The 288,358-nt window shown below is 44.8% G+C and overlaps 4 protein-coding genes across 10 annotated transcripts; 2 read left to right on the forward strand and 2 right to left on the reverse strand.

Moving 5' to 3' along the window:
• Nucleotides 1-14,549: 14,549 nt before the first annotated feature.
• On the forward strand, nt 14,550-35,212 carry slc39a10 (solute carrier family 39 member 10). Of its 6 annotated transcripts, XM_067256021.1 has the most exons (12): nt 14,616-14,642; nt 18,581-18,726; nt 20,986-21,069; nt 25,712-26,929; nt 27,610-27,787; nt 30,568-30,743; nt 31,389-31,562; nt 32,169-32,289; nt 32,400-32,732; nt 32,916-32,996; nt 34,670-34,860; nt 35,060-35,212. In XM_067256021.1, the coding sequence occupies exons 4-12, from the start codon at nt 25,733-25,735 to the stop codon at nt 35,210-35,212; spliced, it is 2,604 nt and encodes an 867-aa protein (XP_067112122.1). In that variant the 5' UTR covers nt 14,616-14,642; nt 18,581-18,726; nt 20,986-21,069; nt 25,712-25,732. The 6 variants fall into 6 exon arrangements, with proteins under 6 accessions (XP_067112138.1, XP_067112105.1, XP_067112130.1 ...); XM_067256037.1 differs by lacking the exon at nt 20,986-21,069 and having other exon boundaries at nt 14,550-14,642; nt 18,504-18,726; XM_067256013.1 differs by lacking the exon at nt 20,986-21,069.
• A 2,942-nt stretch (nt 35,213-38,154) lies between these two features.
• dnah7 (dynein, axonemal, heavy chain 7) lies at nt 38,155-121,915 on the reverse strand. The gene is made up of 66 exons (XM_067261627.1): nt 121,904-121,915; nt 121,619-121,690; nt 121,353-121,455; nt 120,911-121,064; nt 120,665-120,755; nt 119,895-120,075; nt 119,566-119,638; nt 119,159-119,284; nt 118,895-119,014; nt 118,613-118,796; nt 118,219-118,398; nt 117,576-117,848; nt 117,046-117,173; nt 116,600-116,678; nt 114,475-114,699; nt 113,630-113,776; nt 112,223-112,543; nt 109,271-109,635; nt 108,527-108,713; nt 102,701-102,894; nt 100,012-100,210; nt 99,542-99,682; nt 99,243-99,455; nt 98,934-99,043; nt 98,613-98,781; nt 97,410-97,512; nt 97,002-97,129; nt 95,098-95,310; nt 91,771-91,869; nt 91,306-91,554; nt 89,967-90,116; nt 88,800-88,982; nt 86,917-87,093; nt 86,594-86,725; nt 85,684-85,905; nt 85,061-85,258; nt 80,960-81,115; nt 80,531-80,699; nt 80,245-80,371; nt 79,129-79,354; nt 74,125-74,745; nt 73,380-73,625; nt 72,872-73,101; nt 72,245-72,575; nt 71,701-72,047; nt 71,379-71,559; nt 67,861-68,046; nt 67,096-67,259; nt 65,871-66,025; nt 63,750-63,940; nt 59,928-60,061; nt 58,536-58,871; nt 57,635-57,761; nt 57,214-57,408; nt 54,829-54,921; nt 53,633-53,809; nt 53,119-53,280; nt 51,662-51,862; nt 51,258-51,419; nt 50,197-50,382; nt 49,075-49,212; nt 44,689-44,919; nt 43,988-44,140; nt 41,886-42,063; nt 41,153-41,256; nt 38,155-38,378 (listed from the first exon to the last, which is right to left on the reverse strand). The coding sequence occupies exons 1-66, from the start codon at nt 121,913-121,915 to the stop codon at nt 38,172-38,174; spliced, it is 12,015 nt and encodes a 4,004-aa protein (XP_067117728.1). The 3' UTR covers nt 38,155-38,171.
• A 2,147-nt stretch (nt 121,916-124,062) lies between these two features.
• Nucleotides 124,063-127,133, forward strand: LOC136963406 (anterior gradient protein 3-like). 2 transcript variants are annotated; one of them, XM_067257534.1, is made up of 8 exons: nt 124,063-124,334; nt 125,014-125,114; nt 125,397-125,460; nt 125,719-125,771; nt 126,040-126,116; nt 126,340-126,403; nt 126,539-126,622; nt 126,955-127,133. In XM_067257534.1, the coding sequence occupies exons 1-8, from the start codon at nt 124,282-124,284 to the stop codon at nt 127,002-127,004; spliced, it is 546 nt and encodes a 181-aa protein (XP_067113635.1). In that variant the 5' UTR covers nt 124,063-124,281; the 3' UTR covers nt 127,005-127,133. The 2 variants fall into 2 exon arrangements, with proteins under 2 accessions (XP_067113635.1, XP_067113642.1); XM_067257541.1 differs by having other exon boundaries at nt 124,069-124,334; nt 125,010-125,114.
• A 9,753-nt stretch (nt 127,134-136,886) lies between these two features.
• On the reverse strand, nt 136,887-202,312 carry adarb1b (adenosine deaminase RNA specific B1b). The gene is made up of 11 exons (XM_067256915.1): nt 202,203-202,312; nt 163,321-163,373; nt 148,788-148,862; nt 145,800-146,734; nt 143,227-143,341; nt 142,853-143,021; nt 142,196-142,347; nt 141,600-141,768; nt 138,331-138,512; nt 137,278-137,456; nt 136,887-137,189 (listed from the first exon to the last, which is right to left on the reverse strand). The coding sequence occupies exons 3-11, from the start codon at nt 148,813-148,815 to the stop codon at nt 137,013-137,015; spliced, it is 2,106 nt and encodes a 701-aa protein (XP_067113016.1). The 5' UTR covers nt 148,816-148,862; nt 163,321-163,373; nt 202,203-202,312; the 3' UTR covers nt 136,887-137,012.
• Between the last annotated feature and the right edge of the window lie 86,046 nt (nt 202,313-288,358).

Genomic DNA, 288,358 nt, shown 5'->3' on the forward strand with positions numbered 1-288,358 from the left:
CTCTATATAGAGTTGATACTGCAATTTATTTCCAACACTTTCAAGGACATGATCATTTGGAGGAAGACATGGTCTGAAATATGGATAGTAGAAGGAGTTTTTATGATAATAACTCCCCCTGGAATATAAAGTATTTTATCTTTGACACACTTTTTACTTATTGAGGGACTTACAGTACATCCCTTTCATTGTTAGAACCCTCAGTACAGTGTACAGTCTAGCCACTGGAGGTTGGACTGTCAATGTGCAGCCACCAGAAGTGCACATGGGCAAAAAACTATTTTCTGTTTTACTCTTAGTCCAGAGTTTCACACTCACTCACACACATCCACACACACACACACACACACACACACACGCACACACATACACACATTGCACAATCAGCATGTAGACTGCATTACTAGTTCCAGAGTCCTCATGATTCTTATACTATTTGTATTCTTTCCTCCATGTTTGTATCATTTATATACTAACCAGTTTTAATTTGGTACTCCCTGCGTATCTTGTCAACCAAGATAATAAATCAGTTCTAATAATGACAGCTACTGGAAGACCTTATGAATTATTTCATTTACATTTACATTTTAGTCATTTAGCAGACACTCTTATCCAGAGCGACTTACAGTAAGTACAGGGAAATTCTCCCCGAGGCAAGTAGGGTGAAGTGCCTTGCCCAAGGACACAACGTCATTTTGCACGGCCGGGAATCGAACCAACAACCTTCTGATTAATAGCCTGACTCCCTAACCGCTCAGCCATCTGACCCAGGCTCAGTCATGCTGTTCCCTTCACACTCACCTGGACCCTGTGATTGTCAGTCTGCTCTCCCTCCTCCTGTCCCCCTGCGGCAGGACAGCCATGTCTGAAGCAGCTGTCCCCCTGCGGCAGGACAGCCATGTCTGAAGCAGCTGTCCCCCTGCGGCAGGACAGCCATGTCTGAAGCAGCTGTCCCCCTGCGGCAGGACAGCCATGTCTGAAGCAGCTGTCCCCCTGCGGCAGGACAGCCATGTCTGAAGCAGCTGTCCCCCTGCGGCAGGACAGCCATGTCTGAAGCAGCTGTCCCCCTGCGGCAGGACAGCCATGTCTGAAGCTGGGTTATAACGTTTGTTTTCTTGACATCTCGTCATTACGGCGAGCGGGGAGCCCTCTCCGACGGCCCGGTAACCACTGGGATGCGGCACACAATGACATTACGGCCATATCGATGCCAGCTATTACCCACAAGGCCTGGCCTCTCCTGGAAAAAGAAGGAAAAAAGAGGGTAAACGGCAATAAAGGTCACTTACAAAGATGTATGTTGGTGATTTCAATAATTCTATATTCAGCCATTTTAAGTGCTGATGATAAAAGCGTCTCTTTCCCCAAAATGCTTAAAGCACATTAGCATCTGTTGTGTTTGGAAGCTTAGCCTTGCAGTGGTTTCAACTGTCAGTCCTGACTTACGTAATGTAATATCATTGTCTGAAAAAACCCCATGCTTCTCATCGTCTCTCTACCCGGGGTTCAAGGGAACAACTCTCCAACTAAATTAATATTGCTAAAATACGTTGCTAGAAAATGTATTATGAACAAATTATTTTTTCAAGTTACACCATGAGAACTGTCATGGACGGTTGCATGGGTGATGGGGGTTTCTGTGTCTGTAAACTACCTGAAAATATGTTTTTTTTTACTTACATACAACCTTGCAGCTCTTGCTGTTAACTAACCAAACAAATGTATTCTTCAGAAAGGACCAGAGGTCCAAACATGCGCACGTTAACAGAAGATAAAAACAACAAGCTGCTGTCGTTCAAAACCTCCACCTCAATGTCTCCTCATGACTGTGGGTGGGCTGCCAAGCCAACGGCAGCAGAAACAAATGATCTGTTTCAAACAGCCATGACTGGGTCAGTGTCTTTGATTTATTGCCATGGTGACAAAATTAATGGCTGTACCGGTGCCCTGGTCATCTGGGAGGAGTCTTCAAGCGTACCTGCCGGGGGAAACAGGAAGCAGAAAACAGAGCTCTCTAGACAGAGGTTTACAAGGCATTGTGGGAGCCCCGACCACAGCGGAGAGCGACTGGAGGCATTAATCAAGGAGAGCCAGGGAGCAGAGGGCCTTCCTGGGGCCCACGCACGCTCACCGCCCCCCAGTGATGGATTGGTGTTCTTATCTATTTATTCTAACATGTTCTCTGTAATGCATTGTCACTAGGTGCTGAGGAGCACCACTGGTGTACTGTCTCACAGGTAGATCATTAAGCACACACAGATACTGTGTTCCACTGTGGCATTCTTACATTCTAAAATAAGAACTCTAAATTAAGGGGATGGCAGGGGGATTTGGACTCAAAAGACTAATTGATTATGTACTCACATAAATCATTTACTTGAGAGCCTATGAGTAATTGTGTTGCACCATGAAGGAGCAATATGCTAAATTGGGTTTATAGGTCTTCCTTTAAACTTTGAAGGGAAGCCATTACAATCAGCAACAGTCAGAACCACTGAAGGGCTACGATGGATATCTTTTACTTTTTTGCCGAGGCACTTGACCTTTGTATGTCACAAGGAGAGATCTAATGAAATACCAGCCTTGTCTGCTGGCATTGGGATCCTAACAATGACTGGCTGTGGTTTGCCTCATGCTTGACTCACATGGTATCCGACCATGAGCATTTCTTTCAAGAGAATCCCCCTTTGTATTTGTGAATAGTTCTCTACTGCACCTCGGAGAGACTGCAAATCCCTTGAGAAAAAGAGTTATTATTTGACTGTTGACTCTGAGTTACTTAAGCCCACTCAGATATGGCCTCCCTTTAGCTTGGATTCTCATTTCTATTTTCTCTTCATCGCTGTGGAGCCCCTCTGACTCCCACCACAGCGACTGCATCTCCTGGCCTCCCTGAAATGCGCACAGCCAGAGACATGAATTAAACATCCCCATTCTGCTCACAGTTTTGCTCCCAGAGTTCAGATCACTAAACCATGTTTGAGTGCATGACTGCCCATCTCTACCCTGATCCAGAGTGGGGGAGGAGGGGCGGGGTTAGTCATATCATTGATCCAAAGTGGGGGAGGAGGGGCGGGGTTAGTCATATCATTGATCCAGAGTGGGGGAGGAGGGGCGGGGTTAGTCATATCATTGATCCAAAGTGAGGGAGGAGGGGCGGGGTTAGTCATATCATTGATCCAGAGTGGGGGAGGAGGGGCGGGGTTAATCATATCATTGAGGGGCGAGTCGAAGATGTATCATAACAATTTTGAAGCTCTTAGAACATAATCACGTCTCTGCCCATGAGAACATATTTAAGAAATAAGCTATCTGGTCCCTGGCAGGCACAAAAAAGATGATTTTATGAATAGATTGTCCGGTTTGTGTGCATGTGTGTTTACTTAATTAAACATTTATTTTTAGCATATATGTGTGTGTGTGGGGAGGTCAGGTGACTGAGCGGTGAGGGAATCGGGCTAGTAATCCGAAGGTTGCCAGTTCGATTCCCGGTCATGCCAACTGACGTTGTGTCCTTGGGCAAGGCACTTCACCCTACTTGCCTCGGGGGAATGTCCCTGTACTTACTGTAAGTCGCTCTGGATAAGAGCGTCTGCTAAATGACTAAATGTAAATGTGTGTGTGTAACTACTGTACAATATATGTGTGTGTGTGTGTAACTACTGTACACTATATATGTGTGTGTGTGTGTGTGTGTGTGTAGCTACTGTACACTATGTGTGTGTGTGTGTGTGTGTGTGTGTGTGTGTGTGTGTGTGTGTGTGTATAACTACTGTACACTATAAATGTATCAGGTCAGTATAGATTTTCCAGCACATTGACTAAAATGTCTGAAATCCCCTCTGCGCTACACAGTCTATGGGGGCTCTGCCTTCAAGGTGATAAATCATTAGTGTAGCCGCTGTGTGTGTTATAAATAGTGGAGCTGAATCATTGGCTGCAATAAAATCGCTCTATGTTGTTAGCTCAGGCTAATCGCTTTCCTGTAATTTAATATTTTTGTAAGCGTAAATTGCAGACTATGAAATATGGTGAGGACAGGAGAGGCGAAAACGGTTTATGCAGCTCTGGGTGGTGATTTGTCGCCTAATGAAACCATTAACCTCCATGCTGATAACCAAACTCAATGCTGACAAAATAATGGTTGAATTAGGGGACAAAGAGTGGGTGCTGTGAACAACAACTGTATATAATGATAAGGTGGCTACAGGCTGGTTGATTCATCTGTTGGGGAAAAAAGCATGTCCATGAAATGCATGAATCATACTTTTGTTTTGTTAAAATGCAAATGAACTTGAATTCACTTGAACATATAACTGCCTTGGTTGAGAAAGGAAAATGAAATGGTATTGAAGACAAAGACAGTAACAACTTGTTTTATAAATGTTGAGCATTTCAGTTCAAAACAGAGAAACCTGATTCCAGGAGTACATTTAGTCATATAGCAGAGGCTATTATCCAGAGCGACTTACAGTAAGTACAGGGACTTACCCCCCCGAGGCAAGTAGGGTGAAGTGCCTTGCCCAAGGACACTACATCATTTTGCACGGCCGGGAATCAAACTGGCAACCTTCTGATTACTAGCCCGCTTCCCTAACCGCTCAGCCACCTGACTCCAAGTAACAAAGTTGTTTCCTCCTCCATGGTGTAACAACACAGTTGATAACTTGTTTTAATTAAAAGTTGCTAATTGAAGGAAGACAAAAAGAGTTGCATCCCAGTACAGAATGAAAACGTTTGGTTCAAAGGTCACTTGGGTCCTTCCATCACTTTCCTTCTTTTCTTCTGCCTCTCTCTCCCTTGTTCTGCCAAGACTCCCTCTCCCTCGCTCTGCCAACTCTCTCTCTCCCTCGCTCTGCCAAGACTCTCTCTCTCTCACTCTGCCAAGACTCTCTCTCCCTCGCTCTGCCAAGTCTCTCTCTCCCTCGCTCTGCCAAGTCTCTCTCTCCCTCGCTCTGCCAAGTCTCTCTCTCCCTCGCTCTGCCAAGAGCTCCTCAGGGATATCCCTCCTGGTAACTTTGGTGTGTGTCCTGGCTCGTTCCACTGGGTCTGCACAGTTACACCCGGGCATTAATACAATATTCATTAGATTATGGAAAGCCATTAGTGTCAAGATTGGGAGCTTGCAAATTCATTGTGGCTCCTCACTTAGCATATAAAGCAGATCAAGGGCCCCCTTTTTGCAGCACTAAACAGTGATGACAGCACTCGTTATGTTTGATGGACGATACTCATAATTAGATGAAGGGTTTGCTTTGGACTATTAAAGAGATTTGTGAATAAGTCCTCCCCCTCCCATTTTACCAATGTTTGCCTCCTCTCATGTTTGCCAGAGCAAGGTCCCCATGCTGGCTCAGTCTCTCACGAGCAGACCAGAGGAACCATCTGAGAGGGTCTTTAAACCAACAGATAATGGTCACTTGAACTTTGTGGCACTATTGAAGTGTTGGTTTCTGTATATTTGGGGTCATGGAAGTTTCTGAACCTTTGATATCCTACCCTACCACCTTAATGATAAAGAAATATGGTCTGGCCTCTTGAAATTGAGCACAGATGTACTCTGTCTCTCTCATTGATGTGGCGTTAATGTTTGCCAATGTCAGACTAATCCTGTAAATCTTTTGTCAATTGACAAAAGTCTAAAAATCTAACTTTTCTAACCAAATCACACTTATAAACAAACATGTTCCTCTCCTGACAGTAAGGGATTGATTTCATTGGCCTTTAGATGTATAAGCTACCTCTGTTGGTGCAGCCAATAATTTAGGTTACACTGTGGGGTTTGAGGAATTAAATATTTAATCTTACCTCTGCGTGCTGTGATTATTTATTCATGTCTTCCTAAAATGGCCTCCATTCTCCACGCAGGCGAAGACCAGTAGGAACACAGAGCAGACTGGAGCTGCAGCTTTCACACTTTGGAGACTCGGAAGCTGTTCTGCTCTAAACTCACATTATACATTATGAATCACTGTGTTCTCTGTCTGATGATATGCCGTTTATCCTGTTGATACCCGAGGAGAAGCTTCCAAACATACCATAAACAACTAGAGAGGGTAGGGTGTGCTTGCTTGGCTTGCAGATGGGTCCATTTATTAACTGTAATTTTTACAACTTATATTTCTGTATATTTTATATAAAAATGCCTACTTTTTATTTATGAAGATTGCATAGATTTAAAAGCATACATTTGTTGCTGCTCATTTACAATTCAAAATACAAAAAGTGAAGTGTAGAATGAAACGGTTGTCTTCTCATTTCCCCTGCAAGAGGGAATAGTGATAAGCTATAGCAGCATCAGTTGAAAAGTTGGTTCAAATGGGGGGGGGTCTGGGTTGACCATGCTAAGTAAAGCGATGAGGTTCCTTGAAAAAAAACAAAAATACAAATTTACGACTTTAATCTTGGAAATTCTCCAAGTTTTTTTCTCACAAATTTACCCACAATGGCCCTAATATGCTGTCGTATCATCCACTCAGGGTTTGGGGCTTACTCAGGGTTTACTAATGATCCTGAAACACTGAAACCACTCGCTGATATTTTCTGTTTCAGGTTTCAGATTTCTTTATATTTTTATGTAAATAATAAAATGGTGTCTTCTTTTGACAAGTTTTAGGACTACAGGGCTGTTAGTTAGGTGTAGTATGGAACAGGGCTGGACTGGGACAAAAAAATGGCCCTGGCATTTTGCTCAGACCGGCCCACGGTCTGACCACCCACCAAAACAGTTAAGAGATGTGATTGGGCCAGCCCAGTGTCATTATGGAAAAAGAACCAATGGGCTGCTGTCGTTGGCCAATTTTACTTTTATTAAAAACAAATATAGAAAGATTTATATATATATATTAAATATCATATCATATCGGGCCCAAGTGCGTCGGCCCACCGGAAATGTGCCCGGTATGCCAGATTACCAGTCCAGGCCTGGTATGGAAGCAAATCAGTGACATAATGTTTTGAATTTTAAAAGGCATCACAAGACTCAAGAAGTGTCATACTTTATTAAAAACCATCAACCGAATCGCATGCAAGTCTGCTCCTACTCCACACTAACAAATGTGCAAGAGATAATACCAGTTGACTTTTGACCCAAAACAAAAGCATAATCTGCAACCTTTTGACCTCCAAACTCAAATTCCCTGATGATTCCACAAATGGCCACGTTCCGTGAGCTAGCTGTCTGTGTCGGACTATCTTTTAGACATATTCCCCTCATGCCACGGCAGCCCAGACAGATAAGAAATGAGGCACGGCCTCCTTATTGAATAACAGCGCTGCCGCTCCTGGCTAAGCACGCTTGTGATCTTTCAAATTAAACTGATGGATCGTGACGGCACGTGGCAAAACGGATTTGGGGTGTCAGAGGAGACGGCGTGGGTCGTCGCAAAAGTGGTTTCCATAACAAATGTGATGGGAAACTCGTAAAATTATGATAATGATTTGGGAGCGTAATAAAATCTCTATCTATCAAATCACCTCTGTATTATTCTGCTTTGTGTAGGTGCGGATGAGTGCGCAGGGATCGGTAGACGATAACATGGGGAAAATAAATGTTCATTTTAGAGAAAAGAAGAAATAGGAGATGAAGTTCAAGTTTAGGTGATATCAAAATGTCACTCATGATTCTTCTCATGTACTTTGGATGTATGTTGTAATCTTTTCTACTTTTGATTTGTATCTGTCCTTCAGTTACAAAAATGAGAATATTTGCAGTGAAAGATGAACACAATTCTCATAACCTTGTAAATCTACATAATTGCGTAATACATATTTACATTTAGTCATTTAGCAGACGCTCTTATCCAGAGCGATATATATAGCATATATTACTAACATCCTACTAGTATTCTAACTGATGTAGTATAATTGTGGATAAGGGTGGAGTGTAGGATTATGGGTGTCTGCATGCATACCTGTTTGAGAGTGGTGTACCTGTTTGTGTATTACAGTAGATACCGAGTGCAGGTAGGAAGACAACAAGAGAGACAGAGATGGAAACAGAAACGAGAAGAGAGACAGACAGAGCGGTAGGCAGAGAATGAGAAAGGATGACAGTCAGAGGGAATCCTTCCTCTGAGTGGCAGGACTTAATAATTCCACATGCTCTGGAGGGAAGCCAGGCCTCAGCAGGTGTCTTGTAGAAAGACGAGAGAGAGGGAGAGGAGGAGAGAGGGAGATGGAGAGAGGGGGAGAGAGAAGGGGAGAGGGAGAGAGATATGCTGCTCTACCAGTTAGACTACCTAGATAGGATACTCTGTAAAGTCATGAACATGGAACCCACCTTTCACTCTGTATCTTATGAAAGAAAAAAGCCATCTTCTTCAGACAGAGGGTAACTCAGGGAGTAATTGCAGGAAATGTAGTTCAGATTTTGGTCTTAGGATCATGTCTATGTCTTGGGCTACAGTCTAACACATCCTTTCAACTGTGAGATCAGATTTTGAGATTCATTTCAGTGTGTAGGTGTGTCTTGCTCTTCACTTTGGTTACAAAATAACATGCAATTATTCAACTGTATTCTACAATTTCTTATCACACCATCCAGATTAAATGACCTGCCTTTCAATTTAATGAGCTTCAGCATCACCAGATAAATGTTTTCAGAATCAGAATTCGTTTTTATTGCCATATAAGTTAACACAAACACACAATTTACTGCTGCAGGAAGGTGCATACAACGACCATATACAGATCTTAATAAATAAAAACAAAATAGAAAAAGCTGAATGTATAAATACAATTTAAAAGTCTAATACTAAAGAGATAAACATGTCCTAAAGAGCTAAACAATATACTAAAGAGCTAAACAATGTAGAAATGAAATAGATATAAATAAAAAATATAGAATATGAAATGTTACAAAGTTACAACATGAAATCAGGCAGCATAGTGCAAAATGAATTGGTGCAAAAAGGTGGTGAATTATAAATATAGTGCGAGTCCTTGGCCTTGTTGAAAAGGCCAGCAGCGGATGGGAAGAAACTGTTCTTATGGCGTTTTGGTCCTGATGGACCGCAGCCTTCTGCCGGAGGGGAGTAGCTGGAACAGAGAGTGTCCAGGGTTGGGGGAGTCGGCCACAATCTTCCTTACTCGCCTCAGGGTCCTCAAGGTGTGCAGGTCCTCGAGGATATATAGGCAGATTGCAGCCAATCATCTTCTCAGCAGTACGGATGATACGCTGCAGTCTGATCTTGTCCTTGGCAGTGGCAGCAGTGTACCAGATTGTGATGGAGGAGGTGAGGATGGAGGGTGATGGGGGTGAGTGGGGCTGTATTCTTCCTGAAGTCCACAACCATCTCCACTGTCTTGAGAGCATTGAGCTCTAAGTTGTTCTGGCTACACAGGTTACCAGGTTGTCAGCTTCCCACCTAAAGTCAGACTCATCCCCACCAGAGATGAGCCCAATGAGGGTGGTTTCGTCTGCAAACTTCAGGAGTTTGACGGATGGATGACTGGAGGTGCAGCTGTTGGTGTATAGGGAGAAGAGCAGAGGGGATCCGGTGCTGATGGACCGGGAGTCAGAGACGTGTGCTCCCAGCTTAACGCACTGCTTCCTGTCAGACTGGAAGTCTGTGATCCACCTGCAGGTGGAGTTGGGCACGTTCAGCTAGGAGAGCTTGTCCTGAAGCAGAGCGGGGTGATGGTGTTGAAGGCAGAGCTCAAGTCCACAAACAGGATCCTGGCGTAGGATGCTGGGGAGTCCAGGTGCTGGAGGGTGAAGTGGAAGGCCATGTTGACTGCGTCGTCTACAGACCTGTTAGCTCTGTAGGCAAACTGCATGGGGTCCAGAAAAGGGTCTGTGATGGCTTTGAGGTGTGCCAGCACCAGGCGCTCGAAAGACTTAATTACCACATAGGTCAGGGCAACGGGTCTGTAGTCATTAAGTCCTGTTGGCCTTGGCTTTTTGGGCACAGGGATTATGTTTGGAGGACTTGAGACAGACTGGCACATGGCATGTCGTTCAGGTCGTTGGCCAGGCGGGAGTCGTTAGTGGAGTGGGGGGCTCTGGGCTTGTAGTTGGTGATCTGCCTGAGCCCTCTCCAGACAGAAGCAGTCGTTAGCAGAGAACTGGTGTTTTAGTCTCTCTGAGTACAGTCATTTAGCCTCTCTCACCGCCTTGCTAAACCTGTTCTTCGACTCCTTGAATCTGTCTCTATCCCCACTCCTAAACGCTTCCTCCTTCTGCAACCACAACCTTCTGAGCTCTGCTGAGAACCAGGGTTTGTTGTTGTTGTAGCTCACCCTGGTGTGTGTTGGTATACAGCAGTCCTCACAGAAGCTGATGTACGACGTCGGAAGCTCTGTGAAAAAAAAGAAAAGGAATCAGGTGGACCATGGCGTGGTCAGAGTGTCCCAGTGCTGCTCGAGGGACCGCATGGTAGGCTTTACTGACCGTAGAGTAGCAGTGGTCAGAATGTCTTCTTTGGTGTGGCATTTGATGAATTGTCTGTATTTGGGGAATTTGTGGCTGAGATTACTATTATTACGTTAAAGTCATTGAGTAGGATCACCAGGGAATCTGGATTTGCTCACTCCACACCCAGAATCTGGTTGGCGAGCATGCGTTGGGCCCCTTTGACGTTGGCCTGTGGACCCGGCGGCAAGTAAACTCCAACCAGAATGAGCAACGCGAATTCGCGAGGCGAGTAGAAAGGTTTACAGTATAAAAAATGCTTCCAGAAGCCACACCAGCCACTGTTAGTGTAAAAACAAATACCAAAGCCTTTCGATTTGCCGGAGAGTGCTATGTCACAATCAGCTCTCACGGTGCGTGTCCACTACAGCGGAGCGGGCACCGCGGGGTGTCGATTTCCAATACATTTTCAATGAAATTGGACGTTGACGCTCGCATAGGGCATTGTGAGAAGGCGAGCGGAGCGTTGCAAGTTGGATTTTCTCAGCTTAATGTAAATGAGGAGCGTTAAACGCTAGCGTTGGCCAATCGGATTGTTTTTCTTGTTTCTGTGTAACGTAGTAACCGTTGGTCATGGCAAACATTCTAGGTTCCTCAGTTTCAAGATGGAGGAGAAACTTATCGTATGTGTGACCTGCAAAGCCAATGTTGTTCGATACGTCTCTGTACGATTACAGAGACGTCAACCAAAAACATAATGCTTGGCGCCGGGTTGCCGATGTTGTCGGCGTCCCTGGTGTGTTTTTTGTACTTTTAAATTCAGTTTCGTCAGATAACGTAACTTTCTTCTGTGCTAGCTGCAAAGTGTAGCTAGCTCACCCGGCACACAATTGACATTAAACTTTGAAATGCTGTCTGGCAGTCACACGCTAGCCAGACAATAAATGTGTAGTGGCTAGCCATAATCAAGCGATTGATTTCCAGTAATATGATAAAAGATTAGCATACATGTCAACGTTTATGTCTGATAAATATTTCTTTCTAGTTGAGGTTTGCAAAAAGAAAGGGAAGACCTTGAGGGACGGCTTAAAAAAGTAAAAGAATATGGAGAAAGAGCGGAGCAGGAGTGTAGCAGGTCTAGGGAGTGGTAGACCATGGAGATACGCTGCGGTCATGAGCTTCCTAGCTCCATTCCTGGAGTTCAGGGAGACCGGTAGCAATTTCCCCAGCCATCCAGAGCCCCCAGCCAGCCAGTCAGAGCCCCCAGCCAGTCAGAGCAGCCAGCCAGTCAGAGCCCCCAGCCAGCCAGTCAGACCCCCCAGCCAGTCAGTCAGAGCCCCCAGCCAGCCAGTCAGAGACCCCAGCCAGCCAGTCAGAGCCCCCAGCCAGTCAGTCAGAGCCCCCAGCCAGGCTAGAGATTCCTTTGTAGCGAGGAGCCAGCCTCTAGCATCCTCTGGCACTCCGAGTCAGGCTAGGAAGTGCGTGCGGAAGGAGAGGCTCACTACTTTTGAGGAGAGGATGCTTGATGCTCTTAAAGCACCTGCACCTCAACCACCACCACCACCACAGGAAGACGAAGATTAGCTTTTTTTTTAAAGCCTCCTCCCTTCTCTGAAATTAATTCCACCAGCCAAGCATTTAGAGCTAAAGTTTAATATACACCGCTTGTCTTATGAGGCAGAGGCTGAGATGCGGGTCACAGAAAATGTGTCACTGACAGAACCTTGTGTCCATTTTATGTCATTGGTACTATGAATGGTTGGTATAATTTTAGTTTAAACATACACAAAGGATCTGTAATGTTTGGACTGGAGGGTGTTCAATATTTAACTATTTAGGAGCATATGTTTGCTACTGCTTTTGTAACTTTCTTTGAAAGTGTTTTAAAAGTGCCACACACTGATTTTACGAAAATAACATTTAGGAACTGTTTTCTTTTTTTGCGATTGGTATGTGTGGCTCTTAAAAGAGCCTTTGGTTTTCAATGCCATAGGCTATATGACATGTTCTTGCCAGGGCACTGCACCCTCAGCATTGAAGTATGCAGTGAATGCATCCCTCACGCGAATGGCTGCACGCGCAGCATTGTTGCTGCCCACTTGTGTAACCTCCTGAAGAGCAGCAGACCCCTCCTGACCAGGACTGGCTTCTGGACATCCCCTGGCACTTCTCCTGGACCTCCGGATGTAATTGTGGAGGATGCAGGTGGCCTTCACACACGCCTTTGCCGGGTTGATACCAATGACGCGACGATACATTTTCCACTGGCTGGAGAGTATGCCAAATGCACACTCGACTGTCAACCTGGCACGGCTGAGGTGGTAGTTTAACATCCTCTTCTCCCTGGAGAGGCTCGTCCCAGGGAAGGGGCGCATGAGGTTGCTCCGCAGAGGAAAGGCCTCATCACCCACAAAGACGTGTGGCAGTGGTCCACGTGGCTCTGCTCCAGGGATGATGCAGTTCTCTGGGAGGTCCAGGGTTCCATCATTCAGGGCCAAACCACATGCAGAGTTCCCCAGGGTCCCACCGTCACTGTTGCGTCCGTAGCCACCGTGATCGATGACCTGGAACATGTAGTCAGGCTCCACAACAGCAAAGAGAACGATGGAGAATGTTCCCTTGTAGTTGTGGTACAGTGACCCTGAGTTGGAAGGGGCCTGGATGACAATGTGCCTGCCATCGATGGAACCCGAGGGGGCTCTGCTAAGCGTGAGCCCAATTTTTGGGCCTTTATTTGAGCGCAAAATAGTTGAGCTTTATGTAAAATAAACATAGCCGTTTTACAATTGGTAAAACCTTGTCTAGTGAAGGTGATGTCTTTTTGTCTCTTAATTTTTCAGCCCCACCCTTACGTTTCTTAGCCTGGTTTTCCATCGTTATTCTTCTCCCGGTGCTCCTGATGGCCAGTCTGCTACTGCGGGGCTGTGCCGTGGTGGTGGATTTTCAAGTCATATCATTTTTAATTCTCGTGCTGTCAGGGGGTGCTGCAGCACCCTCAGCACCCCTAGTTCCCGTGGCCATGCACCTATATTTATACCTATGTATTCCCTCGAAAATATATCAGGAGCAGGAGGCAATTTAGCCTAATTTGGTAAGGGTTGATGATACGTATGTGGTCATCTATCAAAATCTAGCGAATGTTACTGTAAAAATGTATGAAGTGCTGTATAGATCATGCTACATCTAGTCAGCTTATCTGATTTCATGTGTGTAAAAGCTGTATTTGATCGATATTGTGAGTAGGATTACATAAACCCAAGTCTGCACACTTGGCCATGACAACGTTATACGCGAACTACAACAGTGACCTTAGAGAACTACAACTGATGATCAACAGTAACGTAATCAACCACATCACCAAAGAGTGCTTGGGTTGAATTCGTTTTCAACAGACATCATACTACGTTGCTCTGATTGGTTGTAGGTCTATCCAGTTGAGTGAAGAGGCATTTTTTTCCGGGTTCGGTTGAAACACGCCCCATACTCACAGCCCAACGGGGCGGTATCAGACTCATATTCTGACTAGAATTATGAGTATGAAGTATGAAGTATGAGTACGTCAGGCTAACAGTAATCTGCAGCAAGAGGCATTTTAGCAGGAAATGAGTCCCCGCACAATGCAGTAAATATGGCATGACTTCAGTCAGGCTCGTAACTTAATAAAGTCGTTGGTACTAGGGGAAGATACTGGCTACCAGGGCGATGTCAGGTGGCTGAGCGGTTAGGGAGTCGGGCTAGTAATCTGAAGGTTACCGGTTCGATTCCCGGCTGTGCAAAATGACGTTGTGTCCTTGGGCAAGGCACTTCACCATACTTGCCTTGGGGGGAATGTCCCTGTACTTACTGTAAGTCGCTCTGGATAAGAGCGTCTGCTAAATGACTAAATGTAAATGTACCAGGGGAAGATACTGGCTAACTTCTACTGTTAGCAAAGTTTAATAAACACTCGACAACCAAAATGAGAAGACGTTGTTGAGACAATGGTTGTAGAAAATGTCAAAATCCACTCCGGCAATAGGTCATGTGACACACCTGATAATAAGCGAAAAGAAACGCCATAACTGTCCTCGTATTTTAATAAATGTTGGTTACAAAATAATTATATGATGGTTACGTAGGCTGCGTAGACAAGGCTTGGCGCGTTATTTTCAGTTCGCAGTGCCTTTGGTGAATCCGTTTCCGCAGACACCCTGGCGGCCTGGCCTCATGTTGATCTGCTGCTGAGCTGCTCGGCTGAGGTTTTTTTTGGTACCGAGCGGAGAGGAGATGCACACGGCACTCGTGTGAGGTAACTATAAAAAACCCCATTTGTTTTCATTCACTCCCACAACATGGAACCGGGCAGCATTTGCAACAACATGCATATGTAGTTAGCTTCATTTGTGGGTGTTTTTGACGGAATATAGTTGTAATATTAAATCGCTTGTCTTTGTTGTTTGCTAATAAGCTAATTTCCTTTGAATCTTCTGCTAGCACGCTAGCTAGCTATGTGGAATCATGCCGACTACTGTGTAGTCAAACCAACGTTTTGACACCAACCAGCTAGCTAACTGTTGTGATAAATACATGCGTTTAAGTCGATTTTGTGGCTAATGGCTTTGTGTACATTTGAGAAATGTTACTAATCCGAAGTGGTGGAGCAGGAGCTTTTGAATGGAGGCACGGCTTGTAGAGCTAGCGGGGTTTACACGTTTTAGCGAGCTGGCTACTTTCAACCAGGTTCCGCTTGAATGGGTAGACTAGCAAGCTGTGTAAGTCAGCAGTATATGCTAGCCAACGATACATTTGGATAGATACTATTAGTTGGTATTAAGTGTTGAAATCTTAAACGTTCGTGGTTAGCATTTGACAACCTGTATTTTGACGTTTTTAGCCACCTAGGTTTGTGTCGTGTGAGTTTAGGTTAGCTAGCTAGCAAAGTTAGCAAGTCATCCACGTGCTTGCGATTGAATGTCATTGTTATTAAGTTGGGTCCACAGAGAGAAGTCAGTTCAACAGTATATCACCCAATAAATGTTATTACGAATGGTAAATGCGTTAGTGAACTCAATGCATGTTTAGTTTACAGTACTACTCTGAGTAGGCTACTCCCTTGTTGGGATCTGTTGAAAGTGAGTGGGCGTAGCGGTAAGGAAACCGTGAGCAGCGGCTGACGCACAGTGTGTCCGGTCTGGATGGGGTTAGGAGACTTGTAGCCAAGTCATTGGGTCGTAAGGACTGTTTCAACGAGGTTATGTCTAGTGTAGAGGGGTCCTTTCATGATACTTCAATGTGCCAACGTTGCATTTGAGAAAGCAATGTCAAACTGTATATGAACATTACAATGAAGTTGTGTACGTTAGCTATCTGGCTTTCCTTCTTACAAGCTTACATGTGTACAGTCTAAGGTGACAGAAAAATCCCATCCTTTAACTGCATCAATGGCCCCTTACCCAATGCTGCACATGGCCCCTAACCCTATGCTGTATTAAACCCTACAGTAGATGTCTACACAGGATTATAATAATGAGTTTTCTCACTGTTAAGGCTTTCAGGTAGTTTCATTTATTTAGGACTAACACATTGCAAACCCCTACACCCAGAGTTACATACCCACGTCTGGGAATGGACCGCTCCTGAACACAGCTATGGCTAGCAGACTCTGGCCATCCCATCAAAGCACATTAAAACCCAGTAGCATGTCTCCTGAACAGCTAAGTCGCAGTTGGTAGAACTCAGATCCACAGCCAAGGGAGAGATCAGCCTATAATCTTCCCCACCTTGAGAAGGAAGGGGCCATCCATCCGTCTGCCGGGTAATGCCTTATTGATTTGGGACTGAGTGATGCTCCAGTAAGGAACAAGGCCTGTCTTCCATGGGCTGGAGAGGGAACCTGAGGGGTATGGTGATGCTACCCAGGGGCTGTCTGTAGTACATGCCTTGTTTCTGTACAGTACAGTAGGCTCTTGCAGTGCAACATTAAACAATGTACGTGGTACATTTGGTACAGCTCATAAGTAGATTGTGCTGCTTAGTAAAATACATGGTCTACCAATAGTATGATCCTGTACGTGTAAGGAATACATTCATACATAGTGTGCCGCAGCCACGTCCTCAAGGCCAAGTAGCTAGCAGGTTGGAGCACATCACCTTGCTGTACCTTCATGGAGCACATCACCTTGCTGTACCTTCAGGGGTAAATGTAGTAAACAACCCCAGAAACTTGTATACGGCCCTTTCTGCTCATAAGCTCTCTTCTTTCATGGATGAAGTTCCAGAGGTTTACCAGTGTCCCCTGTGCTGCACGTGACAGAGCTGTATAGTTGCATAATAAAGCATTTCTTAATATCCCTCACATGATGCTTCAGTGTTGTTCCTAAAGCATTCGGTGTAGCAGAGCGGCTGAAGGCTGCGGTGTAGCAGAGCGGCTGAAGGCTGCGGTGTAGCAGAGCGGCTGAAGGCTGCGGTGTAGCAGAGCGGCTGAAGGCTGCTGTAGACAACAAAACTACACTATTCAAAAACTAGGGCAACAATGAAGTGCAAAGTGGTCAACATTTTTGTAGACACCATTTATGAGAGTGTTATAACAGGACCTCAAATCCTTTAACCAGGATGTGGTGTAGGGTTAGGGTGCAGTATGTCGGTCCATGGATAGCTGATCCTGCACACCCCTGGTGGTAAACTCCCCTGACAGCCCACTTCCTTGTTCTCTGCTGCTCCTGGTTTCTCTTGCTGAGCGCTCGTATCTCGTGATGTGTGTGGTGACGTATCCCATGATTCTGTCTAGATCCTTAACAGTTTTGTCCTTGTTCATTTCACTTCCACTTTTTGTTATTGCTTTCTCCCTCTCCCCCCCCGTCTCTCTGCTGCTTTCCTCTTTCCCCCCCCATCTCTCTGCTGCTTTCCTCTTTCCCCCCCATCTCTCTGCTGCTTTCCTCTGTCCCCCCCATCTCTCTGCTGCTTTCCTCTCCCCCCCCATCTCTCTGCTGCTTTCCTCCCCCCCCCATCTCTCTGCTGCTTTCCTCTCCCCCCCATCTCTCTGCTGCTTTCCTCTCCCCCCCCATCTCTCTGCTGCTTTCCTCTCCCCCCCATCTCTCTGCTGCTCCCCCCCATCTCTCTGCTGCTCCCCCCCCATCTCTCTGCTGCTTTCCTCTTTCCCCCCCATCTCTCTGCTGCTCCCCCCATCTCTCTGCTGCTTTCCCCCCCCATCTCTCTGCTGCTTTCCTCCCCCCCCATCTCTCTGCTGCTTTCCTCTCCCCCCATCTCTCTGCTGCTTCCCCCCCCCCCCCCATCTCTCTGCTGCTTCCCCCCCCCCCCCATCTCTCTGCTGCTTTCCTCTCCCCCCCCATCTCTCTGCTGCTTTCCTCCCCCCCCATCTCTCTGCTGCTTTCCTCCCCCCCCCATCTCTCTGCTGCTTTCCTCTCCCCCCCATCTCTCTGCTGCTTTCCTCTCCCCCCCCGTCTCTCTGCTGCTTTCCTCTTTCCCCCCCATCTCTCTGCTGCTCCCCCCCATCTCTCTGCTGCTTTCCTCTTTCCCCCCCATCTCTCTGCTGCTCCCCCCCCATCTCTCTGCTGCTTTCCTCTTTCCCCCCATCTCTCTGCTGCTTTCCTCTCCCCCCCTCATCTCTCTGCTGCTTTCCTCTCCCCCCCCCATCTCTCTGCTGCTTTCCTCTCCCCCCCATCTCTCTGCTGCTTTCCTCCCCCCCCATCTCTCTGCTGCTTTCCTTCTTCCTCCCTTCATCCCTCCTTCTCCCCATTCTATCCCTCCCTCTCCTCCCACCCTACCTTCCTCTCGCCATCTCTCCCTCCATGCCCTCTCTCTCTCATCCTCCCTCCCTCTCTCCTTCCTTCCATCCCTCCCTGTCTTCCTCTTGCCAACCCACCCTCCATCCCTCCCTCTCTTCCTCTCCCCATCATCCCTCCCTCCTCCCCTGGGTATCCTGCTCTGTGGCTGTGCCTCCTCCCCTGGGTATCCTGCTCTGTGGCTGTGCTCGGGAGCTTGTTGCATATCGTGCCAGGGGGTCCTGACACGTGGCCTGTCCAGACACATGTATAGACCCTAACCCTGCACCAATCAGCTGATCACACCCTAACCCTGCACCAATCAGCTGATCACACACACACACCTCCTGTAAGTGACTGGTTCAGTGGCTGATTAACTCTGATCCCAGACCCAACACCCCCACCCCTTACAGGATTCCTCACTCACCGGTCTGTCCCCTCCCTCTGCCCTCCACCCTGCACAAAGAAGTTCAGTCACCTGACCTACAGACTTCAAAACATCCAACCTGTTCATATGTTAGCTCAGACCAGAGGGAACGAGGCGAGGATAGAGGAAGAGCCATCCACTCTTGCTGCTCTGTCCTCTCTCTCATCAAACCAGGGTTCCACCAGGTAAGTTGCTCCTGCAGTCTGAAGGAATAGCATTCTGTGCCTGATCTCCATTTTTGTGTTGTTTGATGAAGTGTGTTTGAGTAACTGCTGGCTGAGGTCTGGGCTCCTCCCTACTGCCTCCCGTTCCAACTCTGACTGCATCAGCACCTGCCCCTCTATCTATCGGTCTGTCTGTCTCTCTCTCTGTCTATCTCTGTCTATCTCTGTCTCTCTATGTGTCTCTCCCTCTCTGTCTCTCCCTCTCTGTCTCTCCCTCTCTGTCTCTCCCTCTCTGTCTCTCCCTATCTGTCTCTCCCTCTCTGTCTCATTGGTGGTTGTGGTTGTTCCCGCTCCCAGCGGAGGGAACACAACCCTCTCTCGTGCTCCAGGTGAAGCGTGGGCAGTCTTCTGTGTGGGTGTCATCATGGTGTCAGTCTGGTCAGATAGGGCCTGTGTGTCATCATGGTGTCAGTCTGGTCAGATAGGGCCTGTGTGTCATCATGGTGTCAGTCTGGTCAGATAGGGCCTGTGTGTCATCATGGTGTCAGTCTGGTCAGATAGGGCCTGTGTGTCATCATGGTGTCAGTCTGGTCAGATAGGGCCTGTGTGTCATCATGGTGTCAGTCTGGTCAGATAGGGCCTGTGTGTCATCATGGTGTCAGTCTGGTCAGATAGGGCCTGTGTGTCATCATGGTGTCAGTCTGGTCAGATAGGGCCTGTGGCTGGAGCCTCTCTCCCTGGGCCTGTCTGGCCCAGACACACAGGAGACCCTCACCCTGCTGAAGGGGGAGCAGAACACAGGTGTAAATCTCCAGCTGGTCTTCGAGTTGGTGACTTGTCACTGGTGTGCTGTGAAAGTGAACTTGCTGAGCAGCCAGGCGGTCAGTAGATTAAAGGGCTGTGATGACTCGCTACCAGGAAGGGAACTGTTCACCCTGATGTTCCCACACTGCTACAAGCTGTCCTCTTCACCTCATCTCCTTCTGTCTGTGTAGGAATGCAACAGCAGACTGCACACACACACACACACACACACACACACACACACACACACACACACACACACACACACACACACACATGATAGGGATGAGGATGATGCTGTGTGGGGATCATATGATCAGGCTTAAGGGCCATCCTGCCCTCTCCTCCCCTGTCCTCCCCTCTCCTGTCCTCCCCTATCCTCCCCTCTCCTGTCCCCTCTCCTCTCCTCCCCTGTCCTCCCCCCTCCTGTCCTCCCCTTTCCTCCCCTCCCCTGTCCTCCCCTCTCCTGTCCTCTCCTCCCCTGTCCTCTCCTTTCCTGTCCTCCCCTCTCCTGTCCTCCCCTCTCCTGTCCTCCCCTCTCCTGTCCTCCCCTCTCCTGTCCTCCCCTGTCCTCTCCTCCCCTGTCCTCTCCTCCCCTCTCCTGTCCTCTCCTGTCCTCTCCTCCCCTCTCCTGTCCTCCCCTCTCCTCCCCTCTCCTCCACTCTCCTGTCCTCCCCTGTCCTCCCCTCTCCTGTCCTCCCCTCTACTGTCCTCTCCTCCCCTCTCCTCCCCTGTCCTCCCCTGTCATCTCCTGTCCTCTCCTGTCCTTCTCGCTCCTCTACTCCCATGTCCAGAGAGCAGCAGACAGCAGGAGTGATTTAGGGGGCGGTGTGCCTGCCTCCCCCTCACCAGGAATGTGCTGCCTGTGTCTCAGATCACGCTCTTACGGGTCCCTGCAGATTAGCAGCTTATATCAGACCTCAGAAACCTGCAGCTTATATCAGACATCAGAAACAGCCCAGGAGCCAGCAGACTGTAAACTAATTGTAGGGGATGAGCAGTGCTAATTAGGTAAAATGACATCTCCCACTACAAGGTCCTCCACACCAACTTAACCCTTGTGTTATCTTCGGGTCATTCTGACCCATCAGTCGTTGTGACCCAACTTCGTATTGCGACAACTTTACCGCATACAAAAACAAAGTAAAGCAATTTCTTTTAACTGTTGGGCTGTCTCAGACCCCCCACATTGCGAAGGTTAAAAGAAAATTATTTTTATTTGTTTTTGTATTGGGTAAAATTGGGTAAACACAACGATGGTTCATTATGAACCTTTGGGTCATGTGACCCGAAGGCAGCACAAGGGTTAAACTTGAATAGTTGTTGATCACCGCTCTTTTGTTTTACATTCATGATGACTGAAGGATGATTGAGCTTTTTTTTGAGTATCAGAATGATACTCTAAACCTTCTGAGCTGCAGGTGTGGGGACATGGAGGACGGCAGCTTCACTAACACCTGCATGTTTCTCTTACAGCGCTAGGGGGTGTTTCTCAAGAAAGACAAGCCCCTAACCCATAATAATCAGGACTGGGGGTCAAGAAGGTTCAGTAGAATTACGGTAGGCTATACTAAGGTTTCTGAAGTCATCTTAAGTTTCAAAAAAATTGCCTTGTCATGGCTCAATTAAATATAATAGACATGTCTAACTTTCAGAGGATGAACTCTGTCAACTTGTGGTTGCAGTAGGTCCTCTTATATAAGCCCTGAGCAGTGCCTAAACACACTCACCCCTGAGCAGTGCCTAAACACACTCACCCCTGAGCAGTGCCTAAACACACTCACCCCTGAGCAGTGCCTAAACACACTCACCCCTGAGCAGTGCCTAAACACACTCACCCCTGAGCAGTGCCTAAACACACTCACCCCTGAGCAGTGCCTAAACACACTCACCCCTGAGCAGTGCCTAAACACACTCACCCCTGAGCAGTGCCTAAACACACTCACCCCTGAGCAGTGCCTAAACACACTCACCCCTGAGCAGTGCCTAAACACACTCACCCCTGAGCAGTGCCTAAACACACTCACCCCTGAGCAGTGCCTAAACACACTCACCCCTGAGCAGTGCCTAAACACACTCACCCCTGAGCAGTGCCTAAACACACTCACCCCTGAGCAGTGCCTAAACACACTCACCCCTGAGCAGTGCCTAAACACACTCACCCCTGAGCAGTGCCTAAACACACTCACCCCTGAGCAGTGCCTAAACACACTCACCCCTGAGCAGTGCCTAAACACACTCACCCCTGAGCAGTGCCTAAACACACTCACCCCTGAGCAGTGCCTAAACACACTCACCCCTGAGCAGTGCCTAAACACACTCACCCCTGAGCAGTGCCTAAACACACTCACCCCTGAGCAGTGCCTAAACACACTCACCCCTGAGCAGTGCCTAAACACACTCACCCCTGAGCAGTGCCTAAACACACTCACCCCTGAGCAGTGCCTAAACACACTCACCCCTGAGCAGTGCCTAAACACACTCACCCCTGAGCAGTGCCTAAACACACTCACCCCTGAGCAGTGCCTAAACACACTCACCCCTGAGCAGTGCCTAAACACACTCACCCCTGAGCAGTGCCTAAACACACTCACCCCTGAGCAGTGCCTAAACACACTCACCCCTGAGCAGTGCCTAAACACACTCACCCCTGAGCAGTGCCTAAACACACTCACCCCTGAGCAGTGCCTAAACACACTCACCCCTGAGCAGTGCCTAAACACACTCACCCCTGAGCAGTGCCTAAACACACTCACCCCTGAGCAGTGCCTAAACACACTCACCCCTGAGCAGTGCCTAAACACACTCACCCCTGAGCAGTGCCTAAACACACTCACCCCTGAGGCTCCCCTGGGGAAAGCTCTCCATGCTTGTTCTCTGTTTGGGTGTTTGTTTGTGGGAATGTGTCTGTGTGGTAGGGATGTTTTGTTGTGTGTGTGTGTGTGTGTGTGTGTGTGTGTACCCCAAAAGTGTATGAGAGCCAACTATAAACAGTGAATCGATCTTTTCATTCACAGTTGAGTTGAAGAAGGGAACCCTTTTGATATGGTGAGTCACACCTGATTCCCTCCTAGCTACATCCTCCTCCTGCCACACACTGTGACAGGATGACACACAGTCACACACACGAGCATGGGTTGTAGCAACATTGTCCCGCTTAAATCCGTAAAAACCTTAAGTAGGTGACACACTCTACCACCCTGAACACAGATCATATAACCCTAACCTTATGTAGGGGACACACCCTACCACCCTGAACACAGATCATATAACCCTAACCTTATGTAGGGGACACACCCTACCACCCTGAACACAGATCATATTGCAACAGTCCGCTTGCTTACAAAAGTGAATTCCTATATGATGTGCAATGGAAAACCACCAACATTCAACCCAAAACCAGGAAAAAGGTTAGTCACCGTACAACTTGAAGACCATGTTGGTGACAATGCAACAGTAATGTTTGTTAACGTTTACAGTAACATTACCGTTATTGTGAATGCATAGGACAAGCCAATATTTGTTATGAATGAACTGCAGTACAAGATTGTGGTCTGTACGATCTCAGTATTCTGGGTGAACTAAGATCTTCATTGTTGATACCTGACCTCACAAGACTTGTACTTCTGTAAGTAAGTTAAGGTGAACCAGCTGACGTTACGCACAAGACAACATGCTCCTGGATGCCTCCCACATATCTTAAGGAATCCACTCAAGAGAGATGACCACTCGCATATCTTTCTGAATAAAGACCAGAGTTATTTTCCAAATGTTATTTCCTCAACAAAGAGTGTATTGTGTCGGGGGCGTGCTCTTCTGTAGCTTCCGGTGTTTCCCTGTCCTATCTGGACTGCGTATCATAGGTCACCCACGCCTCATGTTTATAAACAGTGTGTTGTCGGCAGCCCGTGAAGCAGGCTTGTAATCACGTTAATGTTTGCAACAGAGAGTCTTAACTGTTGTGACACACTTCTTCATCTAATTCAATTTCACCCTCTACTCGGAGCAGGAAGACACGGTGGTGAGTACCTTCACTCCTCTACTCCACTACCTGGGCTCATTGAACAAGACCTACAGCACGCTCCAGTGGACACCAGTGTCCCTTTGATTAGTCCAGATGGGATCTGTGGTAGTTTATTGTAGCAGCTCAAGGTGTTTCAGCCCAGTAAAGGAGAGCAGGGCTGTCACAGGGGCAGTATGGAAGAGCAGTGGCAAGGTCTGGGAGACCAGATCAATTTGTCTTTGGTAGCGAGGGCTCCAGCTTTGCCATACTGGCTGAGAGCTAAAACACCTGCAGCGTTAACTCACGTGTTCTCACCTTGGTTAGTGCTCCAGCCTCCCTGCTGATTGGCTGGAGATAAGGAAGTCCTGTGTGATGGTTAGTTACTGGCGGGCTGGGCTGTCTACAACATGCTGCAGTACTGGGGGGTCTCCGAGGTGCTCCAGGTTTTCATAGCAGGTTTAACACTGTGCAGAGGGTAGTTTGTTTGTCTTTAAGGAGTATTCTGTTGTGTGTTTAGCTTGTTTGTTCTACTGCTGTACACTGCAATGCAGATAATTCAACAATGTGTCCAAAAGATATTTGGTGTAGGTCAGCTGTATAATTGGAAACAACCAACATGGCCATGATCTAGTACAGGGGTCCCAAACCTTTTTATGGCTAGGGAGAAGTCCAATGTCAGGTCCCATTCCTGTCACAGCCAGTCTTAAAGACTGATGCAAATGTTCATCAGTGAGTCTTGATCGTGCTGCCAAAGTGTGGCCATCTTCATTGCATGATTTTTTTATGTTCGGTTATGTCTCGTTAGGGAGGGCAGCATAGAATTCAATGAGACTGTTTGGCTTAAATGCATCTTTCAGAACTTCACAGTTCTGTAACTCAGCCAACTCAAACTGATAAGAAGGCATGGCTTTGTCAATGTTGGCAGCAAAGGGGGTCTGAAAAAGGCATATTTCTTTAGCTTGGACATGTAACTCATGGACTCGCACATCAAATCGCACAGACAAACAGCAATTTCTTTGCATTGAACAAAATATAATCACCTGTCAACCCTTGATGTAATACCCTGCATTCTGAAGCAACTTCTCTATCCCAACAGTTTGGCCATTTTGTTGTCTCTTTGAATTTCCTTGCTGGCTCGCGTGCACCTGCTCGATCACGATGGAATGTTATGTTGAATTCTGTTGGTGGGTGAATCTAACAAATAATTTGTTTATGTTAATAATTATAGTTAATAACTAAGGGACATGTTAATGGGTAATAACTAAGATAATTTTTTGTTTGAAAGCCAACCTTCATTATCAAATACAGATATGATTAAAACATATAGGCCTATTTAGGAAATAAAATTGTCAATTTTATGTCAGGCATTGTTCAGAAGGCCGGTCCAAATGTGTGGGCGGGGCATGTTCGGCCCGCGGGGCGTAGTTTGGGGACCCATGATCTAGTATATAATGGACTGTAACTGGACTCTGAAATGACTTGTCCATGAAGCCGCCTGGCCAGTAAGGTGCCAGAGGTGATTTGACAGTTTGTGGATTGTTTGGTGTATTTGGTTTGTTTTAGTTGAAGTAATGTGAAGTAACCACATTTGAAGTGAATGTGGAGCCCATAGCTTTTCCAGTGTGACAGCAGTAATGGGTCTGGGCTAGGCTCTCTGCTGAGCTACACCAGCGCTGGCACCAAATACTTGAGATGCCATGTGTCTGTGCCACTCTGCAGTTGTGGCTCTTGAATGACTTCTAGACACTCTGGCCATCAGGAGTTTCTGAGTCTGAGCTCCGTGTGAATGCTGGAAACCACCTCCCACCACTGACAAGAGCAGAGCTCATTAGGGTGTGTGTGGTAGGAGTGTGTTGTTAATGATGGTCCTCTCATGTTGTCCTGCTAACCCTTACATCCTTACAGTGACTGCAGCTAGTCATAACCCCCCCCTCAGGCAACTCAAGAGACCATATGAGGGTCATTTGACAGTAATGATTTTGCAGCTTCTGGCTTGTTGGCAAGAACAAAACAAGCAATTTCTCTCACAGACACTCCCCCTCTGCTCTGTGGGGATCTTAGTGTTCTCAGGCTGCACAAGATAAAAGGCTGTTTTCCTGACTTTGTTTTAATCAGCTTGAAGTGAGTTATTAGGAGACAGGTGGGTAGTTGTTACAGTGAGCGGGAACTGAACAGGGTTTCTTTGTGTGTGCTCCTCAGGGTTCCCAGAGTGAGGAGACCATGCGTGTCCACACACACACCAAGCTGTGTTTCCTGTGCGTGCTCACCTTCCTGTTCCACCATGGCAGCCACTGCCACGGTGACGGCCATCACCACCACGACCATCGCCACGGCGACCACAGCGAGCATAGCGACCACGAGGGCCACGGTCATGCCCACAGCGACCTGCAGCTGAACCCGGCCCCCAGGACCCCCCCGGCCCCCAGGACCCCCCCGGCCGGCAGCACGCTGGAGGAGGAGCAGCGCTTCTACATCGCTCAGTTGTTTCGACGCTACGGCCAGCGGGACCGGCTGGACTTTGGGGGCTTCCAGAGCCTGCTGCTCAGCCTGGGTCTGGGGGAGGTGAAGCTGGTGGGGCTGGAGCACGAGGAGCTGGGCCACGACCACGTGGCTCACCTGGACCTGCTGGAGGTGCAGGAGGGGCTGCACCACCACACTCCCACCCGGGAGAGCCACCATGGCCACGGCAGGGCCAGCAAGCACCCCCACCCCGAGCACCGCCCCACACACTCCTCCACCTCCTCCCCCTGCCACCCCCCTCCAGGCCAGCCACACCCCACTGCTCACAGAGGCCCCTCCCACGACCTCCACACTGGGGAGGACACTGACCATAAACATGACCACGACCAAAACCCCGGTCAGGTACAGGAGAGGGACCACACACATGACCATGATCACGACCATGACCACGATCATGATCACGAGCACCGGCATGACCAGGCTAAAGAGCACAAAACTGACATGGACAAACTGTCTCTGAACCAGGAAGAGCTCAGCTCCAAAACCCTGCCTCAGGAACACCACGCCCCTCGACCACCTCCTCCCCCTCACACACAGGGGGGAGCAGCCCCCCCCCCCAGTCACCCGGAGCAGCCAGCAGCCTCCTCAGAGCCCCCCCAGCCGGGAACTGCCCCCCCGACCAACAGGCCCAGGAGATCCAGGAAACCCAGCAGAGGAAACAGGAATCAGCAGAGAACATCAACACCATCACCTCTCACAACCACCCCCGAACAGAATAACCACAGTGGTCAAGACCATGACCATCACCATGGACACCGGCACGACAGCGGTTACGGACATGGACCCAGTCATCCCAATAAGAAGAAGCGTGAGGCGCCGAACGAGGCGCCCAGCCCCACGAGGGCATCGCCCGCTCTGCCAGAGCACCCAGCCGGGGGTGCTCACCAGCATGAGGAGGTAGGCTAACAGTCAAAATCCTGACAAAATACCCTTGATAGCTCTTGTGTAACTGTAAAGCTCCTGAATTTAGGTCAGGAGGGGTCCAAGCTACATTTGAACCTCAGTCTACAGTTATTCTACAGCCAATGTTATTGTCCACTGTTGATTCCTTCTGAAGTGACCCCTTGTTCTCCCCCTCCTCTCTTCCCCCCTCCTCTCCTCCCCCCTCCTCTCCTCTCCCCCTCCTCTCTTCCCCCCTCCTTTCCTCTCCCCCTCCTCTCTTCCCCCCTCCTTTCCTCTCCCCCTCCTCTCCTCTCCCCCTCCTCTCCTCTCCCCCTCCTCTCTTCCCCCCTCCTCTCTTCTCCCCCTCTTTCCGCCCTCCTCTCTTCCCCCTCCTCTCTTCTCCCCTCCTCTCTTCTCCCCTCCTCTCTTCTCCCCTCCTCTCTTCTCCCCTCCACTCCCCCTCCTCTATTCTCCCCCTCTTCTCCCCCTCCTCTCTTCCCCTCTCCCCTCCCCTCTTCTCCCCTCCACTCCCTCTCTTCTCCCCTCCTCTCTTCTCCCCCTCCTCTCTTCTCCCCTCCTCTATTCTACCCCTCCTCTCTTCTCCCCTCCTCTATTCTCCCCTCCTCTCTTCTCCCCTCCTATTCTCCACCTCTTCTCCCTCTCCTCTCTTCTCCCCCTCCTCTCTCCCTCCCAAGTGTCTTAACCTGACCCAGCTCCTCAGCTACTATGGCCTGAGCTCTGAGTCGCTCATCTCGCCTGCTCAGTTCACCTACCTGTGCCCAGCCCTGCTCTACCAGATCGACAGCCGGGTGTGCATCCGCCACTACCACCAGGTGGAGGTGGAGCAGGCCGCGCTGGAGCCCGCCAGCTCCGGTAAGCCCCGCCCACCTTTCGCCGCTAGCAACACTCAGGTCTGTCTGTACAGTGGACCCACCCCATGTTGACTAAACCCAACTGCATCCTAAGCTGAAGTCCAAACATACCTGGAGGCAAGACACAGTGACAGCAGAAACTGTATTTACTACTTGAACAGTAGAAAGACTGACTGTGAACCTCTTGGACGAAACATCCTGTAGTCGTCAGGCACCAGAAGGGAACTTAAATAAAACTGTTCTGTCAACATTGTGTAAGTGACTAGTCTAGTTCTGATGGGAATCCTTTAGTTGCACAGTAGGATGTTTTGGTGATATGTGAATGTCTTTTTTGGAACTGACATCATGTTTACATTATAGTTTACACTCATGCTAACAGAGCTGTCAAAGTACATGTCCCTAGAAAAATCCAAACCTAAACTGGAACCAAGAACTCTGCGTTTGTCTTGCATGTCCAGGTGGCTATAAACACACTTAATGCTAGAGGGGACTCTAATGAGTAAACCAGACCACGTCTGGTATATGTGGGACCCTCTTTGTCAGAGTTATGGGTGAACAAAGGTAGACGGGCAAAAAAACTGGAAACAAATGATGCCAGCATCAAATTATTCTTACTGCACGTTGAGGGGACTGGTATGAGTAACCAGACCAAGGTTGGTGCATGTGGGGCCTTCCTAGTCAGAGTTATGGGGTGGATAAAGGTGGAAGGTTATGACTAGCTGCAGTCACTGTCAGGATTATGGTTAACAGGACAAGACAACATGAGAGGACCATCATCAACCCCACACTCCTACCACACACATACACACACCTTCCAATCAACGCTGCTCTGGGGGGGGACAGCTGCTCTGGGGGGGGGGGGGGGGGCAGCTGCTCTGGGGGGGGGGGGGGCAGCTGCTCTGGGGGGGGCAGCTCTGGGGGGGGGCAGCTCTGGGGGGGGGGGGCAGCTGCTCTGGGGGGGGGGGCAGCTCTGGGGGGGGGCAGCTGCTCTGGGGGGGGGCAGGGGATTGGAGAAAGGAGAAACCCTAGTTCCATTCTTCTACAGAAGCAATGAAGGGTTATAGGTTTTGGCTCATTGATAGGCTCATTTGGGTAAGTTCTGTGGACCTTTATAAGACTGTCCTCTGAAAGAACCACTTGTTACGAGACAGGTTAGAGGTTCTTTTTAACGACGTGTGGTATGTCAACAGTCCAGATCTCCTTCAATAATAGGTTTAACAGAGTTGCTCATTAACATGTTTCCCTTGTCGGGGGTGAAACAGGCTGCTGCAAAGCCTGGCTTAACAGACTTGCTCCCAAAGCTAACAGCTAAATGTGTGTGTAATTAGCGCTTCAGCACCCAGCTTGGCCTCCTTCATTCAGATTTCTTCCAGGACAGACTCCAGCCTCCTGTGTTTTGAAAGGGCTGTGTTTGTGTAAAGAGGGTTCCGTGTTGGGGGAGAGTTTTCCATCCAGCTGCTCCCCCTGGAAGCAGTGTTAACCTGCTGGATACTTGCTCTTGATGAGGGGAAACCACCCGAGACAAGTTAGTTGATTACAAGTGTCTTAGTTACTGCAATGGGATTCATCTGCAAGTTGGATAGAATCAATTACAAGTCCCAAACCCTTCTCATTCAATGCCAGTTTTCTAACCTGTACACTGGTACAATGTTTTCTTCACTGTTGGTATTGACCTTACTGTGAAGATTGAAGTTTCAACCCCCACTGACCCTTTTGAATAGGAGCGCCGCAATCACACACACGAGAGCTCCCAGCTGGAAACTGCCTGAGAGGGGAGGATGTGTCTGTGGTGATGGTGGTCTAACCCTAACCCTTCACTGTAGGACAGGTCGTCTCATGGCTTAGATGTGTCCGTGGTCTGGCTTCACTGTAGGACAGGTCGTCTCATGGCTTATAGGAATTTAGAACCAAGACGAGCTACGTACAGTGCTACTATTTGTCATGCCATTCCAGCCTAGGCAAAGCAATCTCCTTCAGGACTGTAATCTAACGATAGTTTCTGCAGCAGAATATATCATGCCCCAGAGCCCTGGTGAGTCAGTGGTCTGTAAGATGAAGAGGAGAGAAGTTCAGCGCTGGCAGACCGGCGTCACTAGAGGACACACTTGGACACACATGTTGTGTGACATTGAATTTCACACAACATTAAACAGCTGTCCTCTCTCGGGCACTAGTGTAGAAAAGATTTCTTCTCTAGTTTACCACCTCCAGACACCATTGAGCTGATGCTTGTGTGATGAGGCTTGGAGGTTGATGTGTCGAGCAGTTGCTGTGAGGAGGAGGACTTGAGGATGAACGTGGCTAATGGTGAACTAAACGGCCTTGCAGTGAGCCTTCTGCTTGAGTCAACATAATACAATCTTGTCTGTCAGTTTCAGATCACAATCTCAATTATTTTGGTTGAGGATGCAGTGCTCCAAAGCTGATGTAATAAACCAATCTAAGCCTCATCTGGTGTTTTGAGGCCTTTCAGGATACCGTGTATTTCAGTCTGCTGATGTGGGAGTGAAAGAAATCTGTACTCGCTACAGCCCGACTTCTACAAAGGGAAGGGCCCGCTCCAAATCCTCAATCTAGTCAGACCAAAGTTACCTTTGATCTGTTTAGCAGTGATATTCAGCTGCCACAGGAGATAGGTTCATAAACCGCAGTTACAAATTCACTGCGGAATAGTGTGGTGAATAAGCATGTGAGATGGGCTGTACTGTACTAAGCATGTCCTGTACTGAGCATGTGTGTACTGAGCATGTGTGTACTGAGCAGGGTCTCGTCTCTCCTCAGTGTGGATCTGGGTGTGGGGCTTCGTGTCCATCTCCATCATCAGCCTGCTGTCCCTGCTGGGGGTAGTGCTGGTGCCCATCCTCAACCAGGCCTGCTTCAAGTTCCTGCTCACCTTCCTGGTGGCCCTGGCTGTGGGGACGCTGAGTGGAGACGCCCTGCTGCATCTGCTGCCCCACGTAAGGACAGCACACTCTCACACAACACTGCATCTGCTGCCCCACGTAATGACAGCACACTCTCACACAACACTGCATCTGCTGCCCCACGTAAGGACAGCACACTCTCACACAACACTGCATCTGCTGCCCCACGTAAGGACAGCACACTCTCATACAACACTGCATCTGCTGCCCCACGTAAGGACAGCACACTCTCACACAACACTGCATCTGCTGCCCCACGTAAGGACAGCACACTCTCACACAACACTGCATCTGCTGCCCCACGTAATGACAGCACACTCTCACACAACACTGCATCTGCTGCCCCACGTAAGGACAGCACACTCTCACACAACACTGCATCTGCTGCCCCACGTAAGGACAGCACACTCTCATACAACACTGCATCTGCTGCCCCACGTAATGACAGCACACTCTCACACAACACTGCATCTGCTGCCCCACGTAAGGACAGCACACTCTCACACAACACTACATCTGCTGCCCCACGTAAGGACAGCACACTCTCACACAACAGCTGGCAGCATCTGTTGTTGTTCAGACTGAATGCCTGCATGTGTGTGCATGACTGCTGGTCAGCTATAGAGCAGAGAAGCGTGCAGGCGGTGATCAGTCTGATGGTCCACCCCCCTCCTCCAGTCGCAGGGCCAGCACGACCACTCCCACCCCGGGGAGCAGAGCCAGGCAGGGGAGCAGGACCTGCTGACGGCCTTCGACGGCGTGTGGAAGGGTCTGACTGCTCTGGGTGGAATCTACCTGCTCTTCATCATCGAACACTGCCTGGGCATGTTCCAGCACTACCGCGACCAGGGGGTAAGACCTCGTCTCAATACAGCTAACCCTAACCCTGGTCCAGGGGCAACACCTAGCCTAGATACAGCTAACCCTGTATAGTCAGCCTCCAGGACAGTTAGACGCTGTGCTGTATAGTCAGCCTCCAGGACAGTTAGACGCTGTGCTGTATAGTCAGCCTCCAGGACAGTTAGACGCTGTGCTGTATAGTCAGCCTCCAGGACAGTTAGACGCTGTGCTGTATAGTCAGCCTCCAGGACAGTTAGACGCTGTGCTGTATAGTCAGCCTCCAGGACAGTTAGACGCTGTGCTGTATAGTCAGCCTCCAGGACAGTTAGACGCTGTGCTGTATAGTCAGCCTCCAGGACAGTTAGACGCTGTGCTGTATAGTCAGCCTCCAGGACAGTTAGACGCTGTGCTGTATAGTCAGCCTCCAGGACAGTTAGACGCTGTGCTGTATAGTCAGCCTCCAGGACAGTTAGACGCTGTGCTGTATAGTCAGCCTCCAGGACAGTTAGACGCTGTGCTGTATAGTCAGCCTCCAGGACAGTTAGACGCTGTGCTGTATAGTCAGCCTCCAGGACAGTTAGACGCTGTGCTGTATAGTCAGCCTCCATGTCTTTCCAGGGCAGCTTGTGTGGTGGGAAGAAGAAAGGCGAGGAAGCCAAGATCGGCAGGAAACTGTCAGATCACAAACTGAACCGACGCTCCGACGCAGAGTGGCTCCACCTCAAGCCCCTGACCGAGGGTAAGAGGGGGTAAACCTCAACACAACCTGCCTGACATTTTTCCTGGCAGCGAGGGAGCTAGGCTTTGTAGATTCACCTCTCAGTACTCACATGAATCCTCTCCCTCCAGTCCCCGACCCTGTGGTCCTGTCCTGTGACAACGGCCACAGCGACAGCCAGCTCTCCGAGCTGCAGCCACTTGACTCGTCCAGTAACAAGCTGCCGCCAGCCGACGCCCCACACCAGCAGGCCGACGCCCCACACCAGCAGGCCGACTCCCCCGCCCCAGAGAACGGCCGGCACGCCAAGAAACACGGTCACTCTCACAGCCACTCTCATGGCCACTCACATGGGGGGAACTGCCACTCGGACCAGGAGATGAAGGATGCAGGAATTGCCAGCATCGCCTGGATGGTCATCATGGGGGACGGCATGCACAACTTCAGTGACGGCCTGGCCATAGGTGACTAGCTAGCACAGGGCTCCATAGTTGACTAGCTTTGTCTGAACTTGCCACAAGCTTTGTTACAGGGCATTCCTTCATTTCCTGTAGAACAGAACAACAGTTTAGAGTCCATAGTTTTAGCTGGGGGCATCTCATCAAAAACAAAGATCTGTCTTGGTGAGCTGTTGCTGTGTTTTGTAGGAGCGGCGTTCAGCGCTAACATCACGGGCGGCATCAGCACGTCGGTCGCTGTGTTCTGTCACGAGCTGCCTCATGAGCTGGGTAAGTCTACCTCACTGGACAGTTAGAGGCAGGGTGGATCTACCTCACTGGACAGTTAGAGGCAGGGTGGATCTACCTCACTGGACAGTTAGAGGCACGGTAAGTCAGAATCAAAACAAGTTTATTCGCCAAGTTTACACAAATGGAATTTGCTTTGGTGGGCAGGTGCATACAATAAACATATGAGTATTAAAAGTAGCTGCAGTCTTTAATATCAAATGTAGAAAATGCTAATAATTCTAAACAATACTGTACAAAAAAAGGGTGCGTTTACCTCACTGGACAGTTAGAGGCAGGGTGCGTCTACCTCACTGGACAGTTAGAGGCAGAGTGCATCTACCTCACTGGACAGTTAGAGGCAGAGTGTATCTACCTCACTGGACAGTTAAAGGCAGGGTACGTCTACCTCACTGGACAGTTAAAGGCAGGGTACGTCTACCTCACTGGACAGTTAAAGGCAGGGTACGTCTACCTCACTGGACAGTTAAAGGCAGGGTACGTCTACCTCACTGGACAGTTAGAGGCAGGGTACGTCTACCTCACTGGACAGTTAGAGGCAGGGTACGTCTACCTCACTGGACAGTTAACACCAAATCCACAACACTGCACACAGAACTGCCTTTTTTACGGACAGTAGTAAATGGCAAATTAAATGTACATCATAGTAATAGCATGATAGTAGTAAATGTACATCATAGTAATAGCATGATAGTAGTAAATGTACATCATAGTAATAGCATGATAGTAGTAAATGTACAAATTCATCTGACCAGATCCACACTTCAATGCTGTGAGAACACCCAGTGTTGTTGAATGTGTCACTATAGGCCACCTTGTTTCCATTAAATGTACGTTCTGTATGCTGAATCATATATCCATTATTTTCACAATGCCTCCACCCACTCTCCCCCGCCCCCTCCCCTCCTCCCCCATGGAGCAAGTGACAAATGAAGGCAGTGATGTGACCAGCACCACTGCGCCTCTCATCCCTCATGTCAGACAGCGTCCCCCCTCCCCACCTGCAGCTGTGAGCCTGAGGAAGATGATGGTGATGGCTCTTTAACATCCCGTCGTGCGGCTAATTGGCAGTGATGGGTGTGTTAATTGCACCGGTGACTTGGTGGCGAGGAGCGTAACAGAGTTGAAGTGAGAGAAGTGCAGCGTGTCTGAGTGCACCAGGCCGTGCTCTCCCTCCTCACATTCCCCTCTTCCTCTCCTGGATTTGATTGATGGATGCTAGTACAGAGTGTGGCAATTATAGAGGAAAAGAGGACATTCATTCTGGTGGGGAGGAAATGGTAGCCACCTCTATTCTTCTGTTAATTTCTCTCTGAATCAATGGTGTTTTTGGTGAGATTTGAGCCTTTTCCCTACAGCTGTGCTGGCAGTGAGGAGGCAGAACTGTGTGTGTCTGTGTGAGAGAGAAAGTGTTAAAGTTTAAATTGGAGAAGTGAATGAGAACTTTATGTACAGTACTTTGCAAAAGTCTTGACTATTAACTTCAAGCACTTTATTAAATTTTTTTTTAATAATGAAATGAAAAGACAAAAACTTAATTTTCGTTAACTGGCACTTTTATACTGCCGCACAAATACAGAAGATAAAAAATGTGTGTTGTATGCCTTTAACAACATGTCAACATATTAATGTGTCTGAGCACGTGTGCCCCCTAGGTGACTTTGCTGTGCTGCTGAAGGCAGGCATGTCCGTCAAGCAGGCCATCGTGTACAACCTGCTCTCCGCTCTCATGGCCTACGTGGGCATGATCATCGGCACGGCGGTGGGCCAGTACACTCACAACGTCACCAGCTGGATCTTCGCTGTGACCGCCGGCATGTTCCTCTACGTGGCTCTCGTGGACATGGTGAGTTGACCACTTTTGCTGTTGTCGCTAGCAGTGGCTCACCTCTAGCAGGAAGCTGGGCCAGCCTAAGCTTCTTCATTTCAGCTACACACAATACAGATTCACATTCCTCCACTCTGTGTTTTCAGTAACTACTGTGGTGTAATCTCTGAATGAATGTTTTCATGCTTGATTCTAAAATGGCCCTCACTCTCTGCAGCTGCCAGAGATGCTCCACGGCGACAGCGAGGATCACAAGCGCTGCCAGCTGGGACACTTTGTGCTGCAGAACTGTGGCATGCTCACTGGGTTTGGCATCATGCTGCTCATCGCCATCTTCGAAGACCAAATAGTGCTTGATTTCGGCTTCTAGTTTGGGGGTGGAGGGTGAGATGAGATGTGGGGTGGGGGTGTAAAGGTGGGGGGTTGAGGTAATGGAGGGGGGTTGAGGTAATGGAGGAGGAACGGTGTGTACACATGGGGGTACTTGTGCTTCTCAGCCTTAAAGCTCTTCTGTTTGTCTACGTGTTTGTCCTGCATGTGTGGTGGTGAATCTTGTTGCGCTTCTCAGCAGCAGTGGCTGATTCATATCTCATGGATCATAGCGGCAGATGTTTACACTTCACTCCTCCTTCCTCACTGTCTGGTCTGCTCTGTTTTCTACGCCAGCAATCTGTACTGAAGGATTACATTGAGGCTACACTCCTTGCAAAAATACTTCTCCTGCTACGCCCTTGTTGTGGAAGCATACTACCTCTGTATCAGTCTTGTTTGCCAGTAACGGGCCCTGTAAGACTGTGGTGGTCCCCTGCAGAATCTGATATTAACAGCCATTTTGACACATTCAAATATGTCGCCATGCTGATTTGGCTCGAAGAAAACAAAACATTCCACTGCCGCCAGCTTACCTGGCTGTCAGCAGGACACTGTCTGATGGAGCACCTGCCTAACCTGGAGAACCCAGCCAGACCGCAGGCTTTGAGAATCCTGGTATCCTGTGGCCCACCCTGTAACCCAGCCTAATGTCCCTGTATACCCTGTAACCCAGCCTTGTGTCCCTGTATACCCTGTAACCCAGCCTTGTGTCCCTGTATACTCTGTAACCCAGCCTTGTGTCCCTGTATACCCTGTAACCCAGCCTTGTGTCCCTGTATACCCTGTAACCCAGCCTTGTGTCCCTGTATACCCTGTAACCCAGCCTTGTGTCCCTGTATACCCTGTAACCCAGCCTTGTGTCCCTGTATACCCTGTAACCCAGCCTTGTGTCCCTGTATACCTCACAACCCACAGTGGCCATGTGGTGCTTTTGTGACGCAGTCTTTACATACTGACATGCTGTGCTTCGTCTGGGCTGAAGCTAGCAAGCAGAGGGGCCCCAGGTAGAAGAGCCTGATGAGCCTAACCCTGAGTGTACACCATCAACAGGGCTGAATAGTTCACCTTCTGAGGGGCCTGAGGGGAACCCCGTGAGAACTGCAGCTTGTGTGTTTTCTGTCAAACGTGCAGTGTCTAGCCCAATGGCCCAATTTAAAGGTGGGTTCATTTGCAACAATCTTTCCCTATTTATATTGTTTTGGCCATTTTCTTGTATGATTAGATCACTTTTGGGTATTGAAGGTACACACCACTTGTTATTGAAGGATAAGTGGCCAGGTTCAGGCCTTAGTCACTGTGTTCGTACAAGATGCTGTTCAGCCAGTGCTTGATTTCAAGCTTAGTTGTTTGATGACCTCATCAAGAGTTATCTGATGTTTTGTTGGATTGACAGAACTGTATACCAAAACATCCATAAAAGCCCTTATGCTAGCATAGCCTTGAAATATGTTCACTGCCTAAATGTGAATCAAAATATTGTAGTTTCGATCAAGAGTTTTAAATCAGAGTAGTAAGCGGCCTACAAAAGACAGGTTTTTGTTTAAACCGCGTTGCTTTGGATTGTAAGTAAATGTTATCATTCTAATTCTGCTTCAAATTTGGGTATAAAGGATTATGTAGAAAATGTAGTATTCCGTTTTTCAGAATTCATGAAAATTATTCAGACAACTCTCAAGCCAGGTTAGGCTTGTCTGGTATTGTGCTCTGATTCTTAAATATATTCTCCCAATTAGCATACTTTGCACTTTTAATTGATTGTCAAATATCAAAGCACAGAACAAGCTAATCTTATGTTCCTAATGTCTTTGAATTTGTATTTGATCATTAGTAAAAAAAAACAAAATGTAACAGTTTTTATTTTTTATCCCGCACCTCCGTTGACTTTTCTGCCCCCTGAGTGCTAAATTAGTGCTAGCTGCATTAGACTTCTGCTGACTGCTAAATTAGCGCTAGCTGCATTAGCCTTCTGCTGCTGCGCGCTAACTGGCCCCACTTGCTGGAGCACATTATAATGTGCAACTATCCTGTCACCGTGTGACATCCATCGTCTTGTCTTATTGGGTGTGAATCATCGTCAATCACATTACACTAATGTATTTGATTGGATTGAATCATGCATGAGGCATGAGTGGTACAGAACAGACCAATGTCTTATAGGTGGAGTAGTTTTCATTTTTGTATAGTCAAATTCTAATAGGTTGTCGGTGAAAAACCCGTTGTTACATTTTTCTTTTAAACAGATTAAATGAGGATGAGGGATTGTGTTGGGTTTATAGTAACTGTCCAGTAGTCCTGTTGGCTTGCAACCCTGCTGAAGCTTGTAGCATGGTAATAGGTGGATTTTCTAAGATCAGTCGCTTATGGATGTCCTGGAGTAATTTGCTTTGGAAGGTTCATATAAATACTTTTAAACGGTAAAATAAGGACCATGTTTTAGCTTTACTTTGCCAGGTTCAGTGACGCCTTAATTGCCATAATGTGGTTTGTCATGCCGTTCTTAAACCATGAGGGTTTTAGTTTTACATTTGAAGGTATTGTAGCCCAGAAGAATCTCTCATCTCTCAAACATTCTTCTGTCATTGTCTTCTAAAATTATGAAGGTACATTGTTTAATTTTGGTTCATTTTATTATTGTTTATTAACTTGGATATTTAAATGTGTTCATTGCATTTATCATCCACGCTGATTGTGTGTTATTTCCATTAAGAGAAAATAAAGTTGATTTAGAGCCTGTTGTTTGTGGTCATTTTGTTGTGCTTATTTTGTTCTCGTGTTTGTGACGACATCACATGGGTGGTTTAGCTAGGAATCTAGGATTGTAGATCACCCATATTTTTTTCCATTAACATTTTCCTCCTTATCAAGTCTGTCCTGAGACATTGTACAACCCCTGCCCCCCCGACACTTCAGAATTCATGTGAGCTAAAGCAGGGTGTTTATTGTGTGTAAGGAAAACATCAACAATTGAGCTGGCACAGCAGAGCCGCCCCTCGTCTGATCCAGTGATCAGCCGGCACGTCGGTGTTGAGAGTCATGGCGATTACGTAGTTGGTGGAGTGTCCTGTGGTGGAGAGCGTGCCACGGCGCTCGCTGGTCTTGTAGACGGGACACAGGAAGTTGCTCCTCTGGGGGACGTCCTGGCGCCTGAGGGGCTGCAGCCACATCTGGGGGGGAGACATGGGTGACAAGGCAGCCTGGTGTACTGGGACATGAGAAGCAATAGAACACGTACAGAAGGGACACATGGGTGACGAGGCAGCCTGGTGTACTGGGACATGAGAAGCAATAGAACACGTACAGAAGGGACACATGGGTGACGAGGCAGCCTGGTGTACTGGGAAGTGAGGAGCAATAGAACACGTACAGAAGGGACACGTGGGTGACAAGGCAGCCTGGTGTACTGGGAAGTGAGGAGCAATAGAACACATGTACAGAAGAGTGACAGAGGGGTGAAGTAGGGAGAAGAAAGCTGAATATTTAACCACTGGGTAATCAGTTGCCCAAATGTTCCAGTCACTAGTTCAATATTTGGGGGACATAAACTTTGATACAACAAAAAACCAGAGCGACTCAATCCCTAAAGGCCATTAGCACCCTAACCCATTAACAGCATTGGTAAAACAAAAGGGATAAACTGGGCCACTTCTCACAAAGCTAGTTTGTTGAGTTTCAGCCAAAGAAATGCTCCAATTCAATAAGACGCTCCAACGAGATTAGTGTTTCAAAGCCAGCCCTGCTGACTATGTTGTGATTTCCCCCCACAAATAATAAACACATTTTTAATTAGGTTCTGCTCCTGTCAAAAACTGATTTAGCTAATAAGTTCTCCTGAAATGTCTGAATATTAAAAAGCCGGTCTAGTGCATTATTCATAACCCAAGCATGCATTGTGAGGACAATCACAAAAAATATAAATACACCAAGAGGAAACTTACAAAGCAATCCGTTCTGTTTTCTTTCAGAGCTTCTGCACTTCTGCCACTAGCAATCTATTTTAATCTTTTACTTAATACAGTATTCAAACACCATATCGAGTCATAATTAAGAAATCCCTAAAAAACAAATGAGAAGCGGGAGAAAGAAAGACAGGAGAAGGGGGAACTTAGTTTCAGGGCGTGATGAGTTTGTTGAAATTGCTCAGAGAGCCTTTGAACACAGCACTGTGAACATTGTTCTGGGCTGAACAAGGCCCACTTTATTATTCTACAGTTTAAGGCAGCTCCTCTCCCCGGAGCCCTGGGTAGGGTTAGGGAGCCCTGGGTAGGGTTAGGGAGCCCTGGGTAGGGTTAGGGAGTCCTGGGTAGGGTTAGGGAGCCCTGGGTAGGGTTAGGGAGCCCTGGTAGGGTTAGGGAGCCCTGGGTAGGGTTAGGGAGTCCTGGTAGGGTTAGGGAGCCCTGGGTAGGGTTAGGGAGCCCTGGTATTGTGCTCTGATAAAAGGAGGCGTCTTGTAGTTAACACGCAGCAGAATATACATAAGATCATCTGTTTCCATACACCCGAGTCTGCAGATACATATGTCCCTGGTCTCCTGGTGGAAATACAGAATCTTTCTGGTATCAGTACTTCACTATTTTTCTAACAAAGTTTTACTTTCACTCATTATATTGTTATTATACTATTGTGACACTGTTATTATGTTGTTATTAATTAATTAATTAAAATGATTACACTTATTAAACTGTTTAGTTGTTATTACACATTTATACAACTTTTTCCGTTTTTTTAAAGCTGTTGTTACACTGTTGCAGAGATGGGAAATAACAGTACAAATACTTCGTTACTGTACTGAAGTAGATTTTTCGGCCATTCGTATGTTTACCATAAACTATAAACACTTGTTACACTGTTATTACACTTGACTATATTATTACATCGTTAATACACTGTTATTACACTTTTTTTTACACTTATTACATTGTTAATATGTTATTACATTGTTATTACGGCGTTATTATGTTGTTATTACATTGTAATTACACTATTATATGTACTTTCTACTTCTTACATTTTCAAACCAGGCTTGTTACTTTAGTTTTAATCTGTATTTGGTGGCATGATCATAACTATTTCTTGTCATTGCGAGCCTTTTTATATTTCCTGGCTATCACGCACAACATGGCTGAGAATAGACATTCCTGATCACCCATGCCCACATATGAGGGAGATGTTTAAAATTGTCGGCGTCATAAAGGATTCCTGGCTAATGTGCTGCGTGTCTATAGTGTATTTTTGTATTAATGTAATAATATGATGTGTCCAGTTACCAGCGTGACTAGGGTTGCCAACTGTCCCGTATTAGCTGGGACGTCCCCTAATTGATTTGTCTCATACGTGACCTCACATGTCCCGTTTATTGACTGCTACGCTAATCTTACCACTGACTGATACAACAGCAACAGCAGCAGTGATGAACACAACACTTGAGAACGATCACCGACACCTGTCATCATCCAATCACATCCAAGTAAATGTGCAAATTCACTAATTTGTTAACATTATGACAAATGGCTTGAAGCTGTATATTCACAAAACTAGGGATAAAGTAGGTGGGTAATAGGAGGTGGGTTACCGTAGGTGGGTAATAGAAGGTGGGTTATGTTATGTAACCAGGGCAGATTAAGACGTTTTCTTCACGTGTTTGGGATCCCTCTGGTCATTCATATTATCACGGGACTTCATTTTAGAATCCATAGCTGGATATTATTTAGCTCAGACAGTGTGTTCATTCTCCCAGAAAGCCTGTGTGTGACGTGTGTGATGTGTGTGTGTGATGTGTGTGTGTGTGTGATGTGTGGGTGTGTGCGTGCGTGTGATGTGTGAGTGAGTGATGTGTGTATGCTTGATGTGTGTGTGTGTGTGATGTGTGGGTGTGTGCGTGCGTGCGATGTGTGAGTGAGTGATGTGTGTATGCTTGATGTGTGTGTGCGTGATATGGTACCACAGGCATGGCATCATGCAGCACTTTGGGGTGAGACTCAGCGAGAAGCTTGCTGCTCCTGTCCCAGCGGGCTCCGTCCAGGTACAGACCTCGGATGTACACCCCTGAGACAACAAGAGGAACACAAACACAGACCACACACAACACATTTACTCTTCATAGCTGAAATAGTTGGTATGAAGAAACGTGTCAAACCATCTTTGTTTCTGACATGTTGTCATGGGAGGCACACACACACGTCACAGGTATGTAACAGACGTAGCCACGCTCTGTCACAACAAGGTATAATTCGCCACTCGCGGGATTCGAACGCTCGACCTCCGACTTGCCAAGCGCGACCACTACCAACTACGCCAAAGAAAAGCTAGCGCTGCGTTGACGCGGGTGGCCTGCTACATACCTGAGGAGTGAGTTTCACGGTTTTCACACCGTTCCACACACACACACACACACACACAGAGTTGTCAGTGGCAGTCAATAGTGGAGGACGTAGGAGTGTGTCCCTCCCGGAGTAAGCAGCATCACGGCAGGCTGATGGCAGCATCACGGCAGGCTGATGGCAGCAGTGGGGGACTGATGGGAATGTGACTCTAATGTGGATATTAGATTGAGTTTGCTAGAGCTTTGCTATGAGCACGGAGAGGGGCTGATACTAGGAGGAGGGGGGTGGGGGGTGGGTGGTGGTAGACTATATCTACTATCCCAGCCAAACTATATCTACTATCTCTCTCACCATCATCAGGGGGGTGGTGGTACTCTTTGTCGTCCAGCACCTGGAAGTCGAAGCCGAGCAGGTCGATGGGTATGGTGTGTTTGCGAGCATAGTTCTGTTGGCCGCCCGTCAGGAAGGCCTGGGTGAAGAAGAAACCAGACATCCAGAAGACGGCTGGCGTTCCCTCATCATACCAGTCCTGGAAAAAAAGTAGAAAAGTTTTTTTTTTTACCAGAATCTGGTATTGGTTTAACCATTTAAGGATTTCATGGACAACCCAGAAGCTCCAGTGCAAAGCGAAAGTGGACTTGTTAGTAACCGGACTAAGGCTACACTATTTACCCCCAAATCCCACAATGCTGCCAAAATGGTTGGATTTTAAAGACATCTGCCTCTCATGCCAACAACCTTGGATTTATCTGCAGTGGTTATGTCAGTGAGGAGTGGCTGTAAGGATGAGATCTCTCAGCAGGCAGGCCGGAAAGAGTCACGACAATTATAAAAAGGGTTGACTCGGTTTTATTAGCTCGACGTCGGATCATGCCACCAATCCACAACAGAGTGGCTAGCATGAGTGAGAAAACATGTCTCTCAGAAGTCCTTTATATATGGCTGGACTGTACAAATATAGTTACCACCACAACATCTCCTTAAACGGTACTCATTCAACAACTTGATGCACAGAAGAAACAACACACAGGTGATGCGGTCATCAATCATTGCTTGTACTATTCTCTCCATCTTGCGCTTAACCTAAGTTGACCAGAGCACATTCCTTGATCTATATGTGTATTGTCCAAGGCCTGCTCCGTGACCTCTTGACCACAGCAAGAGACAACCTCACACATGTATAGAAAACCTGCGTATCAGTGGCTGAGCATTTTTGCGTAAAATAAAAAAATCACTGTTGGGGGACTTTAAATGATCTAACACAGAGAGCTGTGTCAGGCCCATCATTCCCCTGCCTGTGAACCAGAGGTGCAGGCTGCAGCAGAGCACTAGATAGAGTTAGTATGAGACAGCAATGTTAGACAAGTGTGAGAAGCAGCAATAGGAAGGCATTGTTTAGCGCCCGTGGTGTGTGAGGGTGTAAATAGGTCGCCCCATCAGCCGTGTGTGTTTGGGACACCCTATGAAGATGCCACCCGACCTCAGCTCTCACCAGAGCACTGACAGACAACTGCTTTAACCTTCTTCAACAATTTCACTAAGTGTGTGTATGAGTGAGAGAGAAAGAGAGAGAGAGAGAGAGAGAGAGAGAGAGAGAGAGAGAGAGAGAGAGAGAGAGAGAGAGAGAGAGAGAGAGAGAGAGAAAGCCTGGTACAGCGTGTGCCTGCTAGTCCGACTGTATCAGCCTAACTCCAGAGTGTGTCTGCGTGCCAGACACAGCGGTCAGATGACCAGCTCATGATGACACAGCGGTCAGATGACCAGCTCATGATGACACAGCGGTCAGATGACCAGCTCATGATGTATCTCATGATGGTTCTCCCCTAGCCAGCCAGGGTCTACATGCAGGGTTTCATGTACAGTTGATCCTGTGGTGTAATAAGAACCCGACCAATCAGTCCCCATCTCCACTTGAGTGAACAGTAAAGTCCTGGTGAGCACCAGGTGTGTGTGTGTGTGTCCTGGTGAGCACCCCCCCACACACACACACACACACACACACACCATCCAAGGAGCAGAGCAGAGAGAAGGAGCTAGTCATTAGCGAAACTAGCAGACTGCGAACTCATACGAGGGGTCATTTGAGAAGATGGTGAAAGTACCCTATTTGCTCAATGCGTCTCTTTCAGAGTCCGCTAATGGTGGATATCGAAGAGAGCTTGTTCACATTTCTTTGGCTGTCTACGCGAGGGGATTCGTTTTAATGAAAAACTGTTGAAATACTCCTGTGCAGACCTGTCTGAAACTGTAGCTTGGTTCCACTAGTGTAACTCAGCCCTAGTAACACTTGCATTTTTGTGCAATGTTAAGAAGTGTAATGTGAAACAATATGGAAATAAACCATGTGGCGTAGAATCAATTCATGCTACAAGTTGGCCTACCACATACATACCATATCTTTAGTATATACCTTTGAAGGTGTGTGTGTATGCTATGGGCTTGGACAGACATACCTGGAGGAATTTAAGCCTGTCTAAGAAATCGTTAACGTAGCTGCCCAATGGTTTCAGGCTGGGATATGACCTTTTCATCCACATCCCAGGTATACGGCCCTTCAGAATGCTGTTTACCACCTCCTCCAGCTCTGCAGACATCACCACTAGGCCCTACACACACACACACACACACACACACACACACGGAAAGACAAAGTCAGGAATACAATACTCTACATTTATTGGGCTGAAGGGGGCTCTGCTGGGGGAGCTGAAGGGGGCTCTGCTGGGGGAGCTGAAGGGGGCTCTGCTGGGGGAGCTGAAGGGGGCTCTGCTGGGGGAGCTGAAGGGGGCTCTGCTGGGGGAGCTGAAGGGGGCTCTGCTGGGGGAGCTGAAGGGGGCTCTGCTGGGGGAGCTGAAGGGGCCACTCAACTGTCTAGCTACCACCAGAACACCAAAGTGTCAGGGAGGCTGAGCGGTGAGGGAATCGGGCTAGTAATCCGAAGGTTGCCAGTTCGATTCCCGGTCATGCTAACTGACGCTGTGTCCTTGGGCAAGACACTTCACCCTACTTGCCTCGGGGGAATGTCCCTGTACTTACTGTAAGTCGCTCTGGATAAGAGCGTCTGCTAAATGACTAAATGTAAATGTAAGTGTAAAAAGACTCAAAAGTAATGACAAACTAAAGAGTATCTCCAGAGGCCATGTGGCCTGTGTACCTTGATGGCCTTCTGAATGTTGATGCAGGAGTCCCGGATGACTCTCAGAAGATTGTTGAAGCGTCCCATCTCCTGCACCAGCACCGTGTTCATGCTCTGGCTGTAGCTGGTGGGGAACCTCCGCAGGGACGCCTCAATGTCGAAGTCTGGTGGCAGCTTGCTCAGGACATCTGCTGCCACGTCATACACCATGTCGTCTGACGACTTGGCGTCGCCCCCAGAGGAGCGCGACTGGTGGTGTTAGAGGGTAGAGAGAGGGTAGATAGAGGGTAGAGAGAGGGTACAGAGAGAGGATAGAGGGTAGAGAGAGGGTAGAGAGAGGGTACAGAGAGAGGATAGAGGGTAGAGAGAGGGCACAGAGAGAGGATAGAGGGTAGAGAGAGGGCACAGAGAGAGGATAGAGGGTAGAGAGAGGTTAGAGAGAGGGTACAGAGAGAGGATAGAGGGTAGAGAGAGGGCACAGAGAGAGGATAGAGGGTAGAGAGAGGTTAGAGAGAGGGTACAGAGAGAGGATAGAGGGTAGAGAGAGGGCACAGAGAGAGGATAGAGGGTAGAGAGGTTAGAGAGAGGGTACAGAGAGAGGATAGAGGGTAGAGAGAGGGTACAGAGAGAGGATAGAGGGTACAGAGAGAGGATAGAAGATAGAGAGAGGGTACAGAGAGAGGGTAGAGAGAGGGTACAGAGAGAGGGTAGAGAGAGGGTACAGAGAGAGGATAGAGGGTAGAGAGAGGGTAGTGGGGAGACAGTACATGAGCACATTTACATTTATTCATTTAGCAGATGCTTTTATCCAAAGCGACTTCCAAGAGAGAGCTTTACAAAAGTGCATAGGTCAATGATCATAAACAACGAGATAGCACCAAAAACATTGCGGGTAGCCAAAACATGAAGCATACATTGTGATAAGTAAATAAGTGCCAATGGGAAGAAACACAAGAGCATGTAGTTAAACAAATTACAAATTAAACAAAATGAACCTCAAAAGTGCAAGAGTGTACCTGTAGGAAAGCAAGCAACAATAATATAATTTACAGCGAGTGCAAGTAGTTAAATCAGTTACAACTAACCAACAAGTGCAACAAGTCCCTCAATAAGTGTCATTGTGTTCCTGGAGGAAATAAACTAACATCGGATCCAACAAATCTTTCTTGAGTACAGTTGTACTCTCGGAACAAGTGGGTGATACACGCAGTGTATGGAGGCTGGTCATTTCTAGAGACACCCAGAGAACTCGATTGTTGCACAGAGTGGTTGCTGACATTGCAAAAACAGGGCGCCAAATCAATATAAGTACAATTTAGTTATCAAAGAAAGATCTAATGATCCACAGTCCTGTCTATACTGTTAATATACCCATTATACCGTCTATACTGTCAACCCATTATACTGTATACACTATACTGTCTATATACACAATACTGTCCACTGGTGCAGCCTCACATTTCTTGACTTTAACAACAGAAAGCTCAAGGTGTCTTCAATTCCTAATGTTAATATTCTGCAACAGTGACAGGAACTAACTTTCAATCACTTTCATCATCTCTTGACAATTTTTCAACACAATTCATCCTGAATATCCCTTTCTTTATTTACTTAATCTCATTAATTTCACAATGAAGTGTCCGACTATAGATTCTGTCTCTACAACTTTACTACTTAAGATCAACTCTGTGTAATCTTTTTGACAAACTAAGATTTAAGACTTAAGCCACGTTTGAAGCTACAACTCACCTGTCCTCTTCCGTAATCTCTACCTACTGGTGCCTGGCTCCAGACTGAGGCTGTCTTACCTGCTTCTACTGACCTGCTGTCTTACCTGCTGCTACTGACCTGCTGTCTTACCTGCTGTCTTACCTGCTGCTACTGACCTGCTGCTACTGACCTGCTGCTACTGTCCTGCTGTCTTACCTGCTTCTACTGACCTGCTGCTACTGTCCTGCTGTCTTACCTGCTGTCTTACCTGCTGCTACTGACCTGCTGTCTTACCTGCTGCTACTGACCTGCTGTCTTACCTGCTGCTACTGACCTGATGCTACTGACCTGATGTCTTACCTGCTGCTACTGACCTGCTGCTACTGACCTGCTGTCTTACCTGCTGTTACTGACCTGCTGCTACTGACCTGCTGCTACTGACCTGCTGTCTTACCTGCTGCTACTGACCTGCTGCTACTGACCTGCTGTCTTACCTGCTGCTACTGACCTGCTGTCTTACCTGCTGTTACTGACCTGCTGCTACTGACCTGCTGTCTTACCTGCTGCTACTGACCTGCTGTTACTGACCTGCTGCTACTGTCCTGCTGTCTTACCTGCTGTTACTGACCTGCTGTCTTACCTGCTGTTACTGACCTGCTGCTACTGACCTGCTGCTACTGACCTGCTGTCTTACCTGCTGCTACTGACCTGCTGCTACTGACCTGCTGTCTTACCTGCTGCTACTGACCTGCTGTCTTACCTGCTGCTACTGACCTGCTGCTACTGACCTGCTGCTACTGACCTGCTGTCTTACCTGCTGCTACTGACCTGCTGCTACTGACCTGATGTCTTACCTGCTGCTACTGACCTGCTGCTACTGACCTTCTTCTACTGACCTGCTGCTACTGAAACGCTCTCTGTGATGTACTTACTGTTAACTCTCCCTGCAAACACACACGCACAAATAATCAGTAAAATAAGCTGCAAAAACAAGGACACTATCAAAATTCCACTTGTAAGGCTTGAAGCAAATAAACAAATATCCCTCGACTCACATGATTCATTCTAATGTACGATTCCTTCATTTGCAATATTTACCTACTCACTGCTCTGTCACAAGCCAGTGGTAATGAATAATCATTGGATAATGGCACAGGGTTACAGTAGGAATGACAAATAGCAGTTTCATTCCGTGTGAAGCTTCTCTCTGTTTATTGGTCATTTAGACTAATGGTCCCGTATTAGCTGCTAATAAAGTTCACAGTTGACTGGAGACATTATTAATCTTCGTGAGAGTAGCGCTAGGAATCAGCACCAGGCTTTGCTGATTCCTAATTGTACGAAGCGATGCCTCAGAGGAATAGTTCACTCTTCCCTCTACATGAAACTGTCTGTCTTTCTTCATGCCTGAGGGTATTGCTATGTTCCATCCATGAATACATGTTTTATCGTTTTGGTATGAGTGTTTCATGTTGGTGTGTGTGGTTGTGTGTATGCAGGCGTGTGCACACTCTTAGCTTTTCAAAAATAAATCCCCCATAAAACCATGCACTTGTGTCTGGAAAACGTTCAGTAAAGCCAAAAGTGCTTTAGTCAAATCTTAATCTCTCCCTGCCTTCCCCCTGGACTCCCCTGGCAGAAGTAGCATGCTTCAGTCAGAGGGAGGGTTAGAACCGGAGCGCCCTCATGCAGAGCTACTCCTCAGAAACGAGGGTTTGGAGAGAAGCTAACCTGAGCCCCCTAGAGAACATGGCACTATGGAGGAGGATCAATGACTTTCACCAAAGCCAGCGATAGTTTCACTTCATATCAAAGCTTAGTCTAGTAAGACAACTAGCACATCTATTTCTAAAGGCTGCAGAAGTGAGTTCAGTTTATGTTCTTTCTTTCTTTGAAATAATGCTGTACAAACAGAATCAATATTTATGAGTTTTTTCCCCTTCTCTAATCAATGTTGCATGGAATGGGAAGTAATCAAATATGGAAAGTTTGGCTATATATACATTTACATTTAGTCATTTAGCAGACGCTCTTATCCAGAGCGACTTACAGTAAGTACAGGGACATTCCCCCAGAAGCAAGTAGGGTGAAGTGCCTTGCCCAAGGACACAACGTCATTTGGCACGGCCGGGAATCGAACTGGCAACCTTCAGATTAGTAGCCCGACTCCCTCACCGCTCAGCCATCTGACTCCCTATATATATACTATACAGATAAAACAGGTTGGAAACCTAAGAGATAGGGATTATTACGTTTCTGTGTTGTGAGTGTGTAGAAGTATCCCTGGAAATTTGCGCTTGAGAGCTGGACTCATTTGAGCATTTGGGACAGTGGCCTCAGGTTTATTGTGTACGTCAGGACCGTATGCGGCGGGGACCTTTGGCAAGGCTGTTATTCTCACTCTCTTAGGAATACACATCTGTTTAACGTGTTGTTCTAAACTACTTGTTGGTTCGTGGTATGACTGAGGGTCCATGTACAGCTGGCAAAACGTTACGTAAATATTTCTGCTTCACTAAAATGCATTTCCATATCCTGACACACTCAAAGAGATCAAAATGCCATAACTGGTGACACTAAACAACTAATGAAACCTTAGAACATCCTCGCCGAAATTAAACACTGGGATACAAGTTGTTGATATAATATCAGTGCACACCACAGTGGAGGTGGTCCCAGTAGCAGGCAGGGTACCTGTGTGAGCAGGATACTGTCGAAGAGGAGCTGCGTCTCTGTTTGGTCTTTGGTGATGTCAGCATTGGCGTTCATACCAAATATCTCCGGAGACGGGTTGAGAGGAAGGGCCTTGGTGTACTCGATGTAGCTGTTATACTGCAACCAAGACACAAAACACCATGATGTGTTATACTGCAACCAAGACACAAAACACCATGATGTGTGATGACTGTGTTATATAAACACCATGGGGGGCACATTTTAACGCAGCACAAAGACGTTTAGTAATGAAGCCCTTTTCTGTGACTGCTGACATTTATAATAATGACTATGTAAATCAAAGCTCATGAATAAAACATAGCAAGGTAGGGAAAATGCCAAATAAAATTGTGCATAGATTATACAAGTGCTGGCAAATAAATGAAATGGCAACACTGACAGAGGCCCGCTGTGCCTTGTTATAGAAGTTTCATCCCCTAATGACTTTTTAAAGATATCTCAGAAAGTGCATCGAACTTAAGAAAGTCAAACCTATTGACCTCTTTCTACTTTGAAAGGGCAACTGCTGGATTTTGGTTCAGTCAAATCAATTGACATTCGTGACTTTTTGTGATGTTTAAATCAATGTAGTTTGAACCTTCCAGGAAGTATGTGTAGTACTTGGGTACTATAAGGTTGAGTCTACTCTATACAGTTCTAATTCACATTCCATTAAGCTTGGATCCTCTTTATCTGATGTGTCTCACCTTTAACCTTGAGACAAGGCATCATGAAGAAAGTTATGATGAATCTATCATGGATATAAGTGAGGTACATTTGTGCTAATGTAATAATGGGAATCAATGTTACATGTGAACATGTGTTCAGCTCTTCATGGCCATCAAGGCAGGTAGGGCAGCTTTAATCCTTACAGAAACATGTAAGGAATATAACATTTACGAAAACATTTATGAAAATCTGAGTTTAAAACAAAGACACTGACCCATGCAACATTTAAAGGCATTCAACAAAAACAACAATCTAATCAAATGTTCTAAACTGAAGAAATTATTTATCTGACAGGTCTAAAACACGATGGAAATGTTTAGACTTGGGCCATTATCTAAGACAGATTGTCAAGTTTTAGATCTGGTCTCTTACATCCCCCTCTGCGGGTGCGTAGTAGAGGCCGCTGGGGTCGAACTTGTAGTCGTGGTCCTGGATGATCTTGGGGGTGTAGAAGATGGACAGGATGGTGCGCAGGGTGCGTCGGTCCCAGTCGTCCGTCACTCGACCTCCATAGTTACACTCTCCTGTCATGTAGTGGATGGCGTCAAAGGGCACTTCCTGTGTGGAGGGGAGCCATCAGGAAGTAGTGCATTAAGAACAGACTGACATTTACATCAGAGAAACCACCATTTTAATTTGTTTACGATTGTTATTAAACACAGCACTCCTGAAATGATATAGACTACTGCAGCAACATTGAATGCAGTCTGTCTGCCATTAAGTGAATGAACGTTGAGCCTTGGACAAAACACCTTTTTGTCATTCAATAATAGACTCACAATAAATACAATAATATACATTTGAATGTTAATCTGGACTCGAGGACAAAAGAAAGGTTGAAGGAGAGAGAAAACCTCTGCCTGTGGCATTTTGTAGAAGAGATTTGTCTTGCAAATGTTGGAGCTGAATCTTGGTTACAAAAGGGAAATGTCAACGCATTCAAAGATGCTCTTGATCAGTTGTTTTGCCCCTTGTTTTGGAGGGAGGAAGACAGGCACAGTGGCTGTCTCCATGGTTGGAAAATGTCAAGGGGTTTTGAATCTGGCTGATGAAAGGGACTCTCGAGTGGAGAGACAGCCCTTGTGAATGTCAAAAAGTGTGTGTGTGTGTGTGTGTGTGTGTAGAAGCTGCCATACAGGGGTTTGTAAGGGTGTGTGATTGAAAGAGAGAGAGAGGGAGAAAGACAGAGAGAGAAAGAGAGACAGAGAGATAGAAACAGGTGTCAATGGGTGTTGAAACACCAAAATCCAGTGTTCAACTTGGGTCAGCGTTGGTAAATAAAAGAATAATAATAAGTAAGAGATATAGAGAAAGAATGACAGGAATAAGTGACATACATAGAGAGGAAGAGAGAGAGAAAAAGAGAAAGATCGAGTGAGAATGAGAGGGATGGAGAGAGTGAGATGGACACATCTTTACTATACAGTGTGTACCTCATACTGCTCTAAGAACATGTGCAGCTGCTGAACAGAGATGCGGAGGTCAGTCTCGTTGAACTCGTAGGGGATATTCCACCCAATAGGACCAAACTTCCTCCTCTCTTGGGTCAGGGCGTGGAAGAAGCACAGGCCATACAGCAGCTTCTTAAACACAGCCTGACAGACAACACAGCTTCTTAAACAGTGTGTGACAGCTTTATACCAGCCAATTAACTTACTACACCACGTGTCACCCTAAGCACCACGTTCACATATTCAGCATAGCAGGATGCAGTTTGACAGGCACTTGAGGTCAAACACTAAGCTTCTAAGTATTAAGTTGTGTTCACAACAAAGGTTTTGGTTCCGGTTCCAATGCCTGCATACTATAACATGCACACGCGTGTTCACACACTGACCGGCTTGCTGCTGCTTGAGAAGAACTCTGGGTCTGAGATGGGGTCCATGAGGAAGGAGCGGGCGATGTTGGCGCGAAGGCCCTTGGGCGCCTCATTGGTCATCTTCACCCCGTTCTGCAGCACGGCCACGGGGAAGGAGGCGGCCGGGTAGCTGGTCAGCCACAGGCGGAAGTCCGGGTGTGTGGAGTCTGGGTTGAGCTCCTGGGAACACAGAGGAGGCTGTGCTGGAGAAACATTTACTGCTGGGGGTGTTAGGGCTGCCCAGGTTGATCACAGGTTACTGCTGGGGGTGTTAGGGCTGCCCAGGTTGATCACAGGTTACTGCTGGGGGTGTTGGGGCTGCCCAGGTTGATCACAGGAGTGTCCCTAAGGACAGGAACTGATCACGCTATGCATCAGGTTCCATTTTGGTTAGTTGGTTTTGTGTTGTAAGAATTCTGAGGGTCTTCTCACACCATTAACATGATGACACTTACATTTAAAAGGAGTAATTTTTAAGATGATACTGATTGCAACATCTGCACTATAAGGGCTTGTGTTGAGGAAGTTGACCTGACCAGGGCTTGAAATTGGCACCCGCCAATCGCCAATGGTGTGTACATTTTTGGGCTGGCGACTAAATTGTGTCCGATGCGCCGCCATTTGGCGAGTGAAATTGCGGAGTACAGCTCCCGACTACCGCGCCCGTCATGTAAAAAAAAAAAGCTTGCAACGCCAACACGAACAGTTGTGCGCGCATCTAGGTGGCAGAAAACCAGGAAGATAACCTTTATAAAACCTAGAGAATGACACGGATAATACAAATAGTTAGATTTAAAAAGACAAAAAAGGTTGAGGATGGTAGCATTTAAGAGACAAAGCAATACCCCATTGATCTGTCACATCAGAATTTTGATTTGGGTCACGAAAGTCTTGAAATTTGAATGAGTGCGTCGCCAGATAGACGGCATTGTCTTTACTAGGCGGTAGCCATGTCTCTTTCTTGGTCGCGTCATGTCACATGTCAAGTTCATAATTTTACAGTTCGGTCAATTAAGTTTTACACCAAAAAAGTCAAGCAGGGCATTTCAACAGATATGGGAATTCTTCTTTTAGCCAGCTAGTCCGATGCAAAGAACAAACCTCATGGACAAGGACAACCGATCTCACATTGAGCAAGAGGAGTAGTAAGCCCCTGGAACCCCCTGAATTAATACATTATTTCAAAAAGTAAAATTGGTTGATTTTGTTTAATCGATTCTGAGAGTGATTTACAATGATATTAAAATCATAGGTAAAGGTTGTTTATGTCCAAAAATTTCAGAGTACGTCTGAAATGCCAGGTTTAATTTTGGCCGGTAAAAAATATTATTGGCTGGTAATTTTTTTCATCTACCAGCCATTTTGGCTGGTAAGCCAAAAAGTTAATTTCGAGCCCTGGACCTGACAGTATCTACTGATGAAAGCATGCAGTGTACCTCGCAGACCCTCTCCAGAGTGGACATCCAGGAGGTGGCCAGGTGGCAGTTCTGCAGCACCACCCAGCTGCCCTCCTTCACCCCGGTCTGGATCATGCTCATGGCGATGGGGCCCTGGCCCTGGCCCAGAGACAGAGACGTCAGCCTGCTGCCACTGAAGCCCTGGGGAAGGCAAACACACACCAAAACCCACACACGCACACACACAAGCACATACACACACCAAAACCCCCACACGCACACACATGCCCGCACACACAAACCACACACACACCAAACCAACACACACAGACACAAGCACACACACACACACACCAACTCACCCATACACACCAACCCACCCACACACACCAAACCGCACACACAGGTTCAAATATTAACCAAACAGTTTTGGGCAAGTACGTTTCACTTTTCAATTATATGCAGCGAAAAAAATAATCAAGGTAATGATGAACTACTTTTAAGATGGATGTGCTTAAGTATATTTAGGTGTGAATTTGAGATGCAGTAGCACCTGCTCGTCACCAAACTTGAGCAGGGCGGCCATGGGGTCTGAGCCGGGGGAGAGGATGAAGATGAGAGGGGCGCAGCAGTGGCTGTCCCCAAACGCCTGGCCCAGGTTGAAGGGCGGAGCCTCGATGAAGGGACGGCCAAGGCTGCCCGCCACAAACTCCTGGACCATGGGGACAACCTTGGGACAGAGGGGAGGGTAATGGTGGGTGACCAGCAGGACAACCCTAACAACTAACCCTAACAACGAACCCTAACTGTAACCCTAAAGGCCGATATATGCTTCTGCGTTTTTCGAAAAACGGACACATGGGAACACTTGTCTCCGTGGAACACCCTCTACGAGCTCTCCGTCAGCCCTCGGACAGCCTCGGCCACCTTGACGTGCACCTCCTGAATTTTCTAACTGTCCGTCGTAATTTCAGAGAGCTACGGAGAGCTACGGAGACCCCCTTGGCTGTGATTGGTCAGTATTAAGAACCGCTTGCGTCAGGGGCGGGGGTTGCCGTAATAAACAGGACGAACAGAATCCTTTGACCGCCATTGCTGTAAGTTTTTAGAATTCATAATTCAGCTAAACAGTACATGTAAATCAGCATCTGAATTAAAATGTGACGAGAAATGGGCAGTGTAGTTGCTGAAAATGTGCTTATTTTATTGATAAAACGGCTAATTAGTAAATTTGCTCCGACTTCTCGATAACCTAGGTAAATAAACACTCGACGACGACTTACAAAAAAACGCTGCGCCACCTAATCTTCTTCTGAATTGTTTTCAGCACCCACAGCCTACGGAGAACCATAAACGAAGTCTATCCGTCCGTATCCGTGCGCCCGCCCATCCGTAAACGGAGACGCAGAAGCATATTTTGGCCTTTACACTGAACCTAGCACTTTAGGATAATGATTTCATTACCCACCATTGGAGCACTTTCCATCATAATTTATTTTCATAATTTATTTAATGAATTTTTATTTTTATTTTGTCCTTTTACTTTTTCATATAAATATACATATGGATATTTGTTCAATTGTGATCATCCTGCACTTACGGTTGTCTCCCCCCATGCCTTTTATGTATTGGGAACATCCCACCCTGTTAATTTAATTGTTGGGAACATCCCACCTTATCAATTAGATTTTTTCCCTGCCCTCCCCAACGACCTGCCCACTGTCACCACCACCTGACTTTTTCCACTACCTTGTCTGGTCTGAGACAGCGGATCACCAACATCTTCTGGAACTGTCCAAGGTTGGTCTGCCACTCATCTGGGAAAGGGGTGTGGTGTGGGGTCTGCAGGATACACAATGTTGAAGTATAGTAGCTCAGGTTAGGAGTTACAGTATTTTTTCTAGGTTAGATTATTTATTAGAGGTTTAGATAAAACACTAGGGATTGTCAAGAGGAGCAGGGCCAAAGAATCCCAGTGTACCTGTATTTGTTACAAAATACCCTAGAAACTTGAAACACAGACATCTTTCACACAGACATATTTCTCACTTTCCCTTCTTTTTGTGAATGATTAACAATCATTCACATCAACCTAAACTGTAAACAGATTTCATTGTTGTTCTAAATCAATTTCTTCCAGCATCTTCCACATATGCGGAGAGTCAGATGGCTGAGCGGTGAGGAAGTCGGGCTAGTAATCTTAAGGTTACCAGTTCGATTCCCGGCCGTGTCAAATGACGTTGTGTCCTTGGGCAAGGCACTTAACCCTACTTGCTTCAGGGGGAATGTCCCTGTAATGTTACTGTAAGTCGCTCTGGATAAGGGCGTCTGCTAAATAAATGACTAAATGTAAATGCTAACAGCAACAATCTCATGCACCCTTCCTTCTCTGGCTTATGTGCTACACATCGACCCTAGTAAGACTCCTCAACCATCTGTACCCCCTGGGAAGCACAAGCGGAGCCCCAGTAACATCCCTGTTGACGCATCCGCCTCGAGCCCTTTCACGTTCAAACAACGGGAGACTCCATCTACCAACGGCTGTACGGATGACTAAATTCCTGCCTTTAATACCCTCCTTAACGAGGGAAACTTGGCGAGCGTTTCCATTCATCAGCACGCAAGCGGTCTGCGGGGGACTGGCTGGCGGCTGGGTGTAATCAGGTTATCCTGGGAGATAATGGAGGCGCCATGGCATCACATCCGTTTTTAGGAGGGGGGAGGGGGGGGGGTTCTTTATTGACCTGTAGTGAGATAAAGCAATGTAATTAAGCGATAAGAGAGCCAATCTGTGATGCGCCGAGGGAGGGAGAGGAAGGGGGAGAGAGAGGAGAGGGAAGAGAGGATGGGTTAGGGAGAGAAGTGTGATGGTATGCTTGTTTCTTGGGGAACTGTGGAGGGGGAAAATTCCTCTGTCTATCCCCGTAGATTGATGTTTTACTATGAATGAGACCTGAACTGAAAACGTTTTAGAGACTGTGAGTGTATTCGGCTAGAGTCGTGTGTTATATCTGACTCCAACTAGAGGAGGTTTTTGCGGGTGGGTTTGTGAGCTCATGCACATGGCAGTGTGAGTTCCAGCACGTTTGTGAGAACTGCACCCAACCACACACTCACTCATCCACCCACACACACACACACACCTACGCCCACACACACACACCCACACATACTCAACTAGGGCTGAACGATTTCGGAAAATAAGATAATTGCGATTATTTAGACTAATATTGCAATTGCGATTTAATATGCGATTATGATTTATTATTAATAAATATAGATATATACTACTGATCTCCAGTCAGCAACATAACACACAAAGTTCAGAAAAATTAAGGAAAACATACCGTCTGTACCTCTTTGAAAATATTTTGGTAAATCAAAGCTAAACGTAGGCTGATAACATGTGCGTTGCACTTTCTTAACTAAAGCTAGCCAGCTACCATTATGGAAAAAAAACTTGCGCTGTGGGGACCGTCGGAAATATTTAGAACTCACGCATCTAAAGGTTAAATCTTAAAAGAAAAAAAAACACTGTCTGGACATTTCTGATCCAGTCAGTAGCCTAACAGAAACAGTATGGCACTGACAGCCATAGTGATCCTACTGTATGTGTCACTGAGGGGCATCATATCTTTCGTGATGAACACTGTTACTGCTTGAGTAATTTCGTATATGAATATGGAATTAGGCTTTCAAACATTTCAATCAGTGATCCTATCGGGGGTTATTTGGCTTATTTGACACACTGGTGTTAAGCATTTTAGCTATGCATTTTACATGGCTTTGTGGTGTTTTTTTAGGGCCGAATTAGGTTGGTGGTGTTGCCCCGTGAGGTAGCAACGTTAGCCAGGCAGGATTGGCACCATACTTGACACTGCGCAGTATCTTTTTTTAAAGGCAAAATTGGCAAAGTGTCTGGAGTGTCAGGTTCTGTCGAGCCTGAGGCCATCGTACAGGTCAAGGTAAAGTGTAACGTGCAAAGTTGATCCTTCCTCTTCAAACTGCGTTACTCTCGCGTGTCACGTGACCAAAGTAAAATCGCAGCCTTTGCGATTACAAAATCTCGTTTTGTCACATTGCGATATTATCGCAAATGCAATTAATCGTTCAGCCCTACACTCAACCACCCACCGGACTATCGTACACCTCCTTCCACTTGTCTTTGAGGCGAGCCATGTCCGTGCGCAGGTTCTTGAAGGCCTCCATCTGGCTGAGACGACACATCTCATCCCAGGCCTTCTTGGGCAGCCAGGTGCAGGGGTTTGAGTGGGGGTTGTCCAGGCCCACCCCCCCGGTCAGCAGGAAACGCCACTGGCTCTCGTCTACCTGAGGGAGTGGGGACATGCTTCATCTGGTCATCAACAGCCACTTTGTCTGTACTGTTTGAGGATTTACAGGTGAGGAAAACATCCATATGAATGTAGCCTGTTTCTGAACTACTAACTATGGGGGGGAAGGGGTACAGTAGTGTGTGCTGTAGTAGTAGTACTGTAAAGCCAGTAATGTGTGTAGAAATAGAACTGTGTGTAGGCCAGGGCGACGGACAGCTTACTAGCTTGTCGTGCATCAGCAGGTTGACGGTGAGGCAGAAGGAGAAGAGAAGCTTGTCTTTCTCAAACAGTGAGCGACACACGTTGACATACAGTGAGTAGGTGAAGTGGTCTCTCAGAATCTGCAGCCTGGAAGTAAACACACAAGATTCAGAAAGTTTATCCCTTCTTTAATTTCTGTAAAGCATGATAGTTGATAGATACATAATAACATTTGAATGCAGTAGCCAGTCCATACATTGAACTAACAGACAGTGTGGTTAAATGTTCAATGTATGGACTGGCTGCTGCATTCAAACGTATGCATTGACTCGGCCAGCACTTGTCTCCCACGCCATACGCTGCTACAGCCGGGTATTTCTTTTGCGGAATATGTGCTCAGATTCACCATAAACACGTATTAACACTTTATCTGAAGTGTGGTGAAGTAGGACAACGTTTTTTGTCGCCGGGTGCCATGGTGGATCCTAGTATCGGAGTTCCATTCATGTTGGCTTTTAATAGTTCTCATGCCCGCGCTTAACTCAGAGTGGACGTACTCTGAGTTGATTTAACTAATTCAAATCAGATTTTCTGGAACCCGTCTGGGTTTCCCATGTTAGAGTAAATCAATTCAGAGTTCAGGGTTAGGTTTGCAGTTTGTTGAACCCGCTTTCTGGAATACCCCCCAGGTAGACAGCAACACATCAACAAGCGGATGGAGTAAGCTGGAAACAGCTCCATTACAGCTGAGCTGATAGGTGCATGTTTAGGTGGTTTGCTCATTAAGTTACTGCTCCTTATTTACCCTTAATCTTGTGGATTGTTATCTTTATTAGATTTTAGATTCTCAATGAATTAGCAATATAAATAACTGACTACAATGCGTTCATTTTTGTCTTAAGTTCACTGTAAGAAGCTGACCTCTTCTCCAGCACGTCACTCTTGTCTGAGTTGTCGATGGAGCAGATGAAGAGGTTGATGAACCAGGTGAGGGAATACTGGTACATGGGCTCAATGTTGGCCAGGTTGGCGATGGAGAAGAAGAGGATGGCTGAGTGCTCAGCAATGGGCGTGTAGCCCATACGCGTCTCGTCAATCTTCACTTCCGTCGCCTCGGCAATGGCCTGCTTCTCTGAGATCTCGTTGGCCAGGACCTTTGAGGAGGACAGGATCTTGACGGCTGTCTCGTCCTCCAGGATGTTGCCCTCGGACGAGGAGAGCACCTCCAGGATCTTGTCCTCGATCTCCTTCAGCTGCCTGGGGAGGGCAGAGGTCACCAGAACAGGAAGAATGTGGAAACACTACCATGACCTGCAGCCTCTGTCCCCTGATGTGTGAATCTACATTACATTTACATGTAGTCATTTAGCAGACGCTCTTATCCAGAGCGACTTACAGTAAGTACAGGGACCTTATCAGAGACCTTAGAGTTAACCAGTGAGCAGTGTTAACCAGTGTATAAACCAGTGTGTTAACCAGTGAGCAGTGTTAACCAGTGTATTAACCAGTGTGTTAACCAGTGAGCAGTGTTAACCAGTGTATTAACCAATGTCTTAACCAGTGAGCAGTGTGTTAACCAGTGAGCAGTGTTAACCAGTGTATTAACCAGTATGTTAACCAGTGTGTTAACCAGTGAGCAGTGTTAACCAGTGTATTAACCAGTATTTTAACCAGTGTGTTAACCAGTGAGCAGTGTTAACCAGTGTATTAACCAGTGTGTTAACCAGTGAGCAGTGTTAACCAGTGTATTAACCAATGTCTTAACCAGTGAGCAGTGTGTTAACCAGTGAGCAGTGTTAAGTAGGGAGTCAGGTGTCTGAGCGGTTAGGGAAGCGGGATAGTAATCTGAAGGTTGCCAGTTCTTCCCGTCCGTGCCACATGACGTTGTGTCCTTGGGCAAGGCACTTCACCCTACTTGCCTCGGGGGAATGTCCCTGTACTTACTGTAAGTCGCTCTGGATAAGAGCGTCTGCTAAATGACTAAATGTAAATGTTAACCAGTGTATTAACCAGTGTGTTAACTAGTGAGCAGTGTTAACCAGTGTATTAAACAGTGTGTTAACTAGTGAGCAGTGTTAACCAGTGTATTAACCAGTGTTAACTAGTGAGCAGTGTTAACCAGTGTATTAAACAGTGTGTTAACTAGTGAGCAGTGTTAACCAGTGTATTAACCAGTGTTAACTAGTGAGCAGTGTTAACCAGTGTGTTAACCAGTGTGTTAACCAGTGAGCAGTGTTAACCAGTGTATTAACCAGTGTGTTAACCAGTGAGCAGTGTTAACCAGTGTGTTACCCGGCGGGGGATAACCCTAACCTCTTGTTGTGGGCCCCTTGCAGAATGAGGGCCTGCTTCTCCTCCTCCAGGTCGGGTCTCTCCCGGGCCACCACGATGCCCAGCAGCTGGTCCTGCATGCCCTTGGGCGTAATCATGAAGTTCAGCAGTGTCACCTGCAGCCCAGAGGAAACAGGACACACGACCGTTACGCTCTGAGGTGTGTGTGTTCTGCGTGCATATGTAAGAGTTTGTGTGTGTGTAGGGGGGGGGTTTCAAGAGAGAGAGAGAGAGAGAGAGAGAGAGAGAGAGAGAGAGAGAGAGAGAGAGACAGAGAGACAGAGAGAGCGCAATCTTCGGTAATGCCTTTTTCCTCCGTAATGCAATTACGGTTAATGTGTCTTTTCTGGAAAATGCTTTTTTCCTTCTTCCAACTGCACCAGTATTCGATCTGGTGTTTTATGATGGGATGCTGTTTAAATGGAGCGTTTATTGAGCAATGTGTGTTGGGGGGTAAAAGCACCTTGGTTCTAGTGCTGTGACTCTTTTAAAGTGAAAACTCACTCACTCTTGCAGAACTCTGGCCCAATCACACTGCCTCTTTCAGGAGAAAGCTCTGGCCCAATCACACTGCCTCTTTCAGGAGGAAGGTCTGGCCCAATCACACTGCCTCTTTCAGGAGGAAGGTCTGGCCCAATCACATTGCCTCTTTCAGGAGGAAGGTCTGGCCCAATCACACTGCCTCTTTCAGGAGGAAGGTCTGGTCCAATCACACTGCCTCTTTTAGGTGAAAGCTCTGGCCCAATCACACTGCCTCTTTCTGCTCTTCTCCCTGTACACCAACAGTTGCACCTCCAGTCATCCGTCTGTCAAACTCCTGAAGTTTGCAGACGACACCACCATCATTGGGCTCATCTCTGGTGGGGATGAGTCTGACTATAGGTGGGAAGCGGCCTACCTGGTAAGTAAGTAAGTAAGTAAGACTTTATTTATATAGCACATTTCATACAAGAATTATAGCTCAAGGTGCTTTACATAAAATCAATAAAAACAATAATACTAGTGATAAACAATTCAAACAAAAATAAAATCCCAATAAGATCTCTGTTCAAGAGAGAAAACAACTTCAAAAGTAGGAAAACCCTTTTGAGATAAAATTACTTAAATGCTTCGGTAAAAAGGTAGGTTTTAAGCTGTCTTTTAAAAATGTCTAGAGTGTTTGCTTCCCTAATATTTATGGGTAATTTGTTCCATAGTTTTGGGGTGTAATTGACAAAGGCCGAATCACCAATCTTCTTATGACTGCTTCTGGTGACCTCTAATAGGCCTGCATTTGATGATCGCAGTGTTCTAGCTGGTGTGTAGTTTATAAAGGAGTTAGCAATGTAGCTAGGTCCTTGTCCGTGTAGAGCTTTGTATGTGAGGAAAAGGACCTTAAAGTCAATTCTGAAGGTAACAGGGAGCCAGTGTAAAGTAGCTAGGACAGGACTAATGTGTTCTCTCCTTTTAGTTTTGGTTAATAATCTAGCTGCAGAATTTTGAATGAGCTGTAGTCTTTCAGTGGTTTTCTTGGGAAGACCAGCGAAAAGTGCGTTACAGTAGTCCAGCCGGCTGGATATAAAAGCATGAATTAACTTCTCTGCATCATTTTGGTTTATGAATGGTCGTACCTTTGCTATATTCCTCAGGTGAAAGAAAGCTGTTTTGGTCACTTTATTAATGTGAGAGTTGAAATTCAAATCTGAGTCCAGGATTACACCGAGACTCGTCACCTCTGGTTTAAGACCTCTGGTGACCTGGTGTAGCCAGAACAACTTAGAGCTCAATGCTCTTAAGACAGTGGAGATGGTTGTGGACTTTAGAAAGAACACAGCCCCACTTACCCCCATCACCCTGTGCGACTCCCCAGTCAATACTGTGGAGTCCTTCCGCTTCCTGGGTACTATCCTCTCCCAGGACCTCAAGTGGGAACTGAATATCAGCTCCCTCATCAAGAAAGCACAACATTGCATTTAGTCATTTAGCAGACGCTCTTATCCAGAGCGACTTACGGTAAGTACAGGGACATTCCGCTGAGGCAAGTAGGGGGAAGTGCCTTGCCCAATGACACAACGTCATTTTTCACGGCCTGGAATCGAACCGGCAACCTACTGATTAATAGCCCGATTCCCTAACCACTCAGCCATCTGACTCGGCTGCAATCTGCCTTCCCTCGAGGACCTGCACACCTTGAGGACCCTGAAGCGTGCGAGGAAGATTGTGGCCGACTCCTCCCACCCTGGACACACTCTGTTTCAGCCACTCCCCTCTGGCAGAAGGCTGCGGTCCATCAGGACCAATACCACACGCCACAAAAACAGTTTCTTCCCATCCGCTGTTGGCCTCTTCAACAAGGCCAAGAGCTCGCACTGACTTTATTCAAAATCTGCACAATGACACCTTGCCACATTGCAATTGCACTATATTACACTATTTGTATCTTTTGTACTATTTGTATCTCTTGTACTATTTGTATTTTTATATTTTTATATTGTAAATTATTTGTCTACTTTATATTTTATGTTATATTTGTTATTAGTATTAGGTAGACTTGTACCTTTAGTATAGTTAGACCACATATTTAAGTTTTAGGATTCCTATATGTTTAATGTATGCACTTTCCTGCCAAAGTAAATTCCTTGTCTGTGCAAACTTTCATGGCGAATAAAACCCATTCGGTTCTGATTCAGGAGAAAGCTCTGGCCCAATCGCACTGTCTCTTTCAGGAAGAAGGTATGACAGTCTAACAGGTTTGTCATTCTGCAGCAAGACCTCTGCCCTGTAGCAGTTTTGAGAACTGCTTTAAACAGCAACAAATGTTTCTAAATGTCTCAATCCCCCCCCCACCTCCCCCAGCGGAGTTTTCAGGGCTGTTAGCGCGTCTATGTTGCCTCGTATGTTACTGTTTACAACGTTAGCAGGGCTACATGGTTGGCGTTGCCTTTTCAGCGTGAGATATACAAGGTGTGGCGTGAGAGCGTGTGAAATGGTTGAAATGCGTGTGTCTCACGGCCAATGCGTGACAGTTGGCAGCCCTGAGACCACCACTAAACAGACCTAGGTTCAAAATCTTCTTTTGTGAATATTCAGCAAGCGTGGTTTCCACACGACAGTTTGACAGTAAAGGCATTTATAGAGCTTTACGTCTCAGTTCTTATTTGGACCTAGTGAGGCCTATTAGGAAGAATGACCTAGCTTGCTAAGCTAGGCTAACAGGCCTGGGTGCGTGACCTAACCTGCTAAGCTAGGCTAACAGGCCTGGGTGTGTGACCTAGCCTGCTAAACTAGGCTAACAGGCCTGGGTGTGTGACCTAGCCTGCTAAACTAGGCTAACAGGCCTGGGTGTGTGACCTAGCTTGCTAAACTAGGCTAAAAAGGCCTGGGTATGTGACCTAGCCTGCTAAGCTAGGCTAACAGGCCTGGGTGTGTGACCTGTAGCCCTTGCAGGAGTGATATGAGGGACCCGGCTCCTTTACAGTGTGCATGTTAGTTTGAGTTAGCACAGCCAGTAATACGTCTCCCACGCTGTCAGAGCCCCACATGTGTAGGATGCAAGCTGGGGAGGGGGAGCTCATTAGGACGGCTCACACCTGCTGTAGACAGATGTGTAGCTACGGACGACTACTCCAGCGCTGCGGTCACACTTAGTGACGCAGAGAGACGGGCAGCCATGTGTTCACTATGAAAATGAGTGACAAGTCGAAATAATGCAGGAGTACATGGGGGAGGGAGGCAGGGGGAGGGGGGCTGGTGAAGGGAGGCAGGGGAAGGGATGCTGGGGGAGGGAGGCTGGGGAGGGGGGAGGGATGCTGGGGCAGTCCTCACCTTGACGGAGGTCTCTGGCAGGTAGTGGGGGTTCCTCAGCTTGGTGGTGATGTAGAAGCGGAAGTCGGGGGAGTACTCAATGGTGGAGTCTCCCAGCCGGATGCAGATGCTGCCGCCCTGCTTGAAGGTCTGTTTCAGCAGCAGCGGCTCCAAGATGGGGTCTAGATCCTCCCCGATGTTCTCCAGCAGCACTGGGCAAGACAGCATCACATCATCACATCAGAACATCACACACAGCACCAGGAAAGACAGCCTCACATCATCACATCAGAACACATAGCACTGGGCGGCAAGACAACAACATCATCACATGATCACAACATCACAGCACTGGGTCACAGCACAACCAGGGCATTCATAACCACGAGCCTCAGATATATAGTGTGTCCTCGGCTGAGATTAAGGACACCCCTAATCTCATTAAAAAATTATAGCAAATGACTGCTTCTTCAGTTGACTCCTAGGGGAGTGGTGGTGGACTGATGGGGATCCTTGGGGTTCAAAGCAGGATGCATTCCTGAGCTGAGCTGAGCTGTGCTGAGCTGTGCTGGGGGCAGTTCTATTATACAATAAGGAAAAGGCTTCAATTCTATTCTAGACAAGGTTCATGCAGCAGGAATGAACGTTCACTACATCTGTTTCACACGGTGAGGGTTATCATTAATAACCCACATCAGAGTATCAGACCATGATCGCAATGCATTAAGATTTCACAGTGTGCAGTATCCAATCATAGGGCGATTACAGGATTTAAAAATGTTAGAATGCCAAAATGTTTCTCAAGGTGCATTGTGCAGGATTGAAATATTTGACACAATGTAAACCCAGCTTAGATGCTGGGCCGCGTGACACAGCTCTCACTGTCAGAGACCTTCAAGTGACTGATTCATGTGCTCCGACCAACTTCTTATGCATGCTGGCCCGTAAGAATATCACCTCTAAAGTCTGGAGGATCACTGGCCTGTATGACTGTCTTGTATTTTATTGACAATTTGCTTAGGATTCAATGGAGTTTGCTTCGACAGCGATGAAGTAAGGCTTTGATAGAGAGCTAAAGGATAATAACTTTAGAAAACCTGGCAAAGACTACAACACAGAGGTATGTGGCACAGCACAGCTCTCTGTCTCCTCTCTCTATCTCTCCCTCTATATCATCTGCCTCTCAATCTCTCTCTCCCTCTCTCTCTCTTCTCTTTATCTCCCCCTCTCTATCACCCCCTCTCCCTCTCTCTCTCTCTCTGCCTCTCTCAAGAGAGGTTTGTTCCCTGCAAGGACACACTGCTTGCTGAAACACTGTCGTTGGTGGATGTAAACATCAGTGATATTACACAATTCTGTTTAGCCTGTAGTTGTCATGTCTTTATACTCTCACTATAGTTCTCTTCCTTTCATCACATCTCTCTTTCTCCTGCAGTCCACTGCCAAAACGAGAGGCATTGTGTTTTGTGAGGAAAAAGGAAGGCGGTGGCTTTGGATGTCTAGAGGATTTAGTTGAATAAAAGGAGAGTTTGTGTGAAGCTGCTACACAGTGGATGGATACAGAGGACAAATGGTCAAGTCTGTACGACAGCAAGGAGGGACTGTGATTCTAGAATCAGAATGGGGATTTTTTTACATCACTGCACTCCAACTTTGTGTTCAGGGGGAGGGAACTGAACAAAGACAGAAACACAAACAACCCACCATGCTATCTGAGAGAATTCTGTCACAGATAAGAGTTTCCACTGAACATACATGACTTATTATGAGTTTGATCTGATGTGGAGTGTAGTTTCATCCCTAGTCATTGGGGTACACATGTGGGCATGAGAGGAAAGGCCTTACTGCTTCTATGTGTTTCTCAAGCACTTTACCTCATAACAAAATGCACACAGAAAATACAGTAGAGCAGAAAGCCATGTTCACCCGCTAGATCACAAGACTGTCCTGGTGGTGAAGGGCGCCCTCTTCAGTAGACCGGGGGTGATGCTACCACGGCGGGTCAGCTCTCCCCAGATGCTATTCAACAGGGCTGAGGAGGGTCAGCTGTTCCATGGGGACACCACACTCACACACACACACGCGCACACATACCCACACCCACACGCGCACACAGGCACGCACACACACACACACTCTTACCAGGATTGCCAAACTGAATGCAGTTCTCAAGAGTACGAACAAAGTCAGCGTCGCTCAGTTTGATGATGTGCAGGCTGTTGGCCTTCTCCATGTTCTTCACCCACCTGTTGGCCTGGCCCTGGGGGTCAATCATGAGGGGCCACCTTCTGGCGTTGCTGCACACACACAGTTACAGCACACACAGTTACAGCACACAGACACACACACACACACACAGTTACAGCACACACACACACAGACAGTTATAGCACACACACACAGACACACACACACACAGTTACAGCACACACAGTTACAGCACTCACACACACACATACACACACACAGTTACAGCACAGACACACACACACACACAGTTATAGCACACTCACACACAGTTACAGCACACACACAGACACACACAGTTACAGCACATACACATGCACACAGTTACAGTACACACAGACAGACAGACACACACACACACACACAGTTCCAGCACATACGTATACACACACAGTTACAGCACACACATAGACATACACACACACAGTTACAGCACATATACAAACAGTTCCAGGAGCAAGATGAGGTATGGTCTGCTCTCAGGCTTAAGGACACAGTCACTTCTTATGTAAAAGTATTGGAGTCAGATGGCTGAGTGGTTAGGGAAGCGGGCTAGTAATCAGAAGGTTGCTAGTTCGATTCCCGGCTATGCCAACCAAATGACGTTGTGTCCTTGGGCAAGGCACTTCACCCTACTTGCCTCGGGGGAGAATGTCCCTGTACTTACTGTAAGTCGCTCTGGATAAGAGTGTCTGCTAAATGACTAAAATGTAAATGTAAGTATATATAATATATAACATGATATACAGTGAAGACAGATATGAAGTGCAACATAAGGTAAATGCATTTGCATGTATACATATCTGAAAATGTCCATATGCACCAAAAGCTTATTCATGTCATGTTAGAATAGAAGGGTCTCGGTCCTGCTTTGTCAGATGGTGTTGATAGTATTTAAGAAGTTTATTCATCCACTTAGGGAAAAACTCCATATCTAGAACTGTTCCTACTGCTGCAGTATGTGATACTAGTTTACTCACATATGAAAAATCCTCTTTTAACATTAAATCCCAAAGGGTGGGATGTGCTTGATTGCTGGATCAACACCCAGCCTGTCTCACGGTGCTCCTAGCGGTTTAAGTGTGAATGACATCTGTGGCTGTAAGGTTAGGGTGCTTACGAGATGATGATGCCGTTGTCTATGGAGAAGGTGTCTGAAGGCAGCCCAGCAATGGTCCAGGAGCGGATCTTCACAGGGTCTCCCAGGGAGCTCATCAGGGACATGTTGCTGGAGCAGGGGATATCTCTGCTCGTACACAGAGCCATCCACTCCTGGGTCTGTCTCTGGACATACACACACAGGTTACACAGTCACAAGTACACACACAGGTGGTATGTACACCCTCAGCACTGTGGGGTATCATTGCAGATAGTGATTGGGAACGTTAAAATAATTCTTTTTTTGTTTATTTTCCACAACTGTAACTGGGTTTTGATCAGTGTCATCTATATTTCATCAACAGGCCTTATTTGTTGTTAAAAAGAGCAGTGAGGGGAGCTGAGTGCATCACTAAGGTCCTCAGAGAGGCAGGCTTTAATGTGGGCTTCCTTTGAGCAACAGAAAATCAAACTAGTTTAAATATTTAGAATATTAAGCATCCTCACTTATTTGTCACATCAAAGGACTCAATCTCAGTGATGGTGACTGCTTCTGACAGACCCATATAAGCATGTGCATAGACACACATACACTCAAGTGAAATACATTCATATGTGTGTTTAATACATACAAATGTGCTCATGCATTGATGTTCCTACATATCCTGTATTTCCCCTATAGTCCGATGCTTAGTTAATGTTGCTGGAACATGCAACAAAAATACAATTAAGGCAAAAGCTACACCTCTCTTGACCAGACTCTTCAGATCCATTCCCCAGTGTGTACCTGTCTGTAGCTGGAGGTGAAGGCCCCCAGGTAGGCCACGATGGCAGCTGAGATAAGGATGTTCCCGGTCAGGTTCTTGTAGAGCTCTCCCAGGTTGAAGGCCGTCTCGCTCCAGCGAGTCTTCTCCCCGCCCAGGCCGCCAATCAGCTGCTCTGCTCTCTCCAGCTTCCTGCTGCACATCTCCACCTGCAGGAACAAACACATGACTAACAAACCAGAGCTGCACCTTCCATGAGAGTAGGTGGAAGTAGGAGGGAAAAATAAACAAAACCTTTCTACCCTTTTTCCTATGAAAGAAAGGGTTTCTTTCACACGTCAACTTTTTCATGGGCATACAACAAGTCTTTGAACACCCACATAAAAGCATCATCAAGCTTCTATGGGTTATCCCAGGTGATGGAGGTAGATGGAAATCCTCATCACCACACACTTTAGTCAACTGAACTGTCCAGGATGAAAAACAACCAAATGGGACGCTTGTGAAGTTGTCTGAGGAATTCAGCATGGTATAGAGAGGCAGGAGGGGAGAGAACCCTGATGTTCTCCTCCTCCAACAGCAGCACATCAGACAAGCTGGGATGGAGGCATGAGGGAGACATGGAGGAGACATAAAGGGAAGAGATCTGGGACAGAGGTAGAAAATAAGCATTTTCTACAAAGTTACAAGAACTGAAAAAAAAACGTCAGCAGCAAACTTCAAAGCCTACTTTGGACTGTAAACAAATAGCACAGAGCGAGGGGGGGGAGCAGACTAATATTCCAGATAGGTTTGGCCAGAGGCAGAATTTGTAATCGTTCTATTTTAAAACAATATACTGAAATTGCCAGTGAAGACTTGTGGTGTTTAGTCAGTGCTGCTTGCTGAGTTAAACGTATCAGAGAGATCTGCCGTCTGAAACGGGTACAAAAAACACGATTTGTGACTTTAAGAATGAAACTCTTCAAAGTGAGCCTGTTTACACCAAATAAACAGCAATGAATCTTTAAAATCCAGACTTGGAACGGAGAAAGTTCTGTGGAAGAAATTGGGATTTCCTGTGCGCTTACATTATTCACCAATCAATAGAACTAGTCATTGGATATTAGTTAGTACGTTCTCATGTAAGCTTGCTATTAATAATGTATATTGTGTCTGTGTCAGGGTTAATAGATGTTCGTGGTCAGGAGAAAGTACTGGCTAAACGTTCCCTGTCATGACTACAAGGAGAGCTCCAACTATGAACTCTCTAGTCTGAGAGTTGTCATGTGTTGGGAGCAGTGAATCTCTTTCTCTGAGACTGTTGAAACGTCATTACTGCCTGACTGTCACAATCCATGTTTACATTCTTGTGCCCTATAAAAGATGGTCCTCCGGCTTTCAGAGCTGAGAGAGACATGATTGAGACCTGACCTAAGCCTGGTGTCGTGTTGTCATTTTATTGTCAGGGGTCTAGTTTTCTCTCCCAATCTGCAGATTGATAAATACTTATTAAAACCCAGAACTCAACTGAAGTTAGTCACTCCGTTTATGAAGAGACGGACAAAACACTTTCTTCATCAATTGGCGTTGTCGAGCAGCAGGATTACAGAACCAGATCCAGGAGAGACCCACGGCGGCACCAGTATAAAGCAGAACCCGTGGTGCACAAAACTAAATGGTAAGGGGATCCTTTTCCAAAACCCCATTCACGGACTGCTTTATGCTTGGTGCGCCTGGTGCGCCTGCTGTCCCTCTGCGACGCACTTGTTCCGGGAGTACAACGGTACTTAGGAATGGTTCGCTTGACCCAATGTTAGTTTCCTCAAGGATCACAATGACTCTTGCTTGCTTGAGACAATGAGACTTGTTGCTCTTGTGGTTAGTGGGAACTGCTTTAAATTTTTGTTCTCGCTGTGATATATTGTTTTTATTACTGTTGCTTGTTTTTTTCCACAGGTACACTTGCACTTATAGCGGTTCATGTTGTTTAATTGTAACTTGTTTAACTACATGCTCTTATGGTTCTTCCCTTTGGCACTTACTTTGGTTGTTCACAATGTGTGCTTCATGTTTTGGCTACTCGCGATGTTTTTTGGCTATCTTGTTGTTATGATCAGTGACCTATGCACTTTGTAAAGCTCTCTCTTGGAAGTCGCTTTGGATAAAAGTGTCTGCTAAATGAATAAATGTAAATGTAATGTAAGATAATATTAGAGTTTTGGTTTAGTAAATTTGGGTCATTAATTGACTTGCTATTTTAACTTTGTCTAGGTCAGAGTTGGCACACTCTGATAGCGTACAAGAACTCTGGTCGTGTGAAGTATTGAAAAAGTATGTAAAACAATCTGTGTTCTTGATCTGAGGCAAAGGATCTGTTAAGAGAATACGTCCCATACTCTTGATCTGGGGAAAAGGATCTGTTAACAGAGTCTCTGTCTCAAGACGCTCTGGGTCATTTCTTGCTTCTCTATCAGAATCAGTTTTAGCTTGATCTGACTGTATGTTCTCAAGATAGACAATGCCACGTCGTCTCGTAGCTTCAGTTAACCATATCATAAACATTGGCCAGCTGACAAATTGTTTACACGTCCGACTTGTTTCCTTGTCTTTCAAAACCGCTTTTAAACTCTCCTATATTTATTTACATCAAACGTTCCCTCCAGTGGAAAACAATGTCTCGGGTCATGATTAATCCACGCATGCCATCTCTCAATGCTTGACACTGCTTGAATTCCATGTAAATCAAACATATATCGGGCTGGACTAACAACGTCTCTATCGCTCCCGTACTGGAAGCTAGATTACCCATACTGAATTACAATGTATCTGAATACAAAGTATCTGTAACAAATCTCATAACGGTAGGCTATGTATCCAACTCTTATGATTTACTGCAGCAAGAATCACACAGCACTTTACCACTATAAAACGGTCACAATATTGAAGAATAAAAGAACTACAATATCATGTGGGACAAAACACTTTCTTCATCAGTTCACACCCCTAAAAGGAAGTGCAAAGAGCTCAGCTGCAGCTGTCGGAACGATGCAAAGTAATTCAACAGCAACCCAAATTTTCCATTAATGCTGTAAAAGTGTGCAAGATAAGTAGTAGAATAACCTAGTTAAATGTTCAGAACCACAGGGCCCCTCCCCCCCAGGTCCGCCCCTCCCCAGGTCCGCCCCGGGTCCGCCCCTCCCCAGGTCGGCCCCTCCCCAGGTCGGCCCCTCCCCAGGTCGGCCCCTCCCCAGGTCCGCCCCTCCCCAGGTCCGCCCCGGGTCCGCCCCTCCCCAGGTCGGCCCCTCCCCAGGTCGGCCCCTCCCCGGGTCCGCCCCTCCCCAGGTCGGCCCCTCCCCGGGTCCGCCCCTCCCCGGGTCCGCCCCACCCCGGGTCCGCCCCTCCCCGGGTCCGCCCCTCCCCAGGTCGGCCCCTCCCCGGGTCCGCCCCTCCCCAGGTCCGCCCCTCCCCGGGTCCGCCCCTCCCCGGGACCGCCCCTCCCCGGGTCCGCCCCTCCCCAGGTCCGCCCCTCCCCGGGTCCGCCCCTCCCCAGGTCCCTGACCTGGTTCTCCAGGCTGGCCTTCTTGCTCTTGTTGGTCTCCAAGGTGGACTGCAGCTTGGCCAGTTTGTCCTGGACCTCCTTGAGGGCCGCCTGTTTCTTGCCCAGGCTGTCCATAGCCACCTTCAGCTCTCCCTCAGCCTGGGCCAGCTTCTCCTTCTTCGGGGCCACCACCTTGGCCACCCTGCAGAGGACAGCAGGAGGCAAGTCACTGTACATCTGATTCATGCAAACTCTTCCTAAGTATTGCTTGAATCCCAATCTTAGACCCCCAAATGTTGCCGGAATGTTTATTATTTCTATGCGCAGGACTGTGTGAACGTACTTGTCGTAAGACTCCATGGCGCGGACCCACTTACACAGCCCCTCGGCGGCGGTGGACGCCGTGCGGATCTTCTCTGGGACAAAGTCTGGGTTGGTGATGTACTTCTGCCGGATGATGGCGATGAGGTTGGCTGGGATGTTGTCCTTGTCATACTCGTGAAGGCTCTGGAGGAACTTCATGTCTCCCAGCAGCTTCTTGGCAGGACCCCAGTAGTCTTCCACCTTCTTGCCGGAGCCAGAGGGGTCTGGAATTCTGTCAGGCTTCAGCCCCTTCAGGATGCAGATGGTCTCCATCACCAGCTTCACAGCCGGGGGAGGGCTCTTCATGGACTTCACCACTGTGATGTCCTGGACGGAGGGGGGGGAGGGGGGGGAAATGAAATGCAATCATATACATCAGTACATCTTTTAAAGGTCTTTTTGTCTTTATGATGAAATAACTGTCAGTGACAGGCATTTCTATCTGAATACCAACAGTGTGATGAGGCAGATGCTAGGCCAGGCTGCCTCAGGCTGTGGACTGAGATGCTGGTGTGGCTCCCTACCTGGTTGGTCAGGGTGTCCAGGGCTGACAAGGCTGACTCCAGGATGGGCATGGCAATGGCCAGGTCAGCGTCACACTCGTCCTTGATGGCCTTGGCTGCCATGGCCTGCTGGTTAGCCACCGCCTCATCCACCTTCACCACCTTCTCTGTCTCGGCCACGTCCACAGACTCGTGCTGGATCACCAACATCATCTCGTCCACCTGCTTGCTGGCCACACGCAGTTCTGGCTGCAGGGCCTCCAGCTCCACCTGCATGCTGGCCACCTGGGATGCAGCCGACTCCAGCTTCTCCAGACCCACCTCGTAGCGCTGCTTCAGCTTGATCACCTCTCTGGGGGGGGGGGGGGGGGGGGGGGGGAGGTAGGGGTGTGAAGCCATGTGGATGGAACGAGACTAGTAGGGAGGATGAATGTTTAAAAGGATTGTGTGTAGTTTGTGGATCATCTTATCAAAGATTTCCTGGTGAAAGTTGAAATCAAATAAAGCCAACCATCCTTTTATCAATCATAATAATGAAGCACACAGGCATGATTCAAACTCTTGTAAACTGGTATTGCAGAGAAAGTGAAAGAGGTGTAGAGAGGAGAGAAGGTGGAAGAGGAGGAGAGAAGGTGGAAGCTGCCATACGCTCTCTTGTTCTCCAGCAGGGTCCTGAAGGTGGAGATGAGCTCCAGGTAAGACGTTGGCGTGACGTAGTTGTGGCGCTGCAGCTCTGACAGGAAGCGTTCCGACAGCGTGATGGTGGAGGTGTGGAAGCTCTTGCACATGTTGATGCACCCCTCCCGAGACTCGTCTGTCATCTCCACGTCCTCCAGGAAGCGGGAGGCCACAGCCTGCAGCGCGTCCTCCGGCCAGCTCTGCAGGAGGCAGGACATCTTCACCTACACCTTCTACAACTCTGCACACACTAAACAGCAGCCCTGTTTAAATTTTCCAAATGTCAGTAAAGTTAAAACCCTTTAGAAGTGTTTAAATATGCATAATCTGTGTAAAAGTAATGTGAGGATGTACTGGATAGAGGAAAGAATCACTTGTGATTCGCCTATAAATTACAACACATTTTTCTATGGGCCATGACTACGGGCCATTTTGGAGAGGAGAGCAGCTCTGGATGTTAAGAGGAGCAGGCTGAGACCTGAAACCAGTCGATGGTGCAGCAGTTGATGAGAGCAGGGAAGCGCCTCAGGCGGCTTCTGAAGGTGTCTCCGATGGGGCTCATGGCCAGCACCACGTGCAGCTGAGAGCGGCAGCGCTCCAGGAACATGTTGAAGAGGGCCAGCGGGCTGCCGTCTGTCTGCTTGTCCCGCTCCCGCTGGCGGTCCAGCACACGCATTCGTTCACAGATCTCCTGCTTCTCATCCACCGCAAACAGGTTGGGCACCTGAGGAGGAGGAGGGTTACAACATGACCAGGAACAGACCAGCCCATCTAGAAACAGGCTATGTCCTTCCCAGGCCGAAGAGACCCGTGTGCTGGCATGAGCTGTGGGAGGTTAAAGTGACTAAATTGGAGGTTAGTTCCATAATCGATGATTATTCAGGACAGATACTGAGTAGCTGTGACGTCACACTGCAGCAGAACTAGTGATGGTGCAAGTGCTCCAACAGAATTAGTGATGGTGCAAGTACTCCAGCAGAACTAGTGATGGTGCAAGTGCTCACGCAGACAATATTAGGCTGTTTAATGTGCTATTAATTCATGTATTTATTGGGCATATTTCTCCCTGCACCCACCTCTCCAGTGTCCAGTAGTGTGAGTGTGTGTGTGTATCCCTCCACCCACCTCTCCAGTGTCCAGCAGTGTGAGTGTGTGTGTGTATCCCTCCACCCACCTCTCCAGTGTCCAGCAGTGTGAGTGTGTGTGTGTATCCCTCCACCCACCTCTCCAGTGTTCAGCAGGTTACTGACGTCCTCCAGGAAGGACTCCTTTGTGATCTGTGTGTCGGTGAACAGGAAGACTCCGTGAGTCTCTCCCTGCGTCGACTTCCTCATGATCATCTTCAGGTCATCACGCCACTCAGCCGTGCCGTAGCTCTTGGAGATCTCCACCTGGAAGAGCTCCGCCTCGGCCATGTGGGCGGCCAGGCGGGTGAGGGACTGGCGGCCACTCCCTCCCACCCCCACCAGCAGGGCGTGGCCGCGGGGCTGCTTCAGCACGCGCGACACCCGGCACACGTGCTCGATGGCAAAGCGGAACAGCACTAGCTTCATGACGGCCTTGCTGATGTTGTTGTACTCATCCAGGTGGGACTCCACCACCTGGCGCAGCTGCTGCAGATGCTGCACCTCACGGTAGCTGCGGTCTTCTCCTTTGGGGTCGTGAAAGTCGCAGAACATGAGGCTGCGCAGGTCGTCCTCGGTGACACGGCCGTCCTGGTCCTGGTCAAGGTGCTGGAACAGCTGGTGGAAGTCCTCCTTCAGGCAGCTGCCACACACCTGCTGCAGGTGGCTCACCATCCAGGCTCGGTCTGTGTCCTGCACCAGCCGGTCGTAGTACACCCTCTGAACCTAGGAGGGCAAAGGGGCAGACCAGGGTTAGGGTTAACCTAACCAACCTGACAGAACACCAGGGTTAGGTTTAATCTGGTACTCAGTACACAGTTGGTGCTGCTCACACAAAGTAAAGCTCCATTTTTGAATAATGAAGTTGAGAAACAATGAAAGTAGTTTTAAGAATTGATATAAAACTGATACATGAAGTCTACACTTTAAAGAAAGAATGGAGTCACAAAGAATAAGAATGAATGAAGAACAGAATGGTTTAAAGGTCAGCGTTCTATTTCTCTTCCATTAATATGGAAGTAAGTAAGACTTTATTTATATAGCACATTTCATACAAGAATTGTAGCTCAAGGTGCTTTACATAAAATCAACAAAAATAATAATCAAAGTGATAAACAATTCAAACAAAAATAAAAATCCCAATAAGATCTCTGTTCAAGAGAGAAAACAACTTTAAAAAGTAGGAAAAACCTTTTGAGATAAAATTACTTAAATGCTTCGGTAAAAAGGTAGGTTTTAAGCTGTCTTTTAAAAATGTCTAGAGTGTTTGCTTCCCTAATATTTATGGGTAATTTGTTCCATAGTTTTGGGGCGTAATTGACAAAGGCCGAATCACCAATCTTCTTATGACTGCTTCTGGTGACCTCTAATAGGCCTGCATTTGATGATCGCAGTGTTCTAGCTGGTGTGTAGTTTATAAAGGAGTTAGCAATGTAGCTAGGTCCTTGTCCGTGTAGAGCTTTGTATGTGAGGAAAAGGACCTTAAAGTCAATTCTGAAGGTAACAGGGAGCCAGTGTAAAGTAGCTAGGACAGGACTAATGTGTTCTCTCCTTTTAGTTTTGGTTAATAATCTAGCTGCAGAATTTTGAATGAGCTGTAGTCTTTCAGTGGTTTTCTTGGGAAGACCAGCGAAAAGTGCGTTACAGTAGTCCAGCCGGCTGGATATAAAAGCATGAATTAACTTCTCTGCATCATTTTGGTTTATGAATGGTCGTACCTTTGCTATATTCCTCAGGTGAAAGAAAGCTGTTTTGGTCACTTTATTAATGTGAGAGTTGAAATTCAAATCTGAGTCCAGGATTACACCGAGATTCGTCACCTCTGGTTTAAGACAGGGGGTTAAGCCTCCAAGATTCTTAATAAGCATCTCTCTTTTGGATTTGGGGCCACATAGTAGGACTTCGGTTTTGTCTTCATTTAATTTAAGAAAGTTATCATTCATCCATTTGTTTATTGCCAACAGGAAGTTGGTAATGGAATTGATGGCCGTTGCATCGTTGGGTTCAGTGGATATATATAGTTGTATGTCATCCGCATAGCTATGGAAATCTATGTTATGTTCTCTGATTATGTTGCCGAGTGGTAACATATAAAGAGAAAAAAGTAATGGACCTAAGCAGCTTCCTTGAGCAACCCCGTAGCAGTTCTCATGTTTCTTGGACCTATGGTCACCTAAACTAACATAAAACTTCCTTCCTGTGATATATGATTTCAGCCAGTTCAATACACTATCCGTGAACCCAATAAGCTTTTCCAGTCTATTGATTAGGATGTCGTGATCAATTGTATCAAATGCTGCACTGAGATCTGACAGGATAAGGATAGAGACTTTATTTGCATCAGAGTTTAGTCTGAGGTCGCTAATTATTTTGGTGAGAGCAGTTTCAGTACTGTGATATTTCCTGAAACCTGACTGCGAGACTTCCAGGATGTTATTTTCTTCAAGAAAATAATTTAATTGGACTAAAACTATCTTTTCCAGTACTTTACTAATAAATGGAAGGTTTGATATTGGTCTGTAATTTGCAAGTAGACTGTTATACAATTTGGGTTTCTTTAATAGGGGCTTTACAACAGCTGTTTTGAAGGCATCTGGGAAGACGCCAGTTCTAAGGGATGTGTTTATAATCTCTAGCACCGGACCTGAGACACTATCAAACACTCGCTTAAAGAATGTTGTGGGTATAGGATCAATATCTGAGATTGTGGAGTTAGATTCGCTGACAATTTTGGAAAGTTCACTAAGTGTGATACAGGTAAATGTGCTCATGGTTATGTTGCAGAATCTACTGATGTCAGTTTCGACCCCACTATTAATAATACTCGCTCTGATCAAAGTTATTTTGTTCTTGAAGAACAAAGCAAGCTCTTCACATTTAACTGCTGAGGATGGAGGTGGGGCAGGGACAGTGTTTAGCAGCTGGTCAATGGTGGAGAAAAGAACTCTGGAATTTCTGGCATTTTCTGTAATAATGTTGGAGAAATATTCTCTCCTTGCTAGACGGATGGTTTTGTTATAGGTGGTTAGTGTATCTTTGTAGATATTGTAGTGGATAGTGATCTTTGTTTTCCTCCATTTTCTCTCTGCTGCACGGCATTTTCTTTTCGTTTCACTAACATTTTTATTTCTCAGCCATGGGGAGGTTCTGCTTGTGCACTTCTTTTTGGTTTTCAGTGGTGCAACAGAGTCTAACACAGATAATAGTGCATCATTGAGGTTCTCTACCATTTCATTCAGAGAGCAATCATGGTTAGTCGGCTCATATAGAGCAAATTGTTCAGAAAATGTCATCATTGCTGTATCGTCTAAATATCTTCTATGGACTAAGAATTCTTTTTTGGTTTTTGTTAGGATAATTTCCACATTAAAAAGTATATAATGATGGTCTGAGAGGGGTAGATCAGTTATTGAAATATTATTGATATTTAGTCCAGTTGTTATCACTAGATCTAGTGTGTTTCCGTGCCGGTGTGTTGGGTCTGTTATGTGTTGAGTTAGATTGAAACTGTCATGGAGATTTAAGAGCTCAATAGTTCTTGGGTCTGCTTTTTTATTGACTTGGATATGTAAGTCTCCGTTTAAAACTACTTTGTCATATCTAGTGACACATAGTGATAATAGTTCAGAGAATTCTTGTATGAAATTGGCGAGTGCTTGGGTGGCCGATATATAATAACAAAAAGTATTGATTCGGTTTTGAGCTCTATAGCAAGATATTCATATGATGTGAATTCACCTAGCTCAGTGATTTTGAACAACAGTTTAGAGGAGAAAATAGCTGCGACTCCTCCACCTTTTTTTGATGTCCTTGAAACTTGGTGAAAGCTGTAATCAGGCGGACACGCTTCTATCAAAGTTGCTGTTGCCGTGTCATTGTTTAGCCAGGTTTCTGTTAGACAGATGCAGTCTAAGTTGTTTTCTTTGACCAGATCATTAACTAGAAATGTTTTGTTATTTAGTGATCTAACATTTAGAAGGGCCAGTTTCATCTGTGGGGTATTAACAGATAAAACAGGGGTAGATAAATCTGTTGGAAGAATATGGATAGTTCTGTGACTTCTAACACTAGTTTCAGGTTTGTAACCATGCATTTTACCATGCCATTTTCTGTTTGTGATGATGACCGGTATGTCCAATGAAATAGCATGGTGGCTGTCCTAGCGTAGCTTTTGTTTGGGAAAGTCTCTGTCACTGAGCTGTTCCATCACAAGGGAATTCATCCGGGGGGTGCAGATCTGTGCAGGGCCCATGTCCTTGCAGGAGGCTGTTTGAATGTTCTGTTCTGTTCCATGGGAGGTTGTTTGGGATGCGTCAGTCAGCTTAGACACAACAGGGATAGGGAAAGCTTGATTTGTGGTCAGGAGCACGTGATTGATGTTTGCTGTTAGTAGTCGAGATCCTCTACGGTTTGGGTGGAGTCCGTCAGCTTGAAAACGGTCTGCACAGTTCCAGAACACATTGAAGTTATTGATAAATCTCAGTTTGTGTGTCAGACAGACAGATGCCAACCATGTGTTGAAAGATAGTAGTCGACTGAAGGCTTCTCTTTTCCTCTGCGAAAGCATGCAATCGGTCCACTGATGAATACATCTTGATATCTGTTAAGTGTGTTCAGTAGCTGGGTGAAATGTTTTTTAAGTATCTCAGTGCCAGTTTTCTTGTGTAGGATATCAAACGAGCCAGTGTGGATGATAATCTTAGGGTTGTTTGGTTTATTGTTGAGGATTGTTTGTACCTCTGAGGACAGTTCCTCGACAGATGTGTTGCTAAGACAAATATTTTCTGTCTTTGCCAGTTTAACATGTGCTGTCATATCATGTAATATCTTCAAAAACTATCCAAATGATTGAAACTTCAGAGCATTTCTCCGTGAATAACTAGACAATACGATAGAAGCCAAGCAGGGAAGCAAGCAGGGAAGGTCAGGGGGAGGAGAGGGAAAGAAAATGCAACTGCCTTCGTTGAGAGCGTACGGAATGGAAGAGCTGAACTAACTATCACAGTCTGTGGCAGTGTTAGCCAGCTCAAATAAAGCTTGCCAATGCCAAAATAGAAAAATGCAGGGACACACAAACACACACACACAAGCGCACAAACACACACACACCTCGTGCACCCAGAGGCGTTTGATGTGGCTAGGCTGCTCTGCTGTCTCTGGCCGGGACAGACAGATGCCCTGGATGACGCGGGAGAAGTCTCGCAGGTTGAACAGGTAATGAGACTTGGCGGGGGTGGGCAGCAGGTTCCTGGTGGCCTCCTGGTACACAGACATGGTGGCGTGGATGATCTGGGATGTCAAGCTGGAGAATGGCTTGGGGAAGGAGAACCTGGACAAATACAACACAGAGCAGAGGTCTCTGTCCTGCTCTGGCCAGACCTGGACCTGTACTACACACAGACCTGGACCTGCACTACACACAGACCTGACCCTGTACTACACACCTGGACCTGTACTACACACCTGAACCTGTACTACACATAGACCTGGACCTGCACTACACACCTGGACCTGTACTACACACCTGGACCTGCACTACACACCTGGACCTGCGCTACACACCTGGACCTGCGCTACACACCTGGACCTGCGCTACACACCTGGACCTGCACTACACACCTGGACCTGCGCTACACACCTGGACCTGCGCTACACACCTGGACCTGTACTACACACCTGGACCTGCGCTACACACCTGGACCGGCATTACACACAGCAGACAAATCAACTCTGTTTAAAATGCTTCACTGTCTGCTTCACTTCCTTTCCTTAGTATAGATACTGATGTGTTTTTGATGTGTGCTAAAAACACGTCTCCATACAACATCTTATTCCTGTCCTAAAAGCTTGAGCATAAAACAGCAATAGCTTCCTCATTTGCGGTCCTTAATAATGTGTAATTGTTGTGGAGGTATAACTGATATCAAAGTTCAAAATGTTTAAAATCTTTTTGGGGACAAAAGCCACTGCCTGGTACACTAGATCTGTAAACACACATCCACCCCTCTAGTACACTAGACATCTGTAAACAAACATCCACAAGTACTGCCTCCACCCAGCAGAGACAGGGCCCAGCCTCCACCCAGCAGACAGGGCCCAGCCTCCACCCAGCAGACAGGGCCCAGCCTCCACCCAGCAGAGACAGGGCCCAGCCTCCACCCAGCAGAGACAGGGCCCAGCCTCCACCCAGCAGAGACAGGGCCCAGCATGGAGGCTCACCGTATGTTGAGGTGCCAGTCCAGAATTCGGGAGAAGATGGTGTACATGGTCTTCTCATCAAAGTCGTTGATGGTCACCGTGTTGAAGTGTCGGAGGAAGCGAGGTGTGATGGGGTTTCTGCCTCCACCTAGAGACAGACAGGAAGAGAAGAGCTCTCTATCTCTGGCTCTCCATTCCTGTCACTGGGTCATCTTATCATCCACATCAATGGAAATAACATTGTATTATACTGTATATTTAAGTGTGTGTGAGTGTGTGTGCGTGAGTGTGAGGAGGGAGGACGTACCAGGTGGGCCCATGGCACACATGATTTGGATGTCCACCAGTTGTATGGTGGAGCAGTCCCTGGTGTCATACCAGTTCCAGTGGTCCAGCCACTGGCGCAGTAGCTCCACAGGGGGCTGGGCCCCGTAGGTCTCCTTGGTCGGCATGTTCACATCATCCACAAACACCACCTGGGGGAACCCCACCTCTTAATGCCTACTCACCACCTGGGGGAACCCCACCTCTTAATGCCTACTCACCACCTGGGGGAACCCCACCTCTTAATGCCTACTCACCACCTGGGGGAACCCCACCTCTTAATGCCTACTCACCACCTCTTAACAGTTCCTTACCACCTCTTAATGCTTCCTCACAAAGCATGGACATGTGGAGACAGGGACCCCCCCGTCTGCCTTATCAGAGGGCCCTGCCATCCACCACCCCTTCTTACCGTTCTCTTGCCCAGTGGGGGGCCATACAAGCCCTTGCGCCTCTTGTCCAGCTTGGACATGATGATGCTCTGGGTCTGGGCTGCGGAGCTCTGAGCAGAGAAGTTGATGAGCAGGGGGCTGTACACATCCTTTCTCAGGCGGTTCAACAGGAAGTCCTGAGGGAAGGAGGAGTGGTTAGAGACGCCCTGGAAGTGATGCTTATAGGACTCAGAACCTTCTAAGATTGCATGTGTGCCACACTCCACAAGCATTCATGAGTTTCGTTTTGTGTCTAAACTGGTCGGTAAAGAGCTCTTCCTGGGTCCAGAGTATGAGATGTGTGAATCTGTTGTTCTTTGTAGTTCAACACAGTTCTGATGACGTGCAGACTTGAGACCCACCCTCACAGGTACAGACACACAAGCATGAACATGTGGAGGGTAAAGTGAACATCTCAATTAAACTTGCTCTATGGAGGTAACATGTTAACAGGAAAGTGTTCATACAGAGTAAATTAGAACACATGAACACGTTCTGTTCTTTGTCTGGTTGGTTACCAACAGGTCTGGGCTGCGTTTCCCGAAAGCGTTGTAAGCCTAAGTTGATCGTATCCCATCGTACGAATCTTAGTTTTACCGGCAGTTCCCAAAGAAACTGTAGCTAAAGTGTCTCTTGAAAATTCGTAGCTCTTGAAAGCGCATAGATTAGCCTACTCCTTATGAGCGTGTTTGGGAAACGCATGTAAGAAATATCGATGGTTTCGTTATTTTGCTTGAACGTTGCTACGATCCATCGTTATCGGGAAACGCAGCCCTGGTCAATGCAGGGAGCCTAAAGAGTTCATCAGCAGTCAACAATAAGAAGCAACCGAGAAAAAATAGCAAACATTGAGAAGAGGTTGCAAATTCCCTTGGTCCACCCTCAACCTGTGAGAGGTGTGAGAGGTGCCACCCTCACCCAAGCTGTGAGAGGTGCCACCCTCACCCAAGCTGTGAGCGGTGTGAGAGGTGCCACCCTCACCCAAGCTGTGAGAGGTGCCACCCTCACCCAAGCTGTGAGCGGTGTGAGAGGTGCCACCCTCACCCAAGCTGTGAGAGGTGTGAGAGGTGCCACCCTCACCCAAGCTGTGAGAGGTGTGAGAGGTGCCACCCTCACCCAAGCTGTGAGAGGTGTGAGTGGTGCCACCCTCACCCAAGCTGTGAGAGGTGCCACCCTCACCCAAGCTGTGAGCGCTGTGAGAGGTGCCACCCTCACCCAAGCTGTGAGAGGTGTGAGAGGTGCCACCCTCACCCAAGCTGTGAGAGGTGTGAGAGGTGCCACCCTCACCCAAGCTGTGAGAGGTGTGAGTGGTGCCACCCTCACCCAAGCTGTGAGAGGTGTGAGAGGTGCCACCCTCACCCAAGCTGTGAGCGGTGTGAGAGGTGCCACCCTCACCCAAGCTGTGAGAGGTGCGACCCTCACCCAAGCTGTGAGAGGTGCCACCCTCACCCAAGCTGTGAGAGGTGTGAGAGGTGCCACCCTCACCCAAGCTGTGAGAGGTGCCACCCTCACCCAAGCTGTGAGATGTGTGAGTGGTGCCACCCTCACCCAAGCTGTGAGAGGTGTGAGTGGTGCCACCCTCACCCAAGCTGTGAGAGGTGCCACCCTCACCCAAGCTGTGAGTGGTGCCACCCTCACCCAAGCTGTGAGATGTGTGAGTGGTGCCACCCTCACCCAAGCTGTGAGAGGTGCCACCCTCACCCAAGCTGTGAGAGCTGTGAGAGGTGCCACCCTCACCCAAGCTGTGAGATGTGTGAGTGGTGCCACCCTCACCCAAGCTGTGAGCGGTGTGAGAGGTGCCACCCTCACCCAAGCTGTGAGAGGTGTGAGTGGTGCCACCCTCACCCAAGCTGTGAGAGGTGTGAGAGGTGCCACCCTCACCCAAGCTGTGAGAGGTGCCACCCTCACCCAAGCTGTGAGAGGTGTGAGAGGTGCCACCCTCACCCAAGCTGTGAGAGGTGTGAGTGGTGCCACCCTCACCCAAGCTGTGAGAGGTGTGAGCTCTTCATGACCTCCTTTCACATTAATCTTCCAACTTGGCATGTGGAAGTGGTTTACACACGGGAGCTTCGAATACTTTTAAAGTAAAGAACAGATAAAAATGATTCATTTCACTCGTTGTCCTGACTGACACTGTTGATGTGCTTTCCAAATCAAACACATTTCTGGTGGTAATATTGTTGAGAGAGATGACCCAAGGGGGTCTCTGAAAGCTGTTCCATCAAACAAAATGACTTCAGTGTCAAGGTGACAAGAATGTAAGTGATAAGATGTAAATTCTGGAGAAGGCAGGCCGGAAGGAGTCACAACAATTATAAAAAGGGTTGACTCGGTTTTATTAGCTCGATGTCGGATCATGCCACCAATCCACAACAGAGTGGCTAGCATGAGTGAAAACTCTCTCTTACAAGAGTGCTTAAATACAGTATCTGGACATGTTCAAACATAGAATGCACAGAATCGCTTCCTTAACGGGTCTTCAGTGGTCAGTACACTGATACACTAGAACGTTCAGCAGGTGAAGTGGTCGTTAATCACATAAGCCTTATTTGTACATGATTTTCCTCACTGTCTCCCCACTGTCTGGACTGCATGCTATATTCTGCTCAGAGGGAGCCTTGCTGTATGACCTCTTGACCTTACAGAGACACATGCTGTACATGTACCCAGAAACTCTGCCTTACAGTAAGGCAAGGAGTCAGGGAATAAGATGAGGTTCAGTGAACACATCCCAAATGATGGAGTTGAAGACAGCAGAACCGCTTGGCAATTTTTAACTTGGGGTGGAGCAAGAAAATAGCTTTTGTGTGCCATTTTGAGGTGGGAGTATGGTTCTGGAATAGGGTCATGAAGACTAGTTTGCTCAACAGATTATCCCTTGGGGAGTTATTTCTGGGAATATATGTTAAAATAGACAAAGAGATGGGTTAGTGTGCTTCGGTCTGTCCAGACATCTTTAAGCCCGCAGCCTCCCCTGTGAGTGTACTACTGGACCAAACACACAGTCATGTGAGAGGTAATGTGTTTTGAAAGCAATGACATCAAATGAGGGGGAGACAGAGGGCAGTGTGTGTGTGTGTGTGTGTGTGTGTGTGTGTGTGTGTGTGTGTGTGTGTGTGTGTGTGTGAGAGAGAGTGTGTGTGAGGGTCTGTGTGAGGGTGTGTGTGTGTGTGTGTGTGTGTGTGAGAAAGGGTGTTGGCATAATGAATGAATGCAAGAGTGTGCGCATGTGTGTGTGTGTGATTGTGTGTGTGTGTGTGTGTGTGTGTGTGTGTGTGTGTGTGTGTGTGTGTGTGTGTGTGTGTGTGAAAGGGTGTTGGCATAATGAATGAATGCAAGAGTGTGCGCATGTATATTTTTGTTACCTCTGCATACGTGAGTCTGTTGAGGCCTTCCTATGTGGTTCTCTCTGTGTGTAGCAATGTGTGAGTGTGTGCAGCAGCATGGCTGTGCGTTTAGGAGAATGTGTATGTGTGTGTGTGTGTGCTTGTAGCAGCATGTCTGTGTGTGTGTCTGTGTGTGTGTAGCAGCATATGGTTCTGTGTTGAATCATGATTGTGTGTGTAACAGGCTAGATAATGGATGGGGCTGTTAACATGATGGATGGGAGGCTCTCCCTCCTCCTGCTAGGGTATGGAGCGTGGCGAGGCGGGGTTGGGTGTGTCTGAGGTTTTGATCATGGGGGGGTTAGGGTTGGTTGGATGACATGGACAAAGACCCTACTGATCCACCCTGGGCTACTGATCCACCCTGGGCTACTGATCCACCCTGGGCTACTGATCCACCCTGGGCTACTGATCCACCCTGGGCTACTGATCCACAGCATGCAGAGCTGGGCTGCAGCGAGGCTACAGCAGGGAAGATCTCTTCCACCTGCTCCCTGCACGTTTAAACACACAGATACAGCTCCGCGTTGCATACCAAGCTCACACACTTCCAACCACTGTCACTCACTCACCCTGACTGGCAAATATATCCAAGTGATTCATTGTAGCGAAAAGCAAGGTTTCTCAACAGGGATGCAGTGTCCTAGGTGTCCACACCCTACAGTGTCTAGTTAGGTTTGAAACTGCAGCCCTCACTATGATGTAGACGCTCTTGCCGGTGCCAGTTGGTCCGATGAAGATGGTGGGCTTCTGGTGGGTGATGAGCAGCTCCATCAGGGCTGTGGAACACACGGTGTTCTCTGTGGGCACGATGATCTCGCTGAACTGCAGGTCCTTGGCAATAGGGGGCGCCGCCTTCAGCTGGTCTGTCCACAGCTCCCACCTCCCAGGGCCCTGCAAAATAACAAGGACCTTGTTTCAGAATCTCTTTTTATGTGCATGGAAGTTTGTTTTTATATTGAAAAGTCTCAAACATAATAGGACGGCAGAGCCTGTATACACAGCTGTTATCTCAAACATGATAGGACGACATCTATATCCTAGGTCAGATTCACGAGGAAGGATATGGTCTCCTGTGAGTATTCAGTACCAGATCACAGTATGACCATCATGGATGCAGCCCTCACGCTGACTAGGTGTGGAACGGAGCCCAGTCCCAAATATCATCATAACCCTAACCCTAACTTTCCAAACAGTATGTTAGACAAAAATTCTAATCCTATTCCTTGGGGAGGGACCATTTCTTGTGTACAGTAGCTCAATGTAGAGCAGTTAGCAATGCTCTCAGACGACTGTGGTACTGGGACAGCCCGTCTCACCTCCTTGATGAAGAGGTACTGGTAGAGCGAGCCCTCAGAAGGCAGAGCCACGGTCAGCTGCTTGGTGGGGGGCTCCACGGTGCTCAGGATACCATGACGTGTTCGTGTGTCTTCGCTCAGGGCTCCCTCCAGCATCTCTCGCACCACAGAGTCAAACTTCACACGGCCAGACTCAGTACAGCTGGCTCCTACCGACCACACCAGGCAGAACACAAAGATGCCCTGTGCCAGAAAGATTAGCATTAGCTTGTTACGTCTCTGGGACTGGGGGAGAAAGGCAGTAAGAAACTTGTTTTGCAGACCAACAAGATAGCAATAGTTTAGTATGGCAATAGTATAGTATGGTCTAGCATAAAATGAACTATGAAATATCAGAGATAAAATCATCGCAGTACTTTGCTTTTAAACAAATAAACAAAGACTTGGAAATCAAGCCTGATCAGCCCACAATAATGTAGTTTATTAAAGATCAACACGCTGATGGTGACCAGATGAGACACTGGCAGGTGCCCCAGCAACGCTGCCAATGTGTCAGGAGAGAGCAGAGCTGCAGTCGGGAGAGAGAACTTTGGTTCTTTCACTAAGTTGAGCAACTTTTGGTCATTAGAGAATAACAGCTTTTAATAACTATTAAGCTCAGAGCCAAGTGGTTTGTGGATGGATGGTTCAAGTGAGCGTACTGAAAGCTACAGGGTGATGTGGTGACAACAGAAAGTTAATGACTTCCAAAACAAGTACAGACAGCTGTATAGCACTTAGCGTACTAGAGGCCTTTTATGGGCCTTTCAGGGTACTGTTGGCTGCCTGTCATACCTTAAACCAGGCTTCCCTCTGTCTTAGTGCCCCAGGATGTTTTCCATCTCCTCTCCCTCCGCCGCCTCCACCTCCACCTCCTCTCTCTACCTCTCACCTCCAGCCAGGAGCAGACGTCTCTCTCATCCAAGCTCTTAATCTTGGCCTCGTCTCTGAACTCGTCCAGCATGCAGTCCATCAGGTTCATCAGGGACTTTACCAGGTTGGTGTCGGACGTCGGGGAATGTTCCTGCAGAGAAAACACAGATCAGGAGGCTTCCTATTGTCTAGGTCTAAGTACCAACTCCGGACATCAGAAGATCAGAAAACACAGGCTTTTCTCAGTAAATGAGAGCAGGGGTAAGTAAGGTAGTAACAGTAGCAGTGCCTACTAAGGTGTATAGTGTGTTTGTATTGCCATTATTCATTCCTAGTTCCTGCCTTGGTGGCTTTGCGTATGAGCTGCAGGCAGGCGGGCAGCATCCTGTCAAAAAGGCCTGTGATGATGTGTCTGTGCATGGGCTTGACCGTGGAGGGCAGGGTGTTGAGCCAGGACAGCATCACAGGCCTCCAGCCCAGCATGTGAGGCTCCATGTAGATCATCCCACAGCGAGACACCTGCAGATACGACACACCTTCAGTAAGATGAACGCTAAAACCACTACCTCAATGTTTATCAAGGAATGTGAACACTGGTTAATAAACAGAGCCAGTTTACTAGAACAAAACACTTGATGGTAATCTGCCTGTGTAAATATTGCAGTTTCAGCTACAGTATTCGACACCATTAAAACATATTAATCAAATCCTCAGTACAGAAAGGAAAGCATACAAATAGTAATAATAATCTGTGATAATCATTTATTCGCATACGCAAATCCTAGCTCTTTCACGGTTTCACATTGGAACGGTGAAATATTTTTGAGAAATATTTTTGAAGAATATATGGATATGTGGGCCATCAGAATGACCCCCTAGGTCTTGATGTAGATTAGAAAGCCTCACCACTGGAAAAAAATTTCCTACCTTTTTACCCCCTGATAACTCTGACTAGGAAGGTGCCACATGCATGAAACTCTGGTTATTCATACTGGTCCCCTCAATGTACAGTAAGAATCATCTGATGCTGGGATTTACAGAACAGAAATAACGTGGGGCAGGGCTGTAGTGTCTTGCACCCCCTGCTAACGCTAACTCTGACATGCATGAAACTTACTCTGGTTACTCATACTAGTCACCTCAATATACAGTATGAATCATTCGATGCTGGAATCATTTTTTGAAAAAGTGTTTGGAAAATAAGTTTACAAATATTTTTTTGAAAGGTTTGGAAAAAAAGGTTTGTATCTGTAATTACTATCTGAAAGGATTGTCGTTCCCTGGGTGACCGTTTGGAGGACTCAGAATGCCACACAACACCATCTGTCTCATTTATGCTACACAACACCATCTGTCTCATTGATGCTACATAACGCCATCTGTCTCATTGATGCTACATAACGCCATCTGTCTCATTGATGCTACACAACGCCATCTGTCTCATTGATGCTACACAACACCATCTGTCTCATTTATGCTACACAACACCATCTGTCTCATTGATGCTACACAACACCATCTGTCTCATTGATGCTACATAACGCCATCTGTCTCATTGATGCTACACAACGCCATCTGTCTCATTGATGCTACACAACACCATCTGTCTCATTTATGCTACACAACACCATCTGTCTCATTGATGCTACACAACACCATCTGTCTCATTGATGCAACACAACACCATCTGTGTCATTGATGCTACACAACACCATCTGTCTCATTGATGCTACACAACACCATCTGTCTCCTTGATGCTACACAACACCATCTGTCTCATTGATGGCAGTACCACAGAGCGTGTTGGAGGTTGTGGGTTTATGATGTTGGAAGGCTCCACCAGACAACAAGGGAGTACTTCAAAGTGATCTACATGAAATCTTGAGGCTAAAGTTGGCGTAAAATATATTTCCAGATACAAACAAAACATAAACAATGTCAGCAAGGAGTCAGGTGGCTGAGCGGTTAGAGAATCGGGCTACTAATCAGAAGGTCGCTGGTTCGATTCCAGGCCGTGTCAAATGACGTTGTGTCCTTGGGAAAGGCACTTCACCCTACTTGCCTCGGGGGAATGTCCCTGTACTTACTGTAAGTCGCTCTGGATAAGAGTGTCTGCTAAATGTAACAAGCATATATTTAATTGGATGAGAATTAAAAATTGTGAAAAACTACAACCGCATGCAGATCTGCATTTCTGTTGGAGAACGACAAACGTCCCGGCTCACCGTGGCGGGCGAAGCCACTTCCAGGTCCATAGGCTCGAAGATGAGGCTCATCTGTGGGGACATCTGGATGATCTCTCCACTCATCAGACACAGCTTCTTGTTATCGTCTAGCACTGTGTTCATGTTCTCAATCCAGACAGCATCCACCGGCCCGTCGAAGATCAGCCACTTCCTGTCTGGGGTCTGCAGAGAGACACACACAGGGAGACTTAATTAATAACATGAATCCTCTTGATATTTGAACTCCTCTCCCCTTGGAGGGCAGACCTGGGCAGAGTTAGTGACCTTGTCTGTGCAGACCTGGGCAGAGCATGTGGGCAGGGCTCCTGCACTCATAATGGAGGCTGACATGGAAAGTTAATTCTCTGGTGAGATATATGACAGTGGTTGTGCTATAAATTGATTTGTTGTAACATAAACACATTGGCCAGAGCCATCTGGCACTGAGAGAGATGAAAGAAAGAGAGGTAGTTGAGAGAGAGAAAGAGAGAGAGAGAGAAAGAGTTGAGAGAGAGAGAGAGAGTTGAGAGCCTAATGTGATGATCTGACTAAAAGCAGATCAAGAAGGGATCTTGTCTAAACAGGGGCAAATAATCACATCAAGTATGCAGCAGTTGTGTGTGTGCCAGGGCTGGTGAGTTTGAAATCAGAGCAAAACCAGCTAAACCTGATTTGACTGGATTTGTTTGCAATTTATTTAAAGCCAATAAAAAACCCTCCTAGCTGAGCCCAGGTTTGTGTTGTTTTTCTTAAGTTGTTTATCGCCTCATTTTCTAATCTGTCCCCTTGTCTTGGCAGTGGTTGAATGATACTTTAAAGGTCAGATAAATAAACTATTTTGGAAAGCAAGAAATATAGTTCTGCTCACAGAGCATAATGTGACTTACAATAGGGCTGAGTCCTTTGGGAGTTATTGATCTTGGTGAATAACATTCAAAAAGATAAGACTTTATTAAGATAAGACTTTATTAATCCCCAGGCGAGTACAATTGGGAATGGAGTCTCATTTCTCAATTAGTTGTCACGGAAGTCTGTTTCCATAGAAACAGATATAGTAAAGACTGCGAGCTGTTCCAGCCTCATTATGATCTGTTTTCTTTCCTGAGAATTTGCTGCTTTCATTGCACATTGTTTTGGGTGAAAGGGCTTTAGAAAGATGGAGCTTACCTGGGAGGTAGCGAAGGATCTGTAGCTGACGGCCAGGATGCCGTCGGACCACTCATGGGAGACGGGGTCAAACTGGCCATACAGCTGGCCCATCGTGATGGACTTGGGGTTGATGACTGTGATCTGGACCCGGTTCTCATCCATCAGACCCTATATGGACCCCCCAACACACACACACACGTACGCACACACACACACCTGTCACAGGCGGCCTAAAAACAAAATTTCTCAAGACTACAGACCTTATTAGACAGACACATCAGTGAAGCAGCAAAAACAGATCATGGAAGAAAGCTCAAAGCGATGTGGATCAGCCTCAAACCTAATTTGACCACATTTCCTGTGCCAAGGCTCATAAATTGCCAGGCAGCACAATGTCTTTGTGATAAAGAGCCTTCCCAAACTAGGGGAGAAGCCAACCCCAGTTAGCATTGTTTCAGACGGGCCGTCAGGATTCAGAGAGGGGAAGGGGCGGACGTGCATCGCCGTGACAATGATGAATGTGGTGTTGCTGAGGCTGTCCATCATGCCGTCCCACAAGCCCTTTTAGACATGTAAACAGCCAGCTGTGTGAGGGAGTGTGTGTGTGTGTAACACTGTCACTAGCGGATAAGCAAAATAATTAGGTAATTTCATCACCCTAAAGATACACTTCGAAATTCACTCAAACACACTGTTTCCGACACATTCAACACATAGTCAAACCCATATTGCATAGTCACTAGCCTGCACCCACACCAGTCAAATCTAATCTGTAGCTATCTTCTTGAAAGGACAGAAAGACAGGGAGGACTGGAGGGAGGACTGGAGGGGGGACTGGAGGGAGGACTGGAGGGGGGACTGGAGGGAGAACTGGAGGGAGGACAGGAGGGAGGACTGGAGGGAGGACTGGAGGGAGGACTGGAGGGGGGACTGGAGGGAGGACAGGAGGGGGGACTGGAGGGAGAATTGGAGGGAGGACAGGAGGGAGGACTGGAGGGGGGACTGGAGGGGGGACTGGAGGGAGGACTGGAGGTAGGACTGGAGGGGGACTGGAGGGAGGAATGGAGGGGGGACTGAAGGGGGACTGGAGGGAGGAATGGAGGGGGGACTGAAGGGGGACTGGAGGGAGGAATGGAGGGGGGACTGGAGGTAGGACAGGAGGGAGGACTGGAGGGAGGACTGGAGGGGGGACTGGAGGGGGGACTGGAGGGGGGACTGGAGGGAGGAATGGAGGGGGGACTGAAGGGGGACTGGAGGGAGGAATGGAGGGGGGACTGAAGGGGGACTGGAGGGAGGAATGGAGGGAGGAATGGAGGGGGGACTGGAGGTAGGACAGGAGGGGGGACTGGAGGGTTACCTTGTCACAGATGTCCTGCAGTGCGGCCGCCAGCACACGGTAGGCGCAGGTCTTGCCTCCAAACGGCTCCCCCACCAGCATGAAGCCATGTCTCACGATCATCATCTCAAAGATCTGCAGGATCTTCTCTGCAAAGAACTCTGTGACCTGCAGGTTCATCTTCTCGCTGTTCTCCTTGATGGCCTCCAGCAGCAGGCCGTAGTCCGGCTTAGGCAGTCTGACCCCGGGGAAGAGGTCCGAGGTGATTCCCTGGGGCAGTGTGGAAGTGTGTGTGTGGGGGGTACACAAACACACAGGTAGTGAATATAACTGTACACACACACAACCCGGACTGTATGATTAGAATAATCTCAAACTGACTTGTACCTCCCACATTAGGAACATAGTCAGGATCAATGTGCTGATCTGAAAGGCCTTAACCAGTTCTAACCAGAGGAGGTAGTGACTTCATTCAAATGATCTCACCTCAAAGAGCGGCAGATCGTGGGCCAGGAACTTGGGCAGATTAACGTCTATGATCGACCGCAGCAACAGAATGTCTTCGTTCTCCTCAGGAAACTTCAGCTGAGGGAACATGGAGGCAGAAAGACAAGGGAAAGAAAAGGAGGATAGGAGGGGGGAGGGAGGGGGATGGAGAGAGGGATAGAGTGAAGCGATAGATAATGAAAGGCTTGCCTGACAGATGAGTTTGGGTCTTGTGAGGGGAGGCATCATTCAGGCTCCTTTTGTGTGTGTCTCCTACTGACACACACTCCTTTCAGACTTGGAGGAACCATCAGCGGAATTTGAGACTTTAGCTCAGGGGCTAAATGCATGCCTATATTTTCCAAAAGTCATTTTGAAAGAGCTGACAATGGTAGGGTCCCAGAGGAGCCTGCATGGAAATTGATGTAAAAATGACATGAATGCTCCGGAAAACAACACAAAGCCAGGGAAACAGCAGAGAGAGAGAGGGAGAGAGGGAGAGAAAGAGAGAGAGAGAGAGGGGGGGGGGGGGAAAGGGAGAGAATAGTGTGTATGAGAGAGAAAAGGAAAGGGAGAGCGAGAGAGAGAGAGAGAGAGAGAGAGAGAGAGAGAGAGAGAGAGAGAGAGAGAGAGAGAGAGAGAGAGAGAGAGAGAGAGAGAACATCTGTTATTTATAAGACAGGCCACTGAGTTTAGAATGAAATCCTTATCTTTTAAAGTTTTTTGTTACCGCTTGTTTAGCAGATTTGGAACCAACCTCCCAATTTCTCACTGAAATAAGTCTCATTTTCTGATGGGGTATCAGTCTTGCTGGTACCGAGAGGACACTACATTTACATTTATGCATTTAGCAGACGCTTTTATCCAAAGCGACTTCCAAGAGAGAGCTTTACAAAAGTGCATAGGTCACTAAACATAACAACGACACTAGCAAAGTCAGTCTGCTGGTACCCAGAGGACATTAGCAGAGTCAGGGCCCTATTTTAACGATCTGAAACGCAAGTATCAAAACGCAAAGCGCAAGTAACTTTGTGGGCAGGACTCCGGCGCAGTTGCTATTTTGCCGGCGGGATAAATGACTTTGCGCATGGCGCAAATCTAAAATGGGTTGGTCCGAAGTAGCTACATTACTAATGGGTGTTGTTTGGGCGTAACGTGCAATAAACCAATCAGAGCGTCATCTCACATTCCCTTTAAGAGCAGCGCTTGTTCCATGGTGGATTGCTATTACAGTTTTTTCCAATTGCTTAAGCACAATTTTGAAAACAGGGCCCACTTTGTCAAAACACAACACACGATTCACACAACTAGACACGATTCACACAACTAGACACACAAGTAGCAGAACACCTCCAATCTTTTGCTAAATGAAACACTTCCGTTCAAAACTATACAATCATGTATAAAAACCCATTTCTGTCACCGTATGCCACACACATGGTTAATAAAATTGGATTCTGTTTGAATCAGTTACACACTGTAGTGAAAAATGTAAAACACTTTTACACTAACTATTCTTTTCTAATGATAGAACCTGCTTGATTTTGTCAGAGATATTGTTCCAGTAGAGTACGTACAAGTACATGAATATGTTGACCAAACACAACCAACAAGACCAGTACTGCACACTGCTGAAAATATTTACTGTATTTTTCCACATTGTCTCGTAAAGGTTGCATTTTGTGCAGAAAATCTGAACATATTTCAAATCAAATACTGTAGTAGGCTACATAGTAGTCTGTAAACACACCAAATACATTTGTGAAGACAAAAGAAAGAATACAGCAAATGAAATACAGTACATTATTTCAATCATGGACTGCAGTGAATATGTACAAAAAAAGTACTGATGTAGTGCATATAGCTGTAGCTACATGTAGCTACATTTTACTGTACTGTACTGTAGACAGTACAGAATAGTAGTTTTCACCTGTGCTCTTGTCGAAATGTCCAAATTACTGTTGCAACAGTATACCTGCTGAGGTTGGGCTGAACTCTCTGTCCAGCCTCTCTCAATGTTGCCCCATGGTTCACAACATGGTCAACCAATGTTCAATGTTGTTTGAATTTCATTAGATACTGTAAATTTGTCCCTATTCTTCCACGGCCTCCAGGTCTACCTCTCCCTCTCCCTACCTTCCTCCACGGGCCCCCCCTCTCATCCTACCTCTCCCTCTTCCTCTACCTGCAACATTGCCTTCCATTTTTGATGAACCTGTTGCCTTTTTATAGTACTTACACCTGATTGGTATGTTTACAGTTTAGCACCTTAGTGCTTGAACACCTGACGCCCGTGTTTGATCCATTCGTTCACGTGTGGCATTTTACAAGGCAGTGTCTAAAAAAGGCAATTAAGTGACATAATCTTACATTTCTGTGTCTAATGTAGAAAAGTGTGTTTAGTGATTTGCAAAACACTGTGTGTACTGTGTGTGTGAGGATGAGAATGTGCTTATAGTTGTGCAGGTCTGGCCTTCTGTTGTGCTCCTTGAGTGTCAGATTTCACTAACTGTGTGTTATTTGACGTTTTTGTGTCTAAGCAATCGGAAAAAAAAAACAGTATGACGGCGGATTTGCCAGGCGCACGCCAGGAGCGGTTCACAGCCGAGGAGACCGAAGTTCTAGTCAGGGCTGTGACAGATAGAGAAGTGACATTGTATGGGAAAGGCAGAGCAGTTTTCTCATTGCACTAAATTGCCCGCTCATGCTGCTCATTCAAATTCTTATTCTTATTTTTATATATATTTTATTTTTTAAATTGTTATATTTTAAATTGTTTAGTTCTTAGAATTAGTTTAACTATTGTACTTTTTTACTTAATTTAAGACCTGTATATGTTTATTGTTTGCACCTTCCTGCCACAGTAAATTCCGTGTTTGTGTAACATAGGCTACATGGCGAATAAACCAAATTCTGATTCTGATGGAGATGGGAGAAGAAACCCACCCAAATTAGCTTCGGTTAAATAGGCGTGGGAGGAAATTGCCACAATTGTTACAAATCAAGTTCACATACATTGAGATTTTGCTGTCCTCTGATACCCAGAGGACAGCAGAGTCAGACTGCTGGTACCCAGAGGACACTAGCAGAGTCAGTCTGCTGGTACCGAGAGGCAGATCTGTGGGACCTCCTTAGATGCAGCTCAGGGGATTAACCAAATTAGTCCATAAAGTCCATAAAGTCACAACCTAATGCCTTTATGGCAAACTCACCCTGCAACCTACCTTGTGAATAGTACCAACAACGCCTGAGTTTAAAACAAACATATGAAGGTGAGTCTAGCTGTGTGCTCCTGGAGGGAGCGTACCTCAAGGGTGGCTATCCTACCTTGAGGTTTCCGGCGGCGGTCAGCACGGACTTGACAGCCCTCATGCCATAGTCGTAGTGGTGCTGGGAGGACAGCTGCTCCGAGCACAGCCGGTAGGTGGCCACGATCTTCACCGACAGGGGACGGGCAGTGACGAAGCCACACGAGTACAGCACAATCTCAGCTATCATGGCGTAGTCCGGGACCATCATGGCCACTGTCCTGAACAGAGCCTGCACGGTGGAAGGAGGGGAGCTCAGGAGACAGTATGGCCAGTATGTTGTTTTACAGTCCAGTGGAGTCAATGGAAAAACATATTCGTCTTTCAAGACAGATGAATGTTTGCATGTTGTGATCAGTTGTATACATGCTCTACATGTCAAGAAGTCGTGTGTGTGAGTGTAGCATACAGTGACTCTAATCTGACCACTTTTTTCAGTAACGAGTAATCTAACGCGTTACTATTTCCAAACCAGTAATCAGATTAAAGTTACTTGTCCAAGTCACTGTGCATTACTATTTTGTCATTAATAGTAAAATATATATTTGATTTCTTCTTGCGTCTCTGGGAGTTAAGCCTATGCGACAATTAAGTCATGTTTTCAGCACGAGGGTCACGTCACGTGTATATACAGACCTACCCCTCAGCAACACAAACAACAATGTAGCTAGCAGGAGAGAGAGAGATGCGCATTTTCAAGTTGGAAATACAATCACTATTTTGAGTATTTGTCAGCTAAAGATGGAAATATCAAGGTTCGTTGTACACTGTGCTGGTGGCGACAAAGTGCTATCAAGCTACAAAAACACGACGTCAAATTTGAAGAACTATTTGGAGTCGCAGAACTGCACAGTCAAACTTATAGAGCCGGTTGTCAATAGGTGTGTTCGACTTCATGCAGCACCGGCGGCGCCGACAGCCGGCTGCAGGCGCTGCATGAAGTCGAACGTACATATTTTTATGTTGAGGCGGCGGGGGTGTTGTCGGCAGCTGCTGAATGTAACTAATAAAGTAACTTGTAATCTAACTTAGTTACTTTTAAAATCAAGTAATCTGTAATGTAACTAATTACTTTTTCAAAGTAACTGTGGCAACACTGGTAGCATATGTGTGTGTGTGTGTGTGTGTGTAGCAGATGTGTGTGTTGCAGCTGTGTGTATGTGTGTGTGTAGCAGCTGTGTGTATGTGTGTTGAGTTGTAACTGATTTAACTACTTGTACTCGCTGTAAATTATATTATTGTTGCTTGCTTTCCTACAGGTACACTCTTGCACTTCTTGAGGTTCACGTTGTTTACAGTAATTTGTTTAACTACATGCTCTTATGTTCTTTCCCATTGGCACTTATTTGCTTTTCACAATGTATGCTTCATGTTTTGGCTCTCGTTGTTTATGATCAGTGACCTATGCACTTTTGTAAAGCTCTCTCTTGGAAGTCGATTTGGATAAAAGCGTCTGCTAAATGAATAAATGTAAATGTGCTCATGTACTGTCTCCCCACTACCCTCTATTAAATGCATACATGTAAATGTAAATGTGTGTGTGTATGTAACCCGGAGTCAGGTGGCTGAGCGGTGAGGGTATCGTGGGGGTATAGTAATCTGAAGGTCGCCAGTTCGATTCCCGGCCGGGCCACATGACGTTGTGTCCTTGGGCAAGGCACTTCACCCTACTTGCCTCGGGTGGAATGTCCCTGTACTTACTGTAAGTCGCTCTGGATAAGAGCGTCTGCTAAATGACTAAATGTAAATGTAATGTAAATGTATGTGTGTGTGTAGCAGCTGTGTGTGTAGCAGCTGTGTGTGTAGCAGATGTCTGTGTGTATGTGTGTGTACGTGTGTGTGTGTGTGTGTGTGTGTGTGTAGCAGCTGTGTGTGTAGCAGATGTCTGTGTGTGTGCGTGTAGCAGCTGTGTGTGTGCAGCACCTTCAGGTTGTCGGGCAGGTCGGAGCGGCCAGCGTAGCCTGGGTTCATGGTGATGAAGACAGAGCAGGATGGGTCCAGCCTCAGCTCAGTGCCCTCAAACATCAGCAGCTCCACATGGGAGGTGATCCCTGACGAACACACCCAGGCCACACACGCATGTTAATCATCAATGTGGTATCACCAAAATAAAAAACCACGACTACACCAATGATGTATCACTTGAGAAGCAAACATCCTGTCGTCTTGGGTAGTGGTTCTTATTTGGTCTCTGTTCTGTATCATTTGTGGTTCTCGGAAAATCAAAATCTGACACACACAACACACACTGACACCTACACACACACACACACACCATATCCCCACAATCACAAATTGACACACACAAACCATACCTCCTCCCATACACACCTCTCTGGATGGTGAGAATCTGCTGGGCCACCACTGAGAGCACCTCCAGATCGATGCGGTTGAACTCGTCGAAGCAAGCCCAGGCTCCACAGGACAGCAGGCCCTGCACAGAGAGAGCACCAGCTCACACACAGATAGAGCACCAGCTCTCACAGAGAGCACCAGCTTACACACAGATAGAGCACCAGCTCTCACAGAGAGCACCAGCTTACACACAGAGAGAGCACCAGCTCTCACAGAGCACCAGCTCTAACAGAGAGCACCAGCTCTCACAGAGCACCAGCTCACAGAGAGCACCAGCTCACAGAGAGCACCAGCTCTCACAGAGCACCAGCTCTCACAGAGCACCAGCTCTCACAGAGCACCAGCTCTCACAGAGCACCAGCTCACAGAGAGCACCAGCTCACAGAGCACCAGCTCTCACAGAGCACCAGCTCTCACAGAGCACCAGCTCACAGAGAGAGCATTACTGGAGGTGGAGAGGACTGTCCTCTCCACCTCGACGACTGGAAAGTACAGAAAATATGAAGTGTCTGTGGAAAGGCTTAGGTTTCCTGAATGAGACTTCGGCTTTTTAGTCGGTAATTTGTCATTATAATCTCTAATTAGTCTTTATCTAAATCCAAGAAATATATTTTTTTTGCCAGTATTATCCATCCCTATAAAATAACCAATTAAATTGGTTAATCAAAACTGAAACAAAGCTCGATGGTGAAATCTGGCAAAGCAAAGCAACGTGTACAAAGGCTGTTAACTGCCTTGTACCACACACACACACCGAGCGCTCACTGTTGCCAAGGCAACCACATCTTTCTGATTTCCAGTACAGTGGCATACCAATAATGTATAATAATATTTTTTTTTTTTAGGGGGGGGGGGGGGGGTCGGTGATGGTGATGGTGGTGGTCTGGTCCACCCTTCTGAAATCCTCTCATACACCATCCTGAAAGCCTCTCATACAACATTTGTAATTGTGTAACTGTGAATGCTTTTCAATGGCTTATATACAAGTTTTTTTATTATATGAGAAACAGTTTCACACATACTAATATGTGTGAAACCATAATTTCTCAGTTTGTATGTAAAAGTATTTTACTTGTCATATGAGTGAGTTTGGTTTCTTATGTGTATGTGAGAGGAGAAGTCCATGAATAATCATGGTGATTATGAACGGCTTCCCTCACAGCTCCTCAGAAAACACACCTTGAAGAACTTCCCCAGGGCGATGTAGTCCAGGCCGTCGGAGCAGTTGAACACCACACACTGCTTGGCCACGGCCTTGGCCAAGTCCTTGGTGGTCTCGGTCTTGCCCGTCCCTGCCGGGCCCTCGGGGGCCCCACCCAGGTGCAGGTGCAGCGCCCCAAACAGGGTTCTGGAGTACGAGCCGTCAACAAGTTCTTCATACACACTTATCACAGCATGGCATTCAATCATGCTTAAATATACTATGTTCACTACAATTACCACATTACTACTGCAGTAAAGGGTCAGAGGGGACAGTGTGGGGGCAGTGAGTGGTCATACCTGTAGCAGCGGTCAGTGAGGGGGGTGATGACCAGACGGGGGGTATTCCCTAGGTACTCGTAGCCGTAAGCCAGACCAGCATTGATCATCTTGGTTTGGAGCGTGTCTTCCTGGATGATAGTCACAAGGACAGGGTCACATATGGATTTGACCGGCACTGAAATTAAATTATTTTATTGTGGTAGGAGTGAGCTGAATTGAATATGGGTTAAAAGTAAAACAACCACGGTTTAAAGAACAAATTAATTACTTTTACCATTGGATCTGTGACGTACACACACACTCACACACACAGACCCCCTGGCTCACCATCCAATAGTAGCGTAGCTGGCTGAGCCACTCAAAGTCGTTCTCGTCGCTGATGCCTTTCTGGCAGAGCAGTGAGAGCACATCCCTGGCATGGACGTCCAGCACTACTAGCGCCCCCAGAGTCACGCGGGCCTGCTTAGACAGCTTGCCTCGCACCAGCGTCACTATGTCGTCTATCTGGCTGTTGTTCTGCTGCAGGTACGCGTTCAGTGCCTAAGGGAGAGAGGTATGGTTGGTCACTGTGAGCTAGCCACAGGACCCCAGCAGAAGAGGCCCAGTTTGAGGTCGGTCCTGGTCACCTTCTGTCCTGAAGCAATGGCCTCGTGGATGTCCTTGGTCCAGTAGACCTGGGAGACACAAAGCACGGTCTGGCCTGGCCACGCCCGCACCCAGCTGGTTCTCTGGTCCTGGGGGTACGCCTCAATGGCTTCCCCGATCACCTGACACACACACAGGGTGGAAGAGTTAACAGCACACCTGCCCCAGAATCAATCCTTAGGAAACACACGCATTACACATTACATAATACATTACACATTGCATTATACATTATGCATTACATCATACATTCCATTATACATTACATTTGATTCATTCAACACTTTCATCCAAAGCAAAGTACACAGGGTGCACATTAGTCAGATTTCCTGCATGCCTCCATATGTATATGATCTGTCTTAATCTATTGGATCCAGTCAACAATCGTAGGACTCTTTAAAGGGAGAAGTCTTGGTCAGGTGGGATCATCTGGGAGGTCCTGGGCAGCTACCTTCTGCAGCGAGCTGCGCATGCCATTCTCCAGCTCCAGCAACCACTTCTCCACCTGGCCTCGGGCCTTGGAGGTGGAGATGGTGTCCAGCAGCGCCACCACCTCCGCCTCACTGCTCATCATGTGGGTGATGTCCAGCACGTCAGTGAACACCACGCTGGCCACACCCTCGAAGCACTTCTTCAGATGGGGCTGGACCCTGGGGGAGAGGAGAGAGCGTATTTTACGGAAAATAAGCCGCGGCTTGTACGCATCTTATATTCCAGTGCGGTTTATACTCAGATTTACAAACTCAAAGTCCTCATTCTGGGGGGGTGCGGCTTATACACGATGCGGCTTATTTTCTGTAAAATACGGTAGTCTGTTGCACCAGCTACACCCCCCTGTAGCAGCCTCTGTATTCATGTTGATCCACCAGAGGGTCAACACCCCGCTACAGTGTCATTTCCCCAGAGAGAAAATATTCCTTCCAAAATTGTTATTCTCTCATTTCTCGATCTTGTAATGTCTGTGTTTGTTACATAAAACCAGATGTTTGCAACTGGTTAATCCTAATCATCTGCGGATAATCTACTATTGATTGCAGTCTAGTTTTCCTGTGAACACAATAGAGATGGATTTAATTCCTCTCAGGCAACCCACTACCGAAAAGCATTTTGTAAACAATTGCTTTGAGATACCCTATAATGATGCCTGTGGGGAATAGTGTTGTATTGAATAAATGCTTCTGGGAACCACTTAGAGGATCAATACAATTTTGTCAACATCAAAGAAGAAATGTAACAAACCAGACAACAACAGTAAATAGAGCAAGAAAGCAAAGGGGGAAAATCCTCTGAAAAACTAGGTTTGCATGGTTGGACAAGGTTTAATAAACCCCCAAAAACTTGATTGAACGGCAGAGATGAGATGGCGCGCCCTGTGAAAGGAAAGCATGCATGAGTCACCCCAACTCAGCCCAGCTACGGCTTCATCACACGCCTCCATATGCTTTTGAAAATCCCCGCTTGTCAGAAAAGCAAGGCTCTGTAGTGGGGCTGATGAAATTCCCAGCCGCGAAAGTTGGGGATGAATAGAGGATGAAAAGATATAAAATCCAAAAGAGGAAGAGAAAAGGACTAAGTCCTCTTTGTCTGAAATCACATTCATTATTAACCAAATACTTTGGGTGAATAAGACAAGGGCTGCTTATCAGCCTGGGCCTGCTTCAGGGAGCCACTGGGAAGTTAAGTAGGCCAGGGTGTCACAGGGAGAAGAACAGTCTCTATAATTAAATTCCCACAGTAAGTACAGGATTTCCAAGGCTTGAAATTAGTTTTCCAAGGCTTCTACTCAGTTAAATTGCTTTCCCCCCCATTTCCTCCTTTTTCTTTTCTCTTCTGAGCATGTCTTCATGAAGAGGCAAAGCATGTTCTGTACACCATTGTGTCCATGTAGGCCAAGGTGCGGCGACATGTAGTGGGCGACATGTAGTGGCGACATGTAGTGGGCGACATGTAGTGGCGACATGTAGTGGCCGACTGTAGTGGGCGACATGTAGTGGCCGACTGTAGTGGGCGACATGTAGAGGGCGACATGTAGTGGCGACATGTAGTGGGCGACATGTAGTGGCGACATGTAGTGGGCGACTGTAGTGGGCGACATGTAGTGGCGACTATAGTGGGCGACTGTAGTGGGTGACATGTAGTGGCGACATGTAGTGGCGACTGTAGTAGCGACATGTAGTGGGCGACATGTAGTGGCGACATGTAGTAGCGACATGTAGTGGGCGACATGTAGTGGCGACATGTAGTAGCGACATGTAGTGGGCGACATGTAGTGGCGACATGTAGTAGCGACATGTAGTGGGCGACATGTAGTAGCGACATGTAGTGGGCGACATGTAGTGGCGACATGTAGTAGCGACATGTAGTGGGCGACATGTAGTAGCAACATGTAGTGGGCGACATGTAGTGGCGACATGTAGTGGGCGACATGTAGTGGCGACATGTAGTGGCGACATGTAGTGGCCTCACACACAAACCTCACCATGGAGGACAAAAAAGTGTTGATTGAGCCATGTTCACAAATAAATGCCGACATTGCATAATCAAACTCTATCAAACAGCCCTACCACCCCATGGGAGCCCATCACACTCATCACAGCCCACAGGCATCAGTCTAACCTATAATGCAATAAAATAGCTAGATCATATCCTTGCAAAATATATTTAAAAGTCTATCCCTTAAGAAGTACTGATTGTAACCGGAGCAATTCACAGGAAAGCCCCACCACAGAGCCCTGAGCGGGCACAGTTATGAATGATGGTCTTCTGTTGTGTTATCATGCCTTTCCTTCCAGTCCTGGCTTAGGTTAACTCTGAGCACAGGGCCCTGAGCGGGTTAGTCGGACTGTTGTCTCATTGCTACTATGCACGTTGGACAAGGGCAAATCCTCACATTCTTATGGATCTTTCCTATGGATCTTTCTACAAGTGACGTCTGAAAGGTCTTTACTGTACCTGGTAGGGTTTGTTCGATAAATCAAAGCTCTTGATCTGGTGAGTCATTGTAGTGTAAACTAAAGAGATCTTTATCTGTGTGGGGTCTTATCCTTGGGGAATCTTGTACCATGCAAGTCATCCAACTCTGTTGACTGTTGTTTTACCTATCAAGGCTTAAAAAATGAGTAAGAGGAACATCGACTCACCTGGTGGGATCTTTGGTCTCGGAGAGGATCTCCAGCAGCTCGTCGTTGGACAGGAAGAAGAATCGTGGGAAGAAAAGGCGCTTCCTTTCCAGGTACGTGTTGAGGCCCTTCAAGATCATATCCAGGAACTCGTTGGATTTCCTCAGCTTCTCCACCATCTTCTCGATGGCCACCACGGCCAGCACATGCTTGTCCTGTCAGAATAAGAAAAGTTAAATTAGTAGCAGAAAAATATAAATTGCATATTATTTTTGTTCAAAAAATACAATGGACATGCCGATCAAACCATCTTTTAACATGGGTGATCATGCACAAAAGCATTCCTGTGATAAAATATATAATTAGAGCAACCAGGATTTTTTTCAAGCTTTTAGGAAACGCCTAATTTGAAGGATAGTTTGTTTTGTGCTGATATCAATGGCCTTGAGTCTCAATAATAGTTACTTTAAGTCATCCCCTTTCACAGCTACATATTTTAGTATAATTCCAAACATTAGGATCGGTGTTCCAGGGGAGGCTGAAATCCTGCTATAAACTGGAGCTTCTCCTGGGGCCTGTGGTGCAGAACAAGCCTGATCTCATCTGAGCTAATTCAACAAGTTGCCTCTGGACATCCTAGAAAGGCCCAGCGTCGATCTAATCTTGAAGGCTGGACAGCAGAATGCAGAAGCACGCTCTCATGGAGCGGCACTGGAAGGGAAGGCATGAATGATAACACAACAGAAGACCATCATTCATAACTACACACACAATTAGACACTAACAAGGCTTTCCATCTTATCACTGAACTCTTCTCTCCACACTGGGAGGTTTGACATGTATCTGATGGGCCCATAACAGAGAAGAAAAATGTGTCATCTATTCTGGTCTATACTTTTATGTAATCAAGATTGAAAAAGTATTGCAAGTCTGAATCCAAATGATGTGTTATCTATCTGTGGTAACTAATCTACAGTATTGAAAAGTTTGTAGACTGCTTGCTGTGCAGAAACAGACTGCCTTTAGGTAATCTCATCTACCCAGGAGTTGTTAGTAACTGCAGCTAACTCACTTTCAAGTCCTTACATGGCTTTGACTTGTTTTTGTCAAATTCAGGGTGTGTGTCAAAGTGTTTAGGTCAGTCACTATGGAAGACAAACTCTCAGATCTTGAACTGGGACCAGAATGATAATAACCATTAACACCAGGTGTTCCTACCTTCTGCCTAGCTACATAGTGGGCTGTGTGGACCCCTCACAGTATCACAGACAGAGATAATAATGGCTTTTTCCCCTTTCCTGATTGCTATTGATTTCTTATTACCTGTGCAGACTGAAGCCGAGGCACAGGCTGGAAATTGAACTTTAACAACGGCTTTCATGCTAAAATAGAGGCCTTTCTTTCTAGGAGACTCTAAAAGCAAGTAAGAGGAGCGAGGTAATCAGAAACCTTTTCTCGTTAAGCCCTCTTTAAATCTTCTATTGTAACCATGAAAATTTGTCATTTGACCATGCTAAGGGGTGACAGAAGAGACTGAATTTTGAGGGAATAAATCCCTTTTTATAGGATTTTATGGCTGATAGCAGCCATGCTCCAGACTTGTAACTATGGGAAACTGTAACCATGTCACTGGTATAAAAAAGGAATCAGATCATCTACATCATTTGGTGAGGAAATACAACGATGGGCTGAACTAATGAGTTTGAATGGAGCAATTGTGCAAATGACCTGAGCTCTTTCAGGTCGGGTGGATGAGCATAAAGCTACGCATGCAAAAGTGATGAAGGGACATTGAGCTTTTCAGAATCACATGAAATGTGATTTCAGCTCATCTCTTGGTACAATATGATGAGGTTTTAGTTGAATGGATCACAGTGGTGTATAAATAAGGCCATAATAGTATGTAACTTCATCAGGTGGAATACTTGACCCAGATTTAGTGAAAGAGTGGACCTTAAACACCCATGTGCACACACACAGACTAAATGTACTTCAGTATTGTTCTGCTCCGACAAAAGGCCTGCAACAGTGTGAGAGGGTTGTCACAGTCAGACACACTCTCCTCCTGGGTCAGACACACTGACAGCTCAGTAAGGATTTCTCCTGGTTCAACACTCCACTCCTACGAGTTCATATTGTGTGTATGTGTTGTGGAGCTGTGTTACTTGTGTTTGCTATTGTATGTTGTGTATATGTGTTATGTGTGTTGTGTACGTGTATGTCTAGCATACTTGTACATACACATCTCAGTGCATTCTTTCACACACCAGTGTGATGGCAGAAACCCACTGACTCCCAGTGAGGGTGTTCTGGCTGTGCCAGGGCTGCCATGAGGATGAGTCTCTTCCATTCATTTGAGTTTTTATCTACCATTTTGTCCACAAGAGAGGGTAACTGATACACTTGAGTGGAGAGTAAATACTGGCGAAGAAAGCAGGTGTGCTGATTGATCTGAGAAGCTGTAGAGTCTACAGTGTAGACCTTCAGCAGCCCCTAGTGGCTGCTGCCGCTCAGAAGCATGTTCAGCATATTGGGGTATGTACTGTATAAGGAGAAGCATCTACTGGTGATAATGGGGTATGTACTGTATAAGAAGAAGCATCTACTGGTGATAATGGGGTATGTACTGTATAAGAAGAAGCATCTACTGGTGATAATGGGGTATGTACTGTATAAGGAGAAGCATCTACTGGTGATAATGGAGCCTACTTGATTTTGACTACTAAAAATGTATTATTTGATTAATTGGTTGGCTTATTAGTTTGCTGCTATACTGAAACAGCAACAAAAGGAAACAACAAAATAAACAACCATCACTAAGAAGCCAATTTGCTGTTGCATAACAATTGTACTGTGCTTTATCAAGCAAAATAGCCCTTTCTCATAGCTGCACTGTAAAAAAAAACTGGAACAATCTGGCAGCTAGGACGCCAGATTAAACCCATTAAATTCAGTCAGGTGTCTGAGCGGTTGGCTGAGCGGTTAGAGAATCGGGCTAGTAACCAGAAGTCGCTGGTTCGATTCCTGGCCATGCGACATGACGTTGTGTCCTTGGGCAAGGCACTTCACCCTACTTGCCTCGGGGGAATGTCCCTGTACTTACTGTAAGTCGCTCTGGATAAGAGCGTCTGCTAAATGACTAAATGTAAATTGCAGTAAAAATATATATTAACATTAATTAACCGTAAAATAATTGTAATTTTCCTGAAACAAATTTACAAGATATATCTGTAATATTACATTACAGGCTGTTCTTTCCCTGTAAATATGACTTTTATTAATTGAACTTCTCTGTAAAAAACAGCATTTCTAATTTTAAATGTGTATTATTATCCTGAATGAACCAGATTTGCGGGGGGGAAAACGATTTGTAATTGTACAAACATATATACGTTGTGCATGTTCCCATTATAAACCCACGTTATGACACGTTCCAGTACCAAATTTACAAGATATATCTGTAATATTACATTACATGCTGTTCTTTACCGGTAAATCATACTTTAATCAATTAAACTTCAATGTAAAAATACAGCATTTTCAATTAATACAAATATTAAATAAATCCAAAACAATATATCACGATTGAACGTGTTCATCCAAAACATGTTGTGTGCACAACATACAGCAGTATCCAGATATTTACAACTGTAGCGCTGGCTAGTTGTATGAATTGGCGAAGAGTATTGCTTGCCGCATGTCTGTCTAATTGGACAGGTTAGATTGCCATCTAACTGGACAACATTCACACTCAGGGTGAACACTTAATTTATCCAAACTACAGACCATCACATTACACATATCAAAACAGAACGAACACAACAACAAAACTCCAAACAATGCTTATCTAACTAAGCTTATACCATTAACTCTGTAGCTTTTCAGCTTGCCGCGGGGCATTCTGGGTAACAGGAGCGTTGCCAATACACAACTATCTAATCAACTTTCCTTCGTCCTACTCTTGAGTCTTTACATGTATTCATTTAGCAGACGCTTTTATCCAAAGCGACTTCCAAGAGAGAGCTTTACTAAAAGTGCATTGGTCAATGATCATAAACAACGAGATAGCCCCAAAAAGGCTTTTGCAGGCTTTTGTAGTCTTTGATATTGACTGGTGCATGCTGGGATTGCATGACGTCAACTACCCGAGCTCAGTTCACAATTCAAGGTTACTATGTCTAAACCAAAAATTATGTTATTAAGAAGTTATTTGTCCGTGGGATGAAAGTAAATATCTGCAAAATAACTGTTAAACTAGCTAGTTTTGAAATTATGTGTTTTAACAAAACATTTTGGTGAAAATGTTATTAATATTTGTAAAAAAAAATACATTTAGTGTATTTTTAAGTAATAACATTTGGCTGTAATTTTTATGTAAAAATATAAATGTACAGTTTGCCATTGTCTTTCTATCTGTATTTCCTGTAATTCAGAAATACAGAAAAAAACACGTATAATTTACAGAAAAAGTCCGGTAATTTCTTATTTATTTTTTACAGTGTGATGTGATTATTGCTGATTTGACAAATAGCAACGTCACATGTGGTCTCCTGGTGAGGAAACAGATTCGTCTGACCTTGTGACTTTCCCTCCTTGTTGTAGAAAACATTTGTGCACTATACGAAACACATGAGGAGACACACCCTTTACCTATAACCAGGCCCAAACGTAATACGCAGGCACAGAATTCCAACGAAAACCCGCACATTTTAAATCGAACTCATTGGTCTGAGGCAAAATGTAAATAAACTTCTAAACTCATATTACGTCTATTATTAAAACGTTAGCCAAAAATGCTAAGAATTGAAAGGAAACACTTTTCAGGCGATCTTTATGAGGATGGATTAATACTTTTTAGCAAAATCTGTCAACATTCAATCGACCATATTCGGCGTCAAACTGTTGTGGAACATCTTCAGTCGCTCTGACATAAGAACAGGAAGGCTAGCGGAATTCCGCAGATTTTCTGTGTATTACATATGGGCCTGCGCATAACCCCACACCGTACACAAACACACTCATATCACCCACACACCATACCACACAAATTCACCCCCAGACACACATTCACCAACACTCCAACGTCACCCATACCCCCACACACACAAACTCACACACACAGCTTCACAGCACACAGGAGCAACACTAACACACAGACAGTGAGACTGTAGCTGTTTTCCTTGTGACCCCACACAGCATCTTCCTTCCAGACAAAATCCATAATTTATATTTGATGGTGCATTCAGCCAGAGTTTGTGAAGGATGCTGCCTGATATTGATGTGTCTCATTGCAGGTCTAATGAGGACGCCAATTACCCTTTAGAGATTCTCTAGGGGTGCTGGTGTGGCCGTGTTAGTGTGTGTGTTTGTCTGTGTGTGTGTGTGTGTGTGTGTGTGTGTGTGTGTGTGTGTGTTAAGGCACCTGCAGGGACTGGTTGTTATTAAAACATAAGGTTTGCCATAATAACTAGTCTGGCAACTCATCCATCAAAGAATTCCAGTCTGGGTTGGACAGCTCCGACCCAAACAAGGACGACCTAGAACACACATGTACACACACACACACTAATGCACATATACACAAACACACACACTAATGCACATGTACACAAACACACACACTAATGCACATGTAAACACACAGAGACACTAATGCACATGTACACACACACACACACTAACATGGTCACACCACCAGAAGACAAATAGACTTCACACGCCTCCTTGCATTTAAACGCCTCTTTTTGACAGTGTATGCTGGACAAATGGTCATACAACCTTCTAATGACATGCAAGCAATCAAAAAAAATCATCACACAGTTTTGCATGTGTGTGCGTGTGTGTTACCAGGGAGACATGCTTCATGGTGTCTCGCCAAGTCTTGTCGACGGCGGTGAAGCGCCGGCCCTCCTCGGGCATCTGGGCCATGATGTCTGGGGAGCTGAAGATGGGCTCCAGGTACAGCCAGGTGGACTGCACCTTCAGCCACTCGTCCAGGATCTCCTGCAGCAGCAGCAGGGTGCCCTCCCACTCCCTGCCAGCACCAAGCACACACAGGGCTTCAAATTGCGACCATTTTGGTCACATATGCTCCCAAAATCTTATCTGTGTAACCTCTAAATATATTTGGCAGCATTTGTGCAAATAATCCTTATGGTGCGACTTGTTTTAATTTATTTACAAAACGCTTGCTATTAGCCTACTGCACAGTATGTGCCTGCTGTGAGCATATACAGTGACCGGCCTACCGTTCTATCCAACGTTATATAACCAGTTAAACTTCATCCTTAAGTTAATTTCGAGCCTTGACACAGGAGAGGGCCTCAAATATCACACACACTGGGGGATTTAGCTTCCCTTGTTCACTAGTGGAACCTTCTTTTGGGACTAACGATGTATCAAATGCTTCTTCCTTTTCTATTCTTGAGGTGGGGACACCTGGATGACTATCTACTGGAATACAACATCACATCCATGTGTGTGTGTTCCTCTTTTGTTCTGCTCTGACACTGCAAGTCTATCTAATGAGTCACGGGTGTATAGAATGGCAGGCGTTCTGTACAGTAGATTTGAGAGTTCATATCCCCTTACCGTATCTCCAGCTCGAAGGGCTTGATGAACGGTGATCCTCTCATTGTTTGGGTCTTCACGATGTGGTCGTCAAGCAATGTCTGGACCTCCTCCACGGAGGACAGGATGCAGGTGCCAGTCTCCCTGTAGGGCAGAAGACTGAACTCCATGTCTCCCCACTCCTGGATCATCTTCTCCAGGGCCTTCTCTAGGGAGTGCTCCTTGCTGGCTGCCTCGCTGATGCCCTCCAGCTTGCCCAGGTGGGCTTCCAGGTTCATGGGCAGGAAGCGAGCCACGCAGGCCTCCTCAGTCGAGCGCAGAGGGAAGCCCACCGCCACCGACATGGCGTCCCAGTGGCGGTCGCGGAGTCCAGGGTTACACAGCACCTGGGGGGGGCAGGGGATGTAGGGTTACACAGCACCTGGGGGGGAGGGTTACATAGCACCTGTGGGAGGGGGGGGGGGGGGGGTTACACAGCACCTGGGGGGGGAGGAGGGGGAAGGTTACACAGTACCTGGCGGGGAGGATTACACAGCACCTGGGGGGGAGGATTACACAGCACCTGGGGGGGGGGGGGTTACACAGCACCTGGGGGGGGGGGGTTACACAGCACCTGGGGGGGAGGATTACACAGCACCTGGGGGGGGGGGGGTTACACAGCACCTGGGGGGGGGGGGGGGAGTTACACAGCACTTGGGGGGGAGGATTACACAGCACCTGGGGGGGAGGATTACACAGCACCTGGGGGGGGGGGTTACACAGCACCTGGGGGGGGGGGGGGGAGTTACACAGCACCTGGGGGGGAGGATTACACAGCACCTGGGGGGGGGGGTTCCACAGCACCTGGGGGGGGGGGGGGAGTTACACAGCACCTGGGGGGGGGGTTCCACAGCACCTGGGGGGGGGGGGGTTACACAGCACCTGGGGGGGCGGGGTAGCAGTAATAGCAATATGGATTTTCAGTATGGATTTTTATGATGAGTACTGCAGGGCTTGAAATTGCTAGCATTTTGGTTGCATATGCTACCGAAATTGTGTCTGTGCGAGCTCAAAATATATTTGGGAGCAGGGCTCGAAATTGGGACCTGCCAAGCGCCAATGGCGTGTAGATTTTTGGGCTGCCGACGAAATTGTATCCGATGCTCCGCCATTTGGCAAGTGAAATTGCGGAGTACAGCTCCCGACTTCCGCGCCCGTTGTGGTTAAAACAGTTGTGCGTGCATCTAGGTGGCAGAAAACCGGGAAGATAGCCTTTATAACAGCTAGAGAATGACACGGATAATACAAATAGTTAGATTTCAAAAGACAAATGCTGTCGTCCTCGACCTTTTTTAAGAGAGAAAGAATTCCCCATTGATCTGTCACATCAGAATTTTGTTTTGGGTCACGAAAGTCTTGACATTTGAGTGAGAATGTCGCCCGGTAGATCGCATTAGGCGGCAGCCATGTCTTCACGTTATGTCACAAAGTTCATAATTTTACAGTTTTACAGTCAATTCTACACCTAAAAAGTCGAACAGGGCAGCTTTCAAGAGATATGGGAATTCTGCTTTTATCCAGCTGGTCCGAGTATTTTTGTGATTTGTGTAAAACTGGCAATCTGAGTGAGACTGCGTCCCCGTTACACTGTTTAGACGTCGTTAGCCTCAGTCAGACTCGGGTTGCTCACTGGCAGTGTGCACAATGTTGTATTTCACTCCATTCTACACTATAAACGTCAGGGAGGCTGCCTTTTGTAGATACAAGCCTGCTGAAGATAGCCAGCATCTCTGATTTCTTTAACCGAGCATGTTTCATTCGTCATTTGCCTGAGAAAGCGACCTCCGTTAGCCAGGCTAGTTTTGCCCGATCACTTGGTCAGGCTATTTAAAGGTATCGGGGTCAAGTGACTTTTGTGCATGGAGAAATGAAACGTAAATGTACGTGTTCAAAAAGTTAATGTCAAGCCCTGAAATCCAGTGGCCAGAGATATATGATGACCTGATCGACACGAGTAGTAGGCCCCTGGAACCCCCTGAATTAATACATTATTTCAAAAAGTAAAATTCTTTGATTTTGTTTAATCCATTCTGATAGGGATTTACAATTATATTAAAATCATAGGTAAAGGTTGTTTATGTCAAACTATTTCAGAGTACGTCTGAAATGGCAGGTTTAATTTTGGCCGGTAAAATATTATATGGCTGGAATATTATATGGAATATTATTGGCTGGTAACTTTTTTCATCTACCAGCCATTTTGGCTGGTAAGCCAAAAAGTTAATTTCGAGCCCTGTTTGGGAGCATTTGTGCAAGTGCAAATAATCAGCGGGACAAGTTTTCCCTTTCTTTTCAGCATCAGCAATACAAGGTGTTGCAGTGACAGCGTGTGAAATGGTTGAGTGTCACGACGAATGTGTGAGACTTGAGAGCCCTGAATTCATCGTAATCTTTACGTTCTAAACTTTAATGCAGATTTTTGATTGGTTAATATTATCCATCATTTACATTTTACATTTACATTTAGTCATTTAGCAGACGCTCTTATCCAGAGCGACTTACAGTAAGTCCAGGGACATTCCCCCTGAGGCAAGTAGGGTGAAGTGCCTTGCCCAAGGACACAACGTCATTTTGCACAGCCGGGAATCGAACCGGTAACCTTCAGTTTACTAGCCCGTCTCCCTTACCGCTCAGCCACCTGACTCCCTAGTCATGTGACAGGGAGCATGCAAAATTAATTTATGACAAAGATTTTAGTGGTGGTGCTCCTTAATATTCAGTGGGTGCTCAATTTTTTTTGGAAACTTTTTAAAGTTGGGAGCACCAGTGCCACCTAGTAAAAAGTTTATTTCAATCCCTGTACTGTACCAGTGTGCCTGAGAGGTTATATAGGTACGAATTGATGATCTCCATACAGCGTCTGTCAATGTGCAGAAATACAGGATCTACCACAAGCCCAGGGAATTAACCTGCTTGTCTTTGGTTAATACCAACCTGCACTATAGGAATGTTCTCCTTGAAGGCCTCCACCTCTGCCTTCACCCTGGTGGTGATGTGCAGAGCCTTGGGTGTTTCCTGGAAGCTCTTCTCCAGCTTATAGAGGGCTCTCCAGTAGCTCCCCACATCTCCCTCCACCTTGTCTGGGTTGACGGCGGACAGAGGGCCATGGACCCACTGGTGGTGGTGATTCTGGAAGTCAGCGGCCGTTTCGTAAAGCCGAAGGAAGGGTGTGAGGCGTTCCTGGACCTTCTTCCGGTTGGGGTACTGGGTCATTGGCCAGCCAAACGCCTCCTCTTCCTGGTTAAAGCCCTCGATCTGCGGGTGGAGGAGGGAGGCGTAGAAAAACATTCCAAATATTAATATATATATATAATAGTTCAACTTTTAACCTATTAACTCATTTACTAAACTATTATTTTAGCTTTGAAACTGAGAAACATACAGTAGATACATGAAATGCCACTTTTCAGATTTTGATAAAAAGAGCAAAGTACATCAAACAAGAAGAGATCATGCAACATCACTTTGGCTCTACTGCCCTCTGTCGGCATGCGACCTCATGGTGAGACAGGGGGATTCTCTGAATGTGAATACTGTCATAGAATAGAGACACTCTACTCATATACTACGGGCCCTATTTTAACGATCTGAAACGCAAGTATCAAACGCGAAACGCAAGTAACTTTGTGGGCGGGACTCTGGCTCTGTTGCTATTATACCGGTGGGATAAACGACTCTTGCACCCAACGCAAATCTAAAATAGGTTGGTCTGAAGTAGCTACATTACTCATAGGTGTGGTTTGGGCGTAACATGCAATAAACCAGATCAGATCGTCATCTCACATTCCCTTTAAGAGCAGGCGTGCTTGTTCCATGGTGGATTGCTATTATAATGGCGGATTTGCCTGGCGCACGCCAGGAGCGGTTCACAGCTGAGGAGACCGACGCTCTCGTCAGGGCCGTAAAAGATAGAGAAGTGACATTGTATGGGGATGGGAGAAGAAACCCACGCAAAAACAGGCGTTTAACCGAAGCTAGCCCCGGGAGGACAAGTTAATTTCCTATTTTACCGACGTGCGTCTATGAAGGGAAAAGTCCGCTGTGAGTCGAGTGCAAAATAGGACTGATACATGCGTCGGTGTACAAAGTCAATTGCGCTAAATGCAAGATAGGGCCCTACATATCTCATCTTTCCAGACAATTTGCAGAGAGAAGGTAATAGTCTGTCAAGATTGATTTTCAATTAGCCAGCTCTTCATTTTCTGGATTTTGCCATGCATCCCATATTCAAAAAACTGAATGAAACTAAATTAAACTGAATGACTCCGGTTTAGGAGGACATTCTTCCTGTGGTGTGGTATGGTGAATGGGCCTGTAGATCCTCCCTGCTCTTTTCCTCACCTTCTCCATGGCAACATCCAGCTTGGAGTTGAGGGCCTGGGCCTTTTTCAGGTATTTGCTGAGTTCTGACAGGTCTCCGAAGGTCACAAACTCCTCCACCTGCTTGGCGTAGCTCTCCAGTTCCTCCACAAACCTCTCACAACGCAGCTGCAGGACAAATCATGGAGTTATTTGGTTTCTGTTCTGCCAGACGGCCACAACAGCTCACATCAACAGTTTCTTCCCTTCCGCTGTTGGCCTCTTCAACAAGGCCAAGGGACCACACTGACTCAAATGACTTATTGCTTAAAACACACTGCTTTTGCACTGCACCACAACATGGTATCTTGTACATTTGTATTTTTTGTAATATTTGTATTTTTTTTTTTTTTTTTTGTTTTTTTTTTTTATATTGTAATTTACGGCAACTTATATTTATCCCACTTAGTACTGCTAGTTTATGTACCCTTAGTATAGTTAGTCCACATATTTAAATTTTAGGTATATGTTTATTGTATGCACCTTCCTGCCAAAGCAAATTCCTTGTCTGTGCAAACTTTCATGGCGAATAAATCCCTTTCTGATTCTGATTCTGATTCTGAATTACGTCTGAAATCAACTAAGAAGCCCTGTTCAGACTGAAAGATTTGATGGAAAACCTGGTTTAAAGTGGGCTAACAAGGTCAGCTAAAACCTTTCTTTTTACAGCTGTCCTGGTCATCCTGAGTTCCAGGACATACAGGGTTCCTGGTCATCCTCCCACCCCTCCCAGGACATACAGGGTTCCTGGTCATCCTCCCACCCCTCCCAGGACATACAGGTGTCCTGGTCATCCCCCCACCCCTCCCAGGACATCTCTCTCGGACCTTGAGGCCTCCCTGGTACTGCTCCTCCTTCTGCTTGGTGATCTGTCGGTGCTCCTCCAGGATGGAGGGCATGCGGGTGTGCCACTGGAAGGTCTGCCTGTTCAGACGCATGTCCACAGCCGAGAAGGTCACATAGTCCACTAGGAAGCACAGGCGTGTCTTGGAGTCTGACAGCTTCTTCTCCAGCAAGGACATCTCTTGGGCCTGCACCACATCCACGTACGTCTGAATGGAAGAAGGGAAGAAAGGAGCATGGATTCATGAGACCTCTGATGCCATGCTAATATGGTTCATCTCTACCATTTAATGTAATAAGAATAATAATTTAGCACACGCTTCTATCCTAACCCTACCCCGACATACAGTACAAGGGGTGTTTTGAACCTGCAACCTCTTCATCTGCAGTCAAGTGCATTAACCACTGAGCTATACTTTGCCCAAACTGTTTACCTGATATCTACTCCAAACACAGAACCAGAACAGGTTGTTCTGGTCAAAATAGCTCTTCCTTTCAACTCCTATGAAGTATTATACAGTAAGTGGAATCATTTTGTGTCTAATCATCATAGAATACAACAATGTACCTCAGTCTGAGGACAAGGGATGAAAAGTCCAAGTTTCCAAACTAATATCAAGTAAATAACTACACCATAAAGAAACACAGTGCTTGACGCCACTAAAAAGCTTTGCCCCAGAGACAGAAGGAACAAGAACCAAACAGCACCTACATAAACTCATGAGGCCCTCGGACACTCTCCCACAGCTCACAGGCCCTAGGACTAGGGCTGCAACGATTAGTCGACATTATCGACAACGTCGACAATTAAAAAAAATCTACAAATATTTCTGTTGTCGACAAATCGTTTGATCTCATAGGACCAATCTTAAGTGCCTGCAATAACGTGATTTGACCAGTGTGGCGCTGTAGCGCTAGACTAATGCAGCCCTCCCGTATGTTATCCACTAGAAGAAAACAGCGCTAAAATGTCAGCGTGGGGCAGAACAAGTCGCGTCACAAAAAATACTGTCATCTGTAATGCGTGCAGGGCGGAACTTGCTTTCCATGGGAGCACAACGCGCATGCTGGAACATTTAAAAAAGAAACATCCCCGGCAGGAGAGGAGATGAAACGGTGAGAAGTGAGTGTGCTCCAGCTGGAACTAAGCAAGATGGCCAGTTAAGCTTAATTTATACTTAGGTCGCAGACACTTTTGAAATGGTCGCCGACGGTTAAAAGTGTCGACCGAGACGTCATTTCTGTCGGCGACCTTTTCAAAAGTGTCTGCGACCTAAGTATAAATTGGGCTTTAGAAGTGTCGCCTACCAGGAGAAATTTCTACTGGCGCGGATGTCGTCACATAGTGAAAAATTAAAATGGTCAGTTTCTCCGATTGATCACCTAGGCTACAAAGCGTTAACAATGTAACCATAGCTATGAATGTAACGGTAAAATGATTCTGTTTACGTCACGCGAACCTTGAGCACAGGCGACTGTTTGCCGAAGTATAAATGCAGCTGCCTGAGCAACACTTTTTTTTTTTCGGCGGCGACCATTTCAAAAGGGCTATATAAATTGGGCTTTAGCGACACAAGTTGATAAAAACGCATTAAGCAGTATTTCACGCATACTAACACCTTAGCAACATGTCCACAGACAGCAGTTTTACATGCATTAAAGACATAAAGCTAAGAATATAAACACATCTCTTAAATTAGGCACCAGCTTTATGTTCAATGAAAAACAGTAAGTAATTGCACAAAAAGAGATTGGCCTGTTCAGTTGGCTCAAAATGCAATACAAATATTTTTTTTCAAAAGCTGAAGTGATTTCTTGGTTTTATTTGTTAGAATAAGTATAACTCAATGTTTTAACAAATTGCAAAAGCTGAATAATCATTCAAAGCCTATTGATTAATCAGTGAAAACATAAATGATTAGTCGACTAATCGTTCTAATAATCGTTAGATTAGTTGATTATCAAAATAATCGTTTGTTACAGCCCTACCTAGGACACTCCCCCACAGCTCACAGGGGACTCATAAAGAACATCAAATTAATGACGAGCCTGTCAGTTCTCCAGATCTTTCATCAAGGAACATAAAGCCCTGGCAGCCATGACAGTTACCTTCAGCTCCATCAGCTGCTGGGTGTTGCTGGGCGTGCTCAGTAATTTCTCTGCAATCTTCTCAAATTCATCACAGAGCCTGAGAGTCAAAGCACATTCCAGTTAATGTTACAAGCTGCAGTGTACGAGTTTGGCTTGAGTAAATGATACTGCACTACAGGGACCACAGCATGAGGATTGAGAAGGTGAATGGAGAAGCAATGGAGCCGATAGCATTTTAAATAAGAGGGGTGAGTGGTCCATTTTCTTCATGGAACATTTGTTTTGAGTTTCAAGATTCCTATTGGGAGACAGTGGATAGTTTCCCTGTAGTGAACAAGTTGTTGAAGAAACAGGGTGTGTTCTGCACCAAAACATATTTTCTTGCTTGTGGGGAACAAATAGTTTGGTTTTGCAAATCTGAGAAGAAGTGGGAGTATGTAAATGTTCTTCAGGATGGTACCTACTTCTGGTTGAACACCTGATGGTCTTGTAACATGCGGGCGATGAGTTTCTGGCACAGTCCCTCTGCACGCTTCACAAGGGCTCTCACCAGCTCGTGGGAGTGGACCTCAAACATGCCCAGACGTACCACCTGCAGGAACCATGCAGCTAAGGAGGCAGGCACTGGGCTGGCTTCAGCCAGACCTGCACCATCAGCTACGGTGACTTGAACCTTTCTTTTTTAGGAAGGCTTTTGAAACACACAAGCTGGCACAATCGACATTTTCTGCTTAAACAAGCTGATTTAGCCCTTAAAAATGTAGCCCTTAAATTGTCTTGGAGGATGGAGGCTGCCAAACTAACATCATGAACACCGTACATGAGCTATACTCTGGGAGAGGTAACAAGTAATAAAGATAAAGTCAAGCTTGTTTCTCAAATATAGTACAGTTCATACTATACTCACATACAGTAATAGTATATGTGTGGCCGAAGGCACACAAGGTGCTGCTTATCCTCTGGTATTATAATGTAAGCTGTGTCCCTCTGGTACCTTGCTAGAGTCGTACTGGATCTCGTCTGCTAGCTGCTGGTAGCGCGTCACCTCCACCATTATCTCCTGGAAGGAGTGCTGCTCACGGAGGAACTGCTCCACGTCCTCCAGGGCCTGCTGGGACACTAGCGAGGCATACCTGTCGTACAGACGCACATGCTCCCTGGGACCGGCGCTCTCCGAGTGGACCACCCTTCTCACCTCCTCCTGCTGGGCCTCCAGGATCTCCGCCAGGACCACAGGCCTCAGGCTGCCCCCGCACTGGCCGCCCGGCTGACAGGGAAACAGGAAACACCAGCCATAACCATCACCAGCCATAACCATCACCAGTCATAACCATAAACAATCATAACCATCACCAGTCATAACCATCACCAGCCATAACCATCACCAGCCATAACCATCACCAGTCATAACCATAAACAATCATAACCATCACCAGACATAACCATCACCAGCCATAACCATCACCAGTCATAACCATAAACAATCATAACCATCACCAGCCATAACCATCACCAGTCATAACCATCACCAGTCATAACCATAAACAATCATAACCATCACCAGTCATAACCATAAACAATCATAACCATCACCAGTCATAACCATCATCAGTCATAACCATGACTCTTGTAGTTACCCATTCAGAGTAGAGCTTGGTCTCCACACGAGGCACCAGGCTGACAGACTTCAGCATCATGTCGTACACGTTCAGGAGGATGACCTCAAAGTCTTTGAAGTTGGGCTCAAATTGGATGTGGTTCTGGTCCAGGATGAGTCTCAGGACAAAGCCAGGGTGCTCGTGGGCTCGTACTGACAGCTGAAGAAAGGCCATATGGAGCAGTTTAGATATTTTAAATATGCATTTAAAGATTACCTGCAATCTCCACAATAATCTGCCATCTCTGCCTTTACAGTATATGTTATGGTATAGATGCACATGAACCCCACTGTTCAATTCTGTGAGAAAAGCATAAGCAAAAAGGCAAAAAGCATTTTGGTGCTAAAATAGTAATAGTAAAGAGTAATTCTACCGGATTTTGACTAATGAGATGTGTGTAGTCCTGCATAGACTCCAGTGCAAGGCTCTGGAGCTGGGAAGTCATCAGGCCTGCCACACAGTTAAAGAAAGACTGCAGTTTGGCTGCATTGGTGTTGCTGGGCACCATCTTGCGCTTGTTCCCTTGGTAGTAGATATGCTGGACTTCAGGAAACCATCTGTGGAAGACATTTGTTTTCCAGTACAATACAAACAGTGATGGTGTCAAGGTTGAATTTGACCATGTTCAGTACTGGTCAGGAAGGAGTTAACATACTTCTTGAGGAGGATGTCCTTGGCACTCTCGATGTGACGGATAACCAGGTGCTGGAAGACAGAGAGCTCCATAGACTCCTGTGTGTTATGGAACTCCTCCACATCAATGAGGCGCACCTTCCTACAGAAGACAGAATCGTGAAAGTGAACAAATGAGTTCAGTTCTACTGACATGTGAACATAGAGTACAGGTACAATTCCTACTGGACACACAAACCACCACCTAACAGTGTGTAGTAGTTATTTTAGGTGAGAGCATACTCACTTGAAAGACACATGCCACAAATCCAGCACCTGCAGCATAGTGGGGTTGATGGAGTGCAGTCCTTCCTTAATGCTCTTCTGAGCATGATGAAAGGACTTATTCCAAGGCTTGGGCACCAACTCCATCCTTAAAGAGGGAGAACGAGGAACGATAAGATGAGGAATCTGGTGAAGTGAAATTTGGAACTTTTGTTTTTCTCTTTTGTTTTGTCTATTGTCTTTGTCTTGTGTATATAGTGAAAGGGCTGCCTGACAGAATATGCTAAAGGATATAATTAGCTGAAGCTTCAGTCTTCACCTTTTAGTTTTCCTTTTACCTTACGGCTTTATTGATATTGATTTATTTGTTTGGGAATTTTTTTTATAAGGAACAAAATAAACCAATACTCCTACTGTTGTTGAACTTACTCTGCTCTGTGAGGAATAGGATCTTTCATGTTCTCCTCATCATTCATCCTTGGGTCTCTGAGCACAAAGTCCACTGCAAGCAAAGAAATGTTTTTAATTTATTCAGTCTCCATCCTTGAAAACCCTACAAACAACCAACTTTTTTGTCTCTCCCAACAAAACATTCTGTCCATCAAGTGATAGACAGTGCATAATGGGAAAAGTCATACTGAGCCACAAAAATTTTGTATGCCTAGAAGCCAACTGCAAAAGGCATGTAGTATTGTATATGGAGATGACTGTGTTAAGTGTAAAGGCTGATGGTCCTGAAACGTATTGGGGTCAGATACCGATGGCTTTCTTCACACTCAGCAGGTAGTCCTCCCTCATCTCGTCAGAAAGATGCTCAATGGTTTTCGTCAGCATCTTTAGGTGGGTTGGGACCAGGTCCAGAACATTCTCCAACCAAGAGTCCTCCATAGCCGCCACATGTTCAGTGTCAATCCCATTACGGATGTAATAGTAATATCTCTGATAGGAAAGACAAAAACATTAATGAAATTGTAGATGCTGTATTAGAATAAACCATATTATCAATTTGCTTTAAAATAACAATAATACTGCTGTTCCATTTTTGGTTGCTGTGCCACAACCATGCCCGGTATTATATTACATGAAGTATTTAATGTTCTGTACTGCAGTGGTGTCGGTGCTCTCTAAAATAAGCTTTCAGTATGCCATGCGTGAGAGTGCTATGCAACTTCTAACCGTACATAGCAACAAGAGCTTCTAACAACAAGCACACCAAAACAATAGCCCAAGTGTCTGCCTGCTGTACACCTTGTCTCTAATGATGGCAGCACGGTGGTCTCAGAGCACTGAAGGTCCTTCCTGCCGGCCGCTATCAGACTCAGTACACCCCTGGCTGGCTGCATCCTAGCGACTGAAGCCAGCGGGGGCTGCAAGGGCTAGACGGATCGTTCCACCACAACATATCTGACTCACACCAGTGTTTTACAGCCCCTGAGTACAGTGTTCATTCTAAGACACAAGCCTTTTTCAGAAATGGGCTGGCCTAATACTGTGGGTTATAAAGAGTTTGTTGTGGCGGTTCTCTCACCAGCACATCCTTCTCTGTGGCTGTGGGGGAGCCACAGGTCGGGGGCTGACTGTCCTCTGCAAGGGGTTTACCTTCGGTGGGTTCCTGCTGCCTGCAAGTAGGAAGAAGGGTTAGGCTTGGATGGATGACTGGATGGATGAATAACTGGATGGATGGATGTGTGGTTGATCAAATGGTTGGTTGATATGGCTGGCTGGATGGGTTCATCGGGTGAGTGTGTGTAAAACAGGACTCTAACATGCATACAGGATTATGCTGACGAGGGCACTGCGGAAGTGCTCGCGGTCTTTCTTGGGCAGTGCAGTGCTGCGAGGCTTCTCTGGTAACAGGCCAGCATCTTCCAATCCTCTGCTCTGCCTCTGGCCAAGCTTCTTCCCAGACACACCACCAAGTGTGTCCCCTAGTGAGACCAGGAAGAAACTAATGATTAAAAATGCATATTATTAGTTTATCATGAGAAGCCATTACATTAAGGTTACAACAGTAACCAAAGAAGCTGGTTATGAAATAGCTATCAAATACACTGATGAAAGAAACAATGTGCCTTTTTATGCATTTCTTCACAGCCATACTGTCAAAATTATTTATTCCATGGACGCAGACTATCATGTCTGTCAAAAGGCTTGATAGTTGTAAACAGTCTTCAAGTAACAAATAGCATGCTGATATGGAACTGTGGGATACTCACGAGAGTGTGTTACTTCTGCTCCGAACCCAGCAGCCTTCTCTCTGAGAGGTGACTTCAAAACAAAGGTTGGGACTATCTCCTGCCACTGGGGTTTGGAGCGGGCCTTGATGTGGATTAAGGAAAAATACTTTTTTTTGACACTTACATTGCAAATATACCACCACATGTTCATTAAGTATTTTTTCCCAAAACAACTGAACTCATTTTGAAATTGGCATGTTACTGCCAAATAAGGTGCTGATGTGTCAGACCAAACACTAGTTTACCTGAGGAAGTTGTGGAAGAAGGCGTTTAGGATGTTCAGGGATTTTAGGCATCTTTTTACTGTGGATGGTATTCTAGAGAATACAAAAAGAAGATTGTTGACAACTTAAATTGGTTACTGTAGCCTAGGCCAGCCGTACATATGGACTACTGTAGGTTACAATGTAAATGTAACTTTTATATCATAGGAATTTGTGTTACGTTAATGTCTAGCTTCTGCATGACTGTCTTTAAAGCGTAATGATAGCGAGGGTACAATCCTGTAATGAAAGACATAGCTACATTACCTGAGCCTCCATGTTCAGGAATGTCTGTCCGTATTAGCTATTGCATGTTGTAATTTAAAACGTGAAGAAAAAAAAATTGCTAGCTAGCTAGTCCCTTTCCATTTAATTTTTCCTTGATTTGGCTACTGTACCGGCTAGCTATTCGCACTACTGTAGATTGGTACAGTAGCCTACAGTACCAGTACTGTACCCGTGCTGGTAGCTAGTCTAACGTTCGGAAAATTACAAGTCTAACTCAATTACAATTATCTTCCTCTGCAGATAAGTAGTTTATGCAAATGTTCACGCTTTCAAACTAAGCAGTGAGTTGCCAGTAAAAAAACTACAATATACATCGATTGAATTTGTTTTGATAAGTGTTTCAGCTTTCGAAAGAGACCTGCCGTTGTTAGTGTGGTTGCTAGGCAATAGCAAGCCACCGCTAGGGCGTGCTAGGAGGCACGTGTCTGTGCTATGGAGATAGCTACTCTCTCCATCCTCTCCTCTCATGAAGATAAAGGAGAAGATTACAGGACAAACGAAGTCAGGGGATAACTCACCACATCTTATATTATCACATTAGCAACCTAATGTAATGTCAAATCGATCTGGACAGCCCCTAGAGGTCTGTGACCAATGGGGATTGAGAATGACCTCCCTCCTTAGAAACCTTACAGTAAAAAAATTAAGCAGTCCATCTATCACTTATTGCACATTACCAAAGTCATCTACCAGTCATTTTGTCAATCGTATCTTATCTTAGATCTTATTTTATATTTTCCAATGTATAGTATTATTTAGAATCATTTAGATTGTTGTACTTTTTCAACTTTTATATTTAAGATTCATGTTTATCGTATGCAGCTTCCTGCTACAGAAAAGTCCTTGTTTGTGTGAATTTATATGGTGAATAACGCCAATTCAGATTCAGATTCTAATAATTCCTGGGGATATTGAGGAATTACATAACACTACAGATTAACAGTATTTGCCAAGGTATGCGTTTTTAAAGGTTTTGTTTTTTTTTACCCAAGGGCTAGCTTATTTACTTCCGTTATTTCAACAACGCATGGATAACTTGGATAACTAGGCTACTTTTTGGGTTAGGGTTTTGTGGTCATACCATAGGCGAAGCTCTAGTGTGTTTTTGACAACTACCGCTAGATGACGCAAAAGTAGGGCTGCCCATAGATATATATATAAAGGACAGACCTGTTACGGTCTCTGGCGTTTCTAACAAATACACTTATATTGACTTTAAATTACGTGAAAACTTTGCCGTCAGTCCTGTACGTGACTTTGTTTTTATGAATGAGCTTTAATCGCCATGCAAGTTCACACAAAAAAATGATTTACTATGGCAGGAAGGTGCATACAATAAACATACGGTTCTTAAATATAACAATTTGAGAATGTACAGTAGTCTAAATAAAAAATTCTATACACTATACTATGTAACATATAAAATAACATAAGACAACCAAAAACATCAGCAAACTGCCAGCATGAGAAACATCAGTAATGTGATCCTGACTGACTGACTGACTGACTGACTGACTGGCTGAGTGAGTGAGTGAGTGAGTGAGCGGCTGAAGGTTGTTAAACTGGAAACATGGGTTCTCCAGTTCCTGGAGATATAATGAAGAAGGAAATGTCATCCTCCCTAAGAGTCGTGACTTCAAGATTTATTGAGAAGTGACTTATTTGTGAAGGAATAAGAGTGACTAGATAAGAATATAATGTATTGAAGAAAGCAAGAAGCCAAACGTAAAGAAGTGTCAAACATCACGCGTCTGGTCCTTGTGTTAAGAGGGAACTTGGAGGAAGAAAGTGAAAAGGACAGTATTCCGCATCAGTGGGTGGGTTGAATTCCCTTTACAAGGAGCGGATCTGCTGTACAATAAAAATCGACAAATGAAACTAAGACTGACCTGTAGTAAAACTGAACAAAAAGAGTTAGAATAAGTGTTTCCACAGTGAAGATACAGTTGATAAAATAGAACATTTGAGCAAAATACAAAAAAAAAGTATATAAAATCTAAAAAGGAAAAAAAGAAAAAACCGGAATATCTTGTCCTACTTGTCCGTAGGACAAGACGCCCACATCAGAAACACTGATCGTGTTTCATAAACAGCACTGACATGACCGTAAAGGCTGGTGCAACTTTCTCTAGGAAAACCATGGACTACATATTTAAGAAGCAACAATGTTGTGCTCTTCAACCACAAAAAACTACAAAAGACGTCCTGGTCCTTTAACTGGTGAAAGTGCTATAATTGGCAACATAGTAATATCAAACATTGTGTGTGTGTGTGTTTAGGGGTGGGGGTGCGGTGATTGTACTGGTATACAATACCTGTTTGGGGGGTTCTTAGTCTACAAAAAGATCTTCAAAATCATGTTGGTGCGTCATTTGGACATACAGCCACTCCTCATAGCTTGTCACACTTGGTAAGACAGATTATGTATTTGTATCCGTTTGCTTATGATTTTGTAACATTATAAATTCCTAATCAGCTCTTTCTGGATTGCACATTTGTAGATTTGGCTTGCAATCCTATATTCTGCAATATTAAGGTACATTCTTTGCCAAATTTGTCTGGAGAAATTTCAGTTATGTTGATTGTGTTTCTGTTTTATTAGAGACTAAATGATGCCATTCTTTTTTTTTAACACAGACTTAAAGTATTGAGTTTTAGAAACAGACATCATTCACAAAATCTGGCCAAAATAGCCTGTTTTACCCACTGATCTGAACACCAATAATTGATTGGTTTCAAAAACAATATTTGCGATTCTTTTTCTAAAATAGGTTTGTATCATTGATGAGTACTTAATGAGGACTATACTATACTCTACTGTACTCTGCTCTGCTACTCTACACTGTTTTAGGCTTCTCTGTTTTCCTCTCCCTTCTCCCCCTCTCTCCTCTCTTTTCACTGTATGTGAAAAAAAATATTTGAAAGGTTGAAGAAACATTCTTTTCTTACTTTCGAAAGGTTGAAAAAATGTTTTCGATTTTTTTCAATTAAATAACTTTATATTATATATTTGCAACGTTTGTGTGAAGCATTTACAAACCTGTATGAACCCTCTGTGATGTTAATACATTTAACTTGATCTGAGAAAGGAGAATGTCTCCCTGGTCTCTGTCCACCCTGGTGTTGGCATCTTGCGTCATTCTCAGCTCCTCACAACAGAAGAACAAGCAGCCCCAGACCATCTCTAGAGGTACCAGCTAGCTCATATGTGCTTACATACAGATTGATTGGTTTCATTCATATTGGTCCAAGGGTTTTTGTGTAAACAGAAGCTATCCTAGGACCACTCCTGGGGATAAGGTATCTGTCCACCAATCTGTTTTATTAATTCTAGAATGGCAGGAAAACAATGAACCCAATATTCTCATTCTGGTAAAAGACCCTTCCACAGTGTTAAAGACAGCAGAAAGACACTGTCACACCTAATTCCTGTTCATACGTCATCCTAACCCTAACCCTAACGCATCCCCAGGCTGGGGAAAAGGCATCACCTGGGTGGCAACCTATGAGGAAGGCCTCAGGAAAATGAAAGAGAAGTACTATTCTTAATCCATACATTTACTTTGAGACCTCTACTTTGGACTACTTTATCAGTCTAACTGGTTTTAACAAAAAAGATTTTGTGTGATGTGATGATATCCAAATCTTTTGTGACACCGGTATTTAATTCAACACATTATTCAGTTGACAGACAACATAGCCTTAGCCGAAATGTTTGTGCTGTCCTGTTTACACACCCACCATTGTCATGCTCTGCTCTGGAATGCATTCAGAATTTGTCTGTTTTCCCACAGCAATAAGCCACTGATGGTCATTCATCATAAGGAGGACTGCCCACACAGTAAATGTAATCCTTTCTTTTCATACTGCATAGTAACACTCTCCAAACAAGGTCTTATTCACCCCAACTGTTCAATTCAGTGGCAGTAGAGTCAGTTGTTCTTGGGGAATTATCTTGGTGATACCAATGTACAACTGTCATGTTTTAAAATATAGTAAGCTTTTCTTTAAAAAATATTTTCTTTATAGACGTAATCCTACATCAAAATAAATAAATGTGTATGCTAAATTGTACATTTGATTTAAAGCACTTTCTTTGCAACTTGTTTCCACAGCTCTGAAGAAGCTGTTTGCAGTTGACAAGGCCATACAGAAAATTGCAAAACAGGATTTCATCATGCTCAATCTTGTGGTAATACAAAAACTTTGTATCGTTTTTCAAAACTGTCAGATAAGTTCAATTTGTATATTTTATAGAATATAACATAAAAAGATTATTTACATTTGTAAAAAAACATCCTAACCACAGTACTTCTGAGGTTATCAATTTGAGATGTTTTTGCTTAGTAAAACATGGCCTTTAAGCCACTCAAACAACTGAGAACATTTCAGTTTAAAGTTAAAAAACATTTCAGGAAGAGACCACGGACTCTAACCTGGCACCTGATGGTTACTACGTCCCTAGAATCCTGTTTGTAGGTATGGTCATGGCTCTTCTCTATGAGATCCACCCATTCCAGTATTTGCAATATTTACACTACAATCACAAAAATTGTTGCAGTCCTTCTCTCTCTAACACACAAATAAAGACACAAACCCTACTGTCTTGTCCAGATCCCTCCATGAAAGTGCGGGCAGACATCACCAGCAAGTACAGCAACCATCTCTACACCTACCAGGCTAGCGATCTCTCAGTCTGTAAGTAGCTCTCTACCCTCCTATCCTGGGGGATTCTTGGCCTCAGCTCTCCTTGCTGAAAACACTCCCGTGCACACAGCTCTGCCAAAGCTCAGATTCTCATTCTGAACTGTTCCTACTCATGCATGTGAAGCCCACGGTACCGAGAGGGTTCAGGTCAAGAGGGGAAACTTACTACAGTTTGTTGTGTGCTGACATACAAAGGAAAGTACTAGTTATCAACAGGAACTGTGGACCCAAACCCATAACTCAAGCCGTTGTTTCAATCATATTTTAACTAAAGAATACAGTGTAAGTTGATTTATGTTTTGATTGAACCCCTCTTTCCTCAGTGGTCGACAACATGAAGAAAGCCAAGCTGCTCCTTCACACTGAACTCTGATTCAGATGCTTTGCGGTCGGCCATTTACCAACCAATATGCCAATGTTTACAAATGTGTTTACAAAGAGTCTATAGATGATCAGTAAATTGTTGGTCTCTACAACAGTTAATAAAAATGATAAGACCTCAGTGGAGTTTGATTATTTAATATTTCTGTTAGTTTTGTTTTAAAATGTGAGGAAGACACTGATAGGCCATGATCTTAAAACGTCTATGTGGACACAGAATGCAGTGTGAGGGCTACATTATTCTCTAAAGTGTTTTAGGATTCATTATAGAGAGAAGTAATCATCACTGTCCAGCAAATGCAAGCATTGGTCCATTATGTTGCTTGTCAATTCAGAAATATAAGGAATGCTACTGAGTGCAGAAGCATGTTTCATGTGAGGATGCAAGACTTTATTGAAGAATAATTCCATCCATTAAAATCAGGGGGGTCAGATGGCTGAGCGGTTAGGGAATCGGGCTATTAATCAGAAGGTTGGCAGTTTGATTCCTGGCCGTGCAAAATTACGTTGTGTCCTTGGGCAAGGCACTTCACCCTACTTGCCTCAGGGGGAATGTCCCTGTACTTACTGTAAGTCGCTCTTGATAAGAGTGTCTGCTAAATAACTAAAATGACTAAATGTAAAATGTGAGGTATCAAACAGTCAGTTGGATTTTTCTCGTTCAAAATCCTATAAACATGCATGTAGAAAGGGTTTTGCTCTGTAGAAGAACATTTGACTGCAGATCAAAAAGTCCCAGGTTCAAATCCCCATGTCACTTAAGCCTCTGCTAAATTAATACATATAATCTCCAGCTCGGTGGTGAGGGGATTTATCCACTAGGTGGCAGTATATGATACCTATACTCAATATAAAAAAGATACATCAGCCTGCACTTTTAACAAATTACATCTACATGTACTTGTAAAAGCATATATGCTTAGTAGTGAAAAGAAGAACATACTATTTATTGTATTGAAGACTTAATAGAACCTTATCTTTGGAATTTTTTAAAAATCTTTGGACCGTTTGCACTCAAACATATGTTATGTAAAGCAGCTTATACACATTCACATTTATGCTTTATCCAAAGCGACTTCCAAGAGAGAGTCACACACACGGCATATTCCTAAACACAACATTACAGCATTACTCCCTGACTGTACCATCACAATGTCAAAGTAATATCTTGGATTGGAATTAGAAGGCCCCTTAATTAGAAAATTAGAAAGTGTGGAATAATGTTAATTTGGCTTTCCATTTAGTTTTAAAGAGTAGGAAAGAAACTCATGTTGGCTAACAGGAAAACAGCAGAATTAATCTCATGTTGGCTAACATAAAAACAGCAGCAGGAATGACTTTTTCAGAGATACTCTCCCTAATGTTGTTGCCAACTACTGATGGAGTAGATCAATATGTGATTACTTACAGTTTCTTGAATCTCTCTACCCCCCCCCCCCCCCCACACACACACACACACAGACATTTGTTTCTTCTCCTTTGCGGTGGGTAGAGTTACTTGTACATCACTTGTAATATTCTGAGTTTTCTGCCTAAAATCATCTTTGGGTTGTATGTTTCCTAATTCCTCTTGCTAGGAGAGCTGGAAATTGTAGTACATTCCCAACAACTCTGAATGATCCCCATGATAAATGATCCAGTATAATTTTCTAGATAAACTGTGATCTGAGTCTGAATTCACAATAATACGAAAAAAGAAGCATACTTTATATCCCTACACATCCCTTTACATTCATACTAAACGTTCTAACCCTAACCCTACACATCCTTTTACATTCATACTAAACGTTCTAACCCTATCCCTAACCCTACACATCTCTTTACATTCATACTAAAACGTTCTCTTCTATCAGACCACATGAAGGTCAAGCCGTTCCTCACCCACTGAAAGCTCAAAACCTTATTTTATATGGGATTCTTTACACCGTCAATCTTCCAACTTTTTTTATGTTCCAACCTTGAACACGTCCATGTGGTGAGTGGACATGTTTGGCGGCAGGAAACACAGCATCCTTCACCCTCTCATCACAGACAAGACAGTGTGCTGAGGGGCTCTCTGAAGGACGAGCTGAGAGGGAGAGTATGCAGCACAGTTGGTGAGTCATCTTGTCTCACAAGACTGACTTTATGCAAAGTAGAGGTTGTTAATCACTCAACATCAAGACGATGAGAGACAGGGAAAGAGTGATAGGGTGAGAGAGACAGGGTGAGAGAAAGAGAGACAGGGTGAGAGAACAAGAGAAAGGGCGAGATAGAGACAGGGTGAGAGACAATGAGAGACTGGATGAGAGAGAGACAGGGTGAGAGAGAGAGAGAGACAGGCTGAGAGAGAACGAGATGGTGAGAGAGACGGTGAGAGAGACAGTGAGAGAAAGAGACAGGTGAGAGAGTGACAGTGAGAGAGAGACAGGGTGAGAGAGAGACAGTGAGAGAGAGCAAGACAGGCTTAGAGAGAACGAGACAGTGAGAGAGAGACAGGGTGGGCGACGGGCACACCCGTCGCTATGGGCGGGCCATAGGGGGCCGGGCCCGCCCCCAAAAATGCTTGTGCCCCCCCACTTGAGGCACATATCTGTTCAAAAATACAGTAATTTTATATTATCATAGTTGCTAATTTTGTGTTGCATTAATGTTGCATTCTTTATCATTAAAACATTAAAATATAAAGAAACAATGGTGATTTAGTTTGATTGATGGGAATCTACACTGCAACAGCCTATCACGGCTTTACTAAAAAGAACGTTGGGCTACGTACGTGACGTTGCCTACGTCAGTGTAGCCGCTCAACAGTTACCGCACATTTTTAAAAACTGGATGAGTTTTCGCTTTCTCGCTTCAGATCAAAGACAGTATATAAGAAGATGGATATCCGTAAGTGGTTGAAAAGCCCAACAACAGTCTCCTCTGACACAATTGAAACGACACCAACGCCTGATGTTGGAGAAGGAGACCCTGGACGACAGTCTGAGCCTGATGCTAGCTCCGTGGAGCCCGACCCTGGGCCTGGCAGGTCAAGTGCAACCGCGACGGGAGCAGCATTTGGGCCACAACAACTGCCTGTTGAATCAGTGGGTGTGAGTGACCTCGGCACAGACAAACCCAAACAGGTTGTGTTGAGGAAATATCCAGTTAAAATGTTTGGTTCAAAAAAGCGATCATTTTCCTATAGCTGGTATTTGAACGGGGACTGGCTTGAGTACTCGGTGGAAAACAGCAATATGACCAGATAGCCTATAGCCTACAGTATAGGCTATCTGGTCATATTGCTGTTGGTTATGTTTAACGTGATGATTATGTGCTGCGCGAATAGAGTATACGATTATTATAAGTATACGTACTGTAGGTTAATAATAAGTGTGCCCTCCCATGCATTTCATATGCCCCCCTTAAGACTGAGGTCTGGCGACGGGTCTGGCGACGGGGTGAGACACAGTGAGAGAAAGAAAACGGGTGAGAGAGACAGGGTGAGAGGGTGAGAAAGAAAGCGTGAGAGACAGTGAGAGAGATAGAGTGAGAGAAAGAAAGACAGGGTAAGAGAGGGTGAGAGAGACAGGGTGAGAGAAAGAACGAGAGAGACAGGGTGAGATAGTGACAGAGAAACCGGGTGAAAGAGAGGGGAAGGGTGAGAGAGAACGGGTGAGAGAGACAGGTGGAGAGACGGTAAGACAGAGAGACAGGTTCAGAGAGAGAGGGTGAGGACAGAGAGAGACAGGGTGAGAGACAGGGTGAGAAAGAGAGAGACAGGGTGTGAGAGAGAAACAGGGTGAGACAGAGAGAGACGGTGTGAGAGAGACCTCTTGATCCTCACCAGTCTACTGTTAATGGGTAAGAAACAACAAACCCTACAAACAGAATGTATTTATCCATATATTCATATATTCTCCCTATTTCCTCATCATGGTCTAAGTGTATTCTAACTGTATTCAGACTAAATGAACACATTTGAACACTTTTCCAAGCACACTGTAGGGCTCATTCCCAATGACATGCAAATGACCTTGAATTACTGTAGAAGATTCCTCATGTTAAAGTTCCTGAGCTGTGGTTCACAGCAACAGCAGCCGGAGGGCCTTAGATCGACCGTTTGACTTTGTTACTCTTCAACAAGGACAGAGGGCCATTAAACCTAGTTTTTCCAGCGCTCAGACAATTTAGCTATTCAAATAGCCCTTTGCTCACCAAGAACGGTTCATAACAAAGAAATGAATGGGTAATATGCAATGAATCTCCTAAACACACAAACAAGAACAGGTTCACACACACGTTTGTGCCAGAAAGGATACTTTGATGCAGCCTTAAGAAAAGGGGGATGGTTTTCTACCCATAGTAACAAGGTCACACATCTCTTTCCAGTAACAAGAGCAGGGACTGATGATTTGATGAATCTGTCAGCTAGAACGCCTCCTTATCAGAAGAGTCTTGCGGTAGAACAGTCCTAGTCGGCTCAGTAGGCCTGAGTTTTAACATGTTTCAACATGTTTAACTGTCCTTTTATCTCTTAGCATCATACCAATGATCTGGAGAACATGTTTGTAGCCTACTCTAGACAGACCTCTAGCCTGACATATGGGGTCAAAACTATGGAATGTTGACAACTTTCATCTTAGAAGGACAAAAAAAGACCCCAAATGTATTGCTAGTCTGCTTCGTACCTTACGATTGTTTTTCTTCAACTAAGAATAATTTAAGAATTCTTTCCAAGACCCCTTATCTTGCCAGAAGTGACAGCAGGTGTGAGATTTGCCATGGGCACACACACCTTCACTTGATGTTGTAGCCAATGAACACCAGAGAGATGGAGCTGGCCAGGCTGGGGAGTGGGCTTGCTTCGCCACATGCATCAACTCTGCTGGGCAGAAAATTGAAATGGAAATGTGGGCCTTGAATGAGTCCCACTGTCTCCTGGACCAAATCTGATGATTTATCATTCTTCTCAGGGGCGCCAGCTAGTGACCTCTCACACTCAGTATTACCTCTCTCTCTCTTTCACACACACAGTATTACCTCTCTCTCTCTCTTTCTCTCTCTCACACACACACACACACACACAGTATTACCTCTCTCTCTCTTTCACACACACAGTATTACCTCTCTCTCTCTCTCTCTCTCACACACACACACACACACACAGTATTAACTCTTACACACAGTATTACCTCTCACCTCTCAGTATGACAAAATTGATGTAACACTGCAACATGCATACTTAAAATGTAATTATATTGTGGATCAGTCTAATTTCAGTCATATACAGTATCCACACACTACACTACAGTCCATTTATATTATATACATATACGTAGGAGAGAGCCTTCCTACAACTGTGTAAAAGAGCAGAATGTTGCTCGGCAACAAATATATACTTGCTGTGTGTAATGACAGTTCCACATATTAATTAGGTTATTTAGAACATGTTGTTACATTGCCTACAACACAGCACTTGCAATTAGGGAGTCAGGTGGCTGAGCGGTTAGTGAATCGGGCTAGTAATCTGAAGGTTGCCAGTTTGATTCCTGGCCGTGCCAAAAAATTCTCGGGGAGAATGTCCCTGTACTTACTGTAAGTCGCTCTGGATAAGAGCGTCTGCTAAACTACTAAATGTAAATGTGAATGTAAATTAGACTTTAACAAGGACCTCAATGTAAGGTGTTACCTGTGGTTGCAAGAACACTGTTTGCTTACGTATTATAACAATAGTCTTCTGTACAAGTGAAGTCAGGGTGAAATGGATCCTCTTTTACTGGTGTTCAGGATGACAAAACACCATCCCCAGCCTGAGCCAAAGATGGCAGGAGATCCAAGAATACAGAAACGTTGCACTGAAGTGCTTTGAACACATCAAAGCATGAATGATGCCTTCATGATATGCCTTGTAAATATGATTCAAAACCTCAACAGACTTAGGCAGTTCCTCAACTGGGCAGTACCAAAAATCAACTGAAGAACCTTTATGGCGGTTCTTGATTACACCTTCTTCCCTCCACATGTCTGTATGTAATGTATGTATACCTAAAAAGTTTCAGTGTAAATTAACAAAGCTCACACACACAAAACTGCTTCCAAAAAGAACACAAGCCCATCTGCAAAAGTACACTAAGGTCTTCTTTATTATTGTTTGTTGATCTATTTTATCGGATTTATTTTCTACATACAAGTCCTTTTAAAGTATGTTGTCATGCTGGGTGCAGCTTCAGAGTAGGAGCACATGCAGGGTGGTGGTTGAGGTGGAGGTCGGTGGAGGCTGGTGACGGGAGTGGAGGCTGCCAACCCCTGTGTGGGCCGCATCTCAACCACTTAACCAGTGCGTCAGAAGAGTACGACTGAAGAGACTGTTGGGACCACTGCAAGAGCAGCTTCACTTCTTGCTATATAGTTCCATCCAGTAAAAGTCCATCCAAGAAAGTGGATGGTTGTTTCATGACATCATTAGTTGACATCTTTAGTGCAGTCAAAAACAAGGCGCAAACTAGAGTAGGCAGGCAGTCTTTAGGAAAAACAAACTAAACCAAAAAGCAGTCGAGGGAGCCAGTAAAGACAGTACATGAGGACGGTGGAGCCTGCTGAGGAAAGTGCTTCATGCTGCTCTCCCCAGCTCTATACTGGGTCCTGCTCCTGTCTGGGGTCGTTAAAGGGGGTGTTGGTGGTATTGCTCATGATGTGGGTGAAGTTCTCTTGGCTGACGGAGGCCCAGACGTGCGCTTGTCTTCCTCTTCGACCAGGACACATTAGAGGCCCACAGCTGGACAGAGGCTGCAAGCTGAGAAACGCTGCTCTGAAACAGCCTCTGGCCTTTCTGAGGTCAAGATGTTGTTTTACACATGCATCTGGTCTGGTCAACAGCACACTTCTGATCACTGGACGTTTTCTGAACAAAGACTACGGACTACATCCCTGCAAACATCTTGGTTTGGTGAAAGACGAGCATACTTCCCATTAGAGGAGATTAACAAATCCCAAAACAAAGTACATTGTATCCCAGCAGTTTGATGGGAAAGGACAAGGGACAATAAGTTAGTCTGCGTTCCTGAAATAGGAATCTTTGTACACTAGATCATTTTGCCATTGGCATTGCCATATTTGCAGTATCCTTAGGAATATCATTAGAATTTCCACAATATTTACACCTGCTGAAGTAGCCGGACAGCTTCATCACGGATGCCGGTAACATAACACAAACCATCTTATGTACAAATCATACACCCAGAGATCTGCAAAATAAATTGTATTATATACGCATCAATTTGTGTGCGAGCAACACAGGTTTGAAAAAATATGTCCCAATATCTCTCTTATTTTGTTTTGCTTAATACAGAAAAGTGTTAATAACCATATACAAAGACATCTTTGGTGAAGATACCATAGCGATCTCCATAGCGATCTCCAATGTCCTTTTTCAACGTTTTACTTGTACTGTAGGTGTTCGCAAAACACACACACACGTGCATACAACATGTGCATGCACACACCTACAGAACACAATTTCATTCACTCTACATTCCATAGACAACACACTACTGGGATGCAAACTACCTTTCCTGTTGTCATGACAGCAACTAACGGAACCCTAGTGTTGGAGTGAGCTGGCTGAGCTTGGCTCCTCATTTCCCGTTTGCAGCTGATTCTACATGCTGTCAGCTGACCTGCCTGGAGAACACGGATACAGTAGCAGGTTGTTATACATGCACCTGCCCACCAAGGTCAGTTCCTTGTTGTGTAAAAATTACTTGGCAATTCAACTTGTTTCTGATTCGGATTCTTCTACTGGGGTCCTCTATTTATCAGACAGTAGAAAAAGTTCAGAGTAGAAAATCAGCACACATGAGAAGAAAGGGTTGAGAGCCCAAAGAAGAACTTCAGGACTTGAAGCAAAAGTGTTTGGTCCCTTAGGTGCCAAAATACAGAAACACTGTGCGTCTGTTGGGTTTCCCATGGAAGTTGTCAGACTACAGTGCACCATTATAAAGAGCATCAATACACATTAAGGATGAGTATTTCATCTTTACGCACTGAATGCTATTACTGTACCACAATGTCAAACTCGTTTAGAAATATGCGTTTTATCTTCAGCCAAGGACATATTATTAATGTTTTATTGTGTCTAAGCGGCATGCTAATGAAGGACAACAATATGTCAAAGAGGGCCTTGTCCCTAACTCTGAGATGCTGTTACCCCCTAACCTGTAGGGTCATCTACCCGGACATATCAAAAATAGGAAAATATGGGAAAAAGGGACGTATGACTTAAATCTATCTCTGCTCTGAGAACCCTGAACCTGCCTTTTAGAACCCTGACACTACCTCTAGGAACCCTGCCTCTGGGAATCCTGCCTCTGGGAATCCTGCCTCTGAGAACCCTGCTCCTGCCTCTATGAACCCTGCCCCTGCCTCTAGGAACCCTGCCTCTGGGAACCCTGCCTCTGGGAACTCTGCCTCTGGGAACCCTGCCTCTGGGAACCCTGCCTCTGGGAACCCAGCCTCTGGGAACCCAGCCTCTGGGAACCCTGCCTCTGGGAACCCTGCCTCTGGGAACCCTGCCTCTGGGAACCCTGCCTCTGGGAACCCTGCCTCTGGGAAACCTGACCCTAACTGGACTGGACATTGGCTCTGCAGACTTGGGAAAACATTTCCCATGCAAGCCATTGCTTACAGTGGGTCAGTAAGGAATAAAACGTGCAGCACTACTTAATGTTTCCCTTCAAACTGGATTCCTTCACTATAGCCAATAGTTCAAGTATAGAATGGGAAAGTCTGCAAACGAACAAACACATCATAACTACAAATAACAGCAGAAATATTCAACTTCAGGGAACTGTAGTCTGCTGGACAACAGCAGCCACCATCCATGCAGGGGTTCGGTGTCATCATCTTGATCCTTTTCTTTTGCTAAAACATTCAATTCCCATCTCCAAAAGTAAAATTAACTATAATATTGTCATATATTATAATATATAACGTTAAAACATTTTCAATCTTACAAACTGTTGTTTGTATATACAATTCTCTGTGTATATGGGTCAATAATTAAATTATTTAACTAAATGAAACACACTATGGTATGCACCATAAGGACACAGTTTCTCTCTCACATCTGTTTCATTCTATTACTCAGGCATGAATGATGAATAAACAGAAGCACATAATTCCAGTTTCAAACAGTAAAGCTTCATGAGAGATCAAGCAGGAGTTCTACTCATCAAAAGAGATAATTAAAATGGAGATAAATGTATAAAAAGAAGAACAGCACAAGGAGGAATGACATCAGAGTGATGAGGACGGAGGGAAGGGCCTGACCACGCACCTTCACACACATAAGTTCACATTCACATACACTCATGCAACAGAGTAGATGCATGGACATGAAGTCTCAGTGGCTGGTGTTATTCCCCCTCTCTCCTCTGGGGAGAAAGGCTCTCTGTGTGTGGGGTGTGGAGAGTGTGGTATGTGGAGGGTGGGGTGTGTGGAGAGTGTGGTGTGTGGAGAGTGTAGTGTGTGGATGGTGTGTGGTGTGTGGATGGTGTGTGGTGTGTGGAGGGTGTAGTGTGTGGAGAGTGTGGTGTGTGGATGGTGTGTGGAGGGTGTGGAGAGTGTAGTGTGTGGAGAGTGTAGTGTGGTGTGTGGAGGGTGGGGTGTGTGGAGAGTGTGTGTGGTGTGTGGAGAGTGTGTGTGGTGTGTGGAGAGTGTAGTGTGTGGAGGGTGTAGTGTGTGGATTACATTTACATTTAGCAGACGCTCTTATCCAGAGCGACTTACAGTAAGTACAGGGACATTCCCCCGAGGCAAGTAGGGTGAAGTGCCTTGCCCAAGGACACAACGTCAGTTGGCATGACCGGGAATCGAACTGGCAACCTTCGGATTACTAGCCCGACTCCCTCACCGCTCAGCTATCTGACTCCCTGGATGGTGTGGTGTGTGGAGGATGTGGTGTGTGGATGATGTGGTGTGTGGATGATGTGGTGTGTGGAGGGTGTGGTGTGTGGAGGGTGTGGAAGTTGTCCTCTCCTCAAGAGGTCAGGCTGAACTGGTCCTGCTCAATGGGCTTCTTCACCCAGGCTCCCAGGCCGGCCTTGTGGAAGGCCTTGATGAGCGTCTGCTTGGCAGAGTGATACTCCAGTGCTGCCTGTTTGGCCTCATGGTACAAGCTGGGCTTGGGCACCTTGATCCTCAGCGTGGACGAGAGCTGGGGAGAGAACACCAGTTACAGACAACCTACTGACGGACGGTCGGGGGCACCCGGTAAGACACAGGTGAGTGTGTGCTTCTCCCACCTTGGAGTGCAAGCGCACCCAGCGACTGTACAGGGCGTGCTTGCAGAGGCGCGAGGCGCGGCCCAGGTCGTCTTTGCCTGTGGTGGCATTGATGACCTCCAGCATCTGGTCACCCACGGCCCAGTTTACACTGAAGTTGGGCGCCTTGCCCGGCTGCCTGGCCTCTGCGTTGCTGATACCTGCAGTCAGAACAAAACCAGTAACACGTTTGGAAGTTTCACAGAACGGGCATTTATGCATGGTCGTCTTCTCAACTGAAACTTAAAACAAGAGCCCATTCAGGATGAGAAATAGGTGGTAGTGTTAAAATCTCGGTCTGTTCAGCACAGCAAGCTGCTGGGTGGGATTATGATTTAGAAGTTAAATGCTGAACAGCCGTGTGGAAAAGCCTTTCACAGCAGAACCCCACAAAGTGGAAAAGGTTAATAAAGCTGCCATTATCTCCTCAGCTGTAGAGGAGGAAGAGATGGAGGCAGAAGAGAACAGATGAGGAAGACATAGAGTACTGATGAAAAACTGAACACAACCATGAAAGGAGAAGAAAGAGAAGGATGAGAGAAAGGGTTGAGGAAGAAGAGATGTAAAAACAATACAAACAACAGATGTGACCTTCTGAAAAGGGAGTGACCTGAGAGGTTGGCAAAAAGTGATTTTTCAAATTCCACAGCAGGTAAGCAAACGTCACCTCAGATCAAACATGGCCATCTCTCTGATAGGGTCAGACATATTCCTGTAAATACCCCTGATTCTCTGTCAAGTTTAACCTTGTTTACTGGAGCAGTGGTGCAAGGGAAGAGAAACATGCCTGTATGTTCGTCTCTCCACACAGGGATGTCAGACTGTCACTGCCTGGTCAATAACAGTGTTTATGTTCAGGAAACATCTATGTCTGGGTGCATGTGTGTGTGTCCCTCTAATCCATCATACAGAAATTCACATTTGGATAAAACTGGCTCGGTTTGCAATGTCAGTTTGTCTTTACATTCTGAATGTCAGTTATGGCTTTACATTCTGAATGTCAAGTTGTCCAGCAGACGGCGTGTGTACACTGACCGCTGAGCAGGGGTCTGTTGAGGTTGAACTGCTGGGGCAGGTCCTCAATGTCTGCGATGCGCTGGTACATGGCGCGGGACAGGTGGTCCGCATGGTACAGGCTGCCCAGGATGATGCTGGAGAAGTAGATGGGCTCTGAGAAGTAACTCATCAGTGAGCCCTGGATACCCACCACATTCCACCTGACAGAGAAATACAAACACATCGTTCTTTAACATTGTTAGCATTCAGGCAGACTCACAAGTATGGAAATATTGCTAAGTAATTCTCTGAGCCCTCACGTACAAACACACAGCACACAAACTCAGTTGTGGGACACGTGCACACAGAAGATAAAAGTAATGGACACTGAAAGTATCCAATTTCCTTTTTTTCTAACAATATTCCAATGTTGTTACATTAGGCATCTTCTCCATTCATTTCCCTGACATGCTCTATGAAGCGCTCGATTCGCCTGCCACAGTGAGAGGAGTTCACAAATGAGACAGCGAAAGAGGCGCAGGGTTAAGAGACCATCACCAGGCGACAGAAACGAGACTCTGAAAAACAGCTCTGAAAGAACACGCTTCTTCCTGTCTCTCTCGGCCCGCAGGTGATGTGTGTGAGAGTGTGTGAAATTAAGACACAGTTTCCGCAGTCACATGGAGAACAGGAGACCTCTGGCTGCCTCCGGTGATGATGGCGTCCATTCGCAACAGAAACAGGGATAGGGAGGTGCAGGGGCTGGTCGCTGAGGTGAGTTATTACAGTCCTTTGGTTAGCCCTCCTCTCCCCCATGATTTAGTCTAACAGGAATCTCCAACACCACCAGCAGTGCTATAGTAGCAATCAAAGGAACCAATCAATCCACGCAGAACAATTTCCCTAATCGTGGCACGATTCATGCAGATACAACTTATTCCCTCTCCCTCTACACATGCACTCTTCATTTCATTCCCTGCCCACTTAGACAAGCACCTGCGCCCTACATGGACACAGTGCCAGGGGGGGTGAGGTAAAGGCCTGACAATCAGCTGCTCTTTAAAAAACAGCTTGTCAAGTTGGGAACACTTCTAATGAGGGTGTTGAAATAGCAGGAGAAAACAAGGGAGATTTCTATATGGCGCCACGGGGAAGGGAGGGAAGTCACAGGAGGGGGAGGGGGGGTATAAAGCAGAGGAAAGAAACGCGTAGGCCTTGGTCTTGAAAATTCTGCAAATTCTGCTGTATGGCATCCTGATGCTGATAATCAGTTATCCAGGGAAAGCATGCTAGACTCACTGTCACCTGGTAGACGTGAGGAGCGGTAGTATTTAACGGTAGACTCAAAAGGATGTTGTTGATCTCCTGTTGTTGAACTCCTGAAGTTTGCGGACGACACCACCCTTATTGGGCTCATCTCTGGTGGAGACGAGTCTGATTATAGGTGGGAAGCGGCCAACCTGGTGACCTGGTGCAGCCAGAACAACTTAGAGCTCAATGCTCTTAAGACAGTGGAGATGGTTGTGGACTTCAGGAGGAACACAGCCCCACTCACCCCCATCACCCTGTGTGACTCCCCAGTCAACACTGTGGAGTCCTTCCGCTTCCTGGGCACTATCCTCTCCCAGGACCTCAAGTGGGAACTGAACATCAGCTCCCTCATCAAGAAAGCACAACAGAGGATGTACTTCCTTCGGCAGCTGAAGAAGTTCAACCTGCCAAAGACAATGATGGTGCACTTCTACTCAGCCATCATTGAGTCCATCCTCACCTCCTCCATCACCGTCTGGTACGCTGCTGCCACTGCCAAGGACAAGAGCAGACTGCAGCGTATCATCCGCACTGCTGAGAAGGTGATTGGCTGCAATCTGCCTACCCTCGAGGACCTGCACACCTCGAGGACCCTGAGGCGAGCGAGGAAGATTGTGGCCGACTTCTCCCACCCTGGACACTCCCTGTTTCAGTCACTCCCCTCCGGCAGAAGGCTGCTGTACATCAGGACCAATACCTCACGCCACAAAAACAGTTTCTTCCCTTCCGCTGTTGGCCTCTTCAACAAGGCCAAGGGACCACACTGACTCTAATGACTTCCTGCTTAAAACACACTGCTTTTTGCACTGCATTACAAAATTGTATCTTGTACATTTGTATTTTTTGTAATATTTGTAATATTTGTATTTTTATATTGTAATTTACGGCAACTTAGATTTTATTTTATTGTATATTTAATTCTATTCTAATCCCACTTAGTACTGCTAGTTTATGTACCCTTAGTATAGATAGTCCACATATTTAAATTTTAGGTCCCTATATGTTTATTGTATGCACCTTCCTGCCAAAGCAAATTCCTTGTCTGTGCAAACGTTCATGGCGAATAAATCCCATTCTGATTCTGATCTAGATTGTACACGTCCAGCCAGAACCCTACAAGTAACGTCTACTTGGAACTGATAATATGAGTTTGGTGCTCGTCCTTTATTATAATGCACGATAATGCATTTTATGAAAAGGTATTAAAAAGTTTGACATGATTGATGTACTGTTATGTCAATGATGATGAACCCATTCTGTGATGTCCTGCTGTGCTTAACTGACATGCCTGGTTACACAAAGGTTAAACAAAATGTTTTTACAAATTGTATGACATTGCACAATGACAGTGAAACAGTGAGAGAGGTGCGTATATCAGGAAGGAGGGGACGGCTTAGCCTTGAGTGTGCTGCCTGCCAACATGCCTGAGTGTGAGAAGCCATCATTCAGCTGTCCCTGGCACTGCCTGAAAAAAATCATGTGAATACATTTGACCTGTAGGAACAAAATCTAGTGGAGGACCAGTAAATAAAACAAAACAGTTTCATAGGTGATGAGGCCGAATTGTTGGAGTCTTTTCTAAGTAATATTAGTCAATAATATTTGCCAATTGTTAACAATTGTGAGCATAGAGCAGGACAAAGCAGTATAAGCAGTATAGAGTAGTATAGAGGACAGAGCAGTATAAACAGTATAGAGTAGTATAGATAAGGACAGAGCAGTATAAGCAGTATAGAGCAGTAGAGAGGAGGACAGAGCAGTATAGAGCCGGGCAGAGCAGCATGGAGCAGTTTAGAGCAGCACAGAGCAGTATAGAGGGGGACAGATCAGCATGGAGCAGTATAGAGGAGGACAGAGCAGCATAGAGCAGCATAGAGCAGCATTGAGCAGTATAGAGCTGGGGAGAGCAGCATGAAGCAGTATAGAGCAGCGTTGAGCAGTATAGAACAGTATTGAGCAGTATAGAGCCTGCAGAGCAGTATAGAGCAACAAGTTACCGTGCAATCTTGTCACTGCAGGACATGGTGAGCAGCCTCTCCCCCTGTAGCACCCCATCCCATGTCTGGAGGGTGTTGCTGGAGCGCACAGGGATGGTGCCCTCCCCAGACTCAATCTTGGTGCGCAGCTGTCCCCTGGCTTTACGGTTGGGATGCCGGTCCCCTTGATCTGGGAGTGAAGGAAATCATGAGCAGACAGGATTAGAAGGATATAGGAGATTGTATTCTTTAAGGAAATTATGCAGTATAATCGGAACTAAAAACTCCTAGATCAAGGAGTAAGGGACATCTCCAGACAACAAGACATTTGTGTGATTTTCATTCAGGGTTATTCAACCCTACAACAACACTGCTGTACACAGATCCCACATTGGGATGTCTCGTTGGAATAACCCTGTCTCCACAATGTTGAATTTCAACACTTTAGGGAAGAAGTGCTCAATTATCTTTCTGTTCTTGTTGGATGTTTAATCACAGCAGTACTAATATGTGGAGTAAGATATACACAACTACATAGGAGGAATCTGTTTCCCATTGTGAAAAGATAGGGATATGTGTTTGAGGAAGTGTGTGTGTGTGTGTGTGTGTGCATGAACCTTCCATGCCAGCCTCATGCGGTGAGAAGATTCTGGCGTCTCCACAAGGTGAAGTGCTGATGTAGAGGTGGAACTGAACATTGTCTTTTAACCGGTACCCTCTCTTCTCACACCGTATAAAGATAGACTTGTGATGATCTTCCTTGTTGTTGCTAGGGGAAGGAGGGAAATCAAATCTTTCAGCAATAGAAGCTCATAAAAATAGTCCATTAACATTTTGTATTATGTATTTATACATCACGTTCCGTACTTTGTACTCTCACAATCACAGTATTGTTGTACAACATTCTGATGTTTAACACATAAAAGAATTGTTCTATTACATTAATAATAGTACTTTACACTTGTATACCACTATAAATAGGAGACAAGCATATTTAGAGCTGATCCACCCCCCGCTGATGTGGATGAGTCTCATCCCTACAGTACTGTGTGGGTCTCATCCCTACAGTACTGTGTGGGTCTCATCCCTACAGTACTGTGTGGGTCTCATCCCTACAGTACTGTGTGGGTCTCATCCCTACAGTACTGTGTGGGTCTCACCCCTACAGTACTGTGTGGGTCTCATCCCTACAGTACTGTGTGGGTCTCATCCCTACAGTACTGTGTGGGTCTCATTCCTACAGTACTGTACTTGTGTCTAACCCTAATCCTGACCTGAGGAAGAACTCCAACTGTGCGTAGAGGTACCGGATGAGCGACCGGCGGGCGATGATCTCCGCATGGCAGTCGTTGAGCGCCAGGCCGCGGTCGCTCATGTACTCGCCGTTGATGCACTTTGTCCCCGTGGAGACGCATATGACCTGAGCCTCTTTGACATCTGTGCCTGGGGGGGGGGGGGGGGGGATGTGTTTAAGACACCACATGTCTGCACACTCAAAGAGATGTTGTGTATAGTTCCAAAGGTTAAAGAATATGTTAAGAATATTAAGGTACTGAGTGTAGTTCAGCTGGTAGTGAGATACTGATTACAGTGCCAGGTTAAGTTTAGAGGAAAGCTCATTTCCATCATGCACGGTGGCTAGGCATACCTGTTGTCATGACTACCCCCGCCAGGACTTTTCGACGTGCGTGGGGGGAGGTGAAGTTGTCGGTCAGCTCACTGAACTTATCCACCACCAGACGAGAGACGGCATCTGCCAAAACCTGGCCCGCACACGCATGCAGCAAACACACTCAGGGCTCAGTCCAGATCATAAGACACATTGAAACATTCAAACCCCAAAACACTGCTTGTCATGTTGCTGAGCGCTACGGATGGAACATGCTCCGAGCAGTATTGTACCTGTCGCAAGGCTCACATTACAAGTTGGAAGAAAAGAAACAAATTTCAAAAACACAAAACAAATCTGGGTTTAGACTCTGAGGTATTTGTAGACATATCTTTTTTGGCATGCCCTCAAATCTTTTAGTATCATCCTCTGTGATAAAAACTCTCAAGTGATGAAATTCTAGATGCCTTATTTAATATGGAAATACTACTATGAAGGAACCTCAAAAGAACTTTACAAGTTTTTTCCCTTGAAAGCTGCCTTTTCTGTCACTGGCCCTTATCCAGTGGTAATATAGTGGAAAATGATTACAGCGAAGAAGGGTAAAGGATGAATGGTTGCAAATGAAAGAGATTAGTCCACTATCACTTCCCTGGTACTAGCTGGCTGCTGGGCTGTACCAGGATAATGTGACTGCTGAATGTTCAAGTCAATTGCAGCAGGGAAGTAAAAAAAGCTCTAATGCCCTGTGTTAGGTAAACATATAAAGGTATTTGTTGCTTTATGTTTGTGTTCAATTGAAACGTTCATCACTCGTGTCTCCTATTTTCTCATTAGCCTCGTCCAGATGGAGGAGCTTTCGAGAGCACAGCTGAAAGTACATTTATTTAATATTAACAGACAGAGGATTCATAGAGCTATTAGTGGGTGCACTATCATTGACATGAGTTGCCCGGTAATGATTCAGACTGATAACCAAGCAAATAATTATTAAACAGAAAAAGAAAAGAAAACTGAGAGGTTCTAAGGAGATGCTTGGTGCTGTCGACAGTTTCACTGCTTACCTTTCCAGGCTGCGCTATCTCTCCTCACACACTGCCATCTTTGACAGTGACATCTTCTGCAGTGTCTAAGGCAGGACACCCTCCCATAACCCCCTACCTCCACTCAAATGAACCCAAGCTTTATTGACAGCATATGAAAAGTGCAAGTCATAGCCAGTGAAACAGTTTGAACCTTTTTTGGGACAGGGGCAAGCTTGTGTGCACCCTAACCCTAACACCCTGATCAACCTTGACCACTTCAGATACCAAACCGATGAGACACAAAATAATCCCCTTCCAAAAACCAGAGCATAGTCTTTCTAAAACTGTGTGCTGCTCAAATGTAACAAAAGTAGAATGCACTATTTACATGTGAAAAGTAGAAGATCATCTGCACATCTTCCCTGTTTTGACTGGCCTGGGGGACAAGGTCCTAGGTGGGTCAAAATTGCTTTCACAAAATTAAAAAGAATTATGTTAATTAAGATACGGTTTTTACCACCAATAAGGACTATGGAAGTGAGATTAGGTGATATGTAAGAAGAAGTCTCTGCCACAGATCACAATCTACATATTTTGCTGTCTGTCTTAAAATGTGATTTAATCTGACATTCTTCAAGATTAATCTCATCTTCATTTTCAGTTCATGTTTTAAATTTAATGATGATAAAATGGAAAAGCATTCCATTGGGGACTTTCACATGTCATGTAAATGTGACAGGTCCTCAAGTAGTGTAAGTTTATCGTTTACAGATTATGAAAGTTAATGAAAACATTTAAATGATGCGTCATACATTGAAATCTGAAAATAGCTGACGAAGATATGCTTATTTGAATGTTGGTACACCTTAAATCAACTAGCAGAGAAAAATCTAGAAAAGAAAACTGACTAAAAGACCAGCTTTAACAAGCTACTTTGCTGACAGAGTACGAGATATTATATTGACTGACTTCTTCAAAATATTAAGTTTAGGTTTTCTGCAAAAAAGGAAAGTAAAATAAAAGAAAACTTTTGCACATTTGGAAGATTTCCAACATGCAGACCAATTTACCAACTCCTGCCACAAATATAAAGTAGTAGTTGTTTTGCATTGTACTTCAAAAGCATTTACATTTCTCTATCGTTATTTTTTTCAAGAAAATTGCATTAAAAATGTAAATGGGTCCCTCACTACGTGTACTATACCACAGCTGAAAATGAATTTTTTTGACCAAAGCAAATTCAGATTTTCATAAATGTTCAAGAAAGACGTGCATTAGTGTTTTGGGTATCCATAATAAATCATTGAAAAGCCCTAGCTTTTTGGAAATGCTCTACTTGTTTGGTACTGAACCATTATGAACAAAATGCTGAAAGACGTTTTCTCATTTAATCCTCTTACTCACTAAAACTAAGTAAACCGCCATTTGTGAAAAGACAGTGAGTATGAGACCATTTACAGTCCACGGTAGGACCTCTGCCGTAAAATTTTTTTTACATCAAATTATACATCAAATACTATTTGATGTATTCCCCCTGATATTCAACCCTTGCAACCAACTGCAGCCCTGTGAATGAGGGGGGATTACCTGAGGCAGGTGTAGCTGCAGCCCCTCTCTGGGTATGGGCTGGCGGGAGGGGGTCTGGTCTAGCTGCATGTTGAAGAGTGCTGACAGGGCTGCCTGGGCAGCTCGGGCCTTGGCCAGCTTCTTGTTGCGACCTGAGCCCTCAAATGTTTGTGTGTCCACCGTCACAGACATGACAAAGTTCTTGGCATGGCTTTCGCCACTTTCGGACACAAAGTCGTACTTGAGGCCGGGCCGGAGCTCGTTGAGGATCATGACGGGGTTCTTGCCGCTGGAGGGGGAGCTGAAGGAGGAGGGGGGGGGCAAGGGGGCTTGGACGAGGTTGCTGCCTGGTGGCACAGGGAGGGGGAACTCCCCAAGGGAAGGGAAGGAGTTGCTGCCGTTAGAGCCCAGGTAGAAGGAGTCCTCTGGCACAGCTGGCGTCTCAAACCCGTTGAAAAGCATGTCTGGGAAGTCAGCCTGGTCAGACGTGAAGTCTGTGTTGACTGTCAGAGTCCGCCCCATGGCCAGGTGTGCCTCTGAGGCGTTAGGGAACTGTACAAAGGAACGCAGCGCCTTCTCGGCTGCATTGAGCTTTGCCTTCTTCTTAGTCGGGCCTGTGCCTTCAAACAGCTGTCCATTTACCTCAACGGTCATGACAAACACAGGGGCATGGACTGGGCCGGTCTGGGACAGGAGCTTATACTGTAGTCCCGGTTTGATCTCATTCAGCTGCATGAGCGCGTTCTTGGGCAAGACCGGCCCAGGGGTTTTCTTCCGCTTCTTGGGTCGGAACTTGGAGTGTGCGTGGCCGTTGTTGCCCTCCTCCAGGGGGCGCTTCCTGCCCCCCCCGCTGCCCCCCCCGCTGCCGTTGGGGAGCTGCTCAGCTCCCGCGGCCCCCTCTTTGGAGGACACGTTGTCCAGATTGCGATTTTCCTTGACATCAGTGCTGCTCGAACCTGCGGTGCCCAGAAAGAGTAACTTACAATGCCTTCGTTGCAGGACCTTGTAAATGTAAAATTGATAAATTCCTTTATCACTCTTTGAAACTGAGCCAGTGATGTGTGTTCCTTTTATTAATGCTGCTCATTTGTTAATAATGATAAAGACTGGACAAGATTCATCAATCCTCCATAAATGTAAATATCAAAGCAATTGTATACATTTCATATTTACATTTAGTAATTTAGAAGACGCTCTTATCCAGAGCGACTTACAGTAAGTACAGGGACAATTCCCAGAGGTAAGTAGGGTGAAGTGTCTTGCCCAAGGACACAACGTCATTTTGCACGGCCAGGAATCGAACCGGCAACTTTCTGATTAATAGCCCGGTTCCCTAACCGCTCAGGCATGTTGTTTGTTGTTGTGTATATAATATAAATTTGTATCATTTTCTGTATGAATTAGAATATTTAGCAATGGGAAACTATGTAAAGGCCAGTGTAAATAAAGTGTTTGTTTGTGCATTTAACATAACTTAAAATGTGGGTCAGCAAAGGGAAGAGTCGGGGATAAAGATGAAGAGCAAGGGTTCCAGTATCTACAGAACACACAAACACGCGCATACAAACATGCACCCAAATACAAGTCTAGCAATCTTCCCTTTGCTGTTAGTTTTAATGGTGGTTTCTGGTTCCTCACGTTTGACCACATTTACTATTTAGAATGTTGAGCCATCATTCATAATTGATGCTCTGAAATATGTCTACAAATGAACACACATCACCAAGTCCTGTTGGCAAAGTGGATGGAATTTTGGCAACATTTTCATTTATAACATCCTTCAGCAAAGGCTTGATAGGTTACTCCTTGCGGTACTCAGGGGGAAAGAGAATCCGCAGTGCAAATGAGAATATTTCTGAGGAGGATGGAGGGAGGCTAGAGGGCAGGGAGGAGTGCAGGGTGCATCTCAGAGGCAGGCAAGTGGGAAGGAAGAGAGGAAGAGGCACATTCCCACAGACAGGTTCTACAATTTGGTACGATTAGTGATCTGGTGATGAGGGACTGTTGTAGACCCTCTACTTTGGAAAAGACAACCCAGAAACTTAAAACTTCATACACTCAAAAACCTAACTTCAAAACACTGTTCTACACACACAAAAATCTAATGAAAACAACTCTCTTCAAGGGACGTTAATGATCTTCCAAAGAAGTTCTAGCTCCCTGACAGCAGAAGCTTGAAAGACTTCACAACCAAGTCTGACGGAAACTACAGACATGCATTTGACATCTTTTTACGAGGCCACATTTCACAAGCATCAACAAATAAAACGTCTTTTGATCTCAATCTTGTTTCCCAATTCTGCATAGACAGAACTCATCCTAAGTCTCTTCATTACACGTGGTGCCAGAGGGAAGGGGGATGAGGTGAGGAAGTGTTTTGAGTGCACAAACCCAAGCAGGGGGAAAGGGGTTCCTCTACGATCAAAGGAGAGAACAAGGCATTCAGATCATGGAGTATCACTGAAGTGGCTTTAGCCCTGAGTAGAACAAATAACAACTTAAATATAATGACATAGTACTGTATATGTCACAGAGTGAGCGTTATGAGAGTGACTGAAGGAAACACAGTAAAGGGTTAGAGACTTGCTCATTAGTGGGAAAAGTTTAAACCGGACAAAGGATGCATATTTTGCCATGAACTCATAAGAGTTTCATAGCCAGTTGAAAGTAGAGAAGGGCCATGGTGGCAGGTAGGTAAGTTGGGGGGATGATGCACTTATTTAGTAGACAGAGTAGCTGTCTACCCATTATGCAATGGGTTATGGTTCAGCATAAGCTTGATGTGATTTTAATGTTTTTCAGCAGAGTAGAAAACCGAAGCTGAAAATGGTTTAGAGCCTTATATGCTATGTGAGGGTTTCACACACAGGCAACTCACTAAACCCACAAACAAATAAATGACAGACATGGTCTGGTTGGTGACATCACAGCTCCAGGACATGGACAGAAAGAGGGAGACAACCTCAAACACAGGTGAAGTTACACATAGTTAGACAGCTGTTCACTCACTCATGTTCTCCTCTTCATCCACATCCATGGTGAAGAGTTTCGGCTGGCACCGGGGATGGCCAGCACCCACACCACCTGGGGAGCACATAATCATGCATCAGTCAAACACTGCATTTAGGACACACCAGATGGGTTGGTTTGCATGTGCACAAATAAGAAACGTGTGGGAATAAACAGGATCCATTTAGTACACACGCAGAATATATGGGAGTTAAACATATAAGTATCCCAGGCATGGGTGCACACAGGCACACACTTGAGGCAATCACAGCGCCAGAGTAAATGTATAAATATTCAGAGGTGGAAACTAATCTTTGCCAGAGAGGGGTCTTTGCTGACAGGCAGTTATAGCGAGAGCAGTCTATTGTGACTTTAATATTCCCCCTGATTAGACCTCATTTCCAGCTGGCTGCTGGGAGATATACAGCTATTGACATGGACAGGCCTTTTAGTCCTTGACACCACACACACACAATATGGTGGAGAATGCACTACTACAGTAGGCAAATGTCCACTCATAAAACCTGCCACACACACAGCTCCATACAGGTCCATAAACTAGACATATTTTAAAGTGGGAAACAAAAAGAAAGTTCTTTGTGAACTGAATGCGGTTCTGTTTTCTATATAACTGCACTGTCAATCTGACTCTACCATCAAATGAGAAGAAAGACTCAATCTCACACACTGCCTGAGTAATACAGGACATATCATTTTCTCTTTTTCTGATGAAGAGCTTTTAGTAAAGAAGAAGAGGAATGCTGAGTTGATGAAGCAGAGGGAAATATGAGAAGAGAGAGTGTGTGTGTGAGAAAGAGAGGTGAGAGAGGAGAGTGTGTGAGAGATAGAGAGAAAGATGTCATACTTGTGATCCTAAGCAGATTGTGCTGATTTCAGCTCTCTGCATGTGTCCCTACACACCATTCCTCATGGCAGACACTTTCTTAAGCTAAACTAAATGGCCTAATTAATCTAGGCTAATGGTGGGCGACAGCAAATATGATAGCACAATTATCACCCTATTAAAGATTCATATTCTACCCTATAATTGAAAATGAAAAGGTGGGGGCGGGGTTTGAAGTTAGAGCTACAGAACATCCAGGCAGGGGGTAGTTAGAATCAGGATGCCATCAGCCTGCTTGACACATACCAATGAAACCTTGCGCTAAACGGCTAGCCTACAATCCTTACTTACAACTAGGGTTGGGTATCGTTTGGGTTTATACGATACCGCCATACGGTCCCAAATCAATACTTTAAAAACGGTTCCGGTGCCTAAACAGTGCTTGAACCGATACTTGAAAGAGCCACAAAACGACAGTGGATGACATTAAAGAACAGCTTTTATTTTTTTAAATGAACACTGTTGTCTGCCATGTTCTTCGACTTTCCATGTTGTTGTTCCGACTTGCCTTCACGTACATTTTCTCAGTCGGGAAATTATTTTCCAATCATGTGTGCTGATGATGCTTCTTTTGTCCATTTCGGAGCACCAGAGGGCAAATATTTCAATTGACAGCTCAAGCATTTAAGTGGCACCGAAATGAGGCACCGAAATGTGTGTTCTGATTCAGTCCAGTACATACCGGTTATATGGCACCGGGTTTCGGTACCCAACCCTTCTTACATTTAGTCATTTAGCAGATGCTCTTATCCAGAGCGACTTACAGTAAGTACAGATTCCCCAGAGGCAAGTAGGGTGAAGTGCCTTTCCCAAGGACAAAACGTCATTTGGCACGGCAACCTTCTGATTACTAGCCCGATTCCCTAACCGCTCAGCCACCTGGTATATTCAGCCAGCCTCCCCTACTTACAACTTGATGCTTCACCATGTGTATATCGTGTTAACAACCCTGGCTGGCAAACCAAGTAACTCTGGCAAGAAGAGTAACTGCAGAGTAACAGCTGATCAAAGAGAACATTGGGTGCCATGCCAACATGTGCCCAGAAGCAAATGGCATACGATTCCAAGCATGGCCAGCAGGCCAGATCAATCCGCATAGACCAGTGTTTGCACATCTGTCTCTGCGTGTGGTCACACCGCTTGTCCAAAGTCAATCCACCAAGCCTGAGTTAGACAAGCTGGAAGGTCACGGTAGGTTGATGAGAGGAGCAGCATTCTGACTAGGTCTGAGTTATCAAAACAAGATGAGATAATAACCTCTTCAGTCCTTCAGAGAATGTCTTTCTAGTCAACCTGCTCACTACAACTGAGCAGACACACTTGATTTTGGTTGTTGAAACCAAAACAAAATGTTAAAGCTAATTATAAAAAATACAAGTTAGCATCTCATTTCTAGAGTACCCTCTATACATGTATTTACATAATCATTTTCAAGCATTAATTTACAAACTCGACATGACTATAAAGAATTGCACTAAGTTTCAGATGTCCTGGACTGCATGTATTCACATCTTTAAAGATGCAGACTCCGATTTCATTACCCCTCAAAGTAGTTTCGAAAACATTTTTTTTTTGGTTGATAAATTGCAGCTTGCAGGAATTTGAGGAAATAATTACTTTAAAACCCATTTCAAGTCTATCCCATTGAACACAGCTTGACTGAGTTCTACCCCTCTAATGTCTTCAACATACTCAAACATTACTGAATCACAATGTTTTGTAAAGGGGTGGTTGATAAGTAATTCTCATTGGATGGAAGGTGGCAAGGTGGAGGGAGGTTGAGGGGCATTAGGAAGGGGGTGTGGAAGCGGAGGGAGGGAGGTGGAGATGGGTGGGGGAAGGGCAGGGGATGGAGGGAGGTGGAGGTGGGTGGGAAAGATGAGAAGGAAGATGAAAACACTCAAATTCAATCTCGGACGTCTTACGGAACTGAGGGAAATAAAGTGTTTTGATTTGTATTCCAGCCTCTATGGTGCAGCAATAGTGTGGCTCCGTGCATGCTCAACCTAGGGAGGACGGACCGAGGGAGGTGGAAGAAAAATATATAAAAATACAATCCTATTCCAGGTAACGGAGAATCATTATCTCACCCTAAAATGGCTTGCCCTTGAATGACAGTGGGAGGCCAAATATGCAGCTGCATGCAGACTTGCAGATGCTGTGATGAAAGTTGTTTTAATACAGATAAACAAAATTGTTAAAACTGCTAAACTGTATCAAACAAAGCTAAATATTCAGCTTGTTCAACAGTCTAAGGATCTTTACTGAAAATGGCTTAGAGGGGTAGTCAATATGGTGTGTGTAAAACTGGGCCAACGACAAGATGATAGCTAGCAATTGGTTGACTGACATAATAATCGAAATTTGGGCCACTGAAACCATGATGGTTTTTGATTGGTCAACTGACAGAATGATGGTTTCTGATTGGTCCACGGACAGTTGAGCTCAGGCGAGGGCTCCTTCAGTGGCCGGCCAGCTGAACGTTACTCACCCTAAATGTTTTGCCCTCTGATTGGCAGGTTGAGAAGAGAGGGCAATGTCTGGAGCACTTACCACCCAACATGTTTTAACAGAAGTCTGCCGCCTCACACTTCAACTGAGCTACACAACTGTAATTCAAAACCATTTCAACTGAAAGATCAGAAAGTTGCATTCCAATAAATGTCTGGAAAATACACCACTCAGGCATGTCATCCAGCGCCTCTCTGCCACAGCGTGTTGTGAGAGGACTGTTGTCTCCCATAAGCTGCTGAGGTGTCAGCTGAACATGTTCTGCTCCTTCAGTCGTCTCTACAGAGACTTGACGACAACACAGTCTAAGTTTGGCCTCGCACAACCTCCTCTCAGACACAGACTGTCTTAACACAACATTGCAGAGCAGATCCCTCAGCCTTCTCTACTCAAATCCTGGCAGAGTTAAACATGCTGTGACAGTGACAGTGTGTGTGTTACACCAGCTGGAGTGACAGTGTGTGTGTGTGTGTGTGTTAGACAAGCTGAATGCAGGCATGCTTTGCTGCTCATGCAGACAGACTAGCAAAGCAAAAACACGGAGCAGCAACTGTACTGTATCAACTCAGACCCAGGATCCGACCCAGACCCAGGACCAGACCAGAACCCATTACCCAGACCCAGGAACAGACCCAAACCCAGACCCAGGACCAAACCCAGGACCAGATCCAGGACCAGATCCAGGACCAGACCCAGACATCTACCCTCAACGTCTTTGAAAAGTTGATCTTAATGCTCCTTGACAATGTTGGTATGAAAGGAAGTTCTGTATCTGTGATTCAGTAAAGAATTTATTTTGCATTCTCATAAATTTACATCAACACACGCTCAAGCACAGACAAAGAGAAGCACCCAGAGAAGCACCTAGAGCTGCAGAACGTGTTGAAAGGATTAATATCATGGGAGATGCATGCTCCACATGAGCCGCATGCTCAGAGGAACAAGTTGATTTTGAATCTAATCTTGAATCTGGGGCCTAATTTTGAAATGACTAAACCTGCTTCAAATGAAAAAGATGCAGGAACTGAAGACCTTTCAAAAGCAAAGACAGTACCTATGCCCCAGTGCAATCTACAGAAAAGACTATTTGCTAAACAATAAGGGTTCTTTTTGTTATCAGGATCTATACTGAGAGGCTTTGAAATATTAAATACTTAATATATTTGAACATTTCCAGCCAATGGTTTACATTCGTTTCCAGCAAGAATTTTGCAAATTCTCTAATGCTGGTATTACCTACCACAGTGGTTCACAGTAGGTCACTGACCTACCAGTTAGAAGCACTAATGCTGGCATTATCTGAAGATGAGAGCACAGTAGAGTTATGGTTGAGAAAAGGCAGTGAAGAGAAGAAAAGCTGACACATTCTTTTATTGTGTTCTGATCTTTTTAATATTTGACAGTTTACAGTTTGTCACCAGGACTGCTGATGTGAAAGAGGTAGGGGAGAGGGGGAGAAAAATAGAATATCAATATGATGTGATGGTTTTATGTGAGATTGGCTTTCAGAGGGCAGGTGAAGTACAGGGTCAGGCGTGAGAGAGAGAGGCCAGCAATAATGGGAGCGAGCCAAGAGGGGGAAAGTACAGAACAGGAGCCCAAGCCAACTCATGCATACACACACCCTCCTCTAAAACACAGCATGAGCTTTAGTCAAAGTATTGGAAACATTCACACAGAAAAGGTTCAGTTGTACAGCCAAGCTCTATAGGTGTGCACTATTTCTGTCTTAACTTTTTGACTATCCCCATCTGACTTCCCACTCCGTTCTTTAATCCCCCTCCCCCTCTCTCTGTAGTATCTTTAATATCTATAATGTAGTATCTTTATAAGGCCATCACTGTTTGTAGTCTGTGAGTATCTTTATGAGGCCATCACTGTTTGTAGTCTGTGAGATGATAGAGCTACTATATAGTCTAACCCTAACCCTGTGTGGTGTGTGACTGAGTTTATTGTTGGTCTGAGACATGGCTATGTAACAGTAAATTTATTTAATTTAGTATTCATATAGTCTATGCTTAACATATGACAGAATGAGGACATTGACCTGCTGTCAACTGGAAGATGGGATCAAAGACACAACTGGTCAGCAAGATGGAGGGAACACAAAACAGTGAAAGACAAATGAGTGAGAAGAGATTGGGAGAAAAGAAATGGAGTGAAGATTTAAAGAAAGTCCAACAGAGAAAGCGGGCAGGGGATGGGAGATGGAAAGTAACCCAGAAATGAGAGGAGAAGAGAAAGAAGTGAGAGAGAAGAGGCAGACAGATGGATGTTTCAGGAAGCAAGGAGGCTGAAGAGGCAGCCTGTCCGCTCGTCTCAGAGGGCTTACACAGACAGATGGCTGCAGAGACCTACCAGGCCATTCCATTCTTCTTCCTCTCCACACACTTGTTTTGAGTTTATATTTCCAGCCAGATAAGGGTATAGGTGGTATTGGTAATGAAGTACAACATTTTCAAATTAATGCTGTAAATATATGTGTGTAGATGCATTTGTGTATATTATGTCTTGCACCATGTCCTTGTATGGAAAAAATATTTTCTGTGGTAATCTAATATGACATAATAAAAGGATTGTGGTTACAGTATGTTGTGATGGCATTTATGTTTTAGGAAAGGTGTCCTTTTGTCACAAAGTAGGCCTAAATGTATTAGGAACTAGGAATTAGTACCTTTTCCTCAGATTGATATCAGTGTTCTTATAACTAGTTAGTGAAAATGAATTTGACTTGAGTAGTGCAGATTACAAAATTAGTTTCAACTGTGAAATGGAGTGCAAAGCTGAGGTCAATATAGAGTGGAGTTCTGCCTCTGTAAGGGAGGCTCTGCCTCTGTCCCATTACTACAGCCAATCAAGCTTTGGCAGATCGGTGATTACTCCAAAAAAGGGGAGGAAAGCGAGAAGAGAAGGATTCATTAATAGAACTGAAATTGGTCTTTTTGTTAAGTTTTGGCCCAGCTTCCTCCTCCTTCAGTGCTGTTGTGGTTTCCCTGGGGCCAGTAGGCAGGTAATGTTCTGTAATAAGGTACATGTGTGGAGCCCTAACCCTAATGGAGAAGAGTCCTCACAGTCAGGGTTGCCTGTCGTTTCGCTTGATTAAAACTGATGGGCCGAGGTAGGGGATTGTGGCCGCTTAACACGGCCATTTACTACCCCACATACTCGCTGTCTTGCTCTCTCTCGCTCACACACACACATTAAATATCCATCTAAGATTCCATTATTCAATATCCTTCCTCTTCTGACCAATAAGCCATGTGAATTAGCCTGCCAGCAACCATTTGGCTTCAAAGACAATCACAGCCATTGTGACACATTCAGGACTCCCTGCTCAACAGCTTCAGGTGGACAACCAGGGCTGCGTTTCCCGAAAGCATCGTAAGCCTAAGTTGATCGTAGAGTCCATCGTACAATGGATCTTAGTTGTACGGGCCGTTTCCCGAAACCAAGTGCCATAGTGCCAAGTTTCAAGTGCCATAAAGAGGCACTTGAAAATCCTCGTAGATTAACGGAGCTCCAGACCAGTCGTAGATCGCTAAGTGCATCGTAGCACAGAGACTCAGTGGAGACACACGTAGGCCGACCTTGAAAACTACATTAGACTAATGCTGAAAGTTACTTCCGATGGAAAATAAGATTATTTTGGTTCTCTTTTTACTGCAGTTACGCTGGAACTGGGATATTTCTTAGTGAACCACACAAGTTTAAGTGCCGAAAAAAAATCAGAATCCGGTTTATTCTCAAGTAAATTTAGGTTACACAAAATAATTTGATTTGGTGGGTTTGGCGCATGCAATGAAGGTATTTAAAAAACAAATGTCAGTCTTATTCAAAATACTATAAAATTTAAATATGGCTGTTTTAATGTGCAATAGTAACTAGAAATGCATTAACGTAACGCTTTTACAAGTACAATAACACAATTGACAACAACAATTGAACATTGAAGATGTTTATTAGAATTATAGGGCTGGTAGCACGCCAAGCCCGGTGGATGAAGAGGCTGGTGGCAGAGCCGAGCCTGATGTTAGGAGATGGTGGTGCCCAGAAAATGGAAAGACTCCACAGGGTTGACTGGGAAGTCACACAGGGTGAAGGGGCTGGGAGGGAGTGAAAACTCGTACAAAAATCATAAAAGCCATTGAAGATAGCCTAGACAAAGAGGAGGGCAGAGACAGTCCTGCACCGCAGACTTGTCCCCTATGGTTGTGGGGAATTGGATGTGGTCTGGGATGTGGCAAAGTAATGCAGTTGTGACAGCCTGCACAGATCTTGACACTGAGGCCTTGAAGAGCCCATGTCCATCTCCAATAACCTCCAGAAAACTGCCAGTTGCATAGAACCTTAACACTGCCAGTAGTTGGGTTGCAGGGGTCAGTGCAAAGGACCTCCTTGTTAGCCTCTGCATGTCTGCTTCTATGTGGTTCAGGATCAGCATGATATCATGATGTCATCTGACATATCTTACACTCATAATGAGTATAATTGATCAACCATCAATTAAAGTAGAGTTGATTATTCATGTCAGAAACAATGATTCCATGTTGAAGATGGGGTATTAATTACTTATGTGTTTGTCATTTGTCACAATGTCATTTGTGGCCAATATGTGAGAATTACGAGATTGCAAACATGGTCTTGGACAGCTGTTGGCCTATGCAAGATTGTAGATATAGTCAGCACTAGAATATGAGACAGTAAATATGTTGGATTGAGATGCTTGTATTTGTACATTGAATTATTTAGGTTGCTAGCTGGGACATGCCATGTGTGATACCATTTATATGCATAGTTTTTAACCTTGTAGTTCAATCAAGTAGTAAATATAGGACTCGAGTCCTATATTTACTACTTGATTGAACTACAAGGTTATATATATATATATATATATATATATATATATATATATATATATATATATATATATTTGCCTACGGAAAGTGGAGTAGCCTACCAAGAAGAGTTAAAAACCAAGGCACAAGTAATTGGAGAAATAGTGTTTGTTTGTTTGTTCTCCCTGCTCCTGCTCCTCACATGGATCTATAAGGTGAAACAACATGTAAGGATTGGACAGGCAACACTGAATATATGATACAATACACAATTCAGCCTTTACTTAATTTAAATAAACATTGTATGCTTAGGCTATAAGGTAACCTAAATTTGACACTACCTTGTTGATTGGGAAGAAGAATAGGCACAGAAATGGAGGGCCTTGTGAACTTCATCTCTTCAAACAAGAGCTTCCTCACCTCAATTTGGAGACAAGCCCACTTAATTTCCAAGACCTCCTATTGGTATTTAGCATCCTGTGTCGCTGATTGCAGGTTCCTAACACCGGTGTAAAACACAGATGCAGCATAGATTGCACGTTCACCTTATTGTCTTTGACTTCATGTAGCATCATACAATGTACATTGAAAAGTACTCAAATAAGTAGCCTATAATAAATATAAAGTTTTCTGTAGCGACAGAAAATATTTTTTGTGTACCGTAATTCGTCAAATATTTTGGTTAACGTTTAAATCTTAAAGTCTTAAAGTTGCGTCAGAAGAATCACATTTCAGTGCAATGGACAGCGTCTTGTTAAGTGCAACTTAAGAGACACGTACGATGGTTCTCCTTAAGAGCATGTTCGGGAAACGCACGTAAGAAATAACGATGGATCTTATTTTGATCGTAGAGAACCCTTGTAACAGCTACTATCCATCGTTATCGGGAAACGCAGCCCTGGCCAGTTAGATGATGAAAAGATGTTTGACATATTATACAACACGCCAAAACCACTTTAATATCCAATGTCCATAATGATCAAATATTTGGAAATGTAATGGGGTGTTACTTACATTTTCACATTACTAAAGCCAGGACAAACACACAACTGACATCTACTGTGTCTTTAAAAAGGTGTATATTTACTATTAAGGAATGCACAGATTAAGAACTATACAACATACATTTGTGGCTTCTTATTTAAAAGGTAAGGATAATGTAATTCTGCTACCTACATAGCTAGCTAAATGTGAGGTGTTGATGTTGCAGGCAAAGTAGCTAGCTACATATGCAATATTTTCACCCTGGGCCTGTGGTGTTAATTCAGACTGCAGCTGCTAATCTTTTTCAGTTATTGCTAGCTAGCTAGCTAGCTATCTTCCGGAAGCTAACTAGATTGATAACAAAAACTTTGAAACAGCTGCATAACAAACATCGCGTAACATTGCAGATGTAGCTAGCTATGTTTCCTGCGATATCACGAACTTGGTCTGTATTTTTTGTCTGTTGTAGCTAGCAGTGTAGGTAGCAAAATGACTTAAGGCTTACCTTCATCACATTCTCTCCCCACCCCTCTTCCCCCTGTCTCCCCCCTCTCTCCTTCCTCTTTCCCATCTCTCTCCAAGGGCATAGTGTGGTTGCCTCAGTTACAGCCTTCCCTTCTCCCCTCTTCATAGGGACCAGTAAAATCTATGTGACAACTATGATTTATGATACACGCAGAGCCTGTGGGGTAGTTGTGTGTGTGCAAGTGTGTGAGCAGTGTAAAGATTCACTAAACTTCTGCACAGTTTTCAGTCTTGGGCATCGGTGAGCACTGTTCATTCACCCTGAACACACACAGGTAAAAGAGGCAGTGGCTAAAAATACATCCACAAGCACAACACGGAAACCACATGCATACATGTGTGGTTATGTATGTCCATGTATGTGGTTACATGCATAAACCATTTTGTAAAACTGGTCAGGAAATACCAATGTGTAAAGAGAGGACTTTTAACTTGTAAAATGTGTGATTGTGTGGTTAAAACAGTGTTGCTGTGTGAGCAGGCTTGTACTGTACACTGTTCAGTCTGCATGTGGCCCCATTCTCTCAAATCAGATTTTGAAGTGCTGTGGGCTGACCAGACAAAAACTGCTCATATCAGCAGTCTCGTCCTCTCTTCTCCAGCCTCTATCTTTCACCCTTTCTTTCTGTCTCTTCCTCCATCTCTTATATCTCCATTCTCCTCGCCTCAATAGTCCTTCTGCTCACTGTTCGTCACATTCAAGGCCAGGTCAGATAGGTTCCTCAAACAGGACTGTGTGTGTGTGTGTTGTACAGAATTACATTTCACAGCACTTGGTCGGTTTTTAGATCATGTTGATATCAGTTCAGAGATATAAGGAGGTCAGAGATATAGGGATCATCTTGACAGTAGAAAGAAAAGAGATGTTAAACGATGAGGTTGAGTACCAGACAAGAATGACAAAGAGGAGGGCAGAGACAGAGCACAAAATTAGAATGAGCGCAAAGACTTGCAAGAGAAAGATAGGCAGCAGGGTCTTGAGAGGGCTGGTGCATTGAGCAGAGGAAAGAGAAGCACGGCATGTCATTAAGTGTGAATGTGACCGCAAAAGCGAAGCTTAAGTTGGGTAAAACGGACTAGAAATTGGAGAGAAGTAATGGAAAGGCCAAAAACATACACAACTGTCTCAGGTGGGATGATATTGGGAAGAATTGACAAACTAGCGATGACACAGTAGCTTGCACCACTTATGAGTTTTACATACAAGTGTGTGAATGTAATATTCTACCCCTGTGGTAAATGAAACCCTGGCAGGTAGTAGTTCTCTGGAAAACCTTCCAGAGGGAGCAGGCACTTCCTCCTGGCTAAACGCGCTTTAGCCTCCCCCTTCCTTCTGAGAACACCAGTCTTCTGGTAGAGAGAACACCAGAGGCAGCTAGGCTCAGCCAGGCACTGCTGTGACGCTGTAATGTGTGACTTCAATAAGTAGCCTAACTTATATTATCTTCAAAATCAAGCAGTACATAAGAAATGTAAATCAAGGAGACCACATGTTATGTGTGACAATTATGCCCATTTCCTTTTATTCTGTACCCAACTTAGCAACCTACTTTGAGAATTAAGAAGAACTCAAATATTTTGTAAACGTTGAAAGAAATCTTCAGTCAAATGGTAAAAAAAATAAAACTGTCCTCTCCAGCTGCTCAGGAGGAGTGAAGTCTGAGAATAGCTAGCGCTAGCATCCAGAGTCAATCATTGAGGAACTGTTTTCTAGAGGATAACAGAACAGGTTTTTCCTCCTACTCACTGTCCAAAAGCTCATTTTAGAGATTCAGCTGTATCTGCAGGAAAAAACACAGGAAACCATATTTTCCATATTTCATTTACGGCCCATTGGCCATGCCTCGTGTGTGAGTTTTCTGGCTCTTCCAGCCTGGTGGGGGATGCAGTGAAATACCGCTCTATTGGAAGATGCACTGAAGATGATCTGAGACAAACACAAAACAGGCATTTGGCTTTTGTCTTGTATCAGCTCAGTGACTGCGGTCTGGACTGGGCTATTCACAAGCTGAGACGTTTTCCTCTTCAGCAGGTGTCAGTCAAATTTTACAAAAATTTGTTGGGGAACCTTCAGTACTGAGGTCCCAAAGCTGCGGCTTTGAGATCCTCGTCTTCAAGTTTCACCTCGACTAACATCTTCAGATTGGGCACCAAAACTAACATTTAGCAGCATATCTTGTGACACCTGCAATTGCGTCCCTTCTCTGCATGTTGTGTTTGAAATCCTGTTGTACCACTGCTCTGTGTTGTTTAGATATTATTATTGTTTACTGTGCCGGGTAGCTGAGGTGTGGTTACTTTGAACTAGGCCTGGTAAATACAGACCGTTTCCTGACTCTTACCACCAACATACCCATAAAACCATGAATTTCTGTTTCTATATTTTCTATATTCACTATTTGTATGTCACTTACAATAAATGCATCTGCTAAATGAAAAAAAGTGATATAACACTGTATTTGAAATATATCAGTGGTCTCACTGAACTTAAACTGAATACTTCCAAAATAGCAGTTAGTCTCGATAAATTACAAAGAGAGGGGTTGTCTCCTTCACTGACAGAGATAGGGGTCTTTCTGGGGATGACTAACAGTAGCTGTCTGTCACTTCACATTAGCAAGTGTGAGGTCTGCCTTCATCCCTCACAGGTAGAAAGGTCCAAAACATGCATCAGTCTGAAACAAAAAGTTTGATTCTATATTACTATATACTTAGTTATAGTAACTAAATATACTCTGAACAAAATCTGTCATGTTCTCTCTCACACAGACAGTTCTAACTCAGTTAAAAAGGAGACTAGTCTATCTCCCAGAAAGGTTTTCAAGAGTGAAGCCCTCTGTGACTTGTAAAAAAGGCTGTACAAATTAAATTGTATTAGATTTTATCTGACAAGTTCAACCCCTCACATGAAACAAAGTATTATCTTCACAATGAAGGACTGGAAAAAAATCCACATTCTGTAAAACAAATGAAAATCAACTTTCAAATCAAATTTTATCTGATTGTCACACTAAACAAGAAGGGTATCTGGCTTACATCATTATATATGGCACTAAAGCACGTACAAAAATAGATCTTGCTGTGAATAGTAATAAGGTCATCTAGCTAAGGTCTTTAACTCTGGCCAGAAAGCTGCAGTGAGCGCATACTTAGGTCCCATACCACCAGTAGCACACCTGAACTAGTCATCCCTCACACTAAACAACATATTACACACACAGTTGATCCCAAAGCAAGCTCTGCTTCATTCTCTAAACAACCACTAAATCAAATTAAAGCTAAAAAGTTTTTGTCCTAAGTGATGCATTAATTTATGGCAACTTTACACAGCAAAAAGCTAATTAAGCTAATTTTAAGACGCATGCAAACATACCGCAACTCAACACTGCACTTAACGCTGCACAGCTCTGATCAAGGAGTTACCTTTGCGCTCGCTGCGTTTCTTGCGTCTTCTCTTGAACCTGCGGCGGATGAGGCAGTAATAGGAGGCTGGGCCCTGGTGGCCACTAGCGAGGGCCATGGTCTTTTTCCCTGCTCTCACTGACGCTGGCTGGCTGTTCTGCACTGGTCCCTGGCCGGTGCTAGCTCCAGTACTGATCAAGTCTGGTTGCTAAACTAGCACTTCAAACACTCAATCACTGATAGTATAAGTTTATGTAACTGCAACGTCTGGCGAATCTGCACCCAAACCCCCAAAATTACTTTTAGTGTATAAAATGTATGAACTAGCTGCTGAAGTCCAACAAATGCCATCCCTCTGTCCGCCTTCCTTGTTAGCACTGGAGAGGGGCGGCGATAGACAGAGAGGGGAGGTGGAAACTCACAAAGGGAGGGGGGTATCTTCAAATGGAGCAGAGCCTATCCCTTCCTCTCTCCTTCCCCAGTCACCATGCCTAACAACCCTCCCTCGCTCCTTCCCTTGACCCTAACCCTCCCCCTCTCTCTCTCCTTCCCTAGACCTTAACCCTCCCTCTCTCCTTCCCTAGACCCTAACCCTCCACACCCCATCCAACACAGTCTATAACCCTCCACACCCCATCCAACAAACATACAAATATAATACTAACAACTACCTTTCAACTGCCAAAACAAAAATAAATATGAAAGCTGTAACTGATTACTGAGCAGTAACCTTACAGACAAGGAAACCCAGCCACACACACAGCGCTGTGCTTCCCTCTTGTGGACATGTGTTGTTGTTGCTGCCTGGATAAGAGCCATCAGTGAACAACACAGCTCACTAGAGGTGAAGGTTAGAACATCACAGGGCAGTGGAGGCCAAACAAACCATCCATTAACATGGACTACCAAATATGCAACAAGTAGTGTCCAAACTAACATTAAATATGACAATATTATGCTTTTCTTAGTATCAGAGAAAGGTCCCACGTGTCCCATGCATGGTCAGTCGATATGAAGCAACTCTCCCCCCCCTTGTGGTGAATGCTGTAATTGCAAGCCTAACATTCATTAAAACATTGGAGGTGAAGTAGCAGCGGGGCACCCAGCATTACCGTTTGAGCACAACATCACCCAACACCTTAGATGCAGGAGAAAACAGACTACTGCCTTTTTAAATCTGAGACAGTGAAGTTTGTTTTAAGAAGGTGTGAGGGGTTGTTGTTGTTGGAGTTTAAGGAAACAGGGATGAGAAGATTAAGAGAGAACACAGGGATATGAAGAAAGCAAGAGAGCAGACATGAATAGGGTCAAGAGAAAAAGGTTCTAGCATGTCATACACAAAACAGACATGTATATACGCACACACACATACCTGTTGTGTTTGTTGCGGTCCGTTCTGTGGATCTGAATCTGTCTGTTGAGAACCTGGAGGGTAGGAGAGAAAGAGCAGATTAGCTGGTCTGCCAGTGGAACGACCAGCCTCCAAACCTTTATAGAAAAAAAGAAACATTCACTCAAACTGTTCACAGTTATTATGGTAACCTTGTTCCATCCACCTAGCAGCCTATCAGTCCACTGGAACCCGTTCCCCACCCTCCCAGCAGTCCCCCTCTCAGGCAGTGAGGCAGATGCTTCCCAGCAGTCCCCCTCTCAGGCAGTGAGGCAGGTGCCTCCCAGCAGTCCCCCTCTCAGGCAGTGAGGCAGGTGCCTCCCAGCAGTCCCCCTCTCAGGCAGTGAGGCAGGTGCCTCCCAGCAGTCCCCCTCTCAGGCAGTGAGGCAGGTGCTTCCCAGCAGTCCCCCTCTCAGGCAGTGAGGCAGGTGCTTCCAAGCAGAGCGGAGCCCCTAACCTGACAGACGAGTGGAGCGCCTAGTGCTAGCCACGCGGCCGTAGAAGCATGCGAAAGATCACTTTAGCCGACTGAAAATAACAGCCCTAAAAGGCCCAGTAAAAACTATATGGGCAGAAAAACAGCTCAGTCTCGGCCAAGGCCATGAAGCTCTAAGCTCTTCTACAAAAGAACAAGGAGAGAGGGGGAGAATAGATAGAGGGGTGGTAGTAAGGGGGAGAATAGATAGAGGGGTGGTAGTAAGGGGGAGAATAGATAGAGGGATGGTAGTAAGGGGGAGACTAGAAAGAGGGGTGGTGGTAAGGGGGAGAATAGATAGAGGATGTGTAGTAGGGGGGAGAATAGATAGAGGATGGGTAGTAGGGGGGAGAATAGATAGAGGGGTGGTAGTAGGGGGGAGACTAGAAAGAGGTGTGGTAGTAAGGGGGAGAATAGATAGAGGATGGGTAGTAGGGGGGAGAATAGAAGAGAGAGGCAGAGAGAGTGAGGCAGAGAGAGAGTGAGGCAGAGAGAGAGAATAATAGAGAGGAGGGAATGTTGTTAATTCAAGCACTTAAACCTGACAGGTACTTTGAGGGGTACTTTGAGGACACTCAGACTGTCTTCAAGCTTTGCTCACTTCTAATTCCTCTGTTTGTGTCTGTATTGATGTGCACACTCGTGCTGAAGCTCAGGCTAAAAGGCTGTAAGGAGTTTAGACAGCCAAGACAAGGCCATGGTCATGGCCAAGCAAAAGCGAGTTCCAGTAGATGTCTGGTGCAGATATATGATTGGGGAGAAAGAAGAAATTGGAATAGAGAGGAAAAGAGAGATAATGAAAGAAAGTTAGTTGAAAACTAAAAACTTTATTTGAGGAATAAAGAGAGTAAAAAAAGATGAGGAGAAACTGTTACTAAAGCAACCCCTGGCCAACTGCATTCCTTTAAAGCAACTGTGCGTAACGCAGCAAGGCCAGGGCTTGCTGGGTCCGGCCCCGCCATGTTGGACTGCTGTCCTCACAGGTGACCAGGAGGAAGCAGAGGAAGGGGTGGTGGTGGAGAAACTGAAACATTCCAGAGGCAAAATAAAACTTGACCTCGTGTTGGTTTACAGTGAGTCCTAGAAGTGCCAGATGTTCCACATGAACAAATACAGTCTAAAACTGTCAATTCGCTATGAATCCACCCAGGATCGACATCTAAACTCATATCTGCAAGCACATATTTGCTTTAAGTGTGAACTAGATCAATGGCCATAAACACTCAACCAGTTTCACTAAATGTCTACATTGTGGATAGTCACTTTGCCATGCACTTCAAGATTCAGCAGTTTTTATGTTTCCAAGTCTGCATGTTGTTGAATTGAGATTTTAGGTTTTAAAACTGTAGAGATAAAACAGTGCACTTCTCCTCCCCACCAATGAGGGGAGGCATTGCTCCTTAAACTCTTTAAGGTTGCATTCTCTGTATTGCAAAATTATGCTCATTATGAATACATTTAAAGACTTTCCCCCAAAGATCTCCTGGATTAAATATCTAACAATTGCTCAATGTAACTTTCACTAACAGGATAATAACATAATATCATTGCAGTTTAGTAGTATACATTCCAGTAGTAATATCCATTAGAATTGGATACATTATAATAGTAAAGAGTATAATATTTTGTAATGTCTCGTCATAGTCTGCAAAGATGTCAAAGGTACAATTCAAGATGGTGGTCGTCTCAAACAGTAAGTAACAACAGTAACAACAGCCACGGTCTTTGTAATATAAAATGTGCAATACAGCATATTTCCGACTCGTCTGAATGACTTTAGCTTCCGTGGTTTGTAGACAGCGTGAGGCCAGCTGTGTCCGTCTGCGTGTTTTTAGCATGATTAGCTTTATGATGTGGGACAAGGATGCCCTGGAGATTAGACCTACTATGAGGGTCCACTTCACGGAGGGTTAAGAGCAGGAGACATACTGGCATGGGCATTAGAACTGGGAATATTTCAAACTGCAAAAATTAGAGCTGCCAGTAGAATAGGACAGGGAAGAAAGGAGATAGAGATAGAGAGAGGGGGAGAGATAGGGAGAAGCTGGTAGAAAGAGACGGTGGAGGCTGGTAGGGGGAGAGGTGGAAGACTTGAGGCTTGAAGTGGGAGAGGGCCGGGGAGCTGCTCCCGAGGTGCACCCTGCAGGCAGGACAGTAGAGCTGTATCTTCACACAGGAGAAAGCTTGGTGATCATGGATGAAGAAGTCAGAAACATAACAGGAACCGCAATGTAGTCTCAGACCCCTGTACATGCGTTGACATTCCTTACAGACTGAACTATTGTCTTGCATATCAGATTACTTTCTACAATTTCTTTCTCAACTGCCAGAAAAGGTACCAGCAAAGGATGCTCATCAGGGAGCTGTGTAGAGCACGGAAGTTGTACTGTGAGTCTCAGTCAACATGCAGTACTGGTCAAGAGTGTGCAGAACCAATTCATCACTGTTTAGTCCTTACATTTTTCAAGACTGGGCTATTTGTCTTGTCAGCATATTTGGTGTGTCTGGTCAAAATGGGGGCAAAGGGGAAAAGAGCAGGAGTAAGCAAGATATGGAAGACGATCACAGAGAAAATAAGCCACAAATCCCTCACTGAGCCCAAAGCAGTTCAATTGCATTTATAGCCTGTGTGATGCCAAGCAACATGTCCTGGAACAACACACAAGTGGTTTAAATGGTTCTAGAAGTTTCTTCTGATGTGCAGATTTACTTCATTGGTTTTCGATGAATCAGTACATGTTCTTAATGTGTGTATCTGTGTTTCCTTTTTTCATTTCTTTAGCGGAGGCAGGGGGGAAGCATCAAACAAAATGATTTACCCTGGGACTACCCTGGAATAAAGAAATCCATCTTAAAAGCTTCACAGTGGGTCCCTGAAATATCCTCAGTGTCTCCTGCCACACCTGCTGTGGACGGGAGGTTTGGTGTGTGTCTGTGTGTGTGTTCGTTCATGGGGTTGTGTTTCTCTCTCTGTCCCCCGGCGCTGTTTCTATCTGGGTCAGGCATCTGGGGATATGCCAGAGCCAACGTGATGCACGCAGCTGGGCAACTCAGCTGGAATACCCACACACACACCCTGGTGCCACCAGGTAACATCTGCAATGCCACCTCCAAAACTGGGCACTGCCACCTGAACAGAGACAGACAGACAGAGAGAGACAGAGACAGATGGAGAAGGTGTATAGTGCAGAGCTGTGATCGTTACTCAATTTAACACAGTTGATTCCGTAGGACTCCATCTACGGCAGTATTCAATTGCTTTAGTTGATGGTTCGTTTGTGTGACATCAATGTGTCAACAATCGCAATTGCGCCCTCTTCTGTCCTTAAAGGGGTCATTGAATGCAAAACCGAGTTTACCTTGTCATAGTTGAATAACGACAGTTCGGTGGGTAAAATTTAACAGTGAACCTCAAAGTCTATTGACACCTCTTTCCTATGCAAATCTCTCAATTTGAAACTGCCTGTGTAAAACGGGCGGTTTCCAAAAAACCACTGAGTTGACGTCAACCTGGTGGCTCCACCTTATTTGGCTCTATACACCCCACAATGTATACACATCCGACCGTATACTCATCACAACCGCAAGCTGTAAGTGTGATTTTGTCGCTAACAGTTATTAGCAATGCTAATATGTCCTGTATCTAGCATTGGTAGAATGTGTGATGATTTAGTTTATTGGCAATGGCGCTAACGTTATTTCATTTTCTTGACTGTGTTTCATTCGAATAAATAACCTGTGTTGTCATGTAAATCTACAATTCACGATGCGTGTTTGGCTATGTTGCGTCTTTGCTCCGCAGTTTCACTTGTTGTAAACCAACCAATCAGCGCACAGCTCATCTAAATATTCATGAGCATACCATAAAAGGAAGAAAACCTAGTTTCATTCTAGGGCTATTTCACAGGGTTGCATTAAGGTGCATACAACAGCACCCAGGCCATTTTCAGCCCAACCAATGTTACATACCCTATTCGGAGACCTTAAGGAACAGTGTGAAATACCCTATAAAATCAGTATATGACCCCTTTAATATAAATAACAAATTTAGACCCACTCCAGACAAATACTGATGCACACAAACTGTTATTTTCATTCAACCTGGAGTTCCTCCATTAAGCAGTGCCAGTCCTCTGATAGCTCAATGCTTGCTTGTGTTGAGGGATTTGCATGAAAATAAACTTCTGCCCTCTGATTGGATCTCTCCTCGTTCAAGATCTCCTTGCAGGCTGGGTCATAGGGTTGGCTCGGTCTCCTTCATGACCTCCTTGGAAATTCTCTGTTCTTGAGGCACGTTGTCTTAGCCAAAGGTACTAAAGCTCAGTTGGATTCCACTCAGCAAGCTGGGCTGATGACCAAACCAAGGCCAAAGTGTCTGCCCACTCTAAACCAGCCATCCTTTAAGAACACAATACCATTGCATGCTTTCCCACACAAGCTCTGCTCACAGGCTAAAGCTAGTGTTACAACACAGCTGTTTTAAAACTAGGCCAGTATGTGATGTGTGTGTAAATGGGGGCATGCAGTAAGATAACTTTACACCTGAGCAGGTGAAAGCCATCTGTGACTGCACAGATAAATCAAGCTTGATGTTAGAGCACCAGCAAAATCCAGGTAGTGAAAAATACACACAGGAACACACCCAGTCTCCCAAAACAACCGTCAGCAAGGAAGGTTTGGAGACAAAACCCAACATCAGATAACCTTCTTTACAAGGACCTACAATTTACATATTTCATCCCAAGGGACTTAAATTACTGACGGTGCAGGTCTAGAGTAGGTGAAGGGTTTACATTACTGTAGGTGCATGTCTAGAGCAGGTGAAGGGTTTAGATTACTGTAGGTGCATGTCTAGAGCATGTGAACCTGATAAACAACTATTTATCAGGTTATACATCATATGTACAGCCTCCTCCTCTAATCAGCAGTCAAGTTCCTAGACATACAGATCTGAAATCTGAAAGCAGTTCCGAGAAGAACAAGTCTACAACTCAACCCTTCCAAATATCACTGACCCAAAACGAACACTTCCAAATATAACTTAATATAACTGAAACCAAATCCTTCCAAATATCACCAGCCTTAACCCAACCCTATCCCTCCAAATATCAATAAACTGTTTAGGTCTCTAACTATCTGAAGTACATGCAAACTTTAGGCCAGTATCCTCTTACCAAAATGAGTTGCATATCTGGAAGGGCCCCCTTCTAAATAACCAACATGGTTGCCAGAATCTCTTCAGATATGTTAGTGTTGTACGCTCCTCTACACCTGATGCCAGTTTAATCTGAGTATATTCTCTTGGTTCGCCAGTGTTCATTATGGCCCATCTATCAGTGAGGAGATAAGGTCATAGATGTAGAAATGCCTTGTGAAGCTCCCTGCCTTTCTGCTTGACTCCCATCCCAGTCCATCAGTCAGCCACACCACAAGCCAACCCAAACAGGGTATTTCCGCTGCTTTATGTTTGGGCAAAATAAAGACATGGTCAATGTGTGTGTGTCCGCACATGAGACAGTGTGTAAGGGAATATGTCTCTGTGCGTTTGGGTTAGGGTTTGGGTTGATGTACCAATTTTTTTTCAAACCAACAACCAGGGTTTCACCCTTTCAGACTTAAAGTAACTAAATCACTAAAAGTGTGAATGGAGCGTGAAATGCTTGAGCTTTTATCTTTATTTTTGTTTGTGCAGTGGAACAACTATCTTGCTGGTATACTGAAGTAATGTGAACAGGGGTTAGTGAACAGGGGTCAGGGGTTAGTGGACAGGGGATGAGCCATCCAGACAAAGGTCAGTGTGAAGTTGAACAGAATGGGCTTTAGTCACCGTGTAAGTTCACACAAACAAGGAATTTTAGGTGGCAAGAAGGTGCATACAATAAACATAAATGAATCTTAAGTATGAAAAGTACAAATACACTGTAAACTAGAGAGGGTACAATTTCTGGGGAAATTGCAGGGTGTGCTTGCTTGTGTCGGTTGCACGTGGGTCCGTCCCCTAAAGTTTTTCCCTTCTAGTGATATTTTCAAGCATTTAGCCTACTCATCTTGCATTAATTCATTAAGAACCCCCTTTGAAACAAGCTGAACCCTCTTTGAAACAAGCTATTGTAACAACGTTGTCATCGGAAGTATTTCAGATAGAATCGCAATTCAAAAAGTACAATCTGCCAACTCAAAATATGCCCCCTCAAAAAAACATTTTTAGGGGGAAATGGCTAATTCAAAAGAAGTTTGCTGGAAGCAATCATTGTCAGTAACAATGCCAAATGCGACCATGAGAACCCTGCGTGGAAAAGCTTACCCCGGCAAAATTGTGCTACGAGCAAGCTAGCTGCTGTTGCTAGCCAAACTTCACCGAGGTACGGTGGTGACATGTGCAACCGCACTGCAAATTAAGAAAACACATGCAATAGACAAAACACAAGCAAATTAAGAAAACATCTTCATGAATTTGACAACACATGCGCAGCAAACGCGCTGCAAATACACACAACACAACCAAATACATAAACGCGTTGCGAAAACTAAAGAACGCAAACCAAAAACGCTGCATTCAGTTTTCACAACAGAAGTTTACATTTACATTTAGTCATTTAGCAGACGCTCTTATCCAGAGCGACTTACAGTAAGTACAGGGACATTCCCCCGAGGCAAGTAGGGTAGTTGGCATGACCAGGAATCGAACAGGCAACCTTCGGATTACTAGTCCGACTCCCTCACCGCTCAGCCACCTGACTCCCAAATTGAGAAGTTTGTTTTGGAAATGGGACCAAAATCAAAGTTGCTCTTTTGAAAAACTGTAAAAGAAGAAGGCCACATGTAAAAATGACCTTTTTCTAACCTTTTTATGTTGCCTCTTTAGCGTCAGTGTGTCCAATCCCGACCGTTTTTTAGCTGACAACACAGATACACTTGTCAGAGTAAAGATTGTCGCCCAAGCGTCGCCCGAGTGTCGCCGAGTGGTCTTTCGGCCAAAGTAACTTTCCTATATTATTTAGACATGTAAACGTCCATATATGTTCATGAAATTTTACACATAGATAGTTTGTCATGCCTAAAATAATACTACTAACACTTTACTGGCGATAGCAAAAGAAAATGCTGGCAAAAAGACAGGAAACTGAGTGTCCAAACCCCGTTCGGGTTTGGACAATAGTAGTTTACAGCGGTCGGGATTGGACACAGTGACGTTACTTCAATGTTGGTCCAAACTTCTCATATGCTCTCTCTCTTTCGCTCCGTGGGGCCGAAAATCAAGCTGTTCCACTTAGCGCTCCCCCTAGAGGCCTGGACAAGCTCCGTTGTGAAAACTGGATGCAGCGTTTTTGGTTTGGGTGCTTTCGTTTTTGCAACGCGTTTATGTATTTGCAGCGTTTTTGGTTTGCGTGCTTTCGTTTTTGCAACGCGTTTATGTATTTGCAGCGCGTTCATGTATTTGGTGTGTGTATTTGCAGCGCATTTGCTGAATGCTGCGCATGTGTTGTCAAATTCATGAAGATGTTTTCTTAATTTGCATGTGTTTTCTTAATTTGCAGCGCGTTAGCACGTCGGCCACCGTACTGAGCGGATTGTTTGAATGCGCCGGAAATTAGAAACATTTATTTTTACATAATGTTAGGCTGTGGCATTGAAGACAGATACGCACCACACAATCTTGAGTTTAAATATATTATTTAATGTGACATTACTTACTGTACATGCAAGTCTTGATTTGCTTAAATGTATGATGCTTGCTAGTACACCACGGCACGATACGATACTCGCTGTGCAACAGCACATCTATGCACTAGTGATGTGTCGTTCGTGAACAATTCGTTCATTTTGAACGAATCCTTACAAGGACTCGGCAGTAACGAGTCCTCTCAAAGAGTGATTCGTTCATTTTCTCGTGGCCGCGCATCGGGACTGTTGCATAGGCTCGTCCAAGTAAACAGAAATGATTCATTCATTTCCCGACTCGGTCTTCGGGTACGAGTCTTTGGATCATTTTTCACGTGACCTGCATAGGCTCTGTAGTGGTAGCTAGAGTAAACGCTAGAGGGAACGATTCGTTAATTTCCCGACTCGGTCTTTCTACAAGTCTTTGGATCATTTTTCACGTGACCTGCATAGGCTCTGTAGTGGTAGCTAGAGGAAACGATTCGTTCATTTCCCGATTCGGTCTTTCTACGAGTCTTTGGATCATTTTTCACGTGACCTGCATAGGCTCTGCACTGGAGGAAACAAACGATTCGTTCATTTCCCGACTCGGTCTTTCTAAGAGTCTTTGGATCTTTTTTTCACGTGACCCGCATTATATTTTTTAGTAGAGGAAACAGTTTCCTCATTCCCTTTCGCCTGGCCGCTGTTTTAGTAAGACGTGAATGATATTCGCTCAAGTCATCATACTGACTGGTTTTGTTATTTTCACTTTACAATTACACTTACAGTTTAGTGCAGTGTAATTGTTGTACATGTACAAGCTTGTAAGCCAGTTTATCTGCCTGCTTGCTGTGAGTCAGAAGCAAGGCACGTCCTCCCTCACGTGTGAGCATGTTTGTGTGAGTAACTACTTCCTGTTTTGCATCAACAGACAGCGCTCAAGGCCGTATGTAAACAGTGAGCCCCTCGCCTCCACACTACTACCCTGTTCTCTTTCAAATATTTATGAGTAAACTGTGCCCAGGTTATTTAGTCTTTAAGCATACCTGGGCAGGCTGAATCTGTTCTCAGCTGTAGAACAGCGATCAGCAGTGGAGAACAAACACACGACCATCCGTGTAGTAAGCCAGAACTGTTACGTAACACTGATATTTCTAGTATGGTTACCACTGTGCTGCTTTTCCTAGACAAAGGTTCTGCAGGTGCCAGTTTATTGTTGACCAACGTTGAAAGCATCACACTGTGAAGCAGCAGGGCGCTCTCTCTGTTTAGATAGAGTAGAGAGGCTGGGGTTGTTAACTCAGATTGACACACAATGCCTGTTGAATATCAAAAGATTCAGAAATGGGTAAAGGCAAACCGTCCGTTAAAAGCAAAAGTGAAATAAGAAAACAAAAATAAGAATGTAATAGGTGATATTGAATTTAGATTACTGCCTAAACTGTGTATTGACCCCTGATAGCACAGTTCAATAGCACAGCAGCATCTATAATAACTAAAACAGCAGTTACATAGCCTTCCTACAGTGCATTATTCTACTGTGGAAAACCAGATTATTTGCATTGACTATATCCGAGTTACACTTCCCTAGATAGGTTGGCTAGATTTGCATGCAAGGCACTACCACTGGAATGACAGCATGATCAATTATTGCAAACATTTCTGTCATCTCTCTTAAGGAAGATCAGTGGTTTGTTAAAAAGGGTCTAATCAATTCAAGCAGGCCCACTCTTGGCTATATGTGTACATTTCCTTGTGTCTGTGAACAAGTATAGTGAATGTGTACTTGTCCACCTGTGGAGTGTGTGTCATGCACAACAGGAGCAGATGTGAGAAAGTAATTTGGAGCCCCGAGAGATCCCATCTGATGTGGCAGAAAGCATTGTGGGTAGAATAAGCTTGCACTTCAGTGGACTTCAGTAACAGATCTGTACTCGTTTCACACACTCACTCTACTATGGTGTACAACAAAGCTGCACAGCCGTTGTTTGCTCAGACACACACCAACACACCACTTCTTAACTTTACTAGAGCCCTCACCTCCCCTCTGTAACTCAGAGCCCTGCTTTATTCATTTTCATTCAGAATAATAAATAAGTGGTTGTTCTAACAGATCCAAACTATGATAGTTGCCAAGCAGGGCCGGAGTGGGGTTAGGGTTACGACCCCGTACGTATGGGTTTGATGTGATGCAAGACACTTAATGCAAGTGTTAGGGTTCAATTGTTTTTCAATTGGTAAAACCTTGTCTAGTGATGCCATCACTCCGGCCCTGCTCCCATCCATCTTCCCTGACGCGTAGCGTTACGGTAGGGCCGCCCGTCCCAGCTATCGGTAGCCAATCTGAGAAAACTTTCTGGAAAAGACGGGCTATGGACCCAACCATTTGGGAGAGGAGAACTCCCTGACATGGTACAACCCATGCAGAGGCTGAGGTGTTAGAATGCGGAACGTGTGTAGCCTACTTTAAGAGATGATAGACTAACGTGACAAATGTCAACAACAAAAAATCCAAAGGCACCTTTATATGCCTTTATCAAATCTGGATTACTATCATTGTCAAATGGTAGCTTTGAAGCTGCCACCCACATACACACACACACCCAAAGATCAGCGCACCCACTCATATCTAAACACAACCATCTGCCACAATTTGTGTGATCCATTTTTAAATCAGACCCTTGCCTAAGCCAGGCCATGCTAAGGACAGACTGATGTGAGAACTGCCGGGGGAACTACCCTCTGCCTCTGACACCCTGCCTCGGACCAGAACGCAGAATCTGTTTTGCTGCTGGAGGGGGGACATCAATCCTGCTTCTGGTCAGACTCCATGGTTTCCCGTTCATTAGACAAAAACTTCAGAAGGCTGTGCAGTACCAGCAGAGTCATGCTGTCCACACATACAGGAATGCTTAGACACATTAGCACAAGTGCTGCTGTGTTGTTGTCCTAGCTCTTTAACTATTTAGTAAAGGTTGCCAACATGGAGATGTAAATGTGATTATAGAACAGATTTTGTGTCATCGATTTTTCCACTCATAACTGATTCATAATGATTGAGCCTAGCAATACAAGGAGCTTGTGCTTCTCTCACACACACACAGATAAATAAGTTCAAGCATGAGGGTAGCTCTGATATATAGATGATATTATATTGCAGGAGAGAACATTTACATTTAGTCATTCATTCAGAAACATGCCACTATTTCATCAAATGGAATAGTGGCAAGCTCATTCATCTAACTAAAACGGCAGGAACCTGTGTGTGTCTGTGTGGATTGACATTCATTACAACTCGGGATTTGTGACGAAGTTGAGTGTGAAGTTGTTTGGATGAGCTGTTTACGAAAAATGAATATAAATGCATTTGCCACCATTTTGAGCTGCACTAAGAGATGGAGCCAGGGCCCACTCCAGTATGGTACAAAGCGATGGAGCCAAGGCCCATTCCAGTATGGTACTAAGCGATAGAGCCAGGGCTCACTCCAGTATGGTGCCCTCCATGTGGAGCTGCACTAAGCGATGGAGCCAGGGCTCACTCCCGTATGGTGCCCTCCATGCAGCAGGACACACTCCGACACCCACTCTGTTTGGGAGATCAATAAAGTTCTTCAGGGCACTGTGTTTATGAATACTAGGGCACTGCACTAGTATTCATAAACACAGTAAATGATACATGTTGAATTATTTCCCCCAAAACTAAGAAGCCTGGGTGAAACTATGGTTTCAGGGGCAGGTTGGAAATGTTTCATGAAATGTATTGCGCAAGCCTTCATTTGTATTTTGTACATGAGCAACCCCATAAAATACTGTGCTACCTTAACCGTAACCCTACTAACCCTAACCCTAAACCTCCCACTGGCATTACATCTTAAGCCGTGAGACTTAAAGGAGAAAAAGAATGAAATGAGACAAACACAATAGGCATCTGCGTCGGCTCGTTAAAGTGAACAGACAATGAGGTCATGTTTACTAGACATATTTTTTTCGAATTGTTAGCCTGCTGTGCTTTTTAGCCTACCAGCTACAGTGGAGGTCCATCTGTCGGGTCTGGGCTATACCTTAGAACATATCTGTTGGGGGCTGGGCTATACCTTAGCAGACTGTTATGTGCTCATCCACAGATGGGGGTTCGTCTGGCACATGCTCGCTTGCTCTCTCCATCTCCCAGAGAGAGACTGAGTTAAAGGAATTAATCCAATAGGGTTGGGGGAGAAGTAAGAAGCATTTACAAACAGAATAAGACTCAGGAGAGACAGAGACAAATGGGCTTTGAAAATTTGCAAACAATGTTAAATTATCAACCCCCCAAATGTGTATTTTACTATCTACAATCTCTATTGTTTCCTATCAGCATACACACATTTGTATTCATAAATCAAGTGATATATTTCTTTGTTTCAACATATTCATACTTGTATATAATAATTGATTATTAAGTTGACAATGAGCATATAAAATCTTCTGAAGAGCTTGCTTCAAAAGCCAATACCAGTTTATTCTCCAGAGTGGTCAATTCCTGTGTGATTTAAAACAAAATCTTCAACAATTCAACCAGCATACTGTTTTGCCCAAGGGTCTTTCTCTGGATATCACTTATTCAAAAAATTGCATTTGGGAAGATACATTTTTATCATATTGGTCCCAAATGCACAATGCACCCTCCCTTAAAAAACAGGCATGTTCTATGGCCCTGGTTAGTGTGTTTAGTTACTCAATTATCTAATGCAGTGTTAGGGTTAGACTGGACTATTGCACTCAGTCCTCTGGGAGAATATGGATTCTTCCACGGGACATTCTGCCATGACACAAACTATTTAAACACTCACCACTGGCTAGACATAATCAAACAAGACCACACACAGGTTTCCTTTCCATCCCCAACATTAATGGTATGGCACACCCACGCTGACTTAGATACACCACACCGTGACCGGATGTGCTGCAAGAGAATTGTTGGGGAGCTTCCATAAGCCAGGACAGCCTGTGTGTCTGACCGTCACCTGTGTAGAACAATCTGTGATATTTTGGCTTTCTCTCATGATCTGATCATGGAAGGCTCATGGAAGAAAGCAAGTGACAAATGGAACAAAGGAATACTGTTCTCTATTTGAAGTGTTGCATTCATAGGAACACACTTCTATACACTATAACAAGACTGATGATTACCAAGCATGTACTGTACAGAAGACTGGAGCAGTCCCAGCCCTCAGCACACCATGGACAAGAACCCCAGTAGAAAGGGGCAGCTGGGAGTTGGATTATAGTTAAGCTACAGGAGAATCATACTAAAGGGTTTGCCAACATGCCAGGTTGGAAACTTTGATACCAGGTTTTTGAAGAGCTGGCTTTGATAATTATTAACTTCACAGTGTTTGGGGTCTTGCACAGACAGATTGGATGCACTGCCCCGGCTGAGCTCCAGCTGAGCATGGACTTCAGCTTGGGCCCTGTACTACGAAGCAAGTTCAACACGCCCGGGATACAAGAGTTTAAGAGCATAATTCAAGCGAGCAGCAACACTGTTGCTACACTGTTGCTGCTTCCAAAAACCAAAAAAAGAAAGAAATGTTAGGAGAAAATTGCAGACTGTGAACGCGTAAGTTCCTTCTCAATATCTCAACATAGTCTGTGGGACTGTAAGCGCACTTCTGTGTGTCACATTAGCAACATTCGGCTCTAGAAGCGCACAGAGAAACTGAAAATCGATATATTTTTGTACAAAAAGTCGTCATTGAAAGCCAAAGGGATTTGACGGTCTCTAAAAACTGCTGATGATTTTTGTTGGTCAGTAGGCACTGCTTTTATATGTGTTGATCTGTTATCTCAAACATAACCTGCTACGGAGCAGGTTAGATGTGCAGCATGAGTTACCATGGTGATCTACCCTGGTAAGAAGTGAACCACCATTGTGATACTGAAAATCCAGAGTTAAGTTACCTCGCTAACCCTAAATTCGGCTTTGTAGTATAGGGCTCTGGTCTGGCAATGCAAAACATTTGCCTGAGGGTATTTATGCTAGAATTGAGGTGGCAAGTCTAGACCTAAATACTGCTTCAGGAAGCTGGTGAAGAGGCCTGTGTGGAGTTGTGGATCAGATACCTCGAGAGCACACATGTGCTTGTTTATCTACCACACAGAACACAACATGCTGTTGCTGATGGAACACTCCATCTGCTCCTGATCTTCTGGTACAGACCACCCTTTAACTCGTCCTCTTCATCTTCCCCTCTAAATCTGCTTGCTTCTCTCTGCTTAGTCAGCCGTCTGTCTGAGGCCTCTCCCGCCCTCCCCAAGCCCCTCCACAGGACACCTGGAACTGTAGTGTACGAACTCACATGGACACACACACACATGCCTGCACACTGTTGATATCAGTAATGGTTTGTTGGCTCACTGGCTGTGGAAATGATCACACACAACAAAGGAGGTCAAAACCCAAACCCTCCCGGGGTCAACTTCCAATCCGTAACTCAAAAGAGGGTGGAGGAGAGACCAGGAGGCCACGAGGCCAGCGTCCAATCAGGAATGTGGTACAGGGAGAAGAGGAACCCCAACAGTAGAATGCACAGACACGGTTTATCACCTAATCATTTAGGGACAGTCAGTAACGCCTTGGACACACTGGCTGCGAAGCGCCGCGATTAGCTGCGAAGCACCTGGAAGCACAGCCTTTTCCTTTCAGCGCCCATGTTATCAAATTGGACCGGCCACACAGGCTGTGAAGCGCTGCGAAGTGCCACGATCGGCTCGTGCTCTGCAGCGATCGTTTCGACAGCTGGTCAAATTTTCCATGATTCGCTTGCAAATTCAGCTGCAGGATGATAAAATACACCATATTATATGATATATTTGGCTATTTGGATAAACAAACATGTTATTAAGATGTTATTACGTTAGTTGTAGGCTATAGCCTATCAATGAACACCCAACTTCACTACGCTGGTAACAAACGGCCAACCATGTGTTTACCCTGATAAAAACTAGATCCAATCAATTCTCAAAATGTAAACATAAAAATACACCCTGATTGATGATTGCGTTAACTGTCCAGCCAACATATTAGTCAATGGTTTCTTAACAGTGTGTTTAAGAGTGTGATAGACGAGCTGGCATACACAAGCAGAAGAGACACTAAAACCTTACATCACAAACCAATGGGGACATTTAGGAAGATTGACGATGCAAAGTTAATCATTGAAGTTGAGTAACATAGGCCTACATGGAGTTATATGACCCACAGCACGTAGCCTATTTTACAAAGACTAGTCTACGGCAAAAAAGACAGGATGCTGTTGAGATGGCTGTTGGAGCAGCAAGTTGCCTTAACCCTTGTGTTATCTTCGGGTCATTCTGACCCATCAGTCATTGTGACCCACCGTCGTATTGCGACAACTTTACCGCATACAAAAATAAAGTGAGGAATTTTCTTTTAACCGTTGGGCTGTCTCAGACCCCCCACATTGCAAAGGTTAAAAGAAAATTATTTGTTTTTGTATTGGGTAAAAACAACGATGGTTTGTTATGAACCTTTGGGTCATGTGACCCGAAAGCAACACAAGGGTTAATGAAACCTATGCAATGTTAATGCCAGCTTTCAATGTGAAAAAGGAAAGCTCAGAGAAGGTGAAAGGCTTGGTGACCAGCACTTAGAAATGCGAGTCTAGTGTGAACAGCTTTGCGCCATTCATAGCCGATTGTGGCACTTCCGGCCGCTTCGCAGCCAGTGTGTCCCAGGCGTAAGGACTATTACATTATCTAGGCCTTGCAATGTGCATTTCAAACCACACTGTTCCGAACTGTTCTGCTTCACAGCCTCTATTCTTGTAAAAAGTAATACACCAAGCGTGACACTGTCAGTATAATAAAACCTAGAGCCAGAGCCAGGCTTGTCAGAAGCTATATTTGGAAAACAGCTGAATGACAATATTGTTATTTCAGTTACTCGTGTTTCAGACCCGTCCCCACAGTTACACCATAACCCCAATGTTACACCCCACCCCAGAGTACTACACCCCAGCCCCTAACCCTAACCCTGCTACTTTAGTCTCCATCTCTCTCTCTCGTTCTTAACTCAGCATTCAAATGAAGTCACACTCTAATCTTAACCACAATAACAAGCAAGTCTTTCCTTCCCGCCTCTCTCACACAGAACCCCCCCTTCTAAAACACACACAGAACCCCCAACTTCTGAACACAGTCACACTTTCTCCTTTCTTGTTCAGCCTTCCCCTCGCTCCATATCCCCAACCCTAATTATAGCTTGCCCATTAATCAGCTAAAGTTGTAATTATACCACCTCCAACGTGTAATCAGATTGGGAGGAGATGATAAAATCACAGCTACATTCTCCTGGTTAGAAGAGGGGAGCTTGTGAGCAAAAAGGAGCTTATTACAAACAAACAAACAAAGAAGTGTGCGGAGCAGCAATATGATCTGATTTCGTGTGTGTGTGTGTGTGTACAGGTAGGTTTTGTAAATGTACACACACAATAAACCCCTCTCTTGATATGAGCCTATTTCTATACATTCATATAGAGTGAAAACATATACAGTTTCATCTGATTTCAGCTCATAACCACACGCTCCTCCCCATCTGGCAGAGACAGAGCGGAAAGGGAGAGAGGAGGGAGAGGTGTGGAAGGGAGGGAGACCTATACTAACCATAAGACAAGTGGGGAGCAATTAGTGCAATAATGCTGATAGTGCAACCAGTAGCTGAAAGTGACAGTGTGTAAAGTGGCTAGTGAGAAAGTGGCGAGAGTGTATCAGTGTCCATTCAGAAGCCTGATGGCCCTTGGGAAGAAACTATTCTCCAGTCTACGTGTGCGAGACCGAACGCTTCAGTATCACCTGCCAGAAGGCAACAGGGTAACGGGGTAAAAAGACTGAAGGATGGGTGGTAACAGTCTCTTAGAATCCTGGCATCTTTCCTGAGGCATTGTGTGTGGTAGGTGTCCCGTAGGGCTGGGAGCTTCCTGCCGATGATGAACTCAGCAGGCCTGACCACACTGCGTAGGACCTTGCGGTCCCCGTCTGTGCAGCTCCCATACCACACTGTAATGCAACCAGTCAGTATGTTCTCTGTTGTGCATCTGTAGAAATTAGTGAGGATGATTGAGTCCATGCCAAACTTCTTCAGTCTCCTCAGGAAGAAGAGGCGCTTCCGGGCCGCTTTGACCACCGTGTCCGTGTGAGCAGAACCAGGTGAGATCATTGCTGATGTTCACCCCGAGGAACCTAAAGTAGCTGACCTTTTCCACTTCGGATCCGTTGATGTGTAGGGGTGCATGTTCCTCCTCCTGCCGCCTCCTATAGTCCACAATCATCTCCTTAGTCTTGCTCACATTGAGAGAGAGAGGTTATTGTCCTGGCACCATGATGTCAGGGTATCAACCTCCTCTCTGTAGGCTGACTCGTCACTGTCAGAGATGAGGCCCACAATGGTTGTCATCAGCAAACTGGGAGGTTGGAACTGTGCGTTGCCGCACATTCATGTATGAACAAGGAGAACAGGACAGGGCTAGTGATATTTTCAAATGCTTGAAAATATCACTAGAAGGGAAAAACGTAAGGTGACGTTTAAGTCATAGGAGGTTAGGACCATTTTTACACCGGATTGCCCCAATATTTTGGTTTGATCCAACTTTTTAACTGACGCTGCTGTAGCTCATCACTATTCCCTCTTGCAGGGAAAATGATAAGACAACCGTTTCATTCTACACTTCACTTTGTATTGAAAATGAGCAGCAACAAATGTATGCTTTTAAATCTATGCAATCTTCATAAATAATAAGTACGTATTTTTATATAAAATATCAGTTACACCCTACAATTTTCTCGGAAATTGTACACTCTCTAGTTTTACATGCTCTTTGAATCAAAGAGCACATTTCAGCAATGGCAAACACAAGAGGTCCCAGTAGATCCTGTTTGTTAGGCTTAGCTTTGTTGCCCTAAAGACTATCCATCAATCATATGTTTTTTATAGCTTATTTAAAAACTGTGTCAACCACAGTGCTGTACAGTAGAAACAAAGCAGAATACACAACATAGCATTCGACCCTACAGGAAAACTATGACAATGCCTTGAAGGGAAAATGGAGCAGACAACTTCCTGGTCTTCAGGCAGGATCTAAAGAGGCTGGTGGAGGACCGAAGGTTAGACTGTCAGCAGCACACTGCTTACAAACGAAGAATCACTTGCTCTGTCAAGTATGGCTACTTTGCATCCTAGAAGACATCTTAATGTGAAGATTAATTCATCTGAGATATTATCTGGAGCTGGGGAAAATATGAAAACTAATTATAATAAGGAGAAGCATTGTGCTGAGGAATAGCATTGTTACTTTCACCTTCCATTTGTCATGACCAAAATAGGGGCTCATGACTGGGCCATAAGAACATGCGAGCGTGCACACACACGTACACACACACAGGTGTCTTTCTGTCCCTCTCTGCATTGTATAGTTGTCTGTCTGAATGTACAGTATCAGTGTGCCTGAAGGAACAGCCTGTCTGTCAGCAGGTATCCTGCAGCCTGGCTCCCTGTGGCACAGCAGCTCTCACTGAAGAAGGCTGTGTTGTTAGCTGAGTGTAAGGAGTTCTGCCTCGTCTGCAGTAAAGGTTCATTACTGTAATGGAGGTGAAGGGGAGGCAGCATAGGCTCTGTCCCTGCCAACAGAGGCATTAGCAACGTGACACACACACACACACACACCCTAGGCAATTTCCCTAAAAACAACACATTGCAGCGAATTGAATTTTGCGTGACCAGTAGGGGTCCCTCTCTGTGCGAGTCTGCAAGCAAGCGTGTGTGAGAAAGTGATTTGGTGCGAGTGTGAAATCCCGAGAGAGACAGGCATTGAGACAGACAGAAAAAGAGAATGAGAGAGGGGAGTCAGGTGGCTGAGCGGTTAGGGAATCGGACTAGTAATCTGAAGGTTGAAAAAAAAAAATGACGTTGTGTCCTTGGGCAAGGCACTTCACCCTACTTGCCTAGGGGGGAATGTCCCTGTACTTACTGTAAGTCGCTCTGGATAAGAGCGTCTGCTAAATGACTAAATGTAAATGTAAATGAGAGAGAGCATAAGACAGAGATGGAGAGAGAAAGAGACAGAGAGGAATAGACACATACAGAGTGAAAAAGAGAGAGACGGAGACACAGATGGACAAAGAGAGATAAAGACAGAGAAAAAGAGACAGAGAGAAAAAATATAGAGACAGAAAGAGATATTCAGCCAGCTAACCACCTAAGGGAAGTCCACCATCATGGGAAATCATTTCAGCCCCTTCACTCTGATTGGCCCTCTGGTCATCCATCACACCATACGCTTCACTAGGAGGCTGTTAACGGAGGCTGTATGATAACTTCAGTGATTTTTTATTCTGTTAATGAACTAATGCGATTAATAAAGTCATTCACAATTAAATGAAACCAAGCGTTTATCACATTGGAGTTCGTAGTAAAGAAAATAGGGAAATTATGTTTCATTATTTAAAAGTGAATTCGCTTTTACAATAGATAATCAGCTGCTTTCAAAGGGGTAGCTGACAGAGGTGGTGGATAGCTAACAGAATGACAATATAAAGTGGATATACTTTCAGAATAGATCAGAGAATTTTGTTACACAAATTAATGTGTTTACTGATGTCAAAACTGCCTGCACATTGCAAATGTACATGCAAGTGCTGTATGGTGAATTAGGCCTACAATTATGACAACTGGCTCAAAGTTATAATATAAAATTTTACGTTTTTAAAGGTTGAAACCAAAAATTCTAAACGTTTGGCAAAAGAAAGTTTCCAAAAATATTGTTTTGAAAGGTTGAAAAAATATGTAGGAAACATATGTAGAAAAAAAAGGTTTTCAAAGTCACACCAGAGAAAGATGCAGTCAACCCAGCTACAAGGTATGGTGAAGCGATAACTACCACTCAGTGTAATGGGTAATGTCTACAGAGGCCCCAGGTGGGTCTGTTGATTAAGTCCACTCCACTTGACTGCCTGGTGCAAACAGGATCAAATACTGTACCCACAGGCTGATTATATTCTGTTGCTGGTTTCTCACTCATCTTATAAAGGAAAACATTTTTTTTTTTTGGTACAAATCCATTGGCAGTAGCTATCAAGCAAATCTGAGCTAGGAAAATGCCACAAACAACATGTACCTGTAAATGTTTTTACTTAAACCCTTAAAACCAAATTTAAATGTAATGGTAATATTCTCCCCCAGTAAACCATCAGTGATGTTTTGTACTGTTTCCATCTACTTGAAACAATTGTGGAGTTATGGGAGTACATGCATGATTCCAGCAGTTATGGGGGTTTGTATGTATGATTTAAGCAGTTGAGAGAAAAGTATCATGTCCATCGGATCGTTGAGACTTTTTCACATTTCTACACCATGTCACAGCAATCAGGATAACTAGGACACACCGGAGGGCTGATTTATGTACCAACCTGACATCACCCCTTCATCTCAGGATTCATCCACCTCTCTTTAACCATCGGTTGAGGCAATTCATCCAAGGTCAAATGGATGACATAACGTCAGTTCACTGGAGTTGAAATAATGTCAAGACAGACTTGTAAACATAATTTAGACATGCCTTCTTCAGCCAGCCAGTAAACCCCAAAATAATGATGAGACTCATCACTTTGATGATCCTGGGACTGGGATTCACAAACAACAGGGGATGGTTGGCGGAGGGGGATAATGCACCAAATGTCAGAGGGGCCTCAGTGGAGCATAAAGGATGGCCAGCCTGGACGGCACTGCCAGGCATTGGGTGGCTAAGAGAGGTTAGGGGACGAGTGACGAGACTTTTTTCCAGCTTCTTTTATGGCTTAGAACTAGTATCTATGATGGGAGTCAGTTGGCTGAGTGGTGAGGGAGTCGGGCTAGTAATCCGAAGGTTGCCAGTTCGATTCCCGGTCATGCCAACTCACGTTGTGTCCTTGGGCAAGGCACTTCACCCTACTTGCCTCGGGGGGAATGTCCCTGTACTTACTGTAAGTCGCTCTGGATAAGAGCGTCTTACTCCTATTGTGTGAAGAGAATAGCTAGGAACTATTCTATGGGTGGTAGAGAAGAAAGCAGTCAGGCCCTTCTTCCGCTATGATAAGCGTCATGGCAGCAAGTCTCCTTTGGTACTTCATCAATATTATATTGACAACATGAAACTGTGACAGGCGCTCAAAGTTTATTTCTTGATTCATCTCAAGGGGATATTTTTCAAAGCTCTAACGAGCACAAGATGTTTTGGAAAATTTCAGACCACATCTTGTTTACAAATTTGGAATGCTTGAAACTGAAGAAACCCTAAAACCATATTGTAAACCAAAAATAAACAACTTGACTTTGATTCCCACACCAAGCAAACAGATTAGTGGATTCAAAAACATCTTAAATTTCAAATTCCAGAGTTTGCGTAACAACCATCTTTCTACAAGTCCTATCTTGTGGCCAGAGAGCATAAATCCTGAAACAACTACTAGAGTGTGAATGATGGCACCCTCTTCTGTTAGTGTCCTCTGGTGTTGCTAATCCTGACCCTCCAGATCCTGAGAGACTTGTCAAATACCAGCAGACACATCAGATTCCTTTGACGTGTTGTTGAGCTTTTTCCCTCCTCTACAAAGAGATGTAAGTTGGTCTGGCAATTGTCAGAAAGAAGCTGAAGAGGTCACATGGGTGAGACAAACACATAGTCCCACACGGAGTACCTTAGGGGAATAAGCATGCATAAAGGCATGCATCTCTCCAGCTGAGAATGGATTAAGCCTAGCTTCAGGCTACAAACACATCAGAAATGATCCCCATCATCTAAATTCACCCTTATTTATTTTCTATCATCCGCAATTTCGGTCACTTTGTAACTGCTGAAGAAAGAACCAAGTTATAGTGTCCTGACAGTCATAACATGTTTCCAGTTATAACAATTTGTTTTTATATAAAAAAATAATAATAATAAAGAAATATAGCTGTGAATGAACATAGTTGGTGGAGAGTTGCTGCAAAACCTAAACAGAGTGTTGTCATGTCAGTGTGCCCCTGCAAGTCTTACTTCCAAAATTGTAAATGCACATCCATTGTAGCCTAATTTACTAGTAATAGGGGCTACATAAAAACACAGAAAGTTATGAACAAAGCTGACAAGTCGGCTAAAACCTGCTATAAAAGAGAGAGCTTAAGCTCCCAGCAGACCACAGCCGTGAAATGTGGTAATAGTATAATACGCTTGTGCTGTAGGGTAGAGGCTGTACTCTGCAGTCTTGTCCATAATGCAGCCTCAGGTCTGTATTCAGTGAAGAAGGCCTCAGCCGACCTGACACGGTCTCACGCCAACCGTACGGACACTGTCATTTCCCATGATCCTCAGCAATCGCTTTGCCAACAGGTCAGACGCCCCAACAGACCTTTCATGGGCTGGAGACCTCATCTATGAGAAACACGCACACACACGGCTACACAAACACTCCCATTTGTAGTATAAACTGGACCTCTTTACAAGGAGATCTGTAGATTTTGATGAATTTTATTTTGTGAAATATAGCAGGGGTGGAAGTAACAAATTACAACTACTCACATGACTGTAATTAGTAGTTTTTTCGGGTCCTCATTACTGAGTAGCCTGGCTTACGATTTGAATGAATATTAAAACATTTGACCGGCATTTCAGTAGCCAATACAGATATCTGATAGTAAATGAACCAATTACAACCCTGATATTTGGCCTGAAAAAAGGTCCCTGCTGCAGCAGGTTTCAGACAGTTTATCTTAATAATCGCACAGTTAATTTATGGACAGAACTGACAGCCACCATGAATGAATTAAAAATGACAAAGAAATACCGTCTGACGAGTGCCATGTCCGCACCTGGAGGAGTTGTTCACGTAGGCTACAGAGGGAGGAAAGGCGTGCTAATGCAATGCAAACTTGGTTTGCCATCTGAGGTGATTTCGGCTTATAAGAATTTTATACAATCGGATGCCCGATTGTATTAAAAGGCTAATTAAAAGTATTAAAAGGCTAATTAAAAGTATTAAAAGGCTAATTAAAAGGCTAATTAAAAGAATTCTTTAAATATCAGCAGCTAAAAATGTCTATAAACCGCACCCCATCAGAATGGGAGCTTTGTGTTTGTAAATCTGAGTATAAACTGCACTGGAATATATGCCGCACTTAATACAGGACCAAGCAATGCACGAGTATAGGCGATCTTACAGCATGCCGTTGTGTAACACACTTCGAAAACGAAAGTAAGTGCGTAATGTATGTTTTCTATTGCCCGGGAATGAACTAATATGTACCTTTAGACGCGTGAGTTCTAAATATTTAGAACTCTGTGCTTCATGTTTTGGCTACTCGCGATGTTTTTTGGCTATCTTGTTGTTATGATCAGTGACCTATGCACTTTGTAAAGCTCTCTCTTGGAAGTCGCTTTGGATAAAAGCGTCTGCTAAATGAATAAATGTAAATGTAAAATATTTCCGACGGCCCCCAAAGTGTAAGTTATTTTTCCGAAACGGTAGCTAGCTAGCTTTAGTTAGCTTCCGGGATAAGTTAGCTAGCATAATACTCGTAGAAATGCTACTACCTGCTAGTGTTACTTGTTAGCCTTCTCATTAGTACATTTTGAAGCCATACTAAATGCAAAGAAAAATGTAAAATCGGGGTATAAACCGCGGTTTTATTTCCGAAAAATGCGGTACTACTCTGAGTAGTTTTTGAGAAAAGTAAAAAAGTTAGTACTTTTTTAACCACCTGTACTTTTTCTTGTAATTGAGTATTATCTGAGCAATGTAACAGTAATTGTACTTAAGTACCCATTTTCAGTACTCTTTCCACCACTGAACAATAGATCTCTTTGAAATTGACATGAATCTCTGGTCAAATATGGTACATTAATAAAGTTATTCTCAGCACATAATTCATCCTTTCAGTGGATTTGGTTATGCTTGTCCTTTGCAGCAGAGAAGGACTCATTAATTAATAGCATATTTGGTCTACAATGGGCTAACGGTTTGTACACTTGCTGGTTCTTAGTATCAAACTAACAACCAGAGAAAGAGACCATCCTTGCTGTTTACCACCCAGAGTCCCCAGCATAGCCATTAACTGCCATTGATCTGTGTAGGCCCCGCATCTGAGCAGGGTGGGGAGCATAGCCGAGTATGGCCTAGTGTAGCCTTCAGTAGCCCAGCATATTCTATCATAGCTTAGTGTAGCCTAGCGGTCAGGCTGTGTCGCTGTCTAGACTTGCCTGATGGCGTCCTACAGGGGGGGAGGTGCCCAGGTGGAGAGCCTTGGAAAATCACAGGGGGCTTCTAACCCATATCACTGCTGAGGCAGCCTCTCCTATACTAGACCACAAGGAGCAGTTCAGTGGTCAGCACTTGTAGCATGATTGATCGCTCCACTTCTTGAGTCTCTATGGAAAATGTGTTATGCAGCAAGGATTGCACACAGAGAGCATTCTTACTCTGCTAAAGAAGTATTGATCATTCAGGAATTTGGAACAGGGTGTTTGTAAATAGTGCCTAGACTATTTTTAGGGATTTTTGTACATAACCATGCAAATGTATCTTCAGAATGACTTGTTCATGAGAACAGCATGCTGTCATAGTTAAATGCAAAGTCCTTCCAGGCATCAGGTTGAAATAGGCTACTGTCAAAAACAGACCTCAACAAGCCAGATGAGCAGGGAAAGATGAACACTAGCAAACATATAACCTTGATGGTTATATAAGCCGTCTGCACCTGCAGAACCCACTTTTACAGTCTAATAACAGTCTGTCAAACCAAATCTGAAATTTGTTTGCCAATCCTGGGTTGGCGCAAACACTGCCATGAGGAAGCTGCTGTACTGACCCTTCGATGGCTTGGCTTCCTCAGCAAGGTCCCTCCAGAAGACACTTTTTCTTGCCTTCGACAAAGCTGATTTGTAATCTCCATCAGCCCATTAAGTATGCATGGTTCTACATAATTGACAGACTCCAAACTGTAGGGCTCGGGAATGCAGTATTCCTTCAGTCCACGTCACACAGTGAATGCCAGTACTTCGGGCTACCTACAAGCTACATGAAGCTTTACAAAAGAGAAGGCTCCCTTGCCCTTTAATTGCTGGGTAGTTAAACTGAATGTGGTGTTAAACTGAATGTGGTGTGCAAAAGTGAAGCCTATGAACAGAATAATTCCAATTGAAAGCAATTAGGTTCATCTATACATGTTACTATACAGGGCGCAAGTGGCTTGATCTATTCCCTGTGGTGCCCTGTTCATCTTGTCAAACTCACACGGCCAAACTATGTGAAGAAGGGATAGCGCTACGTGAAGGTATAGAGCTACTTGAAGGGATTGTAACTAAGATGAAGATCTAGTCTTTGTTTTAGGCAGATTCATCCCCACTCAGGAGAAGGCACTTATATCCTTAGCTTCCTTCAGGAATGCATGGACAAAGACACTAGAATGACACAATCATCCAGTCTCCCTCTCTCTCCCTCCCCATCTCACGCACACACACAGGGCTTGAGTTTACCAGCCCTAACACTCTTGGGCACTGTGCGTCAGAAGACTTTGAAAAGAGGAAGACACTGAATAAGCAAGGTCAGAGATGAGAGCAGACAGTTGACAGGAGGTCGGAAGAGAGCAGTGCTAAAAAAAGGAAAAACTGACCACAAAGTTCCAAACATGAAGGCCATAGAGAGGGGAGAGATGAGCAGTCAGCAGCTACAGGGCACCTCTAAGCCAACCGTCCACCAGCCTAATGGAACAGGCCTTCCAACACTCTGCCCCCCTCCCAATTTCTCATCAACACAGCAGTACTGAGCACCTTTTCCCACTCCCCATCCGCAATGTCTTGTTTACGTTTCAATTACAGATGCTACCCTCCAGGACTCTTCCCTCCTTTACTCCCCTGCATCCAGATGTTGTACACATAATTACAGCCGGCCCCTTTGTCTACAGAGGTCATTGGGATAGCATCTGTTTTCAGAAAGTGGAGACAGCAAAAAAAAAATAGGCCCTTGACAGGAGTACCTTGGAGATCATGTGGACACGCAACACACACACACACACACACAGCAAGGTTAAAAAGTACACTCCAGTGATAGAACGAACGCCCTCGTGGAAACAGTACAGTGCTGACACTGCACAAGACAGCAGTATTGTTTCACCAGTGGAGCACTTACTGTAACTTCACCATCTTTATACTTTTGCTACCGTATTCCAGTGAAGAATGCCTCAGTCTACCCTCCCGTCCACCACCACAAGCAGCCCAACACTGTATAACGTCCAGTCTGGTTTCATGCCAGTGTCTTCAACCGGATCAAAATAACTCCTTCACAAGTCTCAATTAATAAAATATACAGACTAAACTGAATTTGAAAAAACTAACACAGGGCTGAAAGATTGTTACGATCCACAAGTAACCTCAACTTGAGGGATTGGCATTCACCTTGACTCACTTTCTCCCTGGGTGGAGACCCCAGTCCCTTTACAGCATGTCCTCCCCTCTCTCTCTCTCCCCACTTTCTGTCCTCTCCAAACACTATTTCTAACAGACACAGTGTTTCCTCTACATATATTTTGCAGCGGCGGCCTGAGTACAAAACCAATTTTGTGTTAGACATAGAATGAAACTCTCACTCAAGTCACCAAGAATCAGACTTGCAACTTGATTCACCATCAACTGACATGTCTAGGAGTCTAGATGAGTACATTAAGCAGTGTTGAAGTCACACAAGCACTAAAATAATGATTTTCTCTATCTCGTTTGCTCCCCTCTATATTTAGCTATATCACCAAGGGCTTGATTCAGAGCTCTGGAGCGTGCGGATAGAAGGAGGGGGAGGAGCAGGAGAAGGTGGGAGTGGGGAGAAGAATTGCAGCCTCTCTTCAAGTATGGCAGTGAGTCATGACACCCACCTGGTATGGAGCATCGTGCTAGAGGGATAAAACCATCCCACACTTGGCACTAGCGCTGGCGAGAGGTTTGGAGCAGGCTGTCCTGGTGGGTATCAGAAGTTCTCTCACCACAATCACTCTATCACCATCCTGCTCTTTTGCCATCTCCTCGCAACCATTTACCTTCTCTACCTCTTTCTCCTATCACCTCAATATTTGTATAATCCTCCCTTATTGCAGTCAGGGAAGGGAGGCATCGGAAGTAAGAGTTGAACTACATGATAAACGTACTAAATGTACTTTTTGAGAAAAATTCAAATTTTTGTCAATACGGTTCTCCAAAAGCTAGTGTATGGTTTGAGTTTGTATACGACAGAAAACATACAAATGCAGCCTAAATAAGCCTTGTATTCCTGACAGTTAACAGTATTACCCAAATTAATCAAAACGCCAGCGCTTTCTAAAGACACATAAAAGGATCAGGGTGGATCTAACAAGAAATATCAGAGGCCGCATCTGATATTGTCTCATTTATCTAAGACTTGAGAGTATTTTCACAGAGGGGATAGGGTGATTTTGCTCCAGATAGGTAGCTAGAAGCAACTAGGTTACAAACTGTCTAGGCTGTCTCAGTGAGGAAAGGATTAAATAGCATTGCTGTGGTGTCTACAGCGCTCATCTGCAAAATAGACATTTGCCTCTGTATTTGTCTAAAGAAAGGTTAAATAGCATGTCTCACATGGTAGGGCTTGGCCTGAATGGCTGCATGCATTGTTCAGTGCACCACTTACTGTTGTAGGTGTATTCATTGTGTACAGGCAGAGAATCCATGATCACACACTTGTGCAGTGGAGTCAGGATGCATAGTGGTGCTCATGAAACATGAAGAGTATGTTTTCACAGCTACGCAATGAGACCTGCAATATTGATAGCCTTAGCCTTTTTTCCATTGCAGATAGGCCTACATATGCTGCTGTACCACAAAACCCCCAATAAAGGGATGATACGCACACAAGACAACAGCTCTCTGTGTGTGTGTGTTCATCCCTTGGCTAACATCCTCTATCAGCCCTGGAAACTGTGCCAGAGACACAGCGTAGCGCCAACTATAGCCTTACCCTGGGGTGATGTGGCTTTTACTGAAGCCAGAGAGGGATCCACAGAAAGCCCTGTTACAGGATATGACAGGTACTCTATGCTCACCAGGAGAACTGCATTTCAGGGAAGGGGGTGTAAACACTGTGTAGGGCACGCATGCATTTGGGAGGCATTTACTCAACTCACTGAATACATAAATGTGGAAGAATATGTTTAATGCTAGACTGCCTGAGGGGAAGGGTTAGGGTAACCCAACAGGTGAATGCTAGATAGTATGACTCATGCAGTAGCACAAAGACTGGGCCTGTGCTGAATTGGTTGTAGAGGCCAAGAGTGGATACAGGCATGCCTTACAGTGAATGTAATACAAATTATTTAAGGAGGACCAGACACCGAAATTAGGAGGGGGAGAGGAGAGTTACATTTGCTTTCTACCCATCAAGACGTCCATTTGGGTGGCTGCCTTGTACCCTGCCGGAGCTGGGTGGCAGGCGTCCCAGAGCAGAACTGTGATAACACTCCAAGGGGCCCCAGATCACTCTATCGTAGGAGACCAGACCAAAGTGGGCACAAGATCTTCAATGTTCCTACAGGTGAAACAAGTTAAGAGATTCATAGAAATACATTTATTTCCGAACATGTTTAGGTTAGCAATACTTTGATAACGTTCGCACAGCATGAAGACCAAAGGAAATGTAAGATAGTTAGATTAAGCTATGCACTCGTTTCAGTGGTAAGGATTTAGCAGATATCCTTTAATTACACAATGGTAAAACAATATGTTGCGGCCTGCCAAAACATATGTAATACGCAGATTAACAGTGATTTTAAATATGCAAAAACACAAGACTCAATGCACAGTTTGTAAATACCAGTCAAAACATTGTCAGGGTTAGGGTTGGCACTCTGCTTGTGACTTCACTGCTCCCTGAAAGGTGTTTTACTGAGGAATATCTTCTGCCAAAAGAAAAAAGGTTTCAAAATAAGCTTATCCCAGCAGTGTTCTTCTGTCCGAGAAAACCCTAAGCACTTCCAGACCCCAGAGAGGACAGACACATATGCCCCACCACATTCCCCACTGGATAACAGTGTTAGATCCACCATATAACAGTCTTAAGGCCGAAATATACTTCACGCTAAGTACGTGTACACATACACTGTAAGGCTGCCGCATGTATCCTGTTTGTTTGATGCGTACTTTGTGCACGTCTCCCCGGCCCTTATTCGTACGCATACGCAAGGTGCAATAACAACAAAAAAGTGGGTCAGTATACCAAAGATCCTCTGACGTGCTGTGAGATAAAATCAGGAAACAACAAAGAAGTAGTAGTACACAACCGCGGTACATTTTCAAGAGCAAATATGTGAGCTGGCTTGCAATTATATATAAAGACGTATATCATATATTGGAGGGAGTCAGGTAGCTGAGCGGTTAGGGAATCGAGCAAGTAATCTGAAGGTTGCCAGTTCAATTCCCGGCCGTGCCAAATTACGTTGTGTCCTTGGGCAAGGCACTTGGGTTAGGGTTAGGCACTTGAACAATGCCGCATGCATAGCTTTCGCATACGTACATATTCAAAACTGGAGTATACCAAGGCCTTTAGAACCACTGGAGAACAGTCTTAGGACCACTGTGCAACACAGTCTTAGAACCACTGGACCACAATCCATCTGTACAGGCTCAGAAAATAAATATAAATTAACAAATAAATAACAAACACAGAAATATGACCAGGTTGTAGATCTGATAAACCTGATGGTTTAAACGGTGTGGTGACAATCATAAAAACAAATTAAACGGTCCTTAAATTAACACAGGCTAAAGGCTATTTAACATGAACACACACCATCACTGAGCCTTTTACTAACCTTTACTGAAGGACAGGTTGTATTTGCATCCATCTCATGAGCAATACCAGCCAGCACTCCAGTCCCTCTGGTCTAGAGCTGGCTTGCCCTGTGCATTGGAACTATGATGTCACCACCAGCCCAGACGCTAACCGGCTCTGACATGTGCGTGAGCCCTTTTCTCTTGTTGCCGACAGTCCATGTTACAAAACCTTGTTTAAAGAAACGTATTGTGCCCTCACAACCAAATTCTACCAGCACTATTACAGATTCAATGAAAGGCAAATTTGAACTGTGGTATTGTTATAGGCTTATAATATAAATAACACATATTGAAACCTGCAGATTCTGGATTTACTAGACGGGAGAGACGGGGCAGCACTGATGGTGGGGGAGACAGGAGAGACAGGGCAGCACTGATGGTGGGGGAGACGGGAGAGATGGGGCAGCACTGATGGTGGGGGAGATGTGGGAGATGGGGTAGCACTGATGGGCCCTCCAGGGAGTGCACAATGTCTCAAGTCACGCTAGCCTGGGGGCCCTTCGTCCTAGGCTGGCCTCCCCCAACTAACACCCTCCTGACCTCCGACTGACAACCCTTCATACCACCACATGTTCATTCCTCCCAAGCACAATCATACCAACCCACACACCTAAAACATTTCCCCTTGACTCGACCCAAAGATAAGACCAATTAGATTAGCCCAATAAATCCACCCTTCAGATTTACCCACAATTCCCTCTGACCCCTTTTTAACTGAACTTCACACCAAAATACCACGACAGCCAAATACAATTAACATTATCCTGCCTCATTTTACACTACAGCAATGTTTCCAACAACACAGTCTTGAATAGACATACATAGACAACCACAGTCAGGGCTGAAAATTCCAACCCTTTTGGTTGAATACGGTCCAGAAAATGTATCTGTGAGACCTCAAAATATATTTGGAAGCATTTGTGCGAGTGCAAATCGTTATGGTGCGTTTTAATTTCTTCACAAAACACTTGCTAATTAGTCTTCTGCACATGTGCCTGCTTTGAGCTGATAGAGTGACCGGTCCACCATTTTATCCAACATTACATAACCAATTACATTTCATCTTTATGTTCTTATTTAATGCAGATTTAAGATTGGTTAATATTATACCCCTCCTGGAGATGCTCCCCCTGCGACCCGACTCCGGATAAGCGGTTGACGATGGATGGATTGATAATACTATCCATCAATCACTCTTTGTCGCTGCGCTACGTTGTCATGTGACAAGGAGATAACTAGCACAAAATGAATTTATATAAGTAGGGAGCACCAGTGATACCAAAAACAGTTTTGTGATAGAAGCCAGTGTGGGGTAGAAAAAACTATTTTCTCCCAGAGTCACTTTACAGGACATGAACTTAACCAATTAGTAGTCATGCAAGTGCTTATTTGCTCCCTGTGATTCTCATTTTCCAACCCACACCTGCACCTGCACTGGATAAACAACCAACACCTGCAGCATTCATATGCCACAACTACCCTATGAGATGGAAACTATCTTTCAGCCACGTGCTCATAGCACAGTGCCTCTCCCCTCACTGGCTCTAACACACTGCCCTGCCTCAATCATGACTCAGTAACTCTGATACACTGCCCTGCCTCCGTCATGGCCCAGTGCCTCTGATACACTGCCCTGCCTCCGTCATGGCCCAGTGCCTCTGATACACTGCCGTGACTCCATCATGGCTCAGTGCCTCTGACGCACTGCACTGCCTCCGTCATGGCTCAGTGCCTCTGATACACTGGCCTGCCTCCATCGTGGCTCACTGCCTCTGAGGAACTGTCCTGCCTCCTTCATTGCTTGGCTCACGGCTCTGCATGGGAACAACTTCAAATGTTTTACATGTTCTTATCGAACAGAGAAGACAATACACATCAGAATGTTGATTGTCATCAATTTCTCAGGACTGCTTTATCAAACAAAGGTCATTTTACTATATTTCTTCCAGCCATCTCAAAATTAATCAAAACTTTCTGTTCATCACCAGTTTTACTTTTATAACTTGGAATAGTGGTTTGTTATCAAATGAGTGGGATGTTGCGATCCCAAATCTAAAGTTTAGACAAGATGAAGGACTTGCATAGACTGTGAAAGAGCTTGAGAATACTATTGTAATCCTCTGCATTGTTTAAAAGCCTGCTTTGTTTCACAAGCACTGCTGGCATGCAGTATGCCAAACATATTATGTATATATACACAAACATTAAGAAAGACATTTTACACTACAACGGTACTTAAGAAAGATTTGTTGGATCAGATGTTAGTTTATTTCCTCCAGGAACACAATGACATTTATTGAGGGATTTGTTGCACTTGTTGGTTAGTTGTAACTGATTTAACTACTTGCACTCTCGTCGTTTATGATCATTGACCTATGCACTTTTTGTAAAGCTCTTTCTTGTAAGTCGCTTTGGATAAAAACTAAATGAATAAATGTAAATACACACTACAAATTCACATTAGCGCTGGTACTGAAAAAATAAGTAATAATAATAATACATTTTATTTCTAACTCACCTTTCATCCGAAAACAGATCTCAAGGTGCTCCAGTTAAGATTATAAAACGAGGTAATATATCAATATAAAATAAAATTAGATAATTCAAACTCATGATCTGCTAAAAATAAATGTTTTTAGTCCTTTTTTAAAAGTCTCTGCCCTAACCCCAAAGTACCACAATGTCCAGGTACTGGCTTCACCTGTTAACAATTTGGTTTTGGCACATTACATTAGGGCTGTTGTTATCGAATATTTTAGTAATCGAGTATTCTAAATGGCAAATTGCGCTTTTCCGTGTCATGCATATGCATTTACGGGAGGGTCAAGGGGAAAGTGGGAGTTTCCCATAAAGAGATGGGAGGGGGTGCGTAAAGTGCGCCTAATTATGTATTCCGCGGTGTAGGGGGTTAAATATTGGCCAAACAACCAAAACGAATTCCCCTATGGTTTAAAGGAAGATGGGAAACTGAACAGTGTATTAGCATGAACCAAATAATGCCAATACAAATACAATTACAGTTATTTGACTCTATGGGTTAAATCAGAGCAAGAATGGTCAAAGTAAGGTTAAAATGAAATACGCATTTAATAACATTGCAAATGAATGAAATCAATTACAAGGCAAACATGTTACAAAATGAAGGCTTTAAATCTTACCTACTCTACCATGATCATTGTAAATCAGAGAGAGAAAGAGGTGAGCAAGGAGTAGGACAAGGGAGAACTGAGGAGAAGGTCTCAGGAGATGAAGAATCCACAGAACAATGCATTACAATTCCCTTTATACACAAGACCAATCAATCAGACCAAATCTTGAATGGGGTGTGAGGGCCATCAAGTTGAGACCGTCCAGAAACTCCACACTTAAACATATGAGAGGTGGGGGTAGGTTGACACCCACCCTTACAGTAGCATGTGCAAAAACCGCCCGTGAAAGCGCGCCTCTATTTTGCGGTGAAAATTCTCCACCGCTTAAAAGCAGTTGTAAACCAGGATGCGGGTTTCCGGGTTTTTCAGTTGAGTGAACACAAAATCATTACGAGTTACAGATTAAGCAGCCATGCAATAATTACAGTTTTTGTGTGTGTGGAATTCCGGCCTTGTATAATATTTAAATTCGCTGTTACCTCATGAACAAGCACATCAACTTCGTTATCACTAAATCTTTGTTTTCGCTGTTTTGACTGGTGGCTGATCCATAATGGAAAGAGAGAAGGAGGCCCAATTGCGCGTTTAAATGCTCGCAATTTACAGTATAGTGGGCGGAGAAATCGCTGATTACCCGATGAACTGCAGGTTTGATAAATACGACGTAAGCTTAAGTATCACAGCGTGTGCCTTCTGCGGGATGGCCATGGCGCTGATAACGCTACGTTTGCAAATGTCCGTACGAGGGCCTCAATCCTGTGCGTAAAGGCCGATTTATACTTCTCCGTTTTTACGGAGACGGACACAGGGAACGCCCTCTCCGACGAGGAATTCCCTCGGAGAGCCCCTCGGAGAGCTCTACGTGCACCTCCTGATTTTCCTGACTATCCGTCTGTCCGTCCGTCATTTTACGGATACCCCTTGGCTGTGATTGGTCCGTATTAAGAACCGCTTGCGTCAGGGGCGGGGTTGCCGTGATAAACAGGACGAACAGAATCCTTTGAACGCCATTGCTGTAAGTTTTGATGAAACAGCTAATTTTTACATTTGCTCCGACTTCTCGATAACCTAAGTAAATAAACACTCGACGACGACTTACAAAAAACCGTTGCGCCACCTACTCTTCTGGCGGTGAATTGTTTTCAGCACCCACAGCCTTCGGAGTACTATAAATTCAACCAATCCGTCCGACTCCGTCCGTCCGTAACGGAGTCGGAGAAGTATAATTCGGCCTTAACAGCCCGCAGGGGGGCTGTGGACGAACATCAACAGCGTTCCTGGCATTACGGTCAAACCATCACAGGACATGGAAAGACTAACAACCATCTGATCAAAGCTCTGATAGTTGTGGGGTCAAATCCAACTCCACTAATTTACAAGCAACCCAGTTCCGTTGAAAACGTTCATCCTGAAATCCAAATGAATTGCAACAATGCAGCATTTATACGGGCACAAATATGTGTCACATGAAACTAAATTGGAATCATTTATATTTGCTCAACTTGAATAATTGCATTTTGTGCATAATTAATGGAATTAGTTTGAACATGCTGAAACCGGAATGTTCAGATCTGAGTATCGTGTTCACAGAACAAAGATTTTTGGCACAATTTCACAAGGACATGTTTACACAATTTCTTAAAGGAGTTACGTGAATCTGCACTTGACTTCTCTTCTTCAATGACCAGATGTGTCAATTGAAATGTAATTGCAAGAACTGAATTTGAATTGTGATAGCTGAATGTGGAAGTATATTGAGTTATATATACTATCATGGTTTTTCCTGTGTCAAAATGGGTCTTCGGTGCTAAAAAAATAATAATATATGTATTCTTTTTTTTCTTCTTTTTTCTAATCAATGTATTTATTCACAGGTGTTTTGCATCTCCCCCCCTCCCCCTGTAATAATCTAATAGCTAATGTAATATTGCACATATTTTCGTCCTATTTCCCCTAAAGCAATAAAGTTAGGCTACTTAGACACCTTACACTCATAAAGTATGCTCTAAATGGCATAAATGCTGCCAATTAATAATTGACGTAACAACTTATTGTAAATGGTCAGTAGCCTAGCCTATCGATTAAGGTAGGCCACTCTGAAGCATGTACACTGCTTGCTTCATTTGATCTTGATAGGCTAAGCATTCTGTAGCAAATAACAATAAACCCACTTTTTATTAATTAAAACTACTTCAGCATAATAATGCACCTAAAATACAAACCTGAGCAAGGGCAGCAATCGCTATCGAATCAACAGACAATTGAGCTAGCAGGGGAAAAATACAAACAACGAAAATCACCAGTTAACTTGATTTAAATTTGCAAGAACTATACACTTATACAATAACAGGCTTCAATGAACTGACAACATAAGTTATACGACTTACAGTTCTCAAGGACGCACACACGCAATCTCAACTGCGGTGTGAAGCGCGTGTCCGTGCAATTCTCCGACATGCACTCTAACAATCACTGCTGATAGACGGCCTAAAATGTTGTACAGCCTGATTTCTGATAACGTGGCGGCAGAAATGTAGCCATAGAGGAAACACTGCACTATATATTATCACTCAAGGTTAAGAATACCAATGGAGGCTGCGTTGGAAATCATAGGCTAAAACAAACTTTTGTCAGCATTTTGAGTGAAAATTTCATTTGCATTTGTACAGGTGTATTCGTGCCCGTCGGGCTGGCCCTCGCAGCGGAACGACAGTTTACTGGCCGCTCTGTCCATTCGCGCAACTCAAAGTTGCATATTGATCAGACAAGAAGACATGCTTATCAACTCGATTACTATTGATCAAAACAGAACGAGGGTTCGGCTGTAGCCTACTTGAAACATACTATTGAGAACATATTCGCTGACATGCATTGCACGCGTGATGAACACAACTTTTTTTTTAAAATGTAGGCTATCGCAGACTTTTTTCTGCCTTTGGCGCTCGGGATTTGTCATAGGCACTCGGGAAAACGGCTTTGGCGCACGCCAAAATGTTCTCTATGCAGGAAAAACCCTGTATACAGGATCAAATAGCTTCAGATCAAATACATTCAATTTCAGAATTTTACATTCAGTTTCAAGCTTATTGGAATTCAGTTCCAAACTAACAAATTATAATTATGCTATTCAGATTCAGTTTGTTGATGCAATTATTCAAGTTGTTGAGCAATTAAAATTAAAATAATTAAATGTATGTTTCTCGTGACACATTTCTGCCCATACATTTACTGTTTAGATAGGACAAATCCTGAAGGCAGTACACCCCAACATACTGTATATTCCATAGCTAAGCCCCTGAATGATCATGGATAAGATCCAATTCAATTATTAGATGGCGTAGTTATGCTAGTCAAGGGCGGGAGAATGGAAGGACCTAAAGGCATTTTTTAGCTTTTATTTTATCATGGGCTAAGGGCTTAAGCCCTTCGATAGCCCATACCGTTAGAGAAAGCTTCAGAGTGAGATATTTGTTGAAAGTCAACAATGATCAGGCGTGATGCACTTCCCTGTAATTGATGGAGTGGTAATATGCCTGGACATGGACACCTTTCCCTAACCCTGACCACTGAACAGCAAAAACTGTTATATTACGGTGAAAATAAGTGTAAGGCTACTAATGTTTGAAGGATGTATGTTGAATCTCAAATGGCACCTTCCTCAGGGGACATATATGGAAAGTGAAAATAAAACTCTGACCAGGATTCAGATCATGATCAGGGTGAGGGTTGGGGTAACAGGCTGAGGTTGGGGTTAGTGTTATCAATACCAGTGGATTTTCACGGTATTTGATACCATTTAAAATACCAAAGCAAAATAAAGATACAAAAATAGGTTACTAGACAACTCTCCTTTGTTGACAGTAACAGTCACCTATAATATCTAAGGCAGTAGCCTACTTATGACAACAACAGAACAATACAATCACAATGCGTAGACATTAAGCAAACTCAGTAGATGACTTAGAGATCATTTTTAAAGCTCAAAAATAACAATCTTGATGAGAAAATAATTTATAAGAAGTAAAAAGAGTGGATTCAACACACTTCAGGGGGTTCTTTAAATTCTGGTCACACTACAAGCACAAAACGTCAATTTACATCCCAAACTCCAAAACACAAATTTCTTCAAACTATGTCATCTAAAAGCCTCTGTAAAAATGTGTTCATCCTGTTGTGCCCATAAAGGACATGAACGGTGATGTTTGCAAATAGGTTTCTGGTGATCGACGATGTTTTCATTGTCATTTGCCTCACACCTAAAGTATTTCCATACGTGACTCTTCTACTTTTCTTGTAGACAACTTTTAGTGGAACCCCTGCAGCATTAGCTGCTTGTCCAGTGTTGCCAATTTAAAGACTTTCACTCGAATTTTCTACTTTTAGTCTTCCCTAGTGACAAAAATCTAATCTTGCAACAAATCTTTTTAGCGACTTTTCGAAGAGCCACTATAGCGACTTCTGGTGAGATTTTTTTGGCAACACTGTCAGCGTCCAACTCTGCAAAACGGTACAAACCCTAACCCAACCACGGTATTATGCCGTTGTTTTTGTTTGAGTACCGACTTGGAACCAGATTTTAGGACAATACTAGTTGGGGTAACAGGCTGGGGTGGCAGCATTCACACTCCTGGGTTTCAGCAGCTCCTCTCTACTGATTGTTAGCAGCTATTCATTAGCCTTAGCACTATCTCTGCAGCTGGGCTACAGTAATAACACAGGAGCCCCAGCTCTGGCAAAGCTAACCCTAAATGGTCCAGAGAGAGTGCTTTAGGCTGCAGATACACATCATTCGTTTGGCAAGATGTCCATGCCTCAGTAAGAAGTTGTCAGCAGAGTAATTAGAACTGAACTGCAGCTATCATTTAAAATCAAGTACTTCAGGTCAAGGAGGATGGGCTCAGTCACAATAGACTGGAAAAGACAGGCTATTTTCTGGTTGACTTTAATATGATGACCTTGGTTGAGCCAAGTGATATTGTTATGTGACATTTGTGCTTTGTACAAATTCTACTGCATATCAGTGTCCAAATATCATTGGCATCAAATACTTCATTCACAAATAGATTTTTAAAAGCTTGACGTTCCGATTACTTGACACTGCTGAAAACGGTTTTGAACACGGTCTAGGCAAGTTCAGTAGTTTTGTAGACTTTACTCGCTTTAAAATATTTTTTTTTACAAATATAATCAAAACTGTCATTGTACTGCTAGAATACAACACTAGCTCTAAGTATTACGTAGAGTTAGCATTCAAACAAGTCTGCTAACACATGACTTCATTTCATAAAACTGAACACGTAATTGTTCAGATGTGAGAAGTATTTTCTCCAGTGTCACTATTAGCCTACCATAATTTATTTTGTTTACATTTTGTAGTTCATTCAAGTCCAACTGAACTCAAAAATCTAAGTGTTTCAGTCCAGAGCATTACAATGTATCCCTTTCAAGAAACAGCGGTATGCACATGAGGTTACCCGGCTCATACTGTTAAGACAAGCAAAACAACGTCCATGAACACGACATCGCCTTTGATTGTCTTAGAAAGCATAGCAACATTTTACATACAAATCTGAATACATAGATCCCAGAACCAGATTCGACATATGTATCAAATGATATATTACATAAACACAGCCGGAACACAGGCACATTATCCCATGTTTTCATCCGTCACACTGAGAAAACGGCAATACTCACAGAATTTGTCGCAATTCAGAGTGAAGCTATGCGTTGTTACAGTGATCTTGTCCCCATTATATTTCAATAAGATAGGTTGTTAAATTCAACGAAACGCTTATGGTGGTAGAGCCTCAGTAAACGTATGTTGCTGTTATGTACAGCGGACCGCAGCGGACGGAGCACTGAGCGGCCTAGAACGTTGTCGCTGTGTCTACTGTCGGGAGCGAGCAACGTGGAAAAGTAAGATTCTTATTGGCTGAGAAAGACGACAGCAAAGATCTTCCTCTTTGACTCAACCTACGGGAGTGCGCAGTTTTTGTTGGTGTTTTCATATCACGGATTTGATTGGACAGCACAGGAAATTATTCATGTAGAATCTGACAACCGATTGGTTGACATAGCAGTTTGTGGCTTTGCCTGTACACTCACAAATATGTTTTAGTAAGGAAGGCATATTTTGACGAAACTAACAGTCTATAGTATTTTCTACACAAACCAGTGACATTTTAACTGCTGTTACACGTTACTGGCTGCCTCAGTCTCGAGTCATTTTGCGCCATTTATTTTCCTGCTGATAAGTTATAGAGGGTTTTCACCGACGTCACGTTCTTGGCGGTAACCCGGATGCGCGGCCATTGTGGAGGCACTCGGTGTAAAAAACTGACAGAGTACAATGGAGTATATTGTGCGCTTTGGATACTTTAAGTGAATGTAGCCATGTCTAAACAACCTAAAAGCTCATCAAAACGCGTCCAAGATGCAAAGGCATAAAGGGAAGGACTTGGACCACAAGAAAAGGCGCGATATTTCGAGAAATTACGAGTTATTGGCGGTGCAGATCCCTACGAGTTAGCTCCGTCTTCTTGGATCCGTGACGACCCGGTCATTCTTCCTTCAGTTGTATATCCCGATATAGTCAACTACCTGGTTTTCTCGCCGAGCCCATACACAGCGGAAGACCTTAAATCCTACAAAGGTTTGGAGGCCTACCAGATGGTGTGTGGATGGGTGAGGGAGACGCAGTACCAAGTTATCAACAACCGTTGTGTTGTGAAGGCCAAAGTAAGTAATGCAATAACGTCTTTAATCAACCTAACCTTAACTGTATGATATCATTGCGATACTCAAGGTGTAGCCAAGCGCCTCCTTTCCTCTGATAATCTCTGGCATTCCTCTCACTGGTTTTTAATAACTTTTGGAAGTCGATAATATTCCAAATGTTTTTCTAGATCTGTCCTATTGGTACAACCTGAAACACGGCAATAATTAACAATTCTCCTTGACGACGTTCGGGATATACTTCAGTGCCTGTGCTTTGTTGTGATGCGGAGTGCCTCCAATATGGCGACTTCCGGTCTGATGACGTGTAGTGAAAACCCTCTATAGACACATAACTAGACTAGCTGGGGGGGAAATACCTGATATATGCCGTTATAAGGAGTCCTTACTACATTCATGGTATTGCATGTGTTTTGCAGGTACCGATTTAGCCATTTTGACCTTTTCCAATGCAATACTTCCAAATGCACATACAAACTAGAGAGGATAGAATTTCTGGGGAAATTGTAGGGTGTGCTTGCTTGTGTCGGTTGCAGATGGGTCCATTAAATAAACAAGCTGAACCCCCTTTGAAACAAGCTATTCTAACCACGTTGTCACCGGCAGTATTTTTCAGATGGAATCGCGATTCAAACTGTACTAGTACCATCTGCTGACTGAAAATATGCCCCCAAATACGTAAATAAGCTTGATATTTATTTAGGGGGAATGGCAAATTCAAAAAAAACTTTGCTGGAAGCGATCATTGTCAGTAACAAAGCCAAAAGCGACTTTTTGGTCTCAGTCTAGAGCCCTGCCTGGAGAAGGTGAATTGTGCTACGAGCAAGCTACTGCCTAGCTGCTGTTGCTAGCCAAACTACACTGAGGGGATTGTTTGAATGCGACGGAAATATTTTTTTTTCTTTTGACATAAAGTTTAGGCTGTGGCATTGAAGACAGCGACGCACCACACAAGCTTGAGTTTAAATACATTCTTTAATGTGACATTACTTACTGTACATGCAAGTCTTGAATTGCTTAAATGTATAATGCTGCTAGTACATCATGGCACGATACAATACTTGCTGTGCAACAGTCTCTATGCACGTTGTATCTAATGCGTCGTTGCTAACGTGTGCCAACATTGTGACGTAGGCAAGCACTGAGTACCCTTCGTTGACATAAGGCACTTTTTGGTCACAAAAACGTAATTTAAACTTAAACTATGCAACGGAACTTAAATAAAAATACAAGCAACTCAATTGCTACCAATACGAAACTTTTGACACCTACGTTGTCATTGTAGTCCAAATATTGAGGCTGAGGCTTAGGGGTGGGAAAAGAAAGAATAATAATATAACTGTGAGAGAACAACGGTTGTGCCCTTGCCGAAGGCAAAGCACACCCAATAAGTTGATGGAAAAACAGTTATTGTCATATCCACAGACCGTAAACATATTATAGTAAGAAAGCAAAATGTTTAGTTGATATCTTAATGAAGGGTTCTCTCTCCTCTTCTTGTTCCAGCTGCCTGACTGCTGCATGTTTTATGAGACCACATGGGCAGTCCCTAACCAGCACCGGTGTCAACAAATAACCTAAATGACTAAACTAAGCCTACAATCTTCTACAAATGACACATGATAATAGGCCAGGATAAGAGGATACAATCTCAATTTGCTCCCTTCACAAAAATTCTTCCCTCCTTACATAATAAACTACTTCTAAACTGGAAACAGCTAAAACCAAGTGTCACTCACTCACATAGGTGTGTACTGACATGTTTCTTATTCAGTTGCGTTTAGAGAAAGAGAAAGCGAGAGAGAGATATATTGTGTGTGGAAAAGTGGGAATTGGATTAATCTTTATTCCCTCCATGCAGAATGCAGTAAATGGTCACATTATAGCTGCCCTTGAGAGCATGCATTCTAGGCCTACTCCTGATGTCAAATACATATGATGATCTTTTAAATTCAACATGTGGTAAAACCAACCACAGATGATTAAGCCTGGTCTCATTTCTTAGAAAAGGAGACTTTTTGAGAAAGTTTACACAATAGTAAAAAAACAGCCTCTTCAGACAGCTAAACAAACCCAGAATTGCAACATTGTAAGCTCTTGAATAATTTAAACATGGCCATTGAAGTGAGGATGCTCCTCAAAAGCAAAAAAAACAGATCTAACCCTAACCTTTTATGATAATTTATCTGTTATAACTGTTGCACCATGCCTGGTAGCTGATATTTTTACTCTGTGTGGTAAAATACAGACAGTTCCTTGACTAACTCACAAGTGCGACCTGCAAATTTGTCTTTTTCTTTTAAATTTTTGGCCAACGTGTGTGAGGGGGAAGGGTCCATGAGTGATTATTCAACTGCATGGGTAACGTCAACAGAAAATCAACAGAAGCATTTCAAACCGGATTGACCCAATTCACAATTCACACTTTTCAAATCTTGTTTGATCCTCAGCAGCAGTCATGAAACTGGTAGAATGACAAACCATTTCAAAGCTAACCCTAATCAAATATGGATGTCACGAAAACCGATACTACCGATACCTTCCGGTTCTAAAATGTCAAAACACCGACGATGCCCATTTTTTTTGAAGCACCGTAGGCACCGTTAGCGACGATGCCAGTGTTAGCAGCATCGGTTCCGGAACTGATGGGGGCAGCATACAGCTTCAGTGTTCCAGTATTTGTTGCACTATAAGAATTAATTGCACTTTATTGTGTTGTTTACATTTACATTTAGTCATTTAGCAGACGCTCTTATCCAGAGCGACTTACAGTAAGTACAGGGACATTCCCCGAGGCAAGTAGGGTGAAGTGCCTTGCCCAAGGACACAACGTCAGTTGGCATGACCAGGAAGCGAACTGGCAACCTTCGGATTACTAGCCCGATTCCCTCACGGCTCAGCCCCTGATTCTGTTGTTCTATGCAATATTGCACATGTTTTTATGTATTGTTATGACATTTTGATATTTTTCAAGTATTTTAGACGTGTGAGTTCTAAATATTTCTGAAGGTCCACACAGCGCAAGTTATTTATCCGAAACGGTACAGTAGCTAGCTAGCTTTCGCTAGCTTCCTGGCTAAATTAGCTAGCATAATACTCGTAGCAATTTTACTACCATGCTAGTGTTACTTGTTAATGCCGAATTATACTTCTCGGACGGATTGGTTGAATTTGCCTTCTCATTAGTACATTTTGAAGCCATACTAAAGCGTTTGTCGCGTAGTTTTTGTCAATCGGAAAATATTCAGTTGGAATGTTTGAAATCGCATATGTGAGACCCGCATTTGAACGATCACATATGTGTGACACTACTCCTTTACGGGTTAATAAAGAAGTTCAAGTACATGGAATCTTATTTTAAAAAAATGAATTTTTGGTATTGTGACACCCCTATAATCAAATAAAACAAACATCGGATAAAAACGTTCCGAGATGGTTTATTTGATTATTAATTGTCTGAATTTGAGTAGTATGAATCTAAACTGTCCCACTCAAAAAGTATGTTTGAGTATTTGTGTTTTAGTGCATTTATAAACGTTCCCACAGAATTTACTTTTAATAATAGGCATAAGAATTGGTAAGTATGTATTGATTTGTCCTATGAAACAAATGTGTGTGCCTACATTAATCTGCATACAGTATGTTTAGATAGCATACTCACACAAAACCCTCCTCCACTAAAGGGTTAGTTCAGCTCATGCTGTTGCAGAGCCAAACAACAAGAAGAAGCAACACATGCAGAGACTAGCTTATTCTGGCTCCGAACACACAGTGCACATATCTGATGGATGCCTATGAACAGACAGTACACACAAACAGTTCTATGGTTGGTCTTAAGGTGAATTTTATAGTTTATTTTCATAACTCATTAGCGTATCCTACAGTTGGTCTATTGTAATGCTTTTTCTCTGCGCTATGAGTCGAATCTTTATGGAACCGTCAAATAATCTGGTTTTCCTACAGTAGGTACATGCATTGCTCCAGGGCATGGCCCTAAACTGAAGACTTTATAGAGCACATTGTGAGAACAATAAAACACTTCTTTATGGGAAACACTCATTGGATAGGTGTGTCTGTTTGTGCCAGGTGCATAGCGAGACTGGCCAAAACACTATGAAACCATGTTAGCAGGAATGTCAGGGACACAGTTCAAATCAGTTCTGTGTATCTGTGCTCACACACCTGCCAGAAGGCTTGGGTGGCACCAGTTACCCTAACCCTAAGCAGCCCGAGAGGTAGAACATGGATCATACCGATCCACCACCGCAAAAAGCAATGCACACGGCCACCTGACTTCTTCTAGAAAGAACTTTCCTTTTAAGCCATGTATTATGACAGCTCCCTCATCCACCACTTCATCAAAATAATATGACACGCCATGATTGACGAGAAAAAATAGGCTACGTAGGTCTACGTATAGACCTTTACTTCATTGATTTAATAAAAGACACCCTCTAAACACATCGAAATTGACTTTCTTGACATTGTTTTCAATAAATAGCCTACTATTAATCAATACATTATCCAGTAGCCTGTCAGGAAAATGGAGGATAGATGTCGGCCTATGGATTTAGGTTTGTTTTGCAATTGTAGGCTACTGTTAACAATTATGTAGTTATGATAATTATACTTTGATCATTTAGATTGAGATATAGGCCTATGCCTGATGCCTAAACATTTGAAATCACTAACTACCATATAGCCACACGTTTAACGTAGGCTATGGTGTCTATCAAATCATTGTTCATCATTGTTAAATGCATTAGGCTAAATCTTGTATGTATTTAAGTTGATTTTCTATAAATGTATAATAAAATGTGAATGGAATGTATAAGCATGTACAGTCTCTCGGTCTTGGCATAGAGGGACTCAGACACGAAATACAAAGTGAAATACAGTTCATCTTAAACATGAAATTATACTCTGTATTTCATATTTCACAGCATCAGACAAGGATGTGGCAGCACACGCAACTTGCCCCCCCCCCCCCCCCTTTTTTTTTGCTATTCAAAACTACCCTCAGGAATGAGGACAATCTCTGAATGAATCCCCTACGTTGGTGTGGGTAACCCAGGAATCTGCTGTGGTTGACTTAATACCAACCCCTTGATTGCAGATTCTACAGCACTAAAACATCTGCAGAAGCTTGCACAGACTAAAGGTAAATAGGGCAATGGGTTAGGGCATATTTGCCCTCTGTGACTTTTGCAAAAAGTGAAGGCCATACAAATCCGATTTGATTTTGATTTGTTAGTAGTAGTATCGTAAATTACTTTAGGAGACATCCAATTTTGTATTAGAAGGGGTTACAACTTTTGTAGAGGACAAAAACCTGTACGACCCGTTTAGATTGAACTTGGTGTCATAAAGTCACCCGTTCTGTATTTGAATCTCCATATCAGTGGCTGGCTGTCAGTCCAAATAACACCTAATGTGGACCGGGCTTGAAAGCAGGGCCAAAATGAACACATTATTTGATCTCCATCAGGAATTATGCATAAGGCGTTTTAGTGTGAGCTCAAAAGCAACACAATGAATGCTGGATATTTGACAACGCTGACCTACCACCAAACATGTTTTACTCAAATGTCCATCTTAATTAACTGACCGGAAGTAAATGTCTTATCTTTAATAAATGTTGTGGCAACAAAGATGAAGAGACTCAGTAAGTGCATTCTTAAGGAGGAGACAATCAATAGGAAAAAAATACCTTTACACACGCTTCTAATAAATAGCTCATAGTTCTACAGAATGAACACAGAATCGGATGCAGATGTATTATTTTATGGCAATCGGGAGAAAAAAATAAATCTGATGTAAGACTAGTGTTAATTAAATTCAGTCAAAATAGTACAACGCAATCAGATACTTCCAATGGATAATTAAGGACATGAGAGACAGCGATTACGTGTGGGTGGAGACATGCACCCTGCAACTGACATGAAAACAGTTTCACAACCATTACCATATATGGCATCATATATGCTCTCTGCCTTTGTAATTCTAACATTTGACAGACCAATACATGCATAAACACTCACTCTTCCTATAACATGAGACATGTACATCACAATACGCCCACATTAATCCCCAATTCTTAGATTCCTTTATGTGGACTTCTCTAACAGAAATGGTTGTAATGTTTCCTATGGAGTGATGTCATGTGCTAATGCTAACTAGTACCCTCTGAGTCAGAGCACATTGGGAGGGCTGAACTGACATGCGGTGTGTTAGGGGGTGAGCCAGTCAAGCATGTCCCTTCTGCCTGCCTGTCTCCTTGCCTCTGCCCCAGATAATGACAACAACAATGCACCCAGAGCGTCCTGCCACAACACTACGCTGCTCATCTGGAGAGCAGAGATGAAGGTTTAGCCAGTGCACAGAGGGGGATGGGCGGAGGGGGAAGCTTCTGCATATGGTTTGATAGCGCTCTAGAGGGCAACAGTGTCACCGCACACACTCAGCAGCAGCAATCCTTTATGGGCTTTCACATAGACATCACATGCATCATGTCCTAGTTTGGGCTTTGACGGGGCCAACTTCTTAACATAACCAGTTGTGGGTAGTGTCATAAAACAGAAGAAATGCCAATTTTTCAATGATCGTCTGGCTTAGACAAAATGTGCCACAACAGTCCTTATTTGCTGACACAAAGAACCACGTTTTCAAAGCCCAGTATAGGTTAGGCTTTGCAGTATTTGAAATATATTAGTGAACCACAAATACTAGTTGTTCTGAGAATCCAGTATATTCCTGATTAAAGCCCATTACAAGAAGGTGAAGAAGTATTAGATAGTACCCAATTGCAGTGAAAGTACCAAGTCAATGAAGTGAATTGCTAAGTACAAGTTCAAGACAAAATCAACATTTTATTATAGATCTTTAAGTTGCAGTTATGTGATACACTCATGTTGAGCATCTCAGAGGACTGGACAAAGAATACAGGAATCAGGGCAGTTAAATAGTATCACAATATGGGGGATTTTACTCTCACAAGAAACGTAAGGGGGATGACAATCAACATAGACTTTGCAAGCACAGAAAGAGGACGTTGCACGCTAGATAGCTTTTGTTTAGGCTTTAGATAGGGATCCTAGAAATGGCCCTGACATTCCATGTTCTCATGAGCTAATATAGCAGGGTATAGTTCAAACATTGTTTATTATATTCAGAGCATTCCAAAGAGCTACAATAAAGTAATCATTAGTTGTAATCTGTAATTATTGTTAACTGATCAGTGGTTAAGAACAGACCTCTTCAAAGGTAATTAAAGATCCTGTAAAGCAAATTTCATGATTTGCTTCTCAGTACATTATATACGTGTGAAATGAGTTCCTGAAAGCATGTGAAAAGCGCGAAAACTTTGTCGCACTGAAATGTGGAGTTAGGCCGTAGAACAGTTTCTCTTCCGTTTTCAGATCAGGTTTTAATTGGCAAAGCCAAAAAAAGCAAGATATAAGTCTTTTTGACTACAATCTACGTCAGATCACTGAATGTCTCCTCCTGCTGTACTGATATTGTAGCCTACATCAGCTAGCTAGCTTCAGGATGTTTCCCTAGATCCGCAACTGCATCTTCCCTGGATGCAAGAACTTCAGCTGCGCTGCAACACTATTTAATTTCGCTATTGATGAGGAAAGGAAAAATAGGTGGATTGATTTTGTGAAGAGCCATGCTGATGGAGAGCTTCGGATAAACTCCAACAGCCGCCTGTAGTGACCATTTCACCGCGGATAGTTTTAACATGGACCAGAGACAGACGGGGTCCACGGACTCACGGCTTCTCTTGCAGGGCGGAGCCGTACCGAGCATCGCCCTCCCGGCCGTTCCTCCTCCGGTCGCACCTGGACCATCCACCGCCGCCAGCAGTTCATCACTCAGTTCTGTGTGCTTGTTATAATTATACTAGATAACTTTTACAGAGGTATCTCTGCTATGAGTTAGTGCAAACCACTAACTTGATATTAGCCTACTCGGTTTATAATGATGGTATTTTGGTAAAATGGTAGCTAATGTGCTTGAAGTAGTTGGAGAGCTCACTGTTTGCTGTCTCTGGTGTCCATACGTACTTACGCTCATACGTTCATATGTGTGAGTGTTTCAGCTAAATGAGCATGTGGTGGAAGTCCAACATGTCATCTTCCAGACAGACTTCAGTAAGCCAGGTTTATTGAGTCTATTCATGGAGTTTATCTGTGGCGGCACCTGGCCAGACTTCTAATTTCCTAAATATTTAATGAGAGAAAGATGGTGGCCAGGCCAGGCCAGGCCAGGCCCCACAATGTTCATGTCCAATTATCTCTTTGGTTTGGCAAGAAAACTTAAAAAGTAGGGGTGATGGGAAAGAAAATGGAAAATGAAAGCCTTCATTAGGGAATATAACACAGAATCATAACCTGAATCCTAGTTGTGTAAGAAACAGTACAGTATACATACTTTGTTTCTATTCTGAAATCTCATCTAAAGATCCTAACATACAAGATCACATTTGGACAAGTTTGAAAGAGAGCTGGGGTATGAGAGCTGTAAGAGAGAACCCTCTACAGCACAAATCATGATAGGTCCCATAATGACATGCAGCAGAGTGTATTGTACTGTCTCCCCTTTGAACAGTGAGCTCAGTTCAGATGAAGTCCTTAAAATGAAACACTGTTGAATGGGAGACACTGATGACTACCAGATGTCTCTATATACGCATGCTAAAAATAGATTTCCTATTATGGAAACTGAAGTGGAGTGACTACATAGTTCTGCTGCCGATGCTCAGCAACAATATACCAAGTGTTAGGGTTAGCCTAACCCTAAAGCTCTCCCAAGACCTCCGTAATACCCTTAAATTAATCAGTCAACTTGGTTAAGTCAAACAAGCTCATAAGGAGAACATGATGGATTTCTAGGACAGTTCTTCAAACACTTGCTGTCTTGAAGTGCTGACTTGTTAATTCTTCAGCACAATAAAAAACTAAAATGTCTGTTATAGTCAGAAGCTTCTGAGGGATAGTAAGTGTTAAGCTAACCATAACTAACTGGGTGCAGGGTTGGGGCAATTTCCTTTTGGCCATTCAATCAATTTCTGTCAGTTTGGGATTCATGACTCACCAATGGGTTAAACTATGCGTTGACAGACGCATTGACAGAAACAAACACAATACCGTTGTACAAAACATCAGGACAATTGTTATATTCTGCATTTGTAAACTAAACTAGTCAAACTAAGAAGGCTGCAATGTATTTCAGAATTATGCTTCAATACTTGTAACTGCAACCAAGGAACCAGCCTGTCATGGCTTTTCCACTACCGCACAATGTACAGTAGGGTACTAAAATCAAACATGAATACATTTAACTATCATATGGATAGCATTTCACTGAGAAAACTGAAACCAAAAAGTCCAAATGTTTTGAATGAAGATTGCATTATTTCAGCATGACATCAAAAGGACAGTGCAGACAATAATAATAACAACACCAATACTACTGATGATAATAAAAATTATATTTATAGCAGATACGTCTTGTAAGACAGGTGAGGCATTACCTTAAAGAGTACTCTGAATTATGTGGCAAATTGCTATACAGACCACCATAGATCACATTACAAATAGATTAAATTACTTCACAAGTGTAATTTCTTCACACATACTGTAACAAGTTATTTCAATAACCTTGCTAGGAGCCCCACATAGAAGCATATGTTGTAACCTTTGGATGCTGCCTCCTGTCAACACCTCTGTTTACCCTTGCAGGCAAGTACTTCTGCATGCCATCTGCTCATACTTTCACCCTACGCAGCACAGCCCAAGGCTACATCCTTCGTCACTCTAAGGCTTTTCCATGTTTCTCCATTCATTTAAATTAGAAACACACTTTTAATGCTTTTAATTGTGTTGTCAAAACATACTAGATCTGCGTAGACAAAACATAGGCAAAATATACTAGATCTAACACTAAACCTAACCCAAACCAGGAGAAAGTGCATAGCACAGTGGGGACTGGGATGTTGTCACACAGTAGTGTAGTCCTGTGGATTACCAAGATGATAGTCTGGGAGTTTTGCATGCTACCATGCAAGGTGCCGGCCTGCCCATCGGGAGCAACTTGGGGTTCAGAGTCTTGCTCAAGGATACTTCGGCACATGGCCTGGGAGGAATCGGGGATAGAACCGCCGACCTTGTGATTAACAGACAACCCTCTCTACCCCCAGAGCCACAGCCGCCCCCCAAGTTATGGGAAACAACCCAGTCTGAGGGTGGTCAATCCACTGGCCATTAATGTTTGAGGCAACCTTGCTTGTGGCCCTTTTGAGCACCGAGCAAAACGACCACAAGTGATCACGATGGGAGTCTGCTTACCTCTGAGTTGCAGTCCACGGAGGCTTACGCGCATTGCAGAGCCAAAAAAGAAATAACATGACTCACTTTAAATCTGCGGGAGGAATGTGAGAGCTAAACCTTGTATTTTCATCCCAATATATAGTGGTAGTATATAACACCAATACAACACATTTGTTCTTCAGTGTTTTGTCATATAGAGAACTGTAGAATTGGGTAGTGTTATCGGTACATTATGTTTTTGCGCTTTGACTGTGAAACCCACACACAAAACCAGTTCACTCATCGCACTCATGCCACACCTCTTATTTCTCATGCTGAGAATCCTCCAAAAGTTAAACCCCTTCTTTCTTTCTACGTATACATTTCATCACTTGTCCTCAAGTACCGATAGATCTTTGCCACATGTACATTATGTGAACGCTCCAACGCTTGTTTTTGCTTTTCTACACAATCCTGCTGTTCCCCCCTCTTCATGAGTTGCCATGGGGCAGTCCATTCACTACTGTGAGCAGTTAAAACACAATTACACAATCAAAGTCATAAACATTATGTGAATGAAGAGACTCAGTCTAGACAGATGCTTTCACAGTGGCAGAGACGGTCAGGGGATAAAGCTTGGGGATCTTTTTGGGGCAAAATAATTGACATCAAAGAAAACAGTTAACAGGTATACCTCAACTCAAAACCATTCTGTCTATCTTGCAATAAGCTGTACCTATACCATTAAATACCCCCGCCTAACCTTAACACACACGTAATACCACCTTCAAGGACAACAGCATTGCTAATTATGAAAGCAACCCCATTGGCGCTCCAGGAATAGACTGTCTGAGTGTTGACATTCCATTTTCCCAAAGTCACAGACACTGGGCATATTGATCTGAGCCTTTACAACCCCTCCTACCTTTTGTATGCTGTTTCCTGCCCTCAAGTAAAAAACACTAAGGCATACACATACACACCTTTTAAATACTCCATCATCTGGAATCCACAGGCTACTTATAATATACATATATTTATTGTAATTTCAGATGACAAGCATCTCTAAATATGGTCCTTAAGCTTGCTTGCAGCACTTTGTCCCCACACACTCACTATTCATCAGTGAAAGGATTACATTATCCTGGTTATACTTCAACTGGCTATAACAAACAACGAAGATTGATGTCAGTTCGACACTTTATTTTATTAGTCCTTCTGTTTTATGTAATAATTTTTCCACAGACCTCAGTTTGCTCACCCGTCACACTAGACCTAAAATATATATTCCTGTACCTTTTAGGTTTTTGTTATGAGTGAGTCATTCCATGGATAGCTTTGACTTCCAAGAGTGTAATTTAAACAAAGAACCACATTTAAATCTAGGCCCCATTTTAGGTAGTTTAGGATTGCATTGGTATGAGAGAAAACATTAATTTAGGTTCACTCGGATGTGAGTAACCTTTCTTCACCCAACCATAGTCAGTGTTGAGGATTAGTTTTCAGTTTAGTTATAAAACAAAATCCTCCTGCGATGCATCCCTTTTAATTAGCTTTGTTTGAGGCCTACTGTAGATTAAACTGGTACGGAAGGTGTACTTGCCAGTGTGGCATAGCGGCTAAAGTATAGTGGTATAGTGACCAAATTAAAACAATTTGACATCAAAATAAAAGCGTCTGCTAAATGCGTAAATGTAAAACAAAATCCATGGACTAGATTAAATATCGCCTGACAGAGCGCTACAAAGTGCTGAAAAAACTCCTGCTGACTGTGAATGCTCTGTAACGAATAGTGTAATAATAATAATGCCTCAAGGTTTAGTGTAACCCCTAAACTGTCAGTGAGTTCACAAATGAAGGAGCTGCTTCTGAAATGCACCACCGTATATGGGTAAACATATGTACAGTATATATCTATAAATACTGTCATATTTATACATTCCACTTTTCATGTCATTGATGAATCGGCCTAAACAAGCTTAAATAATTCAGTGTAATATCCTGGCTTACTTATTAACTGTAAACAGTGTCCTTTGATCTGTCACCCTAATACAGGACATGCTCCTCAGCGTCCTCTCGTATGATGGAACACCGCTGATAATCCTTGGGGACTTCAACATCCACCTCAAAGGAACGCAAGCCATTGACTTCAAGTCTCTTCTGACTTCCTTCGACCTGAACACACCGGCGACCCACAAGGCAGGAAAACAGCTCGACCTCATCCTGACACGTAACTGTATCACTGACTTAACCTCTGTAACCCCACTACATATTTCTGATCACTCCTTTATCCAATTCTGTCTCTCTCCCTCCAACTCCTCCTACCTCCCCTCGTAACTTTACGCCGCAACCTCCGCTCCCTATCCCCCTCCCATTTCTCCTACATTGTAACATCCTCCCTCCCTCCCATTGATGAGTTCATGTCCCACAGATGTTATTCGTGAAGAATGGGCCATCCTTCGGGCAGCTGAGAGGAGATGGCGCAAGTCCATAGACGTCTGGACCTTGATAAGTATCACTCCCTCCTCAAATCCTTCTCTGCCCGCATAACTGATGCTAAAACCCACTACTTCCTGAACAAAATTAACTCTGCCTCAAACCCTCACAAACTTTTCTCTACCTTGTCCACCCTTCTTAACCCACCAAAGCCCCCCCCCCTCCTCCACCCTGACAGCAGACAACTTCTCCTCCTATAAAAAAAAGTTGCTGACTTTAGCAGTCAGTTCCCTAAACCCACCTTTCCTACCCACTCACCCTCTATGACTTACCCAACTAAAGGTCTAAACTCTTTCTCTCCCCTGTCCGAGGCAGAGATCTCTGACCTCATTCTCTCTCATCGCCCCACCTCCTGTCCCCTTGATCCAGTCCCCTCACCTCTCTTTCAAACCATCTCTCCCTCCATCATAACTTTTCTTCTCCATGTCCTTAACTCTTCTCTTACTTCCGGCACTTTCCCCTCTGCCTTCAAACAGGCCAGAGTTAGCCCTCTACTCAAAAAACCCTCCCTTAACCCAGCCGTCCTCTTACCGTACCCTTCTTTTCAAAAACAATTGAACGCGCTGTATCTAACCAACTGTCAAACATTCTCTCTCAGAACAACCTGCTCGACCCCAACCAATTGGGCTTCAAGACTGGCCACTCCACAAAAACCGCCCTCCTGTCAGTCAACACTGCCCTCCAGTCTGCCAGAGCGGCATTGAGGTCATCCGTCATCATTCTGCTGGACCTTTCTGCAGCATTTGATACGGTTAACCATCAAATCCTGCTCTCCAGACTTTCTGAGATGGGCATAACTGGCACTGGACTTCAGTGGATCTCATCCTACCTGTCGGGAAGATCCTACCAGGTCTCCTGGGGAGGCAATGTGTCAGGCCCCCGCCAGCTCACCACTGGTGTCCCACAGGGCTCCGTCCATGGACCCCTCCTCTTCTCCCTGTACACCACCTCGCTTGGACCAATCATCACCTCCCATGGCTTCTCCTACGACTGCTACGCTGACGACACAAAGCTGTACCTGTCGTTCCTCCCGACTGATCTGGGGATCTCAGCTAGGATCGAGGCCGGCCTCACAGACATCTCCGCCTGGATGACCAAGCACCACCTCCAGCTGAACCTCGCCAAAACATAACTCCTCATCATCCCGACCAAACCCTCCATCTCCCACAATCTCTCAATTACCCTGGGATCTGCGACGGTGACCCCTTCATCCTCTGCCAGAAACTTGGGGTGACCATAGATGACGAGCTCTCCCTCACAGCCCACATTGCTGCGGTCTTCCGGTCATGTAGATTCACCCTCTACAACATCCGGAAGATCAGGAGATACCTGTCTGAGCATTCCACCCAGCTGCTAGTCCAAGCACTTCTCAAAGTTAGACTACTGCAACTCGCTGCTCGCCGGTCTCGAAGCATGCACAACCCGCCTGGTCTTCAATCTACCCAGACGCTCCTATGTTACCCCACTCCTCATCTTCCTCCACTGGCTTCCCATCACGGCCCGTATCAGATTCAAGACCCTGGTACTGACCTTCCGAGCGGTGAACGGGACTGCACCCGACTACATCAAGTCTCTCCTCCAGCCTTACACCCCCACCCGCCACCTACGGTGTTCTTCTGACAACCGTCTGGTGGTCCCACCGCTCAAGAGCTCCCGGTCCCAACACAACAGGACATAATGACTACAGACCCGTCGCCCTGACCTCTGTGGTAATGAAGTCTTTCGAGCGCCTGGTGCTGGCACACCTTAAATCCATCACTGACCCTCTACTGGACCCCCTGCAGTTTGCCTACAGAGCCAACAGGTCTGTGGACGATGCAGTTAACATGGCCCTCCACTTCACCCTACAGCACCTGGACTCCCCAGCATCCTATGCCAGGATCCTGTTTGTGGACTTCAGCTCTGCCTTCAACACCATCATCCCCGCCCTGCTTCAGGACAAGCTCTCCCAGCTGAACGTGCCTGATTCCACCTGCAGGTGGATCACAGACTTCCTGTCTGACAGGAAGCAGTGCGTTAAGCTGGGAACACAAGTCTCTGACTCCCGGTCCATCAGCACCGGATCACCTCAGGGCTGCGTCCTTTCTCCTCTGCTCTTCTCCCTGTACACCGACAGTTGCACCTCCAGTCATCCGTCCGTCAAACTCCTGAAGTTTGCGGACGACACCACCCTTATTGGGCTCATCTCTGGTGGAGACGAGTCTGATTATAGGTGGGAAGCGGCCAACCTGGTGACCTGGTGCAGCCAGAACAACTTAGAGCTCAATGCTCTTAAGACAGTGGAGATGGTTGTGGACTTCAGGAGGAACACAGCCCCACTCACCCCCATCACCCTGTGTGACTCCCCAGTCAACACTGTGGAGTCCTTCCGCTTCCTGGGCACTATCCTCTCCCAGGACCTCAAGTGGGAACTGAACATCAGCTCCCTCATCAAGAAAGCACAACAGAGGATGTACTTCCTTCGGCAGCTGAAGAAGTTCAACCTGCCAAAGACAATGATGGTGCACTTCTACTCAGCCATCATTGAGTCCATCCTCACCTCCTCCATCACCGTCTGGTACGCTGCTGCCACTGCCAAGGACAAGAGCAGACTGCAGCGTATAATCCGTACTGCTGAGAAGGTGATTGGCTGCAATCTGCCTACCCTCGAGGACCTGCACACCTCGAGGACCCTGAGGCGAGCGAGGAAGATTGTGGCCGACTCCTCCCACCCTGGACACTCCCTGTTTCAGTCACTCCCCTCCGGCAGAAGGCTGCGGTCTATCAGGACCAATACCTCACGCCACAAAAACAGTTTCTTCCCTTCCGCTGTTGGCCTCTTCAACAAGGCCAAGGGACCACACTGACTCAAATGACTTATTACTTAAAACACACTGCTTTTGCACTGCACCACAACATGGTATCTTGTACATTTGTATTTTTTGTAATATTTGTATTTTTGTATTTTTATATTGTAATTTACGGCAACTTATATTTATCCCACTTAGTACTGCTAGTTTATGTACCCTTAGTATAGTTAGTCCACATATTTAAATTTTTAGGTATATGTTTATTGTATGCACCTTCCTGCCAAAGCAAATTCCTTGTCTGTGCAAACTTTCATGGCGAATAAATCCCTTTCTGATTCTGATTCTGATTCTGATTCAACTCCCCACCTCCATCAGAGACACTGACTGTCTCCCCACCTTCAAGAAAAGGCTCAAGACGCACTTGTTCCGGGATTACATTTACATTTAGTCATTTAGCAGACCCTCTTATCCAGAACGACTTACAGTAAGTACAGGGACATTCTCCCCCAAGGCAAGTAGGGTGAAGTGCCTTGCCCAAGGACACAACTTAATTTCGCACGGCCGGGAATTGAACTGGCAACCTTCAGATTACTGGCCCGATTCCCTAACCGCTCAGCCACCTGACTCCCCAACGGTACTTAGGAATGTTTGGCTGGACCTGATGTTAGTTCCCTCCAGGATCACAATGACTCTTATTGAGAGACTTGTTGCTCTTGTCGGTTAGCTGTAACTGATTACTGTAATTATTGTACTCGCTGTGAAATATATTATTGTTGTTTGCTTTTTTCCACAGGTACACTCTTGCACTTTTGAGGTTCATGCTGTTTAATTGTAACGCTTTGGATAAAAGCGACTTCCAAGAGAGAGCTTTACAAAGTGCATAGGTCACTGATAATAACAACAAAATAGCCCCAAAAACATTGTGGGTAGCCAAAACCTGAAGTATATATTCTGAACAACCAAAATAAGTGCCAAAGGGAAGAACCATAACAGCATGTAGTTAAACAAGTTACAATTAAACAACATGTAATAAATGTAATACATATTAAGTGATTGATCAACACAAACGTTATTACTGATGTGGTACAAGTAAAAGGGCCTTTTCCAAGTATTAAATCTTGACTCATCAAAACAATGCATCTGTCTGTTTGTCCATTTGTGATTTGGCAGAGGCTCACTGTACTATAAGAACGAAATCAGAAATAACAGCTTGACAGAAATCATAGTTTAAGATTAATTGTTTCGTAAAACCACCTTTTTTAATGCTTTATTTATTTCTTCACTTAGAAAATAAACCAACATCTTGGGCACCAACACAGGAGTAATATTCTTTTCCACACTCACGTTCCAACAACCTCCAACAATACCATTGAGAGGGGCTATATGCTGATGGAGAGGGACAAGAGGAATTTCGGGAAAGTTGGAGTGTATGTCTTATGTAGCCAGCAGTGTGCACCAGGTACTGCGTAGACGTGGGTTAGGTGAGATACAGAGTATTTGGGTTTAGCCAAATGTAGATGTATGTATGTGTCTGTGTTGTTGGTTTTGCCTAGTTGAGTTTGCCGACTGCCAGCATCTAAAGGATGAAGCTGAAACTGCTGCTGCTATTTTTATCTGACTCAATCGCCACAGGGGAATAGCTACCATCTGCGCAGAGCACACCAAGGAGCTGGCAAGCCCTTTCCGGTCCTCACCCAAATATACCAGCACCAGCCTCCATTAAGAGGCAGGTATTTACAACCAAAAACATGGTTAAGGCTCTGAGACATGATTTCATGACTCCTCACATGCCTGACAGGCACTGGATGCTGACTTGCACAAACTACAAGTACAACTGCCATGTTCCCAGTAGCTTCACTTCTAACCACATAGTCAACCAGTATACACACAAGCCACATGCACACAATCACATTAATTCCCTTCTGGGTACCTTTAACAACACTTCTTTGAGGCAATGCTAGTGGAGCATAACCACACCATCACCATTCAATGCCACATTTAATAATTAATACAAATGTTTTGTTTGACATATTCCTATGCCACTAGCATCCCAGAATTTGCTGCCTTTTGGTCCAACGAGCTTCATACAGGAATCTATTTTTACTGTCTAATTGCCATATATAGCTCTAAACCCCATTGGTGCATGGCCCCTTACATTTCCTCTGCGGCATATAGATGCAGTGTACGGGTATATGCTTACTGCAGTAAAACATATGTCTTTAAGTTTCTCCGGTTGTTTGTTGTGGCATAATTACAAAGAATTGGGAAGAAAAAGCATGCCTGGTTTCAGCTTTATACTCAGTATTATTAATGTTTCACAAAAATATTTTATGAAATGAATATGACACCATAGTTATGAGTTTACCCTGCAGTTGAAGTTGAAAATGGAATGCCCAAAAGGCATTAAACTATTCAATGATGGCAATAGGGTGCACGAGAATAGTACAACTTCAGAGCTTTCAAACACAAGGAACGTAGTTCAAAGCAATGTGACTGGTGCAATTTATCTCAAGTCTAGGTATGTAATTTTAATTGGGGAAGTAGAGACAGAAAAGCTTGTATTACAGTGTGCAATTGAGCAGGTCATCTTCTGATGTGCCATTTCATTAAGTCTTTCAGCTTAATGAAACAGTAGTGACATCAAGTGGTGTGATAGAGAATAATTCTTCTCTCATTCAACATTGTTATCCAGCTCTCATATGACAAGGGTTACGGTTTCGAAACCTGGCTTCAGAACTCAATTTTTTTCTTATGGTTTCAAAAACTTTTTTTGGGGGGGGGTTCAAAAACAGTTTTTTGGAATGAGACATGTCTACAGATGTAGACATGCAGACTGTGTTTTATGTTCTAATTCTGTTCAAAACAGTCGATATGGGAGCAGCAAAGATAGAAACAAAGCTGTATTGAAATTTATGTTTGCAAATGTCTTAAGCAATATAAAGCACAAAATATTTCCCTAGCAATCAAAGGGTAGGATAAAAAAGTTTTATTTAAAACAATTATCCCAGCATCTAATAAATCTTACTGCACGTTGAGGGCACTAGTATGAGTAACCAGACCAAGTTTTGTGCATGTGGAACCTAATACTAGGGAGATGTCTGCTCTTTTCTAGCAAAAGTCAAAGAGGGGATACAGAGTATATCAGGCAGTTTTTTCACCTGATATAATGTGTACCCTAACATGCAAAGGGTCTGTCCTGCCATCATGTGTGTTATTGGGTGTGCTTTGCCTTCGGCAAGGGCACAACCTTTGTTCTCTCACATATATATTTATTATTTATTAGTTTATTTTCGCCCCCCTAAGGATCAGTCAATATTTGGACTACATACACAACGGCGGTGTCAAAAGGTTCGTCTTGTTAGCGATTGCGTTGGTTGTATTTTTATTTACGTTCCGTTGCATGGTTTAAGTAGAAATTGGGTTTTTGTGGTGAAAAGTGAAGCTAACGGTGGCTAATTTGCTAGCCACAGTCACTGACGTTACTAACGTCACTACCGTCACGATAACACACGTGACTACCTGTAGCAGAACATTCATTTCGCATCTGTTAACTTGGGGGCTAACTATAGCTTTACTGCAAGGCAGCTGCAGAAACGCCACAAGCAAAGAGGCCAGGGTGATAACTATTTACTCATTTTACTTTGTGATGTGAAACACAATTATGAAATGTAATGTACAATATTAGCTGATATTATTAAGGAAGTAGGCCCACATCTACTTTCGGAAACGGTTGTCTACTATTTCACTGAAGCCTTAGCATCATGACATTAGCCTCTGTTGCCCGGGCAACACATACTACAGTGGTCTATGATGCATCTGTTTTCAATCGTTAAAATAAACATTCCTCACAAATACATTTTCTTTGTAGGATTTATTATGACATTACATTACAAGTAAACGATTTGTTGGTGAAATTATCATTACCTGTGGTTTCAAACCAGTGTTGCTCATTGCAACGCTGTAGCCTACGCGAGACACACAACAAAAACATCTACACAGCTTTTTAGGAAGTCAAACGGCGACAGAACATGTTCGGCACTCCCCTTACTTAAATCAAAAGTCTTTCAATAGGTGAAACTATCTGACTACTAACCTGAACTTCATTGCCACAGCCTAAACTTTGTCAATCTGTTCATGAAAATAATTAATTTCAGCCTAAACCGTACAACGGAACGTTAAATCGAATTCAACCAACGCAATCGCTACCAAGACGAACACAGCAGTAGTGTAGTAGGCTACTGTACCGTAGTAGTACAATTTACCAGGGCAGCTTCTCCACACAGGGCTATATCGCATTTTAAGTTGTTACTGACAATGATCGCTACCAGTGAGATTCATAAGAATCTCACTGATTTTCCACTAAATAAATGTCAAGCTTATTTACGTTTTGGGGGGCATATTTTCAGTTAGCAGATATACTGTTTGAATCGCGATTCCATCTTCTACTGCCGGTAACTTCGTAGAATAATCTTCAAAGGGGGTTCTTTATTAATGAATGAATGTAATGAGTAGGCTAAATGGCTGAAAATATCACGAGAAGGGAAAAACTTAAAAGGACGTTTAAGTCATAGAGATTAGGTCAATTTTTATTTTCATAAAAATTATTTTAATTTTAATTTTTTTTGTCTGTCAAATTTATTCGTTTTGATTCAACGATGAGGCTGCCTCTTGCAGGGGAAATGAGAAGACATCTATTTCATTCTACACTTCACTCGTATTTTCAGTTGTAAATGAGCAGCACAATTTTTATTTATTTTTATCTATGTAATCTTTATAAATAATAAGTATGCATTTTAATATAAAATATACAGATATCAGTTGTAAAAATGGCATTCAAAAACGGACCCCTGTGCAACCGATGCAAGCAAGCACACCCTACAATTTCCCCAGAAATTGTACCCTCTCTAATTTTCTGTGTTATTTTGATCACAATGAACAACCTGAGATAACATAGAGATGTCTGCTCTTTTCCCAGCATCAAATGATTCTTACTGCACGTTGAGGGGACTGGTATGAGGAACCAGACCAAGTTTGGTGCATGTGGGACCCTCCTAGTCAGAGTTATGGAGTAGACAAAGGTGGAAGAAGAAAACAAATCTTATTTGGAGTCATCAAAGAGCCAGTACCACAGAGGTCACCATATCTGACAAGTAATTGGGATTCTAATAGCAAACCAGACCAAGTTTGGGGCACGTGGGACCTTCCTAGGCCGAGTTATGGGCCGGACAAAAAGGGAAGACAAATATGGTCATTTTTTTTTTTATATACAATCCAAAACACGCCAGTAGAGGGGACTCTGGTGAGCAGACCAGACCAAGTTTGGGGCACGTGGGGCCTTCCTAGGCAGAGTTATGGGCTGGACAAAAAGGGAAGACAAATATGGTCAATTAAAAAAATAATCCAATCCAAAACACGCCCGTAGAGGGGACTCTGATGAGCAGACCAGATGTAGTTTGGGGCATGTAGGGCCTTTCTAGGCAGAGTTATGGGCCGGACAAAAAGGGAAGACAAATATGGTCAAAAATCTTAAAATCCAATCCAAAACACGCCCGTAGAGGGGACTCTGATGAGCAGACCAGACCAAGTTTGGGGCAAGTGGGGCCTTCCTAGGTTGAGTTATGGGCCGGACGAAAAGGGAAGAAAAATTCGGTAAAAAATCTCGAAAGCCAATCCAAAACACGCCCGTAGAGGGGACTCTGATGAGCAGACCAGACCATGTTTGGGGCATGTGGGGCCTTCCTAGGTTGAGTTATGGGCCGGACAAAAAGGGAAGACAAATATGGTAAAAAAATCTTAAAATCCAATCCAAAACATGCCCGTAGAGGGGACTCTGATGAGCAGACCAGACCAAGTTTGGGGCATGTGGGGCCTTCCTAGGTTGAGTTATGGGCCGGACGAAAAGGGAAGAAAAATTCGGTAAAAAATCTCTAAAGCCAATCCAAAACACGCCCGTAGAGGGGACTCTGATGAGCAGACCAGACCAAGTTTGGGGCACGTGGGGCCTTCCTAGGCAGAGTTATGGGCTGGACAAAAAGGGAAGACAAATATGGTCAATTAAAAAAAAATCCAATCCAAAACACGCCCGTAGAGAGGACTCTGATGAGCAGACCAGACCAAGTTTGGGGCAAGTGGGGCCTTCCTAGGTTGAGTTATGGGCCGGACGAAAAGGGAAGAAAAATTCGGTAAAAAATCTCGAAAGCCAATCCAAAACACGCCCGTAGAGGGGACTCTGATGAGCAGACCAGACCATGTTTGGGGCATGTGGGGCCTTCCTAGGTTGAGTTATGGGCCGGACAAAAAGGGAAGACAAATATGGTAAAAAAATCTTAAAATCCAATCCAAAACATGCCCGTAGAGGGGACTCTGATGAGCAGACCAGACCAAGTTTGGGGCATGTGGGGCCTTCCTAGGTTGAGTTATGGGCCGGACGAAAAGGGAAGAAAAATTCGGTAAAAAATCTCTAAAGCCAATCCAAAACACGCCCGTAGAGGGGACTCTGATGAGCAGACCAGACCAAGTTTGGGGCACGTGGGGCCTTCCTAAGCAGAGTTATGGGCTGGACAAAAAGGGAAGACAAATATGGTCAATTAAAAAAAAATCCAATCCAAAACACGCCCGTAGAGAGGACTCTGATGAGCAGACCAGACCAAGTTTGGGGCAAGTGGGGCCTTCCTAGGTTGAGTTATGGGCCGGACGAAAAGGGAAGAAAAATTCGGTAAAAAATCTCGAAAGCCAATCCAAAACACGCCCGTAGAGGGGACTCTGATGAGCAGACCAGACCATGTTTGGGGCATGTGGGGCCTTCCTAGGTTGAGTTATGGGCCGGACAAAAAGGGAAGACAAATATGGTAAAAAAATCTTAAAATCCAATCCAAAACATGCCCGTAGAGGGGACTCTGATGAGCAGACCAGACCAAGTTTGGGGCATGTGGGGCCTTCCTAGGTTGAGTTATGGGCCGGACGAAAAGGGAAGAAAAATTCGGTAAAAAATCTCTAAAGCCAATCCAAAACACGCCCGTAGAGGGGACTCTGATGAGCAGACCAGACCAAGTTTGGGGCACGTGGGGCCTTCCTAGGCAGAGTTATGGGCTGGACAAAAAGGGAAGACAAATATGGTCAATTAAAAAAAAATCCAATCCAAAACACGCCCGTAGAGAGGACTCTGATGAGCAGACCAGACCAAGTTTGGGGCATGTAGGACCTTTCTAGGCAGAGTTATGGGCCGGACAAAAAGGGAAGTCAAATATGGTCAATTTTTTTAGAAATCCAATCCAAAACACGCCCGTAGAGGGGACTCTGATGAGCAGACCAGACCAAGTTTGGGGCATGTAGGGCCTTTCTAGGCAGAGTTATGGGCCGGCCAAAAAGGGAAGTCAAATATGGTCAATTAAAAAAAAAATACAATCCTAAACATGCCCGTAGAGGGGACTCTGATGAGCAGACCTGACCAAGTTTGGGGCATGTAAGGCCTTTCTAGGCAGAGTTATGGGCCAGACAAAAAGGGAAGACAAATATGGTCAATAAAAAAAAAATACAATCCGAAACACGCCCGTAGAGGGGACTCTGATGAGCAGACCAGACCAAGTTTGGGGCATGTGAGGCCTTTCTAGCCTGTTTACACTACTGTTTCGCCCGCGTTACAAAAATGCTGCCCCCCCCTTCCTCAGTTACTACGCACTAAATTCTAACAAATATATTTTTTAGACGCTACACATGTTATACATCATTGGAAAGCTACGATTCTTGTGCTTCCATTGAAATAAACCAATTCAAGATCAAGTCGCAATAGCAAGCAAAGTCAACGTCTTTTTCCGGTGAACATTCCTTCAACAATGCCAAAGAAAAAAGTTTTACTCACCCTAAGTGGTTCAAATAGGTCCAGGTGTGCAAATCATGCCATCAAAACTTGATCTGCTTACAGTCCCAAGGGTTCAAAGTATCTAACCATGTAAAGTAATTCGTCCAAATACAATGTTTTACTTCATGAATAGCCATTATCCTTTGTTTAATTATGCAAGTTAGCCGACAGAAGAAACAACTTGTTCACCTAAAAGTGTTCTTTTCTCCGGTTAGCAACGGAGTATTTACAATATGAAGGAATCAAAATGTCCGTTGAACCCTCCCCTTTTGATTGACACCTTGTTTGACCCAATAGGAGCTTCCATGCCCCGTTGACAGCCCTCTAAAGCCAACTAGGTCTGTGCGTCCTGCCCCCCCCCCCCGCCCCCCCCCCCCCCCCCCCCCCCCCACTTGTTCTAAACAAATTTCTCGAACTGGCTTCGACTGGCTCTGAAATGAGCTCGTTAGCCTTGTAGCTGACAGCTAGCTGAAAATGCCAATACCTCATTTGTATGTCTCTGTGGAGCCTTCAAAATAAAAGTCGATTGCGCAATATGGTTGACAGAATCAGTGTTCTTTGTGCGCCAATCCTTGGAATCAGATAAAGCACTCCAATGTGTTCATGCTTCAGTTTTTGTGTTTCAGTAATACTAATTAGGGATTTAGCTATTATATATGATAGTTCTAAGTACCACCTTTCATTAGAGATAACAATTATGAAAAATAATACCTTTTTATCATGAGTATTTGACCTTGGTTACAAAGGGTCATTTTGGAGTCTCCAAAAGGCCCTTTTAGAAAATGCCTGGATGTACTCTTATAAAAACATGTGTCAAATATGAATATATTGTGGTATTATGTTTGACTTTTGATTTGAATTGGGTAAGGCTTCAACCTGTGGTCCAATTTAGTCTTCCAGCTAATACCTACCACCTCTAGGCCTCTTCAGGCCTCTGTTTTCAAAACAAAATCTAGGCAGAAATAGAAATTTTCACTTTCCTTGTGTTCAACCTTCTATTACTCAACACTAGTAGGACTGACAGGGGTCCTGACAACAGGGGACATAACTTCAGAGTGTCAGCTTTCAAAAGAGATAATTTACATGCATGTACTCCAAATGGTTCAAGAACAGCTTCCAATTTACTTTGGGTATGCTGTTTAGGCGTTTTTAGGCACATTTAACAGGAATATTAAGAGGCTAGGCAGAGTTATGGGCCGGACAAAAAGGGAAGACAAATATGGTCAAAAATCTTAAAATCCAATCCAAAACACTCCCGTAGAGGGGACTCTGATGAGCAGACCAGACCAAGTTTGGGGCATGTAGGGCCTTTCTAGGCAGAGTTATGGGCCGGACAAAAAAGGAAGTCAAATATGGTATTTTTTTTTTTAAATACAATCCAAAACATGCCCTTAGAGGGGACTCTGATGAGCAGACCAGACCAAGTTTGATGCATTTCACGACAGGCTTGTTGTATTCCTTCTTGCCATGAAATGCACCCCCTGCTAACCCTGACTAGGAAAGTGCCACATGCCTGAAAATTACTCTGCTTACTCATACTTGTGCCCTCAGTGTACGGTAAGAATCATTTGATGCTGGGATATACAGAACAGACAATAGAGGGGGGTGAATTTCACGACAGGCTTGTTGTATTCCTTCTTGCCATGAAATGCACCCCCTGCTAACTCTGACTAGGAAAGTGTCACATGCCTGAAACTTACTGTGGTTACTCATACTAGTGCCCTCAGTGTACAGTCAGAATCATTTGATGCTGGGATATACAGAACAGACAATAGAGGGGGGTGCATTTCACGACAGGCTTGTTGTATTCCTTCTTGCCATGAAATGCACCCCCTGCTAACTCTGACTAGTAAAGTGTCACATGCCTGAAACTTACTGTGGTCACTCATACTAGTGCCCTCAGTGTAAAGTAAGAATCATTTGATGCTGGGATATACAGAACAGACAATAAAGGGGGGTGCATTTAAAAAATATGTTAAAAAATATCAAAATCCAATCCAAAACACGCCCGTAGAGGGGGCTCTGATGAGTAGACCAGACTAAGTTTGGGACATGTAGTGCGTTTCTAGGCAGAGTTATGGGCCGGCCAAAAAGGGAAGTCAAATATGGTCAATTAAAAAAAAAATACAATCCTAAACATGCCCGTAGAGGGGACTCTGATGAGCAGACCTGACCAAGTTTGGGGCATGTAAGGCCTTTCTAGGCAGAGTTATGGGCCGGACAAAAAGGGAAGAAAAATATGGTAAAAAATATCAAAATCCTATCCAAAACACTCCCGTAGAGGGGACTCTGATGAGCAGACCAGACCAAGTTTGGGGCATGTAGGGCCTTTCTAGGCAGAGTTATGGGCCGGACAAAAAGGGAAGTCAAATATGGTCTTTTTTTTTTATCCAATCCAAAACACGCCCGTAGAGGGGACTCTGATGAGCAGACCAGACCAAGTTTGGGGCATGTAGGGCCTTTCTAGGCAGAGTTATGGGCTGGACAAAAAGGGAAGTGAAATATGGTCTTTTTTTTTATCCAATCCAAAACACGCCCGTAGAGGGGACTCTGATGAGCAGACCAGACCAAGTTTGGGGCATGTAGGGGCTTTCTAGGCAGAGTTATGGGCCGGACAAAAAGGGAAGACAAATATGGTCAAAAATCTTGAAATCCAATCCAAAACATGCCCGTAGAGGGGACTCTGATGAGCAGACCAGACCAAGTTTGGGGCATGTAGGGGCTTTCTAGGCAGAGTTATGGGCCGGACAAAAAGGGAAGACAAATATGGTCAAAAATCTTGAAATCCAATCCAAAACATGCCCGTAGAGGGGACTCTGATGAGCAGACCAGACCAAGTTTGGGGCATGTAGGGCCTTTCTAGGCAGAGTTATGGGCCGGACAAAAAAGGAAGTCAAATATGGTAATTTTTTTTTAAAATACAATCCAAAACACGCCCTTAGAGGGGACTCTGATGAGCAGACCAGACCAAGTTTGATGCATTTCACGACAGGCTTGTTGTATTCCTTCTTGCCATGAAATGCACCCCCTGCTAACCCTGACTAGGAAAGTGCCACATGCCTGAAAATTACTCTGCTTACTCATACTTGTGCCCTCAGTGTACGGTAAGAATCATTTGATGCTGGGATATACAGAACAGACAATAGAGGGGGGTGAATTTCACGACAGGCTTGTTGTATTCCTTCTTGCCATGAAATGCACCCCCTGCTAACTCTGACTAGGAAAGTGTCACATGCCTGAAACTTACTGTGGTTACTCATACTAGTGCCCTCAGTGTACAGTCAGAATCATTTGATGCTGGGATATACAGAACAGACAATAGAGGGGGGTGCATTTCACGACAGGCTTGTTGTATTCCTTCTTGCCATGAAATGCACCCCCTGCTAACTCTGACTAGTAAAGTGTCACATGCCTGAAACTTACTGTGGTCACTCATACTAGTGCCCTCAGTGTAAAGTAAGAATCATTTGATGCTGGGATATACAGAACAGACAATAAAGGGGGGTGCATTTAAAAAATATGTTAAAAAATATCAAAATCCAATCCAAAACACGCCCGTAGAGGGGGCTCTGATGAGTAGACCAGACTAAGTTTGGGACATGTAGTGCGTTTCTAGGCAGAGTTATGGGCCGGCCAAAAAGGGAAGTCAAATATGGTCAATTAAAAAAAAAATACAATCCTAAACATGCCCGTAGAGGGGAGTCTGATGAGCAGACCTGACCAAGTTTGGGGCATGTAAGGCCTTTCTAGGCAGAGTTATGGGCCGGACAAAAAGGGAAGAAAAATATGGTAAAAAATATCAAAATCCTATCCAAAACACTCCCGTAGAGGGGACTCTGATGAGCAGACCAGACCAAGTTTGGGGCATGTAGGGCCTTTCTAGGCAGAGTTATGGGCCGGACAAAAAGGGAAGTCAAATATGGTCTTTTTTTTTTTTTATCCAATCCAAAACACGCCCGTAGAGGGGACTCTGATGAGCAGACCAGACCAAGTTTGGGGCATGTAGGGCCTTTCTAGGCAGAGTTATGGGCTGGACAAAAAGGGAAGTGAAATATGGTCTTTTTTTTTTTATCCAATCCAAAACACGCCCGTAGAGGGGACTCTGATGAGCAGACCAGACCAAGTTTGGGGCATGTAGGGGCTTTCTAGGCAGAGTTATGGGCCGGACAAAAAGGGAAGACAAATATGGTCAAAAATCTTGAAATCCAATCCAAAACATGCCCGTAGAGGGGACTCTGATGAGCAGACCAGACCAAGTTTGGGGCATGTAGGGGCTTTCTAGGCAGAGTTATGGGCCGGACAAAAAGGGAAGACAAATATGGTCAAAAATCTTGAAATCCAATCCAAAACATGCCCGTAGAGGGGACTCTGATGAGCAGACCAGACCAAGTTTGGGGCATGTAGGGCCTTTCTAGGCAGAGTTATGGGCCGGACAAAAAGGGAAGTGAAATATGGTCAATTAAAAAAAAAATACAATCCGAAACACGCCGGTAGAGGGGACTCTTATGAGCAGACCAGACCAAGTTTGGTGCATTTCACGACAGGCTTGTTGTATTCCTTCTTGCCATGAAATGCACCCCCTGCTAACTCTGACTAGGAAAGTGTCACATACCTGAAACTTACTGGGGTCACTCATACTAGTGCCCTCAGTGTACAGTAAGAATCATTTGATGCTGGGATATACAGAACAGACAATAAAGGGGGGTGCATTTAAAAAATATGGTAAAAAATATCAAAATCCAATCCAAAACACTCCCGTACAGGGGACTCTGATGAGGAGACCAGACCAAGTTTGGGGCATGTAGGGCCTTTCTAGGCAGAGTTATGGGCCGGACAAAAAGGGAAGACAAATATGGTCAAAAATCTTGAAATCCAATCCAAAACATGCCCGTAGAGGGGACTCTGATGAGCAGACCAGACCAAGTTTGGGGCATGTAGGGCCTTTCTAGGCAGAGTTATGGGCCGGACAAAAAGGGAAGACAAATATGGTCAAAAATCTTGAAATCCAATCCAAAACACACCCGTAGAGGGGACTCTGATGAGCAGACCAGACCAACTTTCGGCATGTAGGGGCTTTCTAGGCAGAGTTATGGACCGGACAAAAAGGGAAGACAAATATGGTCAAAAATCTTAAAATCCAATCCAAAACACGCCCGTAGAGGGGACTCTGATGAGCAGACCAGACCAAGTTTGGGGCATGTAGGGCCTTTCTAGGCAGAGTTATGGGCCGGACAAAAAGGGAAGACAAATATGGTCAAAAATCTTGAAATCCAATCCAAAACACACCCGTAGAGGGGACTCTGATGAGCAGACCAGACCAACTTTCGGCATGTAGGGGCTTTCTAGGCAGAGTTATGGACCGGACAAAAAGGGAAGACAAATATGGTCAAAAATCTTAAAATCCAATCCAAAGCACGCCCGTAGAGGGGACTCTGATGAGCAGACCAGACCAAGTTTGGGGCATGTAGGGCCTTTCTAGGCAGAGTTATGGGCCGGACAAAAAGGGAAGTGAAATATGGTCAATTAAAAAAAAAATACAATCCGAAACACGCCGGTAGAGGGGACTCTTATGAGCAGACCAGACCAAGTTTGGTGCATTTCACGACAGGCTTGTTGTATTCCTTCTTGCCATGAAATGCACCCCCTGCTAACTCTGACTAGGAAAGTGTCACATACCTGAAACTTACTGTGGTCACTCATACTAGTGCCCTCAGTGTACAGTAAGAATCATTTGATGCTGGGATATAGAACAGACAATAAAGTGGGGTGCATTTAAAAAATATGGTAAAAAATATCAAAATCCTGTCCAAAACACGCCTGTAGAGGGGACTCTGATGAGCAGACCAGACCAACTTTGGGGCATGTAGGGACTTTCTAGGCAGAGTTATGGGCCGGACAAAAAGGGAAGACAAATATGGTCAAAAATCTTGAAATCCAATCCAAAACACGTCCGTAGAGGGGACTCTGATGAGCAGACCAGACCAACTTTGGGGTATGTAGGGGATTTCTAGGCAGAGTTATGGGCCGGACAAAAAGGGAAGACAAATATGGTCAAAAATCTTAAAATATAATCCAAAACACGCCCGTAGAGAGGACTCTGATGAGCAGACAGACCAAGTTTGGGGCATGTAGGGCCTTTCTAGGCAGAGTTATGGGCCGGACAAAAAGGGAAGTCAAATATGGTCAAAAATCTTAAAATCCAATCCAAAACACTCCCGTAGAGGGGACTCTGATGAGCAGACCAGACCAAGTTTGGGGCATGTAGGGCCTTTCTAGGCAGAGATATGGGCCGGACAAAAAGGGAAGTCAAGTATGGTCAATAAAAAAAAAAAATACAATCCGAAACACGCCGGTAGAGGGGACTCTGATGAGCAGACCAGACCAAGTTTGGTGCATTTCACGACAGGATTGTTGTATTCCTTCTTGCCATGAAATGCACCCCCTGCTAACTCTGACTAGGAAAGTGTCACATACCTGAAACTTACTGTGGTCACTCATACTAGTGCCCTCAGTGTACAGTAAGAATCATTTGATGCTGAGATATACAGAACAGAACAATAAAGGGGGGTGCATTAAAAAAACATGGTAAAAAATATCAAAATCCTGTCCAAAACACTCCCGTAGAGGGGACTCTGATGAGCAGACCAGACCAAGTTTGGGGCATGTAGGGCCTTTCTAGGCAGAGTTATGGGCCGGACAAAAAGGGAAGTGAAATATGGTCAATAAAAAAAAAAAATACAATCCGAAACATGCCGGTAGAGGGGACTCTGATGAGCAGACCAGACCAAGTTTGGTGCATTTCACGACAGGCTTGTTGTATTCCTTCTTGCCGTGAAATGCACCCCCTGCTAACTCTGACTAGGAAAGTGTCACATACCTGAGACTTACTGTGGTCACTCATACTAGTGCCCTCAGTGTACAGTAAGAATCATTTGATGCTGGGATATACAGAACAGACAATAAAGGGGGGTGCATTTAAAAAATATGGTAAAAAATATCAAAATCCAATCCAAAACACTCCCGTACAGGGGACTCTGATGAGGAGACCAGACCAAGTTTGGGGCATGTAGGGCCTTTCTAGGCAGAGTTATGGGCCGGACAAAAAGGGAAGACAAATATGGTCAAAAATCTTGAAATCCAATCCAAAACACGTCCGTAGAGGGGACTCTGATGAGCAGACCAGACCAACTTTGGGGTATGTAGGGGATTTCTAGGCAGAGTTATGGGCCGGACAAAAAGGGAAGACAAATATGGTCAAAAATCTTAAAATATAATCCAAAACACGCCCGTAGAGAGGACTCTGATGAGCAGACAGACCAAGTTTGGGGCATGTAGGGCCTTTCTAGGCAGAGTTATGGGCCGGACAAAAAGGGAAGTGAAATATGGTCAAAAATCTTAAAATCCAATCCAAAACACTCCCGTAGAGGGGACTCTGATGAGCAGACCAGACCAAGTTTGGGGCATGTAGGGCCTTTCTAGGCAGAGATATGGGCCGGACAAAAAGGGAAGTCAAGTATGGTCAATAAAAAAAAAAAATACAATCCGAAACACGCCGGTAGAGGGGACTCTGATGAGCAGACCAGACCAAGTTTGGTGCATTTCACGACAGGATTGTTGTATTCCTTCTTGCCATGAAATGCACCCCCTGCTAACTCTGACTAGGAAAGTGTCACATACCTGAAACTTACTGTGGTCACTCATACTAGTGCCCTCAGTGTACAGTAAGAATCATTTGATGCTGAGATATACAGAACAGAACAATAAAGGGGGGTGCATTAAAAAAACATGGTAAAAAATATCAAAATCCTGTCCAAAACACTCCCGTAGAGGGGACTCTGATGAGCAGACCAGACCAAGTTTGGGGCATGTAGGGCCTTTCTAGGCAGAGTTATGGGCCGGACAAAAAGGGAAGTGAAATATGGTCAATAAAAAAAAAAAATACAATCCGAAACATGCCGGTAGAGGGGACTCTGATGAGCAGACCAGACCAAGTTTGGTGCATTTCACGACAGGCTTGTTGTATTCCTTCTTGCCGTGAAATGCACCCCCTGCTAACTCTGACTAGGAAAGTGTCACATACCTGAGACTTACTGTGGTCACTCATACTAGTGCCCTCAGTGTACAGTAAGAATCATTTGATGCTGGGATATACAGAACAGACAATAAAGGGGGGTGCATTTAAAAAATATGGTAAAAAATATCAAAATCCAATCCAAAACACTCCCGTACAGGGGACTCTGATGAGGAGACCAGACCAAGTTTGGGGCATGTAGGGCCTTTCTAGGCAGAGTTATGGGCCGGACAAAAAGGGAAGACAAATATGGTCAAAAATCTTGAAATCCAATCCAAAACATGCCCGTAGAGGGGACTCTGATGAGCAGACCAGACCAAGTTTGGGGCATGTAGGGCCTTTCTAGGCAGAGTTATGGGCCGGACAAAAAGGGAAGACAAATATGGTCAAAAATCTTGAAATCCAATCCAAAACACACCCGTAGAGGGGACTCTGATGAGCAGACCAGACCAACTTTCGGCATGTAGGGGCTTTCTAGGCAGAGTTATGGACCGGACAAAAAGGGAAGACAAATATGGTCAAAAATCTTAAAATCCAATCCAAAACACGCCCGTAGAGGGGACTCTGATGAGCAGACCAGACCAAGTTTGGGGCATGTAGGGCCTTTCTAGGCAGAGTTATGGGCCGGACAAAAAGGGAAGTGAAATATGGTCAATTAAAAAAAAAATACAATCCGAAACAGGCCGGTAGAGGGGACTCTTATGAGCAGACCAGACCAAGTTTGGTGCATTTCACGACAGGCTTGTTGTATTCCTTCTTGCCATGAAATGCACCCCCTGCTAACTCTGACTAGGAAAGTGTCACATACCTGAAACTTACTGTGGTCACTCATACTAGTGCCCTCAGTGTACAGTAAGAATCATTTGATGCTGGGATATACAGAACAGACAATAAAGTGGGGTGCATTTAAAAAATATGGTAAAAAATATCAAAATCCTGTCCAAAACACGCCTGTAGAGGGGACTCTGATGAGCAGACCAGACCAACTTTGGGGCATGTAGGGACTTTCTAGGCAGAGTTATGGGCCGGACAAAAAGGGAAGACAAATATGGTCAAAAATCTTGAAATCCAATCCAAAACACGTCCGTAGAGGGGACTCTGATGAGCAGACCAGACCAACTTTGGGGTATGTAGGGGATTTCTAGGCAGAGTTATGGGCCGGACAAAAAGGGAAGACAAATATGGTCAAAAATCTTAAAATATAATCCAAAACACGCCCGTAGAGAGGACTCTGATGAGCAGACAGACCAAGTTTGGGGCATGTAGGGCCTTTCTAGGCAGAGTTATGGGCCGGACAAAAAGGGAAGTCAAATATGGTCAAAAATCTTAAAATCCAATCCAAAACACTCCCGTAGAGGGGACTCTGATGAGCAGACCAGACCAAGTTTGGGGCATGTAGGGCCTTTCTAGGCAGAGATATGGGCCGGACAAAAAGGGAAGTCAAGTATGGTCAATAAAAAAAAAAAATACAATCCGAAACACGCCGGTAGAGGGGACTCTGATGAGCAGACCAGACCAAGTTTGGTGCATTTCACGACAGGCTTGTTGTATTCCTTCTTGCCATGAAATGCACCCCCTGCTAACTCTGACTAGGAAAGTGTCACATACCTGAAACTTACTGTGGTCACTCATACTAGTGCCCTCAGTGTACAGTAAGAATCATTTGATGCTGGGATATACAGAACAGAACAATAAAGGGGGGTGCATTAAAAAAACATGGTAAAAAATATCAAAATCCTGTCCAAAACACTCCCGTAGAGGGGACTCTGATGAGCAGACCAGACCAAGTTTGGGGCATGTAGGGGCTTTCTAGGCAGAGTTATGGCCCGGACAAAAAGGGAAGACAAATATGGTCAAAAATCTTAAAATCCAATCCAAAACACGCCCGTAGAGGGGACTCTGATGAGCAGACCAGACCAAGTTTGGGGCATGTAGGGCCTTTCTAGGCAGAGATATGGGCCGTACAAAAAGGGAAGTCAAGTATGGTCAAAAAAAAAAAAAAATACAATCCGAAACACGCCGGTAGAGGGGACTCTGATGAGCAGACCAGACCAAGTTTGGTGCATTTCACGACAGGCTTGTTGTATTCCTTCTTGCCATGAAATGCACCCCCTGCTAACTCTGACTAGGAAAGTGTCACATACCTGAAACTTACTATGGTCACTCATACTAGTGCCCTCAGTGTACAGTAAGAATCATTTGATGCTGGGATATACAGAACAGACAATAAAGGGGGGTGCATTAAAAAAATATGGTAAAAAATATCAAAATCCTGTCCAAAACACTCCCGTAGAGGGGACTCTGATGAGCAGACCAGACCAAGTTTGGGGCATGTAGGGGCTTTCTAGGCAGAGTTATGGGCCGGACAAAAAGGGAAGACAAATATGGTCAAAAAGCTTAAAATCCAAAACACGCCGGTAGAGGGGACTCTGATGAGCAGACCAGACCAAGTTTGGGGCATGTTGGTGCTTTCTAGGCAGAGTTATGGGCCGGACAAAAAGGGAAGACAAATATGGTCAAAAATCTTGAAATCCAATCCAAAACACGCCCGTAGAGGGGACTCTGATGAGCAGACCAGACCAACTTTGGGGCATGGTAGGGCCTTTGTAGGCAGAGTTATGGGCTGGACAAAAAGGGAAGTCAAATATGGTCAATTTTTTTTTAAATCCAATCCAAAACACGCCCGTAGAGGGGACTCTGATGAGCAGACCAGACCAAGTTTGGGGCATGTAGGGCCTTTCTAGGCAGAGTTATGGGCCGGACAAAAAGGGAAGACAAATATGGTCTTTTTTTTTTTTTTTATAAAATCCAAAACACGCCCGTAGAGGGGACTCTGATGAGCAGACCAGACCAAGTTTGGGGCATGTAGGGCCTTTCTAGGCAGAGTTATGGGCCGGACAAAAAGGGAAGACAAATATGGTCAAAAATCTTGAAATCCAATCCAAAACACGCCCGTAGGGGGGACTCTGATGAGCAGACCAGACCAACTTTGGGGCATGTAGGGGATTTCTAGGCAGAGTTATGGGCCGGACAAAAAGGGAAGACAAATATGGTCAAAAATCTTAAAATATAATCCAAAACACGCCCGTAGAGAGGACTCTGATGAGCAGACCAGACCAAGTTTGGGGCATGTAGGGCCTTTCTAGGCAGAGTTATGGGCCGGACAAAAAGGGAAGTCAAATATGGTCAAAAATCTTAAAATCCAATCCAAAACACTCCCGTAGAGGGGACTCTGATGAGCAGACCAGACCAAGTTTGGGGCATGTAGGGCCTTTCTAGGCAGAGATATGGGCCGGACAAAAAGGGAAGTCAAGTATGGTCAATAAAAAAAAAAAATACAATCCGAAACACGCCGGTAGAGGGGACTCTGATGAGCAGACCAGACCAAGTTTGGTGCATTTCACGACAGGCTTGTTGTATTCCTTCTTGCCATGAAATGCACCCCCTGCTAACTCTGACTAGGAAAGTGTCACATACCTGAAACTTACTGTGGTCACTCATACTAGTGCCCTCAGTGTACAGTAAGAATCATTTGATGCTGGGATATACAGAACAGAACAATAAAGGGGGGTGCATTAAAAAAACATGGTAAAAAATATCAAAATCCTGTCCAAAACACTCCCGTAGAGGGGACTCTGATGAGCAGACCAGACCAAGTTTGGGGCATGTAGGGGCTTTCTAGGCAGAGTTATGGCCCGGACAAAAAGGGAAGACAAATATGGTCAAAAATCTTAAAATCCAATCCAAAACACGCCCGTAGAGGGGACTCTGATGAGCAGACCAGACCAAGTTTGGGGCATGTATGGCCTTTCTAGGCAGAGATATGGGCCGTACAAAAAGGGAAGTCAAGTATGGTCAAAAAAAAAAAAAAATACAATCCGAAACACGCCGGTAGAGGGGACTCTGATGAGCAGACCAGACCAAGTTTGGTGCATTTCACGACAGGCTTGTTGTATTCCTTCTTGCCATGAAATGCACCCCCTGCTAACTCTGACTAGGAAAGTGTCACATACCTGAAACTTACTGTGGTCACTCATACTAGTGCCCTCAGTGTACAGTAAGAATCATTTGATGCTGGGATATACAGAACAGACAATAAAGGGGGGTGCATTAAAAAAATATGGTAAAAAATATCAAAATCCTGTCCAAAACACTCCCGTAGAGGGGACTCTGATGAGCAGACCAGACCAAGTTTGGGGCATGTAGGGGCTTTCTAGGCAGAGTTATGGGCCGGACAAAAAGGGAAGACAAATATGGTCAAAAAGCTTAAAATCCAAAACACGCCGGTAGAGGGGACTCTGATGAGCAGACCAGACCAAGTTTGGGGCATGTAGGTGCTTTCTAGGCAGAGTTATGGGCCGGACAAAAAGGGAAGACAAATATGGTCAAAAATCTTGAAATCCAATCCAAAACACGCCCGTAGAGGGGACTCTGATGAGCAGACCAGACCAACTTTGGGGCATGGTAGGGCCTTTCTAGGCAGAGTTATGGGCTGGACAAAAAGGGAAGTCAAATATGGTCAAATTTTTTTTAAATCCAATCCAAAACACGCCCGTAGAGGGGACTCTGATGAGCAGACCAGACCAAGTTTGGGGCATGTAGGGCCTTTCTAGGCAGTGTTATGGGCCGGACAAAAAGGGAAGACAAATATGGTCTTTTTTTTTTTTTATAAAATCCAAAACACGCCCGTAGAGGGGACTCTGATGAGCAGACCAGACCAAGTTTGGGGCATGTAGGGCCTTTCTAGGCAGAGTTATGGGCCGGACAAAAAGGGAAGACAAATATGGTCAAAAATCTTGAAATCCAATCCAAAACACGCCCGTAGGGGGGACTCTGATGAGCAGACCAGACCAACTTTGGGGCATGTAGGGGATTTCTAGGCAGAGTTATGGGCCGGACAAAAAGGGAAGACAAATATGGTCAAAAATCTTAAAATATAATCCAAAACACGCCCGTAGAGAGGACTCTGATGAGCAGACAGACCAAGTTTGGGGCATGTAGGGCCTTTCTAGGCAGAGTTATGGGCCGGACAAAAAGGGAAGTCAAATATGGTCAAAAATCTTAAAATCCAATCCAAAACACTCCCGTAGAGGGGACTCTGATGAGCAGACCAGACCAAGTTTGGGGCATGTAGGGCCTTTCTAGGCAGAGATATGGGCCGGACAAAAAGGGAAGTCAAGTATGGTCAATAAAAAAAAAAAATACAATCCGAAACACGCCGGTAGAGGGGACTCTGATGAGCAGACCAGACCAAGTTTGGTGCATTTCACGACAGGCTTGTTGTATTCCTTCTTGCCATGAAATGCACCCCCTGCTAACTCTGACTAGGAAAGTGTCACATACCTGAAACTTACTGTGGTCACTCATACTAGTGCCCTCAGTGTACAGTAAGAATCATTTGATGCTGGGATATACAGAACAGAACAATAAAGGGGGGTGCATTAAAAAAACATGGTAAAAAATATCAAAATCCTGTCCAAAACACTCCCGTAGAGGGGACTCTGATGAGCAGACCAGACCAAGTTTGGGGCATGTAGGGCCTTTCTAGGCAGAGTTATGGGCCGGACAAAAAGGGAAGTGAAATATGGTCAATAAAAATAAAAAATAAAATCCGAAACACGCCGGTAGAGGGGACTCTGATGAGCAGACCAGACCAAGTTTGGTGCATTTCACGACAGGCTTGTTGTATTCCTTCTTGCCGTGAAATGCACCCCCTGCTAACTCTGACTAGGAAAGTGTCACATACCTGAGACTTACTGTGGTCACTCATACTAGTGCCCTCAGTGTACAGTAAGAATCATTTGATGCTGGGATATACAGAACAGAACAATAAAGGGGGGTGCATTAAAAAAACATGGTAAAAAATATCAAAATCCTGTCCAAAACACTCCCGTAGAGGGGACTCTGATGAGCAGACCAGACCAAGTTTGGGGCATGTAGGGTGACTGTGGTCACTCATACTAGTGCCCTCAGTGTACAGTAAGAATCATTTGATGCTGGGATATACAGAACAGAACAATAAAGGGGGGTGCATTACACAAACATGGTAAAAAATATCAAAATCCTGTCCAAAACACTCCCGTAGAGGGGACTCTGATGAGCAGACCAGACCAAGTTTGGGGCATGTAGGGGCTTTCTAGGCAAAGTTATGGACCGGACAAAAAGGGAAGTCAAATATGGTCTTTTTTTTTTTTTATCCAATCCAAAACACGCCCGTAGAGGGGACTCTGATGAGCAGACCAGACCAAGTTTGGGGCATGTAGGGGCTTTCTAGGCAGAGTTATGGGCCGGACAAAAAGGGAAGACAAATATGGTCAAAAATCTTGAAATCCAATCCAAAACATGCCCGTAGAGGGGACTCTGATGAGCAGACCAGACCAAGTTTGGGGCATGTAGGGCCTTTCTAGGCAGAGTTATGGGCCGGACAAAAAGGGAAGTGAAATATGGTCAATTTAAAAAAAAATACAATCCGAAACACGCCGGTAGAGGGGACTCTTATGAGCAGACCAGACCAAGTTTGGTGCATTTCACGACAGGCTTGTTGTATTCCTTCTTGCCATGAAATGCACCCCCTGCTAACTCTGACTAGGAAAGTGTCACATACCTGAAACTTACTGTGGTCACTCTTACTAGTGCCCTCAGTGTACAGTAAGAATCATTTGATGCTGGGATATACAGAACAGAACAATAAAGGGGGGTGCATTACACAAACATGGTAAAAAATATCAAAATCCTGTCCAAAACACTCCCGTAGAGGGGACTCTGATGAGCAGACCAGACCAAGTTTGGGGCATGTAGGGGCTTTCTAGGCAAAGTTATGGACCGGACAAAAAGGGAAGTCAAATATGGTCTTTTTTTTTTTTTATCCAATCCAAAACACGCCCGTAGAGGGGACTCTGATGAGCAGACCAGACCAAGTTTGGGGCATGTAGGGGCTTTCTAGTTAGAGTTATGGGCCGGACAAAAAGGGAAGTGAAATATGGTCAATAAAAAAAAAAAATACAATCCGAAACACGCCGGTAGAGGGGACTCTGATGAGCAGACCAGACCAAGTTTGGTGCATTTCACGACAGGCTTGTTGTATTCCTTCTTGCCGTGAAATGCACCCCCTGCTAACTCTGACTAGGAAAGTGTCACATACCTGAGACTTACTGTGGTCACTCATACTAGTGCCCTCAGTGTACAGTAAGAATCATTTGATGCTGGGATATACAGAACAGAACAATAAAGAGGGGTGCATTAAAAAAACATGGTAAAAAATATCAAAATCCTGTCCAAAACACTCCCGTAGAGGGGACTCTGATGAGCAGACCAGACCAAGTTTGGGGCATGTAGGGCCTTTCTAGGCAGAGATATGGGCCGGACAAAAAGGGAAGTCAAGTATGGTCAATAAAAAAAAAAAATACAATCCGAAACACGCCGGTAGAGGGGACTCTGATGAGCAGACCAGACCAAGTTTGGTGCATTTCACGACAGGCTTGTTGTATTCCTTCTTGCCATGAAATGCACCCCCTGCTAACTCTGACTAGGAAAGTGTCACATACCTGAAACTTACTGTGGTCACTCATACTAGTGCCCTCAGTGTACAGTAAGAATCATTTGATGCTGGGATATACAGAACAGAACAATAAAGGGGGGTGCATTAAAAAAACATGGTAAAAAATATCAAAATCCTGTCCAAAACACTCCCGTAGAGGGGACTCTGATGAGCAGACCAGACCAAGTTTGGGGCATGTAGGGTGACTGTGGTCACTCATACTAGTGCCCTCAGTGTACAGTAAGAATCATTTGATGCTGGGATATACAGAACAGAACAATAAAGGGGGGTGCATTACACAAACATGGTAAAAAATATCAAAATCCTGTCCAAAACACTCCCGTAGAGGGGACTCTGATGAGCAGACCAGACCAAGTTTGGGGCATGTAGGGGCTTTCTAGGCAAAGTTATGGACCGGACAAAAAGGGAAGTCAAATATGGTCTTTTTTTTTAAAAATCCAATCCAAAACACGCCCGTAGAGGGGACTCTGATGAGCAGACCAGACCAAGTTTGGGGCATGTAGGGGCTTTCTAGGCAGAGTTATGGGCCGGACAAAAAGGGAAGACAAATATGGTCAAAAATCTTGAAATCCAATCCAAAACATGCCCGTAGAGGGGACTCTGATGAGCAGACCAGACCAAGTTTGGGGCATGTAGGGCCTTTCTAGGCAGAGTTATGGGCCGGACAAAAAGGGAAGTGAAATATGGTCAATTTAAAAAAAAATACAATCCGAAACACGCCGGTAGAGGGGACTCTTATGAGCAGACCAGACCAAGTTTGGTGCATTTCACGACAGGCTTGTTGTATTCCTTCTTGCCATGAAATGCACCCCCTGCTAACTCTGACTAGGAAAGTGTCACATACCTGAAACTTACTGTGGTCACTCATACTAGTGCCCTCAGTGTACAGTAAGAATCATTTGATGCTGGGATATACAGAACAGACAATAAAGGGGGGTGCATTTAAAAAATATGGTAAAAAAATATCAAAATCCTGTCCAAAACACGCCCGTAGAGGGGACTCTGATGAGCAGACCAGACCAACTTTGGGGCATGTAGGGGCTTTCTAGGCAGAGTTATGGGCCGGACAAAAAGGGAAGACAAATATGGTCAAAAATCTTGAAATCCAATCCAAAACATGCCCGTAGAGGGGACTCTGATGAGCAGACCAGACCAACTTTGGGGAATGTAGGGGATTTCTAGGCAGAGTTATGGGCCGGACAAAAAGGGAAGACAAATATGGTCAAAAATCTTAAAATATAATCCAAAACATGCCCGTAGAGAGGACTCTGATGAGCAGACCAGACCAAGTTTGGGGCATGTAGGGCCTTTCTAGGCAGAGTTATGGGCCGGAAAAAAAGGGAAGTCAAATATGGTCAAAAATCTTAAAATCCAATCCAAAACACTCCCGTAGAGGGGACTCTGATGAGCAGACCAGACCAAGTTTGGGGCATGTAGGGCCTTTCTAGGCAGAGATATGGGCCGGACAAAAAGGGAAGTCAAGTATGGTCAATAAAAAAAAAAAATACAATCCGAAACACGCCGGTAGAGGGGACTCTGATGAGCAGACCAGACCAAGTTTGGTGCATTTCACGACAGGCTTGTTGTATTCCTTCTTGCCATGAAATGCACCCCCTGCTAACTCTGACTAGGAAAGTGTCACATACCTGAAACTTACTGTGGTCACTCATACTAGTGCCCTCATTGTACAGTAAGAATCATTTGATGCTGGGATACACAGAACAGACAATAAAGGGGGGTGCATTTAAAAAATATGGTAAAAAATATCAAAATCCTGTCCAAAACACGCCCGTAGAGGGGACTCTGATGAGCAGACCAGACCAAGTTTGGGGCATGTAGGGCCTTTCTAGGCAGAGTTATGGGCCGGACAAAAAGGGAAGACAAATATGGTCAAAAATCTTAAAATATAATCCAAAACATGCCCGTAGAGAGGACTCTGAAGAGCAGACCAGACCAAGTTTGGGGCATGTAGGGCCTTTCTAGGCAGAGTTATGGGCCGGACAAAAAGGGAAGACAAATATGGTCAAAAATCTTGAAATCCAATCCAAAACACGCCCGTAGAGGGGACTCTGATGAGCAGACCAGACCAACTTTGGGGCATGTAGGGGCTTTCTAGGCAGAGTTATGGGCCGGACAAAAAGGGAAGACAAATATGGTCAAAAATCTTAAAATATAATCCAAAACATGCCCGTAGAGAGGACTCTGATGAGCAGACCAGACCAAGTTTGGGGCATGTAGGGCCTTTCTAGGCAGAGTTATGGGCCGGAAAAAAAGGGAAGTCAAATATGGTCAAAAATCTTAAAATCCAATCCAAAACACTCCCGTAGAGGGGACTCTGATGAGCAGACCAGACCAAGTTTGGGGCATGTATGGCCTTTCTAGGCAGATATATGGGCCGGACAAAAAGGGAAGTCAAGTATGGTCAATTTAAAAAAGAATACAATCCGAAACACGCCGGTAGAGGGGACTCTGATGAGCAGACCAGACCAAGTTTGGTGCATTTCACGACAGGCTTGTTGTATTCCTTCTTGCCATGAAATGCACCCCCTGCTAACTCTGACTAGGAAAGTGTCACATACCTGAAACTTACTGTGGTCACTCATACTAGTGCCCTCAGTGTACAGTAAGAATCATTTGATGCTGGGATATACAGAACAGACATAAAGTGGGGTGCATTAAAAAAATATGGTAAAAAATATCAAAATTCTGTCCAAAACACGCCCGTAGAGGGGACTCTGATGAGCAGACCAGACCAACTTTGGGGCATGTAGGGGATTTCTAGGCAGAGTTATGGGCCGGACAAAAAGGGAAGACAAATATGGTCAAAAATCTTGAAATCCAATCCAAAACACGCCCATAGAGGGGACTCTGATGAGCAGACCAGACCAACTTTGGGGCATGTAGGGGATTTCTAGGCAGAGTTATGGGCCGGACAAAAAGGGAAGACAAATATGGTCAAAAACCTTAAAACATAATCCAAAACACGCCCGTAGAGAGGACTCTGATGAGCAGACAGACCAAGTTTGGGGCATGTAGGGCCTTTCTAGGCAGAGTTATGGGCCGGACAAAAAGGGAAGTCAAATATGGTCAAAAATCTTAAAATCCAATCCAAAACACGCCCGTAGAGGGGACTCTGATGAGCAGACCAGACCAAGTTTGGGGCATGTAGGGCCTTTCTAGGCAGAGATATGGGCCGGACAAAAAGGGAAGTCAAGTATGGTCAATAAAAAAAAAAAATACAATCCGAAACACGCCGGTAGAGGGGACTCTGATGAGCAGACCAGACCAAGTTTGGTGCATTTCACGACAGGCTTGTTGTATTCCTTCTTGCCATGAAATGCACCCCCTGCTAACTCTGACTAGGAAAGTGTCACATACCTGAAACTTACTGTGGTCACTCATACTAGTGCCCTCAGTGTACAGTAAGAATCATTTGATGCTGGGATATACAGAACAGACAATAAAGGGGGGTGCATTTAAAAAATATGGTAAAAAATATCAAAATCCTGTCCAAAACATGCCCGTAGAGGGGACTCTGATGAGCAGACCAGACCAACTTTGGGGCATGTAGGGGCTTTCTAGGCAGAGTTATGGGCCGGACAAAAAGGGAAGACAAATATGGTCAAAAATCTTGAAATCCAATCCAAAACACGCCCGTAGAGGGGACTCTGATGAGCAGACCAGACCAACTTTGGGGAATGTAGGGGATTTCTAGGCAGAGTTATGGGCCGGACAAAAAGGGAAGACAAATATGGTCAAAAATCTTGAAATCCAATCCAAAACACGCCCGTAGAGGGGACTCTGATGAGCAGACCAGACCAAGTTTGGGGCATGTAGGGGCTTTCTAGGCAGAGTTATGGGCCGGACAAAAAGGGAAGACAAATATGGTCAAAAATCTTAAAATATAATCCAAAACATGCCCGTAGAGAGGACTCTGATGAGCAGACCAGACCAAGTTTGGGGCATGTAGGGCCTTTCTAGGCAGAGTTATGGGCCGGACAAAAAGGGAAGACAAATATGGTCAAAAATCTTGAAATCCAATCCAAAACACGCCCGTAGAGGGGACTCTGATGAGCAGACCAGACCAAGTTTGGGGCATGTAGGGGCTTTCTAGGCAGAGTTATGGGCCGGACAAAAAGGGAAGACAAATATGGTCAAAAATCATAAAATATAATCCAAAACATGCCCGTAGAGAGGACTCTGATGAGCAGACCAGACCAAGTTTGGGGCATGTAGGGCCTTTCTAGGCAGAGTTATGGACCGGACAAAAAGGGAAGACAAATATGGTCAAAAATCTTAAAATCCAATCCAAAACACGCCCGTAGAGGGGACTCTGATGAGCAGACCAGACCAAGTTTGGGGCATGTAGGGCCTTTCTAGGCAGAGTTATGGGCCGGACAAAAAGGGAAGACAAATATGGTCAAAAATCTTAAAATATAATCCAAAACACGCCCGTAGAGAGGACTCTGATGAGCAGACAGACCAAGTTTGGGGCATGTAGGGCCTTTCTAGGCAGAGTTATGGGCCGGACAAAAAGGGAAGTCAAATATGGTCAAAAATCTTAAAATCCAATCCAAAACACTCCCGTAGAGCGGACTCTGATGAGCAGACCTGTTTGTATTCCTTCTTGCCATGAAATGCACCCCCTGCTAACTCTGACTAGGAAAGTGTCACATACCTGAAACTTACTGTGGTCACTCATACTAGTGCCCTCAGTGTACAGTAAGAATCATTTGATGCTGGGATATACAGAACAGAACAATAAAGGGGGGTGCATTAAAAAAACATGGTAAAAAATATCAAAATCCTGTCCAAAACACTCCCGTAGAGGGGACTCTGATGAGCAGACCAGACCAAGTTTGGGGCATGTAGGGCCTTTCTAGGCAGAGTTATGGGCCGGACAAAAAGGGAAGTGAAATATGGTCAATAAAAAAAAAAATACAATCCGAAACACGCCGGTAGAGGGGACTCTGATGAGCAGACCAGACCAAGTTTGGTGCATTTCACGACAGGCTTGTTGTATTCCTTCTTGCCGTGAAATGCACCCCCTGCTAACTCTGACTAGGAAAGTGTCACATACCTGAGACTTACTGTGGTCACTCATACTAGTGCCCTCAGTGTACAGTAAGAATCATTTGATGCTGGGATATACAGAACAGAACAATAAAGAGGGGTGCATTAAAAAAACATGGTAAAAAATATCAAAATCCTGTCCAAAACACTCCCGTAGAGGGGACTCTGATGAGCAGACCAGACCAAGTTTGGGGCATGTAGGGCCTTTCTAGGCAGAGATATGGGCCGGACAAAAAGGGAAGTCAAGTATGGTCAATAAAAAAAAAAAATACAATCCGAAACACGCCGGTAGAGGGGACTCTGATGAGCAGACCAGACCAAGTTTGGTGCATTTCACGACAGGCTTGTTGTATTCCTTCTTGCCATGAAATGCACCCCCTGCTAACTCTGACTAGGAAAGTGTCACATACCTGAAACTTACTGTGGTCACTCATACTAGTGCCCTCAGTGTACAGTAAGAATCATTTGATGCTGGGATATACAGAACAGAACAATAAAGGGGGGTGCATTAAAAAAACATGGTAAAAAATATCAAAATCCTGTCCAAAACACTCCCGTAGAGGGGACTCTGATGAGCAGACCAGACCAACTTTGGGGCATGTAGGGGATTTCTAGGCAGAGTTATGGGCCGGACAAAAAGGGAAGACAAATATGGTCAAAAATCTTGAAATCCAATCCAAAACACGCCCATAGAGGGGACTCTGATGAGCAGACCAGACCAAGTTTGGTGCATTTCACGACAGGCTTGTTGTATTCCTTCTTGCCATGAAATGCACCCCCTGCTAACTCTGACTAGGAAAGTGTCACATACCTGAAACTTACTGTGGTCACTCATACTAGTGCCCTCAGTGTACAGTAAGAATCATTTGATGCTGGGATATACAGAACAGACATAAAGTGGGGTGCATTAAAAAAATATGGTAAAAAATATCAAAATTCTGTCCAAAACACGCCCGTAGAGGGGACTCTGATGAGCAGACCAGACCAACTTTGGGGCATGTAGGGGATTTCTAGGCAGAGTTATGGGCCGGACAAAAAGGGAAGACAAATATGGTCAGAAATCTTGAAATCCAATCCAAAACACGCCCGTAGAGGGGACTCTGATGAGCAGACCAGACCAACTTTGGGGCATGTAGGGGCTTTCTAGGCAGAGTTATGGGCCGGACAAAAAGGGAAGACAAATATGGTCAAAAATCTTAAAATATAATCCAAAACATGCCCGTAGAGAGGACTCTGATGAGCAGACCAGACCAAGTTTGGGGCATGTAGGGCCTTTCTAGGCAGAGTTATGGGCCGGAAAAAAAGGGAAGTCAAATATGGTCAAAAATCTTAAAATCCAATCCAAAACACTCCCGTAGAGGGGACTCTGATGAGCAGGCCAGACCAAGTTTGGGGCATGTATGGCCTTTCTAGGCAGATATATGGGCCGGACAAAAAGGGAAGTCAAGTATGGTCAATTTAAAAAAGAATACAATCCGAAACACGCCGGTAGAGGGGACTCTGATGAGCAGACCAGACCAAGTTTGGTGCATTTCACGACAGGCTTGTTGTATTCCTTCTTGCCATGAAATGCACCCCCTGCTAACTCTGACTAGGAAAGTGTCACATACCTGAAACTTACTGTGGTCACTCATACTAGTGCCCTCAGTGTACAGTAAGAATCATTTGATGCTGGGATATACAGAACAGACATAAAGTGGGGTGCATTAAAAAAATATGGTAAAAAATATCAAAATTCTGTCCAAAACACGCCCGTAGAGGGGACTCTGATGAGCAGACCAGACCAACTTTGGGGCATGTAGGGGATTTCTAGGCAGAGTTATGGGCCGGACAAAAAGGGAAGACAAATATGGTCAAAAATCTTGAAATCCAATCCAAAACACGCCCATAGAGGGGACTCTGATGAGCAGACCAGACCAACTTTGGGGCATGTAGGGGATTTCTAGGCAGAGTTATGGGCCGGACAAAAAGGGAAGACAAATATGGTCAAAAATCTTAAAACATAATCCAAAACACGCCCGTAGAGAGGACTCTGATGAGCAGACAGACCAAGTTTGGGGCATGTAGGGCCTTTCTAGGCAGAGTTATGGGCCGGACAAAAAGGGAAGTCAAATATGGTCAAAAATCTTAAAATCCAATCCAAAACACGCCCGTAGAGGGGACTCTGATGAGCAGACCAGACCAAGTTTGGGGCATGTAGGGCCTTTCTAGGCAGAGATATGGGCCGGACAAAAAGGGAAGTCAAGTATGGTCAATAAAAAAAAAAAATACAATCCGAAACACGCCGGTAGAGGGGACTCTGATGAGCAGACCAGACCAAGTTTGGTGCATTTCACGACAGGCTTGTTGTATTCCTTCTTGCCATGAAATGCACCCCCTGCTAACTCTGACTAGGAAAGTGTCACATACCTGAAACTTACTGTGGTCACTCATACTAGTGCCCTCAGTGTACAGTAAGAATCATTTGATGCTGGGATATACAGAACAGACAATAAAGGGGGGTGCATTTAAAAAATATGGTAAAAAATATCAAAATCCTGTCCAAAACATGCCCGTAGAGGGGACTCTGATGAGCAGACCAGACCAACTTTGGGGCATGTAGGGGCTTTCTAGGCAGAGTTATGGGCCGGACAAAAAGGGAAGACAAATATGGTCAAAAATCTTGAAATCCAATCCAAAACACGCCCGTAGAGGGGACTCTGATGAGCAGACCAGACCAACTTTGGGGAATGTAGGGGATTTCTAGGCAGAGTTATGGGCCGGACAAAAAGGGAAGACAAATATGGTCAAAAATCTTGAAATCCAATCCAAAACACGCCCGTAGAGGGGACTCTGATGAGCAGACCAGACCAAGTTTGGGGCATGTAGGGGCTTTCTAGGCAGAGTTATGGGCCGGACAAAAAGGGAAGACAAATATGGTCAAAAATCTTAAAATATAATCCAAAACATGCCCGTAGAGAGGACTCTGATGAGCAGACCAGACCAAGTTTGGGGCATGTAGGGCCTTTCTAGGCAGAGTTATGGGCCGGACAAAAAGGGAAGACAAATATGGTCAAAAATCTTGAAATCCAATCCAAAACACGCCCGTAGAGGGGACTCTGATGAGCAGACCAGACCAAGTTTGGGGCATGTAGGGGCTTTCTAGGCAGAGTTATGGGCCGGACAAAAAGGGAAGACAAATATGGTCAAAAATCATAAAATATAATCCAAAACATGCCCGTAGAGAGGACTCTGATGAGCAGACCAGACCAAGTTTGGGGCATGTAGGGCCTTTCTAGGCAGAGTTATGGACCGGACAAAAAGGGAAGACAAATATGGTCAAAAATCTTAAAATCCAATCCAAAACACGCCCGTAGAGGGGACTCTGATGAGCAGACCAGACCAAGTTTGGGGCATGTAGGGCCTTTCTAGGCAGAGTTATGGGCCGGACAAAAAGGGAAGACAAATATGGTCAAAAATCTTAAAATATAATCCAAAACACGCCCGTAGAGAGGACTCTGATGAGCAGACAGACCAAGTTTGGGGCATGTAGGGCCTTTCTAGGCAGAGTTATGGGCCGGACAAAAAGGGAAGTCAAATATGGTCAAAAATCTTAAAATCCAATCCAAAACACTCCCGTAGAGCGGACTCTGATGAGCAGACCTGTTTGTATTCCTTCTTGCCATGAAATGCACCCCCTGCTAACTCTGACTAGGAAAGTGTCACATACCTGAAACTTACTGTGGTCACTCATACTAGTGCCCTCAGTGTACAGTAAGAATCATTTGATGCTGGGATATACAGAACAGAACAATAAAGGGGGGTGCATTAAAAAAACATGGTAAAAAATATCAAAATCCTGTCCAAAACACTCCCGTAGAGGGGACTCTGATGAGCAGACCAGACCAAGTTTGGGGCATGTAGGGCCTTTCTAGGCAGAGTTATGGGCCGGACAAAAAGGGAAGTGAAATATGGTCAATAAAAAAAAAAAATACAATCCGAAACACGCCGGTAGAGGGGACTCTGATGAGCAGACCAGACCAAGTTTGGTGCATTTCACGACAGGCTTGTTGTATTCCTTCTTGCCGTGAAATGCACCCCCTGCTAACTCTGACTAGGAAAGTGTCACATACCTGAGACTTACTGTGGTCACTCATACTAGTGCCCTCAGTGTACAGTAAGAATCATTTGATGCTGGGATATACAGAACAGAACAATAAAGAGGGGTGCATTAAAAAAAAAAGGTAAAAAATATCAAAATCCTGTCCAAAACACTCCCGTAGAGGGGACTCTGATGAGCAGACCAGACCAAGTTTGGGGCATGTAGGGCCTTTCTAGGCAGAGATATGGGCCGGACAAAAAGGGAAGTCAAGTATGGTCAATAAAAAAAAAAAATACAATCCGAAACACGCCGGTAGAGGGGACTCTGATGAGCAGACCAGACCAAGTTTGGTGCATTTCACGACAGGCTTGTTGTATTCCTTCTTGCCATGAAATGCACCCCCTGCTAACTCTGACTAGGAAAGTGTCACATACCTGAAACTTACTGTGGTCAATCATACTAGTGCCCTCAGTGTACAGTAAGAATCATTTGATGCTGGGATATACAGAACAGAACAATAAAGGGGGGTGCATTAAAAAAACATGGTAAAAAATATCAAAATCCTGTCCAAAACACTCCCGTAGAGGGGACTCTGATGAGCAGACCAGACCAAGTTTGGGGCATGTAGGGCCTTTCTAGGCAGAGTTATGGGCCGGACAAAAAGGGAAGTGAAATATGGTCAATAAAAAAAAAAAATACAATCCGAAACACGCCGGTAGAGGGGACTCTGATGAGCAGACCAGACCAAGTTTGGTGCATTTCACGACAGGCTTGTTGTATTCCTTCTTGCCGTGAAATGCACCCCCTGCTAACTCTGACTAGGAAAGTGTCACATACCTGAGACTTACTGTGGTCACTCATACTAGTGCCCTCAGTGTACAGTAAGAATCATTTGATGCTGGGATATACAGAACAGAACAATAAAGGGGGGTGCATTAAAAAAACATGGTAAAAAATATCAAAATCCTGTCCAAAACACTCCCGTAGAGAGGACTCTGATGAGCAGACCAGACCAAGTTTGGGGCATGTAGGGCCTTTCTAGGCAGAGTTATGGGCCGGACAAAAAGGGAAGTGAAATATGGTCAATAAAAAAAAAAAATACAATCCGAAACACGCCGGTAGAGGGGACTCTGATGAGCAGACCAGACCAAGTTTGGTGCATTTCACGACAGGCTTGTTGTATTCCTTCTTGCCGTGAAATGCACCCCCTGCTAACTCTGACTAGGAAAGTGTCACATACCTGAGACTTACTGTGGTCACTCATACTAGTGCCCTCAGTGTACAGTAAGAATCATTTGATGCTGGGATATACAGAACAGAACAATAAAGGGGGGTGCATTAAAAAAACATGGTAAAAAATATCAAAATCCTGTCCAAAACACTCCCGTAGAGGGGACTCTGATGAGCAGACCAGACCAAGTTTGGGGCATGTAGGGTGACTGTGGTCACTCATACTAGTGCCCTCAGTGTACAGTAAGAATCATTTGATGCTGGGATATACAGAACAGAACAATAAAGGGGGGTGCATTACACAAACATGGTAAAAAATATCAAAATCCTGTCCAAAACACTCCCGTAGAGGGGACTCTGATGAGCAGACCAGACCAAGTTTGGGGCATGTAGGGGCTTTCTAGGCAAAGTTATGGACCGGACAAAAAGGGAAGTCAAATATGGTCTTTTTTTTTTTAAATCCAATCCAAAACACGCCCGTAGAGGGGACTCTGATGAGCAGACCAGACCAAGTTTGGGGCATGTAGGGGCTTTCTAGGCAGAGTTATGGGCCGGACAAAAAGGGAAGACAAATATGGTCAAAAATCTTGAAATCCAATCCAAAACATGCCCGTAGAGGGGACTCTGATGAGCAGACCAGACCAAGTTTGGGGCATGTAGGGCCTTTCTAGGCAGAGTTATGGGCCGGACAAAAAGGGAAGTGAAATATGGTCAATTTAAAAAAAAATACAATCCGAAACACGCCGGTAGAGGGGACTCTTATGAGCAGACCAGACCAAGTTTGGTGCATTTCACGACAGGCTTGTTGTATTCCTTCTTGCCATGAAATGCACCCCCTGCTAACTCTGACTAGGAAAGTGTCACATACCTGAAACTTACTGTGGTCACTCATACTAGTGCCCTCAGTGTACAGTAAGAATCATTTGATGCTGGGATATACAGAACAGACAATAAAGGGGGGTGCATTTAAAAAATATGGTAAAAAATATCAAAATCCAATCCAAAACACTCCCGTACAGGGGACTCTGATGAGGAGACCAGACCAAGTTTGGGGCATGTAGGGCCTTTCTAGGCAGAGTTATGGCCCGGACAAAAAGGGAAGACAAATATGGTCAAAAATCTTGAAATCCAATCCAAAACATGCCCGTAGAGGGGACTCTGATGAGCAGACCAGACCAAGTTTGGGGCATGTAGGGCCTTTCTAGGCAGAGATATGGGCCGGACAAAAAGGGAAGTCAAGTATGGTCAATAAAAAAAAAAAATACAATCCGAAACACGCCGGTAGAGGGGACTCTGATGAGCAGACCAGACCAAGTTTGGTGCATTTCACGACAGGCTTGTTGTATTCCTTCTTGCCATGAAATGCACCCCCTGCTAACTCTGACTAGGAAAGTGTCACATACCTGAAACTTACTGTGGTCACTCATACTAGTGCCCTCAGTGTACAGTAAGAATCATTTGATGCTGGGATATACAGAACAGACAATAAAGGGGGGTGCATTAAAAAAATATGGTAAAAAATATCAAAATCCTGTCCAAAACACTCCCGTAGAGGGGACTCTGATGAGCAGACCAGAACAAGTTTGGGGCATGTAGGGGCTTTCTAGGCAGAGTTATGGGCCGGACAAAAAGGGAAGACAAATATGGTCAAAAAGCTTAAAATCCAAAACACGCCGGTAGAGGGGACTCTGATGAGCAGACCAGACCAAGTTTGGGGCATGTAGGTGCTTTCTAGGCAGAGTTATGGGCCGGACAAAAAGGGAAGACAAATATGGTCAAAAATCTTGAAATCCAATCCAAAACACGCCCGTAGAGGGGACTCTGATGAGCAGACCAGACCAACTTTGGGGCATGGTAGGGCCTTTCTAGGCAGAGTTATGGGCTGGACAAAAAGGGAAGTCAAATATGGTCAATTTTTTTTTAAATCCAATCCAAAACACGCCCGTAGAAGGGACTCTGATGAGCAGACCAGACCAAGTTTGGGGCATGTAGGGCCTTTCTAGGCAGAGTTATGGGCCGGACAAAAAGGGAAGACAAATATGGTCAAAAATCTTAAAATATAATCCAAAACACGCCCGTAGAGAGGACTCTGATGAGCAGACAGACCAAGTTTGGGGCATGTAGGGCCTTTCTAGGCAGAGTTATGGGCCGGACAAAAAGGGAAGTCAAATATGGTCAAAAATCTTAAAATCCAATCCAAAACACTCCCGTAGAGGGGACTCTGATGAGCAGACCAGATCAAGTTTGGGGCATGTAGGGCCTTTCTAGGCAGAGATATGGGCCGGACAAAAAGGGAAGTCAAGTATGGTCAATAAAAAAAAAAAAATACAATCCGAAACACGCCGGTAGAGGGGACTCTGATGAGCAGACCAGACCAAGTTTGGTGCATTTCACGACAGGCTTGTTGTATTCCTTCTTGCCATGAAATGCACCCCCTGCTAACTCTGACTAGGAAAGTGTCACATACCTGAAACTTACTGTGGTCACTCATACTAGTGCCCTCAGTGTACAGTAAGAATCATTTGATGCTGGGATATACAGAACAGAACAATAAAGGGGGGTGCATTAAAAAAACATGGTAAAAAATATCAAAATCCTGTCCAAAACACTCCCGTAGAGGGGACTCTGATGAGCAGACCAGACCAAGTTTGGGGCATGTAGGGCCTTTCTAGGCAGAGATATGGGCCGGACAAAAAGGGAAGTCAAGTATGGTCAATAAAAAAAAAAAATACAATCCGAAACACGCCGGTAGAGGGGACTCTGATGAGCAGACCAGACCAAGTTTGGTGCATTTCACGACAGGCTTGTTGTATTCCTTCTTGCCATGAAATGCACCCCCTGCTAACTCTGACTAGGAAAGTGTCACATACCTGAAACTTACTGTGGTCACTCATACTAGTGCCCTCAGTGTACAGTAAGAATCATTTGATGCTGGGATATACAGAACAGAACAATAAAGGGGGGTGCATTAAAAAAACATGGTAAAAAATATCAAAATCCTGTCCAAAACACTCCCGTAGAGGGGACTCTGATGAGCAGACCAGACCAAGTTTGGGGCATGTAGGGCCTTTCTAGGCAGAGTTATGGGCCGGACAAAAAGGGAAGTGAAATATGGTCAATAAAAAAAAAAAATACAATCCGAAACACGCCGGTAGAGGGGACTCTGATGAGCAGACCAGACCAAGTTTGGTGCATTTCACGACAGGCTTGTTGTATTCCTTCTTGCCGTGAAATGCACCCCCTGCTAACTCTGACTAGGAAAGTGTCACATACCTGAGACTTACTGTGGTCACTCATACTAGTGCCCTCAGTGTACAGTAAGAATCATTTGATGCTGGGATATACAGAACAGAACAATAAAGGGGGGTGCATTAAAAAAACATGGTAAAAAATATCAAAATCCTGTCCAAAACACTCCCGTAGAGGGGACTCTGATGAGCAGACCAGACCAAGTTTGGGGCATGTAGGGCCTTTCTAGGCAGAGTTATGGGCCGGACAAAAAGGGAAGTGAAATATGGTCAATAAAAAAAAAAAATACAATCCGAAACACGCCGGTAGAGGGGACTCTGATGAGCAGACCAGACCAAGTTTGGTGCATTTCACGACAGGCTTGTTGTATTCCTTCTTGCCGTGAAATGCACCCCCTGCTAACTCTGACTAGGAAAGTGTCACATACCTGAGACTTACTGTGGTCACTCATACTAGTGCCCTCAGTGTACAGTAAGAATCATTTGATGCTGGGATATACAGAACAGAACAATAAAGGGGGGTGCATTAAAAAAACATGGTAAAAAATATCAAAATCCTGTCCAAAACACTCCCGTAGAGGGGACTCTGATGAGCAGACCAGACCAAGTTTGGGGCATGTAGGGTGACTGTGGTCACTCATACTAGTGCCCTCAGTGTACAGTAAGAATCATTTGATGCTGGGATATACAGAACAGAACAATAAAGGGGGGTGCATTACACAAACATGGTAAAAAATATCAAAATCCTGTCCAAAACACTCCCGTAGAGGGGACTCTGATGAGCAGACCAGACCAAGTTTGGGGCATGTAGGGGCTTTCTAGGCAAAGTTATGGACCGGACAAAAAGGGAAGTCAAATATGGTCTTTTTTTTTTTAAATCCAATCCAAAACACGCCCGTAGAGGGGACTCTGATGAGCAGACCAGACCAAGTTTGGGGCATGTAGGGGCTTTCTAGGCAGAGTTATGGGCCGGACAAAAAGGGAAGACAAATATGGTCAAAAATCTTGAAATCCAATCCAAAACATGCCCGTAGAGGGGACTCTGATGAGCAGACCAGACCAAGTTTGGGGCATGTAGGGCCTTTCTAGGCAGAGTTATGGGCCGGACAAAAAGGGAAGTGAAATATGGTCAATTTAAAAAAAAATACAATCCGAAACACGCCGGTAGAGGGGACTCTTATGAGCAGACCAGACCAAGTTTGGTGCATTTCACGACAGGCTTGTTGTATTCCTTCTTGCCATGAAATGCACCCCCTGCTAACTCTGACTAGGAAAGTGTCACATACCTGAAACTTACTGTGGTCACTCATACTAGTGCCCTCAGTGTACAGTAAGAATCATTTGATGCTGGGATATACAGAACAGACAATAAAGGGGGGTGCATTTAAAAAATATGGTAAAAAATATCAAAATCCAATCCAAAACACTCCCGTACAGGGGACTCTGATGAGGAGACCAGACCAAGTTTGGGGCATGTAGGGCCTTTCTAGGCAGAGTTATGGCCCGGACAAAAAGGGAAGACAAATATGGTCAAAAATCTTGAAATCCAATCCAAAACATGCCCGTAGAGGGGACTCTGATGAGCAGACCAGACCAAGTTTGGGGCATGTAGGGCCTTTCTAGGCAGAGATATGGGCCGGACAAAAAGGGAAGTCAAGTATGGTCAATAAAAAAAAAAAATACAATCCGAAACACGCCGGTAGAGGGGACTCTGATGAGCAGACCAGACCAAGTTTGGTGCATTTCACGACAGGCTTGTTGTATTCCTTCTTGCCATGAAATGCACCCCCTGCTAACTCTGACTAGGAAAGTGTCACATACCTGAAACTTACTGTGGTCACTCATACTAGTGCCCTCAGTGTACAGTAAGAATCATTTGATGCTGGGATATACAGAACAGACAATAAAGGGGGGTGCATTAAAAAAATATGGTAAAAAATATCAAAATCCTGTCCAAAACACTCCCGTAGAGGGGACTCTGATGAGCAGACCAGAACAAGTTTGGGGCATGTAGGGGCTTTCTAGGCAGAGTTATGGGCCGGACAAAAAGGGAAGACAAATATGGTCAAAAAGCTTAAAATCCAAAACACGCCGGTAGAGGGGACTCTGATGAGCAGACCAGACCAAGTTTGGGGCATGTAGGTGCTTTCTAGGCAGAGTTATGGGCCGGACAAAAAGGGAAGACAAATATGGTCAAAAATCTTGAAATCCAATCCAAAACACGCCCGTAGAGGGGACTCTGATGAGCAGACCAGACCAACTTTAGGGCATGGTAGGGCCTTTCTAGGCAGAGTTATGGGCTGGACAAAAAGGGAAGTCAAATATGGTCAATTTTTTTTTAAATCCAATCCAAAACACGCCCGTAGAAAGGACTCTGATGAGCAGACCAGACCAAGTTTGGGGCATGTAGGGCCTTTCTAGGCAGAGTTATGGGCCGGACAAAAAGGGAAGACAAATATGGTCAAAAATCTTAAAATATAATCCAAAACACGCCCGTAGAGAGGACTCTGATGAGCAGACAGACCAAGTTTGGGGCATGTAGGGCCTTTCTAGGCAGAGTTATGGGCCGGACAAAAAGGGAAGTCAAATATGGTCAAAAATCTTAAAATCCAATCCAAAACACTCCCGTAGAGGGGACTCTGATGAGCAGACCAGATCAAGTTTGGGGCATGTAGGGCCTTTCTAGGCAGAGATATGGGCCGGACAAAAAGGGAAGTCAAGTATGGTCAATAAAAAAAAAAAAATACAATCCGAAACACGCCGGTAGAGGGGACTCTGATGAGCAGACCAGACCAAGTTTGGTGCATTTCACGACAGGCTTGTTGTATTCCTTCTTGCCATGAAATGCACCCCCTGCTAACTCTGACTAGGAAAGTGTCACATACCTGAAACTTACTGTGGTCACTCATACTAGTGCCCTCAGTGTACAGTAAGAATCATTTGATGCTGGGATATACAGAACAGAACAATAAAGGGGGGTGCATTAAAAAAACATGGTAAAAAATATCAAAATCCTGTCCAAAACACTCCCGTAGAGGGGACTCTGATGAGCAGACCAGACCAAGTTTGGGGCATGTAGGGCCTTTCTAGGCAGAGTTATGGGCCGGACAAAAAGGGAAGTGAAATATGGTCAATAAAAAAAAAAAATACAATCCGAAACACGCCGGTAGAGGGGACTCTGATGAGCAGACCAGACCAAGTTTGGTGCATTTCACGACAGGCTTGTTGTATTCCTTCTTGCCGTGAAATGCACCCCCTGCTAACTCTGACTAGGAAAGTGTCACATACCTGAGACTTACTGTGGTCACTCATACTAGTGCCCTCAGTGTACAGTAAGAATCATTTGATGCTGGGATATACAGAACAGAACAATAAAGAGGGGTGCATTAAAAAAACATGGTAAAAAATATCAAAATCCTGTCCAAAACACTCCCGTAGAGGGGACTCTGATGAGCAGACCAGACCAAGTTTGGGGCATGTAGGGCCTTTCTAGGCAGAGATATGGGCCGGACAAAAAGGGAAGTCAAGTATGGTCAATAAAAAAAAAAAATACAATCCGAAACACGCCGGTAGAGGGGACTCTGATGAGCAGACCAGACCAAGTTTGGTGCATTTCACGACAGGCTTGTTGTATTCCTTCTTGCCATGAAATGCACCCCCTGCTAACTCTGACTAGGAAAGTGTCACATACCTGAAACTTACTGTGGTCACTCATACTAGTGCCCTCAGTGTACAGTAAGAATCATTTGATGCTGGGATATACAGAACAGAACAATAAAGGGGGGTGCATTAAAAAAACATGGTAAAAAATATCAAAATCCTGTCCAAAACACTCCCGTAGAGGGGACTCTGATGAGCAGACCAGACCAAGTTTGGGGCATGTAGGGCCTTTCTAGGCAGAGTTATGGGCCGGACAAAAAGGGAAGTGAAATATGGTCAATAAAAAAAAAAAATACAATCCGAAACACGCCGGTAGAGGGGACTCTGATGAGCAGACCAGACCAAGTTTGGTGCATTTCACGACAGGCTTGTTGTATTCCTTCTTGCCGTGAAATGCACCCCCTGCTAACTCTGACTAGGAAAGTGTCATATACCTGAGACTTACTGTGGTCACTCATACTAGTGCCCTCAGTGTACAGTAAGAATCATTTGATGCTGGGATATACAGAACAGAACAATAAAGGGGGGTGCATTAAAAAAACATGGTAAAAAATATCAAAATCCTGTCCAAAACACTCCCGTAGAGGGGACTCTGATGAGCAGACCAGACCAAGTTTGGGGCATGTAGGGTGACTGTGGTCACTCATACTAGTGCCCTCAGTGTACAGTAAGAATCATTTGATGCTGGGATATACAGAACAGAACAATAAAGGGGGGTGCATTACACAAACATGGTAAAAAATATCAAAATCCTGTCCAAAACACTCCCGTAGAGGGGACTCTGATGAGCAGACCAGACCAAGTTTGGGGCATGTAGGGGCTTTCTAGGCAAAGTTATGGACCGGACAAAAAGGGAAGTCAAATATGGTCTTTTTTTTTTTTAATCCAATCCAAAACACGCCCGTAGAGGGGACTCTGATGAGCAGACCAGACCAAGTTTGGGGCATGTAGGGGCTTTCTAGGCAGAGTTATGGGCCGGACAAAAAGGGAAGACAAATATGGTCAAAAATCTTGAAATCCAATCCAAAACATGCCCGTAGAGGGGACTCTGATGAGCAGACCAGACCAAGTTTGGGGCATGTAGGGCCTTTCTAGGCAGAGTTATGGGCCGGACAAAAAGGGAAGTGAAATATGGTCAATTTAAAAAAAAATACAATCCGAAACACGCCGGTAGAGGGGACTCTTATGAGCAGACCAGACCAAGTTTGGTGCATTTCACGACAGGCTTGTTGTATTCCTTCTTGCCATGAAATGCACCCCCTGCTAACTCTGACTAGGAAAGTGTCACATACCTGAAACTTACTGTGGTCACTCATACTAGTGCCCTCAGTGTACAGTGACAATCATTTGATGCTGGGATATACAGAACAGACAATAAAGGGGGGTGCATTTAAAAAATATGGTAAAAAATATCAAAATCCAATCCAAAACACTCCCGTACAGGGGACTCTGATGAGGAGACCAGACCAAGTTTGGGGCATGTAGGGCCTTTCTAGGCAGAGTTATGGGCCGGACAAAAAGGGAAGACAAATATGGTCAAAAATCTTGAAATCCAATCCAAAACATGCCCGTAGAGGGGACTCTGATGAGCAGACCAGACCAAGTTTGGGGCATGTAGGGCCTTTCTAGGCAGAGATATGGGCCGGACAAAAAGGGAAGTCAAGTATGGTCAATAAAAAAAAAAAATACAATCCGAAACACGCCGGTAGAGGGGACTCTGATGAGCAGACCAGACCAAGTTTGGTGCATTTCACGACAGGCTTGTTGTATTCCTTCTTGCCATGAAATGCACCCCCTGCTAACTCTGACTAGGAAAGTGTCACATACCTGAAACTTACTGTGGTCACTCATACTAGTGCCCTCAGTGTACAGTAAGAATCATTTGATGCTGGGATATACAGAACAGAACAATAAAGGGGGGTGCATTACACAAACATGGTAAAAAATATCAAAATCCTGTCCAAAACACTCCCGTAGAGGGGACTCTGATGAGCAGACCAGACCAAGTTTGGGGCATGTAGGGGCTTTCTAGGCAAAGTTATGGACCGGACAAAAAGGGAAGTCAAATATGGTCTTTTTTTTTTAAAATCCAATCCAAAACACGCCCGTAGAGGGGACTCTGATGAGCAGACCAGACCAAGTTTGGGGCATGTAGGGGCTTTCTAGGCAGAGTTATGGGCCGGACAAAAAGGGAAGACAAATATGGTCAAAAATCTTGAAATCCAATCCAAAACATGCCCGTAGAGGGGACTCTGATGAGCAGACCAGACCAAGTTTGGGGCATGTAGGGCCTTTCTAGGCAGAGTTATGGGCCGGACAAAAAGGGAAGTGAAATATGGTCAGTTAAAAAAAAAATGCAATCCGAAACACGCCGGTAGAGGGGACTCTTATGAGCAGACCAGACCAAGTTTGGTGCATTTCACGACAGGCTTGTTGTATTCCTTCTTGCCATGAAATGCACCCCCTGCTAACTCTGACTAGGAAAGTGTCACATACCTGAAACTTACTGTGGTCACTCATACTAGTGCCCTCAGTGTACAGTAAGAATCATTTGATGCTGGGATATGCAGAACAGACAATAAAGGGGGGTGCATTTAAAAAATATGGTAAAAAATATCAAAATCCTGTCCAAAACACGCCCGTAGAGGGGACTCTGATGAGCAGACCAGACCAACTTTGGGGCATGTAGGGGCTTTCTAGGCAGAGTTATGGGCCGGACAAAAAGGGAAGACAAATATGGTCAAAAATCTTAAAATATAATCCAAAACATGCCTGTAGAGAGGACTCTGATGAGCAGACCAGACCAAGTTTGGGGCATGTAGGGCCTTTCTAGGCAGAGTTATGGGCCGGAAAAAAAGGGAAGTCAAATATGGTCAAAAATCTTAAAATCCAATCCAAAACACTCCCGTAGAGGGGACTCTGATGAGCAGACCAGACCAAGTTTGGGGCATGTATGGCCTTTCTAGGCAGATATATGGGCCGGACAAAAAGGGAAGTCAAGTATGGTCAATTTAAAAAAGAATACAATCCGAAACACGCCGGTAGAGGGGACTCTGATGAGCAGACCAGACCAAGTTTGGTGCATTTCACGACAGGCTTGTTGTATTCCTTCTTGCCATGAAATGCACCCCCTGCTAACTCTGACTAGGAAAGTGTCACATACCTGAAACTTACTGTGGTCACTCATACTAGTGCCCTCATTGTACAGTAAGAATCATTTGATGCTGGGATACACAGAACAGACAATAAAGGGGGGTGCATTTAAAAAATATGGTAAAAAATATCAAAATCCTGTCCAAAACACGCCCGTAGAGGGGACTCTGATGAGCAGACCAGACCAAGTTTGGGGCATGTAGGGGCTTTCTAGGCAGAGTTATGGCCCGGACAAAAAGGGAAGACAAATATGGTCAAAAATCTTAAAATCCAATCCAAAACACGCCCGTAGAGGGGACTCTGATGAGCAGACCAGACCAAGTTTGGGGCAAGTAGGGCCTTTCTAGGCAGAGTTATGGGCCGGACAAAAAGGGAAGACAAATATGGTCAAAAATCTTAAAATATAATCCAAAACATGCCCGTAGAGAGGACTCTGATGAGCAGACCAGACCAAGTTTGGGGCATGTAGGGCCTTTCTAGGCAGAGTTATGGGCCGGACAAAAAGGGAAGTGAAATATGGTCAATTAAAAAAAAAATGCAATCCGAAACACGCCGGTAGAGGGGACTCTTATGAGCAGACCAGACCAAGTTTGGTGCATTTCACGACAGGCTTGTTGTATTCCTTCTTGCCATGAAATGCACCCCCTGCTAACTCTGACTAGGAAAGTGTCACATACCTGAAACTTACTGTGGTCACTCATACTAGTGCCCTCAGTGTACAGTAAGAATCATTTGATGCTGGGATATACAGAACAGACAATAAAGGGGGGTGCATTTAAAAAATATGGTAAAAAATATCAAAATCCTGTCCAAAACACGCCCGTAGAGGGGACTCTGATGAGCAGACCAGACCAAGTTTGGGGCATGTAGGGCCTTTCTAGGCAGAGTTATGGGCCGGAAAAAAAGGGAAGTCAAATATGGTCAAAAATCTTAAAATCCAATCCAAAACACTCCCGTAGAGGGGACTCTGATGAGCAGACCAGACCAAGTTTGGGGCATGTATGGCCTTTCTAGGCAGATATATGGGCCGGACAAAAAGGGAAGTCAAGTATGGTCAATTTAAAAAAGAATACAATCCGAAACACGCCGGTAGAGGGGACTCTGATGAGCAGACCAGACCAAGTTTGGTGCATTTCACGACAGGCTTGTTGTATTCCTTCTTGCCATGAAATGCACCCCCTGCTAACTCTGACTAGGAAAGTGTCACATACCTGAAACTTACTGTGGTCACTCATACTAGTGCCCTCATTGTACAGTAAGAATCATTTGATGCTGGGATACACAGAACAGACAATAAAGGGGGGTGCATTTAAAAAATATGGTAAAAAATATCAAAATCCTGTCCAAAACACGCCCGTAGAGGGGACTCTGATGAGCAGACCAGACCAAGTTTGGGGCATGTAGGGGCTTTCTAGGCAGAGTTATGGCCCGGACAAAAAGGGAAGACAAATATGGTCAAAAATCTTAAAATCCAATCCAAAACACGCCCGTAGAGGGGACTCTGATGAGCAGACCAGACCAAGTTTGGGGCATGTAGGGCCTTTCTAGGCAGAGTTATGGGCCGGACAAAAAGGGAAGACAAATATGGTCAAAAATCTTAAAATATAATCCAAAACATGCCCGTAGAGAGGACTCTGATGAGCAGACCAGACCAAGTTTGGGGCATGTAGGGCCTTTCTAGGCAGAGTTATGGGCCGGAAAAAAAGGGAAGTCAAATATGGTCAAAAATCTTTAAATCCAATCCAAAACACTCCCGTAGAGGGGACTCTGATGAGCAGACCAGACCAAGTTTGGGGCATGTATGGCCTTTCTAGGCAGATATATGGGCCGGACAAAAAGGGAAGTCAAGTATGGTCAATTTAAAAAAGAATACAATCCGAAACACGCCGGTAGAGGGGACTCTGATGAGCAGACCAGACCAAGTTTGGTGCATTTCACGACAGGCTTGTTGTATTCCTTCTTGCCATGAAATGCACCCCCTGCTAACTCTGACTAGGAAAGTGTCACATACCTGAAACTTACTGTGGTCACTCATACTAGTGCCCTCAGTGTACAGTAAGAATCATTTGATGCTGGGATATACAGAACAGACATAAAGTGGGGTGCATTAAAAAAATATGGTAAAAAATATCAAAATTCTGTCCAAAACACGCCCGTAGAGGGGACTCTGATGAGCAGACCAGACCAACTTTGGGGCATGTAGGGGCTTTCTAGGCAGAGTTATGGGCCGGACAAAAAGGGAAGACAAATATGGTCAAAAATCTTGAAATCCAATCCAGAACACGCCCGTAGAGGGGACTCTGATGAGCAGACCAGACCAAGTTTGGGGCATGTAGGGGCTTTCTAGGCAGAGTTATGGGCCGGACAAAAAGGGAAGACAAATATGGTCAAAAATCTTAAAATATAATCCAAAACATGCTCGTAGAGAGGACTCTGATGAGCAGACCAGACCAACTTTGGGGCATGTAGGGGCTTTCTAGGCAGAGTTATGGGCCGGACAAAAAGGGAAGACAAATATGGTCAAAAATCTTAAAATATAATCCAAAACATGCCCGTAGAGAGGACTCTGATGAGCAGACCAGACCAAGTTTGGGGCATGTATGGCCTTTCTAGGCAGATATATGGGCCGGACAAAAAGGGAAGTCAAGTATGGTCAATTTAAAAAAGAATACAATCCGAAACACGCCGGTAGAGGGGACTCTGATGAGCAGACCAGACCAAGTTTGGTGCATTTCACGACAGGCTTGTTGTATTCCTTCTTGCCATGAAATGCACCCCCTGCTAACTCTGACTAGGAAAGTGTCACATACCTGAAACTTACTGTGGTCACTCATACTAGTGCCCTCAGTGTACAGTAAGAATCATTTGATGCTGGGATATACAGAACAGACATAAAGTGGGGTGCATTAAAAAAATATGGTAAACAATATCAAAATTCTGTCCAAAACACGCCCGTAGAGGGGACTCTGATGAGCAGACCAGACCAACTTTGGGGCATGTAGGGGATTTCTAGGCAGAGTTATGGGCCGGACAAAAAGGGAAGACAAATATGGTCAAAAATCTTGAAATCCAATCCAAAACACGCCCGTAGAGGGGACTCTGATGAGCAGACCAGACCAACTTTGGGGCATGTAGGGGATTTCTAGGCAGAGTTATGGGCCGGACAAAAAGGGAAGACAAATATGGTCAAAAATCTTAAAACATAATCCAAAACACGCCCGTAGAGAGGACTCTGATGAGCAGACAGACCAAGTTTGGGGCATGTAGGGCCTTTCTAGTCAGAGTTATGGGCCGGACAAAAAGGGAAGTCAAATATGGTCAAAAATCTTAAAATCCAATCCAAAACACGCCCGTAGAGGGGACTCTGATGAGCAGACCAGACCAAGTTTGGGGCATGTAGGGCCTTTCTAGGCAGAGATATGGGCCGGACAAAAAGGGAAGTCAAGTATGGTCAATAAAAAAAAAAATACAATCCGAAACACGCCGGTAGAGGGGACTCTGATGAGCAGACCAGACCATGTTTGGTGCATTTCACGACAGGCTTGTTGTATTCCTTCTTGCCATGAAATGCACCCCCTGCTAACTCTGACTAGGAAAGTGTCACATACCTGAAACTTACTGTGGTCACTCATACTAGTGCCCTCAGTGTACAGTAAGAATCATTTGATGCTGGGATATACAGAACAGACAATAAAGGGGGGTGCATTTAAAAAATATGGTAAAAAATATCAAAATCCTGTCCAAAACACGCCCGTAGAGGGGACTCTGATGAGCAGACCAGACCAACTTTGGGGCATGTAGGGGCTTTCTAGGCAGAGTTATGGGCCGGACAAAAAGGGAAGACAAATATGGTCAAAAATCTTAAAATATAATCCAAAACATGCCCGTAGAGAGGACTCTGATGAGCAGACCAGACCAACTTTGGGGCATGTAGGGGCTTTCTAGGCAGAGTTATGGGCCGGACAAAAAGGGAAGACAAATATGGTCAAAAATCTTGAAATCCAATCCAAAACACGCCCGTAGAGGGGACTCTGATGAGCAGACCAGACCAACTTTGGGGCATGTAGGGGCTTTCTAGGCAGAGTTATGGGCCGGACAAAAAGGGAAGACAAATATGGTCAAAAATCTTAAAATATAATCCAAAACATGCCTGTAGAGATGACTCTGATGAGCAGACCAGACCAAGTTTGGGGCATGTAGGGCCTTTCTAGGCAGAGTTATGGGCCGGAAAAAAAGGGAAGTCAAATATGGTAAAAAATCTTAAAATCCAATCCAAAACACTCCCGTAGAGGGGACTCTGATGAGCAGACCAGACCAAGTTTGGGGCATGTAGGGCCTTTCTAGGCAGAGATATGGGCCGGACAAAAAGGGAAGTCAAGTATGGTCAATAAAAAAAAAAAATACAATCCGAAACACGCCGGTAGAGGGGACTCTGATGAGCAGACCAGACCAAGTTTGGTGCATTTCACGACAGGCTTGTTGTATTCCTTCTTGCCATGAAATGCACCCCCTGCTAACTCTGACTAGGAAAGTGTCACATACCTGAAACTTACTGTGGTCACTCATACTAGTGCCCTCATTGTACAGTAAGAATCATTTGATGCTGGGATATACAGAACAGACAATAAAGGGGGGTGCATTTAAAAAATATGGTAAAAAATATCAAAATCCTGTCCAAAACACGCCCGTAGAGGGGACTCTGATGAGCAGACCAGACCAACTTTGGGGCATGTAGGGGCTTTCTAGGCAGAGTTATGGGCCGGACAAAAAGGGAAGACAAATATGGTCAAAAATCTTGAAATCCAATCCAAAACACGCCCGTAGAGGGGACTCTGATGAGCAGACCAGACCAACTTTGGGGCATGTAGGGGCTTTCTAGGCAGAGTTATGGGCCGGACAAAAAGGGAAGACAAATATGGTCAAAAATCTTAAAATATAATCCAAAACATGCCTGTAGAGAGGACTCTGATGAGCAGACCAGACCAAGTTTGGGGCATGTAGGGCCTTTCTAGGCAGAGTTATGGGCCGGAAAAAAAGGGAAGTCAAATATGGTCAAAAATCTTAAAATCCAATCCAAAACACTCCCGTAGAGGGGACTCTGATGAGCAGACCAGACCAAGTTTGGGGCATGTAGGGCCTTTCTAGGCAGAGATATGGGCCGGACAAAAAGGGAAGTCAAGTATGGTCAATAAAAAAAAAAAATACAATCCGAAACACGCCGGTAGAGGGGACTCTGATGAGCAGACCAGACCAAGTTTGGTGCATTTCACGACAGGCTTGTTGTATTCCTTCTTGCCATGAAATGCACCCCCTGCTAACTCTGACTAGGAAAGTGTCACATACCTGAAACTTACTGTGGTCACTCATACTAGTGCCCTCATTGTACAGTAAGAATCATTTGATGCTGGGATATACAGAACAGACAATAAAGGGGGGTGCATTTAAAAAATATGGTAAAAAATATCAAAATCCTGTCCAAAACACGCCCGTAGAGGGGACTCTGATGAGCAGACCAGACCAACTTTGGGGCATGTAGGGGCTTTCTAGGCAGAGTTATGGGCCGGACAAAAAGGGAAGACAAATATGGTCAAAAATCTTGAAATCCAATCCAAAACACGCCCGTAGAGGGGACTCTGATGAGCAGACCAGACCAACTTTGGGGAATGTAGGGGATTTCTAGGCAGAGTTATGGGCCGGACAAAAAGGGAAGACAAATATGGTCAAAAATCTTGAAATCCAATCCAAAACACGCCCGTAGAGAGGACTCTGATGAGCAGACCAGACCAAGTTTGGGGCATGTAGGGCCTTTCTAGGCAGAGTTATGGGCCGGAAAAAAAGGGAAGTCAAATATGGTCAAAAATCTTAAAATCCAATCCAAAACACTCCCGTAGAGGGGACTCTGATGAGCAGACCAGACCAAGTTTGGGGCATGTAGGGCCTTTCTAGGCAGAGATATGGGCCGGACAAAAAGGGAAGTCAAGTATGGTCAATAAAAAAAAAAAATACAATCCGAAACACGCCGGTAGAGGGGACTCTGATGAGCAGACCAGACCAAGTTTGGTGCATTTCACGACAGGCTTGTTGTATTCCTTCTTGCCATGAAATGCACCCCCTGCTAACTCTGACTAGGAAAGTGTCACATACCTGAAACTTACTGTGGTCACTCATACTAGTGCCCTCATTGTACAGTAAGAATCATTTGATGCTGGGATATACAGAACAGACAATAAAGGGGGGTGCATTTAAAAAATATGGTAAAAAATATCAAAATCCTGTCCAAAACACGCCCGTAGAGGGGACTCTGATGAGCAGACCAGACCAACTTTGGGGCATGTAGGGGCTTTCTAGGCAGAGTTATGGGCCGGACAAAAAGGGAAGACAAATATGGTCAAAAATCTTGAAATCCAATCCAAAACACGCCCGTAGAGGGGACTCTGATGAGCAGACCAGACCAACTTTGGGGAATGTAGGGGATTTCTAGGCAGAGTTATGGGCCGGACAAAAAGGGAAGACAAATATGGTCAAAAATCTTGAAATCCAATCCAAAACACGCCCGTAGAGGGGACTCTGATGAGCAGACCAGACCAAGTTTGGGGCATGTAGGGGCTTTCTAGGCAGAGTTATGGGCCGGACAAAAAGGGAAGACAAATATGGTCAAAAATCTTAAAATATAATCCAAAACACGCCTGTAGAGAGGACTCTGATGAGCAGACAGACCAAGTTTGGGGCATGTAGGGCCTTTCTAGGCAGAGTTATGGGCCGGACAAAAAGGGAAGTCAAATATGGTCATTTTTTTTAAAAATATAATCCAAAACATGCCTGTAGAGAGGACTCTGATGAGCAGACCAGACCAAGTTTGGGGCATGTAGGGCCTTTCTAGGCAGAGTTATGGGCCGGAAAAAAAGGGAAGTCAAATATGGTCAAAAATCTTAAAATCCAATCCAAAACACTCCCGTAGAGGGGACTCTGATGAGCAGACCAGACCAAGTTTGGGGCATGTAGGGCCTTTCTAGGCAGAGATATGGGCCGGACAAAAAGGGAAGTCAAGTATGGTCAATAAAAAAAAAAAATACAATCCGAAACACGCCGGTAGAGGGGACTCTGATGAGCAGACCAGACCAAGTTTGGTGCATTTCACGACAGGCTTGTTGTATTCCTTCTTGCCATGAAATGCACCCCCTGCTAACTCTGACTAGGAAAGTGTCACATACCTGAAACTTACTGTGGTCACTCATACTAGTGCCCTCATTGTACAGTAAGAATCATTTGATGCTGGGATATACAGAACAGACAATAAAGGGGGGTGCATTTAAAAAATATGGTAAAAAATATCAAAATCCTGTCCAAAACACGCCCGTAGAGGGGACTCTGATGAGCAGACCAGACCAACTTTGGGGCATGTAGGGGCTTTCTAGGCAGAGTTATGGGCCGGACAAAAAGGGAAGACAAATATGGTCAAAAATCTTGAAATCCAATCCAAAACACGCCCGTAGAGGGGACTCTGATGAGCAGACCAGACCAACTTTGGGGAATGTAGGAGATTTCTAGGCAGAGTTATGGGCCGGACAAAAAGGGAAGACAAATATGGTCAAAAATCTTGAAATCCAATCCAAAACACGCCCGTAGAGAGGACTCTGATGAGCAGACCAGACCAAGTTTGGGGCATGTAGGGCCTTTCTAGGCAGAGTTATGGGCCGGAAAAAAAGGGAAGTCAAATATGGTCAAAAATCTTAAAATCCAATCCAAAACACTCCCGTAGAGGGGACTCTGATGAGCAGACCAGACCAAGTTTGGGGCATGTAGGGCCTTTCTAGGCAGAGATATGGGCCGGACAAAAAGGGAAGTCAAGTATGGTCAATAAAAAAAAAAAATACAATCCGAAACACGCCGGTAGAGGGGACTCTGATGAGCAGACCAGACCAAGTTTGGTGCATTTCACGACAGGCTTGTTGTATTCCTTCTTGCCATGAAATGCACCCCCTGCTAACTCTGACTAGGAAAGTGTCACATACCTGAAACTTACTGTGGTCACTCATACTAGTGCCCTCATTGTACAGTAAGAATCATTTGATGCTGGGATATACAGAACAGACAATAAAGGGGGGTGCATTTAAAAAATATGGTAAAAAATATCAAAATCCTGTCCAAAACACGCCCGTAGAGGGGACTCTGATGAGCAGACCAGACCAACTTTGGGGCATGTAGGGGCTTTCTAGGCAGAGTTATGGGCCGGACAAAAAGGGAAGACAAATATGGTCAAAAATCTTGAAATCCAATCCAAAACACGCCCGTAGAGGGGACTCTGATGAGCAGACCAGACCAACTTTGGGGAATGTAGGGGATTTCTAGGCAGAGTTATGGGCCGGACAAAAAGGGAAGACAAATATGGTCAAAAATCTTGAAATCCAATCCAAAACACGCCCGTAGAGGGGACTCTGATGAGCAGACCAGACCAAGTTTGGGGCATGTAGGGGCTTTCTAGGCAGAGTTATGGGCCGGACAAAAAGGGAAGACAAATATGGTCAAAAATCTTAAAATATAATCCAAAACACGCCTGTAGAGAGGACTCTGATGAGCAGACAGACCAAGTTTGGGGCATGTAGGGCCTTTCTAGGCAGAGTTATGGGCCGGACAAAAAGGGAAGTCAAATATGGTCATTTTTTTTAAAAATAAAATCCAAAACACGCCCGTAGAGGGGACTCTGATGAGCAGACCAGACCAAGTTTGGGGCATGTAGGGCCTTTCTAGGCAGAGTTATGGGCCGGACAAAAAGGGAAGTGAAATATGGTCAATAAAAAAAAAATACAATCCGAAACACGCCCGTAGAGGGGACTCTGATGAGCAGACCAGACCAAGTTTGGGGCATTTCACGACAGGCTTTTTGTATTCCTTCTTGCCATGAAATGCACCCCCTGCTAACTCTGACTAGGAAAGTGTCACATACCTGAAACTTACTGTGGTCACTCATACTAGTGCCCTCAGTGTACAGTAAGAATCATTTGATGCTGGGATATACAGAACAGACAATAAAGGGGGGTGCATTTTAAAAATATGGTAAAAAATGTCAAAATCCAATCCAAAACACGCCCGTAGAGGGGACTCTGATGAGCAGGCCAGACCAAGTTTGGGGCATGTAGGGGCTTTCTAGGCAGAGTTATGGCCCGGACAAAAAGGGAAGACAAATATGGTCAAAAATCTTAAAATCCAATCCAAAACACGCCCGTAGAGGGGACTCTGATGAGCAGACCAGACCAAGTTTGGGGCATGTAGGGCCTTTCTAGGCAGAGATATGGGCCGTACAAAAAGGGAAGACAAATATGGTCAAAAATCTTAAAATATAATCCAAAACATGCCCGTAGAGAGGACTCTGATGAGCAGACCAGACCAAGTTTGGTGCATTTCACGACAGGCTTGTTGTATTCCTTCTTGCCATGAAATGCACCCCCTGCTAACTCTGACTAGGAAAGTGTCACATACCTGAAACTTACTGTGGTCACTCATACTAGTGCCCTCAGTGTACAGTAAGAATCATTTGATGCTGGGATATACAGAACAGACAATAAAGGGGGGTGCATTAAAAAAATATGGTAAAAAATATCAAAATCCTGTCCAAAACACTCCCGTAGAGGGGACTCTGATGAGCAGACCAGACCAAGTTTGGGGCATGTAGGGGCTTTCTAGGCAGAGTTATGGGCCGGACAAAAAGGGAAGACAAATATGGTCAAAAATCTTAAAATCCAAAACACGCCCGTAGAGGGGACTCTGATGAGCAGACCAGACCAAGTTTGGGGCATGTAGGGGCTTTCTAGGCAGAGTTATGGGCCGGATAAAAAGGGAAGACAAATATGGTCAAAAATCTTGAAATCCAATCCAAAACACGCCCGTAGAGGGGACTCTGATGAGCAGACCAGACCAACTTTGGGGCATGGTAGGGCCTTTCTAGGCAGAGTTATGGGCTGGACAAAAAGGGAAGTCAAATATGGTCATTTTTTTTTTAAATCCAATCCAAAACACGCCCGTAGAGGGGTCTCTGATGAGCAGACCAGACCAAGTTTGGGGCATGTAGGGCCTTTCTAGGCAGAGTTATGGGCCGGAAAAAAAGGGAAGTCAAATATGGTCTTTTTTTTTTTTAATTAAATCCAAAACACGCCCGTAGAGGGGACTCTGATGAGCAGACCAGACCAAGTTTGGGGCATGTAGGGCCTTTCTAGGCAGAGATATGGGCCGTACAAAAAGGGAAGTCAAGTATGGTCAATAAAAAAAAAAAATACAATCCGAAACACGCCGGTAGAGGGGACTCTGATGAGCAGACCAGACCAAGTTGGGTGCATTTTACGACAGGCTTGTTGTATTCCTTCTTGCCATGAAATGCACCCCCTGCTAACTCTGACTAGGAAAGTGTCACATACCTGAAACTTACTGTGGTCACTCATACTAGTGCCCTCAGTGTACAGTAAGAATCATTTGATGCTGGGATATACAGAACAGACATAAAGTGGGGTGCATTAAAAAAATATGGTAAAAAATATCAAAATCCTGTCCAAAACACGCCCGTAGAGGGCACTCTGATGAGCAGACCAGACCAACTTTGGGGCATGTAGGGGCTTTCTAGGCAGAGTTATGGGCCGGACAAAAAGGGAAGACAAATATGGTCAAAAATCTTGAAATCCAATCCAAAACACGCCCGTAGAGGGGACTCTGATGAGCAGACCAGACCAACTTTGGGGCATGTAGGGGATTTCTAGGCAGAGTTATGAGCCGGACAAAAAGGGAAGACAAATATGGTCAAAAATCTTGAAATCCAATCCAAAACACGCCCGTAGAGGGGACTCTGATGAGCAGACCAGACCAAGTTTGGTGCATTTCACGACAGGCTTGTTGTATTCCTTCTTGCCATGAAATGCACCCCCTGCTAACTCTGACTAGGAAAGTGTCACATACCTGAAACTTACTGTGGTCACTCATACTAGTGCCCTCATTGTACAGTAAGAATCATTTGATGCTGGGATATACAGAACAGACAATAAAGGGGGGTGCATTTAAAAAATATGGTAAAAAATATCAAAATCCTGTCCAAAACACGCCCGTAGAGGGGACTCTGATGAGCAGACCAGACCAACTTTGGGGCATGTAGGGGCTTTCTAGGCAGAGTTATGGGCCGGACAAAAAGGGAAGACAAATATGGTCAAAAATCTTGAAATCCAATCCATAACACGCCCGTAGAGGGGACTCTGATGAGCAGACCAGACCAACTTTGGGGAATGTAGGGGATTTCTAGGCAGAGTTATGGGCCGGACAAAAAGGGAAGACAAATATGGTCAAAAATCTTGAAATCCAATCCAAAACACGCCCGTAGAGAGGACTCTGATGAGCAGACCAGACCAAGTTTGGGGCATGTAGGGCCTTTCTAGGCAGAGTTATGGGCCGGAAAAAAAGGGAAGTCAAATATGGTCAAAAATCTTAAAATCCAATCCAAAACACTCCCGTAGAGGGGACTCTGATGAGCAGACCAGACCAAGTTTGGGGCATGTAGGGCCTTTCTAGGCAGAGATATGGGCCGGACAAAAAGGGAAGTCAAGTATGGTCAATAAAAAAAAAAAATACAATCCGAAACACGCCGGTAGAGGGGACTCTGATGAGCAGACCAGACCAAGTTGGGTGCATTTCACGACAGGCTTGTTGTATTCCTTCTTGCCATGAAATGCACCCCCTGCTAACTCTGACTAGGAAAGTGTCACATACCTGAAACTTACTGTGGTCACTCATACTAGTGCCCTCAGTGTACAGTAAGAATCATTTGATGCTGGGATATACAGAACAGACATAAAGTGGGGTGCATTAAAAAAATATGGTAAAAAATATCAAAATCCTGTCCAAAACACGCCCGTAGAGGGCACTCTGATGAGCAGACCAGACCAACTTTGGGGCATGTAGGGGCTTTCTAGGCAGAGTTATGGGCCGGACAAAAAGGGAAGACAAATATGGTCAAAAATCTTGAAATCCAATCCAAAACACGCCCGTAGAGGGGACTCTGATGAGCAGACCAGACCAACTTTGGGGCATGTAGGGGATTTCTAGGCAGAGTTATGAGCCGGACAAAAAGGGAAGACAAATATGGTCAAAAATCTTGAAATCCAATCCAAAACACGCCCGTAGAGGGGACTCTGATGAGCAGACCAGACCAAGTTTGGTGCATTTCACGACAGGCTTGTTGTATTCCTTCTTGCCATGAAATGCACCCCCTGCTAACTCTGACTAGGAAAGTGTCACATACCTGAAACTTACTGTGGTCACTCATACTAGTGCCCTCATTGTACAGTAAGAATCATTTGATGCTGGGATATACAGAACAGACAATAAAGGGGGGTGCATTTAAAAAATATGGTAAAAAATATCAAAATCCTGTCCAAAACACGCCCGTAGAGGGGACTCTGATGAGCAGACCAGACCAACTTTGGGGCATGTAGGGGCTTTCTAGGCAGAGTTATGGGCCGGACAAAAAGGGAAGACAAATATGGTCAAAAATCTTGAAATCCAATCCAAAACACGCCCGTAGAGGGGACTCTGATGAGCAGACCAGACCAACTTTGGGGAATGTAGGGGATTTCTAGGCAGAGTTATGGGCCGGACAAAAAGGGAAGACAAATATGGTCAAAAATCTTGAAATCCAATCCAAAACACGCCCGTAGAGAGGACTCTGATGAGCAGACCAGACCAAGTTTGGGGCATGTAGGGCCTTTCTAGGCAGAGTTATGGGCCGGAAAAAAAGGGAAGTCAAATATGGTCAAAAATCTTAAAATCCAATCCAAAACACTCCCGTAGAGGGGACTCTGATGAGCAGACCAGACCAAGTTTGGGGCATGTAGGGCCTTTCTAGGCAGAGATATGGGCCGGACAAAAAGGGAAGTCAAGTATGGTCAATAAAAAAAAAAAATACAATCCGAAACACGCCGGTAGAGGGGACTCTGATGAGCAGACCAGACCAAGTTTGGTGCATTTCACGACAGGCTTGTTGTATTCCTTCTTGCCATGAAATGCACCCCCTGCTAACTCTGACTAGGAAAGTGTCACATACCTGAAACTTACTGTGGTCACTCATACTAGTGCCCTCATTGTACAGTAAGAATCATTTGATGCTGGGATATACAGAACAGACAATAAAGGGGGGTGCATTTAAAAAATATGGTAAAAAATATCAAAATCCTGTCCAAAACACGCCCGTAGAGGGGACTCTGATGAGCAGACCAGACCAACTTTGGGGCATGTAGGGGCTTTCTAGGCAGAGTTATGGGCCGGACAAAAAGGGAAGACAAATATGGTAAAAAATCTTGAAATCCAATCCAAAACACGCCCGTAGAGGGGACTCTGATGAGCAGACCAGACCAACTTTGGGGAATGTAGGGGATTTCTAGGCAGAGTTATGGGCCGGACAAAAAGGGAAGACAAATATGGTCAAAAATCTTGAAATCCAATCCAAAACACGCCCGTAGAGGGGACTCTGATGAGCAGACCAGACCAAGTTTGGGGCATGTAGGGGCTTTCTAGGCAGAGTTATGGGCCGGACAAAAAGGGAAGACAAATATGGTCAAAAATCTTAAAATATAATCCAAAACACGCCTGTAGAGAGGACTCTGATGAGCAGACAGACCAAGTTTGGGGCATGTAGGGCCTTTCTAGGCAGAGTTATGGGCCGGACAAAAAGGGAAGTCAAATATGGTCATTTTTTTTAAAAATAAAATCCAAAACACGCCCGTAGAGGGGACTCTGATGAGCAGACCAGACCAAGTTTGGGGCATGTAGGGCCTTTCTAGGCAGAGTTATGGGCCGGACAAAAAGGGAAGTGAAATATGGTCAATAAAAAAAAAATACAATCCGAAACACGCCCGTAGAGGGGACTCTGATGAGCAGACCAGACCAAGTTTGGGGCATTTCACGACAGGCTTTTTGTATTCCTTCTTGCCATGAAATGCACCCCCTGCTAACTCTGACTATGAAAGTGTCACATACCTGAAACTTACTGTGGTCACTCATACTAGTGCCCTCAGTGTACAGTAAGAATCATTTGATGCTGGGATATACAGAACAGACAATAAAGGGGGGTGCATTTTAAAAATATGGTAAAAAATGTCAAAATCCAATCCAAAACACGCCCGTAGAGGGGACTCTGATGAGCAGGCCAGACCAAGTTTGGGGCATGTAGGGGCTTTCTAGGCAGAGTTATGGCCCGGACAAAAAGGGAAGACAAATATGGTCAAAAATCTTAAAATCCAATCCAAAACACGCCCGTAGAGGGGACTCTGATGAGCAGACCAGACCAAGTTTGGGGCATGTAGGGCCTTTCTAGGCAGAGATATGGGCCGTACAAAAAGGGAAGACAAATATGGTCAAAAATCTTAAAATATAATCCAAAACATGCCCGTAGAGAGGACTCTGATGAGCAGACCAGACCAAGTTTGGTGCATTTCACGACAGGCTTGTTGTATTCCTTCTTGCCATGAAATGCACCCCCTGCTAACTCTGACTAGGAAAGTGTCACATACCTGAAACTTACTGTGGTCACTCATACTAGTGCCCTCAGTGTACAGTAAGAATCATTTGATGCTGGGATATACAGAACAGACAATAAAGGGGGGTGCATTAAAAAAATATGGTAAAAAATATCAAAATCCTGTCCAAAACACTCCCGTAGAGGGGACTCTGATGAGCAGACCAGACCAAGTTTGGGGCATGTAGGGGCTTTCTAGGCAGAGTTATGGGCCGGACAAAAAGGGAAGACAAATATGGTCAAAAATCTTAAAATCCAAAACACGCCCGTAGAGGGGACTCTGATGAGCAGACCAGACCAAGTTTGGGGCATGTAGGGGCTTTCTAGGCAGAGTTATGGGCCGGATAAAAAGGGAAGACAAATATGGTCAAAAATCTTGAAATCCAATCCAAAACACGCCCGTAGAGGGGACTCTGATGAGCAGACCAGACCAACTTTGGGGCATGGTAGGGCCTTTCTAGGCAGAGTTATGGGCTGGACAAAAAGGGAAGTCAAATATGGTCATTTTTTTTTAAAATCCAATCCAAAACACGCCCGTAGAGGGGTCTCTGATGAGCAGACCAGACCAAGTTTGGGGCATGTAGGGCCTTTCTAGGCAGAGTTATGGGCCGGAAAAAAAGGGAAGTCAAATATGGTCTTTTTTTTTTTTTATTAAATCCAAAACACGCCCGTAGAGGGGACTCTGATGAGCAGACCAGACCAAGTTTGGGGCATGTAGGGCCTTTCTAGGCAGAGATATGGGCCGTACAAAAAGGGAAGTCAAGTATGGTCAATAAAAAAAAAAAATACAATCCGAAACACGCCGGTAGAGGGGACTCTGATGAGCAGACCAGACCAAGTTGGGTGCATTTCACGACAGGCTTGTTGTATTCCTTCTTGCCATGAAATGCACCCCCTGCTAACTCTGACTAGGAAAGTGTCACATACCTGAAACTTACTGTGGTCACTCATACTAGTGCCCTCAGTGTACAGTAAGAATCATTTGATGCTGGGATATACAGAACAGACATAAAGTGGGGTGCATTAAAAAAATATGGTAAAAAATATCAAAATCCTGTCCAAAACACGCCCGTAGAGGGCACTCTGATGAGCAGACCAGACCAACTTTGGGGCATGTAGGGGCTTTCTAGGCAGAGTTATGGGCCGGACAAAAAGGGAAGACAAATATGGTCAAAAATCTTGAAATCCAATCCAAAACACGCCCGTAGAGGGGACTCTGATGAGCAGACCAGACCAACTTTGGGGCATGTAGGGGATTTCTAGGCAGAGTTATGAGCCGGACAAAAAGGGAAGACAAATATGGTCAAAAATCTTGAAATCCAATCCAAAACACGCCCGTAGAGGGGACTCTGATGAGCAGACCAGACCAAGTTTGGTGCATTTCACGACAGGCTTGTTGTATTCCTTCTTGCCATGAAATGCACCCCCTGCTAACTCTGACTAGGAAAGTGTCACATACCTGAAACTTACTGTGGTCACTCATACTAGTGCCCTCAGTGTACAGTAAGAATCATTTGATGCTGGGATATACAGAACAGACAATAAAGGGGGGTGCATTTTAAAAATATGGTAAAAAATGTCAAAATCCAATCCAAAACACGCCCGTAGAGGGGACTCTGATGAGCAGGCCAGACCAAGTTTGGGGCATGTAGGGGCTTTCTAGGCAGAGTTATGGCCCGGACAAAAAGGGAAGACAAATATGGTCAAAAATCTTAAAATCCAATCCAAAACACGCCCGTAGAGGGGACTCTGATGAGCAGACCAGACCAAGTTTGGGGCATGTAGGGCCTTTCTAGGCAGAGATATGGGCCGTACAAAAAGGGAAGACAAATATGGTCAAAAATCTTAAAATATAATCCAAAACATGCCCGTAGAGAGGACTCTGATGAGCAGACCAGACCAAGTTTGGTGCATTTCACGACAGGCTTGTTGTATTCCTTCTTGCCATGAAATGCACCCCCTGCTAACTCTGACTAGGAAAGTGTCACATACCTGAAACTTACTGTGGTCACTCATACTAGTGCCCTCAGTGTACAGTAAGAATCATTTGATGCTGGGATATACAGAACAGACAATAAAGGGGGGTGCATTAAAAAAATATGGTAAAAAATATCAAAATCCTGTCCAAAACACTCCCGTAGAGGGGACTCTGATGAGCAGACCAGACCAAGTTTGGGGCATGTAGGGGCTTTCTAGGCAGAGTTATGGGCCGGACAAAAAGGGAAGACAAATATGGTCAAAAATCTTAAAATCCAAAACACGCCCGTAGAGGGGACTCTGATGAGCAGACCAGACCAAGTTTGGGGCATGTAGGGGCTTTCTAGGCAGAGTTATGGGCCGGATAAAAAGGGAAGACAAATATGGTCAAAAATCTTGAAATCCAATCCAAAACACGCCCGTAGAGGGGACTCTGATGAGCAGACCAGACCAACTTTGGGGCATGGTAGGGCCTTTCTAGGCAGAGTTATGGGCTGGACAAAAAGGGAAGTCAAATATGGTCATTTTTTTTTAAAATCCAATCCAAAACACGCCCGTAGAGGGGTCTCTGATGAGCAGACCAGACCAAGTTTGGGGCATGTAGGGCCTTTCTAGGCAGAGTTATGGGCCGGAAAAAAAGGGAAGTCAAATATGGTCTTTTTTTTTTTTAATTAAATCCAAAACACGCCCGTAGAGGGGACTCTGATGAGCAGACCAGACCAAGTTTGGGGCATGTAGGGCCTTTCTAGGCAGAGATATGGGCCGTACAAAAAGGGAAGTCAAGTATGGTCAATAAAAAAAAAAAATACAATCCGAAACACGCCGGTAGAGGGGACTCTGATGAGCAGACCAGACCAAGTTGGGTGCATTTCACGACAGGCTTGTTGTATTCCTTCTTGCCATGAAATGCACCCCCTGCTAACTCTGACTAGGAAAGTGTCACATACCTGAAACTTACTGTGGTCACTCATACTAGTGCCCTCAGTGTACAGTAAGAATCATTTGATGCTGGGATATACAGAACAGACATAAAGTGGGGTGCATTAAAAAAATATGGTAAAAAATATCAAAATCCTGTCCAAAACACGCCCGTAGAGGGCACTCTGATGAGCAGACCAGACCAACTTTGGGGCATGTAGGGGCTTTCTAGGCAGAGTTATGGGCCGGACAAAAAGGGAAGACAAATATGGTCAAAAATCTTGAAATCCAATCCAAAACACGCCCGTAGAGGGGACTCTGATGAGCAGACCAGACCAACTTTGGGGCATGTAGGGGATTTCTAGGCAGAGTTATGAGCCGGACAAAAAGGGAAGACAAATATGGTCAAAAATCTTGAAATCCAATCCAAAACACGCCCGTAGAGGGGACTCTGATGAGCAGACCAGACCAAGTTTGGTGCATTTCACGACAGGCTTGTTGTATTCCTTCTTGCCATGAAATGCACCCCCTGCTAACTCTGACTAGGAAAGTGTCACATACCTGAAACTTACTGTGGTCACTCATACTAGTGCCCTCAGTGTACAGTAAGAATCATTTGATGCTGGGATATACAGAACAGACAATAAAGGGGGGTGCATTTTAAAAATATGGTAAAAAATGTCAAAATCCAATCCAAAACACGCCCGTAGAGGGGACTCTGATGAGCAGGCCAGACCAAGTTTGGGGCATGTAGGGGCTTTCTAGGCAGAGTTATGGCCCGGACAAAAAGGGAAGACAAATATGGTCAAAAATCTTAAAATCCAATCCAAAACACGCCCGTAGAGGGGACTCTGATGAGCAGACCAGACCAAGTTTGGGGCATGTAGGGCCTTTCTAGGCAGAGATATGGGCCGTACAAAAAGGGAAGACAAATATGGTCAAAAATCTTAAAATATAATCCAAAACATGCCCGTAGAGAGGACTCTGATGAGCAGACCAGACCAAGTTTGGTGCATTTCACGACAGGCTTGTTGTATTCCTTCTTGCCATGAAATGCACCCCCTGCTAACTCTGACTAGGAAAGTGTCACATACCTGAAACTTACTGTGGTCACTCATACTAGTGCCCTCAGTGTACAGTAAGAATCATTTGATGCTGGGATATACAGAACAGACAATAAAGGGGGGTGCATTAAAAAAATATGGTAAAAAATATCAAAATCCTGTCCAAAACACTCCCGTAGAGGGGACTCTGATGAGCAGACCAGACCAAGTTTGGGGCATGTAGGGGCTTTCTAGGCAGAGTTATGGGCCGGACAAAAAGGGAAGACAAATATGGTCAAAAATCTTAAAATCCAAAACACGCCCGTAGAGGGGACTCTGATGAGCAGACCAGACCAAGTTTGGGGCATGTAGGGGCTTTCTAGGCAGAGTTATGGGCCGGATAAAAAGGGAAGACAAATATGGTCAAAAATCTTGAAATCCAATCCAAAACACGCCCGTAGAGGGGACTCTGATGAGCAGACCAGACCAACTTTGGGGCATGGTAGGGCCTTTCTAGGCAGAGTTATGGGCTGGACAAAAAGGGAAGTCAAATATGGTCATTTTTTTTAAAAATCCAATCCAAAACACGCCCGTAGAGGGGTCTCTGATGAGCAGACCAGACCAAGTTTGGGGCATGTACGGGCCTTTCTAGGCAGAGTTATGGGCCGGAAAAAAAGGGAAGTCAAATATGGTCTTTTTTTTTTTTTATTAAATCCAAAACACGCCCGTAGAGGGGACTCTGATGAGCAGACCAGACCAAGTTTGGGGCATGTAGGGCCTTTCTAGGCAGAGATATGGGCCGTACAAAAAGGGAAGTCAAGTATGGTCAATAAAAAAAAAAAATACAATCCGAAACACGCCGGTAGAGGGGACTCTGATGAGCAGACCAGACCAAGTTGGGTGCATTTCACGACAGGCTTGTTGTATTCCTTCTTGCCATGAAATGCACCCCCTGCTAACTCTGACTAGGAAAGTGTCACATACCTGAAACTTACTGTGGTCACTCATACTAGTGCCCTCAGTGTACAGTAAGAATCATTTGATGCTGGGATATACAGAACAGACATAAAGTGGGGTGCATTAAAAAAATATGGTAAAAAATATCAAAATCCTGTCCAAAACACGCCCGTAGAGGGCACTCTGATGAGCAGACCAGACCAACTTTGGGGCATGTAGGGGCTTTCTAGGCAGAGTTATGGGCCGGACAAAAAGGGAAGACAAATATGGTCAAAAATCTTGAAATCCAATCCAAAACACGCCCGTAGAGGGGACTCTGATGAGCAGACCAGACCAAGTTTGGTGCATTTCACGACAGGCTTGTTGTATTCCTTCTTGCCATGAAATGCACCCCCTGCTAACTCTGACTAGGAAAGTGTCACATACCTGAAACTTACTGTGGTCACTCATACTAGTGCCCTCAGTGTACAGTAAGAATCATTTGATGCTGGGATATACAGAACAGACAATAAAGGGGGGTGCATTTTAAAAATATGGTAAAAAATGTCAAAATCCAATCCAAAACACGCCCGTAGAGGGGACTCTGATGAGCAGGCCAGACCAAGTTTGGGGCATGTAGGGGCTTTCTAGGCAGAGTTATGGCCCGGACAAAAAGGGAAGACAAATATGGTCAAAAATCTTAAAATCCAATCCAAAACACGCCCGTAGAGGGGACTCTGATGAGCAGACCAGACCAAGTTTGGGGCATGTAGGGCCTTTCTAGGCAGAGATATGGGCCGTACAAAAAGGGAAGACAAATATGGTCAAAAATCTTAAAATATAATCCAAAACATGCCCGTAGAGAGGACTCTGATGAGCAGACCAGACCAAGTTTGGTGCATTTCACGACAGGCTTGTTGTATTCCTTCTTGCCATGAAATGCACCCCCTGCTAACTCTGACTAGGAAAGTGTCACATACCTGAAACTTACTGTGGTCACTCATACTAGTGCCCTCAGTGTACAGTAAGAATCATTTGATGCTGGGATATACAGAACAGACAATAAAGGGGGGTGCATTAAAAAAATATGGTAAAAAATATCAAAATCCTGTCCAAAACACTCCCGTAGAGGGGACTCTGATGAGCAGACCAGACCAAGTTTGGGGCATGTAGGGGCTTTCTAGGCAGAGTTATGGGCCGGACAAAAAGGGAAGACAAATATGGTCAAAAATCTTAAAATCCAAAACACGCCCGTAGAGGGGACTCTGATGAGCAGACCAGACCAAGTTTGGGGCATGTAGGGGCTTTCTAGGCAGAGTTATGGGCCGGATAAAAAGGGAAGACAAATATGGTCAAAAATCTTGAAATCCAATCCAAAACACGCCCGTAGAGGGGACTCTGATGAGCAGACCAGACCAACTTTGGGGCATGGTAGGGCCTTTCTAGGCAGAGTTATGGGCTGGACAAAAAGGGAAGTCAAATATGGTCATTTTTTTTTAAAATCCAATCCAAAACACGCCCGTAGAGGGGTCTCTGATGAGCAGACCAGACCAAGTTTGGGGCATGTAGGGCCTTTCTAGGCAGAGTTATGGGCCGGAAAAAAAGGGAAGTCAAATATGGTCTTTTTTTTTTTTTATTAAATCCAAAACACGCCCGTAGAGGGGACTCTGATGAGCAGACCAGACCAAGTTTGGGGCATGTAGGGCCTTTCTAGGCAGAGATATGGGCCGTACAAAAAGGGAAGTCAAGTATGGTCAATAAAAAAAAAAAATACAATCCGAAACACGCCGGTAGAGGGGACTCTGATGAGCAGACCAGACCAAGTTGGGTGCATTTCACGACAGGCTTGTTGTATTCCTTCTTGCCATGAAATGCACCCCCTGCTAACTCTGACTAGGAAAGTGTCACATACCTGAAACTTACTGTGGTCACTCATACTAGTGCCCTCAGTGTACAGTAAGAATCATTTGATGCTGGGATATACAGAACAGACATAAAGTGGGGTGCATTAAAAAAATATGGTAAAAAATATCAAAATCCTGTCCAAAACACGCCCGTAGAGGGCACTCTGATGAGCAGACCAGACCAACTTTGGGGCATGTAGGGGCTTTCTAGGCAGAGTTATGGGCCGGACAAAAAGGGAAGACAAATATGGTCAAAAATCTTGAAATCCAATCCAAAACACGCCCGTAGAGGGGACTCTGATGAGCAGACCAGACCAACTTTGGGGCATGTAGGGGATTTCTAGGCAGAGTTATGAGCCGGACAAAAAGGGAAGACAAGTATGGTCAAAAATCTTGAAATCCAATCCAAAACACGCCCGTAGAGGGGACTCTGATGAGCAGACCAGACCAAGTTTGGTGCATTTCACGACAGGCTTGTTGTATTCCTTCTTGCCATGAAATGCACCCCCTGCTAACTCTGACTAGGAAAGTGTCACATACCTGAAACTTACTGTGGTCACTCATACTAGTGCCCTCAGTGTACAGTAAGAATCATTTGATGCTGGGATATACAGAACAGACAATAAAGGGGGGTGCATTTTAAAAATATGGTAAAAAATGTCAAAATCCAATCCAAAACACGCCCGTAGAGGGGACTCTGATGAGCAGGCCAGACCAAGTTTGGGGCATGTAGGGGCTTTCTAGGCAGAGTTATGGCCCGGACAAAAAGGGAAGACAAATATGGTCAAAAATCTTAAAATCCAATCCAAAACACGCCCGTAGAGGGGACTCTGATGAGCAGACCAGACCAAGTTTGGGGCATGTAGGGCCTTTCTAGGCAGAGATATGGGCCGTACAAAAAGGGAAGACAAATATGGTCAAAAATCTTAAAATATAATCCAAAACATGCCCGTAGAGAGGACTCTGATGAGCAGACCAGACCAACTTTGGGGCATGGTAGGGCCTTTCTAGGCAGAGTTATGGGCTGGACAAAAAGGGAAGTCAAATATGGTCATTTTTTTTTTAAATCCAATCCAAAACACGCCCGTAGAGGGGTCTCTGATGAGCAGACCAGACCAAGTTTGGGGCATGTAGGGCCTTTCTAGGCAGAGTTATGGGCCGGACAAAAACGGAAGACAAATATGGTCAAAAATCTTAAAATCCAAAACACGCCCGTAGAGGGGACTCTGATGAGCAGACCAGACCAAGTTTGGGGCATGTAGGGGCTTTCTAGGCAGAGTTATGGGCCGGATAAAAAGGGAAGACAAATATGGTCAAAAATCTTGAAATCCAATCCAAAACACGCCCGTAGAGGGGACTCTGATGAGCAGACCAGACCAACTTTGGGGCATGGTAGGGCCTTTCTAGGCAGAGTTATGGGCTGGACAAAAAGGGAAGTCAAATATGGTCATTTTTTTTTAAAATCCAATCCAAAACACGCCCGTAGAGGGGTCTCTGATGAGCAGACCAGACCAAGTTTGGGGCATGTAGGGCCTTTCTAGGCAGAGTTATGGGCCGGAAAAAAAGGGAAGTCAAATATGGTCTTTTTTTTTTTTTATTAAATCCAAAACACGCCCGTAGAGGGGACTCTGATGAGCAGACCAGACCAAGTTTGGGGCATGTAGGGCCTTTCTAGGCAGAGATATGGGCCGTACAAAAAGGGAAGTCAAGTATGGTCAATAAAAAAAAAAAATACAATCCGAAACACGCCGGTAGAGGGGACTCTGATGAGCAGACCAGACCAAGTTGGGTGCATTTCACGACAGGCTTGTTGTATTCCTTCTTGCCATGAAATGCACACCCTGCTAACTCTGACTAGGAAAGTGTCACATACCTGAAACTTACTGTGGTCACTCATACTAGTGCCCTCAGTGTACAGTAAGAATCATTTGATGCTGGGATATACAGAACAGACATAAAGTGGGGTGCATTAAAAAAATATGGTAAAAAATATCAAAATCCTGTCCAAAACACGCCCGTAGAGGGCACTCTGATGAGCAGACCAGACCAACTTTGGGGCATGTAGGGGCTTTCTAGGCAGAGTTATGGGCCGGACAAAAAGGGAAGACAAATATGGTCAAAAATCTTGAAATCCAATCCAAAACACGCCCGTAGAGGGGACTCTGATGAGCAGACCAGACCAACTTTGGGGCATGTAGGGGATTTCTAGGCAGAGTTATGAGCCGGACAAAAAGGGAAGACAAATATGGTCAAAAATCTTGAAATCCAATCCAAAACACGCCCGTAGAGGGGACTCTGATGAGCAGACCAGACCAAGTTTGGGGCATGTAGGGCCTTTCTAGTCAGAGTTATGGGCCGGACAAAAAGGGAAGACAAATATGGTCAAAAATCTTAAAATCCAATCCAAAACACGCCCGTAGAGGGGACTCTGATGAGCAGACCAGACCAAGTTTGGGGCATGTAGGGCCTTTCTAGGCAGAGATATGGGCCGGACAAAAAGGGAAGTCAAGTATGGTCAATAAAAAAAAAAAATACAATCCGAAACACGCCGGTAGAGGGGACTCTGATGAGCAGACCAGACCAAGTTTGGTGCATTTCACGACAGGCTTGTTGTATTCCTTCTTGCCATGAAATGCACCCCCTTCTAACTCTGACTAGGAAAGTGTCACATACCTGAAACTTACTGTGGTCACTCATACTAGTGCCCTCAGTGTACAGTAAGAATCATTTGATGCTGGGATATACAGAACAGACAATAAAGGGGGGTGCATTTAAAAAATATGGTAAAAAATGTCAAAATCCAATCCAAAACACGCCCGTAGAGGGGACTCTGATGAGCAGACCAGACCAAGTTTGGGGCATGTAGGGGCTTTCTAGGCAGAGTTATGGGCCGGACAAAAAGGGAAGACAAATATGGTAAAAAATCTTAAAATCCAATCCAAAACACGCCCGTAGAGGGGACTCTGATGAGCAGACCAGACCAAGTTTGGGGCATGTAGGGCCTTTCTAGGCAGAGATATGGGCCGTACAAAAAGGGAAGTCAAGTATGGTCAAAAAAAAAATAAATACAATCCGAAACACGCCGGTAGAGGGGACTCTGATGAGCAGACCAGACCAAGTTGGGTGCATTTCACGACAGGCTTGTTGTATTCCTTCTTGCCATGAAATGCACCCCCTGCTAACTCTGACTAGGAAAGTGTCACATACCTGAAACTTACTGTGGTCACTCATACTAGTGCCCTCAGTGTACAGTAAGAATCATTTGATGCTGGGATATACAGAACAGACAATAAAGGGGGGTGCATAAAAAAAATATGGTAAAAAATATCAAAATCCTGTCCAAAACACTCCCGTAGAGGGGACTCTGATGAGCAGACCAGACCAAGTTTGGGGCATGTAGGGGCTTTCTAGGCAGAGTTATGGGCCGGACAAAAAGGGAAGACAAATATGGTCAAAAATCTTAAAATCCAAAACACGCCCGTAGAGGGGACTCTGATGAGCAGACCAGACCAAGTTTGGGGCATGTAGGGGCTTTCTAGGCAGAGTTATGGGCCGGACAAAAAGGGAAGACAAATATGGTCAAAAATCTTGAAATCCAATCCAAAACACGCCCGTAGAGGGGACTCTGATGAGCAGACCAGACCAACTTTGGGGCATGGTAGGGCCTTTCTAGGCAAAGTTATGGGCTGGACAAAAAGGGAAGTCAAATATTGTCAATTTTTTTTTAAATCCAATCCAAAACACGCCCGTAGAGGGGACTCTGATGAGCAGACCAGACCAAGTTTGGGGCATGTAGGGGCTTTCTAGGCAGAGTTATGGGCCGGAAAAAAAGGGAAGACAAATATGGTCAAAAATCTTAAAATCCAATCCAAAACACGCCCGTAGAGGGGATTCTGATGAGCAGACCAGACCAACTTTGGGGCATGTAGGGCCTTTCTAGGCAGAGTTATGGGCCGGACAAAAAGGGAAGTCAAATATGGTCTTTTTTTTTTTTTATAAAATCCAAAACACGCCCGTAGAGGGGACTCTGATGAGCAGACCAGACCAAGTTTGGGGCATGTAGGGCCTTTCTAGGCAGAGTTATGGGCCGGAAAAAAAGGGAAGTCAAATATGGTCAAAAATCTTAAAATCCAATCCAAAACATTCCCGTAGAGGGGTCTCTGATGAGCAGACCAGACCAAGTTTGGGGCATGTATGGCCTTTCTAGGCAGAGATATGGGCCGGACAAAAAGGGAAGTCAAGTATGGTCAATTAAAAAAAAA

This window comes from Osmerus mordax, chromosome 2, assembly GCF_038355195.1.
Source record: "Osmerus mordax isolate fOsmMor3 chromosome 2, fOsmMor3.pri, whole genome shotgun sequence".
Classification (NCBI taxonomy): domain Eukaryota; kingdom Metazoa; phylum Chordata; class Actinopteri; order Osmeriformes; family Osmeridae; genus Osmerus; species Osmerus mordax.

Bases quoted from the DNA above. Each gene is read 5' to 3' on its own strand.
- slc39a10 (XM_067256037.1), top strand. From the start codon at position 25,733: ATGCGTGTCCACACACACACCAAGCTGTGTTTCCTGTGCGTGCTCACC. The intron at 26,930-27,609 runs GTAGGCTAACAG...CTCCCTCCCAAG, and splicing joins GTGCTCACCAGCATGAGGAG to TGTCTTAACCTGACCCAGCT. The intron at 32,290-32,399 runs GTAAGAGGGGGT...CTCTCCCTCCAG, and splicing joins CCTCAAGCCCCTGACCGAGG to TCCCCGACCCTGTGGTCCTG.
- LOC136963406 (XM_067257534.1), top strand. From the start codon at position 124,282: ATGTTGGTGCGTCATTTGGACATACAGCCACTCCTCATAGCTTGTCAC. The intron at 124,335-125,013 runs GTAAGACAGATT...GATCTGAGAAAG, and splicing joins CTCATAGCTTGTCACACTTG to GAGAATGTCTCCCTGGTCTC. The intron at 126,623-126,954 runs GTAAGTAGCTCT...CTCTTTCCTCAG, and splicing joins GGCTAGCGATCTCTCAGTCT to TGGTCGACAACATGAAGAAA.
- adarb1b (XM_067256915.1), bottom strand. From the start codon at position 148,815: ATGGATGTGGATGAAGAGGAGAACATGA. The intron at 146,735-148,787 runs GTGAGTGAACAG...TGGGCACCGCAG, and splicing joins GGATGAAGAGGAGAACATGA to GTTCGAGCAGCACTGATGTC. The intron at 141,769-142,195 runs GTTCATGCACAC...CTTCACTCCCAG, and splicing joins GCATGAGGCTGGCATGGAAG to ATCAAGGGGACCGGCATCCC.
- dnah7 (XM_067261627.1), bottom strand. The intron at 119,639-119,894 runs GTATCTGACCCC...CTTTGCTTGCAG, and splicing joins GAGTGTGAAGAAAGCCATCG to TGGACTTTGTGCTCAGAGAC. The intron at 63,941-65,870 runs GTAAGAGTGTGT...TGTCTTGCCCAG, and splicing joins CATTCAGTTTGGCAATCCTG to TGCTGCTGGAGAACATCGGG.